At 40.8% G+C, this 288,358-nt stretch overlaps 2 protein-coding genes and 1 pseudogene across 3 annotated transcripts; all 3 read left to right on the top strand.

The window, feature by feature from the left end:
• Positions 1 to 77,781: 77,781 nt before the first annotated feature.
• LOC118629324 lies at positions 77,782 to 79,376 on the top strand (annotated as a pseudogene).
• A 13,405-nt stretch (positions 79,377 to 92,781) lies between these two features.
• Positions 92,782 to 250,457, top strand: FREM1 (FRAS1 related extracellular matrix 1). Of its 2 annotated transcripts, XM_036260930.1 has the most exons (37): positions 92,782 to 93,289; positions 117,779 to 118,265; positions 122,786 to 122,880; positions 127,032 to 127,333; positions 128,656 to 128,852; positions 136,450 to 136,773; positions 139,108 to 139,216; positions 142,583 to 142,714; positions 146,370 to 146,714; positions 147,337 to 147,479; positions 153,802 to 153,998; positions 154,667 to 154,757; positions 156,329 to 156,496; positions 162,592 to 162,800; positions 165,684 to 165,777; positions 168,926 to 169,178; positions 175,467 to 175,661; positions 176,769 to 176,954; positions 178,481 to 178,677; positions 183,803 to 184,025; positions 190,005 to 190,149; positions 193,598 to 193,739; positions 196,845 to 197,040; positions 200,805 to 201,069; positions 208,933 to 209,347; positions 216,927 to 217,125; positions 217,868 to 218,012; positions 227,697 to 227,826; positions 230,366 to 230,438; positions 236,535 to 236,684; positions 238,319 to 238,557; positions 239,191 to 239,238; positions 239,508 to 239,672; positions 239,848 to 239,976; positions 240,409 to 240,524; positions 248,337 to 248,422; positions 250,248 to 250,457. In XM_036260930.1, the coding sequence occupies exons 2-37, from the start codon at positions 118,035 to 118,037 to the stop codon at positions 250,445 to 250,447; spliced, it is 6,534 nt and encodes a 2,177-aa protein (XP_036116823.1). In that variant the 5' UTR covers positions 92,782 to 93,289; positions 117,779 to 118,034; the 3' UTR covers positions 250,448 to 250,457. The 2 variants fall into 2 exon arrangements, 1 of the variants encoding a protein (XP_036116823.1); XR_004959489.1 differs by lacking the exons at positions 196,845 to 197,040; positions 200,805 to 201,069; positions 208,933 to 209,347; ... (3 more) ...; positions 230,366 to 230,438; positions 250,248 to 250,457 and having other exon boundaries at positions 92,966 to 93,289; positions 248,337 to 248,423.
• A 17,932-nt stretch (positions 250,458 to 268,389) lies between these two features.
• CER1 (cerberus 1, DAN family BMP antagonist) lies at positions 268,390 to 271,096 on the top strand. The gene is made up of 2 exons (XM_036262122.1): positions 268,390 to 269,052; positions 270,779 to 271,096. Exons 1-2 carry the CDS (start codon positions 268,549 to 268,551, stop codon positions 271,094 to 271,096), a joined length of 822 nt encoding a protein of 273 aa, XP_036118015.1. The 5' UTR covers positions 268,390 to 268,548.
• Positions 271,097 to 288,358: the final 17,262 nt, after the last annotated feature.

Below are 288,358 nucleotides of genomic sequence, written 5' to 3'. Positions count from 1 at the left end.
ATAAAATATATCTTAGACAAAAAAGGAGAAAATAAGACATATTAGATGATACAAATATTATTATTGTACATCTAATCACACAAACACACAGTTCTTACACACAACCACTAACCTATGAAAATAGTGCAACTTGTTCGATGATGAAGTGATGAAGATGAAGAGGTGTACTGCACAGCAAAGAAGAGCAAGGTTACTGCTCCTCTGCAGGCACGACCTCAGTAGGAGAGTCTTCAGGTGGTGCAGTATCTTTAGCAGGTGCGTTGTCATCTTCTTCCGCTGAAGGGGCACTAGGAGGAGGCAGTGGGTGTCTGGTGCGCAGCTGAAGCATTGTGATAGGCAGTTGCTGGCGCTGTCTTTTCATATGCATGAGGAGGCTTTTGTAGGGTTCTATCACTCCATCAAGTGCATTCCGGAACCGCAATGCACGCATCATCTGTGGGTCCCATTCACCAGTCATGTCCTGTACTACCTTCATAGTTCTCATGACTTGTGAAAGACACTTGAGTGTAAGGCCAACTTCCTCCTCCAGACCCCCAGGAACCTCTGGCTGCTCTTCCTCCTCCTCACTCACAGACTTAGTCATCTCCACCAGATCCTCGTCAGTCCAACGACAGCTGCTTTGTGATCCAGCCCTTGTCGTTGTGCATCCAATGCACTGGCAGCAGGTCCTTGTTTTTACTCTTCAGGGCCCTTGGGTTCTTGGCCTTGTAGGTAAGGGCAGGCTTGAGCAAAAGCCCCTCAGCATTTCCACACATAACGATAGTCACGTGATCTTTATAGCCTTGAAGCCACAGACCATGGCCTCATCCTTAAAAATGAATGTCCGGGAAGGCATTCTTTTCCAGAACAGTCCTGTTTCGTTCATATTGAACACCTGTTCTGGATGATACTCGCCCTCCTCAAGGATCTTCTGGAACGTGTTGTTCACATAGTCCTCTGCTGCAGGCTGGTCAGCAGAGGCAGCTTCTCCGTGGAGAACGACACCCTTCAGATGATACCTCCTCTGGAACTTCTCGAACCAACCCTTGCTCGCCGTGAAATCCATGAAGTTGCAGAAGAGGGTCCTGGTTGAGGTTCATCCACCGTAAAGCGCTGATAGAGCTGCCTCGCCTTCTCCTGGATGACCAGTGAATCCAAGGGAATGTTTTCCTTGCGGCTGTCGCTGATCCAAATGGCCAGGGCAGACTCCGTTTCCACTATGAACTTACTATGACTTGTCACGACGCGCTTTGCTTCCTTGTTGAAAGAGACAGTAGCCGTTGCACTATGTTCTTATCATCTTTACGGATGGAGCGAACGGTAGACTCACTCAAGTCGTAATGGCGGGCAACCTCCACGATTTTCTTGCCATCTCTGATCATAGCCAAGAGTTTCACCTCCTCCTGGATGGCAAGCATCTTCCTCTGGCACTTAGTTTCATCGTCAGAAGGCTTCGAAGAAGCAGCACATTTAGGAGTCATCGTGGGGCTTAGATAAAAGTTCTCAGAAATCGCAAACACCGACAAGAGCAAAGATGTTTCCTTCCGATGAGTAGCGAAGCAGAAGCATGTGTGAGAGAAACGAACTTGCATGAGGCTGAGCCAATCAGCGGCCAGGACAGGAAGAGGCGAGGATAGCCAATCAGTGAACAGCACGCTCTGATTGGCTTGGTTTCACCACACCCGATTTTTTGGACAAAGTTATTGCCCGCACACAAGGAGTGGTGGAGCGGGTGCACCTGGCGTGAAGGATTCAATACAAGGGGTGCTCGAATACATAGGCCTACAGTCCATTCGTACAGTAATTGTAATTTTTATTGTAATACAGGGGTGTATAATTGACTCAGACAACCGAGCGCACACTGTATCATTTTCACCATCTCCATCAACTTTTTAATGAATATTTTTGAATAAACCGTGATAGAGTGAAGCCGCGAAAGTCGAAGCGCGAAGTGGCGAGGGACGACTGTACTGTTTTGTCAGTAAGAGTCTCCTTAGGTACTTCCCTCCACCTCGGAGTAGCTCAGTCATCCCCATTTAGGTTCTCACAGTCTTAACTCTAGACTACTCGTCACTGTGTATTAGCATCGTGTAGTTATTCTGGCTTCGCTGGGACCGTAAGTACCACCAGAGAAGGGACCATGTTTTTTACATTTGTTTCCCTAATGCTAATTCCAGGAACATAGTTGAGGCTCAGTTGATGTATGTAGAACAAATGAATAAAGTAGAAATGTGGGTGAATTCCCCTTCTGGGGGCACAGATGTAAGCGTGGGCAGAGTGGGGGCTTCAGTGTGTTGGGGGGCAGTGTGTTTGACATTGACAGATGTGGGGGCAGCCACAGGTGCTGCGGCTCTTCGTGCTGGGTGGAGGATGGTGGCCCAGGATGCTGTCAGGATCCTTATTTTACCTGTCATATTATTGTGTCCATATTTAATCTGAAAAGTTTCTTTTGAGATAATTTCCAAAAAGTTAAGAGGTTTATCATCTGTGTAGTGATTTCTAATTGAACTGTTTCCATAACCCATTGGTTCTTTGAAAACATTTTTTTGGTATATATAGGGTGTCCCTCCAAAAATGTCTACACAAATTTGAATAATTATAAAGCCAGTGTTTATTAAAATACATTTCATTTTCAAAATGTAATAGAATCTACAAATACTCTGTATACATTTTTTGGGGGGACACCCTGTATAAAATATATATATATATTTCCAGCTTTATTGAGGTATAATTGACAAATAACATTTTGTAAATTTATTTTATTTTATTTTTTAAATTAATTAATTTATTTTATCCTCACCTGAGGACATTTTTGCTTTTATCTTCAGATAGAGCGGGAGAGAGAGAAGGGGGAAGAGAGTGAGAAACATTGATGGGAGAGAGACACATCGAGTGGTTGCCACTCACATGACCCAACCAGGGCCGGGGACAAACTGCAACCGAGGTACGTGCCCTAAGCGGGAATTGAACCTGGGACTCTCTGGTCCGTAGGCCGATGCTCTAACTGCTGAGCCAAGGTGGCCAGGGCAACATTTTGTAAATTTAAGTTGTATAGCACGATGGTTTGATATACTGTAGGTACATATTATGAAGTGATTACCACAGTGTTCTTTTAAAAAAAAAATGTTTTAGTGTTTTGTTTTCTTTTAGAAAGGAGAGAGATATGGAAACATCAATGTGAGAGAGAAACGTCCATCAGCTGCCTCCTGCACGCCCCCCACTGGGGATCGAGCCTGCAACCCGGGCATGTGCCCTGACCAGGAATGGAACCAGGACCTCTCAGCCCATGGGACAACGCTCAATCCACTGAGCCACACCAGCCGGGCTCCCACAGTGCACTTAACTGAGGGTCATTTGCTGAGATCTTGATAAATCTTCAGGGGCTTCTTTTTGCTTTGGGGAAAAACCCTACCCCACTAATCCAAGGCCCTCAGTATCTGATCTTATTTCCTACGAGTTCCCAGGGCAAACACTCTCTACAGCCAGTCTCATCTCCTCGCGGGAACCTGTTCTTATTTATGGGTTTTCTAACCTCTGTATCTGTCTCCAAACGACTCCGTCACTTCACATGTTCCTCTTACTCCTTTGCGAAACCCTAATGAGCCCTTAAGGCCCAGTAAATACCTGCTCCACAGAACCTCCCAGCCTGACTCCTTCTGTACCCACAGCAGTACCCTGCCAAGTCAGTGCATGGCCCCTTCTGCCCTTCTTTTGACACAGAGGTCTCACCCCTCACCAGATTATCAACTGCCTTTTCCTTTCTCCCCCATCCCTTTCCCCCACTTGAAGCCGGCTGTAGTACTGCATGTTGTTCAGTAGGTGGCAACCGTCGCAAACAGAATCCAGGCAATTGTGTTGCTTTGCTCAACAGCACAGTATTCCTAATGAGAGGCACAGATGCCCGAACAGCTACCTCAGCTGATCTTGTCACTAATTAGAAACATTTGCTTCCTTGGAGTAAAAAAATGTTCCCACTATTATACTGTTTTGTGAGGGGAAACAACCTGAGTTGTTATTTAGTGATTCCATTTTGCAGCCTTCACATGCTTAGGGGAGCAGAAGATAATCAAGACAAACCTCTTCTTTATTATTTTTTTCAAAGAATGAAGGAGAAATCATGGTTCTGCTTTCAATGTTGGTATGGAATTTTTCTCTTTGCAAGACGATGATAATGGTAAAATTTTGAATAGTGATCTTTATCATTAAAACCATTGAGAAGGAGAATGTTTTTAAAGACATAGAGGGTAGACAGCTAATTGAAAACGGAGACATTAAAAACTGAGCATATTGTTTAGAATTCATTCTCTTTAACAGGAATGTGTGAGAGTTGGTTGCTTTATGAAATGGGATGTTGGTACATAACACTGCATCATTTGGTACCTGGACTTTTCTGGAATAATGACACAGGCAATGTACTTACTAAGACCGCTCTTTCTCTTGAGTTTATACTTTAACTAACTGTTGCTGCTTGCTAAGTCATCTTGCTTAGAAAATAAATGCACTCTCTTTCCTTGTTGAGTCCCTCCAGAACTTTGGTCCACCAGTGTAAATTTTACTTCCCGTGGGAAGTTTTCTTTGGATCACCCAACCCCTAATGTCACTTTTCCCCTAAACTTTCTTCACTTTTGTGTACAAAACATAGTATAAGGAAATCAGGTTGAATTTCAGCAAGCAAATTGAAATGCCTACTTCTATACATTATTGTGCTCTTCAAAGAAACCACCGTCGAAAGCCATGTATTTAATGATGATTTGGTGACTTAATGCATTTGAAAACTCTTCTGGTCTGATTTCAGAGCCTGTTATAAAGGGAGAAGGACTGTTCTGCGGGCAATGGACCCTCAGTTCTTAGTCCTGAGTTCTGCACACACCTTTTGCATTCCTGTGTTGTTCAGATGGCTCTCATGCGCTCCGTATCACCCAGGGGCAACAGATTCACTAATAGCCCCTTCGCTAATCTCTCAGGGCAGGACTCTAGGATTCTTTCATTGCATCTTCCATACAGAAGACTTGAGTCCTTAGTGTTGGTGTCTGACCTGAAAAATGAGTATTTCTAGTAGTCTCTACCCCACTAGTGTCTGGAGTGGATGGTTCTTCCATTTCTGTTGGACTCATCCATCACTGAGGTCAGACCTCTTCAGGACTGGAAACACATTTTCTAATTTACATAACAATGTATCTTGTCATCTCTGTAATTTCCTTAATTTTCTCATTTACAATGGCCTGTCACATTTTATTAAAGAGTATTTCAACTCTAATATAATTTATCATACAGATTTTTGGTTAATCCCAATCTTTTTATAACTTGCCATATCCTGAAAATATTGTAGCTATTTTAGTCACTCTTAACACCTCTTATGTTAATTAAACTTCATCTATACCTATTGCTTCAGGCAGATCAATTCAATCAACTGTTTGAATATTGGTTTGTAAGATATAACCTCTCAGAAATATATCATTTGCAAATACATTCACTGAGATTCATTCATTCATTCATTCATTCATTCATTCATTCACCACCATTGATGGGGCACATACTTAGCGCAGCCATTTATACACCGTACTGGTGAAAACAACAGCAATCTGCCTTAGTCCCAATGGAGCTTATTGTCTAGTATGTTTCCATTTTGAAAAGGACTCAAAAGTAAAATACTGTCCAGGGAATACCCGCCATGTGTCAGCTACTTTCACCAATGGAAGTTTATTGAATCCTCACAACAATTTTCCAGTTTGGCATGGCAACAGTAATTTCTATTCTATTCCAATTGCAAAGATGGGGAAGTTGGAATTTGAACCCTGGCGTGCAGCCTACCTGACCGCCCCAATGTTCACGGGACTCTCTTGGCCTCAAAGTTCGGTTGCCCCCACCAGATTCAGTTCCCTTTCATCAGTAGTCCTGCCATCCTGTACAATAACAAAGATGTAAAGTGAGAACAGTAGCAATAACCATTCTTTATGTAGCATTTATTATGTGCCAGGCACCGTTCTACATGCTATATATTTATTTATTCATTTGATCTTCACAAAATCCCATGAAGGAGATACTCTACATTCTCATTTTATAGGTGAGTAAACAGAAGCACAGAGTTGTCAAGTAGGTGGCTGAACTGGGATGCGAACCCAGGTAGACTGAGTGCGAGGGCGTGAATCGCAATGCCATGCTCATGCTAAGGATTGCACTCGGACAATGTGACCAACCACGTAATAGTGACCCCATTCCACAACACTTAGCCAGACACAGGCTAAGCAATTCACACCCAGGTGCCCATACACCTGTGTGTACCTGTGAAGCAGTTGTACATGGGCTACAGGCTTCTTTAGGGTTGCTCTGGAGTTCTTCACCAACACCTCTGCGAAGGCTCCCGGCCACAGGTCACTGAATGCCTTTGCGGGCACAGCAATGCCTTGATAATGCCATTGCTAAGCGGTCTTTCCCTGTAACTGTGGAAAGAAGGGCTTTGGAAGCCTCCTTGGTTTTAGGTTAAAAACATTTAGGAGCCCTGGCTGGTTTGGCTCAGCGGTTAGAGCGTTGGCCTGCGGTCCAGAGAAACCTGGGTTTGGTTCCCGCTAAGGGCACGTACCTCGGTTGCAGTTTGTCCCCAGCCCTGGTTGGGTCATGTGGGTGGCAGCCACTCGATGTGTCCCTTTCACATCGATGTTTCTCTCTCTCTCTCCCCCCCTCCTTCCCACTCTATCTGAACAAAAACATGGAAAAATGCCCTCGGGTGAGGATAAAAACAAACAAACATTTAGGAGTCCCTGATTTCACTTAGAAATACCTCCCTAAAAGTGATGACATTAAACTCTTTCTGTTTCTTTTAGTATTTACTATAATATCTCTAACTAATATGCTTATACTGATAGTTATGTTTTCTTCCAATTTTAGACATTTTTCTTTGTCTGCCGATGAGACTTCAGCTATCTTCCTTTCTCTGCTCCTGGCCCCTTTCTGACAATCTAGTTATATCCATATTTTCATTAGATCAGCACTCGGCATTTCCATCATAATAACCTTATACATTGCTCACTGCAGAATCGAGTCATGTTTGACAACTGCTTTTCTTTCTTACCTACCTTCTTGATCTTGATGTTAAAATTGCCTTATGTTTTCATTTGCTTAGTTTCCTATGTATGCATTAGTATTTTATTTTCAAATTGTTCCAACAGGTTTGTCAAACATCTCTCAATATTTTTTTGAAACGCTCAGACCAATTTTATAAAAAGGCTGTGGGCTCCATTTCCTGTTTCCCCTCTGGCTCTCACTCCGTCCTGGAGAACTCGCTCCGTGGCCTGCGGCACAAGAGTAAGTAGGGATGCCCTGGCCAGTTTGGCTCAGCGGTTAGAGCGTCGGCCTGCGGTCCGGAGAGACCTGGGTTCGGTTCCCACTAAGGGCACATACTTCGGTTGCAGTTTGTCCCCGGCCCTGGTTGGTCGTGCGGGTGGCAGCCACTCGATGTGTCCCTTTCACATCGATGTTTCTCTCTCTCTCTCTCCCTCCCACTCTATCTGTACAAAAAATGGAAAAATATCCTCGGGTGAGGATAAAAAAAAAAAAAAAAAAAAAAGAGTAAGTAGGGATCTCTGGTCCCCCCCCCCCCCCCCGTTTCCTGGATCCCTGCCCTTCCCACCCCTGGATTTTCTGGAGCACAGCCTTGTTTGAGAAACATGTTTTTTGAATTTTGGGGCAGTCTGAAAATGTCTTTATTTTCTATCACACCTTGATTAATTAATAGTGCTATCTGGTATAGATTCTGTTCCCATCCACCACGATTTTGAAGACTTCGTTTATTCTCTTCGATAATCTAGGTTTTTATTTCCCCAGGTTAACTGAGGTATAATTGACACAATTGTAACATATTTAAAATGCACAGTGCAGTAACTTAATATTTGTATACATTGTGAATGGATTCTCCCCATCAAGTTAATTAATCCATTTTTCTCCTCACATATTTACCTTTTTTTTTTTGTATGAGAAAAGTTCTACTCTTTTATCAAGCTGATCTAGTTTTGTTGGTAATTAATCTGGTATTATTCCAATTCCCATTTTCTTTGTAAATTGATTATTGTTGTTGTTGTTGTTAATCTGTACAGTCTCATAGAATTTTCTGTTTATTTTCAATATTCTAAAATTTTATGGTAATGTTCTTTTATAATTCATTTTTATGTGCACATGAGGTTTTTTAACATGAAGACCCATGACCTTCAGTTTTGGAAAATTCTTCAGCAGTTTTTTTCCTTCTCTTTTCCCTGTTCTCTCTGTTCAGAACTTCTGTTATTTAGTCCATGGGTCTGAATATTAATTTTGGATTATAATTAGGTATCAATCCTAATTTTCTTATCTTCTATTCTATCATCCTCTGCTTTTTCATTCTACTCTTCCAAGCCTTAAATTTTTTAAAAATTTCAGCCAAGATATTTTTTATTTTGAAGGCTTTTTATTGTGATTACAAATTTTTAATTTTGATATTTGATATTTAATGCTATATTTTAAATTCATTTTTCATGGATGCAATATCTACCTTTAACCTTAGGATATTAAGAATAGTTTTATATTGATCTTATGTTTCTGCATTGATTCAGTTATTTATTTGACAGGTGGTTTTTAAATACCTACTATGCTATTTTATGCTTAGAGATACAGTAGTGCATAATTTGTCCTGCTTTCACAGAATGTCTGTCCAGGGTTTATTGGGCCTGAGTCATTTACTGGGAATGAGCTTGATGGGGGGCAGGGGTGTTCATGGGAATTCACTTTAGGACATTGTGTTAGTTCCTTATGCTGCTAGAACATATTATCACATACTTTCTGACTTAAAACAACAGGGATTTATTCTCGTACAGTTCTGGAGGTCAGAAGCCCCGAATCGCTTTTCCTGTGCTGGGATCCAGGCGAGTGCGAAGGGGCCCAGGGCCCTCTCGGACAGTCTCTCTCCTTGGCTTCGCGGCTCCCAGAACTGCCTTCCTCACCATCCGTGGCTTGGGGCCCTTCCCGCCATGTCCAAGGTCAGCAGCCTCCATCTTTAGTGAGGTGGGAGCAGCACCAAGAAGAAAGAAGCAGAGATGTTGGGAGCGGGGGTGGAGGGACTGAGCAAAAAAAAAAAGAGGGCTCATGGACAGGACAACAGTGTGGTGATGGTGTGGGGGAGGGATGGGACAAATGGTGATGGGAAATATAAAATAAAAATAAATTTTAAAAAAAGAAAAAGGAAGTGAGAAATGTGTGAAATTGCTACTCAAGTTAGGAGTTTGAGATCACCAGTGATCTAACAACAGTTTTGGTGGTATGGTGTGGTCATAAGCCCAACTTAAAATAGACTCAAGAATGGGAGGAGAGGAAACAGTTAATAAAGATAGACAACCCTTTCAGACAACGGCATAGTAGGTAGTGGCAAGAGATTTTTTAAAAAATCAACTTTATTAAGGCATAATTTCCATACAATTAAATGTACCTGTTGTAAAATGCACAGTTTGATGAGTCCAGGTTTATAAAATTGTCCTCACCCCACGTTTCTTCATGTTCCTTTGCAGTCCATCTGCCCCTCCCCGCACCAGGCAACCACTGGTTTTCTTGGTCACTATGGACAAAGTCTTGCCTTTTGTAGAATTTCATATAAATGGAATCGTACACTACGTAGTCTTCTATGTTTAGCTCCTTTTGATCAGCATAAGGTTTCATACGGAATAGGGGTCACATTTCACACAGTAAACAAACCAAAAGTGTCCATATTAAATACTCTAAAACGCTCTTGGGGCCACGTTTCGGTGTTTAGAAAAGGGAAAGGGCTATTCCATGAGGGGGGGGGGCCTGCACCAGGATTCTCCTTGCTCTGCTTTCCTCCGGGCGCCCCCTCCCCCACTCATTCTACACAACAAACCTCCTTCTGCTGTTTCCCTCACAGCAGTTTGAAGCTCTCCTCTGGCAGCTAGATCCTCAAGGTCTCAATTTATACTCCAAGTGCTCATACATGTTTTTCCTGCTTTGTTACATAATTTAGCAATAAATTACAAAGTGCCAATTCTCTCTCTCCTTGCTTTTTGGAGTACATTGAAGAGAATGATGCTAGGATCATGTTAGCCTGTACTGACATGGAAAACAAAAGGGAAAACTCAATGTTTGCTCATTGGAAAACACTGATATACTTGTACATCAGACCGTACTTTGGTGTAGCCCTCTATGGCTCCAATCAATGAATTGATTAAAATGTCAATGGTGATGTCAATGGACATATCTTAGATCGACTATGATGAAAAGATGCTTCTATACTGTGCTGTCACAACATCACCCTCCTAAATCTCTACATAGAGATTTATAAAGTTATGAAATCCCATTGGATGAGCGTGCAAGTAGCTGAAATGACAGTTCCCACAATTAGACTTAACATTTCAAAGCAATTTAAGGTAACAGGCAGTGCACGGTTCCTAGGTGTTTAGCACTATGCTGTATGGAAAAGATGCACGAGTTACAAATCTTCCCTTCGGGGATGTTGAGAATCCGATTAGTGGAATAAAACATAAATAAAAGACATTTTTAGATAATGTGAAAGAGCCTAAATTTAAGGATAAAATTGTGGAGAACAGATCTATGTTATAGGATGTTTGGAGCAGGGAATGTTGTATGGTTTAGTCCAAAGGAATCTGTGAGAAGGAGGTAGAACTTCAACTGTGCCCAAGGAACAGGGGCTGGACGTACTAGGTAGGAGGAGGGCTCGGACCAGGCTAGCACCTGGCTGGCATCTGTGGGAATGGGTTGAATGAAGATGAGAAATATAAAAAAGATGTGATCCATGGTAGAGGAGTATTTCTTTGGAAGTATTAATGACAGATCAGCTAGGATTGATCTTGATTGGATTCAAGGCTGAAGAGACTGAACGTTGTCTAACAGAAAGGAAGAAGCTGTCAGATATAACTATAAACAAAGAGTGAAGAATGATGAAGTTGTTTAACTATGAGTACATTTTGGTGTTACAGAGTTCTTCATTTGAATCCACAGGGCTTACAGGTTTTTATCAGCAAAAAGAAGGAGAACACATTTTTACTTTGTCAGTGAGATTAATGTAAAGGGAAAACAGTTTTTTAAAGAGTTTCAGATTTATTTGTGTTTGTGTTATGTGGATTAAAATTAAAATTGTTATATGCATGTATGCATGACCAATGAACATGGACAACAAAGCTGGGGACAGGGTGGGGAGGGAGGGGGAGGGAGTGTCAATGGGGGCAAAAGGAGAAACATCTGTAACAAAAATGAATTAATTAATTAATAAAAAAATAAAATTAAAATTGCTGTTGACTGTATTATTTTTGCCTGATGGTATCTGCTGAATTGCCAGCCCCCACCTTGAAGTAAAATTTATTTTAAAACTTGCTTCCTTTACAAAAGGAGCAGGTTTATGAAACTTATTATATTAGGTTGGTGAAGCCCCAATAATGGTGCTGGTTCCATCTGAGAACCATCAAATATTTCATCCTGGTGAGAAAGTGTCTTCTGCTTGCTGCATTCCTTTGTGTATATTCAAATATGTCTATTACAAAAGCGTTTTTTGGGGGGGATTAAAATATACCTGCAGTTGAGTTTGTCTTTGGAGACAAGTCTGGCAGACAAGGAGCTAGAGGTAGTCCGAGGAGCCAGAATTCAGGGAGGGACAACCTGTTTTGACCGCCAGAGGCTCTCAGAGCTCGTACTTTGGAGAAGCGTCTGTACCAGTCTAACAAACCAAACGCACCCATGTTCTAGGACACATGCCCTTAATATGGACATATCATTTGAGTTGATGCCATCGTACACCTGGTGAACATTTTAGTTGAATAATTTTGCAGGTTAAAACATATTTTGGAATAAATAAATACTTTTTTTTTATGGTCTGTGTTAGGTCTTAACATTTTTATAGGCAGTTGGTTAACAGCTTGAAGTCTGTGGGCACAGATAAAACAATCCAGGAGTTCCCTGCGGAGGAAGAAGGGAGCTGCAGCCCCGATTCAGACCGAAAGAGGGCTTGAGGGGTCGGGGCTGGCACTGTTCCCATGCCAACTCCGCCCTCTGACTTTCCATGGGCGCCCCTGGAGGACGGGCGGAATGGCTGCTGTGTGTCACTTGAGAAGCCCTCTCAGCCCTCTGACCCTTTAGCCTGCTCCCACCATCAGCCCAGCTCTACCCGGAGTTCCACGTGGCGGGCAGAGCCTGCCCTCCCGACCTCTAAGCGATGGCCCGGGTATTGTCATGCCAAACCCGAGCCTGGGCAAAGGGCTGCCCCAATTCCCGGATATTGCTGCGGAGGCAGAGGTGTCATAAAGGAAGGAGTCGACTCGGGTTCAGAAGGGGAGGAGGGGTGGTTGGCAGAACTGACTTGTGAGAGGCTCCCAAGTGCGAGTGGCTGGAGGAGCTTCGGGAGGGACCGGCGGCGGCCTGAGCAGGACGGACAGGCTGCCGCTCTGGACACTGCGATGTGAATGTTGGGGAGGCCCCATAGGCATCGTAGGCTGGGGCACCTGCAGAGTGTTCCACTGGCCTGATCTCCCCGCTTCTTAATTTCCATCAGAGCCTCATTTGTTCATCAAGCATGCTTCACAGTAGATGCCAGATGCATAGATGAGGAGTCTGTGGACTGTCCTTTTAACTGACTCTTGACTTCACAGGAGGGGCTTGTGTATGTGAGGCCGCATTGGGAATACCGACAGACAACTCCTAACACTGCCTGGGGAGGGACGTGATGGCCCAGGAAGGGCTTCTAAGAGGAGTTTCGAGTTGGGTCTTAAAGGAATAATAGGAGTTCAACAGCTTGGTGGGTGGTGCAACCTACCTGGGAACACAGTTTTATCTCAACAATAATCATAGTAACAGCACGTGTTGGACGTTTCTTAGGTGCCTAGCATTCTCCTAAACACCTGCTGACGTCATCTCATCCATCCTATCAGGGTCCATAGACTGGAAGGTGCTCTGCAAATCAGTGTTGAGTGGAACTATATTTTGGTGTTTGCCCTAACTTTATTTTGTGGACCCTTTTATATGGCTTAACTGGGGTGTTAGTTTTTCTGTTCCCTACCTATTACATGGCATTTTATACCTCTTGGCACTGACATACTTACACATCTGTGCTTTATCAATTGCCATCTAGCTCACTCTTTTGGCAATTAACCACACTCTCTGGCGTATCGTTTGAATAATGGAATTTTCCAAGTATGTGTCTTTTTCCCTTTGGTAAGACTACAGGCTCCTTTCTTGGTTCCCCGTGACCCTAACTCAGAGTCACACCTAGGGTGGCTAGGTTATTTTTTTAAGGACTTTTTACCATTTTGTCAAATTCTGTCTAATAACCGGCACAAAGGAATATGATTTAAAACAATTTTTTTTATTTATTAATTTGTTTTTGTTACAGATGATTCTCATTTTTCCCCCATTGACACTCTCCTCCCCTTCCCTCCCGCTCCATCCCCAGCTTTGTTGTCCATGTTCATTGCTCATACATACACGCATGTAAGTTTTGTGGTTTATTTCTTCCCCCCCAAACTTCCCTCCTCTGAGCTTGTCAGTCTGTACCCCACCTCTATGTCTCTGGGTTAATTTTGTTCAGCAGTTTGTTTAGTTCATTATATTCCACAAATAAGTGAGATCATGTGATATTTGTCTTTCTCTGCTTGGCTTGTTTTGCTTAGCATAATACTCTCCAGGTCTTTCCATGTCATCTCAAAGGATAAGAGATCTTTCTTTCTTATAGCTGCATAGTACTCCATTGTGCATATGTACCACAGCTTTTTAATCCACTCATCTACTGATGGACACTTGGGTTGTTTCCAGATCTTAGCTATTGTAAATAGACATCATACACAGCAGAATTTTCACTGATACAACACCTAAGGCAACAGAAACAAAGGAAAAAAATGAACACATGGAACTACATCAAACTAAAAAGTTTCTGCACAGCAAAATAAACAACCATCAAAACAGAATGGGATCCACTATATGGGAGAACATTATCACCAATGATGCATCAGATAAGGGGTTAATTTTCAAAATATAGAGAGTGCTCATACAACTCAACAAAAGGAAGACAATAAACCCAATTTAAAAATGGGCAGAGCATGCACCAAGAGGTCACTGGTTCAATTCCCGGTCAGGGCACATGCGCAGGTTGTGGACCTAATCCCCAGTGTGGGGCACGCAAGAGGCGGCCAATAGATGTTCTCTCTCATCAATGTTTCTATCTCTCTCTTTCCCTCTCCCTTTCTTTCTCTAAAATCAATAAAGAAAAAAAAAAAAATGGGCAGAGGACCTAAATAGACACCTCTCCAAAAAAGACATACAAGTAGCCAAAAGACATGAAGAAATGCTCAACATCATAAATCATCAGAGAGATGCAAATTAAAACAACAATGAGGTATCACCTCACACCTGTCAGAATGGCCGCCATCAACAAATCATCGAACAACAAGTGTTGGAGAGGGTGTGGAGAAAATGGGACTCTAGCACACTGCTGGTGGGAATGCAGACTGGTGCAGCCTCTGTTGAAAACACTATGATGTTACCTCAAAAAGTTAAAAATTGAACTGCCATTTGACCCAGTGATTCCACTTCTAGGAATAGGCTCTAAGAAACCTGAAACACCAATCAGAAGGAATATAACTTTTTTAAGGCACAGGGGGAAATCTTTGCACGTCCTCCAGGGCAGCCATGTGGTGTACATCAAGTGCCCAGCTTACAAACTCTAACATAGAACATGTTTGAAAAGACTCCCAGCTAATCCACACTGGGGATAGCTATGTGCTTTTGGGGGTGGTTCTGGCATGGGTGTTCCTTTTCCGGAACAGGTGGTGAAGCTAAATTTGTTTGGTGAGCTTGACAGACTTGGAGCCCGATATTGAAAGACCTCAGTGGCTGTAATAAACAGTTCTTCCTTCTGTGTTTACAGGGACTCGGGGAGTTCCCTGGGGTGTTGGGTTTCTGTGTCTGCCCGCAGGCAGGCTGGACACCGTCCTCTGCATTCTTCCGCAGGGACGAGCAGCTGGGCTGATTTAGTTTGGAAGCCTCATTGCTTGGCTGTGACACGTGGCCCTGTGTTCTGACATTTGGGTCAGAACTGATTTTAGTGATTGCTTCAGGTCCACAGAATAAAATGAACCCATGCAATTTCTTCCAACTCCCCCTGTTGAGGCACTTCCCGGGCTGAGTGTCACAGGGCGGCAGGGACGGGGGTGAGGGTGCGGGCGGGGCCGAGAGAGAGATGAACCTGGGAAGAGCATCTGGTCGCTGCATCTGAAAACCTTTCAGGTCTAAAGCAGGTTGTTCAGTTTTTATTTTGTTTGCTTGTTTTGGCTAAATCAAATGAACGTCTCCAAATCAGCTTGTAATGGAGAGTGAGGCTTCCCTGCGGAGGAGGGGTGTTCTGGCGTAGGTCCTTGAAGGGCCAGACCTGCTTCTTTCAAAGTGGAGATTTTGGACCGACTACCTCCAGTGTCAGGCCCCAGGGTGCTGCCGCAAAAGGGGCTTTAGGAATGCCTTTGGTGAGCAGAGTGCGAGGTGACTGTAACCAGAGACCCTTGGTGCTGCCACGTGAGATGTCAGCTGGGAAATGTCACTGATGTGGCGTTATCTCCACAGGCTGTTTACAGTGGTTGCTTCTCACAGCAGACCTGGACCCAGCCCTTATCTGCAACTGTCAGAATCGCGGCTGCATAGTCGAGGTCCGTAGAACGCCCCTTATTCCTTCCAGCTGTTGACTGGTATTTTCATTCAAGATCAGGAGGCCTGAGCTTCCAATGCGAGGTAGCACAGGCTTGTTTCAGGCATTGAAAAGCTAAATCTAGTTTTCATTAGTACCTTCTCTGGATGCCAGCTTGACCTTCTGGTATACTTTCTCCTTTGGAAATTTGCAGGCAGTACTATCTGGTCAGTAAGAAACTGTTTTTGAGAGTCACACAGATTTGGGTTTACATATTTATCGATGATGTGACCTGGATAATGAATTAGTTATGACACAGATTCAGCTATTATAGCAAAGGACAAAGTAAAGTGGCCGCAATAGGATGGAAGCAGGTTTCTCTCGCACATAACAGAGTCCATGCTTTAGAGTTGACGTGACAATTCATGATCTAATTTCTTGTTGCTCTGCCGTCTTCGACACATAGCTTCTATTTTGTGGTCCGTGATGGTTGCTCCAGCCCCCACTACCAAATCTACACCCCAGCAGATGGGAAGGGAAGAAGAGGACTGGGGATGTGTCCCCTTAAGGAACCACCTAGAAGTCACACATGTCACTTTAACTCAGCCCATTGCCCAGGACTTAATTGCGTGGCTGTTATGGACTGAATGTTTGTATTTCCTCCCACCCCAATTCATATGTTGAGCCCCCAGTCCCAGTGTGATGGTATTAGGAGGTGGGCCTTTGGGAGTTAATTAGGTTTAGGTGAAGTTATGAGGGTGGGGCCTTCATGGTTGAATTAGTGCCTTTATAAGAAGAGGCCCGAGAGCTTGCTCTGTCAGTTCTGTGAGGATACAAGCCAGAAAGAGGGCTGTTACCAGGGATCCAATTGGTGATCACTGATCTTGGACTTTACAGGCTAGTCTCCAAAACTGTGAGAGATAAATTTCTATTGTTGAAGACACCCAGTCCATGGTATTTTTTTTTTTTTAAATCCTCACCGAGGACATTTTTCCATTTTTTGTTCAGATGGAGTGGGAGGGAGAGAGAGAGGGAGGAAGAGAGAGAGAGAGAGAAACATCGACGTGAAAGGGACACATCGAGTGGCTGCCACCCGCATGACCAACCAGGGCGGGGGACAAACTGCAGCCAAGGTACATGCCCTTAGCGGGAACCGAACCCGGGTCTCTCTGGACCACAGGCCGACGCTCCAACCGCTGAGCCAAACTAACCAGGGCCAGTCCATGGTATTTTGTTATAGCACCTGAACTAAGACAATGGCCATACAAAGAAGTTGGGAAATATTTTTTTTTCAGTCAAGTGGCTATGTGCCCAGCTAAACTCAGATGTTTGTTACTGGAAGAAGAGGATAATGGATGTTAGGGCACAGCTGTCCTCTTCCACAGATGAGTTATTTATAGTTATTGTGTCTCATTTCTTTCATCTAGAAAATAAGATTGATCTCATCAAATTATGAGACTTAAATGAGAAAATGCTTCTAAAACTTTTTATATGGGGTTCTGGGACTATAACTATTTAACTAACTTTGAAAAAAGAAAGCATGTAGGTTTACTTGGATCCTTGCCTTCTGTTGGGTAGTTTTTACTAAACTTTTGTTGGGCTTGTATAGTTATTTTAAACTTTATCCCCAGGAGAAGATTTACTGCATCACAAAGGCAAAGTGATATCTTTATCTTTTGTATCAATTTGGAGCTTTACATGGGGGCCTGAAGAGTTAGACGTGAGGTGTTTGTGAAGGATGTTGAAGGTCTTGCCTCCTCATGCGTCTGTTCCAGTTCCCCATCATCCCCTTAAGAATGGCCTCCTCTATGGCCTTCATGAGAAATGTCATAATTTGGAACTTATTTATGCCATTCCCATTGTTATTCTTATTTTATATACAAGCGCCTGATTTCTAAAAAGGTTAGGAACTTGCCCAGAGTCATGACTATAGTAAGTGCTGGAGCTGGGCTCAGACCCATGAGAGGCCGGAGTCCCATTTCTTACATGCTGTGTTAGTCAGCGTCCCTGTGTGTCCCTCTCATGCCCACTGAGACCTACTGCGATATTTGTGTATAGACCAGGTGATCATTTTTTTTTTTTATCCTCACCCGAGGATATTTTTCCATTTTTTGTACAGATAGAGTGGGGGGGGGAGAGAGGAAGGGAGAGAGAGAAACATCGACGTGAAGGGACACATCGAGTGGCCGCCACCCGCACGACCAACCAGGGCTGGGGACAAACTGCAACCGAAGTACATGCCCTTAGCAGGAACCGAACCCGGGTCTCTCTGGACCGCAGGCCGACGCTCTAACCGCTGAGCCGAACTGGCCAGGGCCAGGTGATCATTTTTAAGTATCCCAATGTCAGAGGAGACTTTCTGTCATGAGGCTCTGTTATAATGACTAAATGATTCTGAATTGATTAGGAATGCCAGATGCCTTCAGGTTCATTCTATTAAAATTAGCTTTGCATATTTCTGCCTATACTCAGGGAGACTCATGTTTTAATCTCCTTGCAAATCCAGAAAGAAAGAAAAAAAAAACAAAATCACTTTACTGCCAGTAAAAATCTTCTAGAGTTAGTCAAAGCAAGTTATAATTTCCGGTGCCCCTTGGCTCATTAGTTCTTCCAGATGGTGCATGTAAACGTGGCGAGTGCTGCAAATCGTGCGCAGGCCGAAATGTAAATCAAGAACTAAGTATTCATTATGATGCGTATGACAAAGGCAAGGGCTATAAAGCGAAGCAGTGCGCTGCTCGATCAATTTCATCCCATTACTTTTGGGATGCCCCAGAGACTATTTTCGGAAATGGATTTCCCTGATCTTGCCAAGGTCAATTGTCATTACAATGTTTAGAGGGGTCCTCGGGCTAGCTCGGGTATGTTTGGGACGTCGCAGCTGCAGTTTTCTGCTCTTGAGGATCTGTGGGCTGATTTCAGTTCTTGAAAAGAGGAAAATGTTACCTTAGAACCTGGAGGGTTGACCCTCCACCCCCTCCTCAACTCAGGACAGCTCTGACTGGGCACCCCACCTCCAGAGTTCCTCATAGGGTTGGTTGAAGCCTTTGTTACAGTTCCACGTTCTGTCTAATTTTTTTTTTTTTTTAAAGCATATTTTTTTTTATTTTGTTCAGGTCGAGTAGGGGGAAGAGAGAGGAACAGAGAGAGAGAGAGAGAGAGAGAAACATCGATGTGAAAGGGACACATCGAGTGGCTGCCACCCGCACAACCGACCAGGGCCGGGGACAAACTGCAACCGAGGTACGCGCCCCCAGCGGGAACCGAACCCGGGTCTCTCCGGACCGCAGGCCGACGCTCTAACCGCTAAGCCAAACCGGCCAGGGCTCTGTCTAATTTTTAAGAATAATTTAGCCTCCAACGTATGAAGCAGCAACATGAGACGGCCTCAAACCAGGAATCAAGAGTTTCCCATCTGGTGCAGACTTTGCCCCTACTAAGCTCTAAGATCTTGGACAAGTAATTTGTCTCCTCTGGGTCTTATTTTTCTTATCTTTCCAGAGTAAATCTTGGCCTGGATCAGCAACTTTTACCCGTGGTTCTCCCGCAGCGACTCTCCTTTGACTCTAAAATTACATGAAGGTCTGTGCATTATTCTGGCAAGGGGGCCGAGCTGTCACCCGGCTCTCACAGGGCTCCACAAGTTTAAGAACCAAAGCATTAAGTGATGGTCCAGTCAGCCCTGCCTCCAGCTAAAACCGATGCCCCCGTGAATACTATGAAAATGAATGAGAAGTACTGAGTGTCACTATTTCTGTGTAGAATCTACAGTGAAGAGGCACTTTGACCAACTCTGGCTCCTAGGATGTGGGGCTGAGCAGGTAGAAAGTAATTTCAATGTAGAAAGAGTGGGAGAAGCTATGAATACAGGCAGGTTTTCTAGCAGTTCACGGGGGAATTTCTAGAGAAAGCTGCAAGGAACTCTGGTTCCTTTGGGAAGTGGGGACTTTGAGGGACCTGCTTGAGCGAATTGAGGGCATCTGGCTACATATTTTAAATTATACCTGTGACAGGAGCAAGCTGAGCTCTGTGTTAGGGGAGATGTGAAGATCACCTGTTTACGTGGTAGCCCACTGGAGAGAATGTGGAAGCTAAAAATTAATAGAAGGACTATAGCATTTAGAGTGCCGCGTGATGGTGAAATAGTGATAATAAAACCAATAAAAAAAATAATATCCAGTTTTCCCAGCTGGAAATACCTGTTTGCATAACACAAAACTGATGGATCTAGTCAATCTCAGAGTTTATTTGTTTGATTGGTTTTTATGATGCATTAATACATTGTGAGCAAATTTTCATTTTATGAGAGATTATTGTTCATATCCAGAAAGTGCCTCACAGTATCTTACTGAATGACAGAGGATGCACGGAGCAAAATAGATGAGAAGAGTAACTTCTCTTGGACTTTCGTCCATCAATCACACTGAACGCCCTACACTGATGATCAAGTACCATGGTGGAGATGGCTTGGCTTATGTTCAAGAAACATTTCCTGCCAGTACGAACCATGTTGCTGTGTTTTATTATGCTGTCAGCCTCAGGGTGACTTCTTCCCATCTTAAACATTACAGTGAGCCCACCGAGCCTGAAGGAACTTATTTAAAACGAAGATTTGGTTGTCAGGGCCCCAGTACTTATGCTGTCTCCTTGGTGCATGGTCTTAGATCCTTTGGGACAGGCATAAATGGTGTTTCCATTTATTTATTTATTGTTAATCCTCACCCAAGAATATTTTTCCATTTAATTTTTTATAGGTCTAGTGAAAGGGAGAGAGAGAGAGAGACCTGAGAGAGACACATTGATTGATTATCTCCCGCACAGCCCTGACCGAGGCTGGGGATTGATCCTGCAACCCAGGCATGTGCCCCTGGCTGGGAATTGAACCCAAGACCCTTAGGTCTGCAGGCCGACACTGACTGCCCAGCCAAACTGGTCAGGGCTCCCTTTATATTTTTGAAATGAGATCTACAGGCATCTTGATTCTTTTATTTTGGGGTATTACTTTATAGTAGCTTAAGTTAATGACACTCTCCCTCCCCCTTCTCCTCCCTCGTCCTCTCCCTTTCTCTCTCTCCCCACTCCTTCCTCTCTCTGCCTCTCTCTTCCACTCCCTCCACCTCCTCACCATCCCTTTCTAGGTCAGGTCCTCATTATTTTGCACCTGTGTTGCTATAGTAACCTCTGCAATGTATGGCATTCTCTATCTTGCAACTAGTTTGGTTTTTCTAAAAAACAGTCGTGCTCCTGTAGTTAGGTCTTTTTTGTTTGCAAGTGAGTGAAACCCAACTCAAACGATTTTAAGCAAATCAGGGAATTTATTGGCTCATATCACTGGGAAATCCGAGAGATGGGTCTGATTAAAGGCCCAGCTTGACGAAGAGTCTCAGATATACCCACTGCTGAGTATGTTGGTCACTGGCAGCCAGGACTCAGACTCAACCAGCTGTACAACCCAGCACAATCAGAACATCTTCCCACATGGTTTTGGCAGAATGGTCCCAAGGAGGGTCTCATGTGTATTCGTGAATCCATCACTGATGCTTGAGTCCCAGGTCCTCTGTTTGGGCAGACCTGGGTTATATAGCCATCCCCTAAGACCCGGAGGACAGCCAGCCTCACCTGAAGCCCATGTATGGGTTTTGTTATCCGCTGGAGGGGGAAGGGAGCCTAGGCAGGCAAGCACAACAGATATATGTGACATTCCACGTTTAAGTCTTGCAATCATTTCCAAATGTGTTTGGGTAATTGCCAAACTAACTCTGTAGCAAGCTATATATGTCTTGTCTACCTGTACAGTTTTATTTCTGCCTCTCTCTCTTCTTGACTGACAACTTGTTTAGGGTTCAATTTAAGCAGCATGTCAGAACTTCCTGCTAGGCTGTCAAATTGGGTTAGAAATCTCTTGTCTGTGATTCCATTGCACCTGAAACCTCTGGTGTCCTAGCCCTGAACACACTGTGTGTGTGTGTGTGTGTGTGTGTGTGTGTGTGTGATGAGAGTTTATCAACCCTGATATTACTAGAGAATCCTCTGCTTGGAAACTTAAAATATACCCATGTGCTTCTAGCCCTGACCAAGCTCCAGTTCCTCAGAGACTTGGGATGGGGAATGGGCGCTCTCTCTCTCTCTCATTTATCATCTGTCTATTCTCTCTCTCTCTCTCTCTCTCTCTCTCTCTCTCTCTCTCTCTCTCTCTCTCTCTCTTCTTAAGCTCTCCCAGGTGATTCTGAGATGCAGCTGGGTTTGAGAATCACTGGGTTACATCAATAATGTTCCATCTGGATCTAAAATTCTGATTCTAACCCCAAATTTGGTAGATTTACCTCTTCTTTACCTCTTTCCTCTCTTTCCCCCCTCCCTTTTATTGCATTTGAGATGTCAAAGCTATAGGTCTACTAAAAATGCATACAAAATAGTATTTTGTCTTCATTTTTATTTTATTTGCCCTTATGTGCTTTGAAACTATAGCAGTGACTCTGAGATTATCCAAGTTACTCAAGAATGAGTTATCTTGTCGCCTCCTTACACTAGCTCAGCCCAGTCTCTCCTGCTGTGGGGCAGGTTCTAGAGCTGTACATGTATCTCAGCAGCATGACCAGTCAGGCCTACAGTGAACAGAGTCACTTCGGGAACTTCCTGTAATGTCTCAAACTGTTGTGCTGTTGACATTCGGTGCATGTGTTTGTCATTGACACCCAGGCTTCCATTCCAGCTGGAAAGCCTTGCCTTTCATGCAGAAGCTGTTTAAAGGAAGCGTTCCTACTTATCTTAAAGCCAGACAAAGTGGATGGGAGGGAGGAGTTTGTTTGCTCTTGCCTTCAAACGCACTGCATTCTGGGGGTGCCAAGAGGACCGCTTTAATTTGCTCCATGCAAAGGCAGACTTCTACTGTTTCTGCCGAGATCCTGGCAGAAGAGTGTTTGTCTTTAATGACATGAGACGAGATAGTGCAGCTGTGTTTATGGTGGGAGTTACCTGTAATTTATGTTTTCACTTAAACATTTAAGAAGATGAGCTGTTTCCTTTCATTTAAAGACCTGAATTCATTCTTTCTTCTTTTCTTTCTTTCTCCCTCTCTCGCTCCCTCCCTCTCTCCCTCCTTCCCTTTCACCTCAACTCCCACACTTTTTTTCTTTTTTTTTATTAATTTATTTTTGTTACAGATGTTTCTCCTTTTTCCCCCATTGACACCCTCCTCCCCATCCCCCACTGCCCCGTCCCCGGCTTTGTTTTCCATGTCCATCGGTTATGTGTACATACATATAAGTTCTGTGGGTTATCTCTTTCATCCCCCCTCTTCTGAGGGTTGTCAGTCTGTACCCTACTTCCACATCTCTGGGTCTACCCTGTTTCTCAGACTGTTATGTTCATTATATTCCACAAATAAGTGAGATCATGTGATATTTGTCATTTTCTGCTTGGCTTGTTTCACTTAGGATAAATGCTCTCTCGGTCCCTCCATGTCATCTCAAAGGATAAGAGATCTTTCTTTCTCACAGCTGCATAGTACTCCATTGTGTACATGTACCACAGCTCTTTTATCCACTCATCTATTGATGGACACTTGGGCTGTTTCCAGATCATAGCTATTATAAACAGTGCTGCTATGAACATGGGGGTACATATATTCTTTCTGATTGGTGTTTCAGGCTTCTTACGGTATATTCCTAGAAGTGGGATCACTGGGTCAGATGGCAGTTCAATTTTTAATTTTTTGAGATAACACCATAGTGTTTTCCACAGTGGCTGCATCAGTCTGCATTCCCACTAGTAGTGCACTAGAGTCCCCTTTTCTCCACACCCTTGCCAATAGTTGTTTTTTGATGATTTGTTGATGGCAGCCATTCTGATAGGGGTGAGGTGATACCTCATTGTTGTTTTAATTTGCATCTCTCTGACGATTAGTGATGTTGAGCATTTCTTCATATGTCTCTTAGACATTTGTATGTCCTGTTTGGAGAGGTGTCTATTTAGTTCCTCTGTCCATTTTTTAATTGGATTCTTTGTCTTCCTTTTATTGAGTTGTATGAGTACTCTATATATTTTGGAAATTAACCCCTTATCTGATGTATTGTTGGCAATTATGCTCTCCTGTATAGTGGGTTTTCTTTCCATTTTGATGGTTGTTTATTTTGCTGTGCAGAAGCTTTTTAGTTTGATGTAGTCCCATGTGTTCATTTTTTCCTTGGTTTCTATTGCCTTGGGTGATGTATCAGTAAAAATTCTGCTGCGTATGATGTCTGAGATTTTGTTGCCTACATTTTCTTCTAGAATTTTTATGGATTCACGAGTCGCATTTAAGTCTTTTATCCATTTTGAGTTTATTCTTGTGTATGGTGTAAGTTGATGGTCTAGTTTCAATTTTTTGTATGTAGCTGTCCAATTTTTCCAACACCATTTATTAAAGAGGCTGTCTTTACTCCATTGTATGCTCTTGCCACCTTTGTCAAATATTAATTGAGTATAATGTCTTTGGTCAATTTCCGGGTTCTCTATTCTGTTCCATTGGTCTATATGCCTGTTCTTGTGCCAGTACCAGGCTGTTTTGATTACAGTGGCTTTGTAGTATATCAGGTATTGTGATCCCACCTACTTTGTCCTTCTTTTTCAAGATTGCAGGGGCTATTTGGGGTCTTTTTTGGTTCCATATGAACTTTTAAAGTATTTGTTCTAGTTCTGTGAAATATGTCATTGGTATTTTGATGGGGATTGCACTGAATCTATAGATTGCTTTGGGTAGTATGGACATTTTAATGATGTTAATTCTTCCAATCCATGAACAGGGTATGTACTTTCACTTTTTTATATCTTCCTCTATTTATTTTTTCAATGTCCTGTAGTTTTCTGCAAATAAGTTTTTTACTTCTTTGGTTAAGTTTATTCCTAGATATCTTAATTTTTTTGCTGTAATGGTAAATGGGATTGATTTTTTAGTTTCTCTTTCTGTGATTTCATCATTGCTGTATAAGAATGCCATCGATTTCTTGACGTTAATTTTGTATCCTGCTACTTTGTCAAATTCATTTATTAAGTCTAGTAGATTTTTGATGGAGTCTTTAGGGTTTTCTATTTATAATATCATGTCATCTGCAAATAATGACAGTTTTACTTCCTCCTTTCCAATTTGGATCCCATTTATTTTTTCTTCCCACACATTTTTTAAACAGTAAGAAGGCAGTTCAAAAATAAGGACTCCTGTATTCTGGTACAGAGTTGGAATTATTGAAATGAAAGCATTTGAGAATGTGAACATATACTTAATTTCAATCCAGAAAAGAATAAGCAAATGAGGAGAAACTAACTGGGCTGGTAATTCAAAGGAGGGCAAGACATTTCTTAGGTTTGTGATCATACCATGTGCCTTTCTTCTTACTATTCAGCTCCCTTAGTATTTATTATAGTTTAGACCATGCTAAACATGATTTTCCTAAAAAATTGACCTCTAATGACATTAGGGAAAGTGAGTTGGATCAACACCACTCAGATTTTAGGATTGGGAATAGGGTACAGGGGGTAGGAATTGTCGACTGATTGAGTCTGACAGAACCACAAGTGTTCGTTTTATACGCACCAACCGATGGATTCACCTCACCTGATCCAGTGAAATACAGTTTATTCTCATTTAGGAACCTGAGAAGAAAAACTTATTTGCCCTTTTTCTGCTGAAGAAAATCAGTCCCCTTTGTTCACAGTTATCTTTAGAACCTTTTCTCTAAAAACTAACTTTCCATTGAAAAGTTTACCGGGATCTCCAAAGAAAATAAAACGGTAGCATTATTTATTCATCTATTCAGCAAACACTAATTTAGTACCTTCAATATGCTGGCATTGTGGAAGGGATAAAAAAAGATGAGAGTGGATGCTATATCTACACAAACATTTAATAAACTACGATAAATGCTTTAGTGGACAACATTGCTCCTGGTCACAGATATCAAAAAACACAATATGTTTTTATGAGTGCTAAATTTAGTCTGTCTATGATATTTTCTTGTTTTATGAATCTTGGGGCCCTTTGACAAAAGTCAAAACGGTTCATCAGGCCTGACTCATTTTTGTGAGCCTACATTGTGCCATAGTGAGGCTACTACTTTCTTCACTAAATTTTTCCAAATTCTGAGTAGCAGTCAATTCTGGAATTTTCCTGGGCATTGCTTGTCAATTCCATTGGGTTATACTTTCAAAAATCTCTATCTGAACATTGGTCACTTTCCTCTTCAGGCAGCGCCTTTTACAGGGATGGAGAATCAGTACTGCTGGTCTACAACTGAGCCATAAGCACTATGGGGCGCAGAGCCCTGCACTGGCCTGTGAAAGTCAGTGCGTCTGTGGAGTTTCTGCGCTCGCACAGAAGGGTACCATACCTACACTCTCCTTAACAAAAGGTCCAGAATCGATAGACAAGTTCCCCTTGGCCGCGTGGAAAATGTCCACCAAAGTGCCTTCCTGGGTTCTGTCATTTCAGTTCGACTTTGTTCCAAAGTTACTATAAAGGCCTCTCTGTAGTGTTAAAACAACATTTTGATAAGTCTAAAATTATTTCAAAATAAAAAGTTAAAAAAATAGTAATACTTATTCAACTAATCACTGATTGTTGGACATTTAGATTGTTTCTAACTTTTATCTTCTTGAAGTCCTTTGTAGTAAATATCTTTGCCATAAATATTTGTGTATATCCTTATCTATTTCCTTACATTACATTTCTAGAAGTATAAATGTTGGATCAAAGTGTCTGCATATTTGTTGATGCATATTATCAAATGATTCTTTCAAGTTTTCCTAAATACGCTGGTTGTTACAATTTTAAAAGTACTTTTCAGTTTGATAGAAAATAGTACTTCATTGTTTTTAATTTGCATGTTTTTTATTACTGAGGAGAATTACAATCTTTTTATGTTTATTACCCATTTGTTCTTTTCTTGGTGTGTTTAAATATGTTCTACACATTTTACTTTTGGGTGTGTTCCCATTTATCTTAGTGGTTTGTATCAGGTCTTTAATGTAGTTCAGACTCTTGTCCCTGTGAGCAACTCTCTCTGCTGACAACTTAGGAGATTTTTGTGTCTAATTCATTAAGAGAGTATGAAAATTTGATTTATTTTCTTAAAAACAAACATCCTCTCTTCAAGAATTGAAAGAATAGCAATATAGGGTGTCCCAAAAAATGTATACACAACTTTCAATAATTATAAAGCTAGTGTTTATTAAAACACATTTTACTTTAAAAATGTAATAGCATCTACAGATACCCTGTGTTCATTTTTTGGGACACCTGTACATGAGCAGCAGCAGCAGCCAAGTATCATTCGAAACTGACTTTCTCCACTTGTAATCAGACTTCCTCCTTAGATTGAGCTCAGGCACCCCCAACTTTCATGCAAAAGAAAATTCCTACTGATTCTTAGGACTTCAGCCAAAGGGTCACCTGTAAGCGTGATGAGAGGGGATTTGATTGCCAGGGGAGCACACAGAGTCTTCAGCTATGATGCTGGTAAGTGTTAAGTCCCATACACACAGAAGTGTGACTTACAGCTCACAATTTATGCAGCTGATTTCATTACTTCTGACGTTTCTATCATGTTATAGCAGGTCCTTAATTAATGTTGTTGATAGGTTCTGCGACTTTAAGTGAAATGATTTGTAAAGAAACCAACTTTACCATAGGCTAATTGTTATAAACAAGAGTTAAGTTCCTGCACCATCTCATCAATGTTATAATGAAACAGCAGAGTCATAATTTATTTCTTCCTCTGAGAAGCTGGAGAACAGTTTTCTGATCCCAGGGGATCACACTCCCATCCCCTTCAGTGTGAGGCCTTCTCTGGCTTCCTGGACAGGTTCCCATTCTCTACTTGGCTTATATAATATTGTGCACATGTGTCTTTTAAAATATTCCCTGGTCTCTACAGCTCTCCTTTACACTTGTTGTGTGTGTGCCTATTATACTGTGGGCTCTGTCAGATCTTGCTCCACGTCTTACTCGTTTTCATGTTTTCTTCACCCAAAATGGTGCCTGATATACTGAATGTGCTTAGAGAAATTTAGCATTGTTAGTCCCTGCTCTATAAAAATTATATTTGTAGCATGCAACAATGGAGAAATGTAAATTTTACTTTATAGCCAATTGTTAATCACGTAATACATATATACTATAGAAAAAGTAGGAAATACTGTTAAATAAAAACAAGAAAAGTTTCCTGTAATTATACTTTATAGAGGTTATCACTGTTAATATTTGGGCATATATTCTTCCAGAATTTGAAGAAGATGATGATGTTGAATATGTATGAATATGCACGGTGTGCCAGGCATTGCGCTAAATACTTGACGTGATTTTCTCACTCGACCCACATGTTAACACTATGTGCTGGTTAACTCTTGTTTTCTCCTTTTGGAAATGAAAGACACTGTGGTTTAGGGAGGTTACATAACTTGCTCGAGAACACATGACTGACAAGTAGCTTAGCCTGGGTTTGGAACCATACGATGCGGGTCCCAGCACACGTGAGCCAGACAGCGTGCGGATCGACGGGCACATCTCCTCATCCAGAGTGCCTGGGCTCAGGCCAGTCCTGTTGCTAACAAGCTGTGTGACGTTAGGCAAACTGTTACTCTCTCTGTACCCCGGGCCCCATTCCCTCATCTTCAAAATGGGGCTAATAATGATATCAACCCCAACTCTGCTCAGAGTTGTAATAAGGATAAAATGAAATCACTTATATGAAGTACTTAAAACAGTGCCGACCTATAGTAAAATCTGAGTAATTGTAGCTCTTATATTACTATATATATTAAATAAAAATTATCACACTGTAATCCTCTTTGTCACTTGTCTTTTTCACTTACTATACCATGAACATTATTTTAGTTAATAAATATACTTGTACAGCATCATCTATAGGACCATGCAGTATTCCTCTCTTTAAATACACTATAATTGACACAACACATTTCCTGTTTCTCCAAGATATGAAATTCATGTGATAGGCACTGTTCATGTCCTGTGGTCTTCTTGTGCCTAGAACAAGGCTAGCACAAGTTGGGTGCTCAATAAATATTTGTTGAATAAATAAATAAATAAATAAATAAATATTATTGAAGTTATTTCTAATTTTCCACTATTAATCACATTTTTTTTTAAAGTCTTTACTTCTAAGACGTTTGAAGTTATAAAATATCCCTGTGTGGTAATATAAAAACCTTCTAGTCATTGCTTAAGAAACAAAATGTGATTCCTACACTGATGTAAAACCATGTTGCATCTAAGGATACCATTTAGTCCAAGAGAAAAAAAATACTGCAGCTAAAGTAAAGATGCATGGTTATGTTTAAAATAATAACTTTAAAGCTCCCTTTCATGAAATTCTTTTCAAAGAGTGTTTTACCATGTGGGTAAATTTTAACCAAAATTGCTCAAATTAACTCCAAGCACAATGACATCTATAATGCTTTGATTACACATATGAAATTCATTTAGTCAAAAGAGACTTTGAGCAGGAAAAATGCAACTTTGTAAGAAAAAAACACACCCTATTACTATAATGATAGAGTAGTTCCCCAAGATTTAATCACTTGCACATTTAGAAGAAAGCATTTTATATTCTCTGTAACAGCAACATCTGGTGACTTTCTGACTATTCCAAAACAGCTTCACTCTGCTTTCAAAGTTCCATTTTGTGTTATACAAATCTGTAAGCTGCCTGTGGAGACTTAGGGAACTGGAAAATTTTCAACTTCACTTGAAAAATGTGCTACTATTTCTCAATCCCTTGAGCGAGGGTGGAAAATAGTAATGATGGCAAGCCAAGATGAAGGAGGCTGGGAGAGCCCTTCACGTACTGTTATGATGTAGTGAACACCTCAGAGAATTTCTTTAAGGACATGAGGAGCCTGGCCAACAGAACTTATTGACTAGAAGGAAGATAAATCGGCTATGACTAGCTGGAGAAACAGATGTAGCAAAGGATTGCTCGAGAGGGAGGAAATCTAGGGTCCAGCCAAGGATATACTTTTTCAGTTGAGAATGCTTCTAGTGAGATATTATTGAATTCTATTTTTTGGCATGGAACTAAAGTATAAACCATGTCATCCAGTCTGCTTCTTCAGATGGTATTAAAATGACTTTGGACTTGAGGGTCCATTTGTCTTTTATTCCGATTTGGTTCAGCGTGGAAGCAATAGTCCCTGGCTACCTGCAGAATGGCCTGAACAAGAATTTTGCCAAATAGGTACTGTAGTTACATGGTTGGAGCCAAGACTCAGAAAACTTAATAAGAGACACAGGAGATCTGTGAACAGGCATTGCAAAACAAAATAATTCATTGATAGCTTGGCTTAGATCCACTCACAACCTAACTGAATAGCAGAGTGTGATGGAAGAATAATCTTACTGGGGTTTCCTTTCCTTTATCTTCTCTTTTTATTTGCTTGCTTCTCAGTTGTTTTCCCCTCTCCTCTCCTGAGTCTTTCTCTTGTTTGGTTCGCTCTCCCACCGTTACATGTTTCTCTTGTCCCTATATTCCCTTTCCTGCTTCCTTCCCACCGCTGCCCCTGTGCCTATCTCGCTTATTATTTCCCTTTCCCCCCGTTACCCCACCAATATTTATAACTGTCCATTGAGCTGAAGTCTTATTTTGATGGTGGTTGTGAAATGGAGTTTTATTATTTGTAATTTTAAAACTAGTGTGAGGAGAACGTTTATTTTTCCAAGGGCAGAAATTGTGTTCCACGTGTCCTGATCTCGCACAGAGTCTGGCACACAAAAGGCACTACATTAAATCTTAGCGCGTAGTATTCCTTTGACTCGGTTTTCCCATTTACACAAGTTGGCCTTGAAAGAAGAAAGGTTTCTTATGTTTTCCCCAAACAACCCAAGGTGGGAGGTGCCGCTGCCCTCACAGGGACCGTCACGGGCGGGGCGTCTGTTGTGTTCCTAGCTCCCTGTTTCAGCGGGTCACCTCAGCTTGTCTACCAAGCTCTCTGTGTAATTTAAGCTCGTAATTTTTGTTGTTGTTTGAGCCTTAGCAGAAAGAACAGATGGAAAATGATCTCCTTGAGGTTCAAGCTCTAGAAAATAGCTCTTAGGACACCACTGAACCTTATAGCACAGTCCACGGCCAGAGCACGGGCTCTGGCTGTTGACGCTCAGGTCCATGGGCAAAGCATTCAGCGGCCTGTTGTTAAAGGAACAGTTAAAGGAATTCAAGCTGACAGAACGCGTGGCGTGGTGCCCATGTGTGGTGAGATCCTGATAAATGAGAGCATCAACTCCTGGAGCCTTCGCTGTAGATTCTTCTCACACATGGGAATACCACTGATTCTCCCTCCTCCTCCTATGTGACCCATAAATAATGAGTGTGATCTGGGAATGTTACAATCAGAGAGACCAAAGAACATTAGCTATTGAGGGATAGGGAGAAGCAGAGACAGCCAACTGCTCTATGTACCTTATGCCTCTGGGCACAGAGACCACGTCTTTAATGGCTGAGTGAGTAAACTTAGTCGTTTCCCAATATAGAGCAAGGAGAAATAGTGGCTCTATTATTTTCTGGGTTAACTTTTTAAAAAAAACATTGTGTAAGAGGGCCTGCCTCTCTTCTGCCTCCGCAGGCATTGCGCAAGTATCTGGTTGGCAGAGAAGCCAAGCAAATGTGATCAACTGTCTCTCTTCCAGATGTAAGAGTTACACAAGACAATGGTGTGTGTGTGTGTGTGTGTGTGTGTGTGTAACATGCTAATAGAATCAAACCATGCCCTTACAAAGGACCCCAAAACTTTAAAAATCTCCGTTAATTTCTAGGTATTTTCTCCAAATTAACTTAAACACGCTGAGTCCAAAGCTGATCCAGTAAGAAAATGTTTTTCGTGGACATTTGTATTGGCCACACTCTGAGGTTTCACTAGATCTTAAATCACAGGTCAGCGGTCACCGCCGTGCTGTCTGCTATCAGCTGGGAGCGTGGTTGCCAACAACGTAGTAATAACAGCATCAGTGGTAAAGTGGCCAAGCCTGCAAATGATTTACTTTCTAACCAAATGGTTGAGAATGAATTCAGATTTTCCTCTACCATAACATCACTTCTACTTTTATTGTTTTCCCGGGTGGAGAAAAGGAGGGCAGTGTGGCTGGCAGGTGGAAATTTTCCATGACCCAAGATGTAGACATCACGGGCCACGGCTGTTTTATAACCATAAAACTACACAGGATGTGTCGGGCCACTGTTGATTCTCGGTGCAACCATACTGCTTTAATAATTCAACATTTTGTTTGCTGAAATACCTCTGTCTCAGGAATACTTATGATACAGTGTCTTATGGGTCATACGAATGAGAAGACGGATTGCTTGGGGGTTCTGTGTGTGGTGTAGTGTAAGGCATTTCCAGGCCCGTGGAGGCGAGAAGGAGCGAGGGAAGCTAGAGCAGATTAGAGGTGTGAGCAGCCGGCCCGGCCGGTGTGGCTCGGTGGTCGAGCGGCAACCCATGCGCCAGGTCGCCAGTTCGGTTCCGGTCGGGACACATGCCCGGGTTGTGGGCCAGTCCCCGGTGGGGGCTTTGGGGGGTGGCCAGTCAATGTTCTCTCTCATTGATGTCTCTATCTCTCCCTCTCCCTTCCTTTCTCTGAAATCAATAAAGAAAAAACAATTATTAAAAAAAAGTGTAGGCAGCTAGTCTCTAAGGAAGCCCGTGGAAGGAGGAATAGCCACCCTTCTGCCTGGGTGGTCATAGAAAGCACCCTGTGAAGCGATCGCACTTATTTCTCAGAATCTGAAATGGTATAAAGACCTCTGAGTTTGGGGGTTTCTTGGGCCACAGACCTCAATGATGTGATGAACTAGGCTGTGGGAAGGGTCTGCGTCCACTTGCGGGAGTTTTCCTCACACTCTGAAGAGAATGGGAGAGAGACAATGATGGGAAGAGTTTTCCACGGCTGTTCCGTGGTCCTGTGCTTTGCCGAGCGTGCTGCGAATGCAGGGTCAACATTGCTCGGTACCCAGGCCGCTTCCCAGGGTTGTTTGCAGCGAGCAGCCTTGAGGGATGAAGTATGTCTCCCTCTGGGACAAAGACCAGGTTTGCTTATTGCTTCCTAGGAAATGGGGAGTTCCCCAGGCTTCCTGTTCCTCTCTGACAGTGCCACCCACTGTGTGTAGGCGTCCATCGGGGCCCTCCACGTTACCCATGTGGGGCCTGGAGGGCGAGCGGACTGATGCAGACATACTGATGCACACACTGCTGGCTGAGCTATGAGTCGAGTCCTTTGCCTCTAACCCAGAGATCTCATTTCTCCTGCCAGCATCCATGACACAGTAATAGGCGAATCAATTTGTTTGCTGGTAAGTTCAAATCAAATCTCAGACCTAACAGGAAAAGAATACAGAAGTTTACAGAAATGTTTGGAGCCCTGGCTGGTTAGCTAATTGGTTAGAGCGTTGGCCTGTGGTCCAGAGAGACCCGGGTTCGGTTCCCGCTAAGGGTGTGTACCTCGGTTTTGGATTGTCCCCAGCCCTGGTTGGGTCAGGGCTGTGCGGGAGGCAGCCACTCGATGTGTCCCTTTCACGTCCATGTTTTTCTTTCTCTCTTCCTCTCTCTCCCTCCCACTCTATCTGAACAAAAAATGGAAAAATGTCCTTGGGTGAGGATAAAAAAAAAAAAGACATGTTTGGAAAAGAACTTGAATCTTCACTGGAGCATTTTCTTTTCCTCTGTCCTTAAAAACTATGAATAAACTCTGAGTTTCCTGGAAATGCTGCAGAATTCTTCGACTTCTTAATTTTGATCTCTAAAGTTGCTGAACTTCTTGAATTCTCCCCTAGGCACCCGAGAGACATGCAAGAGCACCGTGGCAGTGTGCTTGACACCGAACTACTGAGGTTTTGCAAAGGTCATCCAGCCATTCTTTGCCTCAGGCTAAGCTTAAACCAGTCCAGTTTTTTAAAACATCTCCAGAATGACCAATTGAGCCATATTCCTTCAGTAAATCATTCCACCTTTTCCTTTTAGGACACTTCTCTGCTTTATAATTTAAATGGAATGGGAAAAAAAAAAAAAAAAAAAGAATGAAATGGCTTATTAGTTTAAAAATTTCCTTTTTTGCCCTGGCCAGTTTGGCTCAGCGGTTAGAGCGTCGGCCTGCGGACCGGAGAGACCCGGGTTCAGTTCCCACTAAGGGCACGTACCTTGGTTGTGGTTTGTACCTGGCCCAGGTTGGGGCTGTGTGGGTGGCAACCACTCGGTGTGTCTTTCTCACTTCGATGTTTCTCTCTCTGTCGTCCCCCCTCCCCCTCACTCTATCTGAAGATGAATGCAAAAATGTCCTCGGGTGAGGATAAAAATAAAAAATTCCCTTTTTTGTGCTCTTCCATGAGTATTTAGAAAACTGATCATACCCTGAGGTGGGTAGGGGAAAATCTTGAATTCACTGTGATCGTCTTTTTCCCAAGGCTGGATGGTGTTCCAGTTTCCTTTTAAAATCTTTCACTGTGAATCTCATTTCTGTAACCATTCTCTGCTGGTTCCCTCGGGGAAAATAGGAAAAGAATTCTGCTTTCTCTATTTGAAGATATTTTTGCTTGGCTAAATCTTATATATATTTTCTTTCTGCCAGAGATTTCTCTGAGCATCATTTTCTAGGTGTTCTATTAAGTGGATTCTTCAACTGGGTCACTGGAATGATTAAGTTCTAAGATAATTTCTAACATAAGGTTTATGAGTTTATATTACTTGGGCGTCATGTATGCCCAATTTATGTATACCTGTGTTGAGTATCATTACCCTCTATCCACTCTCCCCTAAATTGCTCTAGATAGCATGATTCGCTCAACAGAGCATGTACGAATGTACCTCAGTGGAGACACTACTATTTCCATAAGCTTCCCTTATATATATGCCTTGTCTTCTGCTTTAATTTTTTTTAAATCCTCATTTTTTCCATTGTTTTTTGTTTTGTTTTTTGATAGAGTGGAAGAGAGGGATGGAGAGAGAGAGAGAGAGAGAGCGAGAGAGAGAGAGATCAATGTGAGGGAGACACATCAATTGGTTGCCTCCCACACAACCCAGACTGGGCAGGGGATCAAACCTAAAACCGAGATACATGCCCTTGGCTGGGAATCGAACCCACAACTCTTGGGTCTGAGGGCTGACACTCTAACCGCTAAGCCGAACTGGCCAGGGCATTGTGCTTCAATTTTCAGTAGAGTCATTACTATTGATTTTAAGGGTTTCATAATTAAGAACAATCAGTCTGTATTTTGAAGGTAGAAACAGAGTCTATACATAAAGTGGCTCATGTATTAACTTTCCACCATACTCTGATAGAAATACTGAAACTGTATTCTTTTTTCTTCTTTTCCCTTGATTATTTCAAGCTGTGAGGCCAAAAGCAGGTCATGGTTCTCTTTCTTAACTTCCTAAGCTATTTGCTTATCAGTCACTAAATATTTATTTGGGATTTAGCTTGAACAAGCTGCTGAGATTTAATTATCTGATTGAGTATCATAATTGAGTATGTAACAATTTGTTATAAATTCTTTTAAATTTTTAATTCTTTTTTTTAACTTATCTTTATTGTTAAATGTATTACAGATGTTCCCCCTTTCTCCCCCATTGACCCCCTCTTCCCCAATCCCACCCCCCTCTTACCTTCCCCACACTATTGTCTGTGTCCATTGGTTATGCATATATGCATAGAAGTTCTTTGGTTTGTCTCTTTCCACCCTTCCTTCCCCCTTCCCTTTGAGGTTCATCAGTCTAACAACCAATTTGTTCTTAATTCCTTCATCTTTTTTCACCCATTCCTCGGCCCCCTCCCATCTGGCAAGCAACAAAAAGTTCTCTGTATCTGTGAGTCTGTTTCTGTTCTGCTTGCTCATTTTGTTTGTAGATTCTATTGTTAATAGAGATGCACTAATTGCCATTTTATTGTTCATATTCTTGTTCTTCTCCTTCAAGAAGACCCTTCAACATTTCATATAATATTGGTTTGGTGGTGATGAATTCCTTTAGGTTTTTCTTGTCTGGGAAGCTCTTTATATGTCCATTGATTCCAAATGACAGTTTTTCAGGATAGAGTAATCTTGGTTGTAGGTCATTGCTTTTCATCACTTTGGATATCTCTTGCCACTCCTTTCTGGCCTGCAAAGTTTCTTTTGAGAAATCAGCAGACAGTCTTATGGGAGCTCCTTTGTAGGTAACAAACTGCTTTTCACTTGCTGCTTTTAAGAGTCTCTCTTGGTCTTTAACCTTTGGCATTTTGATGATGCTGTGTCTTGGTGTGGACCTCTTTGGGTTCAACTTGTTCAGGACTCTCTGTGCTTCCTGGACTCATATGGCTGTTTCCTTCACCAAATTAGGGAAGTTTTCTGTCATTTTTTTTTCAAATAGGGTTTCAATTTCTTGTTCTTGCTCTTCTCCTTCTGGCACCCCCATGATGCAAATGTTGGCATGCCTGAAGTTGTCCCAGAGGCTCCTTACACTATCTTGATTTTTTAAAATTCTTTTTTCTTTCTGATGTTCTGATTGGGTGTTTTATGATTCCTTATATTCCAAATTGATGGTTTGCTTCTTGGCTTTACCTACTCTATTTTTGATTCTCTGAAAATTATTCTTTATTTTAGTTAGTGCAACCTTCATCTCTGACCAGTCCTTTTTCATGTTGTATTTTCACTAATTTCCTTGAGTCAATGTTTTGAACTCTGCATCTGATTGCTTACTTATCTCCATTTTGTTTAGTTCTTTTCATGAAGTGTTGTTCTTTTCTTTCATTTGAGACATGTTTCTTTTTCTCCTCATTTTTGCTGCTTCCCTGTGTTTGTTTCTATGTATGAGGTAGAGTTGCTATGTTTCCTAGGCTTTGTAGGGTGGCCTATTGTTGTAGGTGTCCTGTAGGATCCAGTGGCACAGCCTCCCTGATCACCCCAGGTGGGCCCTCAAGGTGCACCCCTCATATGGAATGTACACCCTTCTGTTGTAATTGAATCTTGATTGCTGTTGGCACATCAATGGGAAGAATTTAGTCAGGCTGATCTGCTGCAAGGACTGGCTGTGCCCACTGACCTCTGACATCTGACAACCTTGGAGAATCAGCTGTGCTGGGCCCACCACACAGCAAGACTTACTTCATCAGGGCTCTGGTACCCCACTGAGTCTACTCATTGAGTGTATCACTTACTGAGGTGGTTGTGTGGTGGTGTTTCAGTGTGGTCTGAAGCTGTCCACTGGGTATGCTGGCTCTGGAGCAAGGTCAATCATTGCCTGTGTTCTACCCAGGCCCACCAGGCATAAGCTACAAAGTGATCTGCTGATGGCTGCTTCTTGTGCTTGGCTTAGAAGTACCCAGGAAAAGCCAAGTTGTAAACCAAGGCTGGCTGCTTCTAGTGCCAGGCCTGGGGCCACTTAATTAGACGCATGGGACTCGCTGAGACCAGATGCCGGTTTCTGAGAGATTTTATGAAAATCTGAACCAGGATCCAAGACAGGCCAATCCTATCTTAAAGCATTTGGAAATAGCTTGGGCAGATCCAAAAGTTGGGTGGGGTGGGGCCTCAGGGAATCATCAGGGCAGGGCAAACAGTGTGAGCCAGGTTGCTGGAGTCCCGGATATAGCAGCCATCTGCCGCCCCGGGGAAGGGCTCACCAAAGGAACAATAGCCTCTGACAGCAAGTCTGTCCAGGAGAAAGCTGCCCCTCCAGCTCTTGCCCCAATGCCAAACAACTCAGTTCTCCCCCATATATCTCTGGTGCCTTTCCAGCTGCCTCCCCCAAGCTGGAGGCTGGAGGGTGTGAGTCTGAATGAGTCCATGCTTGGGCCCTTTAAGAGGAACTGCCTGGGGCTCTCTCACCCTCAGCCTCCCTCAGCCTCAGTTCCCACTGGTTTTATAGCCAGAAGTTATGAGGATTCTCTTCTTGGCACTGGAACCCTGAGCTGGGTGCCTGGTGTGGGACGGGGACCCCTCAGTCCTCAGGGAGGACCTTCCCAGCTGAGGTACCCTCCTGATTTTTATCCGCCCCACATGAGTGTGGGACCTGCCTGTCCGCCTCTGCCCCTCCTACGGGTGCCATGTGGCTTCTTATTTAATTCCGTAGTTGTAGGACTTCCATTCATCTCGATGTCAGGCGGTTCTGAATGATGGTTGTTCTGTAGTTTAGTTGTAATTTTGAAGTGGTTGTGGGAGGAGGCGAGACCACATTTACCTATGCTGCCATCTTGACTGGAAAGAAACTAAAATTTTTAATTCTTTAGTGACACTTCTCTGGCACAGGGTTTCCTGTGTTAGGGTGGAACAGGTGTAAATGAGGGGATTGCGAAGGTGGCCTTTGGGAAAGCCCTGAGAGCTCACCAAGACTGCTTAACTAGTACTTCGCAGTAAAGGCTTCATTTTTTTCTATACATTTTATTTCTTCTCTTTGCAGAGAATTTTATTTCTGCTCTTAGAAGCATTACTTTGGCTGTCACTATAATCAACAATTTGAAATGTAGCTATCAATCCACTGACCATTCAAACATTATATTGTGCCTGTGGATCACATTTAGCCTAACTTTAATAACCTAAATGGAGTTAAAAAAAAAAAAAAAAAGAAAAGAAAATGTTGTGCAATGATCTTTTTAAAAAATTTTTATTTTTTGCATTTATCTTCAGATAGAGCAGGAGGGAGATAGGGAGGAAGAGAGAAAGAGGAACATCGATGTAAGAGAGACACACTGAGTGGCTGCCACCCACATGACCCCAACTGGGGCTGAGGACAAACTGCAACTGAGGTACGTGTCCTTAGCGGGAACCGAACCCGGGACTCTCTGATCCACAGGCTGACGCTCTAACCGCTGAGCCAAACCGGCCAGGGCTGCAATGACTTTTATTGATATGAGAAGGTATTTTCAGTGATTCTTTTCATTTTCTTGCTTTTGTTCATATCTATTTTCTAATTTTTCTATTGTTAATACTTACAAAACTGATGTAGGATCTATTGCTTTTAATTATTGAAAGAAAGGACCAACAAAACCCAATAGATCCTACTGTGACTTTGCCATATTTTGAAAAATGTAGTATCATTGACATTAATATTGGAGCTTATGAAAAATAACACACCATTTACAACTTGGGGAGTAATAAATTCATGATTTTTGTTATTGTATGGATATACTTGTGCTTTGAAGACCTATTTAAATATTTGTATATAGCCTCTGAAACAGCCCCCAGTACTTCTGTGCATTGGCATAGAGACCGTTTGGCCATCATAATCTTAGACACGTGCCCTAATTTGAACATCTTACATAATCATGATGTAGTTCTAGAAAGTAGGAATTTAACTTTGGTACAATGCTACTAGTCAAACTACAGACTTTATTTGGATGTCCCCAGTTATTCCACAAAGAATGTTCTTTTTCTCTTCCAGGCACTGCATTGCGTTTAGTTGTGCTGTCTTCTTGGTTTCCTCCAAGCTATGAGTTTGTTAGTTTTTTCTTAGTCTTTTTCTTTTTTTTTCCCCCACGAGTTTGAAATTTTTGAATAGTATCCATCAGGTGTTTTGTAGAATGTCCCTCAATTTGGGTATGTTTGGCGATCGGACTGGAGTTCGGAGTTTTGGAAAAGGTGCCCCAGAGGTGAAGTACTTTCCCCACTGCGTTTTGTCAGACAGGTCACGATGTCAACACAACTCCCTTACTGCAGGCGCTAACCTGGTCCTCTGGTTAAGGCGGTGTCTTCCAGGCTTCTCCACTGTTCGATTACTGTACACACTCTTCAGACGCTGCTAAGTGCAACTGTTCTCAAGCGGCACTACCCTTCTGCCCTGGAGGCAGATTCTCGAAGAATTTCTGGACATATGTTAGAACCACCACAGTAATTAACAAATATTTTGGGCAAGATTCTTGGAGACTATGTACATATCCGTTTCCCTATAAGGCTTTCCTTAAAATTTTCTCATTCATCAGTGAAACTTTTCTGTAACAAGCATTACGGAGGTGTTCTAAGATGATCTGCTCTATCCTTCAGTCCTGCATTTATTACTTGGAGTTCTCTGTGAGGAAGAGCTGTCCCTTGTTTCTCATTTGTTCATTTATTTAATCATCTGTCTGCATCACTCTGGGCTCCTAGATATTGCTTTGGGTTTCTAGCTGAAACGTCTTGCTGGCTTACGCAGCTTCCAGTGACATCCGCCCCAACTAAGCAAATCCTGGGCCGTGCTCTTCCTCCTGGCTCCTGTCACGCCCAGATTTCACATCGCTTGTGTGCCCAGTGAGCTCTCTGTGCGATGGGTTCAAGAATAGTTGATAATTTGCAGTTCCATTTGGTTGTTGTTGTTGTTGTTGTAAGGGTGAGTGTGCTGCATCGCTAAGCTCGATCCAGAAGTCTATATAATATACTTTAATGTAAGATATAATATATTTCAATGTAATATAACACAACATAACAAACCAACTGTGAAAAGGTATTTGGGACATAAGTAAAGGAAGTTCTAAGGTGAACTAGGTAGTAGATGATATAAAGGAGTTATTGCTAATTTTGTTAGAGGTGCTAATAAATAGTATTGTAAGATAATGTCCTTTGTTTCTAGGATGGCTTGAGGAAGTATTTAGGGATGAAATAACATGATCTTTTTTTCTTGTTTTGTTTTGTTGCCACAGGAGTCTTTTCATGTGGCTGTTTGACCACAGAGTCCTAAACATTTCAGTTGAAAGTTAGTCCGAGAGGGCTGCTTGCCTAATTGAAAGAGCTGGGGCCTGGCTTACTTCAGAACTTTGCCTGGATTGAACCAGTGATATAGAACATTGTGACTTTCGATCTTTAGAACGAGTCAATTTATAGACTTGGAGCTCTTTGAAAAGGAGGTAGGTATACTTGAGAAAGAAACTGGCAATAACATCCTAACTATATACGGGGACTACCCTTAACCTTCCCCAGAGGGACCTGCAGACATTTCCCATGGTCTCTGCACACTGAGAAGAGGTGAATACCTCAAACATCTAAAAATGAATGGATACTGACTTTGAAACAATACTGATGCCTGGGACAGAGAAGTCCCGTGGGAGTTTGTGAAACCCAAACTCAGGAGATAAGTGGGTTTCTAACCAGGATACCTCCCAGCGGACTCAGTGGGACCCTGATTATATCTCCTGGTTAATTTTCTAGTTTCTTTGTGGTAGCTTAAGTAGCTCCTTAGCAAATAGTGGGATCCTCTCTTTGGCTCCCAGACTCTTATGATAAAGGCTATTATGGTCTAAAAGACCAAAAGGAGGAAGCATGTGGTGTTTCATTTCCCTAAAATAAATAAATAAATCAAAAGCAATACCACATCCCTCGGAGAACCACAGGTATTCAGAACCACCCCCAAGGATGTGAAAGAGGAGGGGTGGTCTTACCGTATCCCCATTTTGAATTCTGGTTGGACACTGGTTGTCCTGAACACAGAAGGATTTGAGAGACTAAAAATAAATTTTCTTAAAACTTTTTGTTGTTGTTGTTGTTGTTAATCTTCACCCCAGCATATTTTTTTCATTGATTTTTTTTTTTTTTTTTTTGAGAGAGTGGAAGGGAGGGAGGAAAGGAGAGAAAGAGAGACAGAAACATCGATGTGAAAGAGACACATTGATTGGTTGCCTCTTGCATGCACCTCGACTGGGCTGAGAATTAAACCTGCACCCCAGGAATGGAACCTGTGACCCTTTGGTGTGTGGGCTCTCTAACCGCTGCTCAGTGGCAGATTTTCTTATTCTTGATTAGAAGATGACTTCAACTGTAGCTGCTATTCTAAATATAGTGTCCTTACCTTAAACAAATTGATTCCACCTTGGCCCCTGGATTTAACAGTGAAAGTGGCATTTCTCTCCAATATATCATTAGCGGAAAATATCAGGAAACATTTGCTTCCACATGGAAGGAATAGCAATAAACTTTTGCTAAATTGCCTCAGGTGATAGCAACATCATGACTTTATGCCACTTTAGAGTGAGTGGCATTGAGACCTTGGCCATTTTCACTCTTCAGCAGAACATTATTTATATTGGTCCATTACACTGATGACATCATACTGGTAAGACCTGAGGAGGGGACGCAGTGGGTGTCCTAGAAGTTCTGCTAAGATACTGTGTGCCAGTAGTGAGACACATGTGTCAAAGTGTAAGAAACGAAGTCCTAAAAGATGCAGGGTCTTTTTGTTCATACTTTAAATCCTCTCAGCCTCGTGGGCCACTGCTAGAATGAGATGACCAGGGATGCGTGAACTGACCAGCTTCATGCACGTACAACCTGACAGCAACTCACTCTGGGCCTGTGTCACATGCCTCATGCTCCCCACCCGGGAGACTCTCTGACAGGGCAGCCTGGGATCCCTGCAGGGGACCCCTTGGCATTCACCCAAATGTAACCTGTTAGGGTGAGGAGTTACTGTCTTTTAGAAATGTGACCTGGGATTGGTCCAGTTGGGCACTGCTGCCAGGACTCTGACTCCTGAAGGCGTGGCACAGAGATGCAGGCGCAGCCAGTGATTCTGTGGCCGTGGAGGTAAAGGTCGGGGTGTGATGATGAGTGTCCAGGATCAGTGCCCCAGTGGCACCGACCATTCCTGTGGAATGACGTCAGCTGTGTCTCAGTTGGCTACCTCCCTTGGTTCCTGCCCATTTATCAGCTTTGTCTTCAGTCTTCACGTTGGTTCTAGAGCTACCCAGTAGTTTCCCTATAAATAACTTTTCTGCATAAGAAGCTTCTACTGTTTGCAGCCATGAACTCTGACTTTGTAAAATGAGAACACGACTAAATGACCTCTCCATGACAACTCCCTCTCTTCTTCCACTCTGTTACTCTGCTGCTTCCGTTTCTTCAGTGTGTGTCTCGTGAGTTTTTTTTTTCTCCTTTAAAAAATGGAAGCAATGAAGGGAGTCAATGGGGGAAAAAAGGAGAGACATCTGTAATACTTTCAATAATAAAGATAAATTAAAAAAAAATAAAAACAATGATTTATTAGGCTTATGCTTTTAGTTTTTCTAAGGGTTGTCTTTTGAGAAGATGAGTATGAAGAACAGGAAATTGAGTAAATATCAGTATGCTACTTAACAGCTAGGAGGCTATTTTTTTTAATTAAACATTTTTATTTATTGATTGATTTTAGAAATAAAAAGAGGGACACAGAGAGATACATCGATTTGTTGTTTCATTTACTTATGCGTTCATTGCTCACTTCTTCTATGAGCCCTGACCGGAGATTGAACCCACAACCTTGGCGTATAGGGACGATGCTCTAACCAACTGAGCCACCGGCCAGGGCCCTTTGAGGCTATTTTAATTGGGTGGTTTGAATTAATTTTATTAATTAAAACCCAGCTGGGTGATTTGTTATAAAGTTGATGGTGTGACGTTTTTTCTGTCCCTTTCTGTTGAGTAGGTTAGTTCTGGGTGTCAGAATGTAAAAATATTCACATGCGAACAAGAGAAAAAATTAGGTGTTGTTTTCACTGTCACATACTATCAACGCACTTTGACACATGGTGACCGAAGGCTCTGATGTTTGCCGGTCTTTTCCTACTTGAAGACAGTATGAAGGGTCTGGCATGGGCCTCAGTTCTCGGGTTGAAGCAGGAGAGAGATGAGAGGCCCAGAGAACCATCCGTGCCAGCGCCGGGAAGGGTGTAAAGAGGTGACTCTGGGTGGCGGCCGGAAGAGCTCTTGGGGAAATGGAAATGCATCATGGCGATGTTTGGAGAGAAATACTGCCGTGTGACAGAAACTGTGTCCATCTCCACCGCGAAATCATTAAATCCATACTGCGGACGATGCCTGTGGGTGGAAGGCCCTTCATTGCAGAAGGGGTGATGTGTAGGGAGAAAACATGTAAAGTCGGTCAACTCCTGGATTACAGAAATCTGTTTTGTAACATCCTGTACATGTCATTTGTCACTGTCTTCAACTGGAGTCCAGTTGAACTGAAGCAGGATTCACACTCAGGCTCTTTCCGACGTTAGGTCTCTTTTTCTCACGGCTTTGCCCATTTTCACCTGAACAGAACTAGCGTTTCCTGAGCACCTGTGCGCCGTCACTAAGCCAACTGCACACCAAGGCGGGGATGGTGTGGGAGAAGTATTTAATTACTCAATTTGTTTAGAATTGTTCGTGTATTGTAATAGTAAAAAGCAAGTCAACTTTTATCCGGTTTTATTATTGTTTTAAAATTCTCTACAGAGACCTGGCCAGTTTGCTCAGTGGTTAGAGTGTCGGCCTGCGGTCCACAGAGTTCCTGGTTCAGTTCCCGCTAAGGGCACGTACTTCGGCTGCAGTTTGTCCCCGGTCCTGGTTGGTCGTGCAGGTGGCAGCCCCTCGATGTGTCCCTTTCACGTTGATGTTTTTCTGTCTCTCTCTTCCTCTCCCTCATGCTCTATCTGAACAAAAAATGAAAAAATATCCTCAGGTGAGGATAAAATAAATAAGTAAGTAAGTAAATAAATAAATAAATAAATAAAATAAAGTGAAATTATAGAAAAAAAGAATAAAATTCTCTACAGGTAATCCACCCTCTTTCTACCTGCACGTAGGTGAACGTCTCATCTCAGTACCCGCCTTGCTATGTCACCATTCTAAGCTTTACATATATTGTCTATTGTATCATTTGGAACCACCCTGGGAGGTGTTGTCACCCCCAGATTACAGATGAACCTTGAAGAGATTAAGAATCTCACTCCAGGACACTGCGAGACAGGAGTCAAGGTTCCCTCCCAGCTCAGGTGTGCAGCTGGGGCCGGCCCAGCGCCTGCCTCCTCCCGGCAGCCTGGCCAACAGAACTGGCCGTGGGCTCCTCTCTTCCAGCATCTGGCAGGCTAGTGCTGCTCTCTCTCGAGCTTCTGAAAGTCTCACGGACAGGAGAGTAGCACTTGGGCAAGGGGCAAGTCCCTCTTCTCTCCCTGGAGGCAAAAATGCTTTGGTTGTCTTTGGACTATAAGGCTCTTCTCATCTTTGATGGTGAGAAGAACTGCACAAAAGCAGAGACTGCATTCAGACCCGGGGTGGTACAGCTGGCCCCTTTTCCCAATGTATTTGGCTTTTCCTCAAGAAATAAACACAAATAGCATTGTGGCTTCTTTGTGGTTAGAGGCAAGTCTCTTGCATGAAAAAGTTTATTTAAAAAAATAGCTTAAAGCAACACAACTATTATGATGAGATATCAAAACTAATTCGCTCTTGGTTAAAATGTGCCCTTTTTATATAACCGTAGTGGAAGGAGCGATGCAAGAGGGCAGTAAATTAAGAGTTCAAAGCAGCTGAGAATGGTTGCTTTGAACTAAATTAAACATTAAGCAGCAATAGAAAAATTCTTTTTACTTGATTTCAGTTGCTACTTTCTTCTGTCTTTCTTTCTCCATTTTTAAGCCCCATTCTTCAATTCTGAATATTTATTGTCAAAATGTACTTACCAAAGGTAGTTTGATTCTTCTTTGCTGTTTCCTTGGTGAAGGGTTTCTCTTGCTTGTGAATGAACACTAAACTCATCCTGGACTCAAGTCTCAACACAGCAAACACATGGATTCGATTTAGTTGGAGATACACATGGCTGAGACCAGTCTGTGGCGGTGGCTGCACGGGGAGAGGGAGAGAAAATGCATTTGGGGCTTTTTAAACATCAAAACACTTAGAAATGTTTTTAGGTCCATCATAGCCCCAGCGGCACAGCTGTCTTTATTCTTGGAGCAATCTTGACATTCAACCAGAATCCTACAACTCTGAGTTGGGAGGCTGGGGCAGACTCTCCTGCTTGCTTCCCATCGACTCCCATGCTCTGGCTCTCCTCATGTTAGGGTGGAAGTTGACTATGGGGCTATCAACCATTTAATCTAATTTTTCTGGATTAAATTTTACTGCTGTCCTTAGTTTCATTTTTTTTTTTTTGTCCAAATGCGGTCCATAGATCACCTGCATCAAAATGACCAAAGTGTGTGTTAGAAATGCAGGACCCCAGGTCCCATACCATCCTAATGAATTCAAGGGTAGAGGTCAGGGGTTTGCACTTACGAAGATGCTCAAGCACCTCAAAGTTTGAAATCTACGGTTTTGTCACTTAGTATTAACTAGCCTGTCTGTCATGGTAAATTGTTAGATTATCACCCCCTGGGACTGTATTTAGGTAATAATCATGTTAGCACTGCTTAAGCTTCATTGGTATTTATTGATCTTCCTTGAGGCATTTTTTGGTACCTTATTCCACATAACAATAAATTATCTAGTGAAGTATTTTCTTCCATAGTAAAGATGACGAAACCAAGGCTCCCAGATATGACCTGTTCATCCAGGTGTACACAACCACTTAATGATGGAACTAGGACTTGGGTCAGATTTCCGACTCCATGGCCCAGCCTTTTATATTTCTACCACACCTGTTCCTAAGCTGAGTTACAGGTGTTTATTAAGCTTCTATTATGGCCCAGGCTGTTCTGAGTGCTGGAGATAGAGTAACAGGAGACAAGACCCCTCCTCCCCCAGACCACATTCTGTTAGGAGAAGACAGACAAGAAACAGCTCAAATGCATGTACGTACCACAATAAAGAAAATGCAACAAAAGAAGATTGAAATTTTGAAAAAACAATATTCTTATCATTTTTATTGTCACATAAAACTAAATAACACATTATTAGTGTTAAGGGCTCATAAATTCCTTAGCTATTGTATCTAGCAGATGATATGAAAATCACCCACAATGAAGATTTTATGTAGCCAAGGAAATATATAATTTGGAAAAATATTTCTAGTTCATAAATAATCTCAGCTATGATCAACTAGTCAGATTGGAAAGAATTTTTTACAGTGACTTAAGCACTAAACCATGTGATGCATTAGACAAACCTTCTTCGCCTATCACCCCGAGCATCTCAGCCCCCAGATGAATGGAAATGGTTTTGAAAAAGAACAAGAAACTCTCTGCTCTTGGCTTAGGTCATGGGCCACATAAGCCTAATGCTCTTTATATTTTGAAACAAGTTTGAACAAATGCCTTCTGGCACTCACCCGAGAGCACTTTTATTTATTTATTTTAACTTGATTGTGGTTCTCCTGAAAGCAAATATGAGTGACTAATGGGAAAGAGAGGGGCTAGGGCTTTGAGATTCCCCAGGTCTTCTCCTGAGTTGTGTGAGGTGACCCTCGGTCCCTGTTGTAGTACCTTCTTCGAGCATCACTCTTCTAGGCTTTTGAGTGAACGGATAAAAGAATAATCACAGGAGGAATATTTCTGTATTCTCCCAGAATGGCTTCGAAGACACTGCTCCTTCTATTTTTCGGAGCTGTTCTGAGGCGCCATGTGAAAAGTTACTTGAACTTCATGCTCAGAGTGGTTTTGTTCTCCTGACCAGCTCTGCCTGGAATGTCTTGAGAGTTGATTTTGATAGAAGGAGTAGAAAAGAAATCTTGAAGTCCAAATCTTGCACAGGAAAAGTGAGGTTAGGGAGATAAACTTCATCCCCTTCCTATTGAAGATATCAAAGGAGCCTGACTCTTCTGGTAAATTCTTGTTTTTCCCTTAGATCTAGACATTGTATGGGGCTAGCCTTATGCAATTATTTATTTATGACAGTGTTCCATCCTGAGCTGTCCCAGAATTCTATTGTGCTTTGTTTTCTGGTGTTTTGAGCTAAGCCAGAATTCTTTTTTTTTTTTTAATCCCCTAACAGTTCAGTGATAAGAACACTTAATTTTCCTGACACTGGTTTTTACAGACATTTCCATTCTGCACACTGCCTGGTCTGGCTTTTGTCTAGAGAAGACAGTCCACTGACACCCTTGCCCGTAGTGTGATAACCATGGCTGACTTCTTTATGCACCTCATGGGTAGCACGTTGAGAAAACTCAGAGGGGAGGCATGACGTACGTGTGGCTGCGAGGTCTTTGATTTCTCCATGCTTGAAATCTCAGTTGAATACTGTTGCTGGGGAGTAAAGGTGGGGATGTCCTGCTTCATCCATAAGAAGGATGAGAGGTGGGGAATTAGAGTCTTCACGTGCTCAGGAATAAATGCAGTCGTCCCAACAGCTCTTCATGGAATTAGTGGTGGGTTGTGTTTTTGTTTTCTTTTGTGTTTGTGACAGGGAACAAACAATTCCACTACTGGTGCAAATAAGACTGTAGATAGAGGTCTGGCCTCTGATGGAATCCCTGCTCCACTCCCGTGGGCAGAAGCCATCCTCCTGTTAGAGTAATGGGGATGATGAACTGCTTCAAGAAATGTGGGGTCATGGCCATTGCTTGGGGGGCAAGAAGGGCGTGGTCTTAGGGTTCAGAGCTGGGTTTCAGTCCAGGCCCCACTACATGCTTGCTGAATGATGTTGGGCAAATTACTGACATCCCTCCTCCTCCTCCTCTTCCTCCTCCTCCTCCTTCTTCTTCCTCCCCCCCCCCCGCCCCTCGTGTGTATGTTTGTGTGTATTTATCCATCTCCTAAACGCTCTTAACTATTCAGAGGTCATGAAACCATTTGTTAGGCCAACCCTGGAAACAATGAACATAACCCCACTAGACATGAAAGACAGCCTCTAGAGCTCTTCTTTGCAGCCTTCTCGCTGTGTACTCTCTACATGCAGAAAACCTGGTCTGTTTGTGCAGATGTTGAAAAATATAATTTTGTTTTTCCAAAGGGAGGCACAGTTGCTGGTTAAAACTGGGGAGAAGAATAGCCACTTGGTGTTTGTCTTTCATTTTTGCACCCATGTGGCCTAGAGAATGAACAAAATCAAGATGCCAAAGTAAAGAAGGCGATGTTGTAGCCCTGGATTTATTTTGATAATGTTTTACTTACACCTTAAAGCAAGCTAGAGAATGCAACATACCCTCTTTTTATAGTCTACTTATGTCTTCCCAGTGGCATGTTACTTTCTGGGATTCTTGAAAATAATAGTCTTGCAAATCCAATATGCAAAAGAGCTAGTGTATTTATTTAAACAGCCTTTTATTCGAAGAGTCAGGAAAGGCTGTTAGCATGGCCTTGTCCTCACTTGCAGTTATTTGGAGGGACATACTGATCTGTGAGACTCTTCAGTAAGGAGCGCCAAGAGTCCAACAAGCCCTGCTTGGCAGCGCCTCACAGACAGTAACTGCTTAGACAAAGCAGTTATGTCCAGCTCAGAGCTAAGCCTGGTTAAGTCAGGGGTATATTTTGACATTCTAATGCTAAGTCTTCTAATTCAAATTGCAGGAATGTATAAGTGATTACTGCAAAATACTGTAGTTTTTGTAAGTGTACAATTCAGTGATTTTTATTGTACACACAATGTCATGCAACCATCACCACCATCTAATTCTAGAACATTTTCATCACCCCACAATGTTTTATTTTATTTTTTTGATTACAGTTTATATTCAGTATGATTTTGTATTAGTTTCAGGTGTACATCATAGTAGTTAGATAATCATATACTTTACAGAGTGTTTCCCCTGATATTTCCAGTACTCACCTGGCCCCATACATAGTTATTACACTATTATTAACTATATTCCCTATGCTGTACTTTACATCCCCGTGACTATTTTGTAATAGCCCAGAAGACCAGAAAAATCTCCATTAAGACAGGTCACTCATTCAATCAATATGCATGTATCAAGTATTTACTATGTGTTGGATACTATGGCAAGATGTTTACCCTGTCCTTGAGGAGTGTTCTCATTGCGAAATTAATTTCTTTACACCTTTTCTGTTCCAGAAAGCGTTTTGGGTCATTGGGAGCTTCCTCTGAGCCAAGTTTCTGGTTCTGCTGCTTGATGCAATGGGATTTCATGGGAGGTCACTGGAGACAGAGTGGGGGTGGTTTGAGACATATACCATGCATGAGACTGAGAACAGTGATTAGCAAAAACTTACTTTGCCCTGTAGAGTAAAAGCCCTTTTCATAGACTTTTTAGAGTTCAAGAAGTTTGGGGATTATGGTTATAAACTAAAGAGATCCTAGTTATATGTAGGTGTGTTTGATTGTGTGTGTGTTTTAATTTACGCATTATTTTTTTAGAAGACAAGCAAAACTAAAGACCAAAGCAAACATCCGTGCCCTCAAGTAGCATTCATTTACTTTTGATATAGCGTGCCTAACTCGGGGGCCATGTTTTTTGGGAGAACCAATTGTTTCATAGGCCTCTGTATAGACTTTTGTTTCCTCTGGAATGAAGAATTCCAGAGAACCAGAGGCTACATGTAAAAGAACCCAACAAGGCTTTTTAAAGGTGAACTGAACAAACATTATGTTGCGGTTGAGTTTTGTGGTCAGGATCAAGAGCTCTTCTTTGAAATACAATTTTGTTCAGCACCAGCTTTGTCTAAAATATTTAGTACCTGAAACACAATAGAATTCCTATTAATATGTTTTGAAAAAATGGATGGATGGGTAATTCTTGGTCTCAATCTCAATGAAGCTTGTGATCTAGTATTGTAAAGACACTGATTTCCAGTGAATCATTTATTGAACAAATATTTATGAAATGTCTATTATTAGAAGACAGACACTTTTCTGGGTCCTAGGCAACAAGATATGGCAACAATGAGAGATATGTTGATTTTTGGACCCTTAACCAACCTTGAAACTATAAGTTGAAACCTTAGTGTCAGGCTAATGATAGTAACAGATAACTATTGACTAGTGTTTTTTATCTACCTACCAGCTACCATACTATGTGTTTTACAAAATTATCTTATTTAATCCTAATGACACTCCTGGGTGGTGTTATGTCATTTCAATTATTATCTCATTTTTATAGTTGAGAAAACTGAGGATTAGAGAGGTGAAGAAACTTGCCCAGACATAAAGCAAGGAAGCGGGAAGTCAGGACTTTAATCTTTGTGGGAGTCTTTCATTTCTAATCACTTTTCAACCTAAAGGTTAATGGTAGCATCTTGCAATGAAAAAGTAGCCTAACAGCCTTTCACTGGGGTTATTCTGTTCGGGCTTATTGGGCTTATTAACATAGGATTCTAGTTCAGGCCAATGCCCCCATTTAGAGACTTTGGGCAACAGTGTGGGTGTTTTATTAATGACTGTACTTTAGCTAAAACTATGAGTCTGTGTAAATCTCATCAGAAATGAGGCTTATTTTGAAATATTCTTTGTTCTTTCAAGTCCTTGAAGGATTTTCCTGGCAAATCTAGAGCTTTTAATTGAAAGCGCAGTGCCCTGGAAGGAATGAATGCTGTCCCCGCCCCCGGCCGAGACCCGTTTCCCTTCCAGGAGGGAGAGGGAGGCTGTGCGGCGTAGCAGAGGGAGGTGCTGGTGGGAGCAGAGGGAGATGCTGGTGGGAGCAGAGGGAGATGCTGGTCGGAGCAGAGGGAGATGCTGGTCATAGCAGAGGGAGATGCTGGTGGGAGCAGAGGGAGGTGCTGGTGGGAGCAGAGGGAGATGCTGGTGGGAGCAGAGGGAGATGCTGGTCGGAGCAGAGGGAGATGCTGGTGGGAGCAGAGGGAGATGCTGGTCGTAGCAGAGGGAGATGCTGGTCGTAGCAGAGGGAGATGCTGGTGGGAGCAGAGGGAGATGCTGGTCGTAGCAGAGGGAGATGCTGGTCGTAGCAGAGGGAGATGCTGGTGGGAGCAGCGCCTTGTGTTCCCTTCATTTCTCCCGGTCGGGTCCTCGGCTGAGCACGCCCGGAGCGCTGGCGGCTGCAGCACACTGCCGGGGTTGACCTTCACTCCCATCCGAGAGGCTGCGGAGAGGAGGCCGGTCCAGCCACTGGGCGGATGTTTGTGACTCTCAGTGGTCCTACTTCTTGAGAAACGGAGTGAATTAATAATGCTTATTATCCTCTATGCTGGGTTCATAATTATTTCATTGGGTTAAATGATCTGAAACCTTTAACTCTGTTCAATCTCTCTTTCCCTATCGAAGGCCAAAAAAGAACAACAACAACAAAAAAGAACAAGAACAAGAACAAGAAGAAAGAGAGAGAGAGAGAAAGCTTTGAGCTGGACTTTAATTTGGGGTTGGCTGGAGTGGCCAGGTAGCTCCAGCTCCTGTCTCCATCACTCTCTTCCTCTTCTAGCCCCTCCGTTAGTCCCTTTCCACCTGTTAGAACAAAACCTTTGATGCCAAAATGTCATCTGTAAAGTATCTCCCCTGCACCCGTCATGAGGGTGAAATGAAATACTATGAACAGTAAGCGAAGGACTTAGTAAGAGCTGTGCAAATGTCCGCCGCAGGACCGGCCTGGTGGGTGTCCGGCCTGAGCATGGCACGGGGACCTCTGCTCCCACGGGCCCCTCACTTGATTTAACGCTTTGCTGCCACTGTCTTGAAATTCTTAATCATTTGTGCCCAAGGGAAGCCATGTTTTCATTTTGCACTGGGTCCCACACCTCCTGCCGCTGATCTGGCTTCACTGTAAAATAGCAAGACCATGCTTTTCCCAAGGGCTGCCTTCCTGTGCACTTGTCCTTGCTGACAAGAACACGAAGCTTGGTGTCCTAAAAGCTGGCCTTTGCGAACGTATGCCAGGACACCAAACGTCCTTTCCCCCTGCTGCCACTATGGGACAGCTGGGACCTAGCTGCTGCCCAGCCTGGGTAGGACAGAGCTGGTGTTCACACGCCGCCAAGGACTTGGAGCGCCTTTAAAATAAAAAGACCAGCACTATCGGGATTTATCGCGTTTTCTAAAAGCATGCCCAGCTCACCTGCTTCTCGGAGTCCCGGGGCAAAGGCAGTTCTGGAGAGAAGCAGTGAGCTCCTCCACCTTCACATTATAAAAAGAACGCTCGCTGCATGTCATCTCTATTCAGGAATCCATGTATCCCACCGACATTTCTTGGGTACCTAGGAGGTGCCAGACACTTGCTTGCCCACTGGAGTTCTAATGTGAACGAAACAGGCCTGCGCCTGCCCTGGGCGAGGTCCCGGTCTAGCAGGAGCGATCGGGTGTTGCAGGGGCGCTGTGGTGAGGAGGTATTGAGTGTGACAGGTGCACAGGAGGGAGCCTAAAGCAAGTGGGAAATCAAGGCGGCTTCTAAGTTGATACCTGAAGGATGAGAAGACAAGAGGAACGTGATCCCTTTTGAGCCGACTTTGGTGATATTGACCAAGGGGCGTGAAAGGATCTGGTATAGAGCTACACTAACGATGACTTTCAGGTCAAGGTGAGTATCCCTTCTGTTGCTAACTAGTTATGTTACCCCAGAACAATTATTTGACTTCTCTGAACCTCTATTTTTCATCTGTGAAATGGAGATAGTTATAGTACCTACTTCACCTGGCTATGATAAAGATTAAGGAGTAATTTCTCCAAGGTCTAGCACTGTGCCTGGCAAAGGGTAAGCCTTCAATACGTATTGGCTATATTATTTCAAAACATCTTAGTTGTTTTTCCAGCATAGCAGCTGTTATTTTTATGATTAGGACTTGCACTTCTGAAGCAATGTTGCAGAGATTGATCTAATAATAAACTTAGTTTTTTTGTCCCTTAAAGTTTGGTCCCAAATTCACTGCTTTTTAGTGTCTCCACCGTATCTGAGCAACCTTCCTACTGGGAGAAAGAACTTTTCAGTTGTCAGTGAGAAAACGCAGTGGCCAGGGACCTCGACGAGAGGCGCAGTCAGAACACGAGACTGGCTGTCGTGGGGCAGACGAGCTCCGAGTCCCAGCTGCTGTGTTCAGCTGAGCTGCAAACAGGAAATGATGTGGTCAGTCTCCTAAGATTAAAACCAGGAATCCTTATTAATATAGATATTCAAGATGTTGAAGTCATAGCCTGAGGAGAAACTGGGAACCCTTATAACCCCTTTGAAAAGGATTGGTTATGCGCAGTTTACTTGTGGTTATAGCAGATAGCATCTAAGGGATGATGAAAACATAAACCTCAGGTCTCACCCCTGTCACCCGGCCTCCTAATTATTGCCATCTGTCCTCCTCACTTCCCTGAGTTCCCTGTGACAGGGTCGTACCTGCTCTGTGATGGCCAAGTCAGGTCAGCCTGGACAGCAGCAAGAACCACGATGTGGCTTGTGGCGTCCTGCCTAACAGTCTGCTTATCGGAGAGCTGATTTCCTTCCACAAACAGGAGGCAGGGCTGTTTGCTTTTTCTGGCCTCGGGTTTGAAAAGGTTCTGAGAATGCAGTCGGGATCCTTTGTCTCTGATTTGAATCACCTGCCTTGCAGAATTTTTTCCGGAATAGGTTGATTTCTTGAAGCTCTTTGGATTCCTTTCTGTAGCTTTTTTGTTTTGGTTATTATTAATCCATTGATAAATATCAAAACCGGTGTCCAAAGAACTCTAGGAAAAGGAGGCTCTGGTCTCTTCAAAGAGATAGAATCTGCTTGCAGAGATGGAGCGAGCTCATGGCAGAGCTGGATTTGTGAGCCTGCCCGATGTGCGGGATGGTGCATCTTCCTCCTAATAACCTGGAGGACAGAATTCCTGCTGCAGCTTCAACAGGCACTTTAAGGTGTCAGTGGTCTAGAACCCAAGCCCGATTCACCCTTTGCTGAGTGAAACTGAGCAATAATGATGATGATGATGATGACATTTGAATGACCTGCTACTTACCCAGTGTACATTTCAGGTACACATATCATCTTCCCAACAACACATGTACTGTTTCCTTTTCACAGATGAGGACACCATCTCAGAGAGGTTTAGTAATTTAGCCAGGGTCACACAGCAAGAGAGTGGCCAAGCCAGCACTAGAACTCATGTTACCAATCGGGGATTCATGAAATGTGCTGCTTCCGATCTGTGTGATGTTGTGCTGCAGACACCTCAGAGACAGCATTCAGATGGAATACAAAGATTATTCAATTATTGTAAGGATAAAAAGAATTGATATATCTAAAAGGGCTCGCCCTGGTCGGTTTGGCTCAGCGGTTAGAGCGTCGGCCTGCGTCCGGAGAGACCCGGGTTCAGTTCCCGCTAAGGGCATGTACCTCAGTTGCAGTTTGTCCCCGGCCCGGTTGGGTCGTGCGGGTGGCGACCACTCGATGTGTCCCTTTCACGTCGATGTTTCTCTCTCTCTCCCTCCCACTCTATCTGAACAAAATATCGAAAAAACAGTCCTCGGGTGAGGATAAAAAATAATAATAATAAATAAAAAATAAAAGGGCTCAGTGCTATCAACACAGTACAGTGCTATCAATATATAACTTAGTATTATAAAGAAAGCTTACAGATACATTTCCAAGCTCATTTTGGGCTGTTTTATGCCAAAGCTGGCCTGGGTTCCATATATTAGAACCTGTTGGTGACACACTGCTTCACATGTTCAACAGCTTTTGTTACATTTGCCACCAGATGACTGGGCCCTCCATCCGAGAGGCGTCCCCGAGCCCGTTGGCACGCGGAGCAGGGCGCTGCGCGCTGGCGGGCGGCGGGGTAGGCAGCCGCCTTCTGTCTTCAGGGGGCTCAGACCTCCGTGGGGGAGATTAGAATTAAATCCACAAACATGGAAAACACATGTATAATTGAAACTTTGGATGAGTGCTTTAAGAGGGAAAAATGCCATTATGAGAGAAAATCAAGGGAGGAGGCATAATTAAATTGGTGCAGAAAGTAACTTTTGAGTAAATGATTTGTATACTGACGCTTGAGGGGCGAGTAGGAGTTAATTGGGTGCAGAGCAGGCAGAACATTCCAGGCACAGGAAAGAGCAAATGTTGGGGCCCAGAGTAAGGGAATGGTGATAATCTTACTTATAGTAATTATAAAAGTGAATATTTAGTGAGCTCATTATGTGCCAACTACCAGGTGCCTTACCAGTATTATTACATTGTATCTTCAAATGCCCTCTGGTCAAAAGCTACTTTTATTCCTATTCTAAAAATGAGAAAGCTGCAGCTAGAGAGATGAACTTATCAAAGGCCACCTAATATCTAAGTGTTGGGATGGGGCTCCAGATTCAAGCAGGATGATCAAAAACTCACACTCCAAACCACAATCTTGAAAGTCCGTCGGTCCAGCTGGTGGGTTCAGGTGCAGACAACTGGCATCGGCTTAGCTAGCTTAAGGGAGAAGAGGCTTATCAGGTACTTAGTGGTTTACAAGATCACTGAAGGGGCTGAAGGAAGCTCTCGGGCTTGGAGTCGAGCAGAACCTCCCGCTCGGGAACCGTGTTGTCCATCTCTCCTGTGACTGGGAAAACTGCTGCTGCTGGAAACTGCCACGTCCGGAAGCCAGTGACTGCGGGGCCACGCTGAGCCTGGCCCAGTCTGCAGCAGCAAGACGGACACCTCACCCTCTGCCTTTCCTCTGCCCACAGTCAAATCTCTCACAAGTGCCTGTGAGTGACAGTTAACTCACAGGATGGCGTTCGGGAAGTGTAGTTCTTAGCTTTCTTGCCACGCAGTGCAGGGAGGCACACCAGAAGGCCAGGACAGGATGCAACTCACCCAACGGGCAGGAGTGCAACGGCTGAGGGGGAGGGTGTAGTTTCCGTCTGTACGGAAGACAGTGGGAAACAGGAACTGGCACAGTCATATATTTAAGAGAAGATCAGCCTGGCTGATGTGTGGAAAATGATCAGAGGAGACAGGAATGTGTGCAGCGAGACCATTTATAGGCTGTAGGATGGAAAGAATTTGAGAAATTTTAAATATGTTGTGGATATTGAATCAACCTGGTATGGTGTTGCAATAGCCATGGGCAGTTGGGGAAAAAGGTGACAAGGATGACTCAGGGTTCAGGCTTGGAAAGATGGGGGGGCATTTACTCAGACAGAAAAGGCTGGGGAGTGACTTGGTTGGGTGAGTGTTGGGAGAAGAATGGGATAATCAAGGGTTCTGTTATGCAGATCTGAAGTTTAAGGTATCTCCGACATCCTAGTGGAAATGTTCAGTAGGCAGCTGTAAATATTCTGGAGCCCAGAGGATCGGTACCGAAGACAGAAATTTAGGAGCCATCAGCCTGTATCTTTACAGTCGCAGACTGAATGGAATCACCAATGCACAGGGTATAGTGTAAGAAGTGTGGCACTGAGCCTGGTTCTCTCCAACAACCAGTTCCAGGCGGAGGAGGTGGGACCAGCAGAGGGGACTGGGGATGCTCTGGAGAGGTAGGAGGGAAAACAGAAGAGAGGGCAACGGCGTGAAGGAGTGTTTCATGAAGGAGAGAGTGTTTCTCAAAACGATAACTGTTCTTGGACTCGACAGAATGAAGGCCTTTGGTGACTCCAGGGTCTGGAGAAGGCCGAAGGATGAACTGGAGGAAAGTGCAGTAAAGAATTGCAGGCACCTTTCTGAGAGTCTCAGCTGATGAGATGTGAGCTTGGGGCACTGTGAGGTTGTCAGGTTTGCTGGACGCGCATTGTGAACTGGGTGGTACTAGAGCATGTAGGGTGCTGGTGGGAATGATTCTGGAGAAAGGAAGGAGGAGAATTCTGTGGATGGGCTGCAGCACACGGAAGGAACGAAGTTCCTGAGAGGGAGAGAGGGGATGGAGTCCTGTCCCCGAGGGGGAAGTGGCCTTTAATACTCTCTTCACAGGAAGGAATGAACAAAGTGTAGTCGTAGCCACAGGCAGGCTGGGATTTGGTGACAAAGGGGGTTGGAAGCCTTGTCTTGGCTTCTGTTATCCCACTGACGCATGGATTATCTGTGATCTGAGAGGACCCTGGTCCGGCTGTCCGAGGGTCAGAGCACGAGGTCTGGGGAAGGCCAAATGGCTGCTGACATTGTCCCAGCCAGAGCAACGCATCGCTCTTTACTTATTTATTTATTTATTATTTTATTTTATTTATTTTTTAATCTTTATTTGTTGAAAGTATTAGAGATGTTCCTCCTTCCCTCACTGACCCGACACCCCCCCCACCCCACGTTCACCACATTATTGTCTGCGTCCGTTGGTTATGCATATGTGTATATCAGCGTTTGGTTTCTCCCTTCCCACCCCAACCCCCTTCCCTCTGAGGTTTGTCAGTTTGTTCCCTACTTCCATGTCTCTGATCTATTTCGTTCAATAGCTTATTTTGTTCATTATATTCCACAAATAAGTGACATCATGTGATACTTATCTTTTTCTGACTGGCTTATTTTGCTCAGCATAATATTCTCCAGGTCCCTTTATGTCATCTTGAAGGGTAAAAGGTCTTTCCTTCTTACAGCTGCATAGTATTCGATTGTGTAGATGTATCACAGCTTTTTTATTCACTCATCTACACAAGGATAAATTCAAAATGGATAAAATACTTAAATGTAAGGCATGAATCCATAAAACCCTAGAAGAAAATGTAACCATCACACATAGCAGACTTTTCACCTATACATCTCCTAGGGCCAGAGAAACAAAGGGGAAAAAATTAATGAATAGGATTATATCAGATTAAAAAGCTTCTGCACAGCAAAAGAAACCAGCATCAAAATGAAAAGGGGACCCACTGTATGAGAGAACATATTTGCCAATGATACATCAGATAAGGAGTTAATTTCCAAAATATATAAAGTACTCATACAACTCAACAAAAGGAAGAAAAACAATCATTAAAAAATGAGCAGAGTAAGCCCTGGCCAGTTTGGCTCAGTGGTTAGAGCATCCACCTGCGGTCCGGAGAGACCCAGGTTTGGTTCCCGCTAAGGGCATGTACCTCGGTTGCAGTTTGTCCCCGGCCCTGGTTGGTCGTGCGGGTGGCAGCCACTCGATGTGTCCCTTTCAGATTGATGTTTCCCTCTCTCTCTCTTCCTCTCTCTCCCTCCCACTCTGTCTGTACAAAAAATGGAAAAATGTCCTCGGGTGAGGATAAAAAAAAAAATGAGCAGAGTAAGATCTGGAAACAGCCCAAATGTCCATCAGTAGATGAATGGATAAAAAAGCTGTGGTACATATACACAATGGAATACTATGCAGCTATAAGAAAGAAAGATCTTTCATCCTTTGAGACGACATGGAGGGACCTGGAAAGTGTCATCCTAAGCGAAACAAGGCAAAACAAGTATCATATGATCTCACTTATTTGTGGAATATAATGAACATAACAGTCTGAGGAACGGGGTAGTCACAGAGACGTGGAAGTGGGGTACAGACTGACAATCTCCAGAAGAGGGGGGGGGGAGAGTAAACCATAGAACTTACATGCATGTATGCATGAACAATGGACATGGACAACAAAGCTGGGGACAGGGTGTGGGGGAGAGGGAGAGGGAAATCAGTGGGGGAAAAAGGAGAAACATCTGTAACAAAAATAAATAAATTAAATTAATAAATAAATAAGCAGAGGACCCTGCCTGGTTTGGCTCAGCGGTTAGAGCATTGGCCTGTGGACCAGAGAGGCCCGGGTTTGGTTCCCGCTAAGGGCACGTACCTCGGTTGCAGTTTGTCCCCAGCCCAGTTAGGATTGTGTGGGTGGCAACTAGTCGATCTGTCTCTCTCACATCGATGTTTTTCTCTCTCTCTTCACCCCTCTCTTTTTCCCACTCTATCTGAAGATAAATGTAAAAAATGTCTTCAGGTGAGGATAAAAAAAAAAAAAAATGAGCAGAGGACCTTAATAACACTTCTCCAAAGAGGTCATACAGAGAGCCAATACACACATGAAAAAATGCTCAATGTCACTAATCATCAGAGAGATACAAATTAAAACAACTATGAGATATCACCTCACACCTGCCAGAATGGCTGCCATCAATAAATCATCAAATGAGTGCTGGTGAGGGTGTGGAGAAAAGGGGACTCTAGTACACTGATGGTGGGAATGCACACTGGTGCAGCCACTATAGAAAACACTATGGTGTTTCCTCAAAAAAAGAAAAATTAAAAATAGGATTGCCATTTGACCCAGTGATCCCACTTCTAGAAACATATCCTAAGAAGCCTGAAACACCAATCAGAAAGAATATATGTACCCTCATGTTCATAGCAGCACTATTTACAATAGCTAAGATCTGGATGTGGCCCAAATGCCCATCAGTAGATGGATGGATAAAAGAGCGTGGCTTGTCCTGGTTGGTTTTCTCAGTGGTTAGAGCGTCGGCCTGCGGTCCAGAGAGACCTGGGTTCAGTTCCCGTTAAGGGAATGTATCTAGGTTGCAGTTTGTCCCCTGCCCTAGTTGGGTCGTGTGGGAGGCAGCCACTCGATGTGTCCCTTTCATGTCGATGTTTCTCTCTCTCTCTCTCTCTCTCCCTCTCTCTTTCTCCCACTCTATCTGAACAAAAAATGGAAAAATGTCCTCAGGTGAGGATAAAAAATTTTTTAAAAAAGCGTGGCTCTTTTTAACGTTTGGGTAACTGGTGGACCATCCTGGTGCCTGGCCCTGATGAGAGGATTCTTATTCCGACATAAGTTATCCTTCTCATCTGCAGAAACCAGAATCACCCAGCAAAACCCAAATGGTCCTTTGTTTGCCATAATAAAGAAATTTAAATTTCTCTTTACTAGGCATGTCAGTACACATGAAATATATATTGTATTTACTGGGTGCTCTCATTTGGATGGGAGACATAGGGATAAACAGAACAATTTGATACAGAGTGGAAGTTGAGAAGTAATGAGGTAGAAAAGGATTGATGTTAGGCATCTAGAGAACAAGGAGACGACCCAACACATTTATTCGCAAGCATATTTTGGCCCCCAGTTTCTATGTTCTTTCCAAAATCTCTATTTATTTATTTATTTATTTATTTATTTATTTATTTATTTATTTAATTTATTTATTTTTGTTACAAATGTTTCTCCTTTTCCCCCCATTGACCCCCTCCTCCTGATCCTGCCCCCGCACCTGTCCCCAGCATTGTTTTCTATGTTCATGGTTATGCATACATGCATATAAGTTCTGCGGTTTATCTCTCTCCTCTCCTCCCCCCCAACCACCCTTCTGAGGTTTGTCAGTCTGTACCCTACTACTATGTCTCTGAGTCTATTTTGTTCATCAGTTTGTTTTGTTCATTATATTCCACAGATAAGTGAGATCATGTGATATTTGTCTTTCTCTGCTTGGCTTGTTTCGCTTAGGATAATACTCTCCAGGTCCCTCCATGTTGTCTCAAAGAATGAGAGATCTTTCTTTCTTACAGCTGCATAGTATTCCATTGTGTATATGTACCAAAGCTTTTTTATCCATTCGTCTACTGATGGACACTTGGGCTGTTTCCAGATCTTAGCGATTGTAAATAGTGCTGCTATGAACATATGGGCACATATATTCATAGGATATATTCCTAGAAGTGGAATCACTGGGTCAAATGGCAGTTTAATTTTTAACTTTTTGAGGTAATACCATATTGTTTTCCATAGTGGCTGCACCAGTCTGCATTCCCACCAGCAGTGTACTAGAGTCCCCTTTTCTCCACACCCTTGCCAGCACTTGTTTGATGATTTGTTGATGGCGGCCACTCTGGCAGGTGTGAGGTGATACCTCATTGTTGCTTTAATTTGCATCTCTCTGATGATTAGTGATGTTGAGCATTTCTTCATATGTCTCTTGGCCATTTGTATGTCCTGTTTAGAGAGGTGTCTCTTTAGGTCCTCTCCCCTTTTTTAATTCGCTTCTTTTCTTCCTTTTGTTGAGTTGTATGAGCACTCTATATATTTTGGAAATTAACCCCTTATCTGATATATCATTTCTAGCAGCATTATTTATAGTTTCCTTCCTCTTTCCTGACGAGGACTCTCCATCTCTGAGAGTGCCCAAGATCCTCAGTACTTACTATGAGAATGTTAAGAGCAGACAGCAGGCATTACAGAGAATCTCCTGGCCGTTGGTTCTAATATAAATGGCACGAATATCTCAAAGTGGAGGATATAAGGGAAAAGACGTCCCCTGAGACATTTAAAAGAAATTGGAGCAAATAGCTTGACTATACAGGGGGTGGGCACCCTATCCTGACCCTAGGCAATGTGTCTCAATGACTGTTTCCAGTTGAAAATTTCCAAAATACTGTGGTTTGACACCTGTGAAAGGCCCATGTGCGTTGTGGTGGAGTATGAGGGACACATGGTTTGCTTTAATCTATCTGAAACCCTTCGAAAGGCCAAATGTATTGGAGGATGCTTTAAGTTCTGGAGAAGGTCATAAAGTTTTATTATTATTATTTTTTTAATCCTCACCGGAGGACATTTTTTAATTTTTTTTGTTCAGATAGAGTGGGAGGGAGAGAGAGGAAGAGAGAGAGAGAGAAAAACATCGATGTGAAAGGGACACCTTGAGTGGCTGCCACCTGCACGACTAACCAGGGCTGGGGGACAAACCACAACCGAAGTACGTGCCCTTAGCGGGAACCGAACCCGGGTCTCTCTGGACCACAGGCTGACGCTCTAACTGCTGAGCCAAACCGGCCAGGACCATAAGGTTTTAATAGTCAGGAAGTGCAGGTGAACTTTATTTAAATATCAGTTATTTCCCTCCCTGGACTAAAAGACACCATAATAATCAAATAATTATATTGCATTTATCTTTTCTCTTCCTCTGGTCTATTAGTCAGTCTTTCTTAGAAAATGCTTCTGCAATTTTGTTAGCAGTTGACTTGTTAGTTTAACAACTGATAGTAGGAGGACATCTTACCTAATGCCATCTTTTCTGGATAGTTTCATGTTTTTTTCCCCTCCCTCCTTTCCCCCACATTTGGCATCAACTGCTCTACCCTTTTCAGAAGATTGGTCATTGCTTCTATGTGGATTAGAAACAATGACTGTACTTTCCTTTAGTGTTTTCTTCCTGCTGTCTCTCCAACTGTCATCAGACAACAGCATGCTCACAGCTCAGCCCTAAGTAAGTGAGGAGGTTTGGCCCAGAGACACCAGAGGTTGGAAGATGGCTGAGGAGCAATGCTGAGGACCTGTCCACCTCAGATGTCCTGAATTATCCCAATAATGGTCCCCAAATCATGGTGTTTGAGATTACTCTGGAGCTCCTACAACATGCAGGTGGGTGGTCTGTGAGCTTTGGAAAGAAGTCCTGGTCTCCAGTCTCCCCCTTTCCTGATCCTAATATTCCCTGGAGGTTCCATTCCTTATGTCTCTCTGTGTCAATAACTGAGTTTTTTTTAATGGAAGGAAGAGAAAGAAAAACCAAGTTAGTCTCTTCTGTGAACTGGACCTGGAGATTCCCTGCCTGATTGGCATCACAGTCTTTTTAAAAAGTTGGATTCCACTGAATGCAATCCCAAGACAGAGAGAATATCTCAACCCTACAAAAAATAAAAAATAAAGATGGAACCAAATTCCCAAGACTTGCTAAAAAACAGAAGAAACCAGCCAACATTCTCCATCATGCGACACACACTGCTGTGTCAGAAGATGGAGCACAGAGAATTGTATGCTCCAGAGGGAGGTTCCAGCCCCCACCACAGGATATGGGACAGTCATGAAGGGCTCAGGTGAAGAGGGGGGACAAACAAAGGACTGTGAACCCATGGCCCTTGTCCCTCCCTCTAGCCTGGCAGATCCCACCACCAGCCCATGGCTACTAGATCTCTCCACTCCCCCTGGTCCTTCCTGTTTTCCTCAGTAGATCATATATATGCACACACTTTAGGGTAATTTTCTTTGTATTCCACCATAACCCAGATATTAGCTGGTTGTCTTTTGCTCCTTAAAGATACAGGCTTGGACACCACCACTTTCATAGTCTTTAGAGGTCTGAAGATACCCTAGGAACTTATACTAATTCCCAGGGATTATTTTCTTTACACAACTTCCCCAGTTTTTTTTTTTTTTAAGAAGCATAATACAGTTATAATCGAATCATATGTAGAATCTATAATATATTTTACTTGGAAATATGTTCTACACATTAGATTTGCAAGGGTCTTGTATCCATCTAATAATGGCTCTTATTAATTTCCCAATTTCTTCAAAGATTTTTCTTTTCACTATGGTAGCCAACACTCCCCACTTCTTCAGATTTTTTCTTTCTTTGCCTTTCTTTATTTAGAAAGACAAAACATTTTCTTTCCAGACAGTAAACTTCCAGAACAGTTAGATGCTGTCACATTTTCCGTGGTTGGGGATAGAAGTAAATATTTGCAGTTTGTGGAAAGAACTTAGAATGAATTGCTTTGTACAGATGGAGAAATGTCAAGGATACATTAAATTCTTTCTGGAAGAAGGTGGACATGCATATGTACATACATAAATACATTTTGAGTGAAAAAGTGGGGATTTCTGGCAAGTCGACATCTTATTTTCCATATGTTTTCTAACTCAGTATTTTTTTTCACAGACTCTGTTTTGTAATGAAAAGTACCCACCCATATTCCATCAAATGCCAGCAGTTCTGGTGCCCCCAAACTCCAATGGTTACATGAGATTCTGTGGGATGGGAAAGAGTCTGGCTGCCCCTCACTCAGGTGTTCAGTTGGTCTAACTTAGTTAAGTTTTCAGAAATAGGGAGCATTTCTCAGTGAATGACAAAACAGTTAGGAGGACACCAGCACCCAGAAGCAATGAAGCCCATGTCATGAGAAAGACTGTGAGCCACGATCACATCCATCATCCTGTCTAAAAGGTCTTTGATACTGTCTGTGTAACTGCATACATGATGCAAGCTTATGATACACAGAGATCAAACTATAACCCTTGGCTACCTGATTAACAGAGCTTTTTTGTGTCCATCAGAAAGAAATGTTAAAGTCTGTGACTCAAGGATAACATATTTCATAAGTTCTGCTCGTGATTCTTTCCATTTGTGTACAGAACCGACTCTGACTGAACAGGTTATTTTTGCTCCTCTTTCTTTGTATGTGTTGAAATAGGCAGTTGTTACTAGCAACTATAAGAAGGATAATTTCACTTGTATAGCAGGAGAAATATGTACTGGTTCCTAGTTTTTTTGTTTTTGTTTTTATCCTCACCTGAGGACATTTTTCCATTTTTTGTTCAGATAGAGTGGGAGGGAGAGAGAGAGAGAGAGAGAGAGAGAGAGAGAGACATTGATGTGAAAGGAACACATCGAGTGGTTGCTACCCGCATGACTCAACCAGGGCCAGGGACAAACTGAAACCAAGGGACGTGCCCTTAGCGGGAACCGAACCCTGGTCTGTCTGGTGTGCAGGCCAACGCTCTAACCGCTGAGCCAAACCAGCCAGGGCTGGTTCATAGTTTTATTATAGCATATTTTCCAGTAAAAATTATTAAAACAGGTATATAAAGCTTGCCAGAGCTAGCTCAATAAATAGAAAATAATCATTATTGTTATCAGTAAGCTAGACATCTCAGTTTATTCAGCAATTTTGGAGGCTGAACTACTATACCCTCTGTAACACCTCTGTTATTCATATATTTTATGGCTGAATAATGTTTTATTGTATGGATATGCCACATTTTGTTTATCCATCAGTTGATAGACTCATCTGCTGTTATCTTACTACAGGTATTCTGTTTGGCTAAGCAGACCTGTTTCTTTTTATTCTTTTATTGACATTTTTGTGTGATCTGGAAAAGAAGCAGAGAAAAATGTTTGATCTGCCATATTTAACCAAGTAACAGCATTGTTTTATTTTATTATTTATTTTTATTAATTTGTTTTTGTTACAGATGCTTCTCATTTTACACCATTGTTTTAAATCAATAATACAGATATACTATGCTTCTCTTGACTAAAACATAAACAAAAAATTGAGCTTGTACTAAACAAATTAGAATTGATCTTGTCTTCTAACTATCCATAAATACAAGCAATAAATAATGACCCATACTGGTCTTTCTTATAAAACATTTATATTCATATAAAATATACTGAAATTGGCTTTTTGAATGGCCCCTTTAGAATATTTAATTCTTATTTCTTTGTTTTTACTCTTTAATTTTATATAATTACATATTCTATCATCATTAACTCTCAAATGAGAGAATTGTTTCTAAAATGGAAGAAACATCCAAGAAACTTCAGTTACTGGAAGTATCAGAGATGTTTAACAGCCCCATTCATCCTCTAGCAAAATTCTAAATAGTAAAACAGGGTGGCATCTAGTCTAGCTGGGAACTGTTGGTTTATTTCATTGGAAATATGACATAATGATTTCAGAAAGTCCTTTATAATTCATTGTCAAGACAGTATTGTAACAATATTAGAAACTGAATTTAAAAAATCACCCACAATTCCTCAATTGTAACAAATTAGGAGTTTTTATTTATTTATCATTAATCCTCACCTAAGGATACTTTTCCATTGCTTTTTAGAGAGAGTGAAAGGGAGGAAGGGAGAGTGAGAGATAGAGAGAGAAGCATCGATGTGAGAGAGACACATCGATTGGCTGCCTCTCACATGTTGGGGCCAGGGATTGAACCTGCAACCCAGGTGCCTGCTCTTGACTGGGAATTGAACCTAAGTCCTTTTGGTTGGTGGGCTGATGTTCTAACTGCTGAGACAAACTAGCCAGGGCCATATTAGGAGTTTTTAATGCTCCCATCTATTCTGCTTTATTTCATACACACCATGTCATAACCATTTGTTTTTATTGCTTTAAAATCCTCATAATCATTTCGTCAGCAGCAGTTCTCAACCTGTGGGTCGTGACCCCTTTGGGGGTGAAACGACCCTTTCACAGGGGTCACCTAAGACATAACAGTAGCAAAATTACAGTTATGAAGTAGCAACAAAAATAATTTTATGGTTGGGGGTCACCACAACATGAGGAACTGTATTAAAGGGTCACGGCATTAGGAAGGTTGAGAACAGCTGATTTAGTAGCTGAATTATATTTTATTATATAGGCATACCATACTTAATCATTCTCCTAAGATTAAGCATTTGGGTTATTTTCATTTCTGTCAAGTCACTGTAATAATTGAATAGAGACAATTAATACACACTTAGGGCAACAATATGCCCTATTTAGAGATCATAGGCTATGTCTCAGACAAGCCTAGGTTCTGATTTTGGCTCAACCACTAGCTTTGTGGCCTTGAGAAAGTTTTAAAAATTTTATTTTTAAATTACTGTGCTTGATAGAGGTCTCTTTTACATGTAGTAAAGTCACAGATCTTAACTGTATAACTCAATATATTTTTATATATCTATACACTTATGTGACCATATACCTGCCCCTCCCCACCAAGAATAACCACCATTCTAATTTAGTACTATGAATTAATTTTGTCTTTCAAAATTTATACAAATGGAATCATACAGTATGTGCTATTTTATGTATATCTTCTTTTGTTCAATGAAATGTTTTTGAAATCCATCCATGTTGTTATATATATTAGTTTGGAAGTTTGTTATTTTTTAAAATATGTTTTTGATTTTTTAGAGAGAGAGGACGGTAGAGAGAGAGATACAAACATTGATCGGCTGCCTCCTGCACGCTCCCCACAGGACATTAAGCCCGCAACCTGGGCATGTGCCCTGACCAGGAATTGAACTGGGTGGAGCAATGTTAAATCCCGCTGGGTGGAAATTTGTTCTTTTTTTTTTTTAAATCCTCACCTGAGGACATATTTTTTTTCATTTATCTTCAGATAGAGCGGGAGGGAGAGAGGGAGGAACAGAGAGAGAAACATCGAAGTGAGAGAGTCTCATGGACTGGTTGCCTCCCACATGACCCCCAACCGGGGTTGGGGACAAACTGCAAGTGAGGTACATGCCTTTAGTGGGAACCAAACCCAGGACTATTTGGTTCATGGGCTGACACTGTAACCACTGAGCCAAACCAGCCAGGGTGGAAGTTTGTTCTTTTTAATAGCTAAGTAGTATTGCTTGGTGTGGATATCCCACAACTTGTTTATCCTTTCCTCTGCTATTGAGCCTTTGTGTTGTTTCTACTTTGGGGATATTATGGATAAAGTATCCATGTTACTAAGAACATTCTTGTACAAATCTGTTTTTTAGATACATGTACTCAGTTCTCTGGGGTGTATATCTAGAAGTGGAGCCGCTGTATTATAGAGTAAGTGTCGTTGGTGACATCGATAAATGTGAACAATGTGGTACAATCCCAAAACTAAGTGGGATGGAAAATATGCCAACACTAAACTTAGGTATATCTTTTAATCTTTCTGTACCTTAGTTTTATCAACTCTAAAATAAAAATAATAATACCTTCCTGGAAGAGTTGCTGTGAAGATTAGTATATGTAAAGGGTGTAAAGTACCTGGCATAGGATCTGGGACATAGTAAGGTATTCACTAATTGGAATTCATTATGATGGTGATAATGATGATGGTGATAATGATAATGAAGATGATGATAATATAGTCTTTGTATATAAACTGATGGGTAGATTTGTTGAGTAAAAATAGAGCTGATCTCTTTCTCCTGTCCTCAGAAGAAAATATAAAAATGAAGGTGCCTCTTGTATATTAGCTACACCTGTGGTTCTTAAGATTCCAGCATCCTACCTCTGAGATTATGATTTTATTTCATAAAGCCAGGGCATCCACTTGCTTTAAATGTTCCTCTGGTGATGTTAATCTGCTCTCAGTGCTGAGAACCACTGCTTAGCAGAAAAACCAATTTATAACTCGCCTCCACAGATTTTGCCACTCTTCAGTTCTTCGAGGTAGCAGATTGGTTGCATTACTTCTGCATTGTTCTCACTGCTGAATTCCACCGCCCCCCCCCCCCATCTGAGAGCTAGAAACAGCCTCTGAGATTTATGAGCTTCCTCTCCTCTTCTCATTTGTCTTACAAATCTCAAGTCACTGGTTTTAGAAGGTGTGCCTCTGGTTCCCCACTTGCTTCTTGGTTTCAGTATGCAATCTTAGTCTTCTGAAATGTCACGTTATCAACATTTTCTTCTTATTTCTTATTGTTTTCACTTTTTCATTAGAAATAAAAATAAATATGGCAAATTCCTACAGCCTCTGGCAGCCAGGGTGCTTGGCTATTCCCACTTTCAAGGTACAGATTACGCTGGCAGACTGTTGAAAGTTGTTGTGATTTAAGGAACAAGCTGGTTTTTCTTCTCCTTTCTTTCATTCTTTTTTAAACTTATTTAATTTTCTCTCTTAGTTATCAAAGCAATATATGTTTGGTTTTTTTTTTTATCCTCACCCGAGGACATTTTTGCATTTTTTGTTCAGACAGAGCGGGAGGGAGAGAGAGGAAGAGAGAGAGAGAGAGAAACATCGATGTGAAAGGGACACATCGAGTGGCTGCCACCCGCACGACCAACCAGGGCCGGGGACAAACTGCAACCGAGGTACATGCCCTTAGTGGGAACTGAACCCGGGTCTCTCTGTACCGCAGGCCGACGCTCCAACCGCTGAGCCAAACCGGCCAGGGCTCAAAGCAATATATGTTTACCATGACAGAAAATTTGGAGTTAAATCTAAAGATCCAAAACAACAATAAAAATTTACTTGAGTTATCTTAAAATGTTTATTTTAGTGTGTGTGAAGCTTTCTCCTTTATAGTCAATATCCAATTTCAGCTCCAGCAGTTCCTGCATGTACAATGCTGGGTTACTTCTTTTCTCTAAACCTGTTATCTCATATGTTAAAGAGGGATGATAACAAAATCTTGATAGAAAAATGGGTGAAAGACATAGAGTTTAACTTACCAAAAAATGTAGAAGTGGCCTTTAAACACATGAAAAAATATTCATCAGGCAGGAAGAATTCTCCTTACTTGGGGGAGGGTCAGCATTTTTGCTCTATTTAAACCTTCAACTGATTGGGTAAGGCCCACCCACATTATGAAGGGCAATCCGCTTTAGTCAGTCTTTTGATATAAATGTTAATTTCATTCAAAAACCCCCTAACAGTAACACTCGAAATTATACTTGCCCAAGTATGTGGGCAGCCTGTGGCTTAGTCAAGTTAATACACAAATTAACCAACACAGGACCTGTGAAAAAAAGAAAATAAATAATAATAGAAATGGATTTTAACTCATTGAATAAAGTAGAAATTGTGAGTTAATGATGATAATAAACAAAGAAATAATTAAGTAAATTAAATTATTTTTCAGATTTTTATTTTTAAATCTTTATTGTTGAATGTATTACAGATGCTCCTCATTTTTTCCCCCATTGACCTCCTCCTCCCCACTCCTGCCCCCTCTCGCCTTTTCCCACACTATTGTCTGTGTCCATTGGTTATGCATATAAGTTCTTTGGTTTATTTCTTCCCACCCCACAAACCCTTTCCCTTTGAGGTTTGTCAGTCTAGCAATGAATCTGTACTTCTTAATCCCTTCACCTTTTTCACCTATTCCCCTAAACCCCCTCCCATCTGGCAACCAACAAAATGTTCTCGGTATCTATGAGAATGTTTCTGTTATGCCTGTTCATTTTGTTTGTAGATTCCATTGTCGATAGATATGTATTCATTGCCTTTTTTGTTTGTTCATATATTTTATCTTTTTCTTCAAAAAGACCCTTCAACATTTCATATAACAATGGTTTGGTGGTGATGAACTCCTTTAACTTTTTCTTGTCTGAGAAACTCTTTATATGGCCATCGATTCTAAATGACAGCTTTGCAGGATACAATAATCTTGATTGTAGGTTCTTGCTTTTCATCACTCTGAATATTTCTTGCCACTCCCTTCTGGCCTGCAAAGTTTCTTTTGAGAAATCAGCTGACAGCCTTATGGGAACTCCCTTGTAGATAACTAGCTGCTTTTCTCTTGCTGCTTTTAAGATTCTCTCTTTGTCTTGAACCTTCTGCATTTTGATGATGATGTGTCTTGGTGTGGGCCTCTTGGGGTTCATCTTGTTTGGCACTCTCTGTGCTTCCTGGACTTGTATGTCTTTTTCCTTCACCAAATTAGGGAAGTTTTCTGCCATTATTGTTTCAAACAGGTTTTCGATTTCTTGTTCTCGCTCTTCTCCTTCTGGCACCCCCAAGATGTGAATGTTGGCACCCTTGAAGTTGTCCCAGAGGCTCCTTACGCTCTCCTCACTTTTTTAAATTCTTTTTTCTTTTTGCTGTTCTAATTGGGCGTTTTTTGCTTCCTTACATTCCAAATCGATGGTTTGCTTCTTGGATTTACGTACTCTACTATTGAATCTTTGTAAATTATTCTTTATTTCAGTTAATGCCTCCTTCATTTCTGACTGGTCCTTTTTTATGCTCTTGAGGCCCTCACTAAGTTCACTGAGGTTCTCACTGAGTTCATTGAGCATCCTTATAAGCAGTAGTTTGAACTCAGCATCTGTTAGGTTGCTTATCTCCATTTTGCTTAGTTCTTTTCTTGGGGTTTTGTTCTGTTCTTTCATTTGGGACCTGTTTCTTTGTCTTCTCATTTTGGCTGCCTCCCTGTATTTGTTTCTGTGTATTACTTAACGAAAGGTATGGGACTGGCTGAGACCAGATGCTGCTTGTTTGAAAGAATTTAGGAAAACCTGAAGCAGGATCCAAGACAGGCCAACAGCTTGGGTGGGCCTGAAAGTTGGGTGGGGCGGGGCCTCAGGGAGTCACCAGGGCGGGGCTACCAGTGTGAGCCAGGTTGCTGGAGTCCCAGATATGGCGGCTGTCTGCCGCCCCAGGGAAGGGCTCACCAAAGGAACAAAGGCCTCTGATAGCATGTTTGTCCAGGAGAAAGCCCCCTCTCCAGCCCTCGCTCCAATGCCAAACAGCTCAGTTCTTCCCTGTATGTCTCTGGTGCCCCTTGAGCTGCCTCCCCTCCAAGCTCAGAGGAAGAGAGTCCGATAAGTCTGTGCGCGGGCCCTTTAAGGAGCTACCTGGGGCTCCAGCCGCTTCAGCTTCCCTGAGCCTCAGTTCCCGTGGGTTTTTCCAGCCAGAAGTTATGGGGACTTCTCTACCTGGCACTGGAACCCTGAGCGGGGCACCTGGTGTGGGACGGGGACCCCTCAGGCCTCAGGAAGGACCTTCCCAGCCGAGGTGTCCTCCTGATTTTTATCCGCCACACGTGGGTGTGGGACCAGCCCATCCCCTCCGCCCCTCCTACCATCTCGATGTGGCTGCTGCTTTAATTCCGTAGTTGTAGGACTTCCATTCAGCTTGATTTCAGGCTGTTTTGAATGATGGTTGTTCTGTAGTTTAGTTGTAACTTTGATGTGGTTGGGGGAGGACGCGATACCGCGTTTTCCTACGCTGCCATCTTGACCGGAAGTCTAAATTTTTTTCTTTAAAGGAGAAAGCCAGGAATGATAAAGGTAAATCACCATTTTGTGACCATTAAAATAATAATTGATTCATAATACTCTCTAGGTCCATCCACGTTGTTGCAAATGGTAAGATTTCATCTTTTTAATGGCCAAGTGATATTCCATTGTATATATGTATCACCACTTTTTTATCTAAAAAAAAGTCTTTTTTTGTCTTTTTTAAATATATTTTTATTGTTTAGACTCTAAGTAGAGTCTAAATATCTACTTGTCTTTAATGGACACTTGGGTTGCTTCCATATCTTGGCTATTGTAAAGAACACTGCAATGAACGTAGGGGTGCATACATTCTTTCAAATTAGTGTTTTGGGTTTCTTTGGATTAATCTCCAGAAGTGAAATTTCTGGGTCATAAAGCAGTTCTATGTTTCATTTTTTGAAAAAAGCTTTATACTGTTTTTCATACTGGCTGCACCAGTCTGCATTCCCACCAACAGGGCATGAAGGTTTCCTTTTCTCCACATCCTCACCAACACTTGTCATTTGTGCATTTATTGATGGTAGCCATTGTGACAGGTGTGAGGTGATAGCTCATTGTGGTTTTAATTTGTATTTCGTATGCTCAGTAAAATAAGTCAGTCAGAGAAAGACAAATACCATATGATTTTACTTATATGTGGAATCTAAAGAACAAAATAAATAAACAAACAAAATTGACTCAGACACAGAGAGCAAACTGGTGGTTGCCAAAGGAGGGTTGGGGACTGAGAGAAAGAGACGAAGGATTAAGGAGTACAAATTGATAGTTAAAAATAGCCATGGTGTGGCTCAGTTGATTGGAATGTGGTCATGTATACACAAAGGTCATGGGTTCGATTCCCAGTCAGGGTACATACCCAGGTTGTGGGTTGAATCTCCTGTCAGGGTGCGTATGGAAGGCAATGAATCAGTGTTTCTCTCTCACATTGAAGTTTCTCTCCCTGCCTCCCTCCCTCCCCTTCCACCTCTTCCTTTCTCTCTCTCTAAAATCAATTTATTGCCCTGGCCGGTTTGGCTCAGCGGTTAGAGCGTCGGCCTGCGGTCCGGAGAGACCCGGGTTCGGTTCCCGCTAAGGGCACGTAATTCGGTTGCAGTTTGTCCCCGGCCCTGGTTGGTCGTGCGGGTGGCAGCCACTCGATGTGTCCCTTTCACATCGATGTTTCTCTCTCTCTCTCCCTTCCTCTCTCTCCCTCCCACTCTATCTGTACAAAAAATGGAAAAATATCCTCGGGTGAGGATTAAAAATAAATAAATAAATAAAATCAATTTATTATATTTAAAAATATATTTTTCTTTATTGATTTTTAGAGAGAGAGGAAGGGAGAGGGAGAGAGAGAGATAGAAACATTGATTGGCTGCCTCCCACATGCCCCCTACTGGGAATCGGGCCCACAACCTGGACACGTGCCCTGACAGGAATCAAACCAGCCACCTCTAGGTGCATGGGTCAATGTTCACCCATGGAGCCACACTGGCCAGGCTCTAAAATCAATTAAAAAAAAACAGTCACGAGGCCCTTGCCAGTTTGGCTCAGCAGTTAGACTGTTGGCCCATGGACCAATGAGTCGCAGGTTTGATTCTGGTCAAGGGCACGTACCTCGATTGCGGTTTGTCCCTGGTCCTGGTCGGGTCATGTGGGAGGCAAGCAGTCGATGTGGATCTATCACATTGATGTTTCTCTCTGTCTCTCTCTTCCTCCCTCCCACTCTATCTGATGATAAGTAGAAAAATATTCTTGGGTGAAGAAGAAATAAAAGAGTCCCAGGGATATAAAGTATAACATAGGGAATATAGTCAGTAACATTGCACTATGTATGGTGCCAAGTGGGTACCGGAAATATCGGGGAGAACACTGTGTAAAGTATAGGGTTGTCTAACCACTATGCTGTACACCTGAGACCAATACGAAATAACATTGAAAGTAAACTGTAATTACAAAAAACTGATTCAGACAAATATTTATAAACATTATAATAGCAAATGAAGGTTTGCTATGGCAATGCATATATACATACTCTCTAAGAATTAAAAGAAAGAGAGATGTCCTTTACAGGAAAAACCTGGCTGACACTACCTACTGGCTTCAGACATATTTAACATCATCAACAATGTGATAATGGACATCATGTACCTCCTGATGCAATGCACTGAGAAGGATGTAATGTCACATATATAGGGTTTTTGCCAAAAATAAAGATAAACACAAAATGAGAGGAAGTCTGCAAAATGCATGGTCCACATGCTTAAAAAATGTCAATGTTATGAAAAGCAAAAGTTGACGAACTGTTTCAGATTAAAGGAGACTAAAGAGACATAACATCTGAATGCAATGAGTGATTCTGGGTTGGATTTGGATCTGAAGAAACTTGTTATGAAGAACACTATTGGGGCAATATAGTATATTAAATATTATTGTATAAGCATGAAATTTCCTGATTTGATTATACGGTGGTTAAAAACAAAATGTTCTTGCCCTGGCTGGTTTTGCTCAGTGGTTAGAGCATCGGACCGCAGACGAGGGAGTCAAGGGTTTGATTCTGGTCAAGGGCATATACCTCAGTTGCAATTCAATCCTCATCCCTGTTTGGGGTCTTGTGGGAGGCAACCAATAGATCTGTCTCCCTCGCATAGATGTTTCTCTCTCTACCCCCAACCTCTCTTCCTCCATCCATCCCTCCCTCCAATTTTATCTGAAAATCAATGAAAAGATATCCTCGGGTGAGGATTAAAAACAAAACAAAATATCCTTGCAGTACTTAGGAGTAAAGGGGCATGATGTATGCAGTTTACCTGTTGTTCAGAAAATGTATGTGTGTGTTTAGAGAGAGAGAGACAGAGAGAGAGAAAGCAATGTGGCAAAATGTTACTTGGAAAATCCAAGTGAAGGATATAAAAGAGTACTTTGTAGTGTTCTTGAAAATTACCTGTGAAAAGTTATTTCAAAATAGTTTTTAAAATAAAAAAAAAAGAAGCACTAAGAGTATTTATTGTTTTAAAGACTAAATAAAATAATTCACCAAAAGGTTTTAGCACAGGGCCTGACATAGAAAGAAAAACTCAATTTGTTAGATATTATAAAACCAATATCAGTATATCAACATATTAATATTTGATCAATAGAGAAATAGCAACATATATTATTAATAGCAACATATTAATTCAACATATATAGGGGTGGGAAAAAATAGGTTTACAGTTGTTTGTATGAAAAATAAGACAACAATTAATAATGCAAGAATAAACCCTGTTTTGCATACTCACAACTATAAACCCACTTTTGCCTACCCCTGTACATATAACATTTAATATCAGTATTGATCAATATATTTACTATATTGATAATAGCATTGATATGTTAATATTAATTAATAATATTAACTGGGATATCAATATACTAATATTCATTGTTACAGTAAATTTTATTAAAATAATACTATTGCATAATAATTATATTGGGCCTTGCTTTATTCACTTAAATTATATCATAAGTAATTTGATTTTTAATGTATGAGCTTTATTATGTCTTATAATTTAAAATTTTATCTAATTTTGGGTTTTTGTTGCTTTAATTTTTATTCTTTAGAAATAATATTTATAAATTTCTAAAATAACTTATAACCTTTATAAATTTTTGTCCCTTTTCCTGATTGTGTAGGACAGGTCCTTGAAATGCTATTAAGTCAAAGGGTGATATTTAAAGACTCTTTAGTTAGCTGCCAAATGGCTTTCCAGATGATTTCCCCTATTTTGTGTTTTCTCTCTCCCTCACCAACATTGCATAGTATGTTATTTTACTCTTTAGAAGGAGCTGAATTTCAGGAATTAAATTGTTTCTGAGTATTAGAATTTTGTTTGTTTTTAAAACTTTCCACTTTGTATTTTTCTCTAATAGCTTGGCATTTTCCTAAGGAGAATTATGAAGCAAAACAATAGTTTTGTTTTTTAAAAAAGATGAGCTTAGTAGTGATCAAATTAATACGGGAATCAATGTAGATTGTGTGGTTTCCTTATCCACCAGGAATATTATGCTGTCACCCAGAAAAATTACAGTGTCCTTGGGTGACTATCTAAGATAGATTTCCCATAGGGTCTCATATATAGACAGCTGGCGCTTGGTATCGGAAAGACCTGGGTTCAAGTTTTGAGTCTTTTATTTCCTAGCTCCTGAGCTTGAGCAAGTCTTTGGATCTTTCTAAGCCTTTGTTTTCTACTGGCAAATGAGAATAAAAGTGCTTTCCTCATGGCATCGTTGGGATGTTTAAATGAGGTAATGTGGGAAAAGTACTTAATATACCACGTGCTTTATAAATATTAGTTTAAAGAATTCATCATGCAGTTAACAATGCTTTCAGCTACAATGTTAAAATAAATAAAATATTGTGTTGCATGCTTATACATACTGTCCCTTAATGTACTTAGGAGAAAACTATTGCCCGAGTGCAACCCACAAAAATAAATTATTCTTCAGAGATTAAAGGTTACCCTAGGATTAGAATCCATGATTCCAGTGACTGCAGTTTAGCAATGAACTGAACCAAAGGTCTGCACACCAGATGACCGCATCCTAAATGCTTGATGAGTTTCCTGTACTTGCCTGGGAGACCCCCAAAGAACAGCTTCCTGCTAATGAGATGCTGAGCCTTCTAAGACAGGAGAATCTTGATTTGCTTTAATTCTGAAAGCAACAACACCAACAGTTTTGTTTTGTTTTGTTTTTTGGTACATAAAAATATGTAAAACTGTATTTAGATTTAGACTTAGGAATCAGATGTGTCAGAAAAGATGTAGCCATTTCAAGTTTCCTTAAGTCAGTTTTACCTTGGGAGTAGACTGAAAAGCTACCCCACCCCCAAAAGATATCTGAACAGGGCGATGGACTACTTTTAAGTGGTTGTAAAGGAAATACATTTTCCCCAGCTCTAAGTTATTATTGTAAAACTAGATCATTAGTTGTAAAGGTGCTGCTAATATAAGATTTAAAAGAATGAATGTTGAAAATGAAGTTTTTTTTCCTATTTATCCCTCCAGGAAACAGTCATCATAAAATGTGTTCCTTTGCCTCTTGATAGTAAGCAGATGCTTTACTCCCACAAAACAGAGCTCAGGAAGATTTAGCCTTTGCAGCAGAATCTGCCATAAATGTCTGAAAATATTTACTTGACCAAGATTTATGTTACACTGAAATTAAGTCTAATCTTAAAAGCAATGGTCTATTTAATTAAACTTTATGCACACTAGTGAATAATTTGAAGACATATGCTAAAAATCTCCTATGTAGAGTGGTGAGACAATGTGCCCCAAATATGCACATTCATAGAACTAGAGCTTGGTTTGAAGAAAGAAAGAATTTGAACCCTCTTAGGGTGGTACCTCTTTTCTAAATTCCTCTTTTCATCTGTGGAATGAGGCGCCATGAGTTTACATTGGTGATAACTTCTTTATTAATGTAGAGAGATAAACTCAGTACTGCGAAAAATACCAAGGCGAAGGGTTTTCTTTACAGGACTCTATGGACATCGAAGGGGAATTTCATCAGTTGCTCTGGAGAGTTGCCTCCCTCATTCCCTGCCTGTCCAGGAGAAGCCCCGTAGGCCGCATTTGCAGAGTTCCCTTTGTCTTCCAATTCTCTGGATACTGCGGCCTAACTGGTGACTGTGCTGTTGGCCTTTTGAGAAAGGACATTTCTCTTTGCTCAGCTGTCTTGCTGCTGAGATGCCACGACTTGCTTACTAGAAGGTGCGGCGGGCTGCTGATTGGCCACCCTCCGTTCTCCAAGGGCACCTAGAGACTGCTCCAGCTCTCCTTCCCTACTCTCTTGTTTTATTCTTGGCAAGTGTAGTATTCTATCGTTATGGTGTAAAAACAGCTCCAAAGCACCAAAATAGGGGACATTTGTGATCTGTCATTTAAATTCTGATGGGGATGGCTTAGAAATTTTTAGTCAAATTTAAGAAGGTATCTTCCAAGGAAAATTCTTACCTCCCTCTCCATTCCAGTCTTCAAACTCTGCTCCTTCTCTCGAATTCCACACCGTTTTCATTAAAACGACAAAGTGACCAAGGCCATCTGAATTTTTTTTTTCCAAATATAAAAGTTGGAAGTTCACGCTTCAGATATTTAATATTTATTTGGAGAAGTCGAAAAAGCTCCCTGTTAGTGTAAGTCACGGACATTTTAAAGTGACTATTCATTAATCAATGAATGCTTTCATATTTAGGAATAGTTGAAACCTTACTAACAACCACGCTGTTTATCTATGTTCAAGATTCTCCTGACGCTCGGCGCCTGCGCATGCGCGTGGGCGGGGAGCCGGCGGCACAATGGCGGCGCCCCGCCCTCACCACGGCCCCTCACCCACCGACTCTTTGACGTGGACGGCCTCCTGCTGGACACCGAGCGGCTCCACTCAGCAGTGTTTCAGGAAATACGTGATCGCTATGGGAAGTACTCCTGGGATGTGCAGTCCCTCGTGACGGGCAGAAAGGCCCTAGAGGGGCCCAGATGGTGGTGGAGGTGCTGCAGCTGCCCGCGTCCAGAGAGGGGCTGGAGGAGCTGGTCCCGCAGCGGCGCTCCTGCCGGGGGTGCGAGGCGTGTGCCCGTGGCCGTGGCCACAGCTCCAGCTCTGCGTCCTTCCAGATGAAGACCAGAAGACACGAGGAGGGCTTCGGCTTGTTTGATCACATCGTTTTGGGCAAGCCGGACCCAGATCTCGTCCTCGCCTGTGGAAGAGGTTCTTCCCTCCCGCTCCGCGGAGAAGTGCCTTGTCTTCGAGGATGCGCCCAATGGGGTGGAGGCCGCCCTGGCCGCCGGGATGCAGGTGGTCATGGTTCCAGATGGGCACTTGCACCGCGAGATGACGACGAAGGCCACCATCGTCCTGGCTTCCCTGCAGGACATCAGCCCGAGCTGTTCGGATGCCGCCCCAGGAGTGAGAGGAGCGCCGTGCCCTTCCTGTGCCTGCGCTGCCCCGGGCCTGGCCCTGCCCCCACTGCGGGAGCCCCAGCCCAGCACACAGCAGCGACCTCACTCCCGCACTGCCTTGCAAACAGTCATCCCGGCCTCAGGACTCCTGCCTTTCTCTAAAATCTTAGCAAGCCGCACCTGGACCGTGGAGAGAAACAAAACACAGACAGCCCAGAGCAGAGGTCAGAGCAGAGATCAACGCTGTTCCGTGAAGAACCACATAATGATAGTCACACCCTAACCATACACAGTGACCACACACATGCATGTATGTGCTGCTATGCGAATACTCGTGTGTGTGTGTGTGTGTGTGTACATGTTCATTCTAAGCATTCCCAAATGAACTTGCATTCGTCTTTACTATTTTCTGCACCCTGACCGGTGCATGTGAAATATGTATGCACATATGTATATGTTTTAATGTGTACAATGTATGTACATGTATTTGTGTGCGTTCTGTACTGCACCCATCGGTGTTGATCTTAACACGGAGAGTGGGTACTGATAACAGTGAGGGGCTTTGTCATTGGAGTAGGGAACCATGTTGTGGACCAGCCCTTAGGATATCATTCTCCTCAGCAAACATGGACACTTCTTTTGTGTCCTCAGAATACCTCTGTGGACCTCTGCTCAGAGCCTGACTCTGAACCGCACCCCACTTGTTTATTTTGGTGTGAACATCTTGTGGCTTGTATCTTACATCTAGGCTCATACCCCATTGGAGAGTTCTCTACCTCCAACATGTCACCTCGCTCCTTGAAGAACATGGATTTTTCTAATCCATCCTGGGATGTAAAGATCATTTGCTTTAGGACATATACTTGGGAGTACTTAGAGCCACAGTCCACTTTGTGGACAATTTATCGGGCATTACACTTCAGCCATTAGCCCCCTTTTAGGACTTGCTCAGCGTTTGGTGATGGGAATGGCATTCAGATGAGAACAGGGTGACCACAGGGGTGTTTCCGCTTCCTGCACCCTACCCTGTGGTCTTTGTCGTTGTCCTGGAGCTAGTTTTATACCTGGCCAGTTGCAGGAAGACTGCAGCAATGTCTGCGGCAGTCTGGTGGGGTTACTGCCTGTCCAGGATGGCCTCTGCTGGTGGCCTGGTGGCCTCTGTTCACCCCATTCTTTCTAGACTTGTTCATTGCCTATACACGAGTCTAGTCATAGAATTCTCTTGAGTGACTGCTTGTAACATCTTACTGGTTCCCTCACCAGTTAATTTACTGGAATAAAATGTTTGACACCAAAAAAAAAAAGATTCTCCTGACTCTAATTACCTGCTTCAATCACTTCAAATTATTGCTATTCCTGGTAATATGGCAATAACAGAACTTGTCTTCACAATTTGAATCTGTCATTAAGCTACCCCCAAACTGAGACTAAGATTCTTGTCTGCTTAAAACCAGAACACCTTACTCAGTAAAAAGAATGGAAGTTTTGTATTTATTTCCATTTTAATTGGTTCCTTAATTCCTCAAACAGAAATGGAAGTGTCAGAAATCACCTAATCATCAGTTTAAGAAGTAAGTCAAATTGTGGGGAAATCCCGTCAAGTTGTACAGAGCTTTAGAGAAAAAAAAAAGTCAATAAATTACAAAATGATTCAACAACTACTCGTAGGAAACAATTGCAAAATCTGTCCTTCTCTCTCTCTCTTTTTAATCTTTACTGGAGGATATTTTCCCTTTGAATTTCAGACAGAGTGGAAGGGAGAGAGGGAGAGAGAGAAACATCGATGTGAGAGAGACACATGGATTGGTTGCCTCTCACACGACCCCAACTGGGGCTGAGATCAAACCTGCAACCAGGCATGCGCCCTTGACTGGGAATCAAACACATGACCCCTCGGTCCACAGGCTGACACTCCCTCTGCTGAGTTAAACAGTCCAGAGCTGTCTTCCTTTTTTTTGATTTAAACACTCACTTGGTTCTCATAAGGTATTTAACTGCTTCCATTCTTTTTATGGAACATGTAAGCTTAACTCTTAGTTCTGTCTCAGGAGATATATTTGCTCCCAACCCACATTAAACCATTCTTGCTGTTAGTGAATGCAAAGACAAAATGGATATCTGACTTTTCACCCTTGAAGGATAAAGATACTTCCCGAAAATTAGCATTGCTTAAGATACTTTCAGGTTTGATGAAAGTAGGTTTCAGAGAAGTGGTGATGTTGCCTTTAATGAAGGAAAAGGTATCAGGAAGATAACATTGATTACGAACCAGGGAGTTATAAAATATTCAAAATTTACTTAGAGAAGATTTAGATACAATTCCTTCATTCTGCTCCATGAAAAGCGTATCTAGACAGTGAGTCACAAACATCTACACCCCAACCCCAGCCCAGCTATTTGGACTCATAGCCATTGATCTTTCATATAATTTCCCTATGTCAGTTTCCTCATCCAGAAAATTGCAAGGATAATACCTTTTCTAATGACCTCAGAGTTGTAAGTGGTACATATAATATTGAGTGTAAATATGGAATCATGAACTATGACATTATTTGCGGAGACAGGAGAAATATACGTCTGATTTTATTTGAGGAGAAAGTATAAGCCCTACATTCTTTAATTAACTCCTTGATTTTCATAAGCCATGTTTTCTTCTATTTAATTTCGGCTAGTGTAACCATGGCCAATGCCAGACTTTTGATCCAGGAGCTTGTTACATAAAGAGATCGAGATGTTTGCAAGACCTTTGCTTAGATCAATAGTGCTCAAACTTTTTGTTCTCAGGATTGCTTTATACTCTAAAAAAGTTATTGAAGACCCTGAAGAGTATTTGTTTAGTTGAGTTATATCTATCTATGTTTATTATGTTAGAAATTAAAGTGGAAAAATGTTTAGTTAATTTATTTCAAAGGAACAATAATAATTTATTACATGTTAGCAAATATTTTAATGAAAAATAAGCTATAATTTTAAAAACAAAAATTACTGAAAAAGTGGTGTTGTTTTACATTTTAAAAAATCTCTTTAATGTCGACTTAATAGAAAACAGCTGGATTTTCACATCTGCTTCTGCATTCAATCTCTTGCAAATATTACACGTCACATAGCCTCTGGAAAACTACATTCTGTAATCATGAGAGAATGTGAATAAACAAGGAAAATAATATCTTATTATTATAAAAATAATTTTGACCTCATGGAGCCCCTGAAAAGGTCTTGGGGACCCCCAGGTGTTTCTGACTAGTTTGAGGACTGCAGACTTACAAGATACTAAAAGCATACATTGCATCTTGAATGTGGATGAGGGTACATCCTATCAGAGGGTACATCTTATTCAGATACCTAAATCTGATTTAGTCATCATAAAAATCTTTCTAGGCTGTTGTTTAAAGACCTTTGAGTTAATGATAATCTCCTCTGAACTTAACAATTCTCTTTTATTGAGATATAATTGAGACATAACATTGTACAAGTTAACGGTAGCTAACATTTAATTATTTTTATAGCTAAACAGACTAATTGTTTTCAAGGAACTGAATGTTTTGTTACTTCACTTCTACACAAAGGGATTAAAGATATCTTTGTAGTCAGAAAATCATCAGGACTCCTTTGACATTTCTCTACTGGCTTGTTTGTGCAACCAGTGACTAGATTACAAACTCATTTCTTCATACAATTTAAGAGGAACAATCGATCTACTTTGATAAAAATATAAGGTGGTATGATTACTGCAGGGGAGACCCAGGAAGGTAAGATATTTGCCTCAAGTCACACAGCTGCCTGATGGGAAAACTGCAAGTGGAACCCAATCTTCGGATTCTTTACTCAGCACTTTTATTATGACTCATCATTACCCCGATTGGAACACCTAATTTTTAGAAGTAGGGGAATGAACCCACCTTCAGACCAGTCAGACCCCTTGTCACATGCTCCCATAGTGACCTGCATCATCACCTTCTAATTTCTCTTTCACTGTCTCCCGCCTACCAGATGGTAAGCTTCGTGAAAACAGGGTTCATATCTGCCTCATTAATTGTTAATTCCTGATACATAGCACATCCTAAGAAAATATTTATTGAGTGAATGATATTGTAATAAATGCACAGAATGAGAGTCAGGCTAGGTTTGTCTGGACTTGGAAGTTAATGTTATTATTTAAAACCCTGCTTTTTAAAAACACTGTAGTTGAAGCATACACCTACTCTGAGGTAGCAATTTCTGAAATATACCCAAGAGAAATTAGTGCACAGGTACACCTAAAGGCATTAAGAAATATTCATAGCAACTATATTCATAATGGCCCCAGCCTGGAAACAACCCAAATGTCTATCAACAAAGAAATAGATAAATTATTGTATATTCATATAATAGTATATTATGTAGTTATAATACAAATAAACTACTGGTGTTCAAATAACAGGGGTAAATCTCACAGAACTTATGTTAAGTGAAAGAAAACAGACACAGACAATTTATACTGTATAATCCATGTATACAAAGTTCAGGAACAGGCAAAATTCATCTATATGATTTTGGCTAGAATAGTGTCAACTCTGAGTAGAGAAGGAGGACATTGATTGGGGAGGGAAGAGAGGGAAGATTTGGGGGGCTGAATATACTCCATATCTTGATCTCGGTGGTTGTTACATGAGTGTGTAAATTCATGATACTCTATACTTAAGACTAATGTACTTTATGCACTTCACCTCAAATTATATGTTTCTATACCTCAGATATGTTTTTTTAAAAACCCTAAAGCTAGTACTTTTTCTGCTAAAAATTTTAAATCTCCGATGTGGAGGAAAATTGACTATAATCAATTTTTCAAAAGTTTCACAATTTCTACATAAATGATATAATTAAATCATATTAATAGTCAACATTTATGACATGTTTTATACTGCAGTAACCATGTGAGTGCTATATATACATTAGCGAATCTAATGACATTTGATCATTACTTGGTAGGTTACAGAGGACTTCTTGAGCATATTATTCCATTCAAAATGCATGTCAACTCCTGGAGATGTCTAAAGGGATGACCCTCATTTTATACATCAGGTAATTTGGGATCTGAAAGGTGAGGACACTTCTCCAAGGTCACACAACTTGTAAATGCCAACACTTTCCTGCCATCCATGGCTTCATGTGTGGCTAAGCTGCTCTGCTGTTTTTGTTTTTTTTTTTTTATCCTCACCTGAGGACATTTTTGCATTTATCTTCAGATAGAGAGGGAAGGAGGGAGGGGGAAGAGAGAGAGAAAAACATCAGTGTGAGAGAGACACATTGAGTGGTTGCCACCCACATGACCCCAACCAGGGCCGGGGACAAACTGCAACTGAGGTACCTGCACTTAGCGGGAACCGAACCCGGGACTCTCTGGTCTGTGGGCTGACACTCTAACCACTGAGCCAAACCAGCCAGGGCTGTTGTTCTTTTATAGATCTCTTACATTGCATTAATCTGGTAAATTCAAAATATCAAACTTCTTATAGGTTCTGCCACTTTGAACAAATAACATTTTATATTGAAAATAGCCCTAAATGTGAGAGTCAATACCAGGAGTGTTGGTAGACCAGGTCTGTGCAGTGTACAGCCTATTTGTCACACCCCCCGGGGAATTAGAAACATGGAACATATTGCAAAGGCTAGGAATCAAAGGATGTGAACTCTTCTTCCCATTCTACCATTAGTCTGGGAACTTGGGCGCATCTCTGGATTTTGAATTTCTCTTCCATAAAATGAAGACCCACAGCCAGTTTATCTCTATTATCCCATGAAACCCTTTGAATACATTCAGTGGATACAAGCCTGAGAGGCAGCCTCTTGCTACAAAGTTACAACTAAAAGTCATTGATTCTTCTCTCTGTGAGATCGACAGAATAATGTCAAAATTGTAGTGTTTTATAATGATTAAATGAGTTAATGTCTATTAAATAGCTTTGGACATGGAAAAAGGCTCCAAAATATTGTATTAGGTAGATTATGTGTAATATTCAGTTAGAATAATTAATATTTATCTGAGGTTACCCACATTGGAGTAGGTTAGACCATTCACTTCCTTCTTCTCTTAATGTACTAAATTAAAAGTGATGCCCATTGGATGTGCAATTTATGCATTTTAAACTCTAAGTAAGGGCTACTATTATAACCCAAGGTGACAGTACTTAATATTTCTATTAAAGATGGTGAGTTAATTCTAGAGAGTTTACTATGTAAGAAGACAAAAACATGACAAATATTTCTAAGGTGCCTTTGTAGAAATTGAGCAAGATAAACGATCAGTGGAAAAGCATGGACCAAACAGGTAATAAATTCCTACTCCATTTCCTAAGTAAGAATTTGTTTTGCTGAAATGTAGCTGGTCAGATGTTTCATGAAAAAAGTTCCTTGCACAATAAATTTTGGCTTGGAAATTTTTCTGTGATGAAGTTTCTGGGATCCATTCAGTCTTTTTGATCCCTGGTAATCATAGTTGTGACAGATCTAGGTGCCACTGGCAATATTTATCTACAGTAATGATAAAAAATATCTACAGTACATTTTAGGTCCAAACAACTGATACACAATTAGTTGTTCCACTGGATTCAAGTCCAAACATTTAAAAAGACCTACACTCCCATTCCTCGGAACAAATCATTAAAAAGGAGCCCCTTCTTTTCCATCCACCACCGGAAACTGAGGTGTCAACATACTTCCCAGGCATCCAGTGCTCCCCCATTAATAATACTGAAGCAGAGATGCTTAGGAGACGCCACAATAAGAGAAACAGGAGTCAGGAAATTTTCCACCATTTTTCAATGATAGCATTTGTCAGAAGAGGAAATTAGATGATAGGAAAATACTGAATTAAATATCTTTATTATTGACCATTAAAACCCAAGGAAATAAGATAAAACAACTCTGAAGACAGTGAGGTTGATAAGCACGCTGAAAGAAACGTGGTAGGGAGCACTGCTGGAGATTTAAGCCGAATTCGTGAGAAGGAGAACACAAGGATCAGGACTGAGAGAGAAGAGCAAACGGCCCTGCAGTATTATCAGAGAAACACACACAGGGTGGTTCATCACTTGTACCAAAAGTACCACCTAGAGTTTATGTGCATGTTAAAGTTCACTCTTCATGTACCTTCTGTGGGTTTGAACGAATTTATAAAGATATCTCCATCAGTAAAATATAATACAGAGAGCCCTGGCCAGGTGGCTCAGTTGGTTGGAGCATTGTCCTATACACCAAAAAGTTATGGTTCAATTCCTGTTCAGGGCACATACCTAGATAGCAGGCTTGATCCTCAGGAGGCAACCAATTGATGTTTTTCTCTCACATCTTTGTTTCTCTCTTTCCCTTCCTTTCTCTAAAAAAGTCAATAAACATATCCTCAGGTGAGGATTAAAAAAATTATGTCATTCAGAGAGTTTTATTGCCCTAAAAATTATCTGTGCGCCATCTGTTCATACCTCTCTCCGCCTGATCTTTTTACTGTCTCTTGTTTTGCCCTTTTCAAGATGTCATAAAGTTGGAATCATGTAGCATTTTCAGAATGGCTTCTTTCACTTAGTAACATTCATTTGTCATGTCTTTTCATGGCTAGATAGCTCGTTTTTTAAGCACTTAATAGCTTCCATTGTCTGTATGTACCATAGTTTATTTACCCATTTACCTACTGAAGGACATCTTGATTACTTCCAAGTCTGGGCAATTATGAATAAAGTTACTGTTGCAGGTTTTTGTGTGCACATAAGTTTTCAACTCCTTTAGGTAAATATCAAGGAGAGCTATGTTGGATTGTATAGTGAAAAGTATGTTTAGTTTTGTAAGAACTGTCAAATTATCTTCCAAAGTAGCTGTGTCTTTTGCATTCCCAACAACAATGAATAAGAGTTTCCGTTGCTTCACACTCTCATCAGCATTTGGTGTTGTCAGTGTTCTGGATATTGGCCATTCTAATAACAGGTGTGTAATAGTATCACACTTTTATTTCATTTAGCATTTCCCTGATGTTACCTGTTATGTGGCATCTTTTATATATTTATTTCCATCTGCATATCTTTTTTTGTGTGAAGTGCCTGTTAAAGTCTTTTGTTCTTTTTCAATTAGGCTTTTTTCTTAATGCCATTGCTTTTGAATGTGACCGAAGAATGTGATTTTGTTTCCAACTACAAAGTGTGTACTCGCTAGGGAAGAGAGGAGAAGAGGGTCATCTCCATATCTGTTCAGTGGAGAAAAAAGTCAATAGTTAGGTGAAGAGTAAATACTGGAAGGATCAGAAAGGTGTTCCAGTACACGTCCTTTGATCAAATCAGTGCACGTGACTTGACGAGGTTTAAGTTAAGATCTCCTTAGTCTGCTGGGCAAAGCAGATGTGTGAGCATGAATCCAGTCATGAACAAACTTAATTGAAATACAAAGAGTCAACATATATGATAGGGGAGAGGTATTTGCTGAGAATATAAATTCTTAAGCCAAAACCTTCCTACCTCACATGTGGTAAGTCTCTTCCCTGGTCCTAGGCTAATGAAGGGCACGCTATAATGCCCTATAGCACATTCATCTGTGGTACTTAACCACAATTTATAATGATCTGATTATTACTATTTTAAATACAAGCATAAACTGACCATAGCTTAAGTTGTGTGAGGCCAGGGGGCATGTTTTTTCCTCAATGCTGTTTTTTTCAGTAATGAACCTGGTGCCTGGTGCATTGTAAGAGCTTAATAGATATTTATGGAAGAAAGGAATGAAGTGTGGTAGAGAGAAACTTGTTTACAAAGGAGAGAGATGTGAGTTCTATACACAGAACCACCACTAAGTAGCTGTGTTTTCTTGGGCAAGTCACTTACTCAAATTGAGGATTCCATAATTGAACACTTTCTTTTCCCAGACAGTGTCACCTGGAGTCCTGGGTTTTAGGAGGTGCCCCTGGACTGCAGAATGGAGAAATCCAAGACGCAGGGGCTCCTGGCCCTCTATTCCTGCTGTGGAAATGAAGAGCACCTCCTTTCTGTTTTGTGTATTGTGATTCCAGTGCTTAAATATGTTGAAATCCCCAAATTAAATTGGAAAGTCTCTAAGACCCTTTTTACCACTAACTGCCTAGATTGTTCTTACCCCAGATCCTCATTTCGCTAAAATTTTTGCTTACGTGTCACCTCATCAGATGGACCCTCCTTGACCACCATATCTCTTCGTAGAATTTGTATATATTGCCTGGTATTATTCTCCATTTTATGTGACAGGTGTTAGTGCATAAATCCTGTCTCCCCAACAGCACTGGAGGTGCTTTGGGAATGAGGGTCATATAATGCATATCTCCTTCCTAAGCCTTCTCAGGATTTAATACAGGGCTAGAAATGTAATGAATATTACTGTTCAACTTATTCATTCACAGATATTTAGAGAGTATTTTGTAGTAGTTGCTCTACATTAGACACTTGACATTCAAAGTCTTTAAATATATCATTTAGTTTCTTCTTTAAAATGGAGGGAGAGTACTTTCTTCAAAGTTAAGGAAGATCAAAGTTAACGCATTAAGTGAGAATAGCAAAGTCTTGGGAGACGAAGATTCTTGGCAGTGGGCAAAGCTCACTCACCGGCTGGATGATTAGGGCCATGTCCCTCTACTCCTTAAAATCCTTCAGTGGCTCCCTATTGCCTCAAAGATTGAACTACACATTTCTCATGGTACCTGACTGCCCTGCCCAGATGTTTTCCCATCCCTCTTCCTCTGCTCCTGTTTGGAAAACCTTTCCCCACTCCATGCTGCCATGACGTGTCAGTATTCATAACCTTCACTGCTTCCCTAGTTGCACTAGAGCTTTTCTGATGAGACTATTATGCAAGATGACTCTCTTTTTGGGGGGATCGCAAGCCATGAGAATGTAGTCCTGGGCAGATGGCTGTCTTCCTTATCGCAAGATACCTGTATGTAGCAGGATAAAATAACAGGGAAAGTGAAGCAGAGACAGAGATTGGCAATAGAGGGAGAGATAACTGATGCTATGGTTTGAGTTCCTAGATCCACTCAAGGTATTAGAGTTGTCAGGGTTAAATGAATTAATAAAAGCATGTAAGAAAAAAAATGTGCATAAGGATGTACCTATTTAGTAATCATTATCTATTCTTAATTATATCTCAATATTTGTTATGTAATTTTATCTTCTTCAACTGGATTGTAAGGTTTTGAAAGCAGGCACTTGATTTTACTCGTCTCTATCTCATTCATGATTAGCACAGAATCTTGTTGAAGATTCTATAACCCTTGTTGAAGGGAATTTAATAGATCAGCACATTCTGTTTCCTGTGAGACACACCAGTGTGTGACTTCACCCTCATCTTTTGTTAGTAGGTTTGTGTCATTTACTCCTAAGATGTAAAAAGCATCTTTTGCCTGTGGTTTTGTTTTGTTACATTCAGAGTGTTCTGACTTAGGCTAAGCTGCCATGAATTTTTAATGCAACAACTGTTTTCATTTTGATTTTGATGATGAAAAATGCATTGTCTTTTGAGAGAGCTAGAATTAGGTGATTTTTTTTCCTCAAAATCAGAAAGCCAAGACTCCTAACTCCTTGTGTTATGCTTGGAAAGATAAAATTGTTCCTGGTGCTAAGCTTTGAAAGAACAAATTACTCCCAAATCTCACAAAGATAGTTGAAATGTAAAACATCTTAAAATTAAATTGTGTGTATTGCCTTTGGTGTATTTTTCTGTAAAAGATGGAGATAAAGAGGATTCCTGATGATCTTTTTCATATAATTATATGCAGAAACCTTAATGCTTTGGAAGCTGTGTTCAAGTTAATTACTAACAAGAAAAATGCATTGCCTGTTTGATTTTCAATTGTGAGGGCAAAGTAGAATGGAATAAGTCAGATTATTCTGATTTCCTGCCTGAATTTAGTAAACGCATGTGGAAATGACAATGTAATGAGTAGAATCTCTAGTCTGAGGTTTCCATTCCCACAGGCAATAAATAGCCTTGACTACGGAGAATGGGAAACATTTGCTCAACTAGATTCAGGAAGCACATGATTTGAGTATTAGCCCTCATCAAATTAGAGGACCTAAGTCTTTCATTCTTTCAGATTTCCAGTTAGATCATTAGCTCCAGACATGGAACAAAATGCTGGGAGGAAGATTTTTTTGTTATTAGCAGCTATATTGCTTGGCATGGGCATGCATGTGTTTGGAAAAGCTGGTCCATTTAATATCTTTCCTGTCCTATGCAACATCTTCTCACACCTCAATCACATTTTCAAAAGATATTTTATAGAGAGACACATGTCTTTTTACAAATAAAAGGTTTGTTTTCTTCTTTTCCAATCCTCATGCCTCATTTTATTTTTCTTGACTTATTGTATTGGCTGGGATCTTCTATCCAATGATGAATTGTGGGGAATATAGCGAGCATTTCTGTCCTGTTCTTCTTTAATGGTTGCTAAAATTTTACCATTAAGCATGAGACTTCTGATATCCTTAATTGGGTAAAAAGAGCCTTCCATTCTATTTTGGTTGGCTAGTGTTGTTTTTTGTTTGCTTATTTTTAGCAAATGAGTGTTGAATTTTATTGAATACCACTCTTCTGCATTTCTTAAGATTACATGTGGACTTCACTCTTCTAATATATTAAAACGCTAGACATTTTTGTTTTGAACCACCCTTGCAATCTGAAATAAACTCTACTGATCATAATATCTTTTAAAATACATAACTGGATTTTCAAATATTTTATTGAGGATTTTACACTTATGCACAGAGGTGATGTTGCTTTGTACTTTTGTGATTTTAAGTGGAATGTACAGATCTTATTCCTGCCTTGCTCAGGGAGTGTTTCATTTCTTGTTACCTCCAAGCTGTCCTGTCAGCTCTGAATCTGAGGTCAGCAAGTCTCCACCTCCAAACTCTCTCACTGTCTGTGTTTCTGTTCTTTTCTTGTACATAGAGGTATTTATTTTGATTTCATTTATCTACTTGGTTGTTTTTAAATTGATATACTTAGAATATAGTTATGTACGTCTTTTCCTCTCCTGGACTAATAGTCTTCTTTTGTCCCAACATTGCTTCCCATAACCACCCAGTTTCATGACTCAGTGGAAAACCATCTTCCCAGTGCAATAACAGCTCTGTGCTTGGTGCCATCACATTTAATAGACACACTCTTAATTTCTTTATATGAGTTTATTGGTGAAGGTGTTGGCTATGCCAACACCTTTTCAGAGAATGCTATGTTCTACAGCAGTTCAACAAAATCATACATGTTTACAATCCAGAAATGTATGTCCATCTCCAAGAAATGACATTTTACATATTTCATATCACTCCAGCCCCAAGGTTAGAAATAAAATAATTTCTTAAAGTGCATCTTGTTGTAGCACTAAGTTAAGCAGCACATGCTTTTAGGGAAAGAACTCATTGTTATTTCTTTGGCTAGTTCTTTTTAAATATTCTGACTTTGCAATTCAATGGGTCCAAAGAGTATTTTTTTAGTTGATAATTATATTGTTTCAACACCCCTTATCCATTTGTGGAAGATAGAAGAAAAAGAGTGACTTATTTGTATAAGAAGGTAGTGATTTATGAGTATAAGCAGGTACTTCAGATTTCAAGACATTGTGATTTATCTAATCCTAACTCGGCCTATTCTAGAATATGTCCCACAGATGTTAGGCCAACATTATGTGTATAAACAACTTTATGAAAATTATACTTCCTGCACACATTTTAGAATGCATTACAATCTAAGTTTGTTATTTTTGCTTAGAATGCTGGAAGTATTTTTTCCATAGAAATGATATAAAACATTTATTTCTGTTTCTAGACTAATTGATGAACTTCATTTAGCCCAGATGTTAGAAGAGGCCCACTGGTGCAGCTACCTACCAGGATTCCTTATCAAATGAATTTTGTATCTTAACTAATAGCATCTAGAATCATCCACATTTTTTGTATTTGAGTTATTCACAAGGCGGGCAATTTTTAAATTCAGTCTGAGAAAAAAATTGTCTGTCACGTTATGTTTTCTGGTGTCCTAAGGCTTTATTTCTTATCCTTTCAAGATTAGTACACAAATCATACATGGTGACGATATTTTGTTTACTAATAACTGTGTTTAGTAAACAATGTTTGTTTACCTATAAAGAGCTTAGAGATTCTTCAAGAAATTTCACACATTTATTCTCAGAGCAATGAATGAATCAAGAGATTCTTGAAGACTTAAAATTTATGACTTTTAGTAAGATATGTAGCAGTCATTGCTGAAGTACCTATAAAACACATTTTTAAATAAAATCTTTATTTTCTCTCTTCTTTTGCATTCTTATTCATTTTCCCCCTTCTTTCTTCCTTATCTAATTTTTTCCTTTTTCCATTTCTCTTTCTTTTCCTCATTTTTCCCAGGAAAGGGGTATGATGGGGTGACCTTGTTAGAGGAATCCACAATCTAGGATGAATTGGATTTATAGTGCCCTGTACTTTGGTCTAAGGTTCAGAATAGCCAGACATGTCTCAATATAAACATTTTCCCCAAAGTAAGATAATATTCCAACTTTTCTATATATGGTCAATCTGAAAGTTACACCAGACGGTATGCCATTTTATTTTTTTTTCTGGTGGAGATGAAATACAGGAAAGCATTTTAGTGCACAGTTGTTAAGGAAAAAGACTCTCACCCCCTGAACCCTGGTAAGTTTAACCAAATGAACCTCTGTTGAGAGGACATTTCTTGACCTGTGATATATTGAATCAGTGGGGTCATAAACTATATGCAAATGAGATTAAATTAATGAGACTTTGTGGGTTCATAAAAAGGTCCAGACTCATAATCTGAAGAGCCAAGTACTTAAAAACAGAACCCTAGAATCTCCGAACTTCTCCTTTGAATGCTGTGACAAAAGTTAAAAGGGGCCAGTTCCCCTTCCTCCTGTCTTCTGAATGAATGCTGAGCATCTTGTCTTAATTGAATAAAAACCTTTCAGAATGGGAATTTGTTTGAAGTAAAGAGGTGCAGGGGGGAAAGTGTGTTTGAAGAGTTTGAAGGTTCAGGAAATAGCTGTGAGAGTGTGAATGTGGGTGGGCGTGAGTGTGTACCTGTGTGTGTGTTGTATGTGTGAGCATGCACGCACATGGGTGTGAAGGTGTGTGAATATGCGTGTGCATGTCTGCGGATGTGTTCATGTGTGGGTGTGCCGCCTGTGGGTGCCTGTGTGGGTACAGCATGTGTGCACCTGTGTGTTATGTGTGTGAGACTGTGTATGTCGCATGTGCATGTGTGTGAGATGCGTCTGTGTGCAGAGAGCTGCGGGCGGGAGAGGAGCTTCGGCTCAGCCAGTGGCAGAGCAGTTAGCACATAACTAATAGTGAGAAAGGAAGCTGGGGAGAGACAAGGAGGAGAAGCAACCGATCTCATTAACAAGAGCTCAGTTTTGTCCCCGCGGACCCAGCCAGCAGAAGGGACTGACGAGCCGTGGCTCTGCCAGGGAGGTCGGGCTCCCTGCGGACAGTGGCATCCTCTATCTGCCTGCTCAGGGGGCGACCTGAGGCTCGGCCGGCCGTCGGGAAGTTTGCAGAACCGCACCAGCAGCAGCCTTGGAGAGGACCCGCCAGGACAGTGAAGTGTGTATCTGAATTTCAATTCTATATTTTCTTGTTGGGAGGGCTAATGGACTTTTAGTACAAAGAAAGTTCAAACTCAGCTGACCTGAAAGACTGGAATTTCAGCTCTTTCCCTCCCTGGGTTGTTTTTCCTCCCCCTTCCTCTCAAAGCTCTTTAAACCAGAGATTAACCGGTCAGTGACTGTGATCCCGCCAAGGGTCTCTAACTTTGGGGCTTGGAAAGGAAAACCACTACCTGTAAGTATCTGCTTTATGTACTTCCTCTCATCTTAACTGTGAGTGTTCTGTTAGCAGAATGCCCCAGACGTTGTGTGTGCGGTGGTAGCATTAACTCCAAGAAATAGTGCAAGAAGTACGTGGAGTGTGCTGGAAAAGTCTAATGCTCGTGTGAACACAGAAGGTGGTCACTTGCAGTGTTAAAAAGCCACACACCCAAAGTGGGATTCTCTTTATTATGTAACAAAAATGTCTAACTCTCCTGAATCCATTTCCAACGGCACTTGCGAATGAAATAATCATTTTTAAATTTTGTGATCCCCCCCGCACCAAAATGAGGATGTTTCTTCTCAGCTAACTGAACTGGCAAAGGAAAAGATGCAAAATTCAACAAAACAGATAATATCCTCATGGTAAACAGATAATGAAATTTGGAAATGATTTTTAGATTCCTTTGCTTTAGTTTAGTTATATTTGGATGTATATATATTTTTAAAGCATGGCTTGTTTTCTAGTGGGGATGAGAGAGTGTTGGAGAAGCAAAGAAATATTGTTCTGAAGTTTTAGACTGATTTCTAAGCCCTTTCTGCTCATTATCCAGATTTGGTCTAGAGGTTTTGATGCTGTAGTAAATCATTTCTTTTAGTTTTCATCCGGATACAGAAATAATTTTTAAGGCACTTAATCTTTATTTCTGCCTTTTTACTATTGCTCTCAGTCTTGTGCGTGCCATGAGTTACAAAGCTTTAAAGAGCATTTCCGGAGGCTGGTCGGAGTTTATGGCCTGGGAATCTTGCTGGAGGGATTAACCTCTTCAGGGCTGCTCTGCAGACCAGACCTAGTGATGCAGGCTTCTGCTCTGGAAAACCGATACTGCCGGTTGCAGCTTGAAGAGTTACTCCTGCCTGCCCTTGATCAAAGTGCCTCCTGCAGAACTCTAGGAAAATGTTAACTACCTTTGCTCTTTCACTCCGTCAGGGACTCTTAAAGCTCAGCATGCCTGAGAACCAACAGGGTGCTCGGGGAAAGGCAGGTGCCTGGGCCACACCCCAAAGAAGCTGAGCTCTGGGGTGGGACAGGGATTCTACCCAGGTGAATCTGATGCAGGGGAGATCACACTCGGATAAGCACTGCTGTACATTGTTCTTGGCAATTAAATTCTTTTCATGTACTTGGTTAATAGTAAACTTCATATCTAATTAATAAACTTGAGTTTGAGCTGCTGTTGAACATAAGTTATGTGGAACGTGGTTTTGCATGCTTGGATGACAAACGAGGGTTTTTAAATCAGTTTTCCCACCAACCCCATCTTTTTTTTTTTTCTTGCTCCCCTTTTCATCTCTGCCTTTCCATTTCTTTGAGAAAGAAAGGAGTTGGACAAAGGTACTGGACACTGTGTTCCCCTGCCTCCACCTTTTGGGCTGTATGATTTGACCTGCTTCCACAAACATGGCCAAGCCATGCTTGTCTTGTAAACTTTAAGCCCAGAGCTGTTCTTACTTCTGTATCAGCCTCTGGGGATGCTCTGCTGTTGGGACGGACTAGGTGGAGTTAGGCTGAACTCAGCTAGATTTCTTGGGTCTGTTCAGGAGCAGTCTAACGCTCAGAAACGAAGTTTAGATGGGAGCAGCCCACATGGCTTAGGAGAAAAGGGAAGCGATTCGTCCATCATGTTTCGGTCCTCATTTGACAACAAATGAAAAGTAAGAATTCAGCCCCCACCCCCATCCCCATCCCCAGGGACATTACATGGCACTGTATGTTTATGGCGCTGTTTATTTAGAGTAAAAAGAAAATAGGATGTGCTCATCAGCTCTCCTTCCTTTTACCCTCTCCTCATTCCAAATATTTGGGGGTGCCTGCTACATACCAGGCTCAGTGCTAATTTCCAAGGACTCCGAAATGACCAGTGTCAATGGTAGGGGCAGGGTGTGTGCTCACCATGTTTACGATCTTAGCTGTTGCTAATCAATCTCGGATGAGCCACCTAACAATCTCTCTAAGCGGCACTTCTTCCATCAATAAAACTAAAGAGTTGAACTGGGTGAGTTTTGGTGTCCTTCCAGCTCTGGTCTCTGACTGCCGGGTGTGGCTCAGTCTTCTACACTCAGTTATTGGTGAATGGGAGCTTTTTATTCTTTTTAATTCTTTTTTTTAAAGTATAGTTGGCATACAGTAGAATGGGAACTCTTTAGCATTTGCTTTGAGAACAGTCCCTAAGAGTAAATGTATTGCTTTGCTTTTTTAAAAAAAAATATTTTAATTTTTTTTTCTCTCACAAAGAACCAAGACCACCAGTATAGTGAGTTAGACAAATGCCACCTTTACAGAGCACACTGTCGCTCCTCGCCATGGGATCCCGCACCTCTCTGGAAAGGCTGTTCCTCTGGGCCAGGTTACATAGGAGGGCAGCCTCTTATCTTGTCTGAATCTGGTTTTGCTGCCCCTTTGGAGAGCTGGGTGGTCTGAGCAGGGCCTGCCGCTTCCATCCTTGCACAGCTTGCAACCTGACCCTCTCATTCAAGTGATTTAATAGCTTTTGTGCTACCAGGTGAGCTCAAACAGAGACCTTTGAAGAGCTGGGGGGAAAAACAACCCCCTAACGAAATCTCACATTTTGTCTGCATGGTGGCTTCTCTCTCTGCGTGACTGGGGCAACACTTCAAAGTGCTCTAAAACTTGGCCATCAAGATAAGAAAACATAGCTGTGATCTCTGCGCTTTTCTGACCAATGTCGCCTCTAGCTGCCCAAAGATATCATGTTTAGGTGGGAAACTACTCACTGAGGAGAGAGCACAGGAGTCTTGCAGAGTTAGGAGATTTTTGACACAATGTTCTCGGCTTCTCTTTGTTCATGTTTAAAGGAGATGGCAAAACAGTCTTTGCTTTTACTCTTATCCCACCCCGTGTATGGGGTCACTGCTATGGTATCACAGTACTCCTGCTGAGAGTCATGCAGAGGCTGCTGAGATTGAATATCACTTTTCACTCTCAACTTTGCCCTTGAAATGTTCCTATCTGGCTTCCTTAGAGGCAGGGGCAGATAACACTCCAGGGCTCACTAAGCCCCAAGTTCTCCCTGCGGGTGCTGCCCCTCCCCGGGATGCTACCTCTGCTTTCTGTCCTGTGTTGTCAGCTGCTCTGAACTCACGGATGCTTCCTGCCTTCTTCTCTTAAAATAAATGAGCCAGGACTTTGTCTCACCGGGTTGCACTCAATGCCATGATATTTCCATTCCAAGGTCTACATTTCTCGTGTGCACAAAAATTCTTTCTTCTGTAAATTATAAGCCAAAAACATTATGAAGTTAGGAGAATTTCATAAAGGAACAAAATTCCCAGATGAAAACTCATCCCAATGTTTGAAAGTGGTTGGCTGTTTCCTATCAAACCCCTGTCATGGCCCAGATTTGTTTTTCACGTGAGAGGGAGTCTCCTGTCTGGAAAGACAGCAGAGCATCAGCCCAACAGCAATAACTGAGTTCTGCTCTGTGTAGACCTTCCCCTGCATTAGAACACGCTGGGATGATTCTGTTTCATCCAATAAGCATTAGTGATTGTTTTAAAACTAGAGATGGTATTGATAGATCACAAAAGTTAAATCAGAGAAGTGGAGTAGAAAAAAAAAAAAAAGAGTGGCCTTTGGCCCTGGCCGGTTTGGCTCAGCGGTTAGAGCGTCGACCTGCGGTCCTGAGAGACCCCCGTTCGGTTCCTGCTAAGGGCGCGTACCTCGGTTGCAGTTTGTCCCCGGCCCTGGTCGGTCGTGCGGGTGGCAGCCACTCGATGTGTTCCTTTCACATCGATGTTTCTCTCTCTCTCTCTCTTCCTCTCTCTCCCTCCCACTCTACCTGAACAAAAAAATGGAAAAATGTCCTCGGGTGAGGATAAAAAAAAAAAAAAGAGTGGCCTTTGAATACATGTCAATTGGTTCCAGTCCTGGGCTGCAATATTCTTCGGTTCTGCAATGTTGGACAAGTTTCGTAGCCAGTTTCTTGGGGAGTAAACGAGGGTACAGATACTTACCAGGCATTTGTAAAAGCTAAAACACACTTGGAAAGCACCAAGTATGGTACATGACATATGTAACTGTTCAGTAAATATTTCTTCTCTGGGAAAGGGTGAACACAGCTGCGAAGGCTGTAAAGAAATAACATGGGACAATCTATTCAATTTATAGGTAAAAAGAAAAGAGAATGGGAAATAAAGCTCCTCCCCTACCCCCCCAGATCTCATTGACTGGACAGGATAGATCTTACCCCCTTACTCCCTGGCCTTGAACTCTGAGCAGCAGCCTAGCTCCTACCCGACTCTCACAGAGCGAGTAGAAGCACGAAACAGGTGCTGAGCTCCCAGACTACCCAAGTGATCCGTGTGCAGAGAGCAGGGTGATGTGAAAATCATTCTGTCCTCACTTCTTCCTGGTCCTCCAGAACTGGGGACTTTTACTGCCGTTACAGATACATATATAAAGAGTTTAATTATTGTTTTTGTCAGGAGTTTGCTTCCCTGTTGCAATGAACCCAACCCTATGGGAAATCAGTTTGAGAATTTGAAACTGGGATTGCGCCGTGGTGAGCCTGTGAACCATCACCAAATGGAAAGAAATGGTTGCTCAAACAGACAGCTTTCTCTCCCTCTCCCTCCCTCCCTCCCTCTCGTGTACTCTGGCTCTTTCTCTTCCTTCCACCGGTTTTTCTTATAGGTCCAGTATGTGCACTGGGGTCAGTCAGTCACTAACACATATTGAGCTTCTCTGTGTCGGGCCCAGTGACCAGGGCTGGAGGTTCTCGATGAGCAGAACAGTCATGCTGTTACCTTCAAGGAGCTCACAGGTGAGGTGAAGGCAGACTTTTAAGTAAATGACTGCAAGTAAATAATTAAATGTCTGTAGGTGTGCAACATGAGGTTAGGGTTTTACAGGATTCTATCCAATCAGATAACACTGATCTTGGGAGGTGGACACCTCAAAGACAGGTAGAATTTAGGGTGGTTGGTGGGAGTGGGGGAAGGGCATTCCCAGCAGACAGAGCAGCACAAACAAACCCGGGAAAGGCCCGGAGTGGGCCCTGGGTGGGTCTGGGGAAGGGGAGGAGACCTGTGTGACAGTTCCCAGTGTGTGAGAGGAGGCTGGAGAACCGGACAAAGTACCATCGTGCAGGGAAATCTAGTCTCACAAAAGGGCCCCTGGAACCCATCCTCCCTCCCTAAAACAAGGACCCCTTCCTGTGTCTACACCTTTGCCCTGGCCACTTCTGGACAACGCTGAACGAACGTTCTTTCTAAAATTAAGTTGAGATTCTACCCATTTACCCTGGAACACAGAGTAAAGTCTCTCCTCCTTCAAGTATTTGAAGACCAACTATTTTCCTCACAAATTGCTACCAAAGTAGGTCTGTTCTTTCCCATTTATATGTGGCTGATTTTTGGAAATGTAGATTTACCTTTGTCCTTGTTGAAAGCGAACTTACTGGCTTTAGTCCATCGGTCCAGCCTCCAGTTATCGAGGCTGTGGATCTCGGCCCTGTTCTCAGTGACAACTGTCAACCTCCCTGGATCTGCACAGTCTGTGAATTGGATACGCTAGTCTTCTGTATCTTTGTTTAGGAATTTAGAAAGTTGTTTAACCAGAGGGGGCCCAAATGGGGCACAAGTCAAGATGTTTTTCTTAAGAGAAATGGTATCTCTAATTTCTTGTTAGAGAAGAAACTAGACACAACATTTCTATAACCCAGACTCACAGAACGGCTAAGTTTAAATGGGAAGAGCTCAAAGGTGTCAATGTGTTGGTATCCCTGTTTTGACAAGAATACTAAAGTCGGTTCAACTGTAATTGCTGATTTTATCTTGTGGTGTATGTTTTGAATGCATATCACATACAACAGACAGTTTTGTCCTATGCCTTCAAAACACATAAATAGCCACACCATCAGGTATGATTTGATAAGTGCCCTGTGATGGGTTTGAATAAAATGTGATTCTCTGCAAGAGCAGAAAGGAAATCTTTGCAAATGAACCGATCAAGTCTTAGGGTACCTTGGAGGAGGCATTTCAGGACGTGTTAATCTGTGAGAAGGATTTTGATTAATAGGGACGAAAGCAAAGGTGTTCCAGGCAGGGGCAGACGGGCAGGGGCGTGGCGGTGGAAGCGCCCAGCAGGTGACTGTGAACGTGTGACTGGAGCTCAGGGCTGAGAGTAGGGCTGTGGTTCGGAGATACAAAGGCCTTGGGAGTGGACATGTAGTGAGAAGCAGGTTGAGGTCAAATTTTAAAGAAATGCCACATTTCTAATGGTACAGTGTGACCAAGAAAGGAGAAAGAAGAGGGCGGGAAGAGAAGGAAGCACGGATAAAAGAGGAAGAGGCCCTGGAGAGGTGGAAAGAGTCAGGACCGAGGCACAGGAATCGGGGAGAAGCAGGTGCGCACAGTGCGGTGGAGGGCAATGTTGGGCGCTGCAGAGATCGGAGAGCTTCGTGGGAGCAAAGTTCTATTTGGTGTATCGGTGAGGTCACTGGCAGCCTTTGCGACAGCTATTTCAGTGGACTGGTGGCAGTCGAAATCAAGCGGTCCTTTTAGGGAACACAAGGGTTCCCTAAAGGGTTGTGAAGGAGTGGGTAGAGACAGCTTTTCAAGGACATAGGACAGTTGGTCAAGAGGAGGCACATCACGGGAAAGGAGAAAAATATTTGATGAGTCTGAGCAGTAATAGTCATAAAAGTAGTAGTAAGAACACTAATATTCATTGGGCACCCTCCATGTGCTAGATGCTCACCTATACTTTTTCATTCGATTCTCATGAAGAGCCACGGGTTGGTGTTTTAACCCTTTTTGAAGGCGAGAAAACTGAGACTAAGAATTTAAGTTGGCCAAGATGACATCACCAGTAAGGGCAGAACCAGCATTGAATCTAGGAGAGCGTGGTCCCCAGGCTCACTGTTGTCACTGCATTGGTCCCTGCTTTTCTGTGGCAGGCTTGGCTTCTGCCATGGGGAGGGCATGGCCTGCTGATGAAAGCCAATGTATCAAAGTGATAATAATAATAAAGAGAAGATGGGGATCAAAAGGCAAGTGAACCTGAAGAGCTGATTTCTACCAAATATGGGGTACAGATCTCAAGCTTATTTCTAAAATATGAAATAGTCCCTTTTAACATGGTGTCATTGTCAGTGACCTGTGATGTGGTGGAATGAAGCACAACAGTCAGGGCTTTTTCAGGTTAGGCTCAGGGCCTTTTCTTTTGCATTTCTCTCTGGTCATTCCCCTTATGTTCTTCTTTCCTTTAATACTTTCCTCATCTTAAGAAAGTCAGACTCCTGCTAACCACATGTCATGGCTCAATAACTTTGATCTCCCACTGACTGTGGTCTCTGCTACTAAGATCTACAGACTGGCACACAATAGAGCACAATAAAATGCTAAAATTTTGGGAAATACTTGGTGTCTTAAGTCCTTAGAATTCTTGGAACAATAAAAAAATAGCTGCTGCTGGAGGTACTGATCAGTGATTAAAATGTCACCTGAGGGTGGTTTATCTGGAGGAGATGAGCATGGGTTGAATGAATGGCCATTTGCCTATTTTAAATAGCTACCCAGAGAGTTTAACATTGACTTTTATTCTCTCTTTATAGTCCAATATTAAGATGCAAATAGGATTCATTCCTCTGAGGCCTCTCTCCTTGGCTTGTAGGTGGTTGTCTTCTCCTGTGTCTTCACATGGTCTTTTCTCTGGGTCTATCTGTTCCTTATTCCCTCTTTTTATGTGGACATCAGTCATATTGAATAAGGCCCACCCTAATGATCTGATTTAAACTTAATTGCCTCCTTAACGACCCAATCTCAACATAGTCACATTTTGTGATACTGGGGTTAGGACTTCAACACATGAATTTTGTAGGACCAAAATTCGGCCCATAACACCATGCCAAGGTCTCCATCTGGTGTCAGCCAATCTTCCAAATTCTTAAGACGTTACAGCATGTCTTAAATTACATTGTTTTGTTCAATACTGATGAGGCGCTGTATGAACTTAACTTTTGTTTATATCAATTAGCCTATGGTAAAACTGGTTTTGTTATACATGTCATTTTGCTTAAAGTCACAGAATCTATCTACAACATTAAATGAGGACTTAATGTACTATAACCAAAGGAAACAGAACAAAACTTGTAGCCACATAAGCCCACATTACAAAATAAGTTTATAATACACTCTGGATTTAGAGTTTGGCTTCAGGACGGGGTGATAGGGAAACTTCCTCAGACAGGACTAGCTTTGCACGTTCAAACAATCCCAGGTGGATCCCACTTTATCTTCCTCATTTGGCCATAAAGCCCCTGTGGTTGCTGCTTTGACTTTTCCAGTGAGGAGGGAGTTGTGTGCCGTGTGGATCATTTTGCATCACAGACGCTGTGCGGCCTCAGTCATTGTTGCTGAATTGCTTTATTGGGACCTATTGGCCTTCAGTTACTCCTCAATAAAGAGGCATTTCCTGGTCTGTGGCTTTGTAAATTGCTTGGGAGCTAGGTCCCTTGTGTGTGAAATCACAGGCTATGGGATTCACTGGTAGGAGGACTCCTCGCACACCCCTTCCCCCTGTAGAGTCTGCCTACATTAAGTGTGGCCAATGAGGACAACGTGGGAGCTAATGGAGACACGGTCGGAGACCACGTGGTGCTGCCCAGCAGGCTGGCAGTCACAGCCCAGTGTTTGCCGCCATCGTGTCTGATGTGTTCGCTCCGTGGCCAGAGAGTTCTGAAATGGGGACTTTAAAACTCACGACTTAAGACTTCAGACTTTTAAGACCTAGACTCTGCAGACTTTTAAAGATGAAGACTTCAGACTTTAAGACAGTGACATGGTAAGGAGCTCATGTGGCCATGATGGGAAGGCAGATATTTTTTTCTGTGAATCAGAAACAACAAAAGCTACCTTTACAGCAACCTTGTGAAGTCAGTATTATGAATCTCCTCTGTACAGAGGATGAAAGCAAGGCTGAAAAAGTTTAAATAACCTATGTATATCGAAGGTTGAGGTTGAACAGTTTAGTCAAAATGTTATCCTTAGTTCAAAGGCTTAATTGGGGTCTGCCTACAAAGAGATGTATGGGCTAAAGCATCTATTATCTGGATTTTTCTTTACAAAAAAGAATTGACTCCTTTTTCCTTTAAAAAAAATGATCTTTGTTCTTTGTTATAGAGTAGAAAAAACCAAATTGTTTATTCTAGCAGCAGGCTGGAGATAGTTAGATGGGTTTCAATGGACAAGATCTAAGGTTCATGACCATGTTAAGAAGTATTGTAGCCCGGCCGGTGTGGCTCAGTGGTTGAGCATCAACCCATGCACCAAGAGGTCGCCGGTTCGATTTCCAGTCAGAGCACATGCCCAGGTTGTGGGCTAAATCCCGTGTGGGGCATGCAGGAGGCGGCCAATCAATATTCTCTCTCTCTCTCCCTTCCTCTGTAAAATCAATAAAGAAAAAAATTTAATTTAAAAAAGAAAGAGAAGTATTGTAAGAGGCCAAGATAATGGTGATTGTTTCACTGAGGAAATCGACAAGAGTAATTGGGATACATTAAGAATACAAAGGGGAATTAGACTTTGGAGTAATGTGAGAGATTTTTAATTTCCAGACCAGAAGATTTGAATGTTTCTGCTTTGCAGCAGACGGCTAAGCAGATAACCTCAAATTTCCTTCTGATCTGAGCAGTAATGATTCTGCAAGTAATGCTTTTATTCTTTTTTTTACCCCGCTTGATTCTTTATCTTTATTGATCAAATTTCAGAAAAATGAGTTGGTCTCCTAGTATTCTTCATACAAGTAATGATTTTAAAGAGAGCTATTACTTTTGCCTAAACCCAAATGACCCTTTCTATCACATCTTGAAATATCATACTGTGAAAAAAAGCATAGAAAAATATTACCCTTTGAGTAATTAAATTTATTGCTATCACACATATATTTAACTTTGTCTTTAAAGATTCCCAGCAGGGAAAGGTTAGAATGCAATGGAAACTAATGGTAGCACAGAATTTTACTAGTTAAACTTCATGTTAATTTCTTTTATTTTAGACATCGTTTCCTTTCTAATAATTTTTGCCTTGTTTCTACATCTCGCTGTATGTGACTGGCTTCCTAGGAATGGCCCTCCCAACTAGTCAGAAAAGGTCCTTCTTTTCCTCTGTCCAGGGCCATCCTAGCTTCCTCTCCTCTCCCCACCGCTCCCCTCCTCACCTTCAGATTGGCCCTTTCTTTCAGCCTCTGCCTGGTGCTGGTCTGGGCCAGCCCCACCCACTCCTCCCCGATGGTTTGTAGACAGGCCGATGAACCTCGCTTCAGCCTTTGCTTACAAAAGCTCCTTTCACCTCGTTTTATATGCACAGAAGAAGAAAATAAAGTGCAGTTGTTTGCAGCAGTGATTCTGTGCTGGTTGCTTATTAGAATCAATTCAGATGCCTGGGCCCTACCCAGACAAGTGAACCCTGAAACTCGGGACTGGTGCTCGAGTGATTCTGAGGTGAAGTCAGAGATGGGACCTGCTGGGTTGCGGGGAGACAGAAGTAACTCATTCCCACGGTGTCATCAATAATGTGGACCATCACTAGTCTTTGCAAGGACTGTTGGCTTCTTTCTGGGGCCGTGGAGTAGGACCGAAGCCACGAGAATTAAGTTTCTTGCAGCCAGTACTCCTTTGCCCTGGCAGATACTGGGGTCAGCCACCACAGTGCAGAACTCCAGGGGCACCATCCACTCTGTGGTCTGTGACAACAGCATCTCTGGCACCCCTGGTTCGAACACCATGGTGCCCTGGAATTTGGTGGACTGAGTGGAGCCTAGCAAAGGAGTTTCAACACTTTTGGCCAACCCTTTAAAGGTCAGATCTGTTAGTGTGGTTTCCCACCATGAGGAGTTTCTGCGGTGCCCAGGGCCATCACAGTGTGAACTGCTTTCATTGGCTGGTCTAGAAGCCATGCTGTGGTAAACATGTTCTTCTAGACCAGTGCTTCTCAACCTTCCTAATGCTGCAACCCTTTAATACAGTTCCTCCTGTTGTGGTGACCCAAAACCATAAGATTATTTTTGTTGCTACTTCATAACTGTAATTTTGCTACTGTTATGAATCGCCATCGGAAATATGTGTTTTTTGATGGTCTCAGGCGACCCCTGTGAAAGGGTCATTCAACCCCCAAAGGGATCGCGACCCACAGGTTGAGAACCACTGTTCTAGACAAATGATTTGTAAACCAAAGTTTTGAAAATAGCTTATTTGTGTCTTGGAGACACTAAGAAAAGTGTTTCACCAAGGCTCTCTTTCAAAACATTTCTCTGACTTGGTGTTTGCGATTATTGTGTGATGTTCTTCTGATACATTGCTGCATTCTGCCCCGTGGATTTATTCAACGGTGAGCCAGTCAGCCAGACACTCAGAGGGGTCATCTTCAGCCTGTGAGGTTTGTGGAGGTTGTGTTTTGGAGCCAGTGCTTGGAGCATTTTTAATCCCATTGACTGAGAGCTCCCTCCCACCCTCCCATCCTCCACAGCCTCCCCCAGTCCCGCCAAAGTGAGCAGATCAAGTTTCGCTCTTCTTAGTGTAATTAAGTTCAGTGGGCCGCAGAGGCTGCAGGGCTGCGTGCTGGGAGCACTGTCCCACGTGGGACCTCAGTGGGGGAGTGTCCTGCGGGCCAGTGAGACCGGGCGGCACTGGAGGAGCTGGGGATTTGCAGAACCTCAGAAAGGACAGAGCTCCACAGCCTGCCTGAAATCGCGCTCAGTGCCCGAGCGCCGGGAAGTGTGATGAGCGAGAGCTCCCCGAGGTTTGCCTTGCTTCTTTTTGCTGCTGGCCCACACTGCTCTGTAGAAATTTTCTACCTCCATCTGCGTGTTACCGCAGGGTCAATTCATCCTAAATCATTGAGCATGTCAAAGGATGGCTCATCCAATAACATTTTCAAATTAATAAAAGGTTTTGAGCAGATTTAGGATTATAGAACAATTAAACAGAGAGGTCTCACAATCCCCCTCCCTCCAGTTACCCCAGTTATTAACATCTTGTATGTGTGTGGTATGTTCATTACAACTGATGAGCCAGTTATGATTATCTAACCTACTGTTTACATTAGGGTTCACTCTTGGTGCTGCACAAATGTTTAATGACATGCATCTGCCATTATAGGGATAAATCTCCAATGAGTTACAGAAAGAACTACCTTTGATTGGCCTGGGGTTGAAGGGGGAGGAAGGGGACTGACTTGGTTTGAGCCGTGTGTGTGTGTGTGTGTGTGTGTGTGTGTGTGTGAGAGAGAGAGAGAGAGAGAGAGAGAGAGAGAGAGATGGGGACTTGGTTGAGCCATATAATACCTTTACATATATATCACATTTGACTATTGTAATAACCCTGAAAGCCATCAACTATTGTATAGATGTGGAAACAGAAACCACGAAAGACTAAGGGACCTTGTTCAAGGAAATGGAAGCAGGAGAGGCGCCCGGATCTCACGGATCTGATTCCCAGTCTGGCCTCTGGCTTCTCACTATTCCATTTCTTTCACTTCAGCTCTGAGCCTACAACAGATCGTAAGCCTTCTCTCCTTCTCCTCCTTTCCTCCTCCCTTTTGTTTGGTACTGTTGTATCAAAAAATCATTTATATAGTTATTTGTAAAAAAAAAAAAAATTTGTAGAAACAAAGCGATGCATAGGTCATGGCTGAACATCAGAATTGCACCAAGATCCTCAGCAAGGAAGAGTGTCAAGACGCTCATTGGAGTTGTTAGGTTTAACCCTTATCGTTTGCACTTTTTAATTTTACTGCATCTCAGTATATGACACCGTCATTTACATGTCACACTCTGCTTGCTTCAATGAATAAAGCAGCAGCCTCAAGCAGTCCATTCGCCTTTGGCAAATCACTTAGCCTCGTGGGGCCCTTGTTTCCTCGTCCTGACGTCCTGGAGCATCAGCCCGGAGTTTCAGGATCCCTGGCTTCTGAGTCTGTCTGCTCTGTCCGCCAGGGTTAGGATTCCAGCTCCACCATTCATTAGCATTTGCCTTGGAAAAATTACTTACCTGTTTCCTTAGAATCGGAATCCTTAGAATAGAGTCCACTCCATAGGCTGTTGTGAAGATGAAATGAGTTAAACCAGTGCCAGACGCTAAGTAAAATGCATAATAAATGATGATGACGGCGAGGATGACAACATAGAGAATTTGGATGAGAAGTCTAGAATTCTGTCATTTTTGAAATATTGTGACGTAGGCTCAAACAACATTACACTTTTCGACATTTATCACCACCGTGTTTCTGAAGTCATCAAAAGCCTTTTCATTACAGCATATCTTTTAACAAGAAAATCTGTGGTGGTGGTCTCTGTTGTGCACCAGACGTCGCTGAGTTTGAAGTCTTCCGTAGCTATGCCATGTAAGAGAGATGGTCAAACTGACTGCAGTGCAGCTCGAGGAGCAGCGCTGGGCAGTGTCCCTAAGTCTGAGCGTCCCTTTCACAGTGCGGTATTTCACCCCGAACAGCAGCTCCTTAAGTCTGTACTGCTCAGTTGGATGAACTCATTAAAGCATTTTGCTCACGTGTTATCTCAACGATACCATTTTGTGTTGTAAGTTATCTGATTATTAATATCTCTCCTACAAGACCTCCGTCTTTCAAACATAGGGATCATGTCTCAGTTAATGTTTATGCGTCCAGTACCTCTACTCTTTCACAACATCTCCGCTTCTGACATAACATCTACATGATGGTTTTTGACTGTGGCACATTCTTTCCATCTTCAACATAACCACTTTTTACCTCTGTAAATCCTATTTATTCTTTTAAAGGTAACTTTCTCCCCTTCTAGGAGGCCTTCCCTGGGCCCAGTTGGAGTCGAACACTGCGCTCTGTTATTCCTTTAGCACACAATGCTTCCACCACGATAGCACTTGCACCCTTTTTGAATTCTTAGTTTATGTCTGTCTTTCTGCATTAGACTATAAACTCTCTAAGAGCAAGAATTATTATTTTGTCTTTGTAATCCCAGTACTTAGTATAGTCCTTGTCACCAAGTGGGTGCTCAACAACTGTTTGTATACTGAATGAAAAAATGAATTTGTCACATACAAACAAAGAACCAGGCTGTCTTCTAAAAATGGAATTGTTCTCAGAAGATGAACTCCTGAACATGTTGTAATGTGAATTTAAACAGAATTTTACTTGAGCACAATTTGGTATTTCGTTGTGAATTAAAAGACGCACAAGTCACTCAAGAAGAGGAAAACCAATTTTAAACAGGGTGACTGTGGTTGGGAAGGTCCTAGGTATGAGTTTGGGTACAGACACATGGTTAGTCCCAGGTGAAGAACAGGTATAGTCAACCACAGTGAATGTGAGCGAGTGCTTTTCATTCTGCTTAAGTAAGCCGATTAAAGCAAGATGTTATGAAAATTTGTATGATTCAACCCTCTGGCTAAAAGCAAAATGAATGTAAATTATGGCCACGTCCTAATCTTCAAGGAAATGCCTTTGATGGGTTAAGAAACTCTAATAGTCATTAAAAACAGAGCTGTAAGTTGAGGGAACTAAACCTTTTCCCTCTGCAATCAGTTTTCTCTACCTTTGAAGACAGTTTTAGCAGAAGGTCTCTGTAGAGAAAGGCCAGATGTCTGGTTTTCAAAGAGTGGCTGGGATTTAGTTTTCTGAAGTAGATTCATTGAGTATGTATTTTATCAGGTATGACCAGAAATTTTGTAGACACCATGTGGTCATCCTATATTTCAATCATTTTAATTCTCTAGCCTTGTGTTTCTTGAATGATTTCTCAAATGACCTGGGGTATTTTAATGGAGAAAAAAAGGCTTTCTGTAAGAGTGCAAATTTTGGGCTTAAGGTTTTTTTCTTAGAACCTTTAATATTCTCATATTCCCTGTAAATCTTTAAAGTGAGACTTTAGTATTCTACTTTTCAGGTATATTTGGATATGGAAGACTTTTTTTTTTTTTTTTTGTGGAAAACTTTTCCATCTACAAAGTGTGCATTGTAAGAAACAGAATTTGTAATAGGTGGCCTTTATCAGCAGGGTAGACATTGAACTGATGACAAATCTAAGAAAGGAAACCTGCTAATGAGTTTGTCTGGTATTAGAGGTCCATCTTTGCAACCTTGGTTTCGATGGTACAGCTTGAGGGAGGTCTTTCTCATGGTTCTGTTCTTCTAGCAGCTCTTCCTGAGACCTGGGAAGGAAGTACTGAAAGCGACACTTCTGGACTGAGTATCTGTGATTCAAGTGAGCTGCAGGGCGAGCGGATGTTGCACCAGTCTGGATGTCAAAAGAACTAGGTTTCCGATCCAGTCTTGATTTCCAGATAGTTACGTCATCTTGGTGTTCACAAATGATTAAAGAAGACAATTTAAGTGACACAAACACACTTTATTCAATACTTCATAAAATGGACAATCTCTTTTTGGAGAACTGCAGAATGGGGTAGAAGGCAAGAACCTTTTTTATAGGATAAAAAAAACTAAAGAACAAGGAAGAAACAATAGATGTGGTTTCTGGTCAAGAGGAGCATTTAAAGGGACAAGAGCATGATCTAAGTTTCGGTTTGCTGACAGGCACCCTGGGCAGGAGCAGCTCCAGCTTGGACCTAGAAAGCTATTTAAACATTAGTCAACTCACTTTGCTGCCATGGGGCTGCCTTTCTTCTGTAAAAGAAAGGCGATTTCTAGAAAAGAAAATACAAATAGTTAATGGAAATTTTGAAAAAAAGCGTTAAATTGCAAGAAAGCAAAGAGATGCAGGTTAAAACAGCAACAAAGATACAGCGAGTGAGCAAACCGCAGAAGGGTGAAAGTTTGTATCACCAGTAAGAATGCACATCAAAGAGCCTCAGAATAACTTTATACACTTAGATTTATAATCCCACTTTTAGAAAACCATCAAAAGGAAAGAACTAGAAAAACATACAAATTTATAATTAAGAAATTTTCATCACAATCTATTCAGATATAACTACTTCAACATAATAATGGAATGAGTATAGAAATCACAATACTTCCACATAGTGGATATAGTGTACAAGCAAACAGTAAGATCACACGGAATATTTAGTAATAGGGACATAATTAGAGTAGAGTGTTATGTTAATATGAAAGAATGGCATGCGCCTCTTGTTTTAGTATGGTTCTAATTAAGTTTAAAATCCACACACACACACACACACACACGCAAACCTAAGGTGTTTCCTTTGGATGTTGGGAAAGTGCTTTTCTTTTTTTTTTTTCAATTTTTTTTCATCCTCAACCGAGGACATTTTTGCATTCATCTTCAGATAGAGTGGCAGGGAGAGAGGGGGGAAGAGAGAGAGGGAGACATCAATGTGAGAGAGACACATTGACTGGCTGCCACCCATACGACCATTCGGGGCTGGGGCCAAACTGAAACCGAGGTACGTGCCCTTAGCGGGAACCAAACCCAGGACACTCTGGTCTGTGGGTTGATGCTCTAACCACTGAGAAAAACTGGCCAGGGCTAAATTTCTTTTTTCTTTATTGATTTTTAGAGAGAGAGCGAGATAGTGTGTGAGAGAGAGAGAGAGAGAGAGAAACATCAATGAGAGAGAACATCGACTGGCCCCGCCCTGCACGCCCCCCACTGGGGATCTGGCCCACAACCTGGCATGTGCCCTGACTGGGAATCGAACTGGTGACCTCTGGGTGCCTGGGTCAACGCTCAGCCACTGAGCCACATGGGTTGGGCTCATTTTCTTTATGTTTCTGTATTTTTATCCTTTAGTTATTAAGTATGTGTTTCTCGTATACACACAAATGGCAGTTATTTTCAGGAAAAGCAAATAAATCGGTAAATAAAATGAAGGATAGCTGGATTCCAATGTTTCTCCTAAACCACACATTCTGTGATTTAGATTACATTTTAGGAAAAAATTGCAGAGCAGAGGAAGCAGACTGTTGAAAACGGAATCAATACATATTTCGTTGACTTAGACTAGAATTTCGAAGAAGCTTGTCTGCCTTGAGGACCTGAAACTGCTCTTGCAGCCTGAGGACCTGGACCGCCTAAGTGCCGGCAGCCGGCATCGGCCTCAGTGAGATGCTCTTCAAGTGACCGCGAGTTCCTGGAGAGAACCTTGTCTCCAGTGAAGCTTTAACTCCTGCCACAGCGTCAAGTGCTGTCTGGACCCATAAAGGAAGTTGTTAAGTATTTACATACTGTAAGAAAAGGACCCCAGGGGTAGTGAAGCAATTGCAGAGGACATCGGTCTTGCTGGAATGAGAAGCAGTAGACCAGAGTGGTGAAGCACAGGGGTCCCGGAGTTGGGCAAAATTGTGGCATGTTAGTTAATTTCTTTGTGCCGCCTTTTTCGAATCTGTGAAATTGCTATCTACCTCCTGAAACCATTGTAGGAATTAAGATAATATATGTAAAGTGGTCTGAACAATGCCTGGCACATAGTAAGCACTTAATAAATATTAGTTTTTATGTGATTATTACGTCACTGCTTTAAGTCACTGTTTATAAAATCAGAATAGAAACTACTTGGTAGATTTGTTGTGAGAAACACTTGAAAAGATGCATATAAAGAATATAGCCCAGTGCCTGTACGGAGTCAGTTAAAAAGTACTAGTAACCAAAAAATGAGAAAAGGAAGATACTAAAAATGATTTGTTAAAGAAAAAATATCTTAGAAGTCACAAGCTATTTCTTTCTTCTTCGTGATTCTGTTTTTTCTATCTCAGAGAGTTTATCCTGGAAATCCTGTGTTAGCCAAGGTTGCCTAGGATTATGGGGTCATTGAACAACTAAAGCTCCATAAGAGGTTATGAGCTTCTTCTTTTTTTTTTTAATCCTCACCCGAGGACATTTTTTCCATTTTTTTGTTCAGGTAGAGTGGGAGGAAGAGAGAGAGAGAGAGAGAGAGAGAGAGAGAGAGAGAGAGAGACATCGATGTGAAAGGGACACATTGAGTGGCTGCCACCCGCACGACCAACCAGGGCCGGGGACAAACTGCAACCGAGGTACGTGCCCTTCGCGGGAACCGAACCCGGGTCTCTCGGGACTGCAGGCCGACGCTCTAACCGCTGAGCCAAACCGGCCAGGGCTGAGCTTCTTGACAGAGAAGAACCTGCTTTTTTTTCTGTGTCTTCTAGTGCCTGTTTTTTTTTTTTTTTCGTTGTTGTTTGTTTTGTTTTTGGTAGTATGGCTCAACCTCTCTCTGTTGGAGGAATGGGATGAGAATGTCAGGATGTCAGGATAGAGGAGGAAGTCCTCAGGATGCCAGAGTTCCGCTTCTTTCTCCCAGGCTCTGCTGCTTTGGGCCGTGACCTTGGGCAAGTCTGAGAATTCTACTACTTGTTGCCTAAAACAAGGAGCAGTTCGATTTCTCTCTCTCTCAGGGTGTGGTAGGGTCAGAGGAAGCAGTGGATCTGAAGTCCATGGTAAAGTCTAAGTCTTAATTTCCTCAACTAAAACACAAAGATGAGAGACACTTTTTTTAAGTTTGGAAGCTAGGTGTTCTCTGTAAACAGTTCTCCAGGTTGCCAGGTCCTTGCTCTCAGGTAAACCAAATTATGTCATTTACTACTTGGATTCATTTCAGTTATCCTACGGATAACTGAGCTACTAGTTTATGTTTGAGACTTTTTACATTTGAGTTATAGGAATTACTTTGAAAATTACTTTGAGTACAAATTATAGTGATTTAAAAAATCTGTCATAAAAAATTTCAAGATGGCTTTTAAGTTCACCGTGACTGGCATTTTAAAGATTTCAGCATGGAGTAGGAGGCAGAAAAAAATCTCTGGTTTTCTTCATCATTTAGTCAACGATATCAAAATCTCTCTATGGCTGGGTGAATAAAAATGGGTTGAATCCCAAGTTGGCTATTTTTCATTTAAAAAGCCACTTCTCGCCCTGGCCAGTTTGGCTCAGCGGTTAGAGCGTCGGCCTGCGGTCCGGAGAGACCCGGGTTCGGTTTCCGCTAAGGGCACGTACTTTGGTTGCAGTTTGTCCCCGGCCCTGGTTGGTTGTGCGGGAGGCAGCCACTTGATGTGTCCTTTCACGTCGATGTTTCTCTCTCTCCCTTCCTCTCTCTCCCTCCCACTCTATCTGTACAAAAAATGGAAAAATATCCTCGGGTGAGGATAAAAAATAAATAAATAAATAAATAAAAAATAAAAAGCCACTTCTCTGTTTATTTTCTTTCTTAAAGACTTTACGGTACTTGTAAGATCTAAGGCTCCGAATCAGGAGGTGATTCCACGGAGGAGTTTCATTGAGTTCATCCATTGGCACCTTCAGTTGATTGTTCATACCTACCTAGAGCGCTAAGGAGAAGAGGATCTGGCTACACAAGCATTCTGGAAACAGCAAAGCAAGCAAACAGAAAGTCATGGTTGTGATGTCTGTGCTGGGCACAGGAGGAGGAAGGTGCTTCCCTTCTGTTGAGTAGCTACCACTGCAAATTACAAAGAGGAACAGTGGTAAATAGGAATCTCATCAGGGCACATCATTAACACCGAGCCTCAGAATTTCCATTGCAGAGAGCGCCTGGGAACACAGCTGTGATCCATTTTTTTTTCTTGTTGTGCACACATTATCTCAGATAAATGACAGGGTATCATGATCATGTCAACATGGCAAATACATGCTCCTACAGTTAATCTAAATGTGTAATTATGGAATAAATACGAGCTCACATTTTCTTTCCACCAGATGCAATGTTAGTAAATTATTTTCTTCCATTTAAGAAATTTACCAAAAAAAAAATTTGGTTAAAGAAACCATTTTGAATTTTTATAAGAACTAACTTGAAGCAGGGTGGTTTTCCATGTTTTTTTGGTTTTTTTTTTTAGAATATCTCTTCACACACTTGTATTGGCTCGTACAGATGCACTTGGAATAAATGACTTCCCCATGAAGAAAGACAGTGGTGGGAAAGTGGTCTGAAAGAGCAAAACCAATTTGCAGCCGTGACGTGAGATTTTTATGAATGCTGAGAAGCAGCTGAACCACACAAGAAAGCAGAGATCAAATTAAGTCCCAGATGCCTAAAGTCTACATACAAGCTCCCTGAGAATCCAGCTACTGTTCTGCTTCCTTGTCCAAACGCCCCCACTAGTTCTGTTGATCTGAGGGTCCACATCAGCAATCAGAGCAGGCTGTGGCAGGCGGGTTCTGAGGCACTGACTTGCTCTATGTTGAGATCAAGAAAATGCGGTTCTCAAGATGTGCTAGGCTTCCCATTAGGGTGCTGTCAAATAAATGTTGGCTGCCTCTGGACATCCTAATTTTGAATCAGAGACAAGACAATTACTGCCATTTCACTTTGGGGGGGATAAAAGACCCTTCATCATCTATCTTGTTTGATCCAGAGTCTTGATTTCCTCTCCCCCTGTGTCTGTTTATCCAATTCCTTTTCTCTTTCCCCACCTTCTTCAAGTGAAAAATCAGAGCAATTTTTCCATGGAATGTCCACATACTTGGTGTTTCCCACACCAAGAAAAAAACCACAAGAGCAAAATTAGAACATAAAGCTCAAATGAAGCATATTTCTTTAAATCTTCATCGCACCTAGTTTTGTAGCCCAGTTGATTAAAGAATGAGTTTTGTTTGATTTTGAATTTGGAAATTATTACTCTTAAAATCTCTCTCCCCTCTCCCAATCGTTTTGCTTCAGGTTGTTTCTGAAATAATAGAATTGTTTTCAATTACAGTATTTAGCTGAATAGTGACTAACTTAACAGAAACCCTTGAAGACTAAGTCAATTATTAAAAGCATACTTAGAGTTCAGTGATGAGTAACAAAATAAACCTAAAAGAACAGTGGCTTAAGACTAGGAGGAAGAAAAGAGAAAATTAGAATGTAAATAAAACATCCTCCATCTGACTTTGACTAAATCTAATTCTGCTGCCTTCACCAAGGCCCAGGGCCTCCCATTCTGTTTTTCTTGAGTCAAGCTTTGGTCTTATTTCTTTGATATATTTTGTAATAATGTTACATCTGTTTGGGGCTTTATAATTAAGGAAATATTTCTGCATGGATTATTTAATTCGATCTCATGGGGAAACGGGGGGAGGGAGGATGATGGCCCCATTTTTGAAAGAGGAAATTGATGTTCACAGAATTAAGATTAGAACCTCATCTTTCAGGTTCAGGTTTATTCTTTGCACTTCATTGGAGCCCAGGGAGCCAAGGACGTAGATTTTCTTCTCTTTCTCTGTGTTTCTTCCTGGTAAATGAACATTCACATCTTGGATTTTGCCCTTGTCTCCTAATTACTATGACATAGAGAATGAGCTAGTGCCCCATGTGCTGTTAGGTAAGAAATTACAGTATTTAGCTGAATAGTGACTAACTTAATAGAAACACTTGAAGACTAAGTCCATTATTAAAAGCATAGTTAGGGTTCAATAATGAGTAACAAAATAAACCTAAAATAAGAGTGGGTTAAACAGGGAATGAGCTTACATCCTCTGATGTAATTCTGGAAGAATGGATTTGGTGACTCTGCTTTGCACACACCCCAAGAGACCTGGGTTCCTTCTGGCTCCCATCCCCCGGCCGATGGTGTGGCCCCATTTCCACGTGCAAGGCAGCATCCTCAGTCTGGGCAGCAGGATTGACTGGGGGAATCTGAAAGATAAATCCATGAATATAAAGGTAGAAATCCTCACCTTCGTGAAGCAGATGACCATGAGTGACATAAATAAGCAACTGTATTATGTGAGATGGTTCTAAGGGATAAGGTTTAAAATGAAGCAAAGAAAGGATGCTGGGGATGAGAGTGCCATAATTTTCGTGGGCGGTCAGGCCTGGCCACCCTGCAAACGTGACATTTCATGGAAAACTCGAAAGTGGTGGGGTGGAACGGAGGGTATCTGGGGGAAGGACGTTTGCGCCACAGGGAACAGCAAGTGGGAAGGTTCTGGAGGGAGGCGAGAAGGCGAAGGTTGATTTTGGTTTGTTTGACGAAAAGCAAAGATGCCAGTGTGGCTGGAGCAGAGCAAGCAGAGGGAGAACACATGGAAATGAGATGAGAGAGGTCAGTGGGAAAACAGTAGCCTGGTGCCTATGGCTCACTGTGAAGGCTGCAGCCGCTGGAGGATTGGGTAGAGAAGTGGTTCTATAACTAACATTTAATAGGAATCTTGGCTGCCATGCTGAGAAATACCTATAGGGGGGGCAAGAGGAGAAGCAGGAATCTCCAATAGGATGCTATTACAGGCATCCAGCAGAGTTGGTTGGTGGTGGCTTGGACCAGGGTGATAACAGAAGTAGTGAGAAGTAGTTGGATTCTGGATATGTTTCAGAGGAAGAGAGCGTTCAATTTCTATTGCTATGTAAGCACATTTTTACAAATGCAGTGGCTTAAGCCAACACAAGTTTATTATCTCAGAGTTTTCACAAGTTAGGAGCCCAGTCATGCTTAGCTGGGGTATCTGCTTCATCAGACTGCCATCAGGGCACCGTTCTTACCTAGAGGCTTGATTTAGGAAGCATCTTGTCCCAAGCTCATTCAGGTTGTCGGCAGAAATCATTTCCTCGTGACACTAGAGCTCATGGGGGCTTGCGTCTTCCAGTTCAGCAGGAGAACTGGCTTCCGTCTGCTAGGAGAGTCATATATTCTGTTGGTTAGCGAGGTCGTAAGTTCTGCTGCCACTCAAGGAGAGAGAAACTCTGGATTCTAGGCGGCTGGAATTATTGGAGGTTACCCTAAGGTCTGTCCATCACAGGGAACAAACAGGATTCGTTATTTTGTCTGTTTGGACGTAGAGTGGGAGACGAAGAGGAGAACAACTGGGAAGTTGGAGTGGCAGTAACCGAGGTAGGAAGACCCAGAGCTCAAATCGAGCTCCATCAAGTATGAGACGCCGTTGCACACCCACACAGAGATGTCAGACAGTTGCATACACAGATCCAGAATTAAGAGACAAGATTAGAGATATAAATCTGGGATTCATGAGCATATAACTGGCACTTAAAGCCAAGGAATGAGATCACCAGGGAGTGAAGAGAGACAAAAAACAGGTCCAAGGACTGGGCTACAGGTTCCTCAGTATTAACACGTCAGGAGTCTAGGAAGAAGCAGTGAGGAAGTGGGATAAGAATGAGGTAAGAGAAAAGCACAAGAGTGTAGAGTCCTTGAATCCTTTACATGTTGACTTCGTTTGTTTAAATCTCAGAAGGCGAAGTTTCCCCCTGATGTCTCAGTTTTGGGGGACACCTACCTACCTGCTGCTTCTCTTCTCTGTGAAGCCACTATTTCTCTAAGTGGTCTGAGATGCCAAATGTGAATGGAAACAAGATTTGATTTTGTGGTGCAAGTTCAACACCCACATTTACATTAATAAGCCAACCTAATTCAGCCTGAGTGTGGGCAGCGTGGGCAGTGGGGTGTGTGAACTGTTTTATTTTGGGGTTGACACCGTCAAAAACAGGCTGCTCTCTAAAGCATCTGCCCCTCAGGTGTCGGGTGACACATGCCACACACTACCTCAAAAGTGAAAGGGTTCAAACAGTGACGAGAATGAGTCTTCCCTTAATGTATTAGATGTGGATCATAGAGGCATTTTTTTTTTTGTCTACACCCTTCTGTCAAAATTTATTTCAGTATCCATTGATTATGTAGAGAAATTTACTGTGACCATCAAAATATAAAGCTTTTCTGTGGCATAATAAATTATTATGGGTTCGCCTAATTTAAGGGTATATTTTCATACATGTTATTTTTGATAAAAATCATTTCTGTTCTCATAGAATGCAGAGAAATAATCTTGAAATTCTAAGTGGTTAAATTAGAAACAAGAAGACCCCGTTTGTGCAAATTCAGTACATTATACTGCAGTTAGCATTGTGGGTGATGTAAATACCCATGCACATACACTGTGTCATTAGCTGTCTATTCTGAAGCAATTTTACTTGATTCCTAGGCCCTTTTACACATAAACAAAAATGTGAACATTCACTTAGTAAACAAAATATGTTTTCTGCATATACTACATGTGTTTTTAGGTGTCGTCATTGCCCAGCGAAGTCAGAACTGTGACTTTGTGACAAATTATGAAGCCTATTTCTTATTTGGGTAGCATTGATTTAGACTTAATCATGTTTTCAAACAGTGTGCAAATAATTCTATCAGCTCTCTTCCACAAGGTAGGTTGTTGTCTTCATTTAACCAATGAGGAAGCAGAAGCAGAGAGTTCAACAACTCTCTCTGAACACAGGACCACACGCTGCACTGGGCAGCTGGCTGGCTGGCTCCTGTTGGACCACACAGCTGACTTCTCAACTGGGGCATGTTGAGGCCGGAAGCAGGAGTTACAAGCAGTGTAATGAGATGGATGCATTGCTTTCCAGATGGGCCTGGAGGTCAAGTTAGTTTATTTGTTTTTAATTTAACTAAAAGTATAGGCTGGTTGAAAGATTCCTTTGTTGGTAGGGATCTTTTGAATAACCACACCAACCTTTTGGTCTCTCTCTTCCTTTCCTCCAACCCCTACTCCCATTTGCAGGATTAAAAAAGCACATTAATCTCGCCAGCGTTGTCAGGAGTGATCAGCAAGTTTTATTAAAAGCCCTGGGGTTCCCTGAAAGGCCTCCTTGTCTGAGTTGGCAATGAAAGAGGCATGTTAAGATCTTGGGGCACATTGTCAGGACCCTTTGCCCTGCCCCTTGGACTATGAGCTGACGTCCCCGGAAGAAGCACAGAAGCCCTCCTTTGTTGAAGGGATTTCACCGGTGGACGGAAGCGAGCTGGCCCCTGTCGGCATGAACTTTTTGAACTGGGGTGGGCTGAAGGCCCTGCTGCTGCTCCTCCTGGGCTGGGCCAGCCCCACCTTCATCAGCGTGAACCGGGGGATCAGGGTGATGAAGGGCAGCTCTGCCTTCCTGTCGGGAGAGGACCTGAAGTTTGCTATCCCCAAAGAGAAAGATGCTTGCAAAGTAGAAGTTGTGATGAACGAGCCAATAACCCAGAGGGTTGGGAAACTCACTCCACAGGTAGGTCATGTCCGAGATTTTCTATTCAGTAGTGTCTATGAATGTGAGTGTGTGAGAATGTGTGTGTGTGGGGGGGGTGGGGGTGGGGGGGGCACAAAACAGAGCTTTCCAAGGGGTGAAGTAGGCAGTCTCTCGTGTGATGAGATATGGTCATTCTTTAGGGTTATTCCTGCCCCAAATTATCTTACCCATTGCTAGTCAGGGCACCTTTGAATAAGATATCAGGATTTCAAGACATTCTTTGGACACAACACGTGACTGCAGAATAGAAAAAGTAAAGTAGGAAGACATTTTCATCTCGTAACATCACTTGAATATCTTCTTGAGCAAGGCAACAGATATGAAGATACTTCTTTTTAAATATCCACCCTTACCCTGGCCAGTTTTCTCGTGGTTAGAGCATTGGCCTGTGGTCCAGAGAGACCTGGATTCACTAAGGGCATGTACCTCGGTTGCAGTTTGTCCTCGGCCCTGGTTGGGTCGTGCAGGAGGCAGCCACTCGATGTGTCCCTTTCACGTCGATGTTTCTCTCTCTCTCTCTCTCTCTCCCTCCCACTCTATCTGAACAAAAAAATGGAAAAATGCCCTTGGGTGAGGATTAAAAAAAATCTCTTCTTCAAAAATGTCTACCCCAAATTTTTTTCTTTAATCAAAATCTAGGAGATCTTCTCATTTAAGGTATTTTATGCTCAATCCTTTTGTAGGGTGAAGAATTACCTTGGGTTTGAAAAAAAAATCTGTAATATCATATATTGTATTTATTTAAAGTAGGGGTTTATTTCTATACACAATAGAAATGTTGCTTCTGGTTTTATTACTTGTTTCCACTGTGGTTTATTCTTCCTCCCAATGCAAACAATTTTGAGAATATTCAACACTGGATGCTGCTGCTGCTTCTGGAGGAATATATCATGTCCATGGGCTGAACTCTAAACATCAATTTTCTTCTACATTTGACTGAAGAAACATATTCCTTCCAAGAAGTTATTCAAAAATGGTGCTAGATGTTGTAGGGGTGGATTATAGAGACTTGGATAGATGCTAGCTCACAAGACATCTCGACATTCTACTTCGGACATGGAAAGTTATGTTTCAGTTCTGAAACACATCAGAATGCTGTGGAGGTCTCTCACTGTAGGAGTCTTCCTGATGTGATAGTAACCGATATTTCCCTCTAGTTTACCATGAGATTTGCTTTTGTCAGTCGAAGAGCTGATGCTGGTACACAGGAATAGCCCAGGACCACGAGTGTCTCCTCACTTTCCCCAATACAACTTGCACTCTGAAAATGTGTTGATTAGCACCTAGCCCTCAAGGAGAAAGGAGAGACCTGGATGACCAGGTGACATGAATAAGCTTAGCTGTAAGCAACAGAGACCCGACTACAGGGACTGGGGTCAAAAGCAGACCCTTGGAGTTTTGGGGAGCAGCAAGATAGGGTCCTGATCCTCGGGACTGGAGTCCCTGTGTAGATATATGTAGGTGCTGTATAAAGATTGATCAACTGATAATTTGGTATCCCTTCCAATCAACATACTTTACATTTGTCCAGCATTTATTTAGAAGTGAGGCTGAATCTTTTGTGGGGGACGAAGAGAAGCAAAGTTTCTCCTGGGAGCCAGCTGCAGGGGGCACCCTGTGGTCTAGTGGTATTTAGCTCTGGCCCCAAGCATGCACACCCCACTGAGCAAAACAAAAGCCCTGTTATTCATCAGATTCTCCCTCCTTACAAAGCAATTTGGGGAGGATGTACTGTTATTTAAACCAGCCTACGAGGGGTATCTTCTTCCCATCCCAAAGAGACTTTTAAATATATATAGCACCTTTTCTGTGAGTAATGAAATTGTCTCTATTATATATTTTCAACGATGTTTCAAAGGTCTTCACCATTTGGCTGGCTCTGAGGCACTGGAGAGGGATCTAAGTGACTAAAACTAGGTTTAAAAAAAGACGTCTTGTCACAAGAATGAAGGGTTGTAACAGATCTCCAAGTTATCTTCATCTCAGACTTCCTCTGGTTTTAAGGCAAAAATCCAGATAGAAACCATGTCGATCAGAAAGAACATGCCTGGCCGGTTGAGGAGAGTCTGGACCTGCTGGGGAAGGGAGCAGGGCTAAGACCGCCCCAGTGGTCCCCTGGCACATTGTTGCTCATTAGAAACAAACAAACAAAACCCAAATGCTACATGTTCAGTGTATGTATTTCCAGAGGTATATCTGACATCCCAAATGGGTTTATATCACATGCAGTAGATGTGTGATTTACACATTCTAAAATTCATTCTGTGAGAAAGGAATCCATTAAAGTGTGAAGTTTCATCACCTTTTTGGTCAAACGTTAGAACTTTGTACCAAAAAGAAATCTAAATGTCTAGAAAACTTTGTTTCTCAAGCTGCCAGGTGATCTTCCTATCTTTTTATTATGATAATTTCAACAAAAACAAGATCCTCAAGTAAAGTCTGACTGTTTGCAATGTATGTTTGTTTTTAATTCGGGCTGCTATAGCCCTCGCCCTGGATTTATTTCCTGTGGAGATTTTGAAATTAAACATAGCCAAGTACACACACACACACACACACACACACACAGCCTACACATTATTCTTTAATAGATCTTACTAGGATGTTGAAAGCAAGGCTTATGTGAACCCATTTCTAGCAAGAGGACTGTATTAACAACACCCTGCTGTGTAATGAACAGTTTTATTTGATTTGCCCAGAAAATGTTTTGCTTAACATCTGTTCAATTAGTGTTTTCATTTCATTACTGAAGTTTGTCTTAGGACCAACAGGTCCATTTTCCTATAGGATATTTGGAAAGGGATTTCAGTTGTTCAGACAATCCTCCTGATGCAGTTCATTAGATAAGGGCGCTGGCAATGTGTTTCCTCATGATTTAGGGCAAGAGTTCCTCACGCCGCCCTTCTCACGCCTGTCCCAAAGCAAAACATGTCCTGGGAGGAACAGCTCCCCACCTGAGTGCCCAGCTTGCCCTTTCGAATAAGAAATACAGCAGCGAGAAAACATCTCTAGTTTGAACCCGTTTACTGTCATTAAAGTGAGTAACGAGTTAGGAATGTGTGACAATTTAATTATAAATTGTAATTGAAAAGCACTTGAAGTGGAAAAAAACAAAGCTAGACAGTAATTAGAAAAGGATTTAGCTCTTTTTTGTTTTAGTTAGTAAATTTATGGACAATTATGGTTGTCGCCTTTTATAAAAGGAAAACATATTACGAAACATAAAACAGATGTTTCTTTTAACAAAACAGATTGTCTCTTTATTACCATGACTATTTGTCAATGATATGGGAAAGGTCTTTCCTTTATTTCCTTCCTTGTTTTAAATTAAAAAGAGGAGCCAATCATTTGTATTAGTGGTAAAGTCTACTCAGAGAGGATTATGTTGTCTGTGAATGTTTGAAGTTGTAATGAGGTACAGGCTAAACACCATGAACCCAATCATGACGGTGTGTGAGTACCTCAAGGGAACAGTAAGTCCTCACTTAACATTGTGAGTAAATTCTGTGACTTCAAGCTAAACGACATATATATAACAAAGCCAATTTTACCATAGGCTAATTGATCTAAACAAGAGTTAAAAGGTCCTACTGCCTCTAATCAACGTTATAACAAAATGACACTGAAAGAAATGGCATTATTTGAGGACCTGCTGTATTTCTTAGAACTCTGCCAAGTCAGAATGGGCAGAATGAGGGTCACAGTGTAGGTGAAAGAGAACATACAAATTTAAAATCTAGAGTTCCCAAAGTATGATAAGTAGTTAGCAATTTTCTTAATAGTTCTGAGCGAGGTGATCCAGTTAATTATAGTTTTATTTGAATAGATGTAATTGCCTTTAGATTGCTATTTGTCTTTTTGACCATTTCTGCTATTACATAAGTAATAAAAGCACTCTCTCAAAAGCATATGAGAAACAACTGTGGGTCAGGTTTGGCTCTGATGAACCACAATAGCGTCCTTAGTTAGTGCCTTCATTTTTTAAAATATGGAAATGCTATGTGGAATGAATAAAAGGAGAAAAATGTATATAGAACTTATACGGGCTGGGGAACTCTGGCCTTTTTATGCGTACACACGGGCCGACCTCTCTTACTCAGTTGCTATGAACTCCTGAAGAGTGTGGGTAAATATTTTGATCAATGGAACCATATTTCAAATGCACTATAGACTGTAAAAAGATAACTATTTAGAAAGATAATCACTCCTTAATTTATCTGCTTGGTCTACTCAATCTGATTTTCATAATCAGATTGTATAAGACACAACTGTATAAGTAGGATTGTAAATGGGTATGGGGGTGGGTATAGGTCATGGTGGTTAACACACACACACACACACACACACGCACACACACGGGGTGGGGGGGGAGAGAAAGAGAGAGAGAGAACAAAACAAAACAAGACCATAATTTCTCTGAGCAGTACTCTACTGCTGGAAAAAGTAAATCTTGTGCCAATTTTCTCACAGATGTTTATCCGTTTCTTCATGTGAACTAGGTCTTTGACTGCCATTTCCTTCCCAATGAAGTCAAGTATATTCACAACGGTTGTCCAATTCTTGATGAAGACACAGTGAAGCTTAGACTTTACAGGTAAGCAGCACAGGAGCATTGCTCATTCTTTGCCTGATAATTATTCTCTCTGCTTCTTTTTCTGTAGATAGGTATTATCAGCAGGGAGTTACTAGATTCCAAACAAGAAAGCAATCAGTAGAAATTGGAGACCTGAATGGATGAGGCGAGAATTATAGCCAATGTTCAGTTATCTTTATTTGTATCATCTTCCTTTGGGCTTTTCTGTGGCAAATGATTAGCCCTATCCTGGTTCCCTGTAGAGCTCTTATACAGGTATCTCTGGATCCAAATCATTCTTTATATTGGAAAATTGAAATGATAAACTATACATTCTTTTTTTTTTTTATTCCTCACCTGAGGATATTTTTCTATTTATCATTAGATAGAGTGGGAGGGAGGGAAAGAGAAAGAGACAGAAACATCAATGTGATAGAACCACATCAAATGGTTTCCTCCTGCATGACCTGACCAGGGCCAGGAACGAACTGCAACTGAGGTACATGCCCTTGACTGGACTTGAACCCACGAGTCCTCAATCTGTGTCAATGCTCTAACTGCTGAGCCAAACCAGCCAGGGCTGAACTATAAATTCTTAATGAGAATTAGGAAGAAACTATGTTCCAAAAGTCAATAAAATTCTTATTTTTGATGAGCAGCTGCTTAGTTATAAGAAGTGTAGTATCATTTATTTTTAAATGTATTAGATAATTAAAATATTTTAAAAATTAATTTTGAAGTTAAACACAGAGTGACCATGTGACCTAGCAGTTCCACTCCTAGGTATATATACACAAGAGAAATAAAAATCTGTGTTTATACAAAATCAGGTATACAAATGTTCATTGAACTTTTATTCATAATACAGTAACTAAAAAGTTGAAACAATCCAATGGATGAATACATAAACAAAATGTGGTATATCCATATAATGGAATATTATTCAGCCATAAAAAGTAATGAAGTACTGATACATCCTATAACATGAATGAACCTTGAAAACTTTATGCTAAATGAAAGAAACCAGACACAAAAGATGACATATTGTATGATTTCACTTATATGAGATGTCCAGATAAGGCAAATCCATTAAGACAGAAAGTAGATTAGTGGTTGCTTGGGGCTGGGGGAGGGGAAAATGGGAATTGATTGCTAATGGGTTATGGGTTTCTCTTTGGGTTGATGAAAATGTTCTGGAATTAGAAAGCCATGAGGGTGGCACAATCTTGTGAATCTAGAAACCACTCAGTTGTATACTTTGAAAAGGTGAACTTTATGGTATATAAATTATATCTTAGTAAAAAATTAATTTAAAAATTAAGCTCATGATTTTGGTATTGCTCACTTCATATAAACAACTGAGAATTCAGGGTGGGTATAGTTTTTTACTTGTCTTTATTGCTTTTATGAATATTTGGCTAAAATAACTCAGTGTGAATTTCTCTTAAGCACTAGACTAATAAAAAAAATTTTGTAGAAGACACTGGAACAGTGACTCATTCTGTAAACACTTACAATTACCTCCTACAGGTCAAGGCCTGTCCTGGGCACAGGAAACACAAAGATGAGGACACATGGACTCTTGGTGCTCATAGTCTGATACAAAAAACGGGTAGATAATTATGATGTGCTGATGGAAAGTCATGAGCAAAGTGCTGTGCTCAGATAATAAAATGGTACTCAAGGATTCCCTGGGAAGCTGTACAATCAGCATACAGGGCTGTTTGATCTTTCTAAGACTTTAAAGCTACAAAACAAATGAACTTCAGAGACCTTGCCTGGAAGGGCTGGAAAAGCTGATGAATTCAGGCTGCTCCCACTTCTTCCTTGAGTTTCTAAGGGGTAGAGAGGATGGAGGAGCAGTCGCGAAGGGCAAAGGTAGAGATGTCATTCCTCTTATTCTTGAGGACATTTAAAGTAGGATGTTCAAAGAAGGTGAAGGCAGATAATCAGGAAGCATGCTTATTTCCCTTTTACAGCCTCCCCAGCCCTTTGGCAAGCTAATTGACCTCCCTCTGTTTCAGTTTCCTCATCTGTAAAATGGGATTTACAATGCCTACATAGGTTTTCATTAGGGTTGAATGAAATCCTCTTTGTAAAGAATTTAGCATAAGCCATGATAAAGTATATTAATTAGGAGCTGCATTATTGATGCACACCCATCACTTCTAAGTTTTCTCCCTGAAGATATCTCGATGATGTAGTCACTAAGGTAATGGAAGTAACAATTACTGAATACCTTTTACACGTCAAGCACTAAGCTGGACATCCAACCTAGGCTGTAAATAACTGCTCATGTAGTGATGTTTCTGAAGAGCAAAAAGGCCTTGATGCTTCAGAAATGGCTCACCATTTCTCTCCTGAATTCAAACTCAACCCATAAATTACACAAGCCTGATGCTCTTAAATTATTTATGTGCTAGAAGTGAGATTCTGAGCTCATAGCAACCATTTCAGTATGGATGATGGGTTTGAGAGCAGGAATTTCATCTTATCCGAGATGAAAGTGACAGAAAAGGAGTTGACACCAAGATAAGGGAAAGAAAGAAAGAAAGAAAGAAAGAAAGAAAGAAAGAAAGAAAGAAAGAAAGAAAGAAAGAAAGAAAAAACAGAGAGACCGGGAACAGAGTATGAATAAAATCCAAACTCTACCCAATATGCAAATTTTGTGAAGGCCAATTTTTAAGCTTCAGGCCAAGTATGCAAGTATCAAAAGTATCTGAGCACTGAGAAGCAGGGACGTACAACCAAAATTACTGTACCCAGCAAATTATCATTTAGAATCAAAGGACAGATGAAGAGCCTCCTAGACAAAAAAAAAATTAAAGAAATTCATCATCACCGAAACCAGTATTATAAGAAATGTTAAAGGGTCTTCTTTAAAAAGAAATAAAAACACCATATGTATAATAAAATAGCAATAAATACATATCTACCAACAATTACTTTAAATGCAAATGAAGTAAATGCCCCAGTCAAAAGACATGCTGGTTGAATGGATAACAAAACAAGACCCTTACATATACTGCCTACAAGAAACTCACTTCAGATGGAAAGACTTAAAGAATAGGGATGGGAAAATATATTTCATGAAAATGGGAACAAACTTTTTTAAAAAGCTGGGATAGCAATACTTATATCAGGCAGAATAGACTTTAAGCCAAGGACTGTATGACAAGAGACAAAGAAGTACCCAGTAACTCCACCGCTGGGTATTTATCTGAAGAAACCCAAAACACTAAATCAAAAAGATACATACATTTATATGTTTGTTTCAGCATTATTTACAATAGACAAGATATGGAAGCAAGCAAAGTGTCTATCCATAGATGAATAGATAAAGAAGTAGTGGTGCATATATACAATGGAATATGACAGCCACAAAACAGAATGAAATCTTGTCATCTGCAACAACATGGATGGGTCATTAAGCTAAATGAAGGGTATTACGCTAAGGGAAGTAAGTCAGACAGAGGAAGACCAATGCCATATGATTTCACTTATATGTAGAATCTAAAAAACAAAATAAATGAATGAGCAGAACAAAAATAGACTCATAGATACAGAGAACATTTTGATGGTTGCCAGATGGGAGGGGGATTGGGGAGACGGGTGAAAGAGGTGAAGGGATTAAGAAGTACAAATTGGTAGTTACAGGATAGTCACAGGGATGTAAAGTACCGCATAGGGAATATAGTCAATAATATTGTAATAACTGTATGGTGTCAGGTGGGTACTAGATTTATTGGGGTGATCACTTTTAAGTTATATAAATGTCTAATCACTGGGGTGTACACCTGAAGCTAATATAACATTGTATGTCAACTCTAATAAAAGAATAAAAATGATTTAAAATAAAAAAAAATACAAATTGGTAGTTACAAAACAGTCACAGGGATGTAAAGTATAGCATAGGGAATATAGTCAATAATATTGTAATAACTCTGTATGGTGTCAGATGGGTAATAGACTTATAGAGCTGGTCACTTCATAAATTATATGAATGTCTAATTACTATGTTGTACACCTGAAACTAATATAATATTGTATGACAAATGTAATTAAACAAAGAAAATTTATTTAAAAAAATTAAATAAAAGGTGATATTGGGGGTGAAAAAAAAATGTACATGGGCACCAGTAAATTTTGCCTTTGCTCTGTTCTCCCCACAGGTTTACTGAGACAGACACCTTCACGGAAACCTTTATCCTGCGGGTCTATCTCCTGGAACCAGACTGTAACATCATCCGAATGAGTAACAATGTATTGGAGGTGTCTGAATTCTACGGCCTGTCCCGAGCCATTGATAAGAACCTGCTTAGATTTGATTATGATAGGACGGCCAGCCTGGAGTGTACAGTCAGGCTGGACCCTGTGGGAACTTGGCTGCCAGCCCATGGCCAGGTGGTTGTGGTAGAGCCTCAGCCGGAAGAGCCTCGTGGAGATCAGCCACACAGTTTTTTCCCTAAGTCTCGTACGAAATGTTTTCATAATTATCCGGATGATGTTACTAAAATTGGTCAAAATATCTGTAAATGGTCCTCTCCCACCATGACAAAGAGTTTCGCAGAATATAATTTGTAGCTAGTTGAAAAATATAGGTTAGTGATTAAGAGTATGGGCTTTGGAAGCATACAGATCTGAGATTGAAAACTGCCTCTGCTATTTATTTCCTGTGTGATTTAGGCAAGTTACTTAACCTCTATGAAATGGGCAAGGATAATACCTGCTCCCTAGGGCTGGGTAAGGATGGAGTAAATGAGCACAAAGTGCCTCACACAGTCGGGTCAGAGTAAGTGCTCAGGAACTGTCCGTTGTTACTGCTGTCGGCAGCAATGGCAGTGTTGGTAAGACTAGTTGGTGCAGTCGTTAAGTATTATTAGATTATGAATGGGTTTGAGGTAGAGCTGGTGGGCAGCAGACATGGTTTAAATCAGGAAGAGTAAATAGAACATTTTCCCCCCTGTTTTCATTTTAATCAGTGTATGTTGGGCAACTCCTATTTGGCTAATAATGTTCTAGACATTATGGGAAAACCAAGAAATATAAAGGTTATCATAGTCTTAGTAATACCTTGAATCTGGACAGCAGTTCACAGCTAAAGACATGCTTACATGTCATCTCATTCAATCTTCTGGTTAAGAAGTAGAATATCCATGTGTACTTTAGAAAAATGTACAGAAGGCCAGTCAAAAATAAGTGATCTATGTGTATCATGGACCCACATGAGCATTTGGGCAGAGATGGAGAGATGATTATGGTTTTTCGTAGAAGAGAGCAGGTTGGTTTAGTTGGTCAAAGAATGTTTAAGGGAAAATTTAATAGAAAGACTAAGTGAACCTGGAAATGTATGCAGTACTCCAGTGTGTAACAAGAACGAGGGGGCGAGAATTTCATTGTGCAGATCAGCCTTGTAGAGAGAGAGTGTATGATGGATCCATGGAAATGGATACTGTAAAGGGAGAAAGTCACAGCTAGACTGGGGAAGGCTTACAGTGAGCGACTGGCCTATTTGTCAGAGATGTTCCAGCACCAGAAAATTCACTTTATTATTTTTACTCACAGTATAACTTTTGGTGGGCAAGGATCTCATGAGACAACTGGTCAACTATTCCTTTCAGTAAAGGAAATGACAGGCTTATAGAATAATGACAACCCACTCAGTGAATGACTGCAGTATACACACGAGCATTTTGGGGCAAGGAGAGGAATAGGATCCTCAGGGGAGGATTGGCTTTTACATTGTACAATCATTATGTTCAAGTGACCATCTTAATTCGATGCTGTACATTCTAGAACTGGGAACAGAACTCAAGTGTCCAGGTGGAAGCTGTACCCTGGGCCTGAAGAAACTAGGAAGTCTCAAGGTGAGCTGTGAGGAGTTCCTGCTGATGGGGCTTCGATACCAACATAAGGACCCTCCTTCTCCCAACATTGATTATATCTCCATCCAACTGGACCTCACAGATAGCAGGAGTAAGATTGTATACAAGGTAAAGTTTTGGGTGTTGTGTCTGCGTCCCTAGCTTGTCCACAGAAAGAGGGCCAGTTCCAAGGGGGTGTTCATGTTGTTCCCATGTCAGGGAAAGTTCCTGGGCATTGTGAATCAACTACCCAGTGACTCATTAGAACTGCAGACTTGTCCATTCTGCTAATAAATGTTTAAAACAGCAGCTTTTGAATATAACATCAGTATAAATACCTAGGAAGATGGTGTACCAGCTAAACAGCTTGGCTGTCTTCTGTCACCGAATTGGGGCCAGTTACATGCTACCTTTCTTCCTCCTTTTCCTTCCACATTCTTCACCTTGTTATTTGACCTTCTGTAACACCTTCTCTTTGATGCTTCACTCCCCCCTCTTTATTAGAACCACTTTTCACCTGTTAGAAGAAATTGGGATCCACATACTCACTCTGCAAAGCCATGGAAAACAGGGAGGGAGGGGACCTCAGTCCCATTTTTATGGTTGTAGAAGATTATATCCTTTTCACTCATTCAGACTTTGGGATGGAGGACTAGATCATCAAGGAGATAGGCCTCCAAAGGCCTCCTTCATCTTCCAATTTCTTTAAATTCTCCTGTCCTTTCTTCCTCTTGATCTCTTCACATTGGAATGATGACATGAAGTGGAATCAATTTATCTGAAATATTTAACATGCTACTCTGCTGATTTATGTATCCTATAATTTATTTATTTGGGTAGCTGAGGAGACTGTGTATTAGCTGAAACAGCTTGGATTTGTGCTGATATACAATGATCCATGATTATATTTGTGAGAGACCGCCATCTTTCACAGTGTGACTTCTCCCGAGGATTTCTCCTAAGAGACCCAAATAGTGAACATTATTGTCCCCAAGTAATGGATAAGACATGAAATCATAAGGAAATGATAAAATAGGATCACAAAATTTTAGAATTGAGATTTGGAAAAAACTTTGAGATAGTGTGTTTAAATTAATTAGATAATCCTAAAAAAACACAAAACACAGGCAATAAAATCTCAGACATCTCATGTAGCAGTATTTTCACCTAGGGCAAGAGAAACAAAAGAAAAAAAAACACAAAAAACAAATGGGACTACATCAAACTAAAAAGCTTCTGCACAGCAAAAGAAACCATCAACAAAATAAAAACAGAACCCACTGTATGGAAGAACATATTTGCCAATGATACATCTGATAAGAGGTTAATTTTCAAACTATATAAAGAACTCATACAGCTCAACACCAGGAAGACAATCCAATTTAAAAAATGGGCGAAGTACCTAAACAGACACCTCTCCAAAGAGGACTTACCAATGGCCAATAGACATATGAAAAAATGCTCAGTGTCACTAATCATCAGAAAGATGCAAATTAAAACAAAAATGAGGTATTGCCTCACAACTGCTGGAATGGCTACCACCAACAAATCATCAAACAAGTGCTGGTGAGGATGTGGAGAAAGGGCACCCTATTACACTGCTGGTGGGGATGCAGGCTGGGGCATCCACTGTGGAAAACAGTATGGAGTTGCCTCAAAAAATAAAAATGGAATTGCTGTCTGACCCAGTGATCCCACTTCTGGGAATCTGTCCTAATAATCCAAAAACACCAATCAGAAAAACTATATGCACTGTGATGTTCATAGCAGCACTATTTATAATCGCTAAGATTTGGAAACAGCCCAAGTGTCCATCAATACATGAGTTGGATAAAAAAGCTGTGGTACATATACACAATGGAATACTATGCAGCTGTACGAAAGATCTCTTACTCTTTGAGGGACCTAGAGAGTACTATGCTAAGCAAAAAAAGCCGGTCAGAGAAAGACAAGTATCACAGGAATTCATTTATATATGGAATCTAGTGAACAAAATAAATGGATGAACAAAATAGGCATGGATGCATGAACAGACTGACAGATCTCAGAGGGGCAGGGAGTGGAGGAGAAGGGAAGAGATTAATCAAAGAATATATATGCATATATGCATAGCCCATGGACACAGACTCCAGTGTGGTGAAGGCCTGGGGTGGCGTGGGAGCTGGGAGGAGGGGAGCAAAGGTGGGGGTATTTGGGGGACATCTGTAATACTCTCAACATAAAAAATTTTGATCAGGTAAAGTACTTGGAAAGCTTTTAAAGGATAGATTTGAGTCTAACATTTGATAGTTAAGATCATGATTCTGGGCACTGTCTGTCTGGGTTCAAATGTCTACTTCACTAGCTGTGTGACTCCGAACTTTATTCCTTATTTTTTCAATCTTAAAATGGGGGTAATAGTACCTACTTCTTAGAGTAATTTAGATAATTCACTGATACAATACTTATAAAGCACTTGGCAAGAAACCTGGCGCATAGTAAGCGCTACAGATATTTTGCAAGTTAAAAAGCTGCGCAGTAAAAAAACTGATCAACCGGGTTTGAAATAACTGGCTTAGTCCACCTTATTTTATAGTGGTGGCCAGAAAGATTGCATACCTTGCCTATACATGGCTGTTTTATGTCTGAGCCAAAACTAAATTTTAGGTCTCCTAACTACTAGTAGATGTCTTCTGTTTGTTTTGATATATAACTCCTTTTACTTTTTTTTTATCCTCACCTGAGGACATTTTTGCATTTATCTTCAGTCAGAGCGGGAGGGAGAGAGGGAGGAAGAAAGAGAGAGCAACATTGGCTTGAGAGAGACACACTGAGTGGCTGCCACCCACATGACCCTAGTCTGCAACCGAAGTACATGTCCTTAGTGGGAACCGAACCCAGGACGCTTTAACTGCTGAGCCAAACCGGCCAGGGCATAACTCCTTTTACTTTTAATGCTTTCTTAGCTCCATTAAAAACAAAGAAGATCTTGTTTCGTTTTTTTTAAATTGGTTTTTCTTCTTTTTCCTTTCTATACTGAGTTGGGGCTTTATTTATATTTTCAGATCAGTTTTATTGGGAGTTGACCCTTTTAAGTCACTTTCTTAATTTATCTAGAATTAACCTAGTCCACAGTCAATTTGACATGTCATAAAACAGATTCTTTTATGAATATATAAGTAATATGCTCACTGCAAGAATATTTTTTTAAAACAGAAAATAAAATAAGAAGAAAACAACCTGTATTTCTACCATTTTTAGACACACACACACACACACACACACATACACACAAAGTGGGGAGACATGCACACCAAAGTTAGTTTTGTTTTATGGAATTGAATTTATGCTATATTTAAAATTTTTTATTTTTATTATTTTTATGCTTGTACATGTCTATCCTCATCAATTGACTAAATGACTTTACCCATAACTTTTTCTGAAAATTTTTAAGGTTTTCTCTTTTATATTTGCCTTTTTAATCCCACCTGTGATAAATTTTATTATGTTTTGAAACACAGGGATAGTTTTTTCCAAGTAGCCAAAATTTTCAACACTATTTGTTGAATGATTAACCTGCTTCCCTTGATTTTCAATGATTCTTCTATTGTATAGAAAGATACTATGTACACTGTTTCAAGGCTAGCTCTTTTGTTCCTTAGATTTGCCTATTTATTGCTGTGCCAACACTGAATTACTTGAAATATAATGTGCTTATAGTACACTTTAATATTTTACAGGCAAGTTCTTCCTCATCACTTCTTTACAACATTTCTTACTCATTCTCACCTATTCTTAGTTTCAAATAAAAAATTGAATCATTTATGTTAGTTTAAAAATAAGCCCATAAGTATTTTTTATCAGGATTCAATTAAAACTACAAATTATTTTGGGAAGAACTGAAACATTAGAGCATTTACAATATTGAGTCTTCTCGTTCAGAAATGAGGTATCTTACCTCATCTGGGCAAATGTTCTTCGATGTATTCGTAGTTTTCTTCATGTAAGTTGAGCACACTTACTAAGTCCGGTCCTAGGCAGCTTGTTTGTGTACAATTATTGTGAATAGACTCTTTTCCCTCCATTATATCTTCTCATCGGTAACTGATGATAACTAGGAAAGCTATTTTTTGGTGTAATTTTCTTCTTTCTGGCTTCTTTCTTGAATTCAATTATTCTAAGAACGTTTCAATTCTTTGGGCTTTTACAGACCATAATTATATCTTTCACTAATCATGATAATTTTATCTTTTCTTTTCCAGTAATTATTCCTGTTATTTCTGGTCTTTTCTCCATTGGGTTGGCCAGAATAATATTAAATATAATGATGCTTATAAGATGCTTTGTCTTGTATAAATTATCATATCAACTACCCACACTCTTTTTTTAATGCTTCTTGCCTTGGATTTATCTTTCTTTGAAGTGATATGGTCACTTTTTTTTCTTTCTTTCTTACATGATGACTTTGAATCACCCTTTTACACTTCTAATCTTTGTATATAATTTTATTTTAAATGCCTCTCATACAAGACACATATAACTGAATATTTAATTTCAGAATATTTGTCTTAAAGAAGGGAATATGAGCTATATTTTTGTAATAATAGACATTTAAGGTTTTTAAAATTCTGTTTTCTGCTTTGCTTATTAAAAATTATCTCACGTGCAAATTAAAACAACAATGAGGTTTCACCTCACACCTGTCAGAATGGCTGCCATCAACAAATCATCAAACAAGTGTTGGCGAGGGTGTGGAGAAAAGGGGACTCTAGTACACTGCTGGTGGGAATGCAGATTGGTGCAGCCACTATGGAAAACAATATGGTGTTACCTCAAAAAATTAAAAATTGAACTGCCATTTGACCCAGTGATCCCACTTCTAGGAATATACCCTAAGAAGCCTGAAACACCAATCAGAAAGAATGTATGTACCCCCATGTTCATAGCAGCACTGTTTATAATAGCTAAGATCTGGAAACAGCCCAAGTGTCCATCAGTAGACGAATGGATAAAAAAGCAGTGGTACATATACACAATGGAGTACTATGCAGCGGTAAGAAAGAAAGATCTCTTATCCTTTGAGACGACATGGAGAGACCTGAAGAGTATTATCCTAAGCAAAACAAGCCAAGCAGAGAAAGACAAATATTATATGATCTCACTTATTTGTGGAATATAATGAACATAACAGTTTGAGGAACAGGGTAGACTCAGAGACGTGGAAGTAGGGTACAGACTGACAACCCTCAGAAGAGGGGGTGGTGGGGGGAGAGAAGAGATAAACCACATAACTTACATGCATGTACGAATAACCGATGGACATGGACAACAAAGCTGGGGATGGGGAGGAGGGTGTCAATGAGGAAAAAAGGGGAATCATCTGTAACAAAAATAAATAAAACAAAACAAAACAAAAATTATTTTACAATATAGGCTAAATTTTCTTTGGCTTTGTATTTGTTTGGAACCCCTTTATCCCACTTTATACTTTATTAGGATTAAATTCTAAATTAAAAAAATTCTTTAACCTATTATTTTAATATTTAAAGTAAAAAAATAACAAGCTCACCTGACTCCTTTCTGTAGATGATGAGGATTGATCCTCTTGGTCCATTTTCCTGGCCGCTGCCTCCCTCCTGGGCTTTGTTCATATAATCCGCAGTTTTAGTTCTGACATAGGATTGTTGTACCTCATTATTTCTCACATCATGTTATCTCTTACATCTTCTATTTCAAGTAAGGTCTTTTGACATTTGTATTCATTTTCTTAACATGTTGAAGGCAACATATTTATTTAGTCTTACCTCTGTGTTTAATTGGTTTTATTGTTCAGCTCCTGTCCTTTTATACTGTGATTTCCTCATTTTTGAATTTTCAAATTATGACTCTTCAAGTCGATTTTTAAATGGCATGTGAAGAACAGATACTCTAAACCCTGGGGTGTATCAGTATATCATTCATCTTCATATACCAGGCGTGGGGGATGCGGATTGTCGTCTTCTCTGTTTCTCTCGCGCGTGTCTCTCTTCTGTGGAGCGGTGCTGGCTAGTTTCTGCACCGCCAGCTGCGGGCAGGTGGTTTGGGGCAGTGCTGGGGAGGGAGGTCTTATTTGATCAGGCACTCTGCAATATGGCTTCATGCTCTCTGAGTCTGGCAGCTGTTTCAAGCTGCTTCTTTGTCTCTGGGGCGATTCCATGGTTCCTCAGGAGATACCCCATTACAGAGGCTTCTTACCCATAGATGTCTCATCTCAGGAGGAAGTATTTCTGGCCTGAGTGGTCACTTGTAATTCCTCCTGCAGCTCCTAGGATATGATTTCCACCTCCAGCTTCTTGCTTCTGGGATTTTTTTGGCCTTTCAAGGATGCATCCTAAAGGTCAGGGTCCATGATGACCCCAGACCAACTCTCTGTCCCACTTGGCTTATGCCTGGGAGCCTTCATGCGGTCTTCCCTGCCACACACAAGGACTAGAGCTGATCCCAGCACAGCCACCATTATTCTCCTGCTTCGGCCACTTAGCTTCCTCAGGTGCCAGCCCAGCATCAGCCCTCTGTGTGCCCCACCTGTAAAAGACACAGGTTAAGGAAACTTCTCCCTGACACCTGAGACAAGGGATGGAGCATTGTCTCACCTGTCTTCTTTGGTGGCATTGGTGTCGGGGGAGTGACTCAGCACAACACAGCACTCTTCTCTCAAAAAACTCTTCCTCTTACCTCTCCCAACCCTTTCGTATTGTCGCCGTGGGCAGGAGGGTGTGTAAACTCTGCCACAGTGTCTGTCTCACACTCACTTTGAAATCCGGTATCTCCCTTATTGGCTCTTCATTTGAGGCAGAGCCAAGAAGAATCCCATTTTTAACATTCTGTTATATACAGAATACAAGTCCTTGTCCATTAGCCAGTGTTCAGCAGTGTGAAACCAATGTGACTCCCAGCAACGGGAAACATCAAACCCCATGATAAGCAGCATCTTCCTGCTGTGAAGAGTCTTCCCACCTGGAGCACTTGCGCCCTCTGATCCCACGGTGCATGTTCATGGTTTCTCTGGAGATCCCCATCCTGAGGGCCTCTCATCTGAGGACGGTGCATTGTGACCTGAGTGGTCACCTGCAATTCCTGTTACCTGCTTTTCACTCAGAGACCCAGGGTTTTAACATACTAGAAAACTGGTAACCATTTTTCCGTTGCATGAGTATTGAGTGATAAGGAATTTCCCTCCATTCTGTGTCTGCCTGCTTTAAAGCTACATGACAGGAAGGGGGTGCTGGCAATGTGTGCTGGCTACTGCTGCACTTTTACTTTCCTGTCTCTTTAATCCTCACTTAATGCTTGGCGGGGGCGGGGGAGTCTAGTATTTCCATTTTACAGGTGGGGGAATGAGATTTGGGCGTTAAATAACGTCTAAAGTCACACAGATCCTATGTGGTGGAGACAGAATAAAAGCCCAGTTCCTGCTGATGCCAAAATTGGTGCCATTTCTCAACACTGGCTCTAGAGTCACCAGACAGCTTTAAAAATACCAGTTTTCTGGTCCTCTCCTCAAAACAATGAAATTAGAACTCTAGAGAGGGAGCTTGGGCATGAGAAGGTGTTAGAAGCTCCCCCGTGATCCGAATGTGCGGCAGGTTTCAGACCACCAGCAGATGCACCGCTCGGCTGAGGGCCGGTTCAATAGCGCACTGTTCACCTGTGTGATCCAGCTTTATTTATGCCGTTTCCCCTCCATGTTTTCTTTCTCCTTCAAAAGTCAGAGAGTGCGTGGTTGCCCGTCTATGTGAGAGCTGGCATTCCTAATCAGATTCCAAGGGCTGCATTCATGGCCACGTTTATTCTGGAAGTGGATCAGTTCATCTTAACCTCTTTGACTACATCGGCTCTGGACTGTGAAGAGGATGAGACCCCCAAACCCTTGCTGGTGTTTAATATTACTAAAGCCCCAGTGCAGGGCTTTGTAACTCACCTGTGGGATCACACCAGACCAGTCTCTTCATTCACCTGGAAAGATCTCAGTGATTTGCAGATTGCCTATCGGCCACCAAACAGCAGCCATTCTGAAAGGAGACATTATGAGGTAAGAAGGAAGAGAGACATAGCTTCTAGCCTATTTGGGATTCAGAGTTATTTAAGAAGCCCCTGCCCTCAGCTTTCGGGTTAGTTTGTATATTCATTGCCTCTGCAGAGAATCAGTCACCATTGATCAGGATGCAAACTCAGATGCCCAGAGGAGCCAGGCTGGTGGGACACATCAGCAAGCCCTCCTGCAGGACACTGTGGGGAGCTGAAGACGGAGCTGGTGCCTTTTCAAACAGCTGCAGCTCAGCTCCAGCTGGTGCAGAGGACCGAGTGTTGCTAAAGCTCTTGTCTGTCAAGAAAAGTTAGAAGTCTACTTTGTAAAAATGTTTTAATTTTGAAATATAGAAAACATATTCAAAAATTTAAACTATATTCTGCCAGCTACAAAATATGTCTAAGGGCCGCAGTTGGCTCAGGGCTCACCAGTTTGAGAACTCCGCTGACCCCCACAGCCTTTCTGCATTACATAGACCACTGAAGTTAGAGATGAGTTTTGTTTAACATTTTTATCCTTTTTTTGTTTGTAAAAGTGTTTTACTGGTGCCCTTTATTTTAATTAATAGCACTGACTTAGGATGGACGATTGCACAGTCTTCTATGATAACTAATTTCACTATCTGATGCTTTCTATCAGGAAAATCCTCTTTCCATTTCATCTAAATCTTTCCTGCTGCCATTTCAGCCTCTTTCCTCTGGTTTTGTATTCAGTGGGAGTAGATAACAGCTGGTTACAGACTTGCACATAATAACCTGTCACGTACTTAAAGACCTAACAGCAAGTTGAAATGTAAATGAGCAGATTGATACATTCTTGAGTTCAGGGTTATTAAGGAAAATGAGCGTCCCCGGGGTTACAATTGTCCTCCATCTAATTTAGGCATTTGCAGCATTTAGTCTCAAGGGCAGACAGAAGATTTCAGACGATAAGTGCTGTGTTCTGCCCGTTGCTTTCATTTTCTTGATTTCATAATAGTAAGTGGCAGCTTTGTTTGCTTCCTGTCCTCACTTCTTCCTTCCATATTATAAGGTAATTGCCCATTAGCTGTCTGGGTTTACCTGCAGCTCACAAATAAAGCTGCTGCTTCCTGTGCACATTTTCCATCACTGTGAAATAGAATCTCAGCGCAGAGCTTGTTCAAATAGGTGATATTTTTGTTAGAAGGTAACTCAATTATCTCAGTGGAGATTATGCATTTTTCAAATGTTGTGGGCGGGAAGCCCTGGGTCTCAGCAGGACTTTGTTGGCTCAGCCACCTGCGGTGGGACTGTGAGGGCTGAGCTGGGGCCAGCGCTCCTGAAACCGCTGACCTTCTCGGGCTGTAACACCAAGTCAGTCTATTCTTTCAGTCACTTTGCCTCTTTGGGAAATTCAAACTCAGTTTACTAGGGATTACATCTATTTGAGAAGAAAGTTCCTTGGTGAGTACATAAAGTTTCAGGTGGTTCAACCTAATGTTTATCTTACATCTGCGAAAATACTTCTCCCACCTCAGTATAGTTTTGTTTTTAGTCTGTTCCTCTGGCACCCTTGAAGCTGTTTCTCCTGTTATGTTGTATTTGCTAATGTGCTGCTGTCTGATCATTTCTCCTACCCTCTCAAATGGACCACATTCTTCCTGAGTAGGCAGTGTGTCTTCTGTTTCTGTATCATATCTCATCCTTCTCTGTCAACACCTGGTGCAATACACATATATCACACAATAAGGCTCAAAACTTATCATAGCCCTACTTAGTAGTTATGGATTTCTTGGAAGCAAATGAAATCTTGATATTTAAAAATATGACCAGTGAGATAGAGGCGTCTAGATCAGGGTCTTCAAACGGCAGCACCGGTGACATTTTGGATTAAATGATTCTTTGTTGTGGGGGTTGTCCTACGCATGGCAGGATGTTAGTAGCATCCCTAGTCTCTATTCATTAGATGCCAGTAGCACCCCCTCCACACACATACCCGTATGTGAGACCAGAAATGTCTCCAGACATTCCCAAATTTCCCCTGGGGAGTCAAAATCACCCCCTGGTGCTCTAGACCCAATACCTTTGACAGAGGCTTGATTGGTCTCATGCTGAACTAACATAGTCTCCTGAGCAGATGCAGGGACCTTTCCCCAGCACATTTGCTTATTTCAGGTTAAGAATGCTTTTATGGAGAAGAAAATTAAAAGATACAGATCAACTAAGGAACAAGATCTAGAGCCTGAAAAAGTGAGATCAGGTTGTCAAGAATGAGATCAGGCAACAGCAGCCTCTGTCTGTGGTGAACCCCAGACGTGATGGTATTTTATACTCTAAGATCTCAGTGTGTGGTTCATATGCAACTGCTTGTTTACAGGTGGAGTTGGAGGTATACGACTTCTTCTTCGAAAGGAGCACACCAATTACCGTCCACATCTCCGTCAGAACGTCGGATACGAATGCCCCACGTGTGTCCTGGAACACAGGTGCAGCTCAATGTAGGGTGTCAAGCAACAGAAAGAAAGGCAGTTTTATTCCCATTTTACACATGGAGCAACTGAAACCCAGACTGGGTGGGGTATCAGATAGCTGGTTTTGTTTTGTTTTTCCTACCAGGAGGGTGAGAAATTTAAATCCAGGATTCCTGATTCCTGGAGACAAGTTCTTTCTTTGGCAGGAGATAAGCTAAAAAGACAACTTTCACCTGAATGAGCCAAAAAAAAAAAAGGTGACTGTGTGTGACATTGAGCTATAGTTGGACTGAGAGAGGGAACATCTCCAACTCAAACTGTTCAGAGGGGTCGAAGGAAGGCATACACTGGTGCCCTCTACATTGACTTATTTTTAAGTTGGGTTGCATGGAAACCACAATATATAAATAAGAGATTAAACTGCTTTATTTGTTTTAAAAGGAGGCTTTGCTCTGCCTCTCATTTTTAATAGAACTGACAATGCAATGTTTATATTTAGGTCAGATGTAAATGTAGAGTGTAAATGAAGATTTTATTTTTTCCCACTAATCCCATCTATAGTATTCAAAACATACTTATAAGCAGTGGTGGTAGGTTCTGTTAAGGGGATAATATCTGTGTCTGATTTAAATTCTCAGGTGGCAGCTTAAATACATTACCTCTTGTGTTTGTGTGTATGCTTGTGTATGTGTATGTGTGTGTGCTTGCATGTAGGTATATGCATGCACACTTGTGTGTTTGTATGTATATAAGTTTCAATAGAGATGGAGAACACTGGTTGAGCAGCCTTGATTTATAATATTGACTGTATGTCTCATCTATCTCTGTTAGAGGGATAATGAAAGAAAAGAAGAAATCGGTAACCTACAGTTTAGTAATAATCACATATTAAGTGCATTATTGCTTGAGCATAGAGACTTAATAGTCTGTATATATGTGGGATCTGTGAAACCCAGGCCTGTGAAGAGAACTCCAAATCTGGTCTTGGCTACTCTGGACATTAGACTACTTTTATATATATATATATATATTTTCTTTATTGATTTTTTAGAGAGAGGGAGGGAGAGAGAGATAGAAACATTGATGAGAGAGAACAATGATTGGCCGCCTCCTGCATGCCCTCCACTGAGGATTGGGCCCACAACCTGGGCATGTGTCCTGACCAGGAATCGAATCAACAACCTCTTGGTGCATGGGCTGATGCTCAATCATTGAACTACACAGGCTAGGCTAGACTACTTATTAAAATAAATTTTTACTTATTATGAACTTGTGTGTTCGTCATTGAAAACTTGAAAACTTGGAAAGTGCAGTAAGTAGAATAAATAGTAAAAAAAGAAAAAGAAAAAGAATAGTCATGAATGATCAAGAAGAAATGAATGAAATAGGAATGAATGAATAAAATAATTTATTACTTCCCCATGAAGACACAGCCACTGTTACTATTTTGCTACATGTACTTTCAGTCTTCTTGCTTGCTCTTTTCTTGTGTCCCTTGTGACGCCTGTCCTGTGTCATACTGTGTACTCTCAGCTTCAAAACTGTTCTTACCAGTCCCAGAGATTCTTTGTATGTACCGGTTTGGCCTTCAATTCCTTCCTCCCTCCCTCCCTTCCTCCCTTCCTCCCTTCCTTCCTTCCTTCCTTCCTTCCTTCCTTCCTTCCTTCCTTCCTTCCTTTTCTCCCTCCCTTCCTCCTTCCTTCTTTCCCTCTTTCCTCCCTCCCTCCCTTCCTTCCTTCCCTCCCTCCTTCCATTAATGTGCTGTATGTTTTAGTCCAGGTTCCCTAGCAACAGCTGCTGAGGCAGGTTGCATGCATGAAGCCTGCACTGAAAACAGGAGAAGGGGGGAAAGGGAAGTCAGGGTGGTGTGACTGAGCTGGTCACAGGTTTACAAGAAAATAAATTGCTGATGGTTTGGTAGCGCTGATGTCTTCAGAGGAGATAGAATCACCGTGCGTGGGAAGAGTCGGGGTGGGGTGGAGCACAGGGTTAACAACCTGTCAACTTCTTCCCATCTCCTGTCTCATCTCGGCCACTTTGCCTCACTGGATGTCAACCCCCACATGTCCAGGTTGTTACCTGGCACCTCTTATCAGCTGTGATGCAAATATCTTGAGTCCCAAGGTATCGGACCTGGCACAAGGGAGGTCATGTCAAAGCCTGGCCCTCGTTCCAGACCAGAAGACGATGCAATAGAGGCATCCAGGGCTTTAAACTGAGGGGACTGAGGGGCTCCCCAGAGAGGAGGCCAAGGTCAGGGAGGCGGGGAAGCGGGGCACACTCGAGGGAAAGCATTAACGGGGCCCATTAGTGCGCTGCCTTTACATTTTATCGACTCATTTTTCAAAAAGTTTTCTTTCCTTTCAAGATTCTCTGTGATCTGTTGGCTCCCAGCTCCGCTGGTATCGGATGGTGCGCCCTGTCTCCACCCAGAATGTTTAGTCTGGAATCTAAATTCTTGTTCTGAGCAGCTCTTGCTTCATCTCCCCAGACTTCCTCCAGCATGCTAGGTCCAAGGAGAAGGTTTCATTTTAATTCCTTTCGTTACAAAAGTCTCTTCCTTATCAGGGTCTGAACTAAAATATAGCCCTCACTGGAAAGTGTCAGACTCTTCGTGTCTGACACCATTAAACTCCCCTTGCGCAGTAGCTCTGTGTTTGCGTATTTAACCACTTTGTATTCTGTCCTGTGGGCTGCTTGTGAACTCAAATCACGGTTGACCCTTGAATAACGTGGGAGTCAGGGGTGCTGACCCCCTGTGAAGTGGAAATCTGTGTATAACTTGTGACTCCCCAGAAACTTATCTACTAGCAGCCTCCTGTTGACTAGCAGCCTCGCCATAGTGCAGATTAACACATATTTTGTATGTTACGTATGTTATATACCGTATTCCTACAACGCAGCAAGGTAGAGAAAAGAAAACATCAGTGAGAAAGCCATAGGAGGATAAAATGCATTTACAGTACTTATTGAAAAGAATCTCTGTGTAAGTGGATCCGTGCAGTCGACTCCTGTTGTTCAGGGGTCAGCTGTACATGTAAAACTACTTCTGACTCTTGTGCCCACAAATACCTGGATGTAGCCTTTGAAAACTCCTTGTGGACGTTTTTGAACTAGAGACGCTGTGAGCATAACATCTGCTCTTTCCTTTGGCATGTGTCTCCTGGCACCGTCATGTCTCTAAAGGACGTATCACAAGTTGTCAGACGAGTTCATGGCACTAAAAATGGAAATATTACTAGAAATAAAAGCTAAATTCCGGTTTCTTGAAAAACTTTTGAAAATATAATTTTCAGCTAGTTTTGTGAGTTGAGATGCATTAATTTTGTCTCAAAGTGTGCTGACTGGCATGTCATGGATCATTTTTGGCTTGTCTGGTAGGTCTGAATCTCCTGGAGGGGCAGTCACGAGCCATCACCTGGGAACAGTTTCAGATTGTCGACAATGATGACATTCGTGCGGTACAGCTCGTCACCGTGGACGGCCTGCAGCACGGGCGGCTCACAGTAAGAGGTGAGTGATCAGCCCCGTAAGCTAGAAAGGAACCCAAGGAGAAGCTCTGCAAAAGCAAATCATATTTAATAGAATATACACAGCATCTCTTGGACCCCATTCTAAATGAATTGTCATATCCCCCAAATCCAGAGATCATGAAACCATCAGCATTTGGATTAGGGTGCCTTATGCTTGGCTATTTATTTATTTATTTATTTATTTATTTTTTCTTTTTTTTTTATGAATTTTTGTTTATTTTTTTGTTACAGATATTTTACCTTTTTACCCCATTGGCACTCCCCATCCCACCCCCCCTCCACCCTGTCCCCAGCTTAGTTGTCCATGTCCATTGGTCATGCATACATGCATATAAGTTCTGTGGTTTATCTCTTCCCACCCCCCCACCCCCATCCCCTCTTCTGAGGGATGTCAGTCTGTGCCCTACTTCCATGTGTCTGGGTCTACTGTATTCCTCAGACTGTTATGTTCATTATATTCCGTATATAAGTGAGATCATGTGGTATTTGTCTTTTTCTGCTTGGCTTCTTTCACTTAGGATAATACTTTCCAGGTCCCTCCATGTTGTCTCAAAGGATAAGAGATCTTTTCTTCTTACAGCTGCATAGTACTCCATTGTGTATATGTACCACTGCTTTTTTATCCATTCGTCTACTGGTGGACACTTGGGCTGTTTCCAGATCTTAGCTATTGTAAATAGTGCTGCTATGAACATGGGGGTACATATATTCTTCCTGATTGGTGTTTCAGGCTTCTTAGGGTATATTCCCAGCAGTGGGATCACTGGGTCAAATGGAAGTTTAATTTTTAATTTTTTGAGGTAGCACCATATTGTTTTCCATAGCGGCTGCACCAGTCTGCATTTCCACCAGCAGTGTATTAGAGTCCCCTTTTCTCCACACCCTCGCCAACACTTGTTGATGATTTGTTGATGGCAGCCATTCTGACAGGTGTGAGGTGATACCTCATTGTTGTTTTAATTTGCATCTCTCTGATGATTAGTGATGTTGAGCATTTCTTCATATGTCTCTTGGCCATTTGTATGTCCTGTTTGGAGAGGTGTCTATTCAGCTCCTCTGCCCATTTTTTAATTGGGTTCTTTGTCTTCCTTTTGTGGAGTTGTATGAGCACTCTATATATATTGGAAATTAACCCCTTATCTGATACATCATTGGCAATGATGTTCTCCCATACAGTGGGTTGCCTTTCCATTTTGATGATTGTTTCTTTTGCTGTGCAGAAGCTTTTTAGTTTGATGTAGTCCCATGTGTTCATTTTCTCCTTTATTTCTGTTGCCTTAGGTGATGTATCAGTGAAAATTCTGCTCCGTATGATGTCCGAAATTTTGTTGCCTACATTTTCTTCTAGAATTTTTATGGATTCACGGGTCACATTTAAGTCTTTTATTTATTTTGAGTTTATTTTTGTGTATGGTGTAAGTTGATGGTCTAGTTTCATTTTTTTGCATGTAGCTGTCCAATTTTCCCAACACCATTTATTAAAGAGGCTGTCTTTACTCCACTGTATGCTCTTTGGCTCATTATTTAAAGCTCAGATGCCTATTGGGCTCCTTCTAAAATATACTTCTTAATTAATTATCTTATCCCATTTGGAAGACAAAATATTTCCCTCTCATTTCTCTGTTTCCGAGAAATGTATTGAAAACCAGAAAAATATGCTTTAAAAAATATTTTGGTAATCATTATGTTATTATAATATTAGAAGCAGTTACCATAGTTTAAATGAATTTATAATTATAAGGAAGGTAGTTAAGGCTAATGGGCCCAATAAAAATAATAGACATACTTTGTGATGATATAGTCTACTCATTGTAATGAGCTCAGAGGATTTAATTCAATTATCCTCTAAGTTTGCCTAATTATAAAGTGGAAAAAGAGCTCTTATTTATCATCATTTGTGATAAGGGAATTCTGAATTAAAAAACAAAATGATAAATTATTGTACTTAATCACAGGACAGTGCGAGGTCTGCTTATGCTTCAGTCTGTCAGTTAGGGTGGATATTCAGCTGCATGTAAGGGAAACTCAATTATAACAGCTTAAAAATTTATTATTTTCCTCTTGTGACAAGTTGTCTCCATGTAGGTATTCCATATCCACGATGCAGACGCTGTTTTCTGCTCTGTGGGTGGTCACACGATGGTGCCTATACCTCTAGGCCTTGGGTCTGCATTGGAGGAAGGAAGGAAGAAAGGATGAAAAAAGTTATGCCATCTAAGTTTGCTTTTTTTAAAAGTTATTATTATTAATTAATTAATTTTGTTACAGATGTTTCTCCTTTTGCTTTCTTTAACAACTTGTCCCAGGAGTCTGATACAAGAACTTGCACTTGTATCTCCCACCAACTCACATGCTACCCCCACGTGCAATGGAGTCTGGGGACATGCTTTGTAAAAAATGATGACATGCCATTCCAAACAGAACTAGGATTCTGGTACTGAGCAAGAAGCAGAAAGTGGCTATTGGGCAAGTAGCTGGCAGTGCCCATTATACTGGTGTTTAAGCGTTATTCCATTGAAGTCTCTAACACAACCCTGGGGTGTGCGGAGAGTAATGAGGCACCTGCCATCAAGAATTATAACAGTTTATACAGAGTGAAGCAATGTTTATTAATACTTTGAACTGAAGTATAGAGCATAAATGAAGTAGCCCATCAGACAATGATTTTCTGGGCTCTGAGAAGATAGGAAATAGTACTAATATTTATTATTTACTTTGTGCCAGATATGGTGCAAAATATTCTATATCTTTATCTTATACAACTTTATAGCGTGTGGTACTATTATCATTCCTCCTTTACCTGTGGGGAACCTGAGACTTAGAGGAGTTCACTGGTCTAAGGTCATGCACCTAGAAAGTGGCAGAGCTGGGATGTGAACCTAGGCCTTTGATACCAGAGCTCTAGCTCTTGGCCTATAAGCCAGTGATTCTCAAACTTGAGCATGCCTTGGACACTCTGGGAGGGCTTGATAAAACACATATTGTTGGGTCCTACCTCCAGAATTTCTGATTCAGTAGGACTAGGGTAGGGCCTGAGAACTTGCATTTCTAACAACTTCCCAGGTGGTGCTGATGCTGCTGTCTCAAGACCACACCTCTAAAAAGTTCTGCCATGTAGGATGATAGCAATGAGTTAAAGAATAATTGACATTTATTGTAGGCTTATTGTTGGTTAACTTCTCTCATCCATACTAAGGAATATGGGGTAGGTATTATTTCTGTTTTATAGATGAGGTTGTTTTTTTAATTTAATTAATTAATTCATTTTTGTTACAGCTGTTTCTCCTTTTCCACCCACCGATTGCCCCCTTACCCTCCCTCCCCGCCCTGTCCCCAGCTTTGTTGTCCATGTCCATTGTTCATGCATACATGCATATAAGTTCTGTGGTTTATATAGATGAGTTTCAAATAAATTAAATACCTTGCCCAATCGACACAGCTAATAAGTGTTGCAGCCAGTGCTCCAAACCAGATTGTGGAGACCCAGAGACCATTAAACCATCTGTGGTTTCTCTGAAAGGGGAAAGTCTCAGCTGCACCACGTTCCTCAATGCCTTCTCGTCCAGTGCTGCTTTCACTACAAGGGCTGCCTCTGACCCCCCTTCAGTCAGTGCCACCTCTGCTCTGTCCTTCAGGGGGGAAAGGATTTCTCTTCACTGTGGCTGACCTGCAGGCTGGAGTTGTTCGCTATCACCACGACGACAGCGACTCCACCAAAGACTTTGTGGTCTTCAGGATATTCGATGGTCATCACAGCATCCGCCATAAGTTTCCCATCAACATTCTGCCCAAAGATGACAGTCCCCCGTTCCTCATAAGTAATGTTGTCATTGACCTGGAGGAGGGGCAGACCGTACTGATCCAGGGTTCTATGCTGAGAGCTTCAGATATGGACTCCAGTGACGACTACATCTTCTTCAATATCACGAGACCTCCTCAGGCTGGAGAGATCATGAAGAAGCCAGGACCAGGGCTGATAGGTGAGTTCTGGGCACTTAAGATCATGTGTGTCAAAATCTGTGTGAAAGTGGACATCAGTTTACCAGGTGGGATACCATTATTATTCCCATTTTATAAATGGGAAGCCAGAAACGTAGAAAATTTAAGTTGATTCATTCAAGGATGGGCATCCAGACAGTTCTAGAGCTGGGCCTGAAGGTAATCATTGCACCTGGAAAAATTAAGTCTACCAAGCATGGCGATAGAATAAATAAGTTTGAAGAGATGTTTGGCCTATTGTAGGTTGTTGATAAAGTAATTTCATGAATAACATTTTTTTATATTTTGTTAGAATAGTTTTATAACTACTTCTTAAAGTAGTCAGGAACAACAAAATAGGAATCAAGTAGTTAGTGTTTCTTAAGACAATGCTTCTTGAAAATATTTTCCTAATGCTAATTCCTCTACATATTTAAAGAAAAATGTAGCCACTTTAATTTTTTTGCTTTAGTATTTATAAGCTTTGATAAAAGCTTTTATGATGATTCCTGGGTGCAAACGACATACGAGGCAGAGAAGACTGGGAGATAAGTCCATTATCTTGATACCCAAATACTTGTAGTTTGTTGCAAAAGTATTTGGTGTTTTGTGTGGACCCAATAGGTTATCCTGTCCCTGGCTTCCTTCAGAGGGATCTGTTTAATGGCATTATTTACTATCGTCACTTTGGTGGAGAAATCTTTGAAGATTCTTTTGAATTTGTCCTTTGGGACAGCCACGAACCTCCAAATCTCTCAGTGCCACAGGTAAGAGGCTGTCTCTGAAACTTCCTCAAAGTCTTGTCCGCAGATATCAGTTCTGGGCGATGTTACTAGAAACTACATGAAAATAGGTTTCAAGGTTCAAAGATTGAGAAGCAACTGAGTAAGCAAAATTAAGTAAATGTCTTTGCAACATCACTTTTCTACCATTTACTTTTCTATAAATGTCCGTGTGTGGTGTTTCCAGGGTTATTTAACTATGGGACCTTTTTATACTGAACACCTCACAAAATGTGCTGTCCTCATAGTACTCAAGAAAACACTGATATTTTATGTGTAGTAGCTAGGCTGCCTAATGCTTCTCTCCTGTATTTGACACAATTATCTGATTGATCTGTGCCTCAGTTTTCCCATCTGTAAAACAGGGAATAAAACAACTTCCTTATAGAATGATTGTGAGAGTAAGTGAGATAATATGTATAAAGTACGGAGAACTTCTGGCACATGGTAAGGACTCAAAACAAAAATTAGCTGTTATTTATTCTTGCTTTTGAAGAATCAAGATTTTCACTACCACTCAAGGATACCACTTAAATATATAGAATGCAGAAATAATTGTAAGAAGGCATTCTCATTTGTAAAAATGACAGAAAATGGAGTTAGCGTAGGGTCTGGACAGCTCGGGTTTTCTTTCTTTTCTTCTATTATACATTTTATAGATCATATTTCTATTTTTATTTATATCATGTTTAAGTTCAAATGTAGATGTTAGATCCCTCTATAATGAGGACCACAATAATAAAAACTTGATTCAGACAAAATTATTTCTAAATCTTGGCAAATAAGTCAGACTAAATACTGTAGAACCGATTATAATGTTGTTGTTGTTGTTGTTGTTTTTTGATGGGTGGGTTTCTAAAGAAGGAGTCGTAACCACATTTTTCTTATTAATCTGAGTTGGGCGGGAGAAAGGGTGGGAGGGAGGAAGAGATAGAGATAGAGATAGATAGATAGAGAAAGAGATAGAGATAGAGATAGATAGATAGATATAGATAGATAGATAGATAGATAGATAGATAGATAGATAGATAAAGAGAGAGATGAATCTATAAATTTCTCTGTATTCACGTACCACCTGTTGTTTGGATCCTAACTATTCTCCAGCTCAGCCTTGTGTACGCACCTCTCTGCCCGACATCTCTGCATGTATATCTCACCAGCATTGACAGCCATCATGTCCACAGGCATTTAGGATATTTTCCCTACAACTTGCACAAAAGCACTGTAACTAGAACCTCTAAAGTCATCTCTAACCTCTTCTCTCTATGTATCTGAATAACTAATTAGTCAGCATGTCTCATTCAATCTACCAGATAAATTTCTCTCATCTGTCTGTACTTCCCTACCAATAGCCATTGCTTTAGTTCCAACCTTCGTCTTTTGGGGACTAGATTATCCTCAGAATCCCTCACATGGTCTCTTGAAAAATAGAAAAGATCAGCAACATCCTTACAATTGAGGAAAATTAAACTCCACTGATACAGTAGCATTGTGTTCAGTAGAATTCATCTTGTGCCCAATCCCTGGATTTTCCCTCTTGTGATCTGTAGCTGTGTCAGCTTAGTTCCTCTCATCTATGGACTGTCTCTCAGCAATAACAGCGCCTGTCTAGGAAGACTTCCCTGATGCCCTCATTCTACGGATCTCCCATGCTGGGTCAGCTGGTCCTTTTATATACATGATCCAATATCAAATCACTATAATGTGAGGCCAGTGTTTGCTTTATTGGATCAGCTGTGAGCTCATTGATGGCAGGAATCCTGAATTATTCATCTGTTTCTTCAGACCTTGGTACCTGACTCAGAGAACCGCAGAAACTGTAGGCTGGTCCCAAAATGAGCTCTGGTTCTTTCAACTTTTATTGAAATTAAGAAGAAATAAGAAAACTAAACTATTTTGTAAGAACCGGAGAGGAAGTGAGATGAGGAGGTAGTATGTGTAAAGCTTTTTCCTTCAGAGTTTCCAGGACTTAGTGTGCACATAACAACAGGACAAGTATTGTGTGTGTGTTGGTAAGAATTTTTATGTTGTAAAATCCTGACACCTTCAAAGGAAGTTCAAATTTTACGGGACTTAAATGATTACCCAGTCTCTTTGATAATTGCATCTTCAATTTGGACAAGTATCTAGTCATGCCCTACAAATAAAATTGTATTTAAAGTATTAAAAATTCTTTGGTAACTTTCAGCCACTCAACTAAAAGTCCAGATAAGATGGTTACTTAATGGGAGCTTTTGTGATGGGAAGATTCAACAGTCACTGAAGATTAAGTTAAACTCAGGCATAGCATATTTTAGGCCACACTGTTAGAACACTTCCTTTGATAGAGGCAGAAACCAAGCATCTCCTCAGGTGAGAAACAATTTAATTAAAGCAGGAAGAAAGTTACAACACAGGGATGCTCCTTACCTCCTTCCATCTTTCCTAAGTAGATACTCCTACTGAGAGATCTACCGTACATCAACAAGGCGTTTACATATCAGCTAGAATCCCCTCCCTCTTTCTATCTTGGTTGTCATGATTGTAACTCACCTACTCCATTTGCTTTTTAAAAATATCCCCGTCTTTATCCTTCACAGTAGAGGGCTTTATAGAGCTTAAGCCTTAGGAGATCTTAAACCAGAAGAGAGTAATATTGGAACTAACATGGAAAGTGCAAAACAAGGATAGAAGAGAGAAGCAGAAAGAGGACTAAGAAATGTAGGAAGAAAGAAGGCAGATGCCCACAGGCCTGAGGGTGAAGTGGAAGGAAGCAATAAGCCGTGACCAGATGAGAGCACAGGCAGCCAGGGTGGGGGCATTTATAAGAAGTCAGACCAGAAAGTGGGGTGGGCAAAATGGGCATTGGAAGTAGTTCCTGGGCATGAGAAATAGTGCTGGGTAAACTCAGAGGAAGCTGTATTATGAAGGAACAGGCAGGGATCAAAGGTCAAGGCAAAGAAAAGGTTGAGAACGCAGGTCTACAAGAAAGCCAGATATCGGCCCACAAAACATCATATTATGAACACTGAGGGTTAAGGTTAAGCTTTGTCATTTTGTATTCTTATTCCCTACAAGTCTGTGGGTTCTTGTGGATATAAGTAGACTAGAGGCATCTAGTGAACCCCAGCAAGCAAGAGCACAGCGTTTGGTCTGGGCATTATTTTTTCACCATCTGGGAATGGGTATTTAATAACATCTTTGTTACAACCGAATTTCAGTAAAATGTGAGCAGTTTATTTCTCTGTGGAGCTTGTTAAAATAGGATTTTTCTCATCCACAGACACACACACACCATAATTGTTTAAATATGCATAAATATGTAAGGACACATCAACATAGGCAATCATAAAGCATGTTGAAAAATGTGCCCACCAAGAATTACTGCAGGGGTATAAAAAAGCATGCTTATACATTCTTCTTACACAAAGAACACATTGGAGAATAAATTAGCATGGAAAATGGTCTCTTTGAAGGCACAATAACTATTGTTTCCTTATTAAATCCAGTTTTTCAATTAAGTGGAGCCTCACTGATCCACACTGTGGCTGGGAGGTCCCACAGAGAATTTCTGAACTTTGTAGATTAGCAAAAAACTATAATTGGAAAAAAAAAAAAATTGGGACACAGACTCCAGGAGACTGGATACATGACAGTCATTGTGTTTCTTAATTTTGATAACTGGCTTTAGTTTGTAATTATTGAGATGCTTTATAATGGAGTAGTATATATGCTGCGGACTTTTGTAAGAATAATGAAGAATGGAGACAGGAAATTAATTTATTGAACACCTACTACCAGGTACTCACTGAGCTACCAGCTATCTCATTTGATCCTGACAACACTTCACTCTAACAGTCATTGCTATTATTATTCCCAAAGTGCAGAGAGAAAAACTGATCCCAAAGGGGTTCACTGGTTCACCCCAAGAAGCACAGCTCGAAGGTGGCTGAGCTAATGTTTCAGGATTTTCTATATCATAGTAAAAGCTTATCCATGTTTCGGATTTTGCTTTGTATGTCAGTTGAAAAAAGAATTCACTTTGTTTTCAAGTTGGGTATCGTGAACACCATTATTGTGGACAAACTCGGCATCTCTGATCCGTGCTTCAATGACAACATTAAATTTATTAAAATAAATTTATTAAATTAAAATATTAAATGTATTAAAATAAATCAAAACCAGGGTAAGAATACCCACTCTACCAAGCAAAGGCACCATTGCACGAAGGAATAAGTAACTGCTTTCTCACAACCAGTCGTGGATTATTGTGAGAAAACATGATGCTAAAAGCTGTTCGGCAAAGCCTCCTCGCCCCGTAGCGGGGCCCAGACCTGGGAACGTGCTCTAAGAATCCGAAACTCGCAAACAGGGCATGTTGACACATTCATTAGCAGACACTGATGAAGTGTTTTCTGCCTCAGAATACTGGGCCAGATGTTGTGGAGCTACAGAGATGGACAGAATCTTTATTGAACACCTACAATGTGTGAGACATTTGAATCTGCATAGTGATAATTGATAGCAACTTCGTGAGGCCGTTGGCATTATGCTCAACTTACGTATAAGAAAGTCAACAGTTTGAACCGGGGAGTGATTGTTCAAGATCAATAGCTACTAAGTGGCATACTTAAGCCTTTAACAGCCTGCTCACTGCCAAATGCCATGTGGTTTGTAGTATTCAATGATCCGCCTCTTATGGAACTTTCAGTCTAGAAGAGGCAGACACTGAACCACTAACTAATAACACAAGACAATAAAATAAGAATGTTTCTTGAGCGATAAGCAAACTTTAGGAACAATTAATTCCAACTGAAAAATTGGGGAAAGTTTCAGGAAGGGCAAGGGTAAGAAAAACTCAGGTTGCTGGAGAGGGCAGGAGAAATGAATTCCAGATTGAAGAAGCAACGTGATCCCAAGCATAGAGGCACACGTGGAGGCTGGGCCCAGAGCTTCGTGGGCAGCTCGAGTGCTGGAGTAATGTTGAAAGGATTAGAAGATAAAGTTGAAAAATTGACTGTGTAAACTGTGGAGAGTTATACATATTTTTTTCACAATAAATATGTTAAAAATAATTTTAAAAAACCCATAATATTGGCAAAAAAATCACTACAAAAACCAAAACCAAAACCAAGCTGTAGAGGGTCTTAGATACAGTGCTAAGGAGTTTGAAGATTTCTATCCCTCTGGGGTGTTTGTTTAAGATTTTTGAGGAGGTTAATAACCTGATTTGATTTGCTTTTTTTTTCCCCTCACCCGAGGACATTTTTGCATTTATCTTCAGATACAGCGGGAGAGAGAGAGGGAGGGAGAGAGAGAGAGAGAGAGAAACATTGATGTGAGAAGACACATCGACTGGCTGCTACCTGCACAACCCCAATTGTGGCCAGGGACAAACTGCAACCAAGGTACGTGCCCTCAGTGGGAACCAAACCCGAGTCTCTCTGGTCCATGGGCCGATGCTCTAACCACTGAGCAAAACCAGCCAGGGCTGATTTGCATTTTTATAAAGATAACACAAGAAGTATGTAAGTCTAGATTAGCTATTGGAGTTAGGGCTAACAGAAAGCTGTTGCAATAATGTCAGGAAGGAATTATGAGAGCTGGAGCTAGGCCAGTAACAGTAGGAATGACAGCTGGGGTGGGAATGGGTGTGGCCATTATGTAGGAATTTTATGAGTAGTAACTCTGGGAGGTGTGTTATACATATGTGGGTAGAGAAGGAGGGGCCAACATTTATGCCAAAGTTTCGAGAATCAATGACTGCGTAGAGGGAGGTCCAAAAGGCACAGGTTGTTGTTGGAAGGGAGAGGTAGAAATACTCATTCTATATAGCACTTAAGACTGCATTAACTATAATTGTGATAATGCATTCTTAAAATATAATATAAAATGGGTGAAGAATGTTCCATTTTTGGCTCACATTCTTTTTTTTTTTTTTTATCCTCATCTGAGGATATTTTTCCATTTTTTGTACAGATAGAGTGGGAGGGAGAGAGAGGAAAGGAGAGAGAGAGAAACATCGATGTGAAGGGACACATCGAGTGGCTGCCACCCGCACGACCATCCAGGGCCGGGGACAAACTGCAACCGAAGTACGTGCCCTTAGCGGGAACCGAACCCGGGTCTCTCCGACGCTCTAACCGCTGAGCCAAACTGGCCAGGGCGGCTCACATTCTTAATAGATCCTGAATCATTTCAATGAAAGTATATTATAAATGACAGTTTTAGAAAATCATCAAAAGTCACCGTGACTAGGTGATTGTGGGTGTTTTCTTTGGTGTCTTTTTGGTACTTCAAATGAATAGTACAGATCATTTCTTTCCAGGTGGTGACAATTCATATCACTCCAGTGGATGACCAGCTTCCGAAAGAGGCTCCTGGAGTTTCTCGGCACTTGGTTGTCAAGGAAACTGAGGTGGCCCACATAACTAAGAAACATCTACATTTCATAGATACGGAATCATACGACAGGGGGCTGCTCTACACAATAACAACTCCCCCAATTTTCTCTTTCAGCCACAGGTATCTATGAAAGGTCATTAGGTGAGGGTTGTGTTCTAGGACTGGGGAGTCGAAAGTGTCAATATATGGTGCTGTGGTTCAATTGCTTTGTTGTCAGACACGAACTTAAATTCAATTAGGCATTTACTCTAATCTCAAACTTACACCTCCCTTGAAAAGCTATATTAATTAATAAGTGACCTGTATCTTGCAGTGTCTTCAGCTTAGTTGACTTAAAAGAGTTTTTAACTCCCTTTTCTAAAGAAAATGTTACTTTTTTCTTTTTAGTAAAACTTACTGAGTCTTGATAACATTATTTTTAGGTATTGCAGGGCACAAAATGGTCATAGTGTATGATACCAATCCAGAAAAGTGGCACGAATATACGTTAGGCTGGTATCATATACATGATGGTAAGGAAACGTTTTTAGGATGACAACAATGACCCTCTTTCATGTTGTCGAAGCATAAAATATTGTACATCTTTTCTGCACTAATGAAGAGAATGGCATTGATGAGATGGGATTTATGGCTAGAAAGAACCTGCAACATAAAGACAGAATTTAAAGATGCAATATTATTTCTTCCCACAAAGAGCTCTTTTAGTTTTAAAAAATTTGGTTGTAGGCTATTTGGCCTAATTTTTGTTACTTGGAAAAGGAGCTGATGTGTTTCATATTTCTCTTTAGACACTTGGACGCTGGGAAATTATTCATGGTGGATAGCATACCAAAGCTAACCAAAAATCCTGCAGCCCGGAGCTTGAAGTCATTCACTCAGGTAGGATGCTATGCCGAAATGTTGATAAACATGATGGAAGTGTCCTCAGGGAAGTCATGGTGCTCCTAGTATTGCACTTGAGAATAATGGCCTTTGACATCTGTTACAAGTGTTGATGTCTTTATTCTTTCTGCTTGGGCATTTGCATTAAGCATGCAACATCTATTTGACAATGCTTGATCAAGCTGGGTATGATTTCAAAGTCTAGTAATTCCACACAGGTTTTGGCACTGTTTTGCCAGCAGGGACCTGGCACATGTGTTTTTATTCCACAAAAATCAGTTTATCCAATATCCTATCTAGAGCTGCCATAGCAAGGTACCAAGAACTGGGTGGCTTAAAATAAGTGAGATTTATCGTGCACAGTTCGGAGGCTGGAAGTCTGAAATCAGGGTGTTGGCAGGGCCATGCTGTCTCTGATACCATGTAGGGAAGCTTTCCTCTCCTCCTCCTGGCTTCTGGTGGTTTGCAGGCAATGTCTGACATTCCTTGGCTTGTAGGTGTATTGCTCCAACGTCTGCCTGTCATCCATGACTTTCTTCTTCCTGTCCGTCGCTCTTCTTATTCCAAGGTTACCAGTTACGTTAGATGAACTGCTCATCATACTGCATTGTGATCTCACCTTAATTAATTACATCTCCAACAATCCTATTCCCAAATAAAATCACATTCTGAGGTACCAAGGGATAGGTCTTCACCATACCTTTTGGGGTACACAATTCAACCCAGAACATCTACTATTTTCCAAAGTTTTTTTTAATTTTTTTTTTTTATCCTCACCCGAGGATATTTTTCCATTTTTTGTACAGATAGAGTGGGAGGGAGAGAGAGGAAGGGAGAGAGAGAGAGAGAAACATCGACGTGAAGGGACACATCGAGTGGCTGCCACCCGCACGACCAACCAGGGCCGGGGACAAACTGCAACCGAAGTACGTGCCCTTAGCGGGAACCGAACCCGGGTCTCTCCAGACCGCAGGCCGACGCTCTAACCGCTGAGCCAAACTGGCCAGGGCTATTTTCCAAAGTTTTTATCAGTCTTCTCCCTACTCCTGTGGACTCTACTCTGAAGACCCTACAAGGGTCACTATAACGGTGATGAGTGTTTAGCAACTACAGCATGGTTTGGGGCTGATTATACCTAATCTCACTGCAGTTATATGTTGTGATTGAGTATGTCAACCCCATGTGGTAAGTACAATTATTTTATCATTTCATTTATTTTACAGGTAAGGAAAAAGGGACCTCGCAGTTTCAGTAGCTTGACCAACGTCACACAGCTATTTAAGTAGAGCTCAACTTATGGCGAAGCTGTTAGAATTCAAGTCTCCTGTCTTGCAGAGGTGGCTGGCTTCAAGCACTTGATCTATTCGCTCAATTTCTTTGTCCTTTTCCCTCCTGATTTTTAGAAAACGTGATTTATAAAGTAGACCTTTTCGGAATGCTCAAATTGATATGGTGGCCTTTACAATATTCCATATCATTATCACAGTGGTTCTCCAAGACCTGGGGCTCTGACAGGCTCCAGTCCTGGCACACTGGCATCCATGTGTCCATCTCGGTTTGCTTTGTAGGATGCTGTGAACTATATGAAAGTGGCCTACATGCCACCAATGAGCGATATAGGCCCCCATCGGCAACACGTCCAGTTCACATTTTCCATCAGTAACCAGCATGGCGGGACTTTGCATGGGATCTGCTTTAACATCACGGTCCTTCCAGTGGACAACCAAGTTCCCGAGGTATGTGCAGTGTTCAATACGAAGGGTGAAAAGGATGGAGGACCTAAGGAAAGCAAGAAAACACCTGCACGCTTATTGGAAGGGCTAACTTTTTCTGAGGCCTTTTTAAAGAACTTTTTTATTTTTTAGTCACAGTGTAGGAAAAGGCATGGGGAGGAGAGTACTTCACCTCCCCTTGACTTTCTGTCTAAAAGGTGAGATTTTCCAGTTGCTGAATTTGGCATTGTTTTCAAAGCTTTATCAAAATCTCTCATTTCTTTTTCTTTCTGCGGAGTTTCACGTGTTGATCAGGGGAAGGGGATTAAATTATGGGTCTCTTAGCAACCAGAAGGGCTTATTTGCTCTCACTGCAGGCCAGCTATGCTACTCTGTAATCTAAAGAAGCTTTTAATTTTCCAAAATGAATTAAGATGGGCCCTTCCATTCTGTCCAGCCTTTATGCAGCTGTAAAGCACTGGGGTCTCTCATTATAAACCCGAACTCCAAAGGCAATGCCACCTTGTGTGTCCCATCTGAGAGGCTGGGGTTCATACTGAGTTTATTCCACACCCTGCCTCCTCCCCATCAGAGTGTTAGACTTAATTCGTGTGGCTATTCCTGGGCTCGTTTTCCCCCTAAGAAGCCAAAAGACAAAGTACGATCACCCATCCATGAGGAACCTGAGGGGACTAGAACATGCACACGTCTCATCCCCAGGGAAAGAGGTCACATGGAATATGGCCGGGAAATCGCCGAGACTCCCTTTCTTGCTCCCTCCTTGCCTTCTCCACACCTGCCCAAGGCTGTGGGCAGAGGGCTCACGGGGAGGGACCAAGGGGCTTAGCTTACCCAACCCGCAGAATTTGGGTTGAGTGAAAAACAGTATTTTTGAGTAATGAGTTGCCAACACTTAATCATCAGGAGGTTTCTTATCATGTCTCGATTCCTGGCTTCTATTAAAATGCGGGGGCTCTGGCAGTACTGAGCCCACACATCCCGCAGCAGCGTTGGGGGAGGCACGCTCTCCGGGCACCAAGGTCCCGGCCCAGCCCAGACACTTCAGCTGCTGGCCCGAGCCCGCAGCCTGTGAGCTTGCGATTTGTGGTAGAAGACGCACCAAGGAACTCAGACAAGATGATCTAAACTCTACTCTTTGACTCTTTGCCTGTCAGAAACCAGAGCACATTCCTACGGAGAAAAGCATTAAGAGAAACAGTTAATGTGATTAGATTTTATTCACAGCATCATTTTCCATGTATGAGATAGGGGCCTGAAATCGCCCCGGCATCTAAAGAAGCAAAAGCTTTTTCTTGAATGATCCTGGAGAAATACTCTCTGACGCAAAGCAGTCCAAGTCTTCTCCTGGAGAAGGAGGATCTGTGGGGAAAACCGAAAAGGATGCAGGTTGATTGAACAGTCATGAGAACTTGGAGCTAACGCGGCACAGTAGCTTCTTTCTCCTACAGTCTGCGGGACAAATGAAATAGTATCTTAGAGACCTGAGGAGAGGAGAAATAAAATTAAAGAGTAGTTTCAGTGAAACCAGTCTCAGGAGTGGTTTCCTGATTTTAAATACCCACAGATGGCTGGGCTGAGTGATAACCACTGGGAATCTTGACACCATGCTAACCAGAAGTCCCAGAAGCCCAGGCACAGGTTCAGGCAGAAAAGTTAGTGATAATGAGTGGGGGGCAAATTAGCCTATGCTTTTATTTTTTGAAAGTTTTTCTAAACACACATGTGCACACACACACACACAAGTATGTATTATATTTAAACATAATCTACTATATAGTTGGCCCTTGTTTATCATGGTTAATCAGTTCCAGACTCTACCATGATAAATGAATTTTGGTGAAGTAGGATTCTTTATTTATAAATCAAATATTTTCGCAGTTAGAGCATAGAAAACCTGTTTACGATCTTTTAAATACATTTTTTTAACATTATTAGAGCCCTCTAGACATGAAATAACACACTTTAGTCATCATCACACTCGTGTTACCAATATATTAGACAAAATAAGAGAAAATAAGACATATTAGATGTTAAAAATATATTATTATTATACATTTAATTACACACACACACACACACAGTTCTTACACACAACCACTAACCTATGAAAATAGTGCAACTTGGTCAAATGGCAGTTCAATTTTTAATTTTTTTGAGGCAACACCATATTGTTTTCCATAGTGGCTGCATCAGTCTGTATTCCCCAGAAGAGGGGGTGGGGGGGGGAGAGATAAACCACAGAACTTATATGCATGTATGCATGAACAATGGACGTGGACAACAAAGCTGGGGACAGGGTGGGGAGGGTGGGGGAAGGGGTATCAGTGGGGGGAAAAAGAGAAACATCTGTACCAAAAATAAATTAATTAATTAAAAAAAAAAAGAAAATAGTGCAACTTGTTTGATGATGAAGCAATGAAGATGAAGAGATGTACTGCACAGCAAAGAAGAGCAAGGTTACTGCTCCTCTGCAGGCATGACCTCAGTAGGAGAGTCTTCAGGTGGTGCAGTATCTTCAGCAGGCGTTGTTGTCTTATTCTGCTGAAGGAGCACTAGGAGCAGGCAGTAGGTATCTGGGTTAGTGGCTGAAGAACATCGTAATAGGCAGTTGCTGGCGCTGTCTTTTCATATGCGTGAGGAGGCTTTTGTAGGGTTCTATGGCTCCATCAAGTGCATTCCGGAACCATAATGCTCGCATCATCTGTGGGTCCTATTCGCCAGTCATGTCCTGTACTACCTTAATAGTTCTCACAACTTGCGAGAGATGCTCAAGGGTAAGGCCAACTTCCTTCTCCTGACCGCCAGGAACCTCTGGCTGCTCTTCCTCCTCCTCACTCACAGACTTAGTCATCTCCACCAGATCCTCGTCTGTTAAGGGATCCGAATGTGTCTCGAGCAGCTCATCCATGTCATCACAGGTCATATCTGTGAAACCTCCTCCTCCCAGCATCCGGGCCAGCCTAACTGCCTTATCCACTGCCGAGTTGCTTATAGCCTCTGGGGTGGATCCTCTGTAGTTGTGGACAATTTCAGGCCACTACATCTTCCAGCTGGCCTCCATGGTCTCAGTCTTTATGTCCTTAAACGAGGCCTTGATGTTCTTCAGACAGGTCGCCATGGTATACTGCCGCCAGTACTCCTTCAGCAAGAAGTTCTCCTCACGATCCATGCCTTCAATGAGGTGCTGCAGGGTGTTTCGTGTGTAGAGGGCCTTGAACATGCGGATAATACCTCAGTCCATGGGCTGGATCAATGAGGTAGTGTTGGGAGGAAGGAACTCGATCTGCACACAGTCATAGGACAGGTCTTGCGCATGACCTCCAGCATTGTCCATGAGGAGAAGGACATTAAACTCAAGTCCCTTCTCCACAAGATACAGCTTGACTTGGGGGATGAAGCACTTGTGGAACCAGTCCGATGACAGCTGCTTCGTGATCCAGCCCTTGTCGTTGCGCATCCAATACACTGGCAGCAGATCCTTGTTTTTATTCCTCAGGGCCCTGGGGTTCTTGGCCTTGTAGGTAAGGGCAGGCTTGAGCAAAAGCCCCTCAGCATTTCCACACATGATAGTCACGTAATCCCTATACGCATTGAAGCCATGGACCTTGGCCTCTTCCTTGTCCGGGTAGGCATTCTTTTCCAGAACAGTCCTGTTTCATTCATATTGAACACCTGTTCTGGATGATACTCACCCTCCTCAAGGATCTTCTGAAACGTGTTGTTCACATAGTCCTCTACTGCAGGCTGGTCAGCAGAGGCAGCTTCTCCGTGGAGAACGACACTCTTCAGATGATACCTCTTCTACTTCTTGAACCAACCCTTGCTCGCCATGAAATCCATGAAGTTGCAGAAGAGGGTCCTGGTTGAGGTTCGTCCTCCGTAAAGCGCTGATAGAGCTGCCTCGCCTTCTCCCGGATGACCAGCGAATCCAAGGGAATGTTTTCCTTGCGGCTGTCGCTGATCCAAATGGCCAGGGCAGACTCCGTTTCCACTATGAACTTACTATGACTTGTCATGACGCACTTTGCTTCCTTGTTGAAAGAGACAGTAGCCGTTGCACTGTGTTCTTTTCATCTTTACGGATGGAGCGAACGGTAGACTCATTCAAGTCGTAATGGCGGGCAACCTCCACGATTTTCTTGCCATCTCTGATCATATCCAAGAGTTTCACCTCCTCCTGGATGGTAAGCATCTTCCTCCAGTGCTTAGTTTCATCGTCAGAAGGCTTACAAGAAGCAGCACATTTAGGAGCCATTGTGGGCCTTAGATAAAAGTTCTTAGAAATTGCAAACACAAGAGCAAAGATGCTTCCGAGGTAGTGATGCAGAAGCATGTGTGAGAGAAACAAACTTGCATGAGGCTGAGCCGATCAGTGGCCAGGACAGGAAGAGGATAGGACAGCCAATCAGTGAACAGCACGCTCTGATTGGCTTGGTTTCACCACACCCGATTTTTTGGAAAAAATTATTGCCCGCACACAAGGAGTGGTGGAGCGGTTCCACCTGGCGTGAGGGATCCCTGGGGTGCTCGAATACATAGGCCTACAGCCCATACGTACAGTAATTGTAATTTTAATTGTAATACAAGGGTGTGTAATGGACTCAATCGAGCGCACACGGTATCATTTTTACTGTCTCCATTAACTTTTTAATGATTATATTTGAATAAATCGCGATAGAGCGAAGCCGCAAAAGTCGAAGTGGCGAGGGGTGTAACGAAGTGTGTTCCTTGGGATATTAATCGATGAACTCAGGAAAAACTGAGAATGTGGACCTGGCCTGTTTCAAAGATAAGGCTCCTCTCTCAGTAAGCGCTCCCTCTGCTTCTTTCTCCTGCAAACTGGACTTGTAGGCTTGGCAGAATGAGAGCAAAGCATCTGAGGAGGGCCGCGGGTGAGGATGGTTGCAGGGAGAGAAAGCTCTTGCTTTTGTTTTCCTTTGCTGGTGGAAATAGTTCATTAAAGAGTAGAGGAATGTTGTTTCAGGGTGGGTGGTCTCACGATTTCTGTGGTCCGGAGGGCTGCCCTTGGGCAGGAGGGCAGAGCAGGGCTCTGCGTGGAGCTACAGCTTCTCCTTGCTGACTTCCTGTCCTCACTGCCTTTAACAAGTCTTTCTTTGGGAGCATTCCCCTTCCCAGGAGCAGCAGCTGCTCTGAGGAGCGTGGCCGCTGCGGTGGAGAACCCTGTGTCCTCACATTGGCAGGGCACCCACCCCAGACTATCTGTGAGGGGCCCTCGGCGCCCATGACTTGGTGTCCCAACGAAATCTGCTTGCTGTGCTTCTGTGTGGTAATACGAACTTGGGGAAGTGCTAGGTTAAACAAAATGAGCATTTTCTTATTGCAGAATCTCAGAACATTGAGTATAGTATGTGCCTTATAAATCTCCAAGGTGAAGATATTGTAGGTAACAGTTTTCTAGACTTATTCGACCATGGAATATTCCTTTGTCAGTCCTTCTAACTTGTTTTTTACTTACAAGTGAATAATCTGTCAGTTGAGAAGTGGCTTTTTCTATTATAAAAATATCTTTGTGGCTTCAATATTGAAGTCTAATGTTTGAATAAACTATCTATTTCCTATGGAATCTTAAAATTCTGATCTACTTCCATCTCTAAAATACTCACTATGACTGATGTTTAAAAGCTCCAATATGTTTTTTTTTTAAAAAGAAATGAATTATTTCTCTAGGAGAATTTCATGTAGCTTTTGATCATTTTGTAGATTAAGGCATGGACATGGCAGGTGTGGACATGATGATGAATGTTATTATTTTCTCATTTTGGTTCCACTGAGAGTAACCAATTTACTGCTTTTACTATACAAGGGTTGGGATAAATGAAATGTAGATACTTTGAGGTTTATAGACTTGCCTTGCTTCTTTGTATCCATCAATAATTAGAATTAGAAACATTTAGTAAACAATATTTTTCAGCTGAGATGTTCAGCTATGAGCTGGAACCCTTTACCACATTCTTGGAAAATTATATATCCTGTGAAAATGGTAATAGGACTTTTTATTCATTTAATGAGCTCTTTCTTCATTCTTCAGGGATACTATATAGAACAAGGCTTTAAATATATTTTTTCATTCTTTCCAGGTGTTCACCAAGCCCCTGAGCGTGGCTGAGGGAGGTCACTGTGTTCTCAGCACAGAGCACATTCTGGTTTCCGATGTGGATACCAAACTGGACAACATCTCCCTCTGCCTGCAGAGGCTGCCTCAGCACGGAAGGGTGGAGCTGGACGGATTTCCTCTCAGCACCGGGGGCACCTTTTCTTGGGGAGAACTCCATGCCTTAAAAGTTAGGTTAGAACATTTTCCTGGCTTTTTTTCTTTACATGCTTTGGCTCCCATCTGGATCAGTTGTGAGGCAGAGTAAAAGAAAGAAGTTTGTCCAGTTCATGCAGAAGTATTTTTATGCCACTTAATACTTTCAAGGATCAGTTGAAAATTAGAAATGACAAAATTTTAATTTTCCTCCAGACATTTTCTTTCCCTCTGGCTTTCTGTACCAATGGCAATGATTTTAGAGATATTTAAACAGCAAAAATTTATTGCCACGGGTATTAAATTTGTTGTTGAAACTGCACATATTGCAAGAGGTAACAGTCAAACTAGATGAATATAGACTGAAATAATCTATAAGGCTAATCTATGTAATTGAGCCTGGCTTTAAGAAAAGTCAGTTTCATAACCCTGGAAACTCTGGGGTAGAATTCTATTGATCAGTGTTTTTAGTGTAAATTTTATTATATTCTACTAGGAAGGGGATTTGCAGGCAAACATTAGGATAGGCTGGGGGTAGGGCATGGAATAAGACTTGGCTCTTTGACTGTCAGAGATAGAGCGATCGCTACCTCATAGTAGTTTCTCTTACCTTGAACCTGGTCTTTTATGGCTCTGTAAGAAACTTTTCTACAAAAGCTAATAAAAAAAAAATCTTATCTGTATAAACAATGCAAGCTACTCAAAAGTATTGGTCGACTAGACCAACATACTGGTTAAATTCTCACAAATTCAAGTTATAGATAGAAATTTTGCATTTCTGATAGCATATAGTAGAGGGTATTAGGCATCAAATGCCTCATTCCACTCTTGAAAGTTGACTAGGAACTAGGATCTGTGCACAAGAAGATCAATTTCATCTGACAGTTTAGTTGCATTTTTCAGCCTCTAATATCCTTATTTCTTTTCACTACTTGAATTCTCACTAAAATTTTCTTTTCTTTTGAAATATCAGCTCTTAGCTACATAGTAGAGAATTGTTTAAGTAGTTCTTACTAGAGTGAGAATGATGGATAGAAAAATAAAAGTACCAATATTTGTCAGCATATGTAGTTCAAGCATTCTTCTACTGACTTGCAATTATGTTTTTTAATTTAATTTTTACATCAATCAAACTTGACAAGATAGATGGTTCTATTCTCACATTGTTGAAACTAAGGTACAAAGAGGTTGAGATCACCTAGCTAGTAATATAGAGGATCTGGTTTTAAAAGAAGTTCTTGTTGACTTCATAGCCATGCCTTTGGATGTGTACTCATAGACCTGCTTGGCTTTTTTAGAAGTGTTAGCATGGTAAGATAGCATTAGCACATTATTTCCTATCAATCTATTTTTGATGAAAATATCAGGGAGCATGACAAAATACAGTAAAGGAGGCAGCTTGTGGTAGGGATACTGGGGCTGGGAGGTGGAACTTCTCTGCTGTTGGAATAGAATCCCAAACCTGAGTCACTAGCCAGAGTTTGGGGAGACCAGTCCTGAGTAACATACCTTTTAGCCCTGGAATTTTTTATATATAAGTGTGTGTGTGTGTGTGTGTGTGTATACACACACATATGTACTATACTATTTAAAAACATTTTTTAAAGGTTTTTATTGATTTTTTTAGAGAGAGAGAGAAAGAGAAACATTTATGTGAGAAAGAAACATCAATTGGCTGCCTCCTGCACATCCCCTACTGGGGATCGAGCCCACAACCTGGTCAGGTGCCCTGACAGGAATTAAACCAGGACCTCTCAGTCTATGGAATGATGCTCAATCCACTGAGCCACTCTGGTCGGTCTGTACTATACTATTTTTAATGCAACTTCTTTTTCTGTTTTTTGTTTAAACCAATGCTATTGAGATATAATTTACATGCTGTACATACACAACTTACTTATTTAAAGTATACAATTCACTGTCTTTCTGTATTATCATAGATTTGGGCAACTCTCATAATACTCAATTTTGAAATGTTTTCATTACCTCCGAAAGCAATGCTACACTCTCTGTCTGCCACCCCCCTCCCTCTCCTCCCGCCAGCCCTAGACAATCACTAACCTATCTTCTATCTCTGGAGATTTGCCCTTTCTGGGCATTTCATATACATGGTATCATACAATGTGTAGTACTTTGTGACTAGCTTCTAATAGAATTCTAATTTAATTTCCTAAGCCTTGTGTTGTTCTTTCCTGAATATCTTAAACAGATCATTGATAAGCGAAAAAGTTGGCTCAATGCAACAGCTATTTAGACCTTACCATGTATCACTACAATGGGCTGGAGAGTAAATGAAAAATCTAGAATTAGACAATATCTTGAAGAAATTTGACCGAAGATTAAAGGAAAATGAGGCCAAGGCTAGACCAAGGAAAACTATTTTTAAGTCTAATGTTTTTATAGATTGAGAGGAAGAGAGCTAATAAATAGAAAAGGACAAATGTCAAGAGGGAGGCAATAAATGATTCATAGGTCAAAGTTTTAGAGACGAGCTGAATAGACCCAGAGCACAGGCAGAAGAATTAACCTTAAAAGTGGGTGAGGAGGGAGAATCATCAAAATCCACACAATGTCCTCCCTTTATGCCTGTTTACTGCTTAGTCTCAGTGTCCCCTGGCGCCAACTAGTGTCTCCTGTAGCTAGAGCTGCACCAACTGGTTTCCTTGTCACAGTGGCAAGCTAAAGGGCTGCTTTATGACTTGGGGAGAAGATATGAATGCATAGAACACATTTTTTTCCAGGGTGGAGAAATTTTACATTCAGGGATACCTGAGTGGTTAAATATGTGACTTCATGATTATGCTGTGTTTTTTGATATTTATTAAACATATGGCCAAAGCTGTGGAAGAGCTCTTGTGACAGGCATCTCATTGTACTCTCATAGTGGCCTTGAGAGGTTAGTGACAAATGTCATCCCCACAGGTATCAGCATGATGGATCCGAGATACTTCAGGATGACATGCTCTTGGAGGTCACAGACGGCACCAATTCAGTTGAATTTGTTCTGCACATTGAGGTGGGCAGAAAGTTTCCTCCCTGGTTCATATACAAATAAAGCATCTGGTTTGGAAGACTTTTAGAGTCCCTGATAGAATTTAAAACACGCAGACTCCCAAGAAGAGAATGCCTGCTTTCATCTTTGAATGTCTCAGGACAGGCAATAGTGAGCAAAGGTGCATTGGTGAAATGGGCAGACTGTTTCTCTCTCCAATCCATTTAAAGATAGAACTGCTCTGTCCTCAAATCCATATGCTCAACTTAAAAAGCAATTGGTTTCATGTATACATTATTTCTAATATTTCAGAGCTGTCACACTCAACCTGCAGCTGGGCGGGTTAGACTAGCATCACGAGGGTTTTCTCTGTAGTATGGAAGAAGCTCTCTCTGTGTATGCATGGTGCCCGTTTATGGATTTGCCTGAGGTGAAATTATTATTTTCTTTCTCTTGATGAATAAAAATCTGCACATAAATGTTGAGTACATGTCCAAAGGACTGATAGGAACTCCCAAGTTTCACTGTTGAGTGACCACCCAAGTCCATAAGCATAACGTAGAATTTGCAGGTTTTTATGGTTAGTAACAAAGGAAAGTCTTCAGAAAGACTCACCATGCTCCCAGAAGAGCCACTAATTATTCTTACTGTACTAACTTCTATTCTCTTTGTATTTTGTCCGATCTTTGTGATATGAAATTATTATTTGTGATAATAATGTGTTTGTAAGATACTTTGCAGTTAATAATTAATTAAGAATGATCACATCCAGCTAGTGTTTTCAGAAGTAGACAGGGAAAGAGCTATCCCCATCTCATAGTGAAGGAAATGGAGGTCTAAGAAGGTTCGATGACTTGCCCAAAGTCATTATCTTGACTGTGTAGACCTCGGCTGCACCTCCACTCCCGGGGACTTAGCTAGTGTTCCTTCCTCCTCACCACTGCCGCAACTGTAAATTACTAGGTGACTATAATGATCGTGTTGCTAACATTCCCTGAGTACTTATCCATGCCAGATGCAATGCATAGCCCCTTCCTTCCATTTTCCCACTCAGTCTTCATGATGGCCTGAGGTCTAGATGCAGAGCAGCATGTTATTTCAGCTTCAATAAGAAAACATTATTTTTCATTGGCAGACATTTATATACAGAGAAAGCTTTTCTGAGTTGCTTTTTTTTTCTCCTGGAAAGCAAATTTTAGTGGGGGAAAAAAATCCAACCCTACATATCTTCTACCAATAATCATCTTCTTATTAATGACAGTAAGCAGTGCATTTGGGAAAAACAGTGTGTTTATTGTTCCATTTTAGATAAAAGGACATGACCTCTGAAAGCCAATCAGAGGTACAAGCAAATTTTGGAATAGTATGTGTGATTGTTTTTTTTATCTAGGAGGAATGTTTTAATTCTGTTGCCTTTGCACTTTATTAATTGTTTGAGGCTGAAACTATTTTGTGAACTGCTACAAGATGGTCATCACGAATGTACTGGTGGGATTCACTGATTGAGTCAAGAATAATAATAAAGAGGATCTTTAATGTATCCACTCAGAAGATTTAAACAAAGATATTGTTTTCTAATAAGCCAATAGAAAAATAAAATAGTGTGTGTGTGTGTGTGTGTGTGTGTGTATTACCTTTGATTAAATAAATAAGGCTGGGTTTTTATTACCCTATCCCTTTATCCATTAAATGAAAGTCTCAGCATAATTTCATGTGTATTTGTTGAGTTTAACAACTGTTTAAGTAGCAGGGTAACTGGGGCATATAAACATGATTGAATTTATTTATTTATTTATTTATTTATTTATTTATTTATTTATTTATTTATTCCATAAATCTTTAGATAATGTATTCTACATGCAGGTCCTATGCTAGATGCTTGGACTGTGATGACGAATAAGACAAATAAAGCTTACAGACAAGGGATGAAGGCAGACATTAAAAAGATTATCACTGAAATAATTAATTAGTTAAAATATGTATGTATTCTACAAATCTATGGGGTGCTAAAAGAGAGTAAATAAAAGTTCCTAAATGAGTCCGAGTTGTCAAGGAACTCACATGTAACCTGTGGAATCCACATGTAACTTGGGGGAGGAGGTAGCCAAGCAAAGAGCTAGGGGCAGAGCATCCCAAGCCAAGGGGCAGAGAGAGGATGCAGAGATGGTGCAAAGACCTGAGATACGAGGAAGGGAGTGTTTGGGGATGAAATGGAGTGGCGTGGCAAAGGCACCCCATAGCATGAGATGAGGCTGAAGACATCCTAGGAGAAGCTCTGGGAAGCCATTGAAGGTTCCCACAGGGCAGTGACTTGATGGGAACCAAATTTTAAAAGATCCCATTGGCTGCAGCGTGGAGGGAGGAAGTGCAGGGCTGAGAGTATTCACAGCCGGTCTGGATAAATAAACTGGGGCATTCACCAAGCTGTTGCTGTGAACTCAGAGGAGAAATGTCCTTCATGCCCATTTAGAAGACATACTTTTTCAATTTTTTTCTATCATCTTTTTAACTTCTGAGAGCCAGTGTGAGCCTGTGTTGCTTTTCTTTCCCTTCTACTTGGAGCTTTACTTTCACAACAGTGAGGGGGAAATGTTTTTGTCAAGTTGAAACCTGGCATTGATATATGATGGTTAAGGAGTTTCAGATTTAACTGAAAATGTTTGAAATGCAGCTGCTGCTTATTGGAGGTCCAGAGAAACTTCCTGGATGGCAGGAAGTTGAAGGTAGAAGAGAGCTTTGTAATCACCAAGTAATTTGAAGTATAAATAACTTTGATGTGGTAAATGTGAATGCATCAGACCACAAGGGCCAGACTTCCCCTAGAATATGTATGAATTTAATGAAGGAGGAGACGGGCTTTGGTGAAGGATGCTTTATATCACATTTATATTTTGTCTGCCTAGAAACAAATGGGAGATTTGAGTCCCAAACCATAACTGTACTCTCCCATCCCTACCTAAAACGTCTCTCGTGTGGGTCATTTCTTGCAAGATGGCTCATATGGGGAAAGTTAAAAGATACAAACTGCTTGGCCAAATTCCATGGCTATTGTTTCATGTGTCTGGAAGATTGAAAATGCCTGTCATTGTGACTATGAGCTATGGGTTACCCGTTGGGCAATTTGTCATTGCTTTCTTTTTCTTGAAAACATGCATTTTTTTTTCCAACTTAGGTATTCCCCATCAATGATGAGCCACCGATCCTAAAGTCTGACCTCAACCCCCAGATGCATTGTTCAGAGGGTGATGAGGTGGTCATCACCTCTGAATACATCTGTGCTACTGATGCGGACAGTGATGACTTGAAACTGCTGTTTGTGATTTCTCGAGAGCCTCAGCATGGGGTGGTGAGGAGAGCTGGAGTCACAGTTGATCAGTTCTCTCAGGGAGATGTTATCTCAGGGGTGGTGACGTACAGACACACAGGTAAGTGACAGCAGTGTGACTAGTTTGAGTGAGGGTATGTAAGTAGCACAAGAGAGTCTTAACCTCCCTCCTCACTATGGGCCCCAGTAATCTAAGTCTTAATGCTTTCTTCCGTTAAAAAGAAGCAGCAGCAGCCTGTGTCCCATTGTTCAGGTAGGGTCACCATACTTAGAAGCATTTCTAATCTCTGTATGATAATGCATTTCAGAATAGAGAAAGAGCAAGTGTTATTGTTGCTCTGTTCATGACACTTGCACATAGACCTTCAGTTCACTCTGGGGTCATCCTCGCCCCCTTTTTGGTTAAGAGGACAATGACTTTATTTGACCCTCAGAGCTTCTGGGTTCAGAAATCATAATATCCTAGCAGAAATGTGTGAAGTAAACTCCCTAAGATAATTATATTATTATTTTTAAAAGTTAACTGACCACCATCTAGCTGCTAAGAAGTAACTGACCTGCCTTTAAAGTTTCTGAAAAGCAAAGAAGTCTTAGACTTGTAACTTACCCATAGCTCATGACAGTGGTGGACACAGATGAGATTCACAGTAAACAATTGTTTATTAGCATCATGCTTACATTTCTGGCATCATATTATAATATTACCCAGGTGGCATGTGTTCCCACGTAAAATGTTCAAATAAATGAAGTATTAATTCAACCCTTGATATCTGCAAGGCACAGTACTAGGCACTGTGGGCTACAAAGGAGTATAATCCAGACCCTGTTGTGAAGGACTTTTCCTTTAAATGGGTAGACAAACCCATTCACATGCAACAACAGTGTGATACATCTGCGCCTCTTCATCCCTTGCACATCTGGATTCTGGATTGGGGGCACTTCCTCAGTAATGGCACCAGATACTTCCTCTAACTACCTTTTATTGCACTATGTTACAATTTCCTGTTTACTCATCCGTATGCCTCGCTCACCTGCACATTCCATGGGGGGAATACGATTGGATATATATAGGCCAAGTGAGTGATAGTGGAAATAAGAGGTGTCCGAACTCAAATCATTTTCTTATTTGAAGAGATAGAGAGAGAATGCAAGCAGTGAGGGGTGGGGAAGGAACTCAAGAAGGGAGGATTGAGATAGCTAAGGATTAATCTCAAAATGGGAGAAAACATTTGCAAATAATATTTTTATGTTCTTTGGAAAATATACTTTGATAAACTATGATTTATAGGATTCCAATTGTCTTCATTCCAGTTGGTTAGTATGGTGCATTTTAATCACTTCCAGATACATATTTTTTTAAATGATAGCTCATCTTTTTATCTGTGTTTAGTCTTAGGTAAGGTTTATTTAGTTATTTCTTTGTCCTAGGGATCATCATGCAGAACTTGATGTCTTTCAATGTCTCTCAAAGACACTGATGTCCCCAGTAGGTCTCAAGTAGACTGGCAGAAAGGGGTCCAAAGACCAATCACTGTTGTTTGCCCCCAAATTTGAACATCTTTGGCAGTCTCACGTAGCACAGATAGATTAGGGTGAAATAGATGTGTCTTCTCTTCTAGTGCCTTGTTCCACATGCTAGACGACAGGAATACATGTATATACATCTATTTTAGTGTCATAGCCATGTAAGGGACTGTAACTAATTTTTTTCATAAGACCTAGTAGGACATTGGGCAAATTATTTCAAATGATTTTTTTTTTTTTTTGCTATGTTATTAAGGTAGCAGAAAGACTATATTCAAAAGGTGGTTTCTTTTTTGAGCGTTATGTTTTTTTATAACATTCACACTCACTCAATTGGTGTTATTTAGCACTGTGCTAAGCTTTGTATAAAGACCCATAGTATTGTAAGATCTAGTTTTAGTGGCTTACTCTTGTCTACATGCAATGATTATAAAGGCCACCTGAGAATAATTTTGTCACCATTATTTTATTTGCTTTCTATCATTATGAAAATAGTACATGCTCACTGCAAAAAAAACTTGGAAAGTATGGAAAAGTGTCATGGAGTTTTGAAAAAAAAGTCACCTTATTTACCTGTCAAAGATAACCATTGTTTAACATTTCAGTATCACAGCATTTTATTTTATTTTTTTCTAATCACAAGTTTTAAAATAGTTGCAATCATGTGTATGTGCAGTTTTGAAGATTACCTTCTTCATTTAAATCATCACCACAAATGTTTAAAATATTTCTTTCATTAAATATGAAGTTTTTATTTATTTATTTATTATTGAATTTATTGGGGTGACATTAGTTAATAAAATTATTTAGGTTTCAGGTATACAACTCTATAGTACATTATCTGTATATTGCATTGTGTGTTTACCACCCCCAAGTAAACTCTCCTTCCATCACCATTTATCCCCCTTTTACCCTCTTCTAACTCCTCCCAGCCCCCTTTCCTCTGGCAATCACCATACTGATGTCTGTGTCCATGAGTCTGTCTTTATTTTAGTTTGTTTAACCTTCTCACCCAGCCCCCAATCCCCTCCCTTCTGACAGCTGTCAGTCTGTTCTCTGTATCCATGATTCTGTCTCCACTTTGTTCATTAGTTTACTTTGTTTATTAGATGCCACATATAAGTGAAATCATATGGTACTTCTCTTAGCATAATACTCTCCAGGTTTATCTATGCTGTCTCAAAGGGTAAGAGATCCTTCTTTTTTAATAGCTGCATAGTATTCCATTGTGTAAATGTATCCTAGCTTTTTTATCCACTCATCTACTAATGGGCACTCAGGTTGCTTCCAAATCATGGCTATTGTAAATATCACCGCAATGAACATAGGGGTGCATATATTCTTTAGAAGTAGTGTTTAAGGTTGCTTAGGATATATTATCAGAAGTGGAACTGCTGGGTCATAAAGTAGTTCCATTTTGAATTCTGGAGATAACTCCATATTGCTTCCTACAGTGGCTGCACCAATCTGCATTGCCACCAACAGTGCACAAGGGTTCCCTTTTCTCCACATCCTCATAACACTTGTGGTTTGTTGATGATAGCCCTTCTGACAAGTGTGAGATGATTATTTCCTTGGGGTATTAATTTGTATCTCTCTAATGATTAGTGACGTTGAGCATTTTTTTGTATTTTCATTGGCCATCTATATGTCCTCTTTGGAGAACTGTCTATACAGATCCTTTGCCGATTTTTAAACTGGATTGTTTGTTTTTTGATGTTGTGTTTTATAAGTTTTTTAAATAAATTTTGGACATTAAACCCTTATCAGATATATTGGTGAATATGTTCTCCCATTCAGTGGGTTGTCTTTTCATTTTGCTGATGGTTTCCTTTGCTGCGCAAAACATTTTAGTTTGATGTAGTCCCGTTGTTTATTTGTTTGTTTCCTTGCCCGAATTGATACAATTCTTATTCAACATAGTACTGGAGGTCCTGGCCACAGCAATAAGACAAGAAGCAGGAAAAAAAGGCATTCAAATTGGAAAGGAAGAAGTAAAACTGTCATTATTTGCAGATGACATAGAATTATTTATAGATAATCCTAATGATTCCACCAAAACAAAAACAAAAACAAAACAACTAGAACAGATATATGAATTCAGTAAAGTAACAGGATACAAAATAAATATCCATAAATCAAATGCATATTTATACACCAATAATGAACGAACAGAAAGGGACAATAAGAAAACAATCCCATTTACAATTGCTTATAAAAAGTTAAATGCCTAGGAATAAATTTAACAAGGATGGAAAATACCTGTACTCAGAAAATTATAAGACACCGAAGAAAAAAACTGTAGAATATACAAATAAGTGGAAGCATATGCCATGTTCATGGATAAGAATAATTAATATCATTAAAAGGTTCATACTACCCAATGGTGTATTTCATAGAACAAGAATAAACATTCCAAAACTTTATATGGAACCACAAAAGACCCCAAGTAGCCACAGAAATCTTGAGAATAAAGAACAAAGTTGAAGGAATCATGCTACTCAATATCAAACTACACTACAAGGCAATTGTAATCAAAACAGCATGGTAATGGCATAAAAACAGACATAGATCAGTACAATAAAATCTAGAGCTCAGAGACAAGCCCATACCTTTATATTCAACTAATATTTGACAAAGGAGGCAAGATCATGCACTGGGGTAAAGATGATCTAGTCAACAAATGATGTTGGGAAAATTGGACAGATCTGTGCAAAAATTGTCTAGACCATCTTTTTACACCATACATAAGAATAGACTCAAAATGGATTAAAGACTTAGCTGTTAGACTTGAAACCATAAAAATTCTAGAAGAAAGCATAGGTGCCTGGCCAGTTTGGCTCAGCAGTTAAAGTGTCAGCCCATGAATCAGAGAGGCCTGGGTTCGGTTCCCGCTAAGGGCATGTTCTTCGGTTGCAGTTTGTCCCCAGCCCCAGTTGGGGTCATGTGAGTGGCAGCCAGTCAATGTGTCTCTCTCATGTCAGTGTTTCTCTCTCCCTCTTCTTCCCTTTCTCCCTCCCGCTCTATCTGACAATAAATGCACAAATGTCCTTGGGTGAGGATAAAAAAAATTTTTTTTCGAGTATAAATCATGTATTTAGACTTTATTTTATTTCAAGTAAAAAATTCTTCTACCTGTGTCATAGTTTTTTGTAGCTTAATGCTCAGGGTACTTTTTCTGCTCCTTCTGTAAGTGTATCTGATGCTTCTATTATATTGAAATTACAGTTACTGAATGTACTACTGTTTTCTTTTTTAAAAAGTTCTCTTCCCTTGCTGGAATAATTTTTTATTTTCATTTTTTTCTTCCTGATTCCCTCTCCCTGTAGGGTCTCTCTCCCAGCTCCCAATTGTCTGCCTGACCTAATGCTCAATACAAAGCCAGGGCCGTGATCTGGAAAGACGTGCCCGCTCCCATGCCAGCGTCAGCCCCTCGTCTCCTTCACCCCTGGCACTTTGTGCAGAATCAGGCTGAGATAAATGTATTTTCCATTTAATAGGTAAAAACTGGCTCAAGAGAGGCAATTTCATATGATTCCATTTCATACATCCACGCATCTGTGATATCCTAAGCAGAAAGCATTTCTTTGTCCATAATTAGACTGTGTCAGTCCCTGACACATAGTAGCTCTTTTGACATTTTCAAAATATCTTCCTTTCTCTGCTGAAGCCCCCAGAACCCTAATTGCCACGTAGTAGGCATTAAATATATATTTATTGAGTGAATGATGAATAAACATGCTTTAGGCCAATTAGTTGTTTATGTATATTAATAGATGATAGACCTCTTGTTTCTTACTTTTCTTAAGGTTGAAGGTTAATTTTTAATTCTAATTCTTTCACCTTCAAGTTTTTTCCTTAAAACAGGTTTATCAGACCTTAATCATTTGGCTTCTCAATAATATCTTCTCTGAATTTTACTAGTCTTTTTTTAGATGGAGAATCATGTCAAGCACAATACCCTGTAGATGTGACCAACATGTCGTATGAAAAGGCGAGGCCGTTCCTGATCTTTTGTGCTCTAGTTTCATCAGAACTTCAAACATAATTGCTTCCCTTTTGGCACTTGCAAAGTGATGCATGAGAATTACCAAAAGCACATCTGGCAAACTCTTCTGTCCCCTGGGTAGTGAATACTACGACCTCAATGCTGTTAGTAACGCAAGAGCAGATTGTCCTGTTAGCTGATAAACTATCTAATCTTCCTTCCTCCCTCCCTGCCCAAGTTGGGGGCATTTTGAAACTCATAGGTGTAAGCCCTAAAGAGTGAAAAGAAAAGGAAAACAATTGTCACTTCTTTTCCCAGTGCTGTTCATATTTTGTTGACATCTTGGTTATTACATGATGAGGAAAATACTGAAACAAATGACAAAAATATGGATTATTTTTGTATTTCACCTATCCATGTTCTTCTGTTTCTGGGAACTACTATGTGGTTGATGGTTGTTCATTTAAGATGGTTAATGCAAATGGGCAGACAATTACCGAACAGACAGGGGTGCCTTCTGCTCTTCCTGAGGTGGTCTAAACAATTACGAGAGAAGAATGAAACCATCACTAGTCTAGTTTTGTGTCTGTTTCTTGTTCATTTGTGAACTGTCAGGCCCTTGTTAGCTCCATTTTGCCCCTCCATATGGTGATAGCTGTCTGGCAGGGATCTCACCAAAGGCAACAGATGGGCAAGCTTTTTGCATTATTTTCATGACTTTACTTAATTTCATGGTGATAAAATTGAATTTTACATTTTAGCCACATGAGTTCCTTTTCTTGACATTCTCTGCTTGTGGAAGAGGTTCGAGTAGACTTCATCTTGGTATTCTATATTTTCAAAAAGTCAGGTTTCAGCTATAGTTGTGTCTTCCAGGTGGTGAGATTGGCCTGGGGCCTTGTTATGACACCATTACGTTAGTGGTTTCGGATGAAGAAGCAGGCCCTTTTGTGAATGGCTGTTGCTACGATGGACCTCATCCATCTGTTCCTCTTCATAAGTCCTTTCCAGTGTATGATCTCAATATCACAGTACATCCAGTGGACAACCAACCACCTTCAATTGCAATAGGTGACAAAGATTTTTCTGTTAAAGTTCTATTATCTCACCTAGTCACATATCCGTGGTTCACTGAAATAATGCACCTTACTTATAGTCAAAATAGAAAACCACCATACAGAATTGCTCCCAATAATTGCCCTCAGACAAATTTGTGGAAAATCTCAAATTTATAAAGATTACAGGGCAAAAGAATTTACTTGTTTCAAAATTTAGGTAACTCTCTCTGGAGAAAGCATGCAAGTATGTGTATGTGAGTGTGTGTGAGTGTGTGTGTGTGTGTGTGTGTGTGGTGTGTCAGGATGAGAACAACATTAGAATCCTCAAATATTCTGGTTTTATTTCACATGGGAAAATACTATTTGCCTGCTAGAGAGAGAGTAATTTATTTTATCCATAATAATTTCTATTAGAGCAGAATGAGTATACCAGAGAGACCATTTATATACATTTAACCTTATTTGCTTTTTAGAAAGTCATCTCTTCATCAGCATTATGTATATGTTCTGTCTCTCAGAAAAAAAAAAAAATACAAGCATATGTATGAATGTTATTGAAATTTACAAACTATCTCCCAAGCAATGTTCTGGAAAGAAAGCATTGTCCCTGCAGAATAATTAAGCACCAAGGCATGAAAAAAAACGTTGGTTATGAGCAATTCATAATAGCTTGCAGGCAATTAACACTCTGACAAACAGAGGTAACAACTGATCTTGAAAAGTACATAAACCACATTTAGTGGCTTATCATTAAAACAGTTTGGCAATTCTTATTTTCATTTGTCACTTCCACAGAGACACAAGGGAAATCAGAGCTCCTTGAGAACGACTAGGGTTTGCTGGAGCGGTGGGTGTTTCTGCCGTCTTTCCGTTATTGTCTGGCTTGCTTGTACAAGGAAAAAGATCTATAATTCCATAAGTCAAATTAAATTCCACCCATTACCCCTGAATATTTTCACTGTAAGGAGAAGGATGCCAAAGGAAATGAACATCTCCCATGGAAGTGTATTTGCATATGGGAGGCTTCTCTGAATTGGAATTTCGATCACTCCCTTTGTCCTCACTATTTTGATTAGAGACTTTCACACCAAGTCATAATTGTCTTATTATTCGTATGCAGGTACCATGTTCGTGGTAGATGAGGGTTTCTCAGCAGCCCTCACCGTTAACCATTTGTCAGCCACTGACCCTGACACGGCAGCAGATGACTTGGAATTTGTTTTGACTTCTTCTCCCCAGTTCGGTTACCTTGAAAACACCCTCCCTTCTGTGGGTTTTGAAAAAAGCAATATGGGCATAAGTATAGGTAAGTCAGTTTCATGACCAGCAATAACTCGCCTGTGTTTATGGATCTTACTGGCCAGACCATGCTCAATAACTGGGTAAAGACTTCCAAAATGTTCAAAGCACCATATATATTTAAACAATGGTTACAGCTGATACTTTTGAAAATTATTTTTCACTTTTACTTTGAAATTTCCCATGCATGCAAGTTTACATCAAAATAAATGGAAACCTCACTTATGGAAATGAATGCTTTCTGGGGATCTGAGGTACAGCACAGGGACTGTGGTTGACGATAGTCAATTTATATTTGAAAGTTGCTTGGAGAGTCTGCTTTACTGTTCTCACTGTCACAACCACAAAATGGTAATTATGTGAGACGAATGATATGCTAACTAACCTTATTGTGGTAATAAGTGTGGTAATACACATAGTATATGTGTGTATCAAATCATCACAATGTTACATGCCAATTATATCTCAATAAAGCTGGGGAGGAAAGATTAATTGCATTAAAGTGTATACAATTTTCCTGTGAATTAATGCACAACATAGAGCATTTTTCTCATTTGATTTAAGATGGTATCAAAATACCAAAACAGCAGGTCAGCTGATTCCACTCATCCAACCAGTGAGTTGCTTGATATGGACATCAAGTAGGCAAATTATTGACTGGCTTTTGATTTGCCTTTATTCGAAAGAGATGGTTTCTTTCTTTCTTGTCCTAGTACATTCTTTTATTTGGTAATTTTAAAAACTGCTTTTGATTAAACCCTCTATCAGGAGTAAGTTAATATATAAATGAGAACACTGAGGCCCCAGGAAAGGTAAGTCCATAAAGAGTACATTGTCTCCATAGTCCCCACTCTTAACTCAGTACAGGGCTTAGAAAACATTTGACTCCGTGTCTTTATCCTCTGCCAGAGATGCTACAGGGCCTTCCCTGGCTCCTGGTAAAGGCAGGGCAATGGTCTCTTTCTAAATGGAGCATGACAAGAACCTCTCATGCAGAAGAAGTGGTTTTAATCAAAAGAAGATGTCACTGACCCAAGTATGTGAAGAATGGCCATGAAGTCCCTACATGTCCTGGTTAGCAGTTATCACCCTTTTGCTCTCCATGCAAGTTTTAACCCTTCCTTAGAATTTATGGATATCTGTTGTTTTTTAAATTTTTTTCCTTTATTGATTTTAGAGAGAGGAAGGGAGAGAGAGAAACATCAATGAGAGAGAACATCGATTGGCCACCTCCTACATGCCCCCCACCAGGTATTTGGCCCACAATCTGGGCATGTGCCCTGACAGGGAATTGAACTGGCGACTTCTTGGTGCCTGGGTTGACGCTCAACCACTGAGCCGCACCGGCCAGGCTGAATATCTGTTTTTTTGTTGGCAGTCGTTATAGCAGCCACTGATAGCTGATTCCTGGGTCAACTGCCATGACCTCTCGTTTACTTCGCTGAGAAACAGGCTATTGGTTAGAGGACTAAGGCCTAGTAGCTTGGGGAAAATGCGTTCCTTACTTCCTGGCTTCATCTTGGTATGTTTTAGCTTCGTTTCAGTGGAAAGACATGAAGGCTTTGCACGTTAACTACGTGCAGTCCAGGCACCTGAGGATGGAGCCCACGGCCGACCAGTTCACGGTGTACGTCACAGACGGGAAGCGCCGCTCCCTGGAGATACCATTCTACGTTATCATCAACCCCACAAATGACGAAGCTCCTGACTTTGTGGTGCAGAATATTACGGTGAGATCAGAATTTTATATTTCTCTCTTACCAGTTTCTGATTTTATTTTCACGAAGTCAATTTACACTGGTGCAGGTGTTCTTGGCACATCAAGTTGATGAGGAGTGGGAGGGAAGTAACAGATGTCATGGCATACAATCACATGAGAAATATTATTCTAATAATCATGCTAATGCTAACGATTGCTAATATATAACAAATGTATGGATGCAATTATACTTGCATAGATATAGGATAAATAATTGCTAGGTTGTAGGTGATATTCTAAACCCCTTCCTTACATGTATTCGTATTTAATCCTCACAATAGGTTTTTAGGGTGATGGTATTATTATTGCAATTTATTAACTGAACAAAATGAGGCAGAAAAAGATTAACTAAATGGTCCAGGGTTACAGAGCTTGGACGTAAGTGGCACATGGGGAATTTGTACCCAAGTAGTCTGTCTACACCACACCCTCTTAACCAGTGCGGTAACTGCAAGGACTCTTAACTCACAAATTACAGACATCTTATTTCGTTTAGTTATTTATAAGTATATATGATATAAAAAATACAATTTGGACCATTATTTTTATGCAGTTTTATTTTATGTAATTAAAAAAAAATGTTTTTATTTATTGATTTGAGAGAGAGAGGAAGGGAGACAGAGAGAGATAGAAACATCAATGAGAGAGAACATCGATTGGCCGCCTCCTGCATGTCCCCCGCTGGGGATCAGGCCCACAACCTAGGCATGTACCCTGACCTGGAATTGAACCAGCAACCTCTTGGTGCATGGGTCGATGCTCAACCACTGAGCCACACTGGTTGGACTTTTTATGAGTTTTAAATATGTTTTTACATAACAACATTTGTTAGTTTTATTTAAAAATCCAGATATATAGTTAAAATGACCCATAACATCACCCTCAGATAACACCTATTATCTCTTAAATAATAATAATAAATGTATGTTATTAAACAAGTTAGAATGTTGATAAACATACACAGTGAACTATGAAATTCTCCCTTTTCAATGGATCATACCCATAGTCACTCCCCATCAGTTGAGTTTTTCGTAATTAATGCCACCAAATATGTCTGTGAGCATCTCGGGATGCCATGCATGTGCGATGTTTCTGTGTGTTTTTATTTACAAATCAGGGACCATACTCTACCTACTACTTTCTACTTTAAAAAATAAGTAATTATGCATGTTGAACATATTTTTATAGCAGCATAGAATTCTTTTTTTTTTTTTTTTTTTTTTGTGGTACGTGCCCCTAGCAGGAACCGAACCCAGGACTCTCTGGTCTGCAGGCCGACACTCAACCGCTGAGCCAAACTGACCAGGGCTAATTCTTTTTTTTTTATCCTCACCCAAGGACATTTTTGCATTTATCTTCAGATAGAGCAGGAGGGAGAGGAGGAAGAAGAGAGAGAGACAAACATCGCTGTGAGAGAGACACATTGACTGCCTGCCACTCACACGACCCCAACCGGGCCCGGGGACAAACTGCAACTGAGGCACGTGCCCTTAGTGGGAACTGAACCCCAGTCTCTCTGATCCTCGGGCCGACACTCTAACCACTGAGCCAAACTGGCCAGGGCTCAGCATGAATTCTATGCTTTTTAAAATACTTTTAATTGTTACATATGATGATTTAATCCACACATACATATAGCCAATTATGATTAAATGGATGAGCCTAGACTTTGGAATAGGAGGGACTTAGTTACTGCTGTTGACTAGTTGCAGGGGTTAGGGTAAGTTGTTTCTCTATGCTTCTGTTTCCTCATGTATAGCAAACCTCCTTTGGGGTAGCCGTGATGATCAGGAAGGTCAGGTACACAGTAGACTCAGTAAGCAGGTGCCATTTGGTTTGTTGTTTTGTTCGTCTTCTTTTTTCTGACATTGACCAAAGCAAATATTACCTATTTTGAAACCATTACCTTACCTTATTTTTTACTAAAAATGATCAAGTTCTAAATGTAAAAGTGTTCTCTTTTTTATATTTGAGAGTATTACAGATGTCCCCCATTTTCCCCACCTTTGCCCCCCTTCACCCAGACCCTACCCCACCCCACGCCTTCACTGCACCATTGTCTGTGTTCATGGGCTAAGTATATAAGTTCTTTAATTTCTTCCTGTCTCCCCACCACCTCCCCTCTAAGATATGTCAGTCTGTTTATAAAAGTCTTCTCTTGATTTTTGTTTTCTACTGAATCTTCTTTTTCAATCCTCACCCAAGGATATGCTTTCATTGACTGAGAGAGAGAAAGACAGAGACAGAGAGACAGAGAGAGGCATCAGTGTGAAGAAGAAACATCAGTCGATTGCTTCCCATACATGCCCAGATTGAGGATCAAACCTGCAGCCTAGGCATGTGCTCTGACTGGGAATTGAACCCCACAACTTTTTGGTGCATAGGACGACACTCCAACCAACTCAGCCATCCAGCCAAGGCTCTAAGAAATCTTAATGGTGTATGACAACCACCACAATGAGATTTAGGTGCCAGCTCCTGTCTTTTCCATTCATTTGGAACATGGATTTCTCTGAAGCTCGCTTATGTGATTATGAGACACACACACACAAATTCTATAAGTTATTTCTTTAACAACTACCTTTATTGTCTTATATCTATCTAGGGCGTGGGATTGGGGTTTCTGAAATAATTAGGCCATTGGGAAATTGTTCCTTGCTCTTCTCTGAAAGTAAGCATGGTTTTTACCTGAGCATCCTTAGACAAACTATATTTGATTGTTTAAAAATAGTCATTTATTTTACTTTCTTGTCAAACAGTATATTTATTTTGTAGATAGCTTGGTTTCTATCAAGTTGTGTGCAACATGCAAAAAAAGTGAGGTTATGGTTTAAGTTATAATCCATTTAAAATTTGTCTTCTAGTGAGTGTCTATATTTTATGTACTTTGATCTAAACCTTTTATTTACAGTTTCAATAAAAAATTAAATGAGCAAAATGAATCCCACATTTTTCTTTTTCTAAATTAAATAGGTTTTTATTGATTTTAGAGAAAGAGAGAGGGAGAAGAGAAAGGAGCATGGACTAAGAACCATGGATCCATAGGCTGCCTCCTGCATGCCCCCTACTGGGAATCCAGCCCACAATCCAAGCATGTGCCCTGACGAGGAATTGAACTGGTGACTTTTCCATGCCTGGGAGGGTGCTCAACCAACTGAGCCACACCAGCCAGGGCACCACATTTTTTCAATAAAATTTCCCAGTCATCTTGTGAACTGATTTATCATTTTTGCCATATAGTGAGTCCAGGAATCCCAACTTTTATGAATAAGGATAATTAGAACACATTTTTAGGTTGCTTTATTAAATTTCTTGGAGAAAAAAGACAAGTGACCATGAGAGATGATTTCATAATTCTATCAGTGTGCATTAAATTTTGATGTCATCTTCATCCTTAATAAGTAAGGCCAAATTAAAACAAAACAAAACAAAACATAATTTTAGCCCAAGTATCAGATGTGGCAAATGGTTTTTCTTTATGCAAATTCAGTGAAAAGTGGTTTCAGGATAGCTCCCTTTAAAGTCAATAAGAGAAGCAGAAGAGAAGGGGCATTGGGGCATTTTCTTTCTTTTTTTTATTAATTTGTTTTTGTTACAGATGTTTTTCCTTCCCCGCCCCCCCATTGATACCCTCCTCCCCATCCCCCCACCCCATCCCCAGCTTTGTTGTCTATGTTCATTAGTCATATATGCATATAAGTGCTGTGGTTTATCTCTCCCTTCCTCTGAGGCTTGTCAGTCTGTACCCTACCTCTGTGTCTCTGGGTCAATTTAGTTCATCAGTTTGTTTAGTTTATTATATTCCACAAATAAGAGAGATCATGTGATATTTGTCTTTCTCTGCTTGGCTTGTTTCGCTTGGCATAATACGCTCCAGGTCCCTCCATGCCATCTCAAAGGATAAGAGACCTTTCTTTCTTACAGTTGCATAGTACTCCAGTGAACGAGAAGGGGTATTTTCACAAAGCTAAAGCGCATGTGTCTTTCAAGGCTAAAATGCCCACTTGGCCATAATGACATTCCTGGGCTCCTCCATCATTTTGCACTTCTTGTTTATGCCTATTTAGTAGCACTAGATATTTTCTTTTGTGCATTTTAATTATTGACGGACAGGCCTTCACAGGTCCATCTAGCACTGATTCTTTAGAATATTTCTATCCGCCACAAAATGGAACCCAGTGACACTGCAGACTCCCAGTAAGCGTATGTTCAATTGATACACTCTTTTAGATTAGATCTCACTGTATTTCAAAATAGAAAACAGAAGTATTTGTTTGTTTGCTTTATTCTTACTGTTATGAAAAAGAAGATCAAGGTAGCTAAGTACCATGTCAAGTTCTAAATGACTAGATCCAACATGAAATGAAAAACATTCAGTTTTGTTTGTGCTTGAAGGAGTCAGAAACCTGACAGGGTGAGAGCGGGGGCAGGCAGTTCAGGAAAATGAGAGGTGTGAGGACGAGGGAGAAATGAGCGACCCACAATTACATTTACACTATGATGCATCCAGAAGCAGACTTCTCAATTGTTGATTTCAACTGAAATACAGAAGTTTTTACAGCAGTGACATAAATTACAAAACACCAAATACCCCCCAGTGTGTCTAACAGATATTTGTACCATTTCTAAAACAGAAACATAAGAGTTGCAAGGGAGCAAGGTCAAGGAGGTTAAAATGAAAGATTAGGATCTGAAGGTGAAGGGTCTGTCTGCACTCAGTTTACAAGTGAACTTCTCTGTGACTTCCAGAGAGAGCAAGCATCTTTGATTGCTTTCTTCCCAACTTTTGAAATATAAAAACTTTATACATACACACACGCGTGCATGTGCATGTGCGCACACACACAGAGTATCCTTTATCTATCATGGAAATGAATAAAATGCTTTGACATCTTCAGCGAACATGTGAGATCAATAGATTTGTTCTTGTCTTCTGGGGTTATATTAAACCAACAATGTTTAGAACTCATTATACACAAATATCATGGAAAATTTGCAACCAGATATCTTAAAATTATTTCTTTTTTGCAAGTTGCCAAAAGAAAGACCAGTTTTATTTTACATGCAGCTGACTTTTCTGACTTGTGGTCATTTAGGTGAGTGAAGGTCAGACGAAAGAGCTGGATTCTTCCATCATCTGTGCTGCTGACCTGGATGTTCCCGAGGACCCCTTGCTGTTCAGCATCATTCATGAACCTCAGCATGGCCTCCTCATCAGTGGGGTGCTCAGCAGAGACTTGCCTCAGTATAAGCAGCTAGCCAACCCTGGTCAGAAGCATGAACTTGTTTACAACTTTTCCATGGAACTTCTCAAGAATGGTATATCATGTTCTGCTTTTGTTTGTGCTTGATTTAATAATTTAACCCAGAAATGATGATAATAAATCAAAGAAATAGGAAGTAAAGAAATGACATTTACCTACTTTATTCATTTATCCCTCAAGGGTTTTTTTTTGGCTCTGAATTAATGTAGGGCATGAAGATTCAGCTAAAGACAGTGGTTAATTGAAAAGGAAATAATAAGTTTTCTTTCACTTTTAGAGCATCAGTAAAAATGATATATGTGATTTTTGGTATTTTAGCTCAAGTTTTAATGCCATAATAAAAATTCCTTTTTAAAACTGTTGAGATCATGAAACTAAATTTGAAGAGATTTATCTGCCAAAATTTCCACATTTGAACCATATATATAATAATTCATTATTCTCTGAGGAGATAATTTCCTCTAAGGAAATGACACATTGGAATAGGAGCCTGAATGGTATTTTGAATTACTCATTTAAAAAATCAATTTAAACTCATTTTCAATATATAAAAATACTTTTAAATCTTTGAGAAAAGAGTGTGGTTCTAGAATTACTGCCTACTCTCCCTCTCCTCCTGTCTTCATGTGCTCTGTTTCCCCAGCCTGGGAGGTTCTCCCTCCTCCCCTTCACTGGGCTAGCTGATACTTCACCTTCAGAACCTCCTCCTTGGAGCCCACCCAGACCTTCCAAACCATTCCTTTTCTGTGCTTCATCTTAGCACTTGTTCAACATTTTCTATCGTCTTTTCATTTTTCCTTTCCCCACTGAGAGTATAAGCTCTCTGCCCAAGGCGAATTTTGCAATAGTTGTACAATGTCATCTCATGTTTGAATCTGAAAGGCTAATTCATATATTTCTCAGTTTTCATCAACTGCAAAGATATAAATTTTGGAGCTTAAATGATATTAAGAAATCAAACCATGTGTAGCAAATAATACAGTATATTGTTACAATATTTTCTCCTAATTTATAACACAGGAAAAAAAGAAGAAGAATTCTAATTTCACTCTAAAACATGTCAGTTTTAAAAAATAATATTAATTGGTTATTGTTAGGTTAAATAATTATATACATATTATGTGCAGTTTGCACTATACAATCATTTTAAAGAAAAAAGTTCATATAAATGAATATTTTAGTGATATTCTCAAAGATTAGATTTTCCTCTATTTTATTTTTGGTTCACTTATGGCTACATTTTTTTTAACTTTAGTATGTTCTCACACACATTCCCCATCCCCGAACATATGGAATTTATAAAATTGCTAGCATATTATATAATCTGTTTATGATTTATTTTAAGCATCTTTTTTACTTTTAAAATATTAATTGAAAATGTGGTTTGTGTTAACTATAGTTTTTTATTCTATGGACATACTACACTGTAATTTTATACAATAGTCTTCTATTTTTAAATATGCAAATAACTTAATTTCTTGATATTACAAATTACATATCAATAAACATATTTTTATATATTTATACAACAAATCTTGGTGTCCATCTCTTAGTAGTTTTCTTTATAAATATTTATATTGATATTACCTGGTAGCAACAGGCAAGAATTTTTAATATTTGTAGGGGAAAAATGCCATTGCCTCCATGTGTATAATCATGCCTATTTCCTAGTCAATAATGAATATTATTTTTAAAAACCTTTGCAAATTTGAGAGTCAATAATAGTCTCATTATTATCTTGATTTGAAATTCTTAGATTATGATTAAAATTGAACCTATGTTTATGTTTATTGACTATATATATTTCACTTTTTGTGAATCGCCTGACATTGTCCTTTGCCCATTTTTTAATTGACTCATTGATTTATGAGATCATTAAATAATGTTTTATTTTTGTCACATGCTATGAATAAGGTTTTTTATATTTTATTTGCTTTTTAATTTATGTTTTTAGGCCTTGGGCCTGACCCTCAGTTTTGGGTGTCCTGGCTCTGGGAACTGAGCTGTGAAGGCCGAGGCCTGGATCCCTGTGCTGAACCAATAACTCACACTGCAGAAACCACTTTCTTCTCAAAGCAACTTTAACCCAGGGGAAAGGAAGTGCCCTACCTGCTGGAAATCCTTGCATCCTGCCCACCTGAGGGATTTTTCATTCAGCTATGGGCTACAACCTGAGTCTCATTATGTAACTGAGACTAACAGTCAGCCTTCAGGCAAATGCTCTGGGATAATTGAATCTTTGTTTGGTCTGCAACTCAGTACAGGAAGCCACAATCAGTGGAATATCAACACTCACAGGAAAAATTAGGCAGGCGCCAAAACCCACCGAGACAGGCAAAATGATGAAACAAAGAAACAAATCCCAAATGAAAGAACAAGAGAATTCTGCAGGGGAAGGGATAAATGAAATGGAATTAAGCAAGTTATCAGAGGTAGATTTTAGAGTAATAATTATGAGAAAGCTCAACAGCATGAGTAAAGATATAGAAACAAAGAATTTCAACTAATTGAAAATGCAAAACCACCAAGTGGAAATGAAGAATGACATAGCAGAAATAAAGAACAAGTTGGAAGAAATAACCAGCATATTAGAGGAAGCTGAAGATTGGATTAGCAAATTAGAAAATAGGGTAGGAAAAAAAAAAATCACCCAATCAGAGAACCAAAAGGAAAAAAACAATTAAAAAACAGGAGAACAATTTAAGAGAGCTGTGGGACAATGTGAAACATAACAACATCTACATTATAGGTGTTCCAGAAGAAGAAGAAAAAGAGCAAGGGTTAGAGAATATATTTGAAGAAATAGTGGCAGAAAACTTCTTTAACTTGGTGAAGGAAAAAGGCATACAAGTTCAGGAAGTACAGAGAGCTCCAAGTAAGAAGAACCCAAAGAGGCCCATACCAAGATACATCATAATTAAAATGCCAAAAATTAAAGACATAAGATCTTAAAGGCAGCAAGAGAAAAGCAACAGGTCACATACAAAGGACCACCCCCCATAAGGCTATCAGCTGATTTTTCAACAAAAACACTAAAGGCCAGAAGAGAATGGCATAAATTATTCAAGGTAATGGAAAACAAGGATTTGAATCCAAGACTATCCAGCAAGGTTATCATTCAAAATAAAAGATGAAATGAAATAAAGAGCTTCCCAGACAAAGAAAGGCTAAAGGAATATATCAGCACCAAACCAGCACTGCAAGAAATGTTAAAAGGACCCAAATAAACAAAATCAGAAACAAAAGAGGAGAAGTAACAGCTGACACCACAGAAATAAAAAGGATTGTTTAAAAATACTATGAACAATTACACACCAAGAAATTGGACAACCGAGGAGAAATGAACAAATTTCTAGAATCACACAGTCTCCCAAAACTGAACCAGGAAGAGACAGAAAACTTAAACAGAGCAATAACAACTAAGGAAATTGAAGATGTAATCAATAAGCTCCCAGCAAACAAAAGCCCAGGTCCAGCCAGCTTCCCAAGAGAGTTTTACTGAACATTCAAAGAAGAACTAACACCCATTCTCCTCAAGCTATTCCAAAAAACTTCAAGGAAAAAAAAGACTTCCAAACTCTTTTTATAAGGCCAGCATAATCCTAATTCCAAAACCAGATAAAGGCACTACAAAGAAAGAAAACTACAGGCCGATATCCCTTATGAACATAGATGCCAAAATTCTTAACAAAATTTTAGCAAATCGGATTGAGGAATAGATTTAAAAAGTTATTTGCCATGACCAAGTGGGATTTGTCCCAGGGATGAAAGGCTGGTACAATATTTGCAAATCAATCAATGTGATACACCACATAAATAAAATGAAAGATAAAAACCATATGATTGTATCAATAGATGCTGAAAAAGCATTTGACAAATTGCAGCACCCATTTCTTATAAAAAGACTCAGCAAAGTGGGAATAGAAGGATCATATCTTAACATAATAAAGGCCATATATGAAAAACCTACAGCCAATATCACACTCAATGGACAAAAACTAAAAGCATTTCCCTTAAGAACAGGAAAAACACAGGGATGCCCACTTTAGCCACTCTTATTTAACGTAGTACTGGAAGTCTTATCCACAGCAATTAGACAAGAAGGAAAATAAAAGGGATCCAAATAAGAAAGGAGGAAGTGAAACTGTCACTATTTACAGATTATATGATATTGTACATAGAAAACCCTAAAGACTCCATCAAAAATCTATTAGATTTAATAAATGAATTTGGCAAAGTAGCAGTATACAAAATTAACATCAAGAAATTGATAGCATTCTTATATACTGATAATGAACACTCAGAAAGTGAAACTAAAAAAGCAATCCCATTTACCATTGTAATAACAACAACAAAAAATACCTAGGAATAAACTTAACCAAGGAGATAAAAGATCTGTTCTCAGAAAACTACAGGACATTGAAAAAAGAAATAGAGGAAGATATAAAAAAGTGAAAACATATACCATCTTCATGGATTGGAAAAATCAACATCATTAAAATGTCCATACTACCCAAAGCAATTTACAGATTATTCAATGCAATCCCTATTAAAGTACCAACAGCATAGTTCACAGACCTAAAACAAATACTCCAAAAGTTTATATGGAACCATAAAAGATCCTGAATAGCCACAGCAATCTTGAAAAAGAAGAACAAAGCCAAGGGATCACAATACCAGATACCATGTTATACTACAAAGTCATCGTAATCAAAACAGCCTGGTACTGGTACAAGAACAGGCATATAGATCAATGGAACAGAACAGAGGACCCAGAAATTGACCCAAGAGAGTATGCACAATTAATATTTGATAAAGGAGTCAAGAGCATATGATGGAGAAAAGAGTCTCTTCAATAAATGGTGTTGGGAAAATTGGACAGCTACATGCAAAAAAATGAAACTAGACCACCAACTTACTCCATACACAAGAATAAACTCAAAAGGGATAGAAGACTTAAATGTAACCCGTGAAACCATAAATATCCTAGAAGAAAATGTAGGCAGAAAAATCTCAGACATCATACATAGCGGAATTTTCACTGATACGTTGCCTAGGGCAAGAGAAACAAAGGAAGAAATTAATAAATGGGACTGCATCAAACTAAAAAGCTTCTGCATGGCAAAAGAAACAAGCATCAAAATGAAAAGGGAACCCACCCTCTGGGAGAATATATTTGCCAATGATACATCAGATAAGGGGTTAATATTCAAAATATAGAGTGTTCATACAACTCAACAAAGAAAGACAATCCAACTTAAAAATGGGCATAGGACCTGGATAGACACTTCTTCAAACAGGACATACAAATGGCAAGGAGACATATGAAAAAAATGCTCAACATCTCTAATCATCAGAGAGATGCAAATTAAAATGACTCTGAGATGTCACCTTATATCAACCAGAATGGATGCCATCAACAAATTCTCAAACAACAAATGCTGGTGAGGATGTGGAGAAAAGGGGACACTAGCATATTGCTGGTGGGGATGCAGACTGGTGTAGCCACTATGGAAAACAGTATGTTGTTTCCTCAAAAAGTTAAAAATGGAACTCCAACATTGTTCTTCTTTCTCAAGACTGTTTTAGCTTTCTGTGTCTCTTTGCATTTCCATATGAATGTTGTATAGGTATTATAAAGATAGTTTTATATTTAAATTTTTATTCATCTAGAATTCATTTTGGTTTCGACTTGAAGTAGGATAGGGCTCTAACTATAATTTTCCCCAAGTAATGAACTAATTTTTTATTTCATTTGAGCACCCTGACATCATTGTTCTCATGTAGTTTATTAAATAATGCATTCTTTCCTCAGTGATTTTAAGTAAGACCCTTATCAAATGCCAAAGTATTTAAATAGGAATTTTTAATGAATAAGAGGGCACTTTTATTTCATAAAACAGTTTAATTTTACCCTGTTGCACTGATTAATGATCTCTTATGAATACCAGTGGCTTGGAAATTAAGACAATTATCTGTTAAATTTCCCAATCAGGATAAAGATTTACTTTCTCTCTTTTTTTCCCTTTTCCAGGAATGAGGCTGATGTATGTGCATGATGACTCAGAGAACCTTGCTGATGACTTCACAATCCAGTTGTCAGATGGGAAACATAAAATACTGAAGACCATTTCAGTAGAGGTCACCCCAGTTAATGATGAGAAACCAGTGCTTACCAAGTAAGCTACCTGAAAAGAGTCCCTTTCAGGTTCTCTATAAATTCTGGGGTCTGGAAGGCTGGTGTAAGAGTAGTGTGTGTCCTCAGAAAGAAACGAGCCATTAACTGCTCCTGTCTATCACAGTTTGTCCCACCATCCCAGGCACCTAGAACTTAAGTGCAAATGTTAGTTAATGTAGAGACTTCTTAACAGTTCTCAAATGAGCACTTTAATTCTTTGATTTTTCTCTAAAATTTCTATTTAATTGTAAACAAGTAAGAATGACTGAACATATAGTATAAAATGAACAGTATGTTAAATATTTGTCTCCAGATAGAGCAGGAAGGAGGGAGGGAGGAAGCGAGAGAGAGAGAAACATCCATGGGAGAGAGACACATCGACTGGTCCCACCCATAGGACCCAAATTAGGGCCAGGGACAAGCCGCAACCGAGGCATGTGCCCTTAGTGGGAACCGAACCCAGGACCCTCTGGTTAGCGAGCCAACGCTCTAACCACTGAGCAAAGCCGGCCAGGGCAGTATGTTAAATATTTAAACACATGCACACACATGCACCAAAGTGCAACTAATACCTGGATTCAACTAAAGTGTAATAATATTAACTGCAGAATTTGGCCAAATTTTTAACTAAAAGCAGCTGAGGGAAATATACCAATGGCACTTCTTTTGTCACCTTGGTATTTCATTGTCCACCAGTCCTGTACTACATCCCCTTGCTACCTGATGTCAAAATCATTGCTTTAAAAAAAAAAAAATCTGAGCTGATATCATTAATTGCAGACTTTCTCGCTGTCTCCCTCTGTAGTTGATTAGAGTTTGATCATAGGGTACAATCTTTAGCAATTATATTTGTGTAGCTCCTGCCATTTCTCTTATTATTGGCAACTGTTCAGAAGTGGACAAGGTTAGAACTGTGTATTCCAGCACCGAGTGTAGAGAAGAGTCCGCTCTTTGACCTCTGCACCTCTATATTCAATGGTGCAGCAGTGAGAGGCATTGAGTAGACAGTCCGAGTTTTTATCAGGAAGTGAACGCCTTTCTGAAAGTGTGTAAACTCCCAAAATCTTCTCCACTTTGCAGAAAAGAGGACCTCAAACAAGTCCCTGCCTACTCTCCTGCTGTTCCCTTAGGGGTCACCAGCAAGGCCCTTGGAAAGCATTATGGGAAATACTGATGACAGTTTTTGGAAGGGTTGCATCTCAGACATCAATTTGACTAAGAGTATCCAACGGAAATTTCTTCTCTTCCTGGAATGTTAGATTAATATCACTTGATTTGCTTTATAAAAATGAAAATATGAAGGATATTGCAGTATTATGAAACTTCCTTTCTGATTACCTCACTTTACCCAAGAGGGAGGGAGAGAGCTGAAAAATGGTGTTTCTTAAGTGCTTACCATGTGACAAACAGTGTGTTCGATCCTTTCGCACATATTTCCTTAAATCCACCAAAACTGGGCAGAGTAGGTATTATTATCCCCACTAAGTAAACAGACCAGACAGGTAAAATCAGTAAGACCACTCACTATCGGACTATTTCTTGCTATTAAACTTCCTGGGAGAGCTTCACCTATAGAATCACCAAATCTCCTTCAACCCTGCTTCAAAATCCCTCCTCTGTCTTTTCTTCTTTCCCTCTGTCCTGAGGGGAGGCAGTGATAACCACCCTCTTTTCCTTCCGTGTGTCCTTGGGTGTATCACCTCTTGCCTCCTCCCACAATGTGCTCCATTAGATTTTTCCTCCTGCATCGCCAATCTCTCTCTTTTATCCCTTCTGCTAACAGAACATGGGGATACAGTTAGTGGTTGAGAGAGCAAAATCTGGAGCCAGATTGCCTTGATTCAGCCCTTTGAACAGGTGACCTTGAACACTGCCTTGAATATGTTACTTAACCCCTCTCCACCTCTTTGTCAACCTCTTTGTAAATAGAGATAGGAACATATCCTCTTCCTAGGGCTGTTGTAAGGATTAAATGGATTAAAATATGTAAAACTGCTTGAAAACGAGCTAGTGCATAGTAAGAGCTCATAAGTGCAAGTCATTATTATTATTACTATTATTATTATCATTGTTATTATTTCAAGCAGGTATCCTTATTCTAAAATTACAAAGATGACCCAGTTCCCCATTTATTTCAAACTATTTGAAAAAATAGCTTATGCTCGCTGCTCCCATTTCTGCCCACTGTCTCCATCCTCAACCACTTTATCCAGGCTGCTCCCTTGATTCCTACCAAATCGATGGGCCCTTCTCACCTCCCCGCCGCTGGCTGCAGCTGGGGCTGAGGCAGGAGGAGCTGGGCTCCCTGCCAGGGCCCCGCCCACTGCTCTGCCTCAGGCTTCCTCCAGCGCAGGGCTCGTCCAGTCCAGGCACAGCAGAAACACGCAGGGCCACCCTCAACCTGTGCGAGCTCTGGATAAGACAAACCTATCCTTCAGGAGCACAAATGGAGAGGATTTTATTCGGTTTTTCAAAGGATCCCAGCAGCACTGAGCCCCATAGCCGTAAAAACCCCCTCTGTTGCCGCTTCCTCCTTCCTTCTCTTATTCCTCACTCCATCTCCCATTCCTGACAGCCCTTCCCAAAGACATCACCTGCAAAGTTCTTGTCCTAGGGTCTCTTTCAGTGTAATTCACTCTGTGACACGCCTCCTTCTCTCTGCTTCTCTGTGAAGAGAACACCAGCTATGTGACAGACACTGCATTAGATCCTGTCACATATATTACCATGGAGACAGAGCAATGTAGAAGGTCACCAGTTACCTAAACATAGCCAACCCCTAATGGTATCTCATAAACCATGATCAAAGAACCCTGGCCGGTATGGCTCAGCGGTTAGAGCATCGACCTGTGGACCAGAGAGTCCTGGGTTCGGTTTTCGCTAAGGGCACGTACCTTGGTTGTGGTTCGTCCTTGGACCCCGTTGAGGTCGTGTGGGTGGCAGCCAGTCCATGTGTCTCTTTCACATCAATGTCTCTCTCTCTCTTCCTCCCTCTCTCCCTCCGGCTCTATCTGAAGATAAATGCAAAAATGTCCCCTGAGAGTAAGTCATTTAATCTCTGTAAGTTTCTGTCTGTAAAATTAGAGCAATGATACCTGAACCACTTACTTCATGGAGCTGCTGCATGATATAAAATATTAGAAACAAAATAATTTTATAAAATAAATTATACCATAAAATTGTAAAGTTCTGTATATGTAAATAATTAGAAGTATGCAGTTACCTCATGCCATATTCGTTGTTGCTAACTAATCATCTTTTGGGATTTTTATGTGTAAAGTGAAACGAGAGCCTATTGCATAAGTCTGACTCATCGTTTCCAATACTTTGGATATTGAATATTATTTCCTTATTGTTGAAGACTGGAAACTGGAATAGTCATTATGAGTGTTCCCTGCTAAAGCAATACCTTCTATTTTCATATCAACCCAGACATTTTCTTTTTACAGGAAGGCTGGAATTACAATGAATATGGGTGAAACTCGGATTATTTCTAGTGCTGTTCTTTCAGCCATAGATGAAGACTCACCCAGGGAGAAGATTTACTATCTATTTGAAAGGCTTCCCCAAAATGGGCAACTTCAGCTTAAGGTTGGTGGCCTTATTACCTCTATTTTAAAAAATAAATAGCCCTGGCCGGTTTGGCTCAGCGGTTAGAGCATCAGCCTGCGGTCCAGAGAGACCCGGGTTCGGTTCCCGCTAAGGGCATGTACCTCGGTTGCAGTTTGTCCCTGGCCCTGGTTGGTCGTGAGGGTGGCAGCCACTCGATGTGTTCCTTTCGCATCGATGTTTCTCTCTCTCTCTCTGTTCCTCTCTCTCCCTCCCACTCTACCTGAACAAAAAATGGAAAAATGTCCTCGGGTGAGGATAAAAAAAATAATAATAAAATAAAAAAATAAAATATAAATATAGCTGATATAAATTTTCTCAATACATAGATTTCTATAACTGAATTTATTCTCAATAGCCATATTTTTCCCCAAAGTAGAAAATTTAATTTTCCTAGTTTGGGCTTAACTCACACTATTCTAAATTTTCTTACTCAACTCAGGGTAAATTCAACCAATATTAAGGTTCTTCCTTGCCCCTCCCCACGGGACTGTACCTAAATTTGGGGGGTGGGATGGGTGGAGAGAGTTGTCAGGTAAAACAAATTGTGTACTTTCTGATGAGAATCTTTAAAATAGTTTCATTCTTGGCAGATTAAAAAAAAAATTAAATAGACTTTAGTTTTAGAGCCATCATGAATATCAAGAAACCGATTTTAAAGTTTATATGGAGAGGCACAATGCACAAAACAGGTAACATAACACTGAGGGAGAACGCAGTTGAGGGACTGACTACCTGACTGCAAGGCTTGCTGTAAAGCTGCAGTAATCCAGTGTGGGTTTGGTAAAGAAGAGACAACTATATCAATGGAACAGGATACAGCTCCCTGAAACACAAACATACAAATATAGCCGACTGATCTTTGACAAACGAGCAGAGTCAATACAATAGAGAAAAGACAGTCTTTTAACAAATGACCGAGACCCTGCGCGCGCTGCCCAACACAAATTACAGATCAGCCACTTGAAAAGGTCATTTGAGTAATCCATCACTTGTTTATTTGAATAGTGGATGAAGGCGAACCGCAACCACCACCAACCATCCCCAATGTGATTATTTGACTGAATGCTTAACTTTTAATGTCATGTCGACACCCCTCGAAAGGCAGCAAGGATTCATTCTGCGTGGAACAGCTTGGTCGTCTTAGATTGTAGGTACCATAGAGAATCAGAGTGAAGGGCAATCACTGATTTAAATTGAGGTACAGCTGTGTCCTTATTTCATTTCGGAGAGTAATGAAGCAGAAATGCAGCGAGAGCTCACACATTTGGGTAGCTTGGGAGCTGACGTGTCTTGGATACGTGGAAACCCAGATGGGTCCGGGTTCCCAGCATGGCGCCACACAATTCCCTCCCAGCTCGTTAGGGGTTCTCCACGTCTCCCCAAGACAAAGGACCAGGGCTCCAGGCCTGGAATTTCTCCAGGGTTGCTGTTTTCTTGTTGCCTTCCCCTAGTTTCCCCACCTGGAATCTGACGCTCCTTCCTCTGGGGGGCTTGCGGATGACTTTGTGAGGCAGGGCTCACGCTTGGCAGTGCAAGTGGGGGACTAGAGGGACGAGACAGGGAGCAAAAGATGCTTTTCTCTATTCGCGTCCTGGGAAAAGTTACACGGGAAAAAGTTAAGTTACAGGCTGTCCAGTTTAAAACCTGAAAGAGAATCTGTTTTAAAAATTAAGTTTGCAAATAGATCTTATGATGGAAACTATGAGCTTAATTATTACAATGTAATGAATTTTTACCCTGTGAGCACTGGAACAGAACACAGCTGTGTATAAATATCAGATGGGAAAAATTATTAAAAAGAGGAATCTTTACCAAAAGGATGACAAGAAAAACCCCTGGCCGGTCTGGCTCAGCGGTTAGAGCGTCGGCCTGCGGTCCAGAGAGACCCGGGTTCGGTTCCCGCTAAGGGCACGTACCTCGGTTGCCATTTGTCCCCGGCCCTGGTTGGGTCGTGAGGGTGGCAGCCACTCGATGTGTCCCTTCACGTCGATGTTTCTCTCTCTCTCTCTCCCTCCCGCTCTATCTGAACAAAGAATGGAAAAATGTCCTTGGGTGAAGATTAAAAAAAAAAAAAAAGAATGACAAAAAGGGAAATGATAACACAATGAGAGGACAGGAGGACGAATCATTTTTGCCAGAAACTAGGAGTCTGAGGAATAATGTATCAAGAAAAATAAAAAATGAGTGATTTAAATTTCTGTTTTAGTCTCTTAAAGCAGACAGGAAAAGCGCAAGGTAATATCACATGGTAAATTTTTAAGATGATGTTTTTCTTGTTATGTCAAATGCCTTTTATGGGTTATTGTTGGGGAAAGCTAGGTGTTTTGAGAGAATAATAGAATTATTAATCACATGCAGATTTATTATTATTATGCTTTCTAATACTCTCAGCTGTCAGTTCCCCCAGCATAAGAACGTCTTTTAATGGAAAATACTACAATTTCTGAACTGAATTCTGTACAGAATACGTACAAAACTAGTGTTGGTTTGTTGAAATGATTCCTATATTTGTAGTTATATTTTTTGCTGACTCAATGTATAAATGTGCTTGATAATTTTCCTTGGGCTTTAGCAAGGCTAAAAAAATGTATGACAAATAAGTACATCCATTCTATTTTTCTTTTATCTTCTTCAGATAAACCCTGTAACAAATCAGTTTGATAATATAAGTTTGATTAGTTTTACAATGATATAAACTAAAGAAATAGGAAACCCCAGGTGAAACACATTTAATATTTAAAGAATCAATTCCAGCAGCTCAATTACCCACCTGCTCTCATTAATTGGAATATTTAATCAGCTATGATTGCTTATGATAAATGCCTTGCAAGTTGCATTGCTGTTGGATTGCCACATGACTTTGTCAAAAATCCTTTGGCTGATGCTATTTTCCTCCCAAAGTCTTAAATTGTTTTACTATATCTCTATGAAAGGAAAAAAATAAGGTAAAATGGTAAAACATTTAATCTGGAATTTCTCTGAACTATCATTTATATCGGAGGACTTCAGCGGTATAGAAAATGTTCACTGACACAGCTTGGAAATAAAAAGCATGGGCAGCTGACTAATTTTGGCACCTTTCAGATAGGGAGGGACTGGGTCCCTCTCTACCCTGGCATGAAGTGCACTCAGGAGGAAGTGGATCTGAACTTGCTGAGATACACACACACCGGGGCAGTGGATTCCCAAAACCAAGACAGCTTCACCTTCTCCCTCTGGGATGGCGACAACAGGTCACCTGCATTTGACTGTCAGATCACCATCAACGATATGGGAAAAGGTAAAAGCATTTCTACCAGGGTTCACTGGCATCAGCTTTATGATCAGAAGTGAGCTGGTATAAGCTCCAAGTCTCCCCCCTCCCTTACTCCTTCCCTCCTCTCTTTTCTTTTCCTTCTATTCTTTACACCTGAAATTCCATCATTGATGATCCAGGCCTTTGGCTCCTCACTGACTTTGCTTAGGATCTATGAGGTTCATGAAAACAGCCAATATAGTTGTTCCTTTTATTTATTTATTTTTTAAATCCTCACTCAAGGATATTTTTTCCATTTATCTCATAGAGTGGAGGCAGGGAGAGTGGGGGGGGGAGCAATATTGACGTGAGAGAGACACATTGATTGGTTACCTCCCACATGGCCCCAACCAGGGCCGGGGACGAACCGCAAGTGAGGTACATGCCCTTAGCCAGAATCTAACCCTCGACTCCTTGGTCCACAGGCCGACGCTTTAACCCTGAGCCAAACTGGCCAGGGCTATTGTTTCTTTTACTATTTCAAAAAGCCTATTGGAAATCCAGACTTATCCACAACGCAACTACTTACATTACTTTAACTGTCAGGGTATTTTGCTTTAAGTAAAAATTTGCCAAGTCAATGTGTTTTATCTTCAGAAAGTGAATTATTACTTGAAAATGGAGTTTCAAAGAAGAGAAAGGATGAGCAAGGGAGAGTGTAAGCCCTTGAAGTCCAATGTACCTGCCCCAAACTTTGCTTAGGGTTACATGGGGAGGATAAGGATCATATTTCATTTAAATATATGTAGTTCAGGATCTATATATTCCCAGGACCAAGCACAGCCTTAGATCTTCAATACGTGCTTGATTGACTGAATTCTTCTTTTGCCTTGGCTGCCAGGAGCCTCAGAGCTAAATTGAATGCTTAAGTGTAGTAAAAAAATCTTACTTCGTGTGCATAGTAAAATTACCGTTGTCCTGATCTTTTAAAACAAAGTTTAAGTTAGTTTGATTGATTTTGAGATGTTTATTTTGAGCTGTATTATAATATATTTTATGTATTTGTTTCTCAGTTGTAAAAATGTATTCCATTAGGATGTCTAATGAGTGACTCTCAGAAAAACTAGATGTTTCTCTCTGCAAAAGTAAGACTTGTATAAGTATATGTCCAGGCAAAATGTAATACAAGTCATGTATCAGGACAGACAACAAATGTGTAGGACACTCTCTTCTCATGACCTTAGTGCATTCCTGGGGAGGGGTGGGGGTGGGGGAGGGTTCTGTTCCTCACAGCCATCTGGGGGTTCTTTCTACATGGAGGATCCTTCATCTCTGAGGGGCTTGGTGAGACATGGAGGAAAATGAGAACATTTTATGGGTGAGGCTTGGAGGTAGGGTGCCTGTCTTCTACACATCCTAGTGGCTGAATTGCAATGACTTTCTGTGTTAAGGGAGGCTGAGCAATAAATAGAAAGTCTAGCTGTGTGCCCAGGAAGAAAAGGAAACGAGGTGAGTGCCTCCCCACGCTGCCTCAACTGATATGCGATCATTTTCTAACAGGATCTGTGAATACACTAACCTACTAACATTGTCAGGAGTTCCACATTTATTCTCTTTGTTTCTTTTTACATTGTGGGGTTTTATATCTGTAGAGTGCTATCTTTTTATTATTATTATTATTACTTTTTTTAGCATGAGTTTTCTTAAGTTGCAGCATAACTTTATAACCATGATTGTTCACCTCTGAATAAAACTACGCTGAATTATTAGACTAAACCATAACCCTAATATTGAACATTTGGGTTCATTCCATTTGGGAGCTATTATAAATAAGACGAGGCCCTCTAGGTGTGCTAGGTTTTCTGATTTGCACGGTGGCTAAAATGATGTGGGATCTTTGGGGGAAGTCTAGAAGGATATTATCTGTAGTTGACCTTACTCTATACTCTGCCTTTACTGTTCCTCTTCTGTGCATTGAAGCAAAACGTCGACTCTTCCTCCCTTCAGATTCCTCTTCTGCTCCCGATGAAACCACTTGTGGGTGACTTTGTTTCCCACCTTTGCTCATTCTTCGTACCACCTTGATGTGTTCATTTTGACTCCCTCTGAAGAACATGGGGCTTAGTTTTTTATTTAAAGTTAGAATGGTCATTGGTTCTACATTGGACTCCAGTTGTGTAGCATTTTTTAGTTAAAAGCATAGTACACCAAAAAGGCCAATTTGATCCTCTAAAACAGGGTTTCCCAATGTTGGTCCTTTTGGTATTTGGGGATAAATAATTCTTTATTGTAGTTTTGCAACATGCCTGGCCTCTACGAACTAGAAGCCAATAGCAACTCCCAGTCATGACCATCAAAAATATCTCTAGACATTGCCAAATGTCCCCTGGGGGCAGGGTCACCCCTCATGAGAACCACTGAAGTGATATCTGCTCAACGTTTTATTTTCAGTTTTCATTTTCTCATGGGACTGAATATCTTTTCAAACTTTTTTTGACCATTTGTATTTTTAAATTTAGAATTGGTTTGGCATTTACTTCACTCACATTCCCTTTTGGATGTTCACCCATGTAGTGTTGAAGTATAAGAAATCTATATTAAAAAGAGGAAACAAAATAATAGTGTTTATGTTTGTGCTCTTGAGTCAGATGACTTGAGTACAGATTCTAGCTTGCTCCTTTTATTAATTATGTAGTAATTAATGAGTTAGTTCACACTTCTATGCCTTAGTATCTTCATTTATAACCAGGAAAATACAGTAATACCCTATTACAGTGTTGGCATGAAGACGTAGGAGCCCTTGGGCCTGTGTGTGGCTCAAAGGGGAAGCTCTATTCTATATTTTAGGTGTGATCATTTTTTTTTTAATGAACAGAATTGGTTTATAACCTTTAATTTGTGGAACACTGCATCATTAGTCCATGTATGAGCCACTCTGCTTCATTCATTCATGTACTCATTCATATATTCTTTTAAAAATACATAAGAAACACCGGTGCAACCACCATACACTTCAAGGACTGAAATATGAACAGTAACCATCATCTACCTCTGTTCTCTTCTCATCCTTCATCTTGAGTTTTGTGTTAATTTTTTCCTTGCCTTTGCTTATAGTTTTCTGGGACTTGCTCATAAAACTAACAAATGTTAGTGAGCTCCATCTGTGTAGTCGCAGGTAGCTGTAGCTCATCCACTTTGCTATTGTGTAAGATTCAGTTGCATGAATAGACCACGGTTTGTGTGTATGTTCACTCTTTGAAAAGGCATTTGGGTTGTCGCCAGTGTTTTCAATTACAAATGGTGCTGCAGTGACCTTTCTGGTCTGTGTCTCCTGGGTGAAGTGCACACGGCTCTCTCCAGTACACAGCTGGAGTGGAATCTCCGGGTCAAGGCATGTGTGATATTCAACTCTGCACAAAATAATGCCAAATCGCGTACCAGTGTATTCTTCTACCAGAATCACAGGAAAGAGTCTCCTGATCTATCTCCTTTTCAACACTTGGCATCATCAGACTTCTACAGTTTTGCTAATCAGTGGGTTATGAGATGGCAATTTATTGTGATCTTGATTTGTATTTCCACGATTATTGAGATGGAGCATCTATTTGTATTTTTATTGGCCATATGTGTTTCCTCTTCTGAGTAACATCTTCTCACAGCTTTTGTCTAATTCTTTCATTCATCATAGTTACATAAACCTTTCTACATCACGTTCATTTTGATTTCTGCACCGTTTGGCCTTTGTTTTGTACCTTGGGCATTTTATTTTTTAAGTTGGGTCCTTGACCACAACCTCTTCTGCCATGTAGGTGATATCGCCATCCTTGCAAAACCACTTGTGGTGCCTAAAGGTGACAGAGGTTTCTTGACGACCGCCACTCTCCTTGCTGTGGATGGGACAGACAAGCCCGAGGAGCTGCTGTACGTCGTCACCTCCCCGCCGCGCTACGGCCAGGTGGAGTATGTCCGCTATCCCGGAGTCCCCATTACAAGTTTCAGCCAAATGGACATAGCAGCACAGACGGTCTGCTACGTACATAAGAGGAAGACACCTGCTCCCAGTGACACATTCAGGTGAGCCTTTAGGACATGTTTCAGAGCCCCTTCCCTGAATTAATGCTCATAAAGACAGACGGAGGGGAAAACGAGTCCTTCTCCAGCTCTGATGTGGCATGTTCATCTACTACCTAGCTGTGCAGAGGTGAAGGTGCACAATCAAAATGACAGCAGCAAGGCAAGAAATGAGGGCTTGTTTAAAAATAAACACATAAGCAGATTTAAATGCAAGCTGTTCTATGAGGAGGAACATGAAGACTTGAGGATACCGTCTAAACAGAGACACAGGAAAGGAATTTACCACTTTTTAGAGGATGTTTTCCTATATGAGGAAAAGGTATTTACTAGTAAACATTTGGCATAAGCAGATACTGCCTTGTGACACAATGTGTTTGGGTAACTATATCATAAATCATGTTGTCATATAGTGGATCATATTTCCCCATAGAAACAATGTTGTAATTGGGGGCTGTGCACCTGTTCAAGGATTGTGTATCAAATAAATCATTGAAATGAATAACAATCTGGCAAAAAGGCAAAGATACTACATTAATGAAAGTCTACATTCATTTAAAATACTGAAATCTGTTTCCAGTCACATAAAGCAGGAAAAACTCTAGAGGGTGTATCATCTAGCGGTTCTCAAAGCTGGCAAAGTCAAAGTCCTTGATAGAAATACAGGTTTTCAGGGCTAGGCTAAGAACCAAGAAATCCTGGACTAGCCTTTGGGGGAACCATGGTACGTATCCAACCCTGAGCGTTACCAGTTTACCCTGAGAGCATTGGTCCATCTGTCATACCTGCAGGGATTCGGAATAATTTTCACCAGCTCAGAACACAACCTTCAAAAGAGTGCCATAAAATAACACAGATGCAGCATACTCCTATATTATTCGACGGTTCCCCATAAATTGTAAAGTGTACCAACATACTCACGTTCAAATACCACGTTCTATCATACATTTTTACCCATCTAAAGTCAATATATTTGTTGTGATAAACACTGTTTAAATTTTGCTTGCCTTTTTAGAACTTAGAATTAATATTAGGAAAGTTCAACCGTTAAAAAACCCAGGGAAGTCTGAACTAGTACCCTTTTTTTTTTCTTTTGACAAATGTCCTGCACAAGTAGATAATCATTTGATAATCATTTAATTAATCAATATCTTCATAACCAATTCAGTGCTTGAATGTTGCTAGTCATTAACTAAAACATGAGATGTGGGGTTCCTTTGTATACCGTTTCTCTTGCTCAGGGAGCGAGGCGCAGGCTGGAGGTCAGTCACCGCCTCTGTTCCTTCGTCTGTCTGCTCGCCCTGACTCCTCCACTGGCCCTTGTCCCGCCCCTCCCTGTGCTCCTGTCTCCTCCTCTGGGAAAGGGAATGATGGTCATAGCATCTGCTTTGCGGGGCTATCAGGAAGTTTAGGAGAGCTTATGTGTTCAGAGTACTTAAAGCAATATATGGCACATAAGAAGAACAAAATAAGTGTTAGCTGCTATTATTACAATGGTTGTTTTTATCATCATTCCTCATTATATTCTTGCCTTGGCCCCTTTCCCTCTCCGATCTTTGTAGCACTAAGCATAATCTTAAGGGAGGAAAGAAGTTCAATGGAGATTGTTCTTTTTTTCCCATTAACTACTGGACAGTGGTTGCTTTTTGGCTTAATCCATGTATATCAGATTCAGGGCTTTTAATTTGATTCTTGTTTATAGAACCTTTGGCTTTCATGTATTCCTCCCCTCCCCAGTCAGTGCCCACCAGAGAGTCTACGGAAGACATGAATAACGTTACTAGAGAAACCGGTGACCCTGCTGAAGCATCCAGTGGATAAATGTGTAAAGATGTTCAAAAATGAATGTTAGGTATTAATCAGATGGTTGTGATGAACTAAGAATCACAAGCAAAATCTCCACATTTGGTGATACTGTAAAACTTTCCTAATTCACATCCATAGAAAGTCTTACGAGATAGCACTTTAGAAATTGTTTATCCCAGGAATCCCTACATTTCTAGATCATCAAGACAGTTAGTTACATGAGAGATTTATAAAAATACAAATTCATGAGCCTCACTGCAGAGAGGTGACTTTGGTGAGTCCTGTTTAAGGAATCTGTGTTTGTACAAGTTCTCCAGGTAGTCTGATGCAGTCAAGACTAGCAGTCACTGGTCTGGCCCAGTCCATCGTTCTAAGTGCAGTCTGAAGAGTTGTGAGGATGGACAGAAGCCCTCTTGATGTGTCCCAGAGACAGAAAATGAAGGGGCTGAGTTGATGGGGCTCTGGGCTCTCACCCCAACTTACTAATAGAGCTTAGTTTTGTTCGGCGTTTTGATGGTTTGATTTTTGGTTGGTTTTGCACACTGGACTTCTTCGGAGCAAGGTCTTCTTGTAACAAAAAGGCTGCGGCTCTATTGCCCAAGGTGAGTGATTTGTACCATTGGTCATGTAAATATGCAAAATGAGGCAGGCTGGGCCAGGAAGAAGGGGATCAAGAGTGAGAAACCACTCCCTAATACTCCCTTTTAGTTTTCTCCATGCTTCTGGTGGTTTCCAGAAGGAAGTCTCAGTCCGATGTTAATATGTCCTGAACAGCTTTGCAGTATTTACTGTTTTCCTTTTTTTTTTTTTTTTTTTTAACAGAGAGAGCACAAGCCTCAGGCTTCAAGTCCTTGGGCAACGATGTCTAGCTAGAATCAAAAACATTATTTTCCTGTATGTATTTTTGTAGTATTTGTGGTGATATGTTTTTAGTAGTTAAAAGGTTTCCTTTTAAGTACATTCATTTAAGTAAAAGGGTGAGTTGCTACGAAGCAAAGTATTAGGTAATAAGAGTACAGGTAGTTCAAGAACATGGCAAAAATGATGAAGGTGGTGTTTGAATGACGCAAGGTTAGGCAGCAGGTCTACAGGGAGAAGATGCAGCGCAGGTTGAAAGCACTGAGTGAGTGCAATCGTTTTGTGTACACGTAGGAAAGAGTGTTGCTTGAACACCTGCGGTGCCTCAGGCGGTGCACTAGACTCTTCTGTGTGCCCCATTGCCTCCCACCTCCACCTCGGGAGAGACGGTTTGTTCCCATTTTACGCATGAGAAAACTGAGAGTCCAGCAGGCAAAGAACATCACCTAAATGGAAATAACTGAGAATTAAAGCCGAATTTGGGTCGAGATCTCCTTTGGGAGAGTTGTTTCCATGCTACCTCATTGTACCAATAACTTGTGGAGAATCTGCCCTTGTGCGAAGGAACCTCCTCAATGTGTCGTTCTGATGTTCAGCCAGCACTTTTGCATATTTATAATGGAAGAGCCGAGCATCTGCCCCAGACCCTGGTTTTAATCTTGTTATTTCCCTAACTCAATCACGGAGTGGCCCCGAACCAAAGCTGAAAGCCTGTTTTAATGAAAGTGTGATCATGGTGCTTTTTAAAAATTAAATATATGCAACCAATCTAATCACCTAAATTTATGTCGCTTGCTGTTAAATCTGGCAAGAAATTTGGCTGGAGAGAAGAGATACATTCGGTGGCACACGATTCTCCCCCCTTCTCTTTTGAACGTAAGGTATGGCAGCATTAATTACACGGGGCGAGGGGGGCGTTTAATGATCAGATTCTACCTTCTGCAGAAATATTTTGTGAATCATAAATTTCTCCAGCATTGTTTGGTGCTGCTGGCCTGGAAGAAAGATTTGGCAGCACTTCCTGGGACAGATGACACCAAGTGATTAGCAAGCTGACTTCAGCTGCTGGCAGCCGTGCAGGAAAAGAACATGCTAATGTCCTCCATTTTGACATGCCGGCTGGACTTTTTTTTTTTTTCCCTGAGGAACTGGCTCTATTTATGATTCCATTTTTATCCTTTAAATGCCATGACAGATGGCAGATTCTGCAGCCAACTCTATTGCCAGGAAATGCAGAAAGCTTGAAAGCACCATGGTAATGGTGAAATCAGACCAGGCAGGCACCCAGACAAATCTGAGAGTCATTCCCCAAATTTCATGAGAACAATGGTCACCTTGGCTGTGCCCCTTCTCGGGGAAGCGTGATGAAGGGAATTAAACAACATGGGCCCCAGGAGGAGCTGCTACCTCCACACCAGCGGCTTCTTAGCCGGGGAATGGGTGCCATGGCAGCGGCGATGTGGATGTATGGACACTTGGAAATGTATTTGGAGGGTTTCTTTGGGGGAGGGGAGGGGAGCATCTGGAAGAGCAGCTGGTTAACCTTTGCAGACATGAAATCGCCGACCTCGTTGCACTTGAAGGTTCTGCTAGGCTTACTTGGACTGGCAGGCCAACCATGACTGTTCGCCCCGTCTCTCTCCCCGACAGTGCTGCTCTGCCTGCAAGGAGTTTGCATTGTTCCTTGTGGATGTGAATGATGAGCCTGATCCAGTCATGTTTAGAAATTGCGTCCTTTCCACCACTGGCATATTAGCTTTAGGTCAGTGCAGACAGCTGCCTCGGTGTCCCAGCTGGGAGCACTGGCCTCGGTAAACATATTTCTTTCTCTTCTGCGGTCCCTGCCCTGCTTGCCCTCATTCCCATCTGTCTGATGTCAGGCAGCCGATTTCCAACCTGGTCAGATCCCCATCATGAGGCAGAAAGGAGCTGGAGGTGGACAGCCTGGATCATAAGACAACTTCCGTGCCCTCGCACAGGTCACACATGCACAGATAAATGCAGCCATCCTGGAACGGAGCTTTGCAGCGGGTCAGGCACTGTCAGAGTCCGGTCTGGAGAGAGAAGTCAGAGTCAGGTACTCACAATGGGCACCTCTGGTCCAGCCCCTGACAGTGCCTGGAGCTCCCACCTCACCTCCTGGCTCCTGACCCTTATCTCACCTGCTCCCCCCTCCATTCTCTGTGGATATTTGACATGTTTTAATGGGGCACCAAGTCTTTAATGCCACAGTTAATGCTAATACTAAAAATATATGCCCCTTGGCTTAATTTTGTGCTAACCTATAAAAAGGCTGGTTTAAAATTCCCCACAAGAGCATGTTTTGATGCAGGGAACTGGTAGGGATTAGAGGATTACTTTATTTGTGAAATGGGAGGCAGGAACCGAGCCTCTGGGCGGGTTAAAGTGGGAAAAGGGGAAATTGGAAGCATTGAGGGAACGCCTCGCCTCCTCCTTGTTTTATCTCCAGTCAGATGACAGGATCCAGGAAGACATGTGAAAAGTAACAGAAAGGCGTATTTTCATGGCAAACTTTCCCTGGGAAATAGACTACAATTTTTATACCTAAAAATGCACATCTCTTGATCTTTAAAACTGTCAAGGTGACTAATAAGTAAAAAGTTGAACACAGGTCTTTTTCTGGGTGTGCTTCTATTTTATTTTTTAAAAAATAACTAATTTTGTAACTACTTCTTGGTTCAGCAGCAAAATTACCCTATTTGCTTAGAAAGTTATTGATCAAAAGTTCAGTTTTATAAAAGGAAAGCTGACAGTTCTGATTTAAGGAAACAAGGTGATTTTGCTCAATCTACAATTCTAAAGCTGACTCAGTACCCTATCAAAACTGGAAGATAATGCCCTGGGAAAAGGGAAACAAAGACAGATCATAGCCTTCACCGGGCTAGGTGTGTGAAGTGTTGAGATTTGCTTTATTTGTTGTATTTCTCTTAGCGTTTTAAACTTTCTGGACATAGATTCCTTTTTTCCAGCATCATATTTTCCTTGTAGGCAGACTTATCAACTAGATAATTAAAAAGCTCCAACATTTTAGCCTTCAAAGCAAAATCTGGGTCAGCCAAACTCATCCCCTCTTACTTTTTGCCCAGCTGCTCTTCTCCCCCGGTCCTTCGCCTCCGGCCAGCTGGTCGACTCCTTGTGCTCAGAAAACCTGGTTCCAGGTTCCTTCATGTTCAAAAGCAAAGCAACAACGCTCAAACCTTGAAGGACAAGACACATTTTGCGAAGAACAAAGAACTTGTTAGTCAATTTTGTGAGATTAGTAAAATAAATATAAACTCCATTTCTTCTATGGTTAAAAAAAGAACCTCCAAGGTGGGGGAGGTAGAAGAGGGTAAAGGGGATAAACGGTGATGGAATGAAACTTGATTTGGGGTGGTGAACACACAATACAGTATCCAGATGATGTATTACAGAATTGTACACCTGAAACCTATATAATTTTATTAACCAATGTCACCAAAATAAATTCAATACAAATAAAAAGTAAGTGAAATAAAATTAACCAAATAAACAAATTCTTGTGTAATTTAATGTTTTATTCAGCTAAAATTATTTTTAGAGGTTTTTTGCATTCATGAAATATAAGAGTATGTCCTCCATGAATATTTTTAGTGACTATGGTACATGGAAGAAAACTAATAGACACAACTCCATGATAATTTTGAAGTGCATTTTTGGGGTCTATGGTGAATTTGTCAATTTTATTTTGAGAGTAGTGATTTCCTAACTCTTTGGAGTTTTCATAGTACATTTTGTTTGCTTAATTTCATGATATTCTCAATTTTCCTTAAAATAAAAATTAGACATTGAAATTGTCTAAAGACCATTTAAATTAGTTTTATTTTGAGTTTGGCAGTGGTGGGTGTAATGCGATTTAGTGATCAGTATGACGAAGCGCATTATGATACCATAAACTCAAGATTGTGAGAGAAATTTTGCTTACCTTGAATTTATATCATTTCAGCTTTCTCTTTATAATTCTACAGTGGTGCTCAGACACCACCACTCTTTCTCAGTAGATTGCTAAGCCAGCACTTATTTATAACTCTGCAAGAGCAGTAGGTGTGGGGTCCAAAGACCCAGGTTCTAGTCCCAGCTCTGTCTCCTACCTGCTTTATGATCTCCACCATGTTTCTTAACCTTTCCGCTATAATTTTCTTTTCTTTAAAGCAGGAAAGTAATCCTTGGCTATCATAACTCTTATGTACCTTGCACAGGGCAAATGTAGAGGTACAAGAAAAAGCAAGGGATTGGAATCACATGATATTTTAGAGCTGGATGGTACTTTGCGATCATTTGGTCTTTCACTTTGCAGAGGAGAGATGAGTTAGGCATGATTACGTGACTCAGTAATGTCCTCAAGAAATATACCACAAAAATACACATACAGTGAATTAGCCAAATTCAGCCTACTCAGCACTTGATTGAATTGGCTTCCAATGATAAGTCTTAAAGTTTAGCTTATTAAATTCCCACAAAGAAAATACAGTTGCAAAACTACAAATACAGTGATACCTCGGTTCTTGAACATAATTCGTTCCAGGAGGACGGTCGAGAACCGAATTGTTCGAGAACCGAAGCAATGAAACCCAATAGGAAAGCGTGACTCCACAAAGCGTGACTCTCTCTGCACTCACACTGATGACGCAGCAAGGCGCGCTGGGCCGAATGAACGCCATTCGGCTCAACTCGGCTCATCTCGGAAGTTCGAGTTCCAAATATTTGTTCGGATTCCGAGACAAAAGTTTCTCGAATCTCCTGGTCGAATACCGATTTGGTCGAAAACCGAGGCGTTCGAGAACCGAGGTATCACTGTATATAAAATGAGTGTGCTCTGCAAACTCATGCAGTGGGTCTAGCTGGGTGTGAAATCCCTCCTTGGAGTAAGGAACTGCACTGAGCCCCAACAAGCCTGAGAATACCGCTGTCGGCGTTTGCCTGCTCCATCCAGCCTACCATCACTCTTAGTGAGAAAATGCTTTGGGGTGTGGAGTGGGCAAGTTGTGTGTTACCTAGTGACTTACTTAACAGAACGGCGTCCTTCTGAAAGACCTGCCCTTGAGTTTTCGCTGGCGTCCCAGCACGACATATCCTTCAGTAAAGGTGTGTTGTTATCATTTCATTCCAGTAGATGGTGACACAAGAATCCATGCTGAAGGCTGCCTTGCCTCTCTTTGCCAGATTCATTGTCAGCAATGGACTGCAGACCAAGCATGGGGCGTTTGAGATCATACTGGAGACTGTGGACAGAGCCTTACCCGTGGTGACCAGGAACAAGGGGTTGAGACTGGCCCAAGGGGCCACAGGCCTGCTTTCCCCTGACCTCCTTCAGCTGACCGACGCTGACACCCCGGTGGAGAACCTCACCTTCCTTCTGGCCCAGCTCCCACAGCACGGCCGGCTCTGCCTGCGGGGCACGGTGCTGCGCCAGCACAATTTCACGCAGCAGGACATTGACCGCGGGAACGTGGCCTACAGGCACTCGGGAGGGGACGCCCGCACGGATAGCTTTACTTTTGTGGCCACAGATAGGACAAACCAAGGCTTTGTCGTGAATGGGAGAGTATGGCAGGAACCTGTTTCATTCACCATCCAGGCAAGTATGAGAAACGCACAGTTTCTTGCCAGAGATGTGCAGAAAACAACTTCAAGGGAAACTTTTTCCTTCTTTCCTTCCTTCCTTTCATTCAAATATGTACCGTGTCGACAGCACGCCCGGGACCAAGAAAGGCACCCGGCACATTAATGTGAGCAAAACAGATGTGATCCTGTGTGCGGGTAATGACTGACCTCAAGAGTCAGTGGTAGACAATACAGAGAGGAGCAGAGCACAGGCTTCGGAGTCAGACGTGCCTAGGTTGGGATTTCTGCTTTGCCATTTATTAGCTGAGTGACCTTGAGAGCGTTCCTTAACTCTTCTGATTCTAGTCCCCTTGTGTGGACAAATCTGCCTTACAGGACTGTGGTGAGAATGAAATCAGATTAGGTGTTCAAGGCACCAGCGTTCTGCCTGAGACATATTAGATTTTCAGTCTCTTGAAACTACTGTTATAATATTTAACTATACTATTATGATGATGCTTACTGGTCTGTGCCATATACTGTCATTTTAACGGTTTCCAACTAAACACATGAAAACTTACAAGGCCGCATCAAAATTACATGTATTATAATGATGAGGGTAATATTTGCAACCGCTGCAATTGTTTGAACATCAACTGTACATCAGACACACTTTACATATTTAATTCTCATAAAAATCCTCCGAGGTATATTTTATTATCTCCATTTTATAGACGTTCAGAAGTTTAGAAGTGAAATAATTTGTTGAAATATACAGAAAAACCTCCCATCTTTCTGAGCCCAGAGTTGGTGTCCTTCCTGCTGCGCTGTACTCCGCGCTGGTGTGGACGCTGACGATGACTCTAGGAGGGCACAATGCGTTTTTCTTTTTTTAGTCAAAACACATCAAGTGTGTGTGGCTCTCAAAGCCTCGAGTCCGCTCATCTTGGACGCAGTTCACCCTGTTCGACACACTTCCACCAACCGCAGAGAAGATGTATCTGTCTCCCACTTCAGGATACCTTCTGATTATGCAAAATAATCCTCCTTTCCCCTTGCTCTTTAGTCTCTGTGTTAGTCAGGATTCACCAGAGAAACAGAACCAATAAGAATATATATAAAGAGATTTATTTTCAGGAATTGGCTCACATGGCTGCAGGGTCAGACATGTCCAAAATCTGTGGGGCAGGCCAGCAGGATGGAGATTCCAACGGGAGCTGCTGTCTCAGTCACTAGTCTGAAAGCGGTCCTGGAGGCAGAACCTCCTCTTCAGGGGCTTCAGCCTTTTCTCTTAATGCCTTCAACTGACTGGATGGGGGCCACCAACATTCTAGAGGGTAATCTGCCTTATTCAGAGTCCACTGAGGTAAATGTAATCCCATCTAAAAATATCTTCACAGCAACATCTCGACAGGTGTGTGGCCAAACAACTGGGAATCATAGCTCAGCTACGTCGACACATAAAATTATCTTTCACCATCTCTAAGATGGGCTGAGTGGAAAGGTGGAGAGTCGTGGTGATGTAGAGAGCAGGCTCAGAGGGTCCTTGGCACTAAAGAGGTCCAGAAAATGTAACGAAATTACGATGTACTGGGTGAAGAGAGAAGGTATTGAAGTCACTGGTACAGTATATAAGAAGTACTTCGTGCAGAGTAAAATTATTGTTTTACTTCTTACTATGTTTTTATTGTTATTAGTTCCCTCTCACTCATCAGCCTGTTACTGTCTTTTTATTGACTTCTGATTCCCCACGCTAGGTAGAGAAATGTCATCGTACTCTCCAACCAGAAATAATTTTCTGGGTCTCTCGGCAGCAAATTTGTAGCAGTCATCAATTCTGTATGCAAACATAGGAGTTTCTTCCTGCATGCCAGGGTGCAGAAGGAAAAGGGGGAGAGTTTGAAAAAAGTGCAAGAACTTAGGCCTCTCCCATCACCAATAGTCATCTTAAAGAGCATGGTTATCCTGAGAGAGTGATCTTTTAGAAGTTTCAGAATTTACTCCTAAGAAAATGTTGGATGCGTGTTCTAAAGGTTCTTTTTCATCAAAAGTATGAGGTTTTCCTTGCAACTCTCCCCCAAATCATTATGTGTAAAAACCTCACAAAGAAAGCCTCGAACTTTCTCCTATAATCCCTCTGGATTCCCCACTCTGTCTGAGCAGGGAGGTCAAGCAGCGCCTGCCCCAAGCAGCCCTGCAGAAATGACCCCTCAGTTTCCTGCCTTCAGGGGCTTTTCCTGGCAAGACAACGTGATGTCATCGGACGCTGAGTGATGAACTGGTCCAATGAAGTCTGCCGAGTATGGGTGTACTACTCCTATGGTCCCAACATTGGAAACCGAGGGCATATCTACTGGATTTAAGCGCAAGTCTCAAGTGCATTTTACTAGTACAAGCAGGTGCTACTCTGACTTTCATTTTGTAGGAAACCATGCCTGTCTGACCAAGACACTGCAGGGTTTCTGTCATCTTCCTTAAAAGGGATCGGGGCTGGAGGTGAGGGACAAAGGACCACTGCTTTCTATGGTTTAGGAATGTCTCAGATTTTCAGTAAATCCAACACAAGTAATCTTAAGGATATATATCTTCTTCTTTTTAAAAATGAATCATTGTGCTATTAAGTCACAGTGTTCTGGAGTCATTTCTTACACAGCAATAGATAACTGAGACATCTTTCCCCTTCCCTTCATCCTTCCTAAATCCCAGCCACTCTTCAGGGATTTTTATTTCTCTCATAAAACCTCCTCTGAATATTCCAGGCCAAGGACTTTCTCCTGTTTTTGTGCAGAACCTTTCAATACATAACTCCTTAATACAGTACTTATATGTCTTGTTTTATATTTTTAGATTTGTTTATATGTGTTAACCATATCTTGCTATATGACCTTTAAAAAAAATAAATAACAACAACAATGTCCTATACTCCAAGATTTTAAAATGCTTCTGGTATACTGAGGCAGAAAACGTGCTTTTGAGGAATTTAGAATTTTAATAAGATGTTTTAGAGCAAGTATGACCAGACACAACGGGACCACATAACCAAAGTTTAGATATTAACATTTTAAAGAAATAAATGATCACAACAGGTATTCATCCCTCTTGTAACACATTTGTTTTCAAGGAAAACATAACATTTTAAAAACCCACCTACGCTCAGCTACTTATCAACTTTAAGAATTTCTTACTTGGCGGGAAGTATATTTATTTTCTCTCTCGGGGCTTTGACCACCGCCCTGCGGGCCACCTTCTCCGCTGTGGGCTCTTCTCCACTCAGGGGTCCTGAGAACTCTGACTGCCCTCCTGCCACCAGCTGCGGCTCTGAGGTACCATCACACCTTCCGGAACAGGACAATAACTGTGACTATCGAAAATATCTGTTGCTTTCCCACTCATGATTATTTATTGTAAAGTATTCATAAACTACAGAAAAGGGCAAGGAAAAAATATCCTTCACAATCATACCACTCAAAGATAGCTACTGTTGGTGACTTCCTTCCATTCTTTTATCCTGTGCAATAAAAAACGGCGCAGTATTATATGCACTATTATGCATATTGCCTGTTTCCACTCTTCATTATGTTATGAAATTGTTTTCATGTCGTTAAATCATTCTTGAAAACGTGATTGTTAAGGCAGCATAGCATTTAGTCTCAGGTAGAGATGGTTTACAAATCCACTGTTGGACTTTTATGTCTTCTGGAATTTTTGTTAATTGCTGCTATATATTATATTTTAGTGAGTATCCATATATATACATTTTTATGTACATGTCTAAATATTTCCAGAGGATATACTTTAAAAAGTGAAAGTTTTGGATCAAAGTATATGCACATTTCAGTATACGTACATTCCAAATTTCTACTCAGAAATTTTTCAGTAATTTGCACTCCTATCAGCAAAATATAGAATGCCTATTCCTTCAGACATTACCCAACATGATTTATGATTTTTCTCAAAAGATTTTGAATTAGCTCGGCCAGTGTGGCCCAGTGGCTGAGCGTTGACCCATGCACCAAGAGGCTGCTGGTTCAATTCCTGGTCAGGGCACAGGTGGTGGGCCCAAACCCCAGTGGGGGCATGCAGGAGACGGCCAATTGATGTTCTCTCTCATCGATGTTTCTATCTCTCTCTCCTTCTCCCTCCCTCTCTCTAAAATCAATAAAGAAAAAATATTTAAAAAATTTTTTTAAAAATTAAAGTATATTTCACATACAATTTTATATTAGTGTCATATTTACAACATAGTGATTCAACATTAATGTACTTTACTCACTGATCACCACAAAAAGTCTAGTAACCAGTCATCACCGTACAACGTTATTACAATATTATTGACTATATCCCCTATGCTGTGCATTACATCCCTGAGCCGAATTTATTTTGTAACTGGAGGCTTACACTTCTCCATCCCCTTCACCTTTTTGCCCATCCCCCACAGCCCTCCCCTCTGGTAACCAATATTTTGTTCTCTGCATCTATGATTTTATTTCTATTTTGTTTTGTTTATTCGTATGTTTGTTTTTTAGATTCCACATGTGAATGAAGTCATATGGTATTTGTCTTTTTCAGTTTAAATTATTATTTTACTTATCATAATACCTTCTGGGTTCATCCATGTTGTCACAAATGGCAAGATTTTATTTTTTTAATGACTGAGTTACATTTCATATGTACCCCATCTTCTTTATTTATTCATCTGTCAATGGACAACTAGGCTGCTTCCATATCTTTGCATTATCACGGAACACGAGAATGCATATGTCTTTTCAAATTAGTGTTTCTGTTTTCTTCGGATAAATACGTAGAAGTGGAATTGCTGTGTCATCTGGTATTTCCACTTTCAAATTTTGAGGAATCTCCACACTGTTTTCCATAGTGGCTGCACCAGTTTAAAATCACACCACCAGCGCAGTTGGGTTTTCTTTTCCCAGTATCCTCGCCAACACTTGTTATTTGCTGTCTTTTCATAATAGCTATTCTAATAGTATAAATAGCTCATTATGGCTTTGGTTTGCCTTTCCCTGATGCGTACTGATGTTGAGCATCTTTTCATGAGTCCGTTGGCCACCTGTATGTCTTTTTTGGAGAAATATCTATCTCCTCTGCCCACTTTTTAATCATATATTTTTTGATGTTGTGTTGTATAAGTACTTTATATATTTTGGATATTAACCCCTTATTAGATATATCATTTGTGAATATCTTCCCCCATTCAGTAGGTTGTCTTTTTGTTTTGTTGGTGGTTTCTTTTGCGGTGAAAAAACGTTTTAGTTTGATGTAGTCCCATTTGTTTACTGTTGCTTTTGTTGCCCTTGCCCGAAGATACGTATCTAAAAGACATTGTCAAGACTGGTGTCAAAGATTTTATTGCCTATCTCTTCTTCTAGTTTGTTGGTTTCAAGTCCTACATTTAAGTTTTTAATCCTTTTTTTGTTTGTTTATTTTTGTTTGTTTGTTTTTGTTTTTTATCCTCACCCGAGGACATTTTTCCATTTTTTGTTCAGATAGAGTGGGAGGGAGAGAGAGGAAGAGAGAGAGAGGGAAACATCGACGTGAAAGGGACACATCGAGTGGCTGCCACCCACACGACCCAACCAGGGCCGGGGACAAACTGCAACCGAGGTACGTGCCCTTAGTGGGAACCGAACCTGGGTCTCTCTGTACCGCAGGCCCTGAGCCAAACCGGCCAGGGCTGTTTGTTTATTTTTTATATGGTGAAAGAAAGTGGTCCATTTTCTTTCTTTTTTCTTTTCTACATGTAGCTGTCTAGCTTTTCCAATACCATTTATTAAAGAGACTATTCCCCAGTGTATATTGTTGCTTCCATGGTTGTAGATTTTTGACCATATCAGCATGAGCTTATTCCTGGGCTTTCTCATTTCTGTTCCATTGATCTATGTGTCTGTTTCTGTGCCAGTACCATACTATTTTGATCACTATAGTTTTATAGTATGGTTTCAAATCAGGGAATATGATACTTCCAACTTTGTTGTTCTTTCTCAAGATTGCTTCAGTTATTCAGGGTCTTTTATGATTTCATATACATTTTAAGATTATTTGTTCTAGATCTGTGAAAGAAGCCATTGTATTTTGATAGGAATTGTATTGAATCTGTATATTGCTTTGGGTAGTATGGACTTTTTAATGATATTGATTCTTCCAGTTCTTGAGCATGGTATACTCTTCCATTTATTTGTGTCATCGTCAACTTCTTATGATTATTTTCGTTAATCAACAAGGACCTTGCCAATCTGAGAGGGAAAACTACTATTTGGTTATTTAAAAATTCCATATGGAAATACACAAAGGAGAAATGGTGGATTTTCTCCACCCCAAGACAAATGTATAGGTTTGTGCAAATGCTCCCGCAGCTTTGCCTATGTCTTATGAACATATATATGTGTTTGATTGAACAAAAATGGTATTATCGTTGTCTTCTATCCTGTAAAAACAATGGTTTTTTTAACCAGTCAACACTAAGTTGCAGAAATTATTAAGAGTTCATTCTACCTCTTTTTTCTTTTTTAAGAGCTGAATAGTAGTTCATTATATCATCATGATATATGTGTGTGTGTATATATGTATATATGTGTGTGTGTATATATGTATATATATGTGTGTGTGTATATATGTGTGTGTGTATATATATGTGTGTGTGTATATGTATGTGTGTGTGTATATGTATGTGTGTGTATATGTATGTGTGTGTGTGTGTGTATTCTTCACTTTGCTAGGGTGAACTAAGATTTATAGTGAAATCATTTTTGGGGAAATGAAGTTAAGAATTGAATGTTTAGGAGTAAGGAGAATGAAATTAGTGTTCTTGCACCTGTTTTCTAGTGTCAGTGGTGGATTGTGATAATCCACCTCAACCTGTTGCATCCCTAACATACAACAGTTATTTGCAAGGTGGACCAAGCTCCATACCACACAGAATGAGGCTCTTTGTAGTGTTGGAAACTACACACTTCTTTCACTCATGAGTAGTTGCCCATCCACCATCTTCACAAATTGACTTCACCTGTTTAGTTTCCTGGTTCTCATCCTCAATGAAACAGATACACACATGCCCATAAATAATTACCTGCATTATTTTCTTACTGAAGTATTTCTATTTTTATTGAACATTTTTTTGCTATTTGAACAAAGACATAACAAAAAGTGTTCAAAGCATTTGTAAACCCATATACCCTTGTTTCTGTAAATAACCAAATATTGGAAAAATGGGGGAATCCTTCTGTGGAGCTAACATGAAATTTGCAATACAGTTCTTGGGTCAATCTTAATATATTCATTCAACAAATACTCCTCGAGCTCCTGTTGTGCAGGACTGTGCCAGGTGTAAGTAATAGATGGGAGAGCTTCAATCCTAATGGGGGAGTCAAACAAATACATAAAGCTGGGTCAAAGTTTACAATGGAAAATCTACCTCAGTTCCAGGCACTATGATTTTGCTGAGAATATTGTGAACAAGACAGTCTTTAGCAGGAATTAACCAAAGAAAAGGATAAGGAATCTGAATGAAATTCAGGAGTTTGTCATTGTTAACCATTAAGACCCCATGGAGATAAGAAGCCTTTGTATGAACTTGTGTGTAATTATTGACAATTTAGGTGGACCCATTGGACAGAACAGCCCCCCACCTCACACACTTGCGTTCCCCTTCTCAAGTGGGGCTTCTGAAAAATGGCTGTTACGGGATTTACATCACTTCTCGTGTGTTGAAGGCATCGGACCCTGACACCGACGACGATCAGATTATCTTTAAGATTTTACGGGGCCCCCAACATGGACATCTGGAGAACACAACAGGTACTGTCTTCCTGAATCCTTGTAACTGCTCATTTTATAATGCCCAGTGGCTGGCAATGCTAGAAAGTAATTTAATTAAGTGCAGGCCCATTTGGTAAACACTCCCAAGGGCTTACTGATAGATGCCGTTTATAAATCAGTATTGGTGAAAAAGAGAGTTTGAAGCAGAGCCTTCTCAAATTCATCTTGATGAGAGAACCAAATACTGATATGTCATTTCCTTATATACTGTTGTTGTTTTACTTAAAAAACAAAAACAGCTAGATTATAAAGTATTCAGAGGAACACTGAGTGTGAGGGCCAAATTCATATTTGTGATTAATGTGTTTCTATCATAAATTCTAAATGCTATGAGTTTATTTGAAAAATTCTGGTTTGTTTTTGGTATAATGGTTTCTCTGGATTGTATATTATTTCTGCTTTATGAAGATGGTGATCAAAATATATCACTAAAGAGGATGGCACAGAATTACAGATTTTATTACTGTATCTATCTCTTCTCCCTCTATTTTTATATTTTCTTTAAGGCACAATATTTCTGAGACAAAGTGGACTTTAAAGACTAATTTAAGTTCATTGCATACGAGTATTAAGATGGTTGTAATATTGTTAATTTCTTTAAAATATATACTTTAGAGATTTTCAAAGCTGATATTTAAAATAAAATAGCCATACAATTTTATCAGCTCTTATTTACTATGTGTTTGCTTACCCACTAAAGCCATTTATTTCTTTTCTGTAGGTGAATTTATCCATGAGAAATTTAGCCAAAAGGACTTAAACAGTAAGACCATTCTTTACATCATAAACGCATCTTTGGAATTTAATTCAGATACCATGGAATTTCAAATCATGGACCCTACAGGGAACTCGGCCACTCCTCAAATGTAAATTCTTTTGCTTATTCGGTAGTCCTGCATATAATGTCCAGAATGTTTCTGATTAGGAAGATGAATTGTTTTTCCAACAGAATCTAAGAGGATAAATTAATAGATCAATTCACAAGCTCGTGGAGTGTATTTTGGAGAGTGATTTTTCTTCCTATGACTGCTGTATAATTGAAAAACCAGTAGCGCTGCAGAGTATTAAAGCATTAGAAAGCTACGCGCTGCCACGCTGGGTCATTCAGTGCATGCGTGTGAATGCTCGCAGGTTCACAGGCGAGGGGCTCTGTGGCGACAGTTCACTGGCACCCAGGACGCAGCTTGCGGGCTCATGTACAAATCGCGCAGCCAGAGGTCACTCTAGGACCGTGTTAGTGACAGTCCGCGGACAGCCAGGAAGGCGGCAGCCGGGAAGGGTTAGCAAAGCCGCTCTTCCCTTCCAGAAAACCAAACCAAAAAAAGATTCCTTGAGACTGCCTTTACAAGTTAATAAACCTATCGTAGGTCAGATGAAGACAGGCAACGAGGAAAATAGACGGGGAGGTAATGAACTGACACCGAGAAGTTGTAAAATGTGTACAACCCTCACAATAACAAGAGTAAGAAATCCTCAAAATTCACAAGATTTACAGACCACAGTAATTTCACTCACTGGGTCCCTCTTCTAGACCCTTTGGGAAGGTGGACCTTGAATAATGACCAGTTATTGGATGGCTGCAGAGGGATGTATTACAGTCCGGTTCTTGTGCTGTTTTTCTTTCTTTTGACGTTTATACCCTTCCCCAGGCACCTCAAAGAAAAGTTGGTATTAACTGTATCCTAGTAAAGCTACACATCGCAAGTGAGTACATCCTCTTTATGGGATTTTATGACAGAATATGGACAAAGAAAACTGAGAAATTCACCTCTGCTCTCTTGCTTTTTCTTTCTGATCCTGATTGTAGTTCCAACATTTACCAGCAGAGGTCTCTGTAGACATTGTTAGAAAAACCGGCCCCCTCCTGACAAAACACGTTCCCAGGGTTCCACCTCCATTGCCCTGATAAGGTGTACTATCTGGCTCCGATTTATTAACCCACAGATTTTTATTGAGTGGCTGCTGTATGCTACGTGCACAATATTAGACACTGATAAATAGATATGAACAAGGAAGGCCTCACCCCTGACATTTAATATAATCATGAAATTATAAAATTGAAACAGATCATCACTCATTACAGGGCTCTTGCCTAGGAGAAACGATTCCACAAGATTTCCTTTAGAGAAAGTATAACTACTGGCAATTTCAGACAAACATCTTTCGACTCAAGAGAATGTTAAAAAAAAAAAACACCCTGCTCCTAAAACATTAATAAATTGACTTTACTTGCTTTTTAATAGTTCAACTAAAAAATATAAATAAGAATACTGTTCAGACTCGCTGCTGACCTAATGCTGACTGCTGGCCCTCCGTGCGTGAACACAGCACAGATGATAATTCTTGCCCCAGCAATAATACTGCACTGATGTTACTTCACTTACATGCCCTTCTTATTCTTCGTTGTTACAAAGGAATTGCTTGTGAAGATATTTATGTTTTAAAATAATCCTCAGCTTTTAGGATTAATGAGGCTATTTTAAATTGGCTTCTGCTTGTGTCAGATATTAATTTTCATATACTAATGATGAAGGTGTTTCTAATTCAGCTTGAAATGATTTAAATCAATGGAACAAAATGTTTACCAAAGGTTAACAAAAAAATAATTTTAATTTGGTTCTGATGTATATTAAATTGTTTTCTTTAGAATGGACAGAGGAAGGTAGAAATTACTCAGCATTTATGTCCATAATTTTTTAATGGTGTAGTTGTCTCCACCCTCATTGATTAGAGGTTTTTGGAACAAGAAGCACATTTTTTTCCCAGTAAGAAACAATCTTATCAATAGTGGTTTGCCTTCCCAAGACAGCCAACAAGAATCTGGTTACACATACAATATAAATCACAGGCATTTGCAATATAATTGTTTTCTGCTCTATTTCATTGCTTTTTATTTAATCATCATGACCACCTATGCGGTAGTTACCATCATAATACAGAATTTACATGTGAGAAAACTGAAGTAGGAAAATAGGATGTGATTTTTCCAAGCTTATGTAGCTAATTAGTGAAGGAGCTGGGATTCAGGACCGGAAAGTATGGCTCTAGAGTCCATGGTTGTCCTCAGTGCATGAAAGAACTCCTTGTCCCTCTTATCAAGGAATGCTAACTGGCTTACGGGAAGGGAGCCACAGGCTCTGGCTTCTTTCACTCCAATCACTGGCCACCCAGGCAGCAAGAAGGGACGAATACTTAGTCTTCAAGGATCTTAAGTTTTAGTGGTTTTTTAAAATATAACTTATAGGTATTAATATTACCATGTACTCTATGTCTACACCCCAGGAATTTTTAAAGAAAATACATAATAAACCACTGGATTTAGAGCCAAAGAGCAGGGTTTGGGCTTTGACTCTGCCATTAACTTAGGCAATTGTTCAGGCCTTAGTTATCTCATCTGTCAAATGGGGGCAACACCAAAATTTGTTTGGAGAAACAAATGAGGCAAAAACCTATGAAGGCATTTTTTATATTTAAAGTCATTAACAAGTTTAACTTGTGGTAGTGATTACTATTGTTGCTCGTTCATGTGGGTGCAAAGATTGACTGTTTGAAGAAGTATTCCAGAGACATTAGGTAGCCAGCTAAAGCCCACCTCTAATTAGAAATTGATGCTGGGTTGATTCACAAAGTGAACTATCAATATTCTCATAATCGCCCTGGCCGGTTTGGTTCAGCGGTTAGAGCGTCGGCCTGCGGTCCAGAGAGACCCGGGTTCGGTTCCCGCTAAGGGCACGTACCTCGGCTGCAGTTTGTCCCCGGCCCTGGTCGGTTGTGCGGGTGGCGGCCACTCGATGTGTTCCTTTCACGTCGATGTTTCTCTCTCTCTCTCTGTTCCTCTCTCTCCCTCCCACTCTACCTGAACAAAAAATGGAAAAATGTCCTCGGGTGAGGATAAAAATAAATAAAAAAAAAAAAAAAAAAAAAAAAATATTCTCATAATCAACAAGCTAAATGCTGTACCACTTTGTGTTATTCTTTGAATAGATTAATATTCTGCCTCTTTGAAGGAGCAACACCCATCTGTAATAAAGCTAAAGGGACTGATGGGTGCAATCTGGAGCAGAAGGTTGGGGGGGTCTCTTAAAAAATGAGAAGGACCTATGTTCAGTGGGAAGGTCCCAGAATCTTGATTGCTAATAAGTTTTTGCTCTTGCACCATTTCTATGGAATACCAGTCCTGAAGAGTCAATGAATGTTCCATTAAAAAAGATGCTATGGCCCTGGCCAGTTTGGCTCAGTGGTTAGAGTGTCGGCTTGCGGTCCTGAGAGACCCGGGTTCGGTTCCCGCTAAAGGTGCGTACCTCGGTTGCAGTTTGTCCCCAGCCCTGGTCGGTCATGTGGGTGGCAGCCACTGGATGTGTCCCTTTCACATCGATGTTTCTCTCTCTCTCTCTGTTCCTCTCTCTCCCTCCCACTCTACCTGAACAAAAAATGGAAAAATGTCCTCGGGTGAGGATTTAAAAAAAAAAAAAAAAAAAAAGATGCTATGAAATCTGATTTGGGCTAAACTAATACGGTTATTAGTATCTAGCTAGATTGTGTGCTGTTTAACTGCATCACATCCCAGAATCATAGAGACCCTTCTATGGACTGGGGATCTCTGAGGGAGGAATATAGTATGTAGCACATCTGAACTTGATTTGACTATAGAAATACTTCTCCCTCCCTTTACTGCCCCACCCCTACATTAGCTCATGGAACCAGTTTTTTTGTTTGGTTTTTGTTGGGTACGTGCCCTTAGCGGGAACCAAACCCGGGACTCTTTGGTCTGTAGGCCGACGCTCGAACAGCTAAGCCAAACTGGCCAGGGCATGGAACCAGTTTTTCATGGAATACTTGGGAGGCATTTCATCATAAATAAAAATTATTTTATAACACTGAAGTCCATGGAGATTTGCATAAAGATTTAGACATGGCTAAATGCCTAAATTTCAGGTACTGTGCTAGGTACTTTCACATACGTTGTCTAATTTAATCTACAAAGCATGGTCCTCTGAGGGTTACAAGGAAACCAGGCTCAAAGCATTTAAGTAATTGGCCTGAAGTCACTTACGTGGCTGAGTGGCAGAGCCGAAAGTGAACGCTGACCTCCTGACCTCAAAGAACGCTCATCTTCTTCACCTTGGTGGCTCATGCCTCGGCGCGACTCGCTCACAGACTCAAGTCTGTTCTCCCGTCCAAACCTGGGTCTCAAGATGATGCTCAGAATTCTCGAACTGAACGACACAGGGCCCACACCGTTCATCGATCGGAACACCTTTGCAGACCACAGCGTGCAGCCAACTTTGAGCGGTTTCCTCATGTCTTCCACACTGACCTCTCTCTGGAGCGCAGACAGAACGTGACCTTCGACAGAAAAGCTGTCCCCACTGGGCTCCGGCTGCTCCAGCCGCTGCCTGCCTCCAGCGCCCAGTTCCTCCCTCCGGCAGCCCTCACTCCAGCGGCTCTTTGTTCATTCTTGGCCTTAAAAGAGAAGGGACCAAAGAAATGAAAAAGAAAAGGAAGGTCTAATAGGTGAACTCTGCAATGCTTTGGCAGCTTTTATGAAGCACCCTGCGGGGGAAGAGGTTGAAACAACGGGCTGGGTAAAGCTCTCGTGCTACCGCCAGCCAGAAGTTAGAGTGTTTCCAGATTCACTCTGGGCAAACGCAGGGGAAGGAAAGGGAAATGCACTCCGGTGTGCAGGTGCTTTCTGCGTGTTAACACATGTCCATCCTCATCCCTTGACATGAGTGCGAGTCTCCTCATTGTGAAGATCAGGACGAGGGCCAGCGAGACTGAGGAGCTGACCGCAGCCACACACTAGTCAGTGGTTGTGAGACCAGCCTGCGTCCAGAGCGCTCGTGTGGGTGTCCGCGCTGCCTCTGGCCAGACACGCTTCCCCAGGGTCACGGGAGGAAGACGGACAGGAAAACCCACATGTTCCCAGCATTCCATTATGGAGCCTAATAGCATCCTCTTTGAATGGATAAATCTTAGATTGACTACTTGGAAAAATATTTTTTAACATCAGTTTTTTAGAGTCATATGCCACTTGATTACAGATGAAGATCTAGTTACAAGAATAATTTAATCACAAATCACAGTTTTAGCTTCTATCAAACCTTTCACTGAGAAGCTCAAAATACTTAATGGGTATTCATTAAGGTTCATTAACCCTTTGAAGTACACAGACTCATGATTATTGCGCTGAGGGCTGTGAGGAAACAGGTATAGAGCGGCTAAGTACCTTTTAGTTTTTACACACTCTTGTTAACCTAGATTGATGTCCTAAATCTCCAACTGGAGTTTTAATCATAAATGTTTCTTTAAGTTTACGGTTCCTTCATATAAATGAATCAAGTAACCACAAAATAAAACTGTCAGAAAGTATATATTATGCCTTTGCTTTAGCACCATTGACATTTTGGGCCAGCCGATTCTTTGTCGCGGGGTGGGGGTGGGGTGGGCGTCCCGTGTGTTGCAGGATGTTTAGCTGCGTCCCAGGGCTCTACCCACTACATGCTGGTACCACACCCTCCCTGTGACAATCCAGGCTCTCTCTAGACACTGCCAAATGTTGGGAACCGTGCACCCTCTTTAGAAAATAGCATATATGTGTGTTACGAAATCACGATGCATGGTAGAATGCTCTTTCACCAAAGCCATCTTTCTCTCTAGTGAAGTCCAGTCATAGCCAAAGAACCCAGAATAAATCAGGGCTAGAGAGGACATATGAGGATCATCCTAGGCTAGCATTTCCCCCCCAAATTGTATGCAGTCTGATGTTAATAGGGCTGTGGAGAAAAAAGTTTTGGTCGTCAACTTAGCTTAGGAAACAGTGGGCTAAAGAAAATTTATTTAACATGCCCTGGCCAGTCTGGCACAGTGGTTAGAGAGTCGGCCTGCGGTCCCGAGAGACCTGTGTTCGGTTCCCGATAAGGGCACGTACCTCAGTTGTAGTTTGTCTCCGGCCCTGGTTGGGTTGTGCGGGTGGCAGTCATTCAATGTGTCCCTTTTACGTTGATGTTTCTCTCTCTCTCTCTCTCTCTCTCTCCCTCTCTCTCCCTCCCACTCTATCTGAACAAAAAAAAAAAGGGAAAATGTCCTCAGGTGAGGATAAAAAATTTTAAAAAATTAAAAATAAAGAAAATTTATTTAACAAATATTTATTGAGCATTCACTTGCCTTTTAAGGGACTTGGAAATACATCAATGAACAAGACCCTGCTTTACTTGGAGCATACATAGTATCTAAATAAATTAAATAGTATGTTTAAAATGTATGTGATACATATTTTGGAAAATGAAAAAGTTGGTTGGAATAAGGGGAATCGCAGAAGCTGGACTTTGGAAATGGATTGCAATTTTAAATTGAGTGTTTACACAGCTTCTTGTACCTGACTTGGAGTCAGTGAGTGACAGAGGGACCAGAAGCCTCATGACCTCTAATCCAGTTTAATCTCTACTACTTCATCCTATGTCTTCCATTCACGACAGTGGTTGTAGGAACCAAAGTTTAGTTTTCACATCACATCAAATTTTCTCTTGTGATGAGTGCCCCCCAATCACTTAGCAAAGTGTTTCTCAGCTGGGGATGACTTCCCCACAAGGGACATGTGGAAATGTGTGGGAAGAGTGTGTCGTGACTGGAGGGCGCAGAGCCACTGCATTTGGTGGGTCGAGGCCAGCGACGCTGCTGGACATCTTACCGGGCACCGGCCACCTTCCACAGCAAAGAACTGTCAGGTCCCAGGTGTCCATGGGGTCAAGGCTGAGAAACCCAGACCTGGGGCTCCAGGAGTTCTCACCTCCTGCTCAGTGACTTGAAATGACTGCCATATGCGTTTTGCAAAAGTATGTCAGAGGCTTTGTTTCTGACCTTAGAATGAGTTTTACTCAACAGTAAGGGGGAAGGGGGTGGGGGGACATTAAAATGTGCAGGTTTGAACCAACCCCTATCTACATGACACTTACATGTTCAGAGCTTTCCAGAGTTCTCTGCCGGGCTCCTGCATCTGGTGGCCCACTGATGCCACGCATACAGCTGTGGCTTCTGGCAGGGAATTCCCACGTGTGCGACTCTGCTTCTTCCCTTTCCTCCGGGCGTTGTGTAGAGTTTAGGCAACCACAGTCTCAGCGTAGAAAGATGTCCTCAAACACAGCACTGCGAAAACATTCCAAACGCGTGTTACACGTATCCCATAGGTGTACAAGTGGTCCGCAATGTTTTTATGTTTTTTTTAATAGATAGCCGAGCCTAAATTTTATGGCTTCTCAGTAGATCTTTATTATTTGTAGTGAGTGGTTTCAAGAAAATAAAATAGAACATTGTGTAACGACAACCTGGACCTCTGTGCATCATGCCTCGCTCCAATGGTGCAGCAGGGAAATACAGGCGCTTCCCAAACACCAAGGCCCTTTGCGCTTTGCAGCTGAAGTGCATAGACCGTTACGGACCTCGGCCCACCGTCAGACTGCACGGAGCTCAGGCCTTGAGGTCCTCTGGGTCTGCACCGGGACACTGATGAATCTGCTTGTCACGGTTAGCGTTAGCAGGGGATAAATTCTCAGGAGATTGGACATGGAAACTCATTTGAGCCTTACTGAGACTTAGCTGAAATTCATTCATATTTATCTATTTCCCCCATTCCCATTGCTTTCCTGCTTCACACTTTTTGCCTTTTCACCCAATCTCTTTTGCTGATTTTCTCCTTTCTCCTTTAGCCTGAATCCTTCAGGAATTCTTTGCAACATGGTATTTAGATTAGAATAATAACAGAATTAATTGGAATAATAATGATAGAATGTTATTTTTATTGGAATTTATAATACCCTTGTTGCTTGTTGTCTTGTACTTTTTAAAGCATAGTCATTTATTTCTTTATTCCTTGATCCATTTCATGTCAGATTGGAGTTCAGGTGCATTAAAGACCCACGAGGTTTCCAATATTATTTAATGTAAGGATCCTATTTTTATGTCAAAATTTTATGAAGCCCAACATGCCAGTAACAATAAATTTCATATCTATTGATAAATAAACATCAGTGTTCCTAGAGCTTCACTAACCTCTGCAACAATTCCGGCTTCCACGTCTGTCCCACGGTCCATGGTCGTTGAAGCAGGAGACAGTCCTAGTGAGTTTGTTTTGCTAGTGGACTTAGTACATGGGATGTGACTGTGACATATGATTGGAGTAAGGACATAAAGCCCTAAAGATTGTTAGAAGATGAACTCACTCTCTAACATGAATAGACCCATGAAAGCCTGGAGAGTCCTGTGAGATCTGAGGACTCCATGTTTCCAGTTCTAGTTTCACCCAGCACTTCTAGTTCTGCAAGAAAAAAAATATTTAAAAAATTTTAATCTAGAGGAAAGAGCCCGAATCCAATTGGCAGTTTGAAAATATAGCAAGGCAACCACTGAGGGTTTTGTAAATGTAAAATGAAAGGGAATGAATGAAACAAAAGCAATGAACGTGTGTTAAATGATCACAGTAAAGATTGCTAGTGTCTTGTATATTTCTGAAGGTTACGGGGTAAAGAAACGTAACAACGTGTTTGGGGAGAAATGTCTGAGCATAACATTTTAAGTTTTTTAACCTCAAAGAGGGAAATAGTTCAGGATAAAGATATAATTGTGTTTTTCTGCTGGAGCTCAAACACAAGAGTCATGAACTTCAGTTGGGAAGAAAAATGGTACAGACGGAACAGGATATTTGGCTTCAGATTTATCCTGGGAATTTCTTCTCTGCTATCTATTAGCTTTGTCATAGCTTTTTTTTTTTTGTCTTTGAACTAGTTATTTAATCTCTCTTGGGCTCGGTCTTTTTTTCTGAAAAGAAAAAAAGTTTCTCTCCATATGAGGATTAAAGAAGACAGTTTCCATCAAATGTTGGGCTCGCCAAATACATTGTGGGGACAAAGACAACCCTGTATGAGGTTCATTCAGCTGTATAGCTGCATCTGAGCTACATCGTAGTCGAGTTCTTTTATATGCATAGAAGAAGAAACAGATAATGCTTATAAAACACCTGCACATTTTAATTTGTAGGCACATCCTCAAAGACAGCTTGTTATTGAACTGACCCCAAGTTCAGAAAAGATCTGCACTGGGAACAGTTCTTGGTGGACTGATGCGGAAGGCCAAAGATACGAGAATAGGTTCCACATCAGTGTCCTTTCCAAAAATGAATGTCTCCTTGGGCTTCACAACTGCTGGCTCCTTTCCCTTCAGAACACTCAAGTTTGAGTCCTCTGGTCATTGGCAACTGTGGGCACGCCGACAGTCTTTTAGACTCAGTTTCTGCGTTTGCAAAATAGAATTCTAATAATTTGTCTATCTCATGGTGTTGCTATAAGAGAGTGTTAAATGAGATAAGGTTAGCAAAAGTTCTTTGTGAACTAAAATGCAGCAAACAAGTGTCCAGATCTCTAGCGTTGGTGTAGGTTGATGAGCCACGTTTGTCACCGGGATGTGCCCCAGTGGTTCGGTGTCCTACCCAGAGGACTGCTGTGGACATGTATACGCATCTCTTACGATTTTCCCTTTTCTTTTTCTTTCACACACAGTTTGGAACTGAAGTGGTCTCACATTGAGTGGTCACAAACTGAATATGAGGTCTGTGAGAACGTGGGGGTGTTGCCCTTGGAAATCACCAGACGGGGCTATTCCATGGACTCGGCCTTCGTGAGTGTAAAGGTACCAGCTCTCATATGCAGACTGTCAAAGCCAAAACTTAGGTTGCTGATTATTGCCTTTGATTATTTTCTTAGAAAAAAATCAGAGTGACCAAGGAAATTTAACACTGTGGGACTGTCACACTATTCTGGAGATTCTAGGTACCAAATCTCCTTGTCCCTCCATCCTTATCTAGCTTCATTAACTCCTAGATAGGATATTTCTAGCCCATTTTTAGTTTTTAAATCTGGTTATTAAGTTTTGAAGTTTGGTTTCAGAGGGAGATATATCCAACCTCATGAACTTGGGCCACACTCTGCTTTGGAAAGAGGTGTTGTAGGCAAGACATGCTGTGAGGTACCCAAGCCAGCTTCAGTCCCCAAATGGCTTTCCCTTAGTAAGCACCAGGATCACTTCCTTTGGACTCAGTGGGTAAGGAAAATCAGGAGACAAACCTATCTTAAGTGTCCGAAAGCCATGCAAAATTAAGAGAGCATATTTCAGTATAAGAAATTTTCAATAATCACTTTGGGATCAGTCAACTTGCTATCCCTTTCTATTGACATGGATCTGGAAGCACAGCCTATGGCTGCTCCAGTTGAAACTTAGGAGTTGCTACCACAATAGCACTGAAGGGAATAAAAGCATGCAAAGCTTTTACGTACTAATGACAGCAAACAAGCCTTGAGACTCCCCTCCTCGGTCTAATGAAAGGGATGCTGGTATTAGCTTCTGGAATAAAATGGCATCTCGGTTATGTCTGAATTACAAGAATAACCTCAAATGACCCCCAGAACCTTGTACACCTCAATTCTACCACAGCCAGACTCGGTCTTTACCTTTCCAATGGGTGTAGGTTCTTCGCCCCAGATCTGTGGGTGCTTTATTGCTGTTGAAACATCAGCGTGGTGTGCCCTCTAATTTTCCAGCAGATTGCTTATGGAGAAAGAAAGAATCTGCCTGGATGGTTTTCTAGTAGTCCTGGGGTCCTCCATGGAGAGCTCCAAATGCTGGAGTCTGGAGCCTTGGGCCACACTACCATTCACCTTGCCAGGTAGAAAGAACAGATGTGGTGAGACGTGGACCCTTTTGTGTACTTAAGCTGAATGCACACGGTGAACCTGCCAGCTGGGTGTGCACGCCTTCCTCAGCCTCAGCCCCGAGTCCTCCAGGGACGGCTGTGCCCACAGCCACAGCCTGCTGCTTCCTCCCACAGCTTCCTGCGACCTGACCGGGAGCAGGGACGGAGCAAGCACTTGACCCGCGCTGTTTGCCCTCGTTGAAATCGTGCACCTTCACCGCACTGTTTTCTCCAACTCCCTCGCCTCAGACCGTTCCTTGTCCCACGCAGGTTGTGTCAGCTCAGCGGTGGTAAACACCGGTGACTGTGCGGGAGCCACGCGGGGACCCAGCCCGGGGCACGGTGTGCGGGCGCAGCGGGTGTGGGCGCGGGGACAGACTCCACAGGGAGAGCTGTGGCACTGCAGGCAAAGAGCAAGGGGGCTTTAGGAGGCAACCCCCTTCCTGAGCAAACCTCCTGAGCAAACCGTGTCCACCCAGACCCATTGGTAGACGGCAGGGCTTTTGATTAAAAATGGAGATAACGTCTCAGGTCATAGAAATAAGAAGAGTTCTTTTAAAATTGTGCATTTCATTTCTTTGTCAGAAAGTGAAGAAATAGATTAGCCCACTTCCCTAACCACCTTAAACGTCCAAAAAACGCACAAGTAACAGCTGCCTGTGCTTTCCACAGGGTTCTCATCCGGTGACCTCTCCTGCAGCCAAAGACACGTCTTAACCTTATACATAAGCAGGCGCTCCCGGGGGCAGTTAAGCCACGGCTGAGAGCCCTTAAATCACCTCTGGCGTTTAGCCCTAGGAATGGGGAACAGGGCGTCAGTTGATAGTTTCTTTAAATTAGAGCAACGTTTGTGTGTGCTGTTGGTGCTGTTTGTTTTGCAACTCGGTAGAGTGTGGATGCCTTTGTGCATCTGTTCATCAGGTCTGGGATCCCTACAAAGTCCTCATTCACGTCCGCGAGGGGCGGCTTCTTTCCTCCAGGAAAGTAGCAGACTTGCTCTAATTCGTCCAGTCAAAGGCTTTCGGGGCCCTGGAGCTGGCAGGATACAGACCTCGGGGCTCCGGCCCCCAGCGCGCAGCTGCCCGGCCAGTGTCTTCCCGCCTCTCGCCTCTCTCCTCGGCTGGCCTTCCCTCTGGGCACTATTTTAGAACCAGGTTGGGATAAAGGGGAGGCAATTAGATAAAATCCCACTGGTAACAAAGAGAAAAATATTGTTTAAAATTCATGTAAACCGCCTTTCCCCAGTAACTGAATCATTTATAAAGAAGAAACCAAAAAACTTTATTTCCATTGATATTAGTTTAGAAAAATGTTAACTTGAAGGAAGATCCATGTAGCTTGGATCAAAAATGATTTATTATAATAAAAAAACACATTATGTTAAAAACATTTTAGGAGTGAGTTTAGTCTAGACTACAGGCTTCTCTATTATAGAATATTTATTTTTATTAAAAAGGGACATTTTTTCCCCCTTTTAAGGTCAACCAAGTGTCAGCTACAGTTGGAAAAGATTTTACAGTGACTCCATCTAAACTGATTCAGTTTGACCCAGGTACGTTTTGTGTCTACAGTTTGTTTCATGTTTTTGTAAGACAGTCTGAAGATTTTGGAGACGACAGAACATTATGAAACTTCAGCCAATTAGAAACTCCTCAAGGAACCGTATCACCCACTCCAATTTGGACTTGAGGTTCTGCCTCTCATATTTTATTTTATTACAAGTGAATATTTATTTAAAATGAGATCATAATAGTCCTGGCTATGTGGCTCGGTTGGTTGGGTATTGGCCTATGCACGGCAAGGCCGCTGGTTCCCTTCCGGTCAGGGCACATGCCGGGTTGCAGGCTTGGTCCCAGGTAGGGGGCGTGCAGGAGGCAGCCAATTGATGTTCAGCTCTCACATTGATGTTTCTCTCTCTCTCATTCTTTCTTCTTCTCTCTCTAAATATCAATTTAAAAATATTTTTAAGAAAATGAGATCATACTCACTTATTTGTGGAATATAATGAACATAACAGTCTGAAGAACAGGGTAGTCCCAGAGACATGGAGGTGGGGTACAGACTGACAATCCCCAGAAGAGGGGTGGGGGGGAGATAAATCACAGAACTTATATGCATGTATGCATGAACAATGGACATGGACAACAAAGCTGGGGACAGGGCGGGGAGGGAGGGGGAGGAGGGTGTCAGTGGGAGAAAAAGGAGAAACATCTGTAACAAAAATACATAAATAAAGTAAAATAAGAAAATGAGATCATAATGAATAAAAAAAATCTAAAATGTAAAAGCAAACAAAAGTAATGTTATTTTTAAAATTATTTAAAGTTGAACTAATTTAATTGCCTCAAATTTTGATGGAAATTTTTAGAATGTTATATTCACGCGGATTCATAAAGGGAATTCCTAAATTATTTCTATTGGAATAGGTTGATATAAGGAGATTCCAGGGGGAAATTATTATTTAATTAGATAGCACATATTTTGCATTCCATCTGTGAAAAAATGTTGCTAGGTGCAGAAAGGAACACAAAAATACGGTGCCTGCTTTCAAGGCTGTTCTGTCATGTGGGGAATACAGGCATGAAAGCAACCTACCAAGTCCTGGAGCATTGGCTTAGCAGTTAGAGTGTTGGCCCTTGGACTGAAGGGTTGCGGGTTTGATTCCCGGTCAAGGGCATGTACCTGGGTTGCAGGTTCTGTCCCTGGCCCTGGTCAGGGCACATGCAGAAGGTAACTAATCAGTGTGTCTCTCTCACATTGATGTTTCTCTCTCTCTCTCCCTTTCCCTCTCCCTCTCTGTCTCTGTCTCTATCTCTCTCAAAATCAATGGAAAAATATCCTTGAGTGAGGATTAATTAAAAACAAACAAACAAAAACAAAACCAACTCACCAATAGTACATTGGGACTCAAAAGGATGAACCATTGTTCTGACTAAAGAAAATCCTGGAAGATTTCCAAGAATTCTGAGCAGATAGAAGAAGAAGAAGGAGGAGGAGGAGGGGACTTTCAGATGAAAGATGGACACACTTCCGGGGGAACTGTGCCTAGAGCACTGGGGCTGGACCCGTGCCTTCTTTCCCTGGCTTCCGTAGGTGGGGGCAGGTTGCCCTCACTCACTGCTCTGCATGGTTCTCTCACCTTCCCTGGCTCTGCATCACCTGCCCAGGGGCAAATGGAAAGGGCCCTGAGGAGCCGCCAGCACTTGGGGCCTTGTGGTGTGCGCAGAGGAGGTGTTCTCCGCTCTAAGAACACACCATCAAGTCTAAGAGTTTGCCGTTGTCTGCTGCTGACTTGATGCTTACAGCTAAGGCAAAACAAAGGGGTTGAAACGCCATCAGCAGCCCCACATTGACAACTTTACTATTAAACATGGAAAAGAAATGCCTTCCTCGAGTTTATCACAAGTAGCTTGATGTTGGATGACTGTTTGCTGGGGCCACCCCAACAAAGTATCCAACAAACGGGGTAGCTTAAAAACAGAAATTGTTTCCTCCCAGTTCTGAAGAACAGAAGTTCGGACCCAGGTTTGAGGGCTGTGAGCGCTCCATTCTCTAGTGGTTTGATTTGCTAGAATCTTTGGCGTCTCTTGGTTTCTGCTGTCTTCATGGCCATATTGGCATTCTCCTTACATGGGTCTCTGTTCAAATTTCCCCTGTTTATAAGACCATTTTATTTTCAAATAAGGTCACATTAGGAGGAACTGGGAATTAGGACTTCAATATATGGATGTTGGAGTGACAACATTCTACCTATCACAATGGACCTTAAATTGACATCGCAACAACCCAAATGTTGTTGTTGGCCTCCTTTCTGTGATATCGAGTATCTAACTCGCAAAAGTTTGTTCCTTAGGCTGACCACACTTTGTGAGAACTATTCCCATTATGTATTTGATGTTTACCTTCAGGTCGCCGCAGGCTCTTATGTTCGGGTCAGCCCTAAGGCGCAGGGGTGGGGTGCACTTTCAATAGCCCTTTCTGTATTTCATGCGACGGCAGTCCCAACCTTTCCCCTTTTTGAGAGCTGAGAGTCTTTGTCACAAGAGTCTTTGTCACAAGAGTCTTTGTCATATATTATCTTTACTATTTGAGCTTTGTTTGTCACAGATTATAAGCGATTTTGGCTTTCCGTAGATTTGAGCAGCCCACCAGGTGCTTCTTCTGGATTGATAGGAACTAGAATGTATCACACAAGAGGGCTTTCTGAAAGCTACTTCTTGGAGATTCCATTGGGTTAAGATAAACACCCATTTGCCTAGAAGGGTTTATATGCTGTTTTGAGTAGGTACTAACGGCTTTTAGGGGCCCAAAATAGTTATGACTTAAGAGATTATTTAGGCTTGTTAAGAAAAAAATAAACATATCTTATAAATTAAAAAGAAACAATACTTGGTTGTTCATTGTTTAGGAACTTATTAGTCAGAAACTAAAGGCTTACTTTAGAGAATGTTTAAGTTTCCCATGTCCACATGTCCTGTGAGTATTTACTTACTCCCATTTGTTAATTCTTGCCTCTTTTGGGTCTGTTGTCTCCATCCTTACCCCCATCCCTTTTGCCCAAGCAATCTGTTCATCTATTTAAAAACAGCAGTTTCCATGATTGGAGAAAAAACAGAATGAGACATCAAAGACAGAGGGATATTATAAGGTTACAGGGTTCTTGGGAGGCAGCTGGAGAGAAACTGAGTGATTTTTCAGGTTAGTCAGCTCTACTCAAGTAAGCTTGCCTTGCAGCCATTGTACCAAACCAAAATCTAATTCTGACCCCTTGATTAGGTGACTAATCTTGAGTCAAAGTGTAAATATTCGTAATAAAGTGATTGTTTTCCCTTAAAGTATGTGTTCTTGAAAGGTTTGCTGCATTCTTCATTGAGACGCCATCATTCCCAAGAGTCAAAATGTTTTCCAAAGAAACAGATCTCTCTTGTGGCAGCTACTAAAAACAGGGAGAAAATGTCTTTCAATGGCGAAGTCTGCTTTGCAGGAAAATAGCCAGAAATGGGCCTACTCTGTAAAGCAGGATATGTCTGCATAAAACGACACCTCTCTCCTCTCTTCCACACCTTTTGTTTTATGGGAACAGGGGGCCAGTTCAAGCCTTCTGAAATTGCTTATAAGCTCAGTAATTTAACAAATACTTCTCACCTTGAAAGTGGGAAAGGAAGGAAAAAGAAAAAAACAAGCAAGTTTTTACTTCCAATCCCATTAACCTAAAAATGTTGGGCCTATATGCACACCTGGGAGGCATAGAAACACAGCTGAAATGCAGGCAAACAAATCAGAAGCACTTAAACTTGGAATAGTTTTTTTCTAGCCATCTGGTTCTACTTCATAAAGAAAAAAAAAAGTCTTAAAATAAGAGGGCATTTGGTTAGGCTTGGAAATATTTATTTCTGTATTGGATTTTTATTTGAATCATGCTTAACTCTATGGGCTTTGAGAGTCAAACAGTTCTTTGAATAGTAAAAATCTTGTATTTATGCGCTTTTTTCATTGTCCAGCCTCTCATTTCTTTTTTTTTTTGCACGTGCCCCTAGCGGGAACCGAACCCAGGACTCTCTAGTCCACAGGCCGATGCTCCAACCGCTGAGCCAAACCGGCCAGGACCAGCCTCTCATTTCTTTTGCCAGTTTCATTACAGTGGTTGCCCAGTGGTCTCCCAACTTCTAGCCTCTCCACCTGGGCCCCTAAGTCCTCCCACACCACACTTTCAGTTTCATTCTTTCAAGACATCCAGTTTCAAGGGCTTCCCTGTTTCCTGTGGTGTCAAGTCTGAATCTGGCCACCTAGTTAGTGTCCAGGGCTCTCTGCAGCCTGACTAAACACTGCTACTGCAGCCTTGCCATGCCTATTCACCCGGTGACCCCCGTGACCTCTCTGTTTCCACAGCTGATCTGCTCAACTCTCCCTGAGCCGGGCGGCTGCTTCCGGATATTTCCGCCTTTGCTTTTGTTGTTTTCCCGTTTCTTCCCTCCAAATCCTTCCAGCTCTGGAGCCCACGTACCTCCAATACTTACCACCGTTGGGCAGCTAACCATACGTAGCCTTGAATAATTGACTTTTCTTGTGCTTACATCTTGTCTCTTCTAAGAGGTTTTACATTCCTTTATGTCAGGCTTGCTTATGTTACACCTCTGGTATTTTCCATAGCATCGGAATCAAAGGTAAGTCTATGATGGATACAAAATTAAGTATTTGGATGAATTGATTCATCTATCTGTGTGGTGGGACTTATGTAATATTTTATATTAGGTACTTCACCTTCTCTTTTTGCAGAGTGTGAAAGTAATTGATTTAAAGAACTCAGTTGATATTGAAAGCTTACCAAATTAGCTGTCAGCCTATTTTAAATCAATAAAATTATTTCAAATACTCTTAATTTTTTTCCCTTTCAGTGCAGCCAAGAGTAGTATAAGTGAACAGTTTCATCTTTCCATTGGATTTGATTGGAGATCGATGAGACTTCGATTAGATCACGAAGCCTAGATTGAGGTGTCTTCAGAAGAAGGCCACCGTGCAGATGGCACAGTTGAAAGACATAAATCTGTAGAAAACAATCTGCAAGGAGAAAAGTACTCAGATTTACAGAAGGCTAGAAATAAAGGGTTTAACTGTTTACGTAGATGAATATATGGGAATAAAAGCACTTAAATAGCCAATGAGTAAATGATGGAGTTAAGTTTTCAAAACTTAGTCCTAGAAGGTTAAATCATATGTTTATTATCTTTTGTCCTCTTAAACTTGAGCCTTTTCTTCACCAAACAGTACTTTTTTTCTTGCTATTTTTCTTGTAAATAAACACAAGAGCATGTCCCATGACCCACGTCATGGAAACTGGTCAGGATTAGATAGTCTCAGCAGTTTCTCCCAGCTTTAATAGTTTGTGTTTCTGGGTGGCTATGCACCCCGTCTTTGCAGGGATAGGATGGCTGGGGATATGTTTGAAACATCAAAACTGTTTAGTATTAAGTTCACAAAGTTATTGCAAACCAGGCTTGATTGTAACTCCACCAACAGAGGCAGACAGAAAGGAAAAGACGACAACAAATTGGCTCAGTCTATTTCTAGACTTCCCAGCCCATAAATTCTCTCTAGGAGGCTATCAGACCACGAGTATCACATCATTAGAAAAAGCATTTGCAGGCTAGAAAGATCTCAGGAAGTGGGGCAGCCATGGAGGCAGCTGTCTTTAGAAATCAATCATTTCAAGGGTTCCATGAATAGCACCAAGTACCATCCAATAATCACTTAGAACTGTCTGTACCGGCATCTTAAGAGTTTTGAAACTAGTAAGCTTTTAAGATTGCAGTACTTGTTTATTCTTAAGTAGAGAAGGGGCAGGTGTGTGTGGGGGGGTTAAATTTGGATCTCATCTACTAACCCTTTTTTTATGTTCATCCTTTGCAAAACGCAGCTTACTTTTTTGTTACAGTGTTTGCATTTAAATGAAATCATCATTGTCCAGGAACAAATGTGGTCTTTTCATATTATTTGGGAGAACAGCAGGACCTCAGTAAGTTGGTAGCAGTACAATGGCTCACTCAGGCTACCGCATTCTAGCTGTAGACATGTTAATTAATATATTTCTCTGACACCTAGGTGATTGAAATAGCAATTAAAGAGTAATTAAAATGTTTACTTCTTGTAGGAATGTCAACTAAGATGTGGAATATAGCAATTACCTATGACGGATTAGAGGAAGATGATGAGGCCTTTGAAGTAATTCTGAACTCCCCTGTGAATGCGGTTCTTGGCACAAAGACAAAAGCTGCAGTGAAAATTTTGGACTCAAAAGGAGGTATTCTTTTGATCCTCGTCTTGAAATCAGAAGTGGTCCTAGCGCCGCGGCTGCTTGCTTTCAACAGCCAGCGTGCTTGATAGCGCCTTCGCGACCAAATGCTTGATTTCTTGTCAAGAAAGCAACCTCGGTCGTGATGTAGGCGCTTTATCCTGCCTTCTGCTCCGTGCGGCTTTCCCCCTGCTAAGAGCTATCGGTTCAGAAAAGCAACAAGTCAGGGCTGCAGTTCCTTTTCTTTCCTACCCGGTTGTCATTCTCACCGAGGGGGAGAGTGTGTAGGGCTGTAATTATCTTCCCCTGTTAAAGACAGTTCCTAATGCGAGAAGCTGAGCCCCCACTGGAGCGCGACCGGGAAAGGTCTGAAAGCAGGGATGGGGAGAAAACAGACGGGAAAGGTGCAGCTGGCTGGGAGCGAATGCGGGAGCAGCTGGAGAACATTGGTGAGCAACCTCGGGTTGCGGAGCCAGAGGGGTCCCGGATAGTATGCCCTGAAGAACAACCTGTGAACTGAATAAAACAAAGACCCACAAAGTCCTTGGTGCTCTGGCTTTTTTCCTGCCAAATACCTTCTTCTTAATTGTCTCCATAGCATTTGACAACTGTCCAGTAACCATGCTAGCTCTAAATTCGCTGTTTTCATACCTACCATGCCCTATGGTTCATGTTTTCCTTACTTGAAATCTATTATCTCCTCTTTGTCACACTATAATAAAAATAAACATTCTTGCCTGGCCGGTGTGGCTCAGTGGATTGAGCATCGTCCCATGGACTGAGAGGTCCGGGTTCGATTCCTGGTCAGGGCACATGCCCGACTTTCGGGCTCGATCCCCATGCAGGGCGTGCAGGAAGTAGCCGATTGATGGTTCTATCTCTCTCTCCCTTCCTCTCTCTCTAAAAAATCAAAAACATATTTTAAAAAAATAAACACTACCATCTTTCTTTTACAATACTCTTATTTCCACAATATGTCTCCCCACAACCTTTTCTCACCAAATTTATTTCTTTTTCAGTAGAATTTTCTGGTCATGTTAAGTATATAAAAATACATGGAGCACACACTTTACACATGAAATATAAAATATCCAGATGTGAGTTCTGGGTTTAGATTCTTTTCATACTAATTGCCAATAGAAGTAGCTCTGTTAAGACTTACTGGATCTTTGCTCTGTAGCAATTGACTGATCACTTTTATAGCTGTTACTCGATTTCACTGATCTCTTCAAACATCTCCAGTTTTTACCTCTAAGCGATTGGGGAAAGGATGATCACTTTGTGGAATGATCCTTGATCGGTGACTAAACCTGATGTATTGAGGATACTATAATATAAACAGCAGTGAGGTTGTTATGGTCTAAGGATGATTCTGAAACCACAACAGTGATTTTCATTTGTGGTTTGTGAAATCGGTTTCATGACTTTACAGTCCCCCTGTAGATGTGCAGACGGCACAGGTTTCCCGGATGGAAACTGATGAAGGGGAAGGGAGTTTCTGGCAAATGGCAAAAAGGCAACATCTGGTGGGAAAACCATCCATCTAAGTTTCATGACAAGCTGCTTCAGGGGCTGTGTCCATGTGATCACTTATCTGTCTGTGTAAAATGAATGAACTGACCTGCCGTCTTGCATGCCCCCAGGACAGTGCCATCCTTCATACTCCTTCAGCCTAAACAAGCACAACGCATGGAAGAAGGGCATTTGGCACCCGCTGTCCTCAGGGTCTTCCTCCCCCACCATTTCTGGTTCCTTTCATCTGGAAAGAAGACCTCTTCCATCTTCCAAGCGGCTAGCAGTCAACAGGGGAGACACCCCACAGGGCTTTGATTCTACAGATCTTTATGGAATGAAGCTTAGAACCCGAGGGAATGGCAGAACAGTAAGGATGGGGACCTCCTGGGATTTTATGTTTGAAGTACATATAAAAGAATCAAAAGATATTGATGAATATTCCTAAGCACAGAAGAAACTGATTTGATTCTTATAGTGAGTGGGGGCCATCACACAGTGCCTTTTGTATACAAATATCATAATGCTGTCCCACGTCATTAGTTGTACTAATTGAGGTGATAGTTATACTGACTTGTCCATGTAATTTCTGCTTTGGTTCCTTTCGTAATCAAGACAGATAAGGAATGACCAGTGACCCTAAAATAGAATGAGATTACTTGGGTGTGGAAACCATGACCTTGACCTTGTTAGCTCAGCAATCCAACCAGGGACACACTCATGAGTGTGTGTGTGTGTGTGTGTGTGTTCATGGACTGGTGTGCACTATAGATGTACCAACAGAATAAGGATGTCTTTTTCTCCCTAACTGGGACTATGAATGTATGAATCAAAATTGGTAAGTTGTGATTAGGTCCAGTGATGTATAAAATTCCAATGATTTAGACATGGAAGACCTTGAGAAACATCTTTTAAAATTCTTCAGACATTAATAAGATCTCACTGGAAAGGTTTTAACCTATTGCTAGTTATTCAAGCCAATTTTGTTCTCTGTCGATTTCAGGTTCGTCCATCCTCTGTTTATAGAAATGGGACAGACATCATCTATAATGTAAGCACAGTCTGATAAAACTGCTAAGTTTCTTGTATTTATGGATACAAAATAGTTAGGAAATCTATCTTTTATGTCTTTTATTCATTTCTCTTAAAAACCTGATTTGAAATTTGTTCTGGAGGCTTGGGTGCTCAGAAAACAAACAAAAAAAACCTTTTTGCTTTTATCCAATTTTTGAATTTGAATTGCTCATTTTTACAACAAATGTTTTTGTTTGCTACCTTGGTGTTTGTTTTTCCTTGATTGTTGTTCGTTGATTCCCTCAGTATCATGGAACGGTGTCTCTGCAGCTGGAGGATGACAGTTCCCCGAGTCCCAGAAGGAAGACCAAAGTGTCCACTATTAGTCGGCCACAAAAATCCTTCAAAGTGGCTGGACTGCCTCAGGCAGAGAAGGTGGAATCCACAGCCAGCTCACACTTCCCCAGACAGGTATGAGAACCTTTTCATGTCCTGTGCACCTTACGACAAGCTGCTCCCTGGACCAAGCAAGCTCGGGGACAGTCTGCTCAACACACAAGCTACTCAACAAACGAGGGCCCAGAGCGGGTAAGAACGGGATCCGCATACATTAAACCAGATCTCAATGGCCTTTCCTTCCTAACAGGGCCATTTGCCCTCATTCCCAAGGAACTGCACGCGGGAATTGAAGGGACTCTTCCATTTCGAAGAACACCTCCGAAAGCTGTACAAGTGCAATGGGATTGCCTGGACAGCGTGGAGCCCCCAAACCAAGGTGGGAACAGGCTGAGCACACCCCTTGCAGGGTGGCCTCTGATGAGGTCGCCCTGCCAGCTCAGATGTCTGCTTGGAAGGAGAAGAGGAAGAAATGGCCCCAGTGGGGTTTTCAAAATCACAGAGCGCGTTAGTTATGTCCATGCAATTTCAGATTTTGAGAAAATACGTCAGTCAAACCAATACAATTTAAGAAGTATTTGTTTAACTATCAAATGTCAGAGGTTTAAGATGGAAACATCACTCGCTTTAGTAATGTTTTCTGTAGGAAACCATGCAGTTGTTGAAGGTGGAGAATTGAGATTCGGGCTGACCCCTTTCCCAGGGACAGAACGAGTCTGTCCACGTTAAGGGACTCACAGGACTCTCTATGCTGAGAACAAACTAGATTGCAAAGACCATTGTGATGTGAACACAGGCCACTGTTTTTCAGGAGGCGGAAGACAAATCCTGTCCAGCTGGGTGGCACCATCACTCAGGCTACTGCCACTCCCTGATCACAGAACTGAAAGTCACGTGGAACACAGCGGCCCGCGCTTGCAGGGAACAGTAAGAAACCTTGCTGCACATTTGACTGCTGTTTCTCCTCTGTTTCTCTTCTCGTTTTCTCGTGGAACTGTAGGTTCGCTTCATTTATTCAAGTGTTGAGTGTCTAATACCTACCTGGCTTTGTCTTTCCTGAGAGTGACCTGTAGCTTAGGATGCATTTGGGACTGACCTCTGAGTTTGCTTTTTTATGGTTAAACTGCATCATTGCCACATCTCTATTGTCTAGTTTCTTTATCTCAGTCCTTTGGAGAAAGTCAGAAGGAGATTTTCTGAGTCAGCAGCGTTGCAGGTTCTATCTTCTTTTAAAGAAATTAAATAAGAATTACATTTTTTAAATTAAATAAGAATTCCTGCTCATTGATTTGAAAATATGTGGCAAGGAAAGGTCTTATGGCTTCAGACCTATGACGATGTAAGAGACATTTATGATTATGAAACCAGACAAGTTGGACAGAGGGTCATCGGTAGGTGGGACACTCAATGAAGGATGACTTGTGGTCAAATAATGACAACAAAATTTACCTAGTCCAAAAGGACTTTAGAAAGCATAAGTATCTCTGACCCTCCTTTTTAGCTTATCTGGATATTATCCAAAACAATGCAATTAGACTAATATACCCTATGGCTGGAAATTGATACTAGAGAAGTCCCTGGTGGCTATCAGTCAGATCTTGCATGTTATCAAATTTCAGAAGTTATGCTCTCTAAAAACACTAATAAAAAAATGAAAAAGCAAACCACCTGTGGGAAAAGTTAATCTTAAATCACATATCTGATGAAGAAAATACAAACAACTTCTACAAATCAATTATAAAATGACAACCTGCTTAAAATAATAACAAATGACTTGGAGACTTCACAAGAGAAGATATACATTAGTCATCAAATACATAATAAAGTGCTCACCACCATTAGACGTGGAGAAATACAGATTAAAATCACAATAAAACACCATTTCACACCCACTGGAATAGTTAAAATCACAAAGACATACAATATAATGTGTTGTAGAGCAAATGGAATTCGAATGTATTGTTGGTGGATGTGTAAAATGGTACAAGCACTTTGTAGAAGTGTCTGGCAAGTCTTTTAAATTTATCTTTCTACCCTGTGATCCAGCAATTTTACTCCTTAAGATTTACCCAGGAGGAATAAAAAATTTTTAAAAATTCACAACTTCTTTTCAATCTTTTTCGTAATAATAATAGTTTGGGTCATTTGTTTTTTTGTTATTGATTTATAGGCATTCTTTTTATTTTCTCTATCAAAAGAGAATTCTGTAGATACATTTGTTGGGGGAAATTATTTTATAAACAGTAAAATGGAATGAACTTCTGAAACCTGCAATGATGTGGATAAATCTCCAAAACATTGTGTAGAGAGGAAACAACCCAATATAAAAAAATACATATTGTATGCTTTCACTTAAATAAACAGAAAACAACTAATCTATTAGTTGGTGCTAGAAATAAAAAATAGTTATCTCTGGAAGAATCTGTGGGTGACTGACACAATTCATCAAAGTGAATACTTTAAAATGTATGCATTTTATTGTATGGAAATTATACATAGATTTAAAAAAACTAATAAGATATTTTAATGGTATATATTAAAACTGGTCAAATTAACCATCCTTTTCTTCACAGTTGCATTTCATGTCCTAAGTATAAGTAAAGGTAACATAGAGGTTAGTCAGTGGCTTTCATGTCTTTGTTGATGAGTTGGTGGTATAAAATAAGTCAAATTTAAAAAATATCCTATGAATATTCTTTGTTTAAATACATATATTTCCATAATGCTATATGTTAAAAAACAATTAAGCAATTTCTTCACCAAAGTAATCAAATGTCCTTGTTGTTACGTGTCATTGAATTGGCTCTGGCTCCTAGTAACTATGAATGAGTGATGTTTACAATACACTGTCCTCAACAGCCCTGCTCAGCCTCTGGAGATCATGCCTAGGCTTCTTTTATGGAGTCAACCCATCTCATATTTAGCTTTCTCTTTTCCTGCCGCCTTCTCTTTCCCAGCATTGTTGTCTTTTCCGAAGAACCCTGCCCTCTCATGATGGTCCTGAAGTAGGATGGCTTCAGTTTTGTCATTTTTGCCTCCAGCCATGTTTTAGACTTAATTTCCATGGGACCCACTTGTTTGTTTTTCTGGTGGTCCAGGGTCTAGATGTCCTACTTCTATGTAATATTTGCTTACAAGTTGTAGGATAGGTTTTATTTCATCCTTAAGGAAAGAGCTTTGATGTGGAATCAGAGCTTTCTGAATTAGCAAGGGCAAGGTTATAACATGCTACAGAGGGTTTCTCTACTGACAAAAATGAGGACAAGTGTAGAAGTACAGTTTCTGCTGGGATTTATTGGTAAAATATTATGAGCAGAGCAACAGAAACCCCGAAGTTTGGAAGCAGCCTTATTGTTCATCTTCCAGCGGTTTTCTAAAGACAGTGCAAGGAATTCCTGTGGCCATGAGGCTTCCCTTAATTCTTAATGTTATGAGAAAAATGAGGACATGTATTAAGTGATATCTTTTCATCTATTTATCAATGGTGACTGTCCTTTCTTAGAAAGACTACTCTTCTGAGATTTAATCTTCTAGCTTTTGAGTATCAAAAATCATCGATGGCAACTTTTAATTAAAAAGTAAGTAATATTGCTGATGGCTTCATGTTGACAACCCTGTATTTGTCCTCCAATATCTCTGTTTATTTTATTTTATTATTTTATTGATCCATCTAATTTAGATAGATTTTAATGGTAAGACTAGTTATAAAGGGGTTCTTCATATGCCTATTACTATTATACAGTTCACTTATCCCAGTAATACAATTAAGGCACAAATTAATTTAAAAACCTAGCTACTTCCTCATGTATTTGGTCTAAGATTTCACTCACAACGTGGTTGGAAGCATCTTCTCACCATGACCCTTTTACACTGACCCAGTTCCACATGCCTCTCTCCCAGTAACGCCTTACTTTCAGGTTACATTTTATAGTTTACAAAATTTTTTCATATATAGTGGCTTATTTGATCCTCCCATGACTTCAGTGAGGAAAGCAGATATTATTATCTACATTTTACAGATAAAACAAAGAGATGCAGGGAAGCAAAATCACTTGCTCATGGTTATACAAGCAAATAAATGAGAGAGAGGGCGTAATTTTCTCTTGTACTCAGGTATATTGACAAGGATGCCTATTTTTACTTTGTATTGGGCTAACCTAAAGCAGGTTTTCAAAACTATGTGTTAATAATTTTGTATCTGTCACAGCAAAGACATATTAGGATTTTCTATTAAATCATCAATCCTAAGTTTTATTTGGGTTAGAATAAAAATAACCACTCAGGGCAAACCTAAGGTACAATCAAGTTCTGAGTTTATAAATAAATAAATTTATTTATTTATTTGAACACTTACTATAGACCATACCACACTTTCAAGTATTATTCCCAGTATTGACCCCACAAATCCAATAACTAAATCATTCCTCATTCATTAATGAACTTCAGAGATATAGACATCATAACTCTTCATATGACAAGACCTTAAACCCTGCATTTCGCTTCAGTAAAGTTGTCATACAGTCATGATCATTTGCTCCCACATAACTCTTCCCACTAAACTCTATCAAGAATGTAAAAGTCATTGAATTTAAATTACAGAATTTAGAATTTAACTTTCATTGTGTTGATGTCTTACTCTAGGTTCAATTAAAAAGTTCTCTGGACCTAAATGTAATAATAGGATTTATAAGCAATATTTGTAATATTACATACAACATGTATGTTTCCCCTATTAATTTAAGGAGATTAGTGATCATATCTAGCAAAACAAACATGAAATAAGCAAGGTCAGAACTAATTTGTTCGTATGTTTTTATGTTATTTTTGTAAATTCTGATCTCAGAATTGTTTTTAAGTTGTAGGACTGTGACTTCATTTTAGACATAAAATTGAGAAAACTTTCAGAGCAAGAGAGAATTTTTAGGGGCAATTAGAGTTTTTCATCATATTTTATACAGTGACTATTTAGCTATCAGTAATATAGATTCAATTTACACATTGTCTATTCACCATATTGGTCCAGAAATCAAAACATCTATCAAATACTATTTTTTATAGTCTTCCTGGGTGTTGTAAGAGAGACAAAGAAAATATATATGGTATGAGATTTTTAAATTATCATAAAGAAGACTTCTAATTTGAAAATTTTAATTGAAAGAGTGGGTATGAATATTTCATCTGATTTTCTTGGTATGATACTTCACTATGCATTTTATGTCAGGAGGACAACAGGAATGATTACCCCAAGAATAGTTAATACTAGTTGCAGGCATTTCAGAAACTGTCTAGCTGCAGATGAAAAGCACACTAAAAGAAAAATAAAAGATCTCCATATTCCTTTGGATTAATTAGTCTAAGAGGAACATTTTTGGGAGGCAAAGGTACCTCGTCAGTATAATTTTTTCTGAACCCCAATTTCTCCCTTACCATTCAACATGTTCATTCATCCTGTGGGCTTCCCTGCTTCTCCTCGCTCATTACTTTTCAGGTTCATTTTGTTCTTTTTTTCTCCAACTCATATAGCTTGAGAAATGTGTATCCCTCTGGGAATTATCAACTCCTTCTGCGATGAAAAGTTTGTAATTTCAACATTTTATAACCTGGATGTTTACCTTATGAAATATGTTTATGAGATGGTTTTAGATTCTATAATTAGAATGAATATGCAACTAGTACGTCTTTGATTTGGTCTCAGGGACCATTGTTCAATTTTGAGTTATGTTTCCCTGGGCTGCCTTGCTATTTGGAGGTCCTTTCAAGAGGGTCAGTTGCAGCACCCGAGTTTCATGAAGAACAGCACATTTTACTTTATCCCTTGTTCCTAATCAGATCACCCGCTCAAGTCAATCTTTATCTCCAATCTCCTTTCCTCCCCACTGGTGTTTTATTATTTTTCTAACCCAGAGGAGCCAGACTGCTAGATTGGGTATTTCTTGAATTTACATATTGTAATCTCATCTGCTCACTTCCTTAGCCAGTCATTGTACATTTGATAATTCTTTGAAACCATTTTGTTTTTCCACAGGAGTGTCTAGAACCCCTGCTGACCCATCCTTAAAGAGTTACTCTGAAATATAGCTATACTTAAAAAGTTTCAAAAAAGTAGATGTGTATTTCTGTGACTATAAAAAGTAAGGTTTCTCTTTTAAATACTACACTTGGAATGATTTAAAATTTCAAAGCTGTCCAAAGATTTATTTGCATGTATGTCTCTGTATTTTATTTTTATTTATCTCTATATACATATTTATCTATCAATATCCACTGTACCTTATATGCATATGAGCATGAAAAGAATATTTTTATAAAATAATCAACATACAAGTACCTAACTTTCTTTCTTTAAAAAAAAGAATGACTGTGGTCTTACATTTTACCTCCTATCCTAAACACAGCTATTTTCTCATCTTGATCCTTTGGGACTTTTTGCTTCTCAGAGAGTCAAAAAGGGAATCAAACTTGGACTAGGTAAAATGGATTTTACAGTCTCTTTTAAAGATCGTTTCAAGAATCTTAAAACAGGAGGAGATGTTAACTAAAACCTGTTACTTCCAAATGATGAAGATGAGGCTGAAGTTACATCTAGAAGGGAATTAGGGGCAGAACAGAAAGTGGAAGCCAGGTCTCCTGTACTCTGTCCAATACACCATATAGACTAAGAAAGTCCCTCAAGCCTTCCCTTGGCCTAAGTTTTACATATATTTGATATTCTGTATTCTAACTGTCAGCACATTAGAATTACTGTGTTGGAGGTGAGGGGCCAGGGAAAAGGTGTGCTCTCCTATCAGCTGAACTGTCAGACAGGAGCTGACAGTAAATAATGAAATCAGAGAAAAATCACAAAACCCAAATTCAGCAGGCTAAGGCCACTCAGAAGAGGAATAAAGAGCCTTACATGTCTCAGAAGGCCTACAAGTCCCACTGCATTATAGAACAACCAAGGACAGGTATTGGTGGGAAAATAGTCATTAAGAAATGAATAAATTATGTTCACTATATGTGATCTGGAAAAGCAAAGAAATTGATCTGATGTTTGGAAAGACAGGCAAATTGGATAAAATTCAGTTCAACCATTTTCTCAACTTATACAAGTATTGCTAATTTTGTTTTCTACTTTAAAAAATATCAGTAGATATTAACCAGACAAGAAGATTACGTGACTTTGTTTCTTGTCAGAAACTTTCCATTCAAAAAACAAAGAAGAAAATAATTATCTATTAGCTTTTTACTCGAAGCATTTTTAAAGAGCTTTTTGAGCACTGCTGAGGAATTAGACACAATTAAATATTGCTTATAGGAATAATTCGTCTAGCTGAAAAAATAATCCATAAAGAATTATCATGCTGGTTAGAATGTCTATCATAAAAAAGATAAGAGATAAATTCTGGTGAGGATATGGAAAAAAGGAAACCCTTATACCCTCTTGGTGAGATTGTAAATTAGTACAGCTGCTGTGGAAAACAGTTTGGAGGCTCTTTAAAAAATTAAAAATAGAAATACCATGTGATCAAACAATTCCTCCTCTGGGAATATATCTTGAAGGAAACAAAAACACTGTATTGAAGAGATATCTGCACCCCCATGTTCATAGCAGCAATGTTTACAATAGCCAACACATAGGAACTATCTCAGGGTTCATCGCCAGATGGATGGGTAAAGAAGTTGTGGTACATAAATACAATACAATGAAATAGTATTCAGGCATAAAAAAGGACATCTTGCCATTTGCGACAACGCGGATGAATTTTGAGGGCATTAAGTCAGACAGAGAAAGACAAGTATTATATGATCTCATTGATATGTGGAATATAAAAAACAAAAACAAAAATAATAGAAAAAGAAATCAGACTTGTGGTTACCAGAAGTGAGGGATGTAGGACAGGGGAATTGGATGAAAGTAATCAAAATGTACAAACTATCATTTATAAGATAAACAGATAAGTACTTGGGAATGCAATGTACAACCTGATGACCATAGTTAACACTGTTGTGTGGTGTAGTCAAAAGTTGTTAAGAGAATTCCCATCACAAGGAAAAAACTTTTTTCTCTTTTCTGGTATGTGCAGAAATAGCGATGTTAATTTATTGCGATAATCATTTCACAGTATACGTAAGTCATGTCATTATGTTGTATACCTTAAAGTTATTAAAAAAGAATTCTATTATGAGGAAAAAAACATATTTTAAGAACAGGTGCTTTAACTTCTGCACCTCATAGGAGGTTTGACAGTGAGGCCATGCTCATTTCACTGAGTATGATGAAAGGACCAGTTATTGGGGTATTTGACTAAACATACCAAGCTCAGAATGTAGGCCTCAAGTCCTTTTGTCTGAATTGTTTGGGTTACATTACTGATCAGATTAACAGCCGAATTTTTACACCCTTTAGAGATACACTTCCTATGAGAGGATTAATATTTTGACATTAAGTAATTAATCTTTATAAGTAAGAAGTTGCTGATTTTCTAAAAAGACACAGAAAACCTATTGAATTTGTGGTTTCTAAAGTCCAGATATTATAATAAAACATCATGTTTTTTTGCTGGTCACTTACCCAACCTTGCAGAAACTCATTAAATTAAAAAAAAAAAATAGAGTATTAAAATCGTGGAAAGTTTTTTCTGCATATGTACTTTTTTTCTATTTTAACCTGGGTTTGATTTCTGCCATGCATATCATATCAGCAGGAATGTTGAACCCCTTGTCACTGACCTCTCCTTTCCATTCATTTGCTTGCAGTCACCTGGGCAGCCTTGTGACTGTCCTGTCCAGGCAGCACATGCAGTGGCTCTGGGACTTCAGCGGAAGGACGCCCTTCTGGATAGGCAAGTATTCGCGCAGCCGCACTGGGGGCTGGGGGTTTGGACAAGAACACGAAGAGAATGACTCTCTTCCGTGGGCCAAAGATTGTGGTTAATAATGACAAGTTATGTTAGATGGCTGAATAGTTTTTTTCAAACTCATCTTAATTACACAATACTTTCATTTTTAGACATCAATCTCAAAGAAATAATAAGGGATGTGAGTCTTTGTATAGGTAAGAGAATTCAAAAGGTAGTATTACTAAAAGTAAAAAATTAGAAATAGCTATAAATAGGGGGTTGTTAAATAAGTTATAGTATAGACCTGTGAAGGAATATTTAATATTTAATGCTTTACAAAAGCATTAAGTATTAAAGACATGATAAAATGCCTCGTTTATTAACATTCAATAAATATATATTAGATGAACATTATACATAAAATATGTAATGTAGTGCATTTGTGGCAAGGTACTAAGTAAAAAGGCAGAGTACACAACCAAATGAAGCATGAAATAGTTTAAAATAAAAAAGCAATTTATATACATTATATATATATACACATTTATATACATATAATATGTACACATACATGCATATATTAAAAGAAACATGTCAAAGAATTAGAAATGTTTAACCTCCAGTTGAGGATTATAGGTGATCTTAATTTTATTTCTTGTTTTCCAAAGTTTTAATATTTTCTACATTTTTAACAATAATACAAATCCTTTCAAGCCACAGAAATAGAATACTCAGGACCTATCAAAGTCAGTATTCTCACCATTTCTCCTTAAAAGTATTGTATTTCAGGGAACACTAATACACTATTCTTGGCTTCTCAAGATCTCTTTATTACTCAGTCTCTTAATTCTGAAATTATTAAGGATACAGGGTAAGTTTTCTTTACATCCACAACTGATTTTAAGGCCCTATCCCTACAAAATACTTAGGCATAGCGTGACCTAGTCAATAATTCAAGGAAACAACCTAGAACAGGATAGGTTATTTCTAACCAAAAGTACTTAATTTTATTCTACCCCAAACTATTGCCCGAGAGTCAGCTGGGAGAAGGTTGTGTGCTATGTAACCAAGATTGTCCTCATGTCGCATTTGGTTGGGGAGATGTCGCATCATGCTAGTGCAGAGGATCCGTTTCCCATTTTATTCTTTCTATTTCTCTTATAGAAGAGGGGGAGGAGGAAGAACACTTCTGTAATAAAAATTGCAAGAGCTTTGCAACATTAGAGTGTAATTTTCAAACACTGTCAGAGGGAGTAGAGAAGCAAGTTGAGAAAAGTCGCGTTTTGTTGGGATTGTCGCACATTGAAAAAGTCTGAAGCTCCAGACTAAAAATAATACTTAATAAGCTTCTTTCACATAGGAAAACCAAGACATTTAAATAATGAGGAAGAAGAAGAATAGACAAGAATGTATCTCTGTCCCGTGATAGTAGTTCTTTCTATAGAATAATATAAATAATAAATTAATTTAACACTTGTATATACCTTGTGCTTCTCATGCATTATCTTATTTTACTCTCAAAACAGCCATAGATATACTATTTTCATTCCAATGTGTAGATGGGGAGAATAAAACTTAGAGCAGTTAAGTAACCTTCCCAAAGATGCTCCATGAGCACGTGCTGGAGCTAGGGTTTAAATGTGGATTGGTCTGACCCCAAAGCCTTACGTGCACAGTTGTGCCCTGTAGGATCCCCAGGTCCTTTTCCATGTTTTAGCACATAGGCATATGTTGGCATGTGACTATTGAGCTTTGAACAATGGGCTGCTATAATATCCAAATGTAAATGTAATGAAATCGTTTGGCACATTCTTTTGGCTTATGTTAGGTTTGAATGAAAAAGTGCATGCTGGCCACTGGGAGTGGATTGGCGGCGAACCTGTCACCTTCACCAACTGGAGGAGAGGTCCCCCTCGACGTTCAAAGCCTGGCACGAACTGTGTTTTGGTTCAACGACAAGGAAAATGGCAAACAAAGGACTGTGGGAAGGGCAAAGCTCACAATTATGTGTGTTCTTGGAAACTCTAAATGTCACTGGCGTTACAGGTGCCTGATGGGATTTCTCACCTATTTATTTACAGGATTTATGCTTATTGATTAATAGAAAACAAGGTGTCATGACTGACTTGGTACATTTTTCTATCATAGTGTATGAGTGATTGTATTAAGTAAAAAAAAGAAAGAAAGAAAGAAACATAAATGAATAGCTCCAGGAAGACTGATCAATGAATATTTCTTACAGGAAGAAATATAATTCTTACATCTCAATAAATGCCTGATGTATTATTTATAATACAAGATTTACCTGTTCTAGGAGACCACCACCCTGACCCCATTCCATATCTCAGCACCAATTTTATGGTCTTTGGATTTTTTATTCACAGTACTTCAAACAATTTCACTCAATACTGCAAGTCCTTCTGCCACTTTGGTCTGAGTGAAGCTAACCCTAGTTCATTAAGTCAAGGTTGAATGGCACAGGGTTGCCTTGTCCCTTTGGAGCCATTTCAAATGTGAAACCTGAGCTAAGAGGCGATGGGTCAGAAGCAGAATTCTCTGTGGTGAAAAAGGCAGGCTTTAGGTGGAAGAATCTTGCCGATGGAGCTCCTCTGCAAAGTTCTGGCTCCGGTGAGAATTCAGAGGCTGCCTGTGCTCCAGAGCCTACCCATCACCGCACGAGCCAGATCCCCTTTCGCAAGAAGGGTGCTGGCATTGTGCCATTCCAAAGCTAATGACTGGCTTTCCCCGGCTTTACAGAGTCATGAGAAATTTGAAGTAACATAAGCCTCACTATTCATTCGTGTTTATAGAACTGACTGGGATTTCTCAAGGACATTTTGAATAAATAGTATATATAAATAATGGTTAATGTGTGGAAGAAAAATACTGCATCCTCAGAAGAGTCCAATGACCTATGCTGATGAACAGAGAAAAATAATACTGAACACAAAGCCCCTGAAAGCCTATATTCTCAGGCAGGATTTTGGTGCAAATTTGAGCCCTTCAACCTTTAATATTTGTAGAAATGCCATGTCAACTCTATTCTCTACTGTAAAGGTACCTTATTAATTTATAATGTCAGCTGAGGGAAACGTTTCTGTCGCAGGGAAGCATGTTGCAGACGTATACGGACTCCCTCCTGAAATCAAGCTTTAATTACAGGAAGTTAGACATTTATTTCGGAAACATTTACTCAGTTTTCCTCTTTTCACAATCACTAAAAGATATGGTTGTACCAAATGTAACCAGTGTAACTTCAGATTCCAAAGGAGGTTGCCATGGAGACCAGAGCTTCAGTGCAGGTTTCATTGTGATGAACCTTGAGTGACACTTACAAAACACTGAAGAAATTCAGTTAAGTTTCTAGACCTAAAACAGGACAAGTTTGCTTTATTTACCCTAATTTATCAAGATTTTGGTTAACAGAAATATTTACAAAGAGAGGCTGGGATAAGATTTAGACATTCTACCTCTTCATAAAGTTAAACTTCACCATGGAGTCAGGAGGCTCCTTCCCTGGCATTACGCCGTCTCCTGTATGACACAAGCAGTCTCTGGTGCTTAACCAGGACATGCAGACCCATCCTTCAACCAGCTCCCATCCCCTCTGACCCTCTGGCTTCTGCAGTGTGGAAAGGTGTGATAGGTGTGATGCCCGATAAAGAAACGAAGAGTTGTTTACCTACGGGTTACATCCTAGCAGAGAAAGTAAACATTCAAGGAACGAGGAATTCAAGGGCCACACCTTCCTACTGAAACTTGAGAACTATATTAACTATTTAAAATGGAAAATCCAGGACCATGGCAACTATGTAGAACCTGTTTGGCGTGGTAGATTTTATTATACAATGAATATAACTGCAGTGACAGTAATATTTAAGTGTAATTACAATGTGAGCACAAAGAGAGACTGTTTTGAATTTTAATCGCAAGTAGAAATACTGCAAAGATGTTTAAAAATATTCCTGATCATGAAGGCATTAATTAAGTTGTAATATCCAAGTAATTGAAAGAAGATACAAATAAAAATTCAGGCAAGTGTGGGTGCTGGGCAAGATTCATCACGGCCTTTATTTCTTTCTCAAGAGTGGGCTTCATTGAGGGCTGGGAGAAGTAAATGATGGTCCTGGTTCTCTCCACCTTGATTGGTCACTGTCACCATTCAGGTTCTGGTTGGAGCAGGAAGGAAGGAAATGGAGTAATGGTAGAACGGGAATAGGAATGGGAGATTATAGTAAAGGAAAGGGAAGAGAGGAGAGAAGGTTGAGTAAGAGGAAGTGGGGACAGATGGTAGCTAAGAAGAAAAGGACCAGAAAGACCTGAAGCCACCCGGCGCTTCTCCCCACACTTGAATAGTGACTCAGGAAAAGACCCAGTTTATCTAAGAGTATAAACCCAGCACAGCAGTGTGCAGCTTTTCAGAATCTTGTGATATTTGTTCTTTAACAAAAACATACATGTATACAGCATATATTTGCTAAACATAAACCTGTAAAATGCACAATCATTATTTTATCTCCTTCCAAGGAGTGGTAAACATGGACCAGGTGACATTTATTTACATTTCTTCTTTTGTTCATTTTTTAATACAGCCAAAAAGAATATGTACATGTTTTCATTAACAGTACAGTTCTGTATAATTTAACATAAACTGGTGCTGATTACTTTCTGCTACCAAGCAGCATATTAAATGTACTGTATCTAGTGTTGTATCAAATTAATAAAATAAACATTTATGAACCACTGTTCCTTTAATTATTAACATTTTATATTTATTCTCTCCACTGTAAGAAGGGATGAACAAAACTCAGCATGTCTTTTTTATTCTTCCTTTGAGATCTGTCTTTAGTGACACGGCTTCCATCCATTCCCCCGGCCATCCCTCCATACGTCCACTATTCATTCAACAGACACCGAACACGGAGAGCCAACCCTGCAGAGCTCCTGTGCAAATCCTAATAGCTTTTTTCTTTTTTTTAAAGTGTGGAACCTTTTATCAGGGAGGATGTCACAGAGGAAATTACTGACCACATTATCCCTGTTCAGAAGTGGAGGGAAACACACTGATAGAAACGGCTCAGCCTGCTTATTGTTATATTTCTCTCCTGATTATGACACTGGTGTCAACTTCCTGAGTTCACCGTCAGCTCAGAGTGTTACTGACAGCAGCTATCTGAAATTTTCTATCTCCAGATCAAGTTAGGAATTAAAGTTTTCTTTTCTTTTTTTTTTTTTTTTATCCTCACCCGAGGACATTTTTCCATTTTTTGTTCAGGTAGAGTGGGAGGGAGAGAGAGGAACAGAGAGAGAGAGAGAAACATCGATGTGAAAGGGACACATCCAGTGGCTGCCACCCGCACAACCGACCAGGGCCGGGGACAAACTGCAACCGAGGTACGTGCCCTTAGCGGGAACCGAAGCTAGTTGTTTTTGCAACAATCCTCCCTCCCCCCCAAAAAGGACAGGAATATGTCTCTCCATGTCTTCAGGAAGAAGAAAGAGAGAACTTGAATCATCTCACCTGATATCCATATTGTACAACAGAGGAGACCAAAGTCCTTGAAGGTTAAAGTGGGAAGAAATTACCACTAGAACTAGGGTCTGCTAATTATTATTATTATTACTCTTATGATTATTATTATAGATATTGTTACATATCTATCACCACTAGGGGCAAGTGGTTTTATTGTTGTCAAGTGAAATATCTGAATGAAGAGTATGATACAATTCATCATACATGTAACAACTTTGGAAGTGAAGGAAGGTGGATACAAAAGGCTACATATCGCATGTGGCCAGAATGGGCAAATCTATAAAACCAGAAAGTAGATTAGTGGTTGCTGGGGGTGGGGAGAAAGGGAAATTGGGACTAATTGCTAATAGGTACAGAGTTGTTGTTTTTTAAATCGTCACCCGAGGATATTTTTCCATTTATCTTCAGATAGAGTGGAAGGGAGGGAAGGAGAGAGAGAGGGAGACAGAGACAGAGAAACATCCATGTGAGAGAGAGACTCATCGACTGGTTGTCACCCACACGACCTGGACCAGGGCCAGGGACAAACCACAACTGAAGCTGCACCCTTGACCAGAATCGAACCCAAGACTCTCTGGTCTGCAGGCTGATGCTCTAACCACTTAGCTAAACTGCCCAGGGCAGTGCCGAGTTTCTTTCTGAGGGAGTGGAAATGTTCTGGATTAGATAGTGGTGATGGTTGTACAACATGGTGAATATACTGAAAACCATTAAACTACACAATTTAAAATGGTGAATTTTATGTTATAAGAAATCTATCTCAATAAAAATGCTATTTAAAATCATCACATAAATATTTATTTTAGAAAGCTATCAAAGGGTTGATGTATTCGACTCATCCAAGATACTTTTTCCAGTCATTACCCATGTCTCACCCAGGTTTCTGCTTATCTTTTTATATAGTTGGTTAAGGGGAAGAGAATGCTTACTTAACATATTTTTTAATTTATAGTACTGCTTTATTGATTTTCCTTCTCTTTCTCTCCATTAATCATGGGAGAATGTCACTGAGTCAGAGTGTGTCTGGAGGTCTGTAATGTCCCGAATGCCATGGTTTTCTTACAATTAATTTTGCAAACCTTTAGAACAGGATCATGAAGGAAATGAATATACTATCCTCAGCTTACACATGTAACTGTTCATTTCTGAACATTTTTATAGGTCTTATATTCTACAAGGCACTAAAGTTAGTATATCTTAAGATGGAAAGGAGCAAAAATAAACCAACACTTTAATTAAAGGCCTTATGGTAACCCGCAGTACTTTTTCCAAGCGATGAAGTATGAGTTTACCTTTTGCTTCTATTTCTGTCTGTATTTTTGCTTTCCAAAGGCAATCAATCCTAATTTACCCTACAGAAGAAAAATGAAAAAAGATATACCATCCTAAAACTAGTCAAAATAAAGCTGGAGTGGCTGTATTAATATCAGAGTACATTTTAAAGCAAAGTTTATTACCAAGGATAAAGAATGGTACTTTATAATTTAAAGGGGTCAGTACATCCATAGAACACAATAATCCTAAACATATATGAATCTAGTAATAAAGTTTAAAAATACATGAAGCAGCCCAGCCAGAGTGGCTCAGTTTGTTGAGTGTCGTCTCATGCACCAAAGGTTTCGGGTTCAATTCCTGGTCAGGGCACATACCTGGGTTGTGGGTTTGATTCCTGGTTGGGGTGTGTAGGGAAGGCCACTAATCAATGTTTCTCTCTTACATTGATGTTCCTCTCTCTCTCTCTTTCTCTGAGAGGGTAATCCTTGGGTGAGGGCAAAAAAAAAAAAAAAACAAACAAAAAAAAAAACACATGAAGCAAAAACTGATACAACTGCAAGGATAAATAAACAAATCTATAATTATAGTCAGAAACATCAGTACCCCTCTCTTAATAATGAATAGAACAAGCAGGCAGAAAATCAGTAAGGATATAGAAGTATGGGAACTAATAATCAGATCAACTTAGTTGACATTTATAGAACACTCCACCCAACAAAAGCAGAATATACATTCTTTTCAAGTGCACACAAACCATTACTAAGGCAGGCTACTTTCTGGGACATAAAATGAGTCTGAAAAATAAATTTAAAATGATTCAAGTCACAGAAAATATGTTCTCTGACCACAATGGAATTGAATTAGAAATCAATAACAGAAACATCTCTGGAAAATCCCTAAGTGTTTGGAAACTAAATTATAGACTTATTTAACTCATGGGTTAAAGTAGAAATCAAAGGGGAAATTAAGAAGTACGGTGAATGAATAAAAATGAAAATGCAACATGTCCAAGTTTGTGGCATGCCATCAAAGCCATACTTAGGGGGTCCTTTTATAGCACTAAAAGCCTGTAATAGAAAAGAAGAAAGGTTTTAACCTCAGCTTTGACCTTAAGAAACTAGAAAAAGAAGAAATAGAAATAAGGAAATAAAAAAATATTACAGTAGAAATCAATAAAATAGAAAACAGAAAAACAATAAAGAAGATTAATGAAACCAAAAGCTGGTTCTTTGAGAATATTGATAAAATTGGAAATCTCCAACCAGACTAATCAGGAAAAATGAGAGAGGACTCTACATCAGGTGACATCATTATAGATTCTACAGCTACCAAAAGAATAATACGGGAATATCATAAACAGCTTGTGCCAATATGCAAGTTAAATAAAATGGACAAATTCCTTGAAAAGCACAAACTATCAATTCTCAATCAAAAGTTTAAAAACCAGGAAACTCATAATTATTATAAAAATTAAATTTACAATTTAAAACTTTCTCACAGTGAAATTTCCCGGCTCAGACAACTTCACTATTGAATTCTACAAATACTTAAGAAGGAAATAGTACCAATTGTACAAAACTCATCCAGAAAACGGCAGAGGAAAGACTACTTTCTAACTCATTCTGTGAGACCAGTTAATACTCTGATACCAAACCCTACACAAATATTATAACAAAAGAAAACCACAGGTCAGTATCCCTCATGAATATAGATGAAAAGTTCTGAACAGAATTTTCCCAATTCAAATTCAACAATATATACGAAAGGATAATACATCTTGACAAAGACACTGTTAAGAGAATAACAAACCACAGAAAGGGAGAAAATATTTTCTATGCATATATTGATAGAGGACTTGTATCCAGTCTCTCTCTCTCTCTCTCTCTCTCTCTCTCTCTCTCTATATATATATATATATATATATATATACACACACACACACACATAGATATATATGTATATATACATATATATGTTTTAAATGGCAGAAGATTTGAACAGATACTTCACCAAAGAAGGTATATAAATGGCAAATAAATGTATGAAAATATGTCAATATAGTCGTTAGGAAATTGTAAGTCACAATGAAATAGTATTACACACCTATTAGAATGGCTAAAATTAAAAAGAGTAACCATACCAAGTATTGGTAAGGATGTAAAGGAACTAGAAGTCTCATACACTGCTGGGGGAAATAGAAATAGTCCAACCACTTTGGAAAACAATTTAGTGGTTTCTTAACAATGATAACTGTATACCAGCCATTCCCCTCCCAGGTATCTACCCAAGAGGAAAAAATTCATGTTTCCATTCAAAGACTTCTGCACAAATGTTCATAGCAGCTTTATTTGTAACCACCAAAACTAAACAACCAAGGGCCCATTATCATGTAAATGGATACAAAAATTATAGTATATCCTTTCAAAGAAATACTATTCAGGACTAAAAACAAATGTGGTATTGCTACAACAACCTGGTGGTTCTCAAAATAATTATGCTGAGTGAAAGAAGCTTGACAAAAAAGGATACATGATATATTTGTACTCCATTTATGGAAAATTCTAGAAAGTGCAAACTAATTAGTAATGACAGAAAGGAAATCAGGTGATATCTGTGAATGGGAGAGGACAGGAAAAGGCAGAGGAAGGGAATGCAAGAGGACACAGGGAACTTTGGGGAGTGATGGATTTGCTCACTGTCTTGATTGTAGCAATAGTTTCACAGATATACATACATGCATATATATGTCTAAATCCACCAAACTGTACACTTTAAATACATGTTGTCTAGTATATGTCAATTTTATACTTCAATAAAGCCATCTAAAGCAAAACAAAATAATTTCTACAAAATGGTTGAAAATGGCCCGGCTGGTGTGGCTCAGTGGTAGAGTGGTGACCCATGCACCGAGAGGTCGCCGGTTCAATTCCTGGTCGGGGCACATGCCCAGGTTGTGGGCCCGATCCCCAGTAGGGGACATGCAGGAGGTGGCAATCGATATTCTCTCTCATAAATGTTTCTATCTCTTTCTCTCTCTCCCTTCCTCTCTCTCTAAGGTCAATAAAGAAAAAAAATTTTTTTAAAAAATGGTTGAAAATGTTCAAAAGAAAAGAAAGCTGTATGCATGAAGATATCTTTATTTCAGGGCAATACAAAATTGGAGCAAAATTTATGGTTTAGCCCTGGCTGGTTTGGCTCAGTAGTTGGAGCATCGGCCTGCAGACCAGAGAGTCTCGGGTTTGGTTCCCGCTAGGGGCACGTACCAAAATAAAATAAAAATAAAATAAAATAAATAAAATAAAATATGGTTTAAATGTCCAATGAAAGAAGATTATATTGCCATCATTAAAATAATAATTCTATCATATAATGTTGATTTAAAATAGCAGAATGTAAAATAATATATTTATCATTTTAATATCTATGTTGCAGTAGACCAACCACTTACTGACTATGTATCCTAAATTCCCTAAATTTAGTTTCCTCATCTATAAAATGGGGATACCAATAACTCTCTGGAAAAAATTGTTGTAAAAATTTAATGTAAATTTATAAAGACTATTCCTGGCACATAGTAGGCACTCAGTAAAAACACCTTTTAAAAGCCGTAAAGTGTGTGCATGCACGTGTGTGTGTGTGTGTGTGTGTGAGAGAGAGAGAGAGAGAGAGAGAGATGCAAACTATCTGGAAGAGGGTGACAACCTCAAACAGTGCTTATCTTAACCCATAAGAGCAGGGAAGAGAGAGCTAGGGAAGGGAAAATTGGGATTTGTAAGTTCCATGCCCCAAGTGAAGACTTTCCCAAATGTTAGGACATTTGTGCTGAACATGGAAATGTTTCCAGTGTTTGGAGAACTCTGGATGACCGAGGAAGCTCTTTTTTAAAACTCCAGCATGCCTTGCTTTCAGACACGACCTATGGCACATCTATGACCTGTGGCAGGTATGACAAAGTTCATATCTATGACCTCATTACAGAGGGAGACAAGTTAAGGGATCGTTTTCCACAGGACAGAAAGGATTGTTTGTTCTGCTGAAGGACTGTTTGTTGCTCAGGACTTGGAAGATGTTTTCTAAGAGTGGTTTCTCCACGGAGCCACATTTTCGAATTTTCCTTTTGCATTCAGTGTGTGAGGAACACACTTGTTGCATATCTTCAGCATTCATCAGGCCCCCAAAGGAGACTTACATGACACTAAGTGAAGAGAAAGGTGGTGCAGGGTATATGGGGGTCAGGAAGGACTCAGGCTGGAAGCTAAGCAACAGAAGAGACCAGCAGAGACGGGCTCCTGGTAAATCACCTTCTTGCCTACAGACTTCCCACCCGTTTGAATCCACAGGTCATTTTAGTGCCTAGCCACGAATAATGGGCTAGTTCGAGTTTCAGATTTGAATCAGGACTTGAACTTTTGCAAACATGACTAAGGCCAGCTGGGCTTTGTGAAAACCCCGGGCACAGGGTCAGGTACACAATGGAAACCAGCCTTACTGGAAAGTTCTGCTTTGCTTTTGCTTTTATTGTCATGATTTTTCACAGTTTGTCTCATGCCACCTTGTTACTTAATCCCCACACCTCGGAGGGAAAAATGTGTAATATTTTAATATTTATGTTACAGATACTTAACATTATGTTTCTGCATAGGTGTTGCCAAGATAGTCAAGCCAACCTTTATTTATAGAGGGCAGAAAATATAAACCTGTCTGAAATGTTTCTTGAAATGGTCTTAATATTTCCAGAGTTGATTTTGGTGCCTGCTCTTGGAGAACCTTGGAAGAGTTGTCAATACAAGGTGTCATTGTTTGAGGTTTCCGAGCCACGGCTTGCTTTCCCCCCCGACTTCTCTCTCTTCTGCAACTCTTTCTCACATTCTGTCCTACATTTGGCCTCGAGTCAGCTGAAAGCTTTGCAAGTTGATTTCCCACTCCCATCTGAATCTTAGCGTAGCTATGGAGCTGTTTTCCATGTGTTTTTCATCATTTGTTCATGTGTTATGAGCTTATAGGGACAATATGGTTCCCCCAAGCTGCCTGCATTGTATAAGCAGGAACGGGCAAGGTGGCCAGTGGGAAGCGGGTTTTCAGACAGATGCGCCTGCTCTCACGTCTGTTGGTGATACACTAACCCCATCTTCCAGCTGGAGGAAAACAATTTACAACCTGCATAAAGTTAATTGACACGTCTAGAGTCCTCTGGCGTGAGTTACCTTCCCGAGGAGTATACTTCTCAGTCAGCAGAGACTTACCTGGGAGCAGTGGCTGGTATGACAAAGTTCAAAGACCCACTCTGACACTGTGGCCAGAATGGGAAATAAAGGTGTATTCTGAGTCTCCCCAGATTCAATGGAAATTTGATTTTAAAATAGGGTCGAGACACAGAATTAAGGATATGTTCTCCAGGACAAAGAGATACCTTTTAGAAAGTAGAACACACCCAAGACCTGTGTCAGAAGTTTCTGTCTACATTCTTATTAGATTTTTGTATCTTAAAACAAACATTCACTAGCCTCCTAGGTGCAGAGTGAGGGGCCAGGAATGAGACATAACAGAAAAACCTATTCAACAAAATCCCTGTTCTCAAAGTTGCTGACAATGCAGTCTCCAGCGAACATAGCCAGGCCTCTGAGGAGTCTTCTCTCCCTGGTTAGGAAGACACACATGCACTCAACTTAAACCAAGTCTGGGGAGTCACTAAATGTCAGAGTAAACAAAGAATTTTCTTTCCCGGTGGCCCACATGAACCCTGGTGTTATGGGTAAAATCTTCTATTACCCAGGGAGCTGGCTGGACGGCAGGTCTGCTTTTGTAGCCTAAGACTTCAGGATTCTCATAGTTCTTTCTGAATTTTTTTTTCTTCCTCCATTTTATTTAGGACCAAATTCATGATAAATGTGTTAAATGTTGCAGAGAGTTCCATCAGCTACAAGAAGGTGTGGGTGATCCTGGGAAGAAAGATTTAAAGGTGACCTGGAGTGAAAAGTTAGACCTCAGTGGGTTGCTATGCTGGTAGATGAGAGAAAGTGGAGGTAGGGTTTGAACATTCTTTCCAAAACTTGCCTGCAAAGGTAAAAGACAACAATGATGTTCAAAACCTGAAAACTTTTATGAAATCAAGAGACATTTTTAAAAGATTCAAAGCAAGCAAACATTGTATCAATGCTGATGGGAGGCAGCCAGTGGAGTGAAGGGTTTTGCCAATCAAGGGGGAGACTATTGGATAAAGTAGGCTGGAATTCCAAGAAAAGACTAGAAAGGAGAAATTAATTGGTATGGTTTGGTGGTCAAATGGGAGAGAGCTGTCCCATCTGATGACTTCTACCTTTCTTTGTGGAAAAAGGGGTGAGGTCATTAGCTTAAACTCGTGAAAGAGGCAGAGCAGTCAAAGGTGTGAGATCATTGGAGAAGTTTTAAAATAACCTGTATGGAAAATGAAGAGAGTTGACTAGAATAGTAAGAAAGATTGCTGGGAAGAATTGAAGGTGCAGTGAAGAGTGGAGATAGTTAATTTATAAAGAATTAATTTTTGCCATTTTTTTTATCGTCCCTGCCAGCATTCCATAGCCCCGCTGTGGCCCCGGGAAGGTGGACAGCTGGGTGTTTCCAGGGTTGGCATTTTGCTAGGTGGGTGCAAGAGAAGGAAAAGGGGGCAGGAGAATTAGGAATACTGCAAAAATTTGAAGCAATGGGTCATGAATATAACCTGGATAGGGAAGGAAGTGAAGTAGAGAACTTTCAGATATCATTCACTCACTCATTCATTCATTTTTAAAAATGTTTTCATTGATTTTTTTAGAGAGAGAGAGAAATAGAAACATCGATGTGAGAGAGAAACATTGATCAGCTGCCTCTTCCCCACCCCCATGGGGTCGAGACTGCAACTCGGGCATGTCCCCTGAAGGGGAATCAAACCAAGACCTCTCAGTCCATGGGAGGGTGCTCAATCCACTGAGCTACACTGGCCACACTCATTCAATCATTCATTCATTTTTTTTTTTTTAAATCCTTACCTGAGGATTTTTTTTTTCCATTTATTGTCAGATAGATTGAGAGAGAGAGAGAGAGAGAGAGAGAGAGAGAGAGAGAAATATCAGTGTGAGAGAGGCACATTGATTGGTTGCCTCCCGCATAACCCCGACCAGGACCAGGGTCCAAACTGCAACTGAGGTACATGTCCTTGACCAGAATCAAACCCATGACCCTTTAGTCTGCGGGCCAATGCTTTATCACTGAGCCAAATCAGCCAGGGCTCATTCATTCATTTTTATTTTATTTTATTTTTATTTTTTTATTTTTTATCCTCACCGGAGGACATTTTTCCATTTTTTGTTCAGGTAGAGCGGGAGGGAGAGAGAGGAAGAGAGAGAGAGAAACATCGATGTGAAGGGACACATCGAGTGGCTGCCACCCGCACAACCGACCAGGGCCGGGGACAAACTGCAACCGAGGTACATGCCCTTAGCGGGAACCGAACCCGGGTCCCTCAGGACTGCAGGCCGACGCTCTAACCGCTGAGCCAAACCGGCCAGGGCTCATTCATTCATTTTTAAATCAATATTTTGGAGCATCTACTACATGGAAGGAACTGTTCTAGAGCCTGAAACCATGACTAAGAAAGACATAGCCCCTACCTTCATGAACTTGAAATCCAAAGTGGAGACAGATGTTAGACAAATGTTCACACCAATAATTATTTCGCTGCAAATGTGGTGGTACTATTATAAGGGTGAGGCAGAGGACAGAGCTGTGGGACAGCTGTGAGCACTGAAACAGCAGAATGCTGTCACAAGACAGTGGAACGTGGAAGTCGCAGATTAGAGGTGGAGTAAGTCCTGGTAATAACTGGGGTCAACATGTAATGGGGGCCCCGGTCGGTTTGGCTCATCAGTTAGAGCTTCAGCCTGCGGTCCAGAGAGACCCGGGTTTGGTTCCCACTACAGGCGTGTATCTTGTTTGCAGTTTGTCCCTGGCCCTGGTTGGTCGTGCGGATGGCAGCCACTCGATGTGTCTCTTGCACACGGCGATGATCCTCTCTCTCTCTCTCTCTCTCTCTCTCTCTCTCTCTCTCTCCCCCTCTCCCTCCCACTCTATCTAAACAAAAAATGGAAAAGTCCTTGGGTGAGGATAAAAAATAAATGTAACATGGAAGGGGAGGCCAGTGGAGTGAGGTCATCGGATTTTAGCCAGGGTGTTGAATGTGACATCACATAACACTGATAGCAGTATCCATCAGACCCGTCCCTGTGGACACTGAAGTCGTCCAGGCTGGTAGTTGGATTAGAGGTGAAAACAAAGGCAATGAGCCAGATGAGGAAGGCAGGGCAGCTGGTATTGTCCCTGGCAGGGTTTAGGGACATAAAATCAAATACCTGAGATCATGTAGCTTACAAGCTGCTCCAAGGCAGAGCCAGGAATCAGATAAAGTTTTTCTGGCTTCAAGTTCAGAGCTATTTCTACTTACATTACTCTCTCTGAGAGCGGCTTCCCGCAGAATGAAAAATGATCAAGGTAAATGTTAAGGATGGGGAAGAAGGAGCACGACAAGGTTAAGCATCGGTGAAAGCATCCTGGACTGTGGGCGCGGGGGCGGGGCTGGACAGGAGAGTGGGGCACACGCTGAAGCCATCTCAGCTGCCATGGCCACTTGTCCGATTTGCTGGAGCCCTCTCTGCAGTCTGGGTAAGTAGCTAGTAGTCACATTTAGGTAGAGTCCATGACCTGTGTGCGGTAGCAGACATTCCCAGTTGCAGAATATAAAATGCTTCTCCATGGTACGTGTTTTGGACAGAGAGCAATAAGATCACTGAAACTGTACACAGAATAATCAGATATTAAAAGGTAACCCAGCCCTGGCCAGTTTGGCTCAGCGGTTGGAGTGTTGCCCTGCAGACCAGAGAGTCCCGGGTTCAGTTCCCGCTAGGGGCATGTAACAAAAAACAACAAAAAAAGGCAACCCAGGGGTCAGTGCCTAAAAGTGAAAATGGGAAATTTGTGTGGCGTGCTACACCGTTTGATATTTGTCCTTTTCTACTGGCTGTGCATTTTGTTCTCTTAGTGTGAGATAATTAGTTTGCTGGGCCTGCCATAACAAAATACCACAGACCAGGGGCTTAATCAACAGAAACTCACTTTCACACAGTTCTGGAAGCTGGCAGTGCAAGATCAAGGTGCTGGTAAGGTAATTTCTTTCTGAGGGCTCTCTCCTTGGCTTGGAGACGGCCGTCTTATTCCTATATCTTCACATGGTCTTTCCTCTGTGTGTCTTTGTCTTAATTTCCTTTTCTCACGAGGACACCATTTTAATTGGAATGGTGTCCACCCAACTGACCTCATTTTAACTTAATGACCTCTTTAAAGGTGCCGTCTTCAAGTATGTTCATTCTCTGAGGTACTAGGGGTTAAGATATCAACACATGACATTTGGGAAGACATAATTCAGCCTAGAACAGGTAAAAATTTCAAAAGATTGCCTAGAGAGAAGTTAATAACAGTGATAGACTCTGGCAGGACCAGAAGTCTGGGAGGTCAGAGGAAGAGTTACCTTTATTGTACAATATTGTGTATTATTTGAATTTTGTTACTACATACATTTAATACCCAATAAAAAATAAAAGGGAATCGATTGCATTAACAAACAGTTAGTGACTAAAAGGAGCAGAAACACAGGGTAACAGTTCACTGTGCCTTTGGGATTTAGATCTGAATGCCTCTCATTAGTACAGAAATGATGCCTACCTAGCGGTTCCTTGTGTAATTTATTAAACTAGTCTCTCTCCTGCTATGGAGAGACTGCAACCCCCCCCACCCCCCGGGCCTGCATACAGACCCCTTCACCATTTTATCCTCAGGACCTAGCACAGAGTGGGCACTCAAATACACACTGTATGAATGAATACACCAATGAGACCATTGAGTGGAGCAGCTTTGGGGAATGAGTCCTTTCTAATGGGTTTTCTCCATAGAAAGCAGCTGGGAGAGAGTTCTATGTTTTGGATAGTGTAGTAAACAAAATTATGACAAAAGGTTCAAGGGAAAACCACTTACTCTAATTTGCCCTCTTCTTTGTCTTTTGCAGGGAAAAAAGAAAGATTCTGCCTTTTGGGGGGGATTCTTTTTAAATAATCAAAAGTGCCACTATTGCTGTTCTATATTTTGAAAGAGAGGCAGTTATGAGGCAAGGACATGCACGCTGAATGGACTTCTTTCACAAATCCATCAGCCCAGATTCCCTCTTCTGGCTCGTAGTTCAACTCCGATGCCCACCTTCCACCCTAACACTGCCTCACCGTCTGTGGATTCAGGTCTGGGGTTTTCAGGAAAGAACAGCCTCTCTGATTTTCCTTGGGGAGCACTAGACCGCTGTTTAGCTCCCTTCTGAGAGTCTGTAAGAGGGACAGAAAATGTCTCTTGTTACTGTCCTCTCCCCGCACCCTGGGAGCTCAACCCAGTCCTTAAGACACTGTACAGCCAGGAAAACCAGGCCGCATTGCAACCAGAGAGTTCAGGGCATGCTGAGCATGGGTTGTGAGTTGGAATGAATGGATGGATGATGAGATCAGCCCCACTGGCTCTCACGCAGGCATGAGGTTGTCCCAAGAAGTGGACTGGACAGGCTCAGGCACACGTAAGATCGGGCCTGCCTTTCTGTGGCATTTGGGACTAATGACACCAGCAATTTGTGGCACTGTCTCCACACGACAGCTTCCTGCTGTGTCTGGAGGCCCCCTCCAGACCTACCTCCATTTGGCTTCGTCCAAATTGGGAGGTGACCAGATGCCTGTATCACTGAAGACCTACAGAAGCAGCCTATTTTTGCTGAAGCTACAAAATGTTTATGCTCTTAAGAGTAAGCTGTAATGTATCACATTCTTAGCTTTCATGTTGATGAAAGGAGGTGAAAGGTGAGTGCCATCTGCCCTTAGCTGTGAAAGACCAGGGTTGAAGACAGACTTATCCACGCTCCGTAGTTCCCATCAGAGGCTTTTCTCTGCTAGATGAACCCGCAGGATGATGGCACACTCTCTCAACAGGAATGACAGAACAGCAGAAGGAAATTTGCCATGAGCCCCTTTAAAATGATTTTTTATCAACATCAGAATTAGGATCAGAAGAAGGGGAGTTTAGGACTAAAGAAAGTTAAAAATGGACGACTGACGTCCCTACAGCCAATATAATCAAGTTACCAAATGTAACCACTAGGCTCTGCACCTTGCTTGAGGGCAGGAGCCAAGTTTTTATCATCTCCTTTCATCGTCTAGTATCCAGGAGGATGCCTGGCCCACAGACTGAGTCTTCTACAAGTGTTCATCAACAGAATTCTTGCACTTGTATCCTGTGTTCGGAGCGGAGGACCTGGGTGGAATCTCTGGGACAGTCTTCAGTCTGACGAAATGTTAGATACTGGATGAATGGCAACGAAGCTTCAGGCACTAAAGTCAAGTTTAGAAAGAATCAGGAAACCTGCCATAGTTGACTTCCTCAGCATATTTATAATCAGGGAAGAGTGGCCAGCTCTCGGAAGTCTATTGCATGCACTAGCTGAGGGGACTTAAGAAATCAAATAGCAGGCAATTCGAAAAAGGCTTTAAAAGAAATGGCAAGTGCTAATGCTCATTTTGTATGAATCAATTGTACTTCAACACTAGCATCAGTCGTGTGGTATTTGGTACAAGTGAAATATATCTCTTCTGATAGAATTCTGGGAAAATGATGGTCCATTTAAAAATAGTTCATCATTGTACATAAAGGGACATATTTGAGGCTTTATCTCACAGAATCAGGCATGACTATTGAAAAGAATATGTCTGGCCCTGACCAGTTTGGCTCAGGGGTTGAAGCATTGGCCTGCAGACTGGAGAGTCCCGGGTTTGGTTCCCGCTAAGGGCATGTACCCTGGTTGCAATTTGTCCCTGGCCCTGGTTGGTTGTGCGGGTGGCGACCACTTGATATATCTCTCTCATATTGATGTTTCTCTCTCTCTCTCTTCCTCCCTCTCTCCCTCCCGCTCTATCTGAAGATACATGCAATAATGTCCTCGGCTGAGGATTAAAAAAAAAAGAACATGTCTGAAAAAGGTCCAGTGGGATTAAGTCTTTTTAAAAAGAAAACTTAATCAGTAGTAAAAATTGGGGGTAGAGGGAGGATGACCCAGGATTGTGTGTTACTGAAAGCAGGGAATATGGTGATTAAAGTAAAAGGACAGAAATATAAGCAAGTATTGAACCGATTCCCAATGCAAATAACTGTTCAAATGCTGTGGAGGGTCGGTGGCACTCAATTCTGGGGTTTCAGTTTTGTGGGTATGTTTCTTTCTCATAGCCTGGCCTGATTTGAATGATAGTTACCTAACAAAGTTTCCTTTATTTAGCCTGGTCATCAACTACTATAGAATTAGGAAGACGATGTGGATTCTGTAGGGTACAGAATTGACCAGCCAGCTTCATGCCCAAAGCTATCAAACCTGGTTCTTAGAATCCACGTTCTCAAGTCTGGCTCTTTAGAGAAAGAAAAACAAATCAGTAGGGAGACACTTCCCCATTTGCAATGAAGACTGATGAGCAATCCATTACTTAGTGTCTTATTGAGAAATTTGTGAACAATTGAAAGAGTTTATCTGACCAGATGTGAATTTAGCATCAAGTATTTGATTTGTAAAGTGAGAAGAAGTTGGAAATTTTGAGTTTCCCTTTAACTCTGTTACCACACAAAATCAACAATCCCAATCACATCGGAGTAAGAGGGAAAGTCCTCTGCTCAAGAGTTAACATCTCTCTATTTCTTTCCCTTTCCTACAATTTTGATATTCTTCTTTGGCTGTTCGTGTGTGTGTGTGTGTGTGTGTGTGTGTGTGTGTGTAGCCTGAAGGATTGGGCTTTTGCCTTTAATTTTTATCTGATATACTTCTCTCATAAAAACACCTTTTGTCTACTTTGTCCCAGCACAAAGCAGATGCACTGCAAATGTTAGCTGACCCTGGTCGTTCTAATAACAGTGATGGGAAATTGGGCAAAGAATGTGTTGTTTTCACTAAAACTGCTGTTCCAATCTCAGACGATAAAGTGGCAGCTAATGACCCCCTGGGTCCCAGGCTTTCACTGGGGTCTTCTAAAATACACAAAACCAAAGTGAAGGCAGGACCCCATTAGCACTACATAATTCAAGCAAACAAATGTGTTTACACTGCCTAGCTGCGGACCACCTGCCTTCCCGGCCCACGGGGCAGGTATCTATATATGGGATCCATCTCCTTGTTCACTGTCCGGGGGAAGTGAGCCTCTCCTTTGGTCCTCGCCACCTGTGAATCTGAAAGAAGCCTGGCCCGGGCAGCATGCGTCTCCTCTTACTCCAGCTGCTGCTGCTCCTGCCTCTGGGGAAGGCGGCGTGGCCCGAAGATGGCGGCCAGGGTTCGAGTCCTGGTCCTCTTGTGCTCCGAGGAAGGAATCACAGAGAGCTTCCCATCGGCAACCACGAGGAGGCCGAGAAGCCGGATCTGTTCGTTGCAGTGCCCCACCTGATCGGTGCCAGCACTGCCCGGGAAGGCCAGAGGCAGAGAGAGAAGATGCTGCTCAGGTTTGGCAGGTTCTGGAAGAAGCCTGAGAGAGAACTGCACCCAACCCAGGACCCAGCCAGTGAGCACTTCTTACCTGGGACCCAGGCCCTCGGTCCGTCCAAGGATGGGATGCAAACGAAGAAGTCTCCTCTTCAGGAAGAAGCCAAGAAATTCTGGCACCACTTCATGTTCAGAATGAGCCCGGCTTCTCAGGGTGTCATCTTGCCCATCAAAAGCCATGAAGTGCATCAGGAGACCTGTAGGACAGTGCCGTTCAGCCAGGTACCTGTCCTGGGTGGAGAGGGGATCAGGGTTTGCAGGACGGGGGTGGACAGCTGGGACAGGTGACAAGGAGCGGAAGAGGCTGCGGGAGCCCAAGTCTTGCCGAACTCCCGGACGTGGTCCTTGGGCATTCATCACAGGGTTGGGCAAAGTATGCTCATACTCCCTAATTTTCCTTCTAAACTTTCCATTGTTTCTTGGTATTCTGGCAATGCTGCAGGAATGGTACAATTGTGCTGTCAATATTAGGAATCATTCATATTGATGACACAGAGTTTTATGTGGCTTTATTTATTTCGTTTTACAAGGGGGGATGGTCTATCTAGAGAGATAAGGAAAACAGTACCCTTAGTTAGGAAACTGGGAATTTAGAGCAATCACCAGAACTCTCTCTAGCTATATCTGTACATTCTATTAGGATGTGAGTGAGTGGGTCAACTCCATTGCACTCCTCCTAAAACACTCTCATGCTCATATATGATGGTCTTAATCCCTGTATTTCACATGTGAGTACTTCATGGGTCTATAAAATATGTTGAAGTTGTCGTATAATGTTATATAATAAGTTACCATATCATTTCTAGTATTACCAAATGATTTAACTTAACTTATTTACTCATATGTTAAAAAAATAATTTTGATGTGAAATCACCTTTTCTCGCCTTAGTAATACGTAATTCCTGATTCTCGCTGTGTTGGTTGGTTTGCGGCTATCATGACTGATTCCACACTATTAAGACGAAGGGGCATTCTATTATTCTACTCCCTCTAGTAATCCTGGCAACCCCCCTACTCCAAATGTTAAATTAAAATTGAGAAATTGCACCAGGTTCTTTAAACATAAAGATACTGAACCAAAAGCAATACAGGGTAGAGTAAAATTTTACAGTCCAATAATGCTACCCAATTAAACAGGCAGTATAATAAGGTAATTGGGTGTGCAAAGCAATTTACTATTCTGCCTAAAAAGGCAAGGATATGTAACAATAGCAAGTAAACTATCAAATAATAATGGCTGCTTTGTTGGCCATGTGCAACTAGAAAATTGCTCCTAAGAATTATGTAATCAAATTTCCTTTGAAACTCTTATTTTAAATTCTATTGCTAATTAAATTTAAATTAAGGTGCTTGATTCTTGCATATTTTGAAGGCTACATAAAGCTAGGGGTTTTGGGTTGCAGGAGAGGCAAAGGTAATGTCATGCATAGTGATTTTCAGACATGTATTGCAACTTTGCTCCATGCAATTTCATAGATTTGAATGTACTATAGGCCCTGCAGAATGAGATAGAATGAAACTCATGATATTCTGATCCATTGTATGACACTGAACAAACATGTATTGAGAATCTATTATGCACAATGCTCCGCCAGGAACAGAAAGGTAAGGCACATTACTTACACAAGAAGCCATTCGTTAGAATTTTTTTTTGACTGGCAACATCCAGTTAGACAGTTTGGCTTCTAAAAAATAGAGTAAAATATTTTCGTGTTAACTTAAGGACTTCTTACAGGTTAATTTACTATATTACTCAGTAAAAGAAATACTTAGTCGAGGTGGCTTTTCACCCTTATAGATTCCATTACTTGGATATTGCAAAACATTGGCAAGTTTTTGAAATTTTAGTCTAAATTATCCTCAGACTTACAGTCTATAGCTTCTGCATCATCACATGTGTTAATGAAATGACACGAGGTAATTTAAAAGAGATGTGTTTGCCTTTTAGACTATCGCCCATGAAGACTGTGAGGACGTGGTTGTACAGAACAACCTCTGTTTCGGGAAATGTGGGTCTGTTCGTTTTCCTGGAGCTGCACAGCATCCTCACACCTTCTGCTTCCACTGCTCGCCTGCCAAATTCACCACCACGCACCTGCGGCTGAACTGCTCAGACCTTACCCCCGTGGTCAAGGTGGTGATGCTGGTGGAGGAGTGCCAGTGCAAGGTGAAGACGGAGCACCATGAGCATGGACACCTCCTACAGGCAGGCTCCCAGGCGGAATCGCACGCCCAGGATCCCTTTATCCCAGGATTTTCAACTTGAAAAGCTACCCCACTAATACCTTGAAAAGCAAAACCACGATAGCAAAGTTGCTGATTATTCAGTCTGGAAATGTTCAGTGGGTACATACTCGTTTAAGGGAAAGGTGGTTTAACAAGTAGTAAGATAGGACAATTTAGAGGAAAGGGTATTCATCCAGTTCTCAGTACACAGCTGGTATCTCGTTTGGACTCCGCTGCTTACTGGCTTTCGAATGTAAACAAGTGGTGGAAGCTTCCCCCACCTCGAGCTGTTCATCTACACCCGAGGGACGTGAACTAGATGACTCTAAAGTCCTTTCCACAACTGATACCCCATTAACTATTGTCTCCAAGTTTTGGTAAAAGCCCTACATCTGAAGGAGGAAAAGAAATGAACTAGACCATAAAAATGGGCTTCCTTAATAGCTTGTGAAAGCATCAGCAAATGTATATATACATAAAACTGGCAGTGTTTTATTTGACTTCTATCAGATGATTAAGCAGTTCCACAGATGTAAGGAGTGCTTGTTTGGTTGCCTCCTTATTTTTGATACTCCCCGTATAAAGTTCTCTTTGAAGAGGAACATTAATGTTACTTTTAGTGCTTTCCATTGGGACGAGGAACAATCAGTCATTGGTAGCCAAACAAGCACCTATTTTATGGAGAAGGAAAATTAGGTCAATCCAGAGATGCTCATGAAAGTAACCAAGGTAATTCAGTTGGATGTCAAATTAAATAAACTGCAAATGATTTAAAATTGAAACAATTCACAGGTGAGATCCTTTATCCACATGCATTTTGCATTACGTAGTAAGTAAGGGTTCTGTGTTTGGATGACTGTTTTTTGCTACTGTACAAAACTTTGTATTACAATTTTTAGTCTGCAAATGCCACAATTGCAGGTTCTGAAAATATTCTGAGTATTTTAATGTATTAAATTTTAGTGTATGAAGCATTCTGAGAAATGTCATGATATTCAATTGTCTTATATTTTGTCCTTATTTGTTTTGTCTGTTCCATAATTTAAAGGCACTATCTGGAGAGGACCTAGCTAGAAATATTTTGAAATGGCTTTAGAGGCTAATGACAATGGCCTGAATGTTTTTCCTGACACTTCAAGCAGTTTTCTGTGAAGGTTCTTCAATTACTGTCTTCTCTGATTATATTTGTCCTTCTGTATTTATTTATATGAATGTATTATACAAAACTGGCTTTCTCTAGCCATATTTCCTGTTCTATAATCATTCTTTAAAAAGTCACCTTAGAAATTATTTAAATTATTTGGATCCCTTTGTTTCCAGCATACTCATACAAAATGTTTCCCAGAATAATGATTATTTTCTAAAGAAAGAAAGAATGAATGAAAGAAAGAAAGAAAGAGAAAGGCATATTTTAATTTTATTCCTCTGTAATCACACTGTCCTGGTGTTCAGAAGAATCAAATGCATTTATATTTAGTGTATATTCTACAACCCATCAGTATAACAGAATACGTGCTATGCAGACACACATGCGGCATTTACATCAGAATATATTATACCCTTTGGTAGCCAAAGACAACCTAATTGACCAAGATATGGTCATAAGAATAGAACTGTTAAACATTAATGCTATTCCAGCTGGTCAATATAGTTTGGTGCCAAAAGCTATTGAGCAGCTGTCTGGTTTGTAGTTGCCTAACCCAGATGATGTAAACCCATCTCTGTCAGTTGGACTATCCTCTCCTCCTCACACACTTGCAAATCCCTTTTATCTATCCTTGCAAATAGCCTTTCAAGCCAAGCCCCAAACACTCATCAGTTTTATTTAAACTCTGGTCTGCCCTTCCCTCACATGTGAATTCAAGATGAGGTAGTTGATAATGGTATCAGAGCTTATGTTAATAGAGTGATAACATGGAACTGAAATTGCCCACATTCAATCATTTTACTGACAAAAAAGGCAATTTCCAATGGTTCAACATAATACATGGGAACATATGAAAACAAGAAGAAATGCACAAATATTCAACATCTGTTAAGTGCCAGATGTTGTGCTGGATCTTTTACATAAATTATACAATTTATGTTTTATATATATATACATGTTATATATTCCTCACAAAATCTTAGGAGGTGGGTAAATACCCTCTTTGATAGGTGAAGAAAATAAGCCTTAAAATGTTTAAGCAACTTGGAGTATACTTTCTACTTATATTAAAATATTTGCTTATTCATCACATTTAACTCTTCTAGGTCTCATGACTGTGGGCTTCAAAACTAATTTCTTTTTACCTCTTTCCTAGCTCTCATATTTCTTTTGTTTTTAGTGATTTTTAGAGAGAGAGGAAGGGAGAGGGAGAGAAAGATAGAAACATCGATGAGAGAGAACATCTACTGGCCACCTCCTGCACGCCCCTCACTGGGGGTCAGGCCCACAACCTGGGCATGTGCCCTGACCGGGAATCGAACCAGCAACCTCTTGGTGCGTGGGTCGATGCTCAACTACTGAGCCACACAGGCCAGGCATCCTAGTGCTCATATTTGAAGGATGTTGATGTTGTCTCTTGAAAGAGAATTCATGCTTAGATCTGGTCCTCAGCCAAGCATTGTCCTGACTTGAGAGGTGGTCACAGCAAGCCCTTCATCAATCTTTGTCTCATTGTTCTCTTGACTAAAATAAGACTGATAATGATTACTTCAAAATTATTGTGATGACTAAGTGTAACTAATGGCACATCAGAGAGCTTTAGATCCTGTAAAACTACAAGGGTTAATTCACTCTTCTCCATCCAGACTTTTAAACAATTTTTTTTTGTTTCGAGAAATTTTTTAGATACAATTTATTTATTTTAAAATTGATTTTTAGAGGGGATAGAGAAAGAGAAACACCGATTTGTTGTTCCACTTATTTATTCATTTATTGGTTGATTTTTTTTATGCCCCTGACAGGGTTGAACTTACAACTTGGGCATATCAGGATGATGCTCTAACCAACTGAGCTACCCAGCTAGGGCTTTGAGAAATTTAAAAGACAGAAAAATGCAAAGAATAACATAACATTCAAATTTTCACCACCAGAATATTTAATATTTTCTCATCTTGTGCTCTTGTCTATTTTTTAAAAGAAATTAACCATTTCACATATAAGTAGAGACCCCTCTAATCGCCATGCTGAGTCCTATCCACCAAACCCCTGACCCCTCAACATTCCCAACCCGAAGATTCCTATTTATAAATCCAAAGTCCTTTTATATTTTTGCAAAGGCACATACACATTCATCAGTAATATAGACTGATTTTTGTGTGTATGCTTCTTTCTTCGGCAGGTGTTTATTTGTCCACCAGCTATGTGCAAGGTGCAGCTCTAGGTGTGTGAATGCAGCAAGCAAACCAGTCAGACAAGATCCTGCTGCTAGTGGGGGGAGACAAGCAATTTGAAAATGAATCAGTTCATCAATCAATCAACTGAAAAGAGAAAATATAAGTGCAATGTGTTTTTATTACATGCATGATATTCTATTTGATTGTTCTACTGTTATCTCCCCCCCCCCCCCCCAAGGATTCGGACTTGTTTTTATAAGGTTTTAGTTTTTTAATATTTTTTTTATCTCTATCCAAAAACTCAACATCAAGTATTTTAATGGACATAGTCTCTTTAACTTGTCAATTTAATTCCTAATTAAGAATGTTCTGTATCATCTGAATTTTTACAGAGAATTTATTCTATACAGGTCACTGTGCTGAGAACTCTGGTATAATTAAAGTTAATAAGACACATTTCCCTTCACCCCAGAGCTTACATTATAGTAGCAGAGATAACATACAGAAATCATAAATCAATAATGATAGTAATAATAATAACAACTTCTAATTACTGAGTCCTCACTATGTGTTCCAGTGCTTTATATTCTTCACTTCATAGAAATAGACATTTATACCCATTTTTTTGACAAGGGGAGTGAGAGTCAGAGAGCTTCACTTATTCAGTCCCCAAATATTTATGATTGTGATGAGCCTGGTTACTATGCTGGATACAAAGAATATCCATGAATGAATATATGATTATCTGAACATAATTTCTGATTTTAGAGAAGTTTACAGTCTAAAAACAAGTAATTAAATGTATTTGTTTGTAATAAGTTAGATTGATGTTTTTCCCACCACACCCCAACCCCAACTCAATGCCACTTTCCCAGTGAAGCCTACCTTAACCCCCAGACAAGGTCAGACTCACTTATTATATGATTTCATAATACTGTATACCTCCACTTCACAGCACTCATCTCAGTTTATAATTATACCTTTATCTGTATCATTATTAGTCAAATTATAACCTCCACAGGAGGAATTATATTGTGTTTCTTTTACCCTTATAATCAGTGCCTAGGGAAGTGTCCAGTGCACTGTAGGCACTCAAGAAATATTTTTTGTCTGTATAAAAGAAACAATATCAACAGATTTCATATGTTGAAGGTGTACATGCTTTAGGCACTGTGCCAAGAACTGTATATGCATCATTTCATTTAACTCTCATGAAATTGAATGAGGTAGGGATCACTGTGTTATTTTATAGAGGAAGATGAGGATCATATAAATGAAATAAACTACCCAAAGTACTACTGCCGGGTAGTAGCAGAAGCTGAATGACTCCCAAAGTCCCGTATCTTTCCTACTGTACTGCAGTGCTTCAAGAAGAAAAAAATATATATAAATAAATATATTTATATACATACACCTATGTATGCATAAAATACATATAATGCATATAGGTATATATGCATACACACACACATATGTATATATTCAGAATTAAGCACCTGATTCATCCACTAGTCTGTTCCTTCTCTGATTCCCATTATTCACGCTTGTTTGAGAGGATGCTTTCAACTCAAGTACCAGAAAACACAACTCAGGATATATTAAGTTGTAAAGGGATTTATTATTCCACTAACAAGAAATCTGGATGGCAGCTAGCTCACCCATTGGTCTAGTCGGAAGTTCTACCATTCCATCAATGACTTGGGTTCCTCCCATCTTGCTGCTCTGCCACTCTCAATGTGTCCACTGGCTGAAACTCCCCTCCGCCGCACTGTGGCTGCTGTCGTGCCAGACATCACAGTTCACCATCCACGCATCAATGTTCGTAGTAGAAAGAATGCATTCTCTCCCACTTGTGTCCCATTTAAAGAGCTGAATAAAGTCATTCCCATTCAGGAATATTAAACAGTGGAACAAAATCTTGGCCCATGAGAAATAAACAAAACATAGCTTATTGAGTAGGCAGTGTTTGCCACAGCCTCTGCCACGTGGGAACTTATGTTACCATTGTTTGTTTACCTACTTTATCTGTCTTTCTAGACTGTAAACTCCTTAATAGCAAATGCTGTGTATTAAACATTTTTATTATCTCTTTGCTTCTAATGTAATATTTTATGTTTAATATAGTGTATTGTTTTAATATTATTAAATAAAATATTATGTAATATAGTTTACATCTTATAATATATTTTTATATTCTAATATTCATGTATTTGCATATATACAATAAACATGGACACGCATAAAATGTATAATTTTTGGATTTTATAAGGGATAAATGCTCAATAGATGTAAGCTAAATCAGTGAATTTTGGGAGCGGCTCTTGGAAGGACAGGTCGTGTACACAGTATGGGGAGTTTTGAATGGAAGTCAATAGGTTTTAAGAATGTATTGGGTAGGCAATGGGGAGTCTCTGAAGGCTTTGGAGCAGGTTAGGACGGTATCGTTTCCTAACAGTTGCTTCAGAGGGGCTCATGAACACCCTGAAATGTGCACAAATGTGTATATGGGCATATACTTCAGGGGAGAAAGTCCAGAATGTTCATGAGCTTCTCTAAGATTTCCACGAGCCGAAACTCCTAAGAGAGGCACGAGAAGTCAGAGTGGAGAGGGGGCAGGTGCCCCACGAGCTGGAAGAGAGCTTGGGCGTGTGTGCCCATAACCTTTCTGACCGGGACTCAGGAAAGGCAGGTTTCCCTGTTAGGAACAAAGGACGGGTTTCAACTACTCGTCCGTGGGACCGCTGTCGCGCTCAGGAGCCTGCAGTGGTGACATGCGTGAGTAATGATACCCTGAGCAAAGGAACGGGCTTTCCTGTAATACTAGTTTTCTACAGCCAGGTCCTACTTATCCGCCCACGTTTCCGGGAGGGAGCTCAAGTTTTCGCTTTATTGCCTGCCTCTCTCTTGCTCTGTTTTGTTCCTCCTCCTTCCCTCTGAAAGACAGTCACCAGTGACCCACCTGTGGGTGGGGCCTTGGGTTAATATTTTTCAAAGAAATCGTCACAACTACCTCGTGTCTACCAGCTGAGGGAAACACCTATTTCTGTCCAATACTCAAAGAACAAGAATTTCCGGTAAGGACCGTGTCAGTCCTGATTCTGTTACTAGAAGGAAACCCTGCATCCTGCCTAAACCTCAGGCAAGAAACAGGTGGAAACACAAATGGATGGACAGATTTCACACCTTACACCAGCTCGACTAAGACACGAAAATGATGTCCCTGTAATGGGATTTTGTAGCATCTTTGAACATAAGGAAAAAATGTCCCTGGAGCTCAGTGTGGACCTCTCATTGAAGGTGCCCCCAAATGTGCAGCTGTCCCAAAATGAGCCTCTGCCCGCTTCTCCTGCTTGTCTGTAAAGGAGACTCTCAGTCCAGCCAGAGCTCTAAGAAAAAGTGCAAAGCAGGTGGACTTTCCTTTGGTGTCTACTGTTCTCCTTTCTGCCCATGATCTTTCCTTTGAGTACCCTTCCCCTCTCTCACCTTCAGGATATTCAATTATCTACAATTGCCCAGAACTCCTAAGTCCTGTCCTCTCACCTATCTGGCCCATCAATGTAGTCATCCAATTAACATCTATTTAGAGCTTATTAAATGTTGAGCATTGTGCTGACCCACTGGGGCACCAAGATGGCTACGACAGGTTCCTGCCCTTGAGGAGATACACTTTACCTCGCTGGAGGGTTTGGGTTTCATTCCACAGGCGACTGCTTCTTAACCTAGAATTGCCTATGAGCTTTTAAAATATAGAAATTCTGTTTCAATGGGTGGAGGTAGGGATAGGGGACCGTAGGCAATCGTCAATATATTTTTAAAGCTTCACGGGTGATTTTTGCTATCAGCCAGATAATGAGAAGGTGGGCGTCATTGAAGAATTCTGGTCACAGGAATTCTGAAGGCTTGCTCAGATTTCCTTTAGAAGGAAAGCATCATGCTGTTCTCCCAAACCTTCTTGATCCTCCTGTTGTTCTCCACCAAAACGCTTTTCCAAATTCTTCAAATTTTATTTCTGTGTGATTTGTAAGTACCATTATTCTTGCCCAGTTAATGAAATTGCAGGGTTTTGTTTGTTTGTTTGTTTTTGCCCAGAGGAAATAGAGGTGTTTAACTGAGTTGATTTTTCTCCCCCAAATAAGTTGCTCTTTTTTTAAAGAAAAAAAAATCACATACCTATCGCATTCATACCTGCATTAGCGTTTAGCACTGCAGTTCAATAACTCTCAAACACTAGTGGGTCTAAAACTTACTTTGGGTTTTTAGAGCAATGCTTTCTTGGTTCCACACCCAGGATGACTGATTTACTGGAATGCTCAGGTGTCTGCATTTTTCTACTTTTTCAGTGTGAAGATTTTCAAAATTACAAAAATGTTGAAAAATAGTGTCAAGAGTACCTCTATAGCTGCCACTATAATTCAACAATTGTTGACATTTTGCCATATTTTTTAAATTTCACAGTTTTTTATGAATGTGTGTGTGTGTATTCACCATGTATTTTTATATTGTTGAACCATTTGAAAGTAAATTACAGATATCAAGACACTTGCCCCTTAATACTCCAGCATGCGTCTCCTAAAAATGAGGATGTTCTCCTACATAATAAAGATAACGATGTCATTATTACTCATAAGAAAATTGACAATATTTTTAAAATATCACCTAGCCATTTGCATTTTAACAGACACCTTCTGAATCTAGTTCTCTCTCAAGTTAGGGGGTGCAAGTTTCTGACTTTATGGTGGACTAATGGAGGAGATCTTTGGGGAGCAAGCAGGTCTCATGGGACAACCCAAATGAGTCTTGTTAGCTCTGGGTATATTTAACAAGTCAGGACAGACAACTGTCACAGAATGTCCATTTCGCTCGACACAGAGTCTCAGAGAAGCCGGACAGGTCACAGGGCTCTGGGAGGCACTCCCACACACTGGTTTTAACTATAGAAAAGGTGAAATGTTCTTTCCTGCCCTGAGGAACTTCAAAGACAATCCTCCTGTCTTCATTTTTACACAGACTTGGTTTAAGGGATAAGATGTGCTTCAGTGGAAATGATCAGCTGAGTGATTCTCTGCTGTGATTAAAGAGTTAAATTGTGGCTCAGAGTCATGCTTCAGGGGAGCTGTAGGAAATGGGGATCGTGGGAGTTGTAGTGAGACACTGCTGCCTGCTCTCTAATATTGTCTCCATAAACCAGCATCAGCTGCTGCTGCACATGGTGTCATTGTAACATGCTCTTTTAATATTTACACTGTGCTCTGAAGACTCCATGATGCCATTTGCTAATTCCTGTGGCACTTGATGCATGACAGCAGGACTGTGGTCCGATTGCTTTAGAAAAGAGTCTCTGAGAATGCTGGTTTTCACAAGTCCAGGCTTGAGGATGATTCCTGGGTGTAGGATTTTCTAAACCTAAGGTCGACCCCATTTCATTGCCTACCTGAAAGGTCATTCTCCACCTCCTTTTCACACAGTCTAAGTCAAATAGAAAAAGGGGGTGAATAAGATGATTGCTTGCTAGAACAGATACAAGCTTGGGAGTGACTTTTTGTTTTTGTAATGCAGTTCCAGAGAAAGTTACTCCTTGACTGAGAGAGCAAAGGATAAAAATATTAGCAGAAATGGCGTGTATGTGTGTGTTGTGTATGCATGTCTGTGAGTTTGGCTGCTATCCAAAGCAGCACAGGTATTTATTAAATCCCAGATGTGGTCAGTGCATTTTAAATAGTTGGTTAGTCTTTCCTGATTGCTTCCACTGAATTCCTCAATTATGTATTTGCTTGCCCTGTGCTGTTCTCCATCATGACACTATGAGCCTGTATTGCATATGAAATTATCTCGGATGTCTCTCTTTATTGTTGATCTGTATCAACCACATTTTTACCAGCTAAGGATCAGGCTTCCTGCTATGGCACTGCAGAGTGTCAAAAGCTGAAATGTCAGGTGGCCTAAATTTTTCATCTGTTAGATGTAGATACCATGAACTCAAAGCAGGTCTGTTGAGTTAGTATATTTGGAAACCAAGGTTCATTCTCCAGTGTTTTAGACCATATGTTATAGCAGAAAATGCTGTTTTTATTACCTTTGAAACTTGGGTTTTCATTGAATGACTCAGATTATTCTATTCCTCCGTCAGCATTATCTCCACGTGAGTCAGGTGAGCTCTCAGCCTCTTCACCTTCCTCCTGGTGCTGAACACTCCCCTCTTTCATGTTCTTCCTGAGAGCTGGACACCTCCTATTCTTTTGTCTGCATGGAGATGGAAACCCTTGAATTTTAAATCTCAGCTTCCCTCCTCTCTACTTAAATCTCCCACTGCTCATCCTCAGGCTCTTCTTTTGCTTCTGACTTTGAGAATTAACCAACTATTTATTTTTTTACCAAAGATAACTTTCCTATTTGGACTCTTGAATCTACTAGTTCTTTGTTCCATATATTGTTGAAGTCCCCAAATTTCATTGGTCTTACTTTTCTCTATTTTTATGGTCTTGTCTTGGCAACAAACCTAGGTTTCCCACATTTCTTTTGCTATTTTCCTATGAAATCTCTCATTGAAAAATCTCACTCATCAAAAGAGTTTGGCATCATTAAAATTACCCTGTTTTTAACATGTTCTTTACATTGACCAGGGCAGAACTTTCCCTCCTTTTTCTAGACCCATTTTACTTATTTGGAACTCTGTTAATTCCACTTACTTAAATTAAATTGTTTTATAAAAATACTACTCACAAAAATACATTTTTTAAAGGCTAGATATTTATTATAAAAATTAAAGATCTTTTTATTGTTAAAAATGAATTGTTAGCCCTGGCCAGTTTGGCTCAGCGGTTAGAGCGTCGGCCTGCGGTCCGGAGAGACCCGGGTTCGGTTCCCGCTAAGGGCACGTAGTTAGGTTGCAGTTTGTCCCCGGCCCTGGTTGGTTGTGCGGGTGGCAGCCACTCGATGTGTCCCTTCACGTCGATGTTTCTCTCTCTCTCTCTCTTCCTCTCTCTCCCTCCCACTCTATCTGTACAAAAAAATGGAAAAATATCCTCGGGTGAGGATAAAAAACAAAAAAACAAAAAATGAATTGTTAGACATTCAGGAACACAAATTTCAGTTCTGACAGTTGATCTGCTAATAGACTGCTTTTAAAAGTTATTTTGACATCATAACTGGAAATTTCTGTTTCACAGAAAAATTTTATTTTACATTTAGTCCTACTATGTAACTGTCATGGCACTTAACTGGTGAGAAACAATTATGATCAACGTATATGTGTATTATTTTTGAGCTTTAATAGGCCAGTAAATTTTGAAGAGAACAAAGAAACTATATATTTTTTTCCTCAAAGGGTTAAGTTTTGCTTTTTAACTTACCTGGCTTTAGTTATATAGATTTTTCTGAAAATTATTTATGCCGAAGTAGCAGGATACAAAATAACGTCAAGAAATCAATGGCATTCTTATATACCAATGATGAACTCACAGCAAGAGAAACTAAAAAAACAATCCCATTTACCATCGCGGCAAAAAAATTAAGATACCTAGGAATAAACTTAACCAAAGAAGTAAAGGACCTATTTGCAGAAAACTACAGAACATTGAAAAAAGAAATAGAGGAAGATATAAAAAAGTGGAAGCACATACCTTGTTCATGGATTGGAAGAATTAACATCATTAAAATGTTCATATTACCCAAAGCAATCTATAGATTCAATGCAATCCCCATCAAAATACCAATGACATACTTCACAGAACTAGAACAAATACTTCAAAAGTTCATATGGAACCAAAAAAGACCCCAAATAGCCAGAGCAATCTTGAAAAAGAAGGACAAAGTAGGTGGGATCACAATAGCAGATATCAGGTTATACTACAAAGCGACTGTAATCAAAACAGCCTGGTACTGGCACAAGAACAGGCATATAGACCAGTGGAACAAAATAGAGAACCCAGAAATGGACCCAAGACAATATGGTCAATTAATATTTGACAAAGGAGGCAAGAACATACAGTGGAATAAAGACAGCCTCTTTAATAAATAGTGTTGGGAAAATTGGACAACTACATGCAAAAAAATGAAACTAGAATATCCACTTACACCATACACAAAAATAAACTCAAAATGGATAAAAGACTTAAATGTGACCCGTGAATCCATAAAAATTCTAGAAGAAAATGTAGGCAACAAAATTTCGGACATCATACGCAGCAGAATGTTTACTGATACATCAGCTAAGGCAACAGAAACAAAGGAAAAAATGAACACATGGGACTACATCAAACTAAAAAGCTTCTGCACAGCAAAAGAAACAATCATCAAAATGGAAAGGCAACCCACTGTATGGCAGAACATCATTGCCAATGATACATCAGATAAGGGGTTAATTTCCAAAATATATAGAGTACTCATACAACTCAACAAAAGGAAGACAAAGAACCCAATTAAAAAATGGGCAGAGGAGCTGAAGAGACACCTCTCCAAACAGGACATACAAATGGCCAAGAGACATATGAAGAAATGCTCAACATCACTAATCATCAGAGAGATGCAAATTAAAACAACAATGAGGTATCACCTCACACCTGTCAGAATGGGCGCCGTCAACAAATCATCAAATAACAAGTGTTGGCAAGGGTGTGGAGAAAAGGGGACTCTAGTATACTGCTGGTGGGAATACAGACTGGTGCAACCACTATGGAAAACAATATGGTGTTTCCTCAAAAAATTAAAAATTGAACTGCCATTTGACCCCACTTCTAGGAATATACCCTAAGAAGCCTGAAACACCAGTCAGAAAGAATATATGTACCCCCATGTTCATAGCAGCACTATTTACAATAGCTAAGATCTGGAAGCAGCTCAAGTGTCCATCAGTAGACGAATGGATAAAAAAGCTGTGGGACATATACACAATGGAGTACTACGCAGCTGTAAGAAAGAAAGATCTCTTATCCTTTGAGAGGACATGGGGGGACCTGGAAAGTATTATCCTAAGTGAAATAAGCCAAGCAGAAAAAGACAAATACCACATGATATCACTTATTTGTAGAATATAATGAACATAACAGTCTGAGGAATAGGGTAGACCCAGAAATATGGAAGTAGGGTACAGACCGACAACCCTCAGAAGAGGGGGTGGTGGGGGGAAGGAAGAGATAAACCACAGAACTTATATGCATGTACACATAACCAATGGACATGGACAACAAAGCCGGGGATGGGGCGGGGGGGATGGGGAGGAGGGTGTCAATGGGGTAAAAAAGGAGAAACATCTGTAACAAAAATTAAATTAAAAATAAAAAAAATTTAAAAAATAAAATTATTTATGCCGTAGAGCTTTTACAAAAATAGTTTTTAAAAGCATTATCCCCTTCTGCCTTATAAGTTGATCCACATTTCTCCAAAGGACAAGGGGTCAGGGTGACCTGCCCAAAGCATCACTTCCTCCCATTTCAAAAGAGTGAAACTGCTACGACTCATTGCTGAGGATGGCAGCTACTTTATTGTGCCATTGACACAGGAAGGAAGACCTCGTTCCTGAAGAACCCTGACTTTGAATCCTGATGGTGGGTGGGCGGCTTTCATTATTTTTATTTATTTATTTATTTATTTTTTTATCCTCAACACACACACACACACACACACACACACACACACACACACACACACGACCAACCAGGGCCGTGGACAAACTGCAACCAAGGTAGGTGCCCTTAGCGGGAACCGAACCTGGGTCTCTCTGGACCGCAGGCCGTCGCTCTAACCGCTGAGCCAAACTGGCCAGGGCTGGCTTTCATTATTAATTGGGTTGTTACAAGGGTAATCAGCCAAAGACTACCAGGAAGAAGCCTGTCACCTGACAACCTTGCAAGGAGGGAAGGCACTTCCCAGGAGTGTCACTAGCAAAACAGGAGGAGCAAGGCAACTTTTGTGATTTGGGCTCGCACTGGAGGATTCTGAAGGTAATCTAAGGGAAGGACAGATCATTTTTGGAGGAGATGTTATTTTGAGGTGGGATTAGGGAAAAGAAGGAATTAACTAGAAAGTGGGTGCTGTCATGGGGTGAAAGTGGCTCAGAAATTGGGAATCTCTAGTAATAAATGAAAATAGCAAGTGGTCTGGGGCATCACTGGTCAGTAATCACCCAAAGAGAGAGTCGTTATGGTCATGTATAATTGCTGCAAGACCTTGGCAGAAACTGTTTTCTATTAACTTTCTATTAACCTTACAGCTGGTTTTATCTGTGTCTATTCTCCCAGCCCAAGATTAGTGGAAGGGCTTCTTTTCTCTTTTCAGTCCAAGCGGATGGTCATTCTTTCCATTCCAAACAGATTTTAACTCTTTAGGGTCCTGGACTCTAATCTCCCCTAATCGCTCACCAGGATACAGTTCCCCACTGGTACTTAACCAACTGTAAGAATCTTAGGCTCATCTTCATTTAACTTAATATAAATCTTTAGAGCAAACATCAAGCAACCCTAAAAAGCTGAGGCAAAGCTACATGGATTCACTAACAGGTTCCAATTTAGGATATTAATAACTTTTCTGAACACCCAGCACTGTGTCTTTTGATGATGCCACTGCCATCACTAAGTCTTTCCACATTAGGGTACCCTGCTCCAAAAGTTTAATGGCTCTTCATTAAAGATAGCATTGTATTTGAAGCTCAACTGATTTGACTCTTCTATTTTTTCATTCCCTTCTCTATCTTTCTATACAATCTGCATTTGAGCCACACTAGATGGATCATTGTAGTTTTCATGTCTCCCTGTTTTGCTTACACTCTCCCTCATCCTGGAGGGATCCTTTGTCCTTATCAAAATCCCATTGCCACTTTCTTGATGCCAAGAACTTTTTACCATGAAGCCACTCCCGAATCTCCTGCTAACATGAGTAGTTGCTTCTTTAGCACTCCCATATCACTTTGCTTGTAACTCTGTTCAGCATTGCTTTGGTTCTGTCTCCTAAGCAAACCATGGCTTTTTAGAGTTATCCTTGATATTTGAAAAAAATTTTTATTTGACCTACTCTCTAGTTCTTAACCTAATGTTCATGACTTCCTTGTGGTCCTCTGGAGATGTGGGAAGATGGAACACTTTATGAAACTTTATATATAAATATTTATGTATGAATTGATGTAATTGTGTGCATGTACTTTGTTAAGAAGAGGGCCCAGCCTGGCCAGTGTGGCTCAGTGGTTGAGCATCGACCCATTCACCAAGAGGTCGCTAGTTCCTTTCCCAGTCAGGGCACATGCCCAGGTTGTGGGCCCCATCCCCAGTGGGGACATGCAGAAGGCAGCCAGTCAATGTTCTCTCTCATTGATGTTTCTATCTCTCTCTCCCTCTCTCTTCCTCTCTCTCTAAAATCAATACAGAAAAAACATTAAAAAATATATATAAAAAGAAGAGGGTCCACAACTTTTATCAGATGCTAATAAAGATGTGTAACCCAAAAGAGGTTAAGAACAACTATTTGAATATTAGACTGTTGTGGAATGGGCACTTTGCCACTCAAACAGATGGGAGAGATGACTATAAGCAACCAAGAAATCATGAATGTGCATCAGATGTGGGTGCTTAGGGCATGGTACCCAGATGGGCAGGTGGAGAACGCCATCCACCCAAAGCTGCCAAAGGCTATTAGCCAGTACTGATTAAACTCTGGACTGTACTTGCACTCACTTTTGGAAATTGCAGTAAAAGCCAGTTCTTCTCAGTCACGGCACAGAAGCACAGTAGTTGGCTGAGTTTATCTAAATAAATGCCCTGACTGTGCCTTTGTTGAGAAGCTAAGTTGGCAGTGGTAGCAATGCTATTTGCCTATTTTTTCAATTCTCAGATAAATATTAGTTTGATTAATAATCATGTTTCCATCAGTCACAGGCACCAAAAGTAGACTAGAATTCTGGAGGGAAAAAATAGTGCATGACATATATCTTCTCTCCATCCTTCCAGTAAATAGAAAAGCTCCCCAAAAGATTACATGATGCTATATTTCCCTTATTCTCTCATTATGATACAGTTGTCTAAGTATATGGGTTGCTAAACAATATAGTCATGTTTATTGTAAATGACAGAACTTGATGACTTAATCTTCATTTAGTAAAGGAAAGATCTAGACAAGTCCTTTTTTGTTGTTGTTAATTCTCACCCAACGATATTTTTTCATTGATTTTCAGATAGAGCAGAAGGGATGGAGGAGAGAGAGAGAGAGAGAGAGAGAGAGAAAGATCAATGTGCCATGTCCTTGATCAGAATTAAATAAAACCTGTGACCTTTGGGTCCACAGGCCGATGCTCTAACCACTGAGACAAACCCGCCATTGTTGGACAGGTCCTCGATTATACTTCTTAACTTCCCATGTTAGAAAGGCTCATGATTTTCAGAGTGCTTTTCCTGCTACTCATCTCTTTCCATGCCTTTTGAAGAAAATTCTCTGTGGTATTGATTTGGCTGAAAAGAGACTAATTAACTCATGGAAAAAAAGGCATTATAAATAGGTACACTTTCAATTGTCATGTGCATTCATGTGCCCGCCCACTAATTGTCATTTCGACACCCGTTGAGATAATTCGCCACAAGGATACGCTGAGAGAGAGCAACATTATGCAACTCAACTACCTGACTATAGGAGCTAAAATTCCACATATTTCCTCTTCCCTTAAAGTGACCAGTTATTTGTATCATTTCTTTCCTTTCAAACAAACCAAGTTACAAACATCCTACTACATAAAATACATTATGAAATTCAAAGATAATTCTTCCAAAAGTAATTTTGACAACCTTCCAACTAATTATCCATGAACTGAGCAGCTTATTTCTTAATCTGAAAAGCAATAAAGTTTGTAACTAGACAAATCAACTTCTACCATTGATTTTCTTTGGAGGTGGAGACAATATTCTCGGTTATTAGTTCTAAAATGTGAGTGCACATTAGGATCACCTGGAAGCCTTGTTAAACCACAGAGAGCTGGGCTTCACCCCCAGGTCTCTAGGCTGGAGCCGGAGAATACAGAACTTCTCTCAAGTTCCCAGGTGATGTTGATGTTGCTGGTGTGGGGATCACACTATCAACTAGGGTCTAGGTCTCTAAGGTCCCAAGGTGTTTGTAATCCATTCAGAAACTTGGACATAACACACTTAGAAATACCTAGCAATACTAGGTCACTAACAAAAGGGCCCAGAATAAGCTACAATGTGTATAACTGAAGTGCAATGGTGAGAGAGAACTGAGGACTGGCAGCATTTGAGCTAATTCTCAAATTTGAATAGAATTAAGATAATCAGAGTGGCAGATGGAGGGCATTCTGGATAGATAAATGAACCAAGGTAGCAGACAGAGCTAAAACTGGAGAGGTAGGTAGGGACCAGTTTCCGAAGTGCTTTCCATGACAGCCTGTAAGGAGCTCAGATTTTATGCAGGGGTGATATTTCTTCCACCCACACATTATCTCCTGTGGCACGCAGGCACAAAGGTTTAGCTCCAGATTATTGCAAACATTTTTACCTTCCCAAAGTACTATCCAGCCGAGCCCAGGGAGGATGAGGAGCTTTCAGTTATCACTGGTATTTGAGAAGATACCAATTTAGACCAGGAGGTGGATTATTTGCTAGGATGAAGCAATTTATTTTTCCTAGGTTTCAGAATAGGAAAGCCGGCAACTTTTGGATGCCTCTTGAAATCCTAAGTAAAACTTGTTTGGGTCTAAATTCAGGCTGCTGACAGGAATAGGAAAAATCTTGGATGGCTGGGGCCACCTTGGCTCTTGTCCCCCAGAGGGTCTGAAGTGGGCAAGACCATGAGAGTCCAGTGCTCTTCTATTTTAAGGTGCACACGTGGTAATCAGCAGGAGCCGGTGTTAAAATGCAGGTAGATTCACCAGGCCTAAGACTGCATGTGTAACAGGTTCCCGCGGGATGCTGAGGCAGCGGACCGAAGCAAGCCATCACGACATTCAGAACGCCTTAAGGGAGAGGGGCCGGTGGAGCATCTCCCCTTAAAG

The sequence above is a fragment of the Molossus molossus genome, unplaced genomic scaffold (genome assembly GCF_014108415.1).
Source record: "Molossus molossus isolate mMolMol1 unplaced genomic scaffold, mMolMol1.p scaffold_m16_p_14, whole genome shotgun sequence".
NCBI lineage: Eukaryota > Metazoa > Chordata > Mammalia > Chiroptera > Molossidae > Molossus > Molossus molossus.
Note: the sequence above shows the minus strand (reverse complement) of the source record. Positions and strands in the feature narration are given on the sequence as shown.

What these genes read in the sequence shown, in the direction of transcription:
- FREM1 (XM_036260930.1), top strand. Translation starts at nt 118,035, where the DNA reads ATGAACTTTTTGAACTGGGGTGGGCTGAAGGCCCTGCTGCTGCTCCTC. An exon ending in CTGAAAGGAGACATTATGAG is followed by an intron (nt 136,774 to 139,107) that starts GTAAGAAGGAAG and finishes GCTTGTTTACAG; the next exon opens with GTGGAGTTGGAGGTATACGA. An exon ending in CGGGCGGCTCACAGTAAGAG is followed by an intron (nt 142,715 to 146,369) that starts GTGAGTGATCAG and finishes TCTGTCCTTCAG; the next exon opens with GGGGGAAAGGATTTCTCTTC.
- CER1 (XM_036262122.1), top strand. Translation starts at nt 268,549, where the DNA reads ATGCGTCTCCTCTTACTCCAGCTGCTGCTGCTCCTGCCTCTGGGGAAG. An exon ending in GGACAGTGCCGTTCAGCCAG is followed by an intron (nt 269,053 to 270,778) that starts GTACCTGTCCTG and finishes TTTGCCTTTTAG; the next exon opens with ACTATCGCCCATGAAGACTG.